The 288,358-nt window shown below is 41.1% G+C and overlaps 2 protein-coding genes and 1 pseudogene across 4 annotated transcripts; 1 reads left to right on the top strand and 2 right to left on the bottom strand.

Moving 5' to 3' along the window:
- Nucleotides 1–62,207: 62,207 nt before the first annotated feature.
- On the bottom strand, nt 62,208–226,940 carry SNCAIP (synuclein alpha interacting protein). 3 transcript variants are annotated; one of them, XM_088838795.1, is made up of 13 exons: nt 226,741–226,940; nt 178,775–178,842; nt 149,722–149,824; nt 129,313–129,385; nt 106,556–107,427; nt 104,787–104,966; nt 99,136–99,249; nt 87,269–87,394; nt 82,346–82,515; nt 76,531–76,623; nt 74,595–75,663; nt 73,185–73,255; nt 62,208–62,771 (listed from the first exon to the last, which is right to left on the bottom strand). In XM_088838795.1, exons 3-13 carry the CDS (start codon nt 149,776–149,778, stop codon nt 62,687–62,689), a joined length of 2,910 nt encoding a protein of 969 aa, XP_088694921.1. In that variant the 5' UTR covers nt 149,779–149,824; nt 178,775–178,842; nt 226,741–226,940; the 3' UTR covers nt 62,208–62,686. The 3 variants fall into 3 exon arrangements, with proteins under 3 accessions (XP_088694921.1, XP_055286013.2, XP_055286015.2); XM_055430038.2 differs by lacking the exon at nt 178,775–178,842; XM_055430040.2 differs by lacking the exons at nt 73,185–73,255; nt 178,775–178,842.
- LOC129558686 (uncharacterized) lies at nt 161,739–162,779 on the bottom strand. Its single transcript, XM_055430041.2, has one exon. The coding sequence runs from the start codon at nt 162,759–162,761 to the stop codon at nt 161,790–161,792; it is 972 nt and encodes a 323-aa protein (XP_055286016.1). The 5' UTR covers nt 162,762–162,779; the 3' UTR covers nt 161,739–161,789.
- A 16,132-nt stretch (nt 226,941–243,072) lies between the features above and the next one.
- Nucleotides 243,073–244,568, top strand: LOC129558687 (ribose-phosphate pyrophosphokinase 1 pseudogene; annotated as a pseudogene).
- The last annotated feature ends 43,790 nt before the right edge of the window (nt 244,569–288,358 follow it).

Raw genomic sequence — 288,358 nt, 5'->3', positions numbered from 1 at the left:
GTTTGAGTGAACTCCAGGAGTTGGTGATGGACAGGGAGGCCTGGCGTGCTGCGGTTCATGGGGTCACAGGGAGTCGGACACTACTAAGCGACTGAACTGAACTGAACTGAAAGTACAGACTGGCTCCACTTTTTCAATTAATTGTATTGTATTCTGCTTTTCCTCCTTTCCAGGAGCTGTTGATCATCATGTGCTACCTACTGACAGCCTTCCTAGTCTCTGGGACATCCTCTCAGAAACCACTTTTTCTCTTTCAGGAAAAGAAACCAACACCTTTTCAATCTGTTGCAGCTGTAACAATATAGCTACAAAAAGAGCCAGTTTCCAGTTTAGGAATCATCATGAGAAAACATTTGTGGACAATGTAACAATTTCTAGTCAGAAGTTCAGTCCAGTTCAGTCCAGTTCAGTCGATCAGTCGTGTCCGACTCTCTGCGACCCCATGAATCACAGCACGCCAGGCCTCCCTGTCCATCACCAACTCCCGGAGTTCACTCAAACTCATGTCCATCGAGTCAGTGATGCCATCCAGCCATCTCATTCTCTGTCGTCCCCTTCTCCTCCCACCCCCAATCCCTCCCAGCATCAGAGTCTTTTCCAGCGAGTCAACTCGTCACATGAGTTGGCCAAAGTATTGCAGTTTCAGCTTTAGCATCAGTCCTTCCAATGAACACCCAGGACTGATCTCCTTTAGAATGGACTGGTTGGATCTCCTTGCAGTCCAAGGGACTCTCAAGAGTCTTCTCCAGCACCACAGTTCAAAACCATCAATTCTTCGGCGATCAGCTTTCCTCACAGTCCAACTCTCACATCCATACATGACCACGGGAAAAACCATAGCCTTGACTAGACGGACCTTTGTTGGCAAAGTAATGTCTCTGCTTTTTAATATACTATCTAGGTTGGTCATAACTTTCCTTCCAAGGAGTAAGCATCTTTTAATTTCATGGTTGCAATCAGCATCCGCAGTGATTTTGGAGCCCCAAAAAAGTCTGACACTGTTTCCACTGTTTCCCCATCTATTTGCCATGAAGTGATGGGACCAGATGCCATGATCTTTGTTTTCAGAATGTTGAGCTTCAAGCCAACTTTTTCACTCTCCTCTTTCACTTTCATCAAGAGGCTTTTTAGTTCCTCTTCATTTTCTGCCATAAGGGTGGTGAGGCCACCACAAATTAGGATGAAAGAAGGAATCTTAGTAGCTACAGTACATATCATAAGCCAATGACTTATGAGATTTTTTTTACAGCATTTTTCATGTAGTACCAGCTGCTTTTGACTAAGCTGTTGCTTTTTTTTTCAGATAGTGGATTTTGAAGTTCATTCCTATCCTGGATGTGACTAAAGCTTGGAATTGAGAAAAGGGGATATGGACGACCTCATGTGAAGAGTCCCAAGCCACAGCCCCCAGTATGACTGCATTTCATGAGCACCTCAACTGTGGCAAAGATTCTTTTAGTTCATGAGTCTGCAGGACTCCTCGTAGGGAAGTTGGCCCATAAACACAGTGGCACATTCACACTAATCAGGTTCAAAGATTTTGAAACTTATCTAGTGCACTACAGAGAAATGACTTCGAAACACTTTACTCTCAATTCTTACTGAAAACATATCATGTTGAAAAGGACACGACCCCATTTAAGTTTGGAAAATTAGTGCTTTGACCTGAATTTTTATTATATTAAGAAACATTGGGACAGAAAAGGGCTTCATGAGGGGGAAAAAAATTGGCTATGACTTTTTCCTGCAACCACAGGATTCCACAAAATGCATGCAAACAAACCCATGAGAGCTCTGACTAGGCCATTTATTTTTGCACCCAGAACACCAGTTCCTGCTTCGTAAACTCTAAACCTGCTTGGGCTCTCCTTTGTTCACCTCCTGTTTTTAGACAGTTCCTGTTGCATCCTGATAATCTGACAAAAAAGACCTCCCGATGGGGGAAAAAAAAACCATTTTCAGATTTAGATTACCAGAGAAAAGAAAGAGATTATCAAAGATCTAAATAATGCAACCAATAGCAAAACATCCTAGTAAATCATACTAACCCAGCTAAATTAGATAACACTGTCCATATACAATTACACTGTTAGGCTCCCATGACAGTCTTTAAATGTGACATGTTATTTGACATGTTTGCAATTAGGGCTTAGGAAAAAAAAATCAATTTTTTTCTATTCCACTTAAAATAAAAAATGTACTGTTTCCCTGAAATGTACCTTTTTAAAAAAATTCAAGACAGACTAAAAAGTAATACCAGAACAAACATATCACAGCTGCATTATGAAGATAGACATTTAAAGTCTGATTTTATTAGATTTTATGAAAGGGCAGCACCTAAAAGTAATCACCGGTGCATTGTATTTACTTTCACATCATCACCCTTACTCACTCCGCCCCTGGACTATGAACAGGCAGTGAGGTCCACAGTAACTGGTGGTCCTGGGTGAGCTTCTGAGAAGCTCCGTGAGATTTGCATGTGTTCGCGACCACTCAGCAGGACAAGCTCCTCCTCTCACTAAGGCCCCGAGTAACATTCTGTGTCCCTCCACCTTCTGTTTTCGTCCAGTGTTGATTCCAAACTGCCCTAAATAATCCATATACATTGTGCATTTTCAGCTGCCCCATTGTGTCCTACTCTTTGTGACAACATGGACTGACTCTAGCCCCCCAGGCTTCTCTATCCATGGAATTTTCCAGGTAAGGATACTGGAGTGGGTTGCCATGCCCTCCTCCAGGGGATCTTCCCATCCCAGGTACCAGATGTACGTCTCTTTCCTCTCCTGTTTTGGCAGGCGGGTTCTTTACCCCTACACCACCTGGGAAACCGTATATATGTTCAGTTCAGTTCAGTTCAGTTCAGTTCAGTCGCTCAGTCGTTTCCGACTCTCCGCGACCCCATTAATCACAGCACGCCAGGCCTCCCTGTCCATCACCAACTCCTGGAGTACACTCAAACTCATATATGTTACACATGGATAAATATTCAAAGGTGAGATTCTTAAGTGCATAAAATGCTTCCAACTTATTGTCATTCTTCACATTCTGACCTTTACTATAGTGTGTCCCATTGTCACAGATCAGATATATACGTAATAGTAATAATAACAATAACAGCAATGAAACAACATTATTTGTATGGTTTCTATGCACCAGACTCTGTTTTCAGTGGTTTACATGAATTGTTTCAGCTGACCTTCACAGTGACCCTATAGTTATTATTATTAATCACCAATAAATATATCGCCATTATCAATACAGTAAGGGATCCCAGCTATAATTCTGAAGTCAATCGTTATAATCCTTGCATTAATAACAAAAATCAATACAAGTAGGGGATTTATGATACTTAAACTTTGAGATGAATTTTGGGTAAAACAAATCAAGATTATTATAGGCAAAGTAATGGCCCTCCCCCAAAGACATTAATGTTCTAATTCCCCAAACCTGTGAATACATTACCTTGCAAGGCAAAAGGGTCATTGCAGATATGACTGAGTTAAGGATCTTGAGATAGGAAGGTGATCCTGCATCATTTGTGCAGGTGCCCCCAAATCACAAGTGTCCTTATAAGAAGAAGGTGGAAGGGTTATGAGAATAGGAGGGAAACAGGAAGATGCTATGCTGCTGGCTTTGAAGGTGAAGGGAGCAGCCACAAGCTAAGGATTGTAGGTAACCTCTAGAAGCAGGAAAAGACAAAGGAACAGATTCTCCTCAATAGCCTCTAGAAGAAACATAGCCCTGCTGACACCTTGACTTTAGTCTGATGAAACCTTTTTGGAATTCTGACCTCCAGAACTGTAAGACAATAAAAGTGTTGCTTTAAATTACTAAATTGATGGCAATGCAGCAGCAATAGGAAACTAATTAAGCATGAATCCTGGTTTAATATATTGTTTCCTTAAGCAGTATGAAAAAATACGATGCTCATGAGGAGGATCTTGGAGGAATAAGAGAGTCTCTTTGGAGGTCAGATGTGTGTGATTTTTAGTTTGGCTGTTTCTTTGGTTGCCTGGGCTCTTCACTGGGGCACACAGGCTTAGCTGCCCCATGGCATGTGGGATTTTAGTTCCCTGACCAGGGACCGAACTCTCATTCCTTACATTCTCAGGCGGATTCTTAACCACTAGACCACTAGGGAAGTCCCCCAGGAGAGTCTCTTTGGAGGAGCCCACTCTGTGGGAGCTATTCACCCGTGAAGTTAGCGGAGGGGCCATCCACACTATTCCTCACTTCTGACACAACTGTAAGTCCAGGGAGTTCCCTAAACTGCTCCGAGTTTGATAATTCTTCAGAAGGGTTCATAGAACTCCTGAGAGCTGCTGTCCTCATGGTTATACTTTATGACAGGGAAAAGGCACATTAAAATCGGCCACGGGAAGAAGCACTAGGGAAGAGTTAGAAGTATCAAATGCAACATGCCATTGTTCTCTCCCTGTTGAGCTGCACAGTCTCACTCTTTCAGTACTGATGTGTGGCAATACTGATGTGTGGCACGGATGACTGCCTTGGCAGAGCTTTTATTGGGGCTCCATCGGGCAGGCTTGATTGACTGATTGGTCAGTTGCTCACATGGTTGATCTCAGTTTCCAAGGCAACTGATACCACTTTACTCACAAACTCTACTCTCTCTTCTTTTGGTCTTTCTGATCACTCCCAACTTTTAATACTATCTGGTGTGGCCAACCTCCACCCTAAATCACAATCTTAGACTATGTAGCCTGATCTAAAAGCCCCAGGCAAGCAAAGATGCTCCTACCACATGTGTCTCTTACAAGGCCCCAGAGGTTGCCTCTGAGAAGCTGAAGTTTTCAGACTCTCTCTTTGGACAAAACTAAATTCTTTAACACACACACACACACACACACACGCACATGCACACGCACGCACGCACACACGCACACACACCCCGCACACACGCGCACGCATGCTCAGGCACGCACATGCACGCACACACAGCCCCCCCCACACACCCACACCCACACCCCCCCCCACACACACACCCAAGCTGTGTTTAAAGGGTGAGGGGGAGTGTTCTTGGAGCAAACAAAAGGAGATAAGACATAGAAAGCAGCATGAACAAAGGCAAAAATGTTTGTGGTATTTCTAAAGAACAAAATTAGCAATGGACTGTAGTTTGAATACAGGATACTGGGCACTTGGGAGGTGGGAGTCCTGAAGAAAACTGATTGCAAAGGCCCTAATGCCAGATAAAGGGGGTTTGTATCAAGAGCCAGGGCACTTGGAAGACTTTCTGGCAGGGAGCGATATAAACAAAGAATCCTCACTTTATGTTTTATGAGTTCATGCTTTTGTCTATTGAAGCTATTTTTTTTAATGGGGCACTTTGTATTTATAAGGAAGGAAGAAATTCTCTTTTTCTGCAGTAATGCTGACAACAGAATCGGACAGTCTGAACAGACCAGACCAGGCTAAGTCCTAGCGTACAGGACTGCAACTTTGTGGCAGGGCTGGGCCAACAGGACTGCTTTCCCTGACTTCTTATCATCATCTAGAAAATGAGGCGTAACTAGAAATCCCAGGGATACCAAGGCAGGGCTGGCCTGAAAGTGGACTTCTGGCAAATAGCCCAACCTGCACATGGCTAGACTTAACAGTGTGGCAGTGACTCAGTCATGTCTGACTCTGTGACCCCATGGACTGTAACCTGCCAAGCTCCTCTGTTCATGGGCTTCTCCAGGCAAGAATACTGGAGTGGGTTGCCACTTCCTTCTTTTGACTCAGAATCTTCCCAGCTCAGGGATCGAACCCAGGTCTCCCGCATTGTAGGCAGATTCTTTACCATTTGAGCTACCAGGGAAGCCAGATTTTAAAAAAAACCTTATCTTAAACTTAGTCATTTAATCTTTATTTTACTCCCCACAGAGGTCATATGCTACAATGCTGGGCTTACCAGGTGGTGCTATACTTGTCTGGAGAATTCCATGGACAGAAGAGCCTGGCGGGCTACCGTCTATGGAGTCATAAAGAGTCAGACATGACTGAGTGACTAACATTTTCACTTTCGCTTTGTGATGGTCAAGACCCAGAGATAATCAGAAACTCACTGTCCTAGCAGCTTAGGCTGCTACAGCAAAACACACAGACTGCATGACTTGAGTAACAAGCATTTTTTTCTCTTTGTCTTACAGTCTGGGACATCCATGATCAAGGTGTGGGCAGATTCAGTTCTTGGTGAGGACCTTTCTCCTGGCTCGCAGACAACCACCTTCTTGCTCTGTCCTCATATGGTATGGAGAAAGAGAAAGAGAGAGACAGAGATGAAGGGAGAGAAAGAGAATGCTTTGGTGTCTCTTCCTATTCTAATGAGGGCACTAATCCCATTATGGGGTCCAACCCTCATGATCTCATTGAACACAAATTACCTCCCAAGGGCTTATCTCCTAACACCATAACAATGAGGGGTTAGGACTTCTACACATGAATTTGGAAGGGACACAACTAATCCATAACACTCACCATTTCTCTCCAGTCAGCTTAGAAGTGTCCATGGGGGTTTCCCACACAAATGAACACTATTTTCTGTCATTTACTTTTCACAGCAGGCTTGTTTCTACACAAAAGCTAACTTATAGGCAACTTCCAATTGAGAAAATTACATTATGTGCTTCCTATAGAGAGGACTGCAGGATTTCAATGTCTAAGAACATGCCTAAATACTTGGTTCACCTTCTATATGATCTTATACATATGTCCCATCTAATTTTAACCTGTAAAATAGGAAGAGCAATACTTTTTTTTTTTCCCCTGCGGAGGCTTTGCAGGGTTTTGTGGGAACCAGGGAGTACTTGCTGCTGCTGCTGCTGCGTCACTTCAGTCGTGTCCGACTCTGTGTGACCCCATAGACAGAAGCCCACCAGGGTCCCCTGTCCCCGGGATTCTCCAGGCAAGAACACTGGAGTGGGTTGCCATTTCCTTCTCCAATGTGTGAAAGTGAAAAGTGAAAGTGAAGTCACTCAGTCGTCTCCGACCCTTAGTGACCCCACGGACTGCAGCCCACCAGGCTCCTCCATCCATGGGATTTTCTAGGCAAGAGTACTGGAGTGGCTTGCCATTGCCTTCTCCGAGGGAGTACTTAGGGAGTCATAAACAATGGTACATGTGAATTTTTGTCTACATGACACAAACATTGTTTTCATCTTCAGGGAGGTTTGTGGGCCTCCTGGATCTGTTCAAGCACCCCTCAGTGAGAAAGTCTGCCCCATGAAGAGCGTCTGGGGAAACAAAGAATTAAGACCTGGGGTCCATACTCACAAGAATCTTATGATGTACTTGATGAGGCAAGTTAAGCACAAAGATGATTCTAGAAGGAATTTCCTAGAATAAGCAAATTAAAAAAACAAAACAGATTTTCAGTTAAATGTGCATTTTAGATAGACAAGGAATGATTTCTGTTAGTATAAGTATGTTCCGGATGTTGCATGACATACTTATACTTAAAAAATTATTTGTTCCTTATCTGAAATTCACATCTAAGTGGGTGTCCTGTATTTCATTTGGGAATCCTATGCATAAGTCAAATGAGAATATGAACTCTCTTGGAACTCAAAAGAGGGAATGTCTCAGTGGTTCCCAAGAAGCAGATGCTGAGGCAGAGTTAGGAGGGCAAAGATTTAGGACACAGGAAGGCCTATGAAAGGAAAACGGAGAAAGCAGGGTTGGGTGGGGAGCCATCAGAAGGCGATGCCAACCTGACCAAGTCTCCACCAGCATAAGCAAGAGCTCTGACAAAGAAACACCCCCTTGGGGAGTCCAGGTTGAGAAGAAAGGATAGATTTTTGTACCACTGAGGTGCTTAGTCTCCTCCCAACTCCACTCAGAGTAGCTTCCTTCTGGGCCAGTCACTGATGCTGAAAATTCTATCATTATGTCTCCATTGCACAACAAGAGAAAATTGGCTAGATCCTCTACCTTTTCTCAATACTACGTTTTCATTAAATGTAATTATAGAAAAGTGTTTACCAGAAATAGGTTAAAACCCAGGTTATAAAACAATATATAGGGTATGATCTTATTTTGTTAACACATGTAACTGTATCCATGTTTATATACATTTCTACACATACACACATACTAGGGAGACAGAGAGAGAGTGTAGATGGCAAGGTGGGAGAGAGAGAGGACAGAGATTGACAGAACACGCACTAAAATATTAACAATAATCATCTCTGAGTGGTGAGATTATTGGAGATTTTTGTTTATTGTTATTAATAAATTCTAAAATTTCTACAATGTGCTAGTGTTATTTTTGTATTACAAAGGTTATTAAAATTTTTTAAAAGCCACTATTATCCTTCTTGTTCTTTCCTTCCCTGCTCACAAGAATTAAACATTATTTTTATACATTTTATTTAAAGCATAGTTGGAACTCAACATAGGATAGCAGAGATGTCAGCCCTTACTTCATCCTACTGGAGAAAGTGATCTAAGCATTTTCTGAGGATTCTTCTTTTAGAACCCTATACATCACTGCAGTGACAGCAGGCAAACCTGATAAATGCTGGTGGTCACAACAGAAATGATCTTTGCATTTGTTTTATATATATATATATATATATATATATAGAAGAGGAAAGTAAGTGGCAGCTTTCACCTTACCACCGTTTCCCTTCTATGTCTCACATTTAGTCTCTTCACTCTGGAGGGCAAAAAACATCACATTACTATATAAAACACCTTGAGTTCTGCCAGGAACATTTTTAGATTAAAGACCTAGATGTGGAATTTTAAAGCTTATGAAAGTTTTATCTATCAAGGATGTTAGATGACTAGTTCATAAAATATGAGAACATCTACATTTATCTTGAAGAAATGCTATGGTTTTCTTGGAACATATAAAATAAAAGAAGAAATTAAATACTCTCGAGAAGAGGAGAGAAAATAAGATCTTATTTAGTTTGGATACCTGCAGTTGATACTGTAAAGCCTGTCATTTTTTCTTTCTTTTTTTTTTTTCGTTTTAGGCAGAAGACATAAAATAAGACAAAACTGGAAAGAAGGAAGAAAGAAAATGGCTTCATTGTTCATGAATTATGTTTTCATTGGAAAAACCAGTAAGGGAAAACTGAAAACCTTTTAAAGGCCAAAAAATCTGCTTCTCTCCTTTATCCCTGGTGGAATGGGGTATGTCTTCCCAGAGGTCCAAAGGGAAAGTTCTCAACATGCCTCCTTCTAGACTCCAATCAGATTGACAACTGCCATGGTGTTTGGACATTTATTTAATGAGACAGCAAATACCCACTCTGTATCAGGCACTGAGGTGCTAAGGATGCAGACTATGAGAGGCCTGCTTCAGAGAAGAAGCAGGTTACATGATCGTTGAGATTCCTTCTTTCACATAATTTTCTCAGAGTGATCAGAATTGGAAGGTAGCTAAAATCCAAGCGAACTAATGGTATGGTCAAATATAAAGTGAGGAAAAACCAAAAAGTAGGCTCCCTGCTCGGCCTGGCGGAAGAAATGCTGGGAAGGCTTCCTGGGGGAGGGGGTTACTTAGCTGAGTCTTGTAGGACAGGGAGGAGGTGGACAGACAGGAAAGCGGGAGGAGCACCGTGCAGGAGGGTGCTGCAGCAGGGGAAGGGTCCTCAGAGAGTCTGAGGGGGCGGGCAGCTGGCAATGATGTAGGTGGGAAGCAGAGATGGGTCTGCCATGGTGATCAGTGTGAGTGGAGGTGTGGAAGGAGCCCGTGTAGAGGGTTTGGCACAGCTAATTCAGGAATTCAAGGAGCTAGGGAAGGGTTTTCAGCAGAAGGATATCTTGATCAGATCTGAGTTTTAGAAAAGGATCTTGAAAGTACCTCAGGGCATGGGTTTGAGGTTGGACGTTGGTGGAGAGGGGCAAGCTGAACAAGGAGAGAAAGTATGAAGTGTTATGTCACTTCAGTCATGTCTCATTGCCACCCCATGGACTATAGCTTGCCAGATTCCTCTGTCCATGGGATTTTCCAGGCAGGAATACTGGAGTGGGTTGCTGTTTCCTTCTCCAAACAAGGAGAAAGATGAGACCTAATCTTATGCCCAGAACTGAGGCTGTAGGGATAAAAGAAGGAGATGGGTTCTGAGAAGGCAAGAGTGGAAGAACTGGGAAACAAATCAAGCAGGCTTAGCTGAGGGATATATCTGCTGGGTAGGGTATGATTCTAGAATGACTCCCAAGTTTCTGGTTTAAGCAACTGAGGGATAGTAGTGTCATCCACTAGATAAATAATAATGAGCAGGCAGGTTTTAAGGGCAGGAAAATGGTGATTTTGGTTTTGAACACACTAAGTTTCCGTTGTGAGGCAGATCGTATTTCCAGAGATTATCCCAACCTTATCTCATGCACCACATGCTCTTATAACAATGTGACTCTAATATGTCCACCACTGAGAGTCTATGTTCCTTCTCCCTAAATATGGGTGGACCTTTGTGACTGCCAAGACCAACAGAATATGATGGAATTGACACTAAGTGACTTCTAAGGTTGCATCATAAAAATTTCATGCATTTTGTACCTTGATGTCTTGGGATGCTTACTCTCAGAACCCAGCTACCATATTGTAAGGAAGTCCAACTAGTACCAGCTATAAAGACCACATATGCTGGTCATCTAGACAACAGCCCAGCTGAGGTCCCAGCCAACAGGAACATCAACCACCAGATATGCACGTGAAAACATATCTGGATAATTCCATGTCCAAACTGACTAGCTGTCCCAACCTTAACTCTTCCCAGTAGAGGTCCCTGACATATTGCATTACAGATCAGCTATCCCTGTGGTGTCACTTTTGAAATCCTGACCCACAAAATCTGTGAGCATCATAAAGCAGTTGTTTTATACCACTACATTTCAGGCTGGCTTGTTAGCACCTGGAACAATTTGTGTGAGAGATAGTCATCTGAATATGTCCAGTGCAGAGCTGGCTGTGTGTACTGGAGCTCACAGCTCAGGTTCAGCTGGAAATGTTGAACAGGGCATCATCAACATATAGATTATCACTGAAGATTATCAATACGGGGACTCTCTTAGGAAGTGTCTTAAGTAAGAAGATAAGAAGGGTGGGTCTGCACCTCCCAGAATATTGGAAATAAAAGCAAAAATAAACAAATGGGACCTAATTAAAATTAAAAGCTTCTGCACAGCAAAGGAAACTATAAGCAAGGTGAAAAGACATCCTTCAGAATGGGAGAAAATAATAGCAAATGAAGCAACAGACAAAGAATTAATCTCCAAAATATACAAGCAACTCCTGCAGCTCAATTCCAGAAAAATAAACGACCCAATCAAAAAATGGGCCAAAGAACTAAACAGACATTTCTCCAAAGAAGACATACAGATGGCTAACAAACACATGAAAAGATGCTCAACATCACTCATTATCAGAGAAATGCAAATCAAAACCACAATGAGGTACCATTTCATGCCAGTCAGAATGGCTGCTATCCAAAAGTCTACAAGTAATAAATAGGGAGAGGGTGTGGAGAAAAGGGAACCCTCTTACACTGTTGGTGGGAATGCAAACTAGTACAGCCACTATGGAGAACAGTGTGGAGATTCCTCAAAAAACTGGAAATAGAACTGCCATATGATCCAGCAATCGCACTCCTGGGCATACACACCAAGGAAACCAGAATTGAAAGAGACACATGTACTCCAATGTTCATCGCAGCACTGTTTATAATAGCCAGGACGTGGAAGCAACCTAGATGTCCATCTGCAGACGAATGGATAAGAAAGCTTTGGTACATATACACAATGGAGTATTTTTCAGCCATCAAAAAGAATGCATTTGAATCAGTTTTAATGAGGGGGATGAAATTGGAGCCAATTATACAGAGTGAAGTAAGCCAGAAAGAAAAACATCAATACAGTATACTAACGCATATATATGGAATTTAGAAAGATGATAACCTGAACCCTGTATACAAGACTGCAAAAGAGACTTAGGCATATAGAACAGTCTTTGGGACTCTGTGGGAGAGGGTGAAGGTGGGATGATTGGGGAGAACGGCATTGTAGCATGTATATTATCATAAGTGACCAGTCCAGGTTCGACGCATGATACAGGATGCTTGGGGCTGGTGCACGGGGATGACATGGAGGGAGGATATGGGGAAGAGGGAGGTGGGAGGGGGGTTCAAGAAAGAGAACACATGTATACCCGGGGCGGATTCATGTCAATGTATGGCAAAACCAACCAATATATTAATGTAAGGTAATTTGCCTCCAATAAAATAAATTAAAAAAAAAGAAAAGATGCTCAACATCACTCATTATCAGAGAAATGCAAATCAAAACCACAATGAGGTACCATTTCATGCCAGTCAGAATGGCTGCTATCCAAATGTCTACAAGTAATAAATACTGGAGAGGGTGTGGAGAAAAGGGAACCCTCTTACACTGTTGGTGGGAATGCAAACTAGTACAGCCACTATGGAGAACAGTGTGGAGATTCCTTAAAAAACTGGAAATAGAACTGCCATATGACCCAGCAATCCCACTCCTGGGCATACACACGGAGGAAACCAGAATTGAAAGAGACACATGTACTCCAATGTTCATCACAGCACTGTTTATAATAGCCTGGACATGGAAGCAACCTAGATGTCCATCAGCAGACGAATGGATAAGAAAGCTTCGGTACATATACACAATGGAATATTACTCAGCCATTAAAATGAATACATTTGAATCAGTTCTAATAAGGTGGATGAAACTGGAGCCTATTATGCAGAGTGATGTAAGCCAGAAAGAAAAACACCAATACAGTATACTAATGCATATATATGGAATTTAGAAAGATGGTAACGATAATCCTATATGTGAGACAGCAAAAGAGACACAGATATATAAAATAGTCATTTGGACTCTGTGGGAGAGGGTGAGGGTGGGATGATTTGGGAGAATGGCATTGAAACATGTATATTATCATATGTGAAATGAATTGCCAGTTCAGGTTTGATGCATGATACAGGATGCTCGGGGCTGGTGCACTGGGATGACCCAGAGGGATGGTATGGGGAGGGAGGTGGGAGAGGGGTTCAGGATGGGGAACACATGTACACCCGTGGTGGATTCAAGTCAATGTATGGCAAAACCAATACAATATTGTAAAGTAATTAGCCTCTAATTTATAAATTATTTAATTTATTATAACTTAATAAATTTATATTAAAAAAATAAAGAAGGGTGGGTCTGGAATCTAAGTATATTTATATTTAGGGAGCATTTAGAAGTAAAGAAGGATGCAGAAGAAGCTAAGAGTAATACTGGTCTGGGTACAGAGTAGAAATGAAAAATAACTCGAAGTATTTCAAGAAGAGATTTGAAAGTGAAAGTATTAGTTGCTCAATCCTGTGTGACTCTTTGCGACCCCATGGACTGTAGCCCATCAGGCTCCATCATCCATGGAATTCTCCAGGCAAGAATACTGGAGTGGGTAGCCATGCCCTCCTCCAGTGGATCTTCCAGACCTAGGGATTCTCCAGGGGATCTTATTGGACCAAGGGTCGAACCCAGGTCTCCTACATTGCAGGCAGATTCTTTACAGTCTGAGCCACCGGAAGCCAGTAGAGATTCAGGTTCTTATGAAATTACTGGAAAGCCTAGTCGTCTGCTCCTAGCTGCCATAGCTGTGGCACCGCTTCAGAGAGCTGCTGCCACCACCCAGCGGATAGGGGTCTGCAGAGAACTGTTTGCCACCTCACCGACCCATCTCAGCCTTGACCACTGGGTGGGCATGGAGGCTGCTGCAGAAACCTCTCTTTGTAGCCCGTGCCTCTTTTTTCACCACAGGGGGAGAAGAATGACATTCACTTTCTAAATCCAATGAATGCGTCTCATGGCATCCAGAGTGCAAATGTGATCCAGGACTCTGAAGCAAGAGAATGGAAAGAAATGCACTCCAGGCTTCTCCTACTAGAAAGCATAAAGCGGGGTGGAGGAGGCAGTAAGAATGTATGCTGATTTCAAAAAAACAAACCAAACTGAACCATATGCAACCCAAGGGCTGTCCAAAAGAATAGGGTAGCTGAAGGTACAGAATAGAATCCACCTGCAAAGTCACGTCAGGACGTGAAATTGTGTGGTGGAGCAGCAGTGGATTATGGAGGCCAGCAATACTGAATTCTGATCCCCAACTGAATCATGGGGCTCACCACTTTTCCCGGCTCCTGTTACCTCAACTGTCAAATGGGGAAGAAAATATAAACATTGCAGTGTTGGTTGCTGGGAGAATTGAAAACAATACATGCTGGGTGTTGAGCAGAGAGTTTGGAACATGGCAGCAGACACGGTGGCCTTGATTGTTCCTGAGGTGAGGAGTCAGGCATGACTCTATCCAGCAGTGGGGAGTCCTGCCCATGTGTGAGATTCCATCTAACTCAGTGGCAAGTCCAGTGGTGGAGCAGAAACTTTCTGAACGGCACTTGGTCAGACTTTATCCAACAGCCCTTGATTTAACACAACCCCTTTAGAGATCTTTAGAAAAACGGTAGCTGGTGGCTCAGACAGTAAAGAATTTGCCCACAGTGTGGGAGACCTGGGTTCAGTCCCTGAGTTGGGAAGATCCCCTGGAGGAGCACATGGTTACCCACTCCAGTACTCTTGCCTGGACAATCCCCAAGGACAGAGGAGCCTGGTGGGCTACAGTCCACACGGTTGCAAAGAGCCAGACATGACTGAACGACTAAGCATAGCATATATCCTCTTTAAGAGTCAGTTTCAACACAGACTTGGAACGGTGAAAGAAAGTGGGCCAAAACAAGAAAGAGCGCCCAAGAGATCACGGTTACAGCAGCTGATAATGAACTGCAAGTTTTAGCACCGGTCCTTCCATCGCAAGATTGTCTGATCCTAGGCGAGGAGGCTTGCTTAGTTTTGGATATCTTGTGAATGCCAGCCTGTCTCTCCTTCCAAGTGGGTTATTTCCACTGTTGAATTATCCTCCAAAAGATGGACCAGAAGAAATACAGTGTGTAGTATCTGAGAATGCTTGGCATAGTGTAGTAGAAAGAGCAGAGCTGGATTCAGATCCAGGAGATGCTACTTTTAAACTGGGTCAACATAGCTACATTCTGAACCTCTCTGAGCCCGTTTCCTCACTTTTATATTAGAAAAAACAAACAAACAAACAAAATGTACTAACTACCTGGCAGGATTGCTGTGAAGATGAAATGATATTAGTGAACCATGAGAGCTGCCATTTATTGACACATGTGTGCAAGAAGATGTGCTGAGTGCTTTACATCAGTTCAGTTCAGTCTCTCAGTCATGTCTGACTCTTTGTGACCCCATGGACTGCAGCACACCAGGCTTCCCTGTCCATCACCAACTCCTGGAGCCTGCTCAAACTCAAGTCCATCCAGTCGGTGATGCCATCCAACCATCTCCTCTCTGTCATCCCCTTCTCCTCCTGCCTTTAATCTTTCCCAGCATCAGGGTCTTTTCAAATGAGTCAGTTCTTTGTATCAGGTGGCCAAAGTATTGGAGTTTCAGCTTCAGCATCAGTCCTTCCAGTGAATATTCAGGACTGATTTCCTTTAGGATGGACTGGTTGGATCTCCTTGCAGTCCAAGGGACTCTCAAGAGTCTTCTCCAACACCACAGTTCAAAAGCATCAATTCTCCCGTGCTCAGCTTTCTTTATAGTCCAACTCTTACATCATATCTGACTACTGGAAAAACCATAGCTTTGACTAGATGGACCTTTGTTGGCAAAGTAGTGTTTCTGCTTTTTAATATGCTGTCTAGGTTGGTCATAGCTTTTCTTCCAAGGAGCAAGCGTCTTTTAATTTCAAGGCTGCAGTCACCATCTGCAGTGATTTTGGAGCTCCCCAAAATAAAGCCTGTCACTGTTTCCATTGTTTCCCCATCTATTCGTCATGAAGTGATGGGACCTGATGCCAAGATCTTAGTTTTCTGAATGTTGAGTTTTAAGCCAACTTTTTCACTATCCTCTTTCACTTTCAAGAGGCTCTTTAGTGCTTTGTATATGCTTACTTAATTTAATCCTTAGAATAAGCCCAAAAGGATTTGCTATTTCTAATTTGTAGGTAAGGAAACTGAGGTTTAAAGAGATTAAGTAACTTTCCCCAAATCAGCCAGATACTATATGTGTTTTAGAGGTGGGATTTGAACCCCTGTTGACGGAAGGGTCTGGCAGGGGTCTGGCATGCAGGAAGTACTCAGGAATGGAAAATGTTTCTAATCCAGACCACCCCTCATTTGATACACCTCTAACTGATTCACAGAGAGTGACTTGCCAAGGGGCACCCGGGGTGTTGAAACTTAAACCTCCTGATTCTGAGTCTAGTGCTTTTTCTCTTAACCTAAACAGTCCTCACTGTATCAAATCTTTTTCTGGGAAGACTAAACTTGAAGCTTAGACTGGCTGGAGATGAACCATCCCATGTGCGTGGCAATCGCTCCCTCTGCTGGCCTCAAAGAGAACTGAATGTGGCTCTCTGGCTACTAGGACTTTCCATCTCAGCAGAGTTTAATTACCTACACCTTCTTCCTTTATTTAAAAAAAAAAAAAAAAAAGGGCCACCCTTATGTCTCTCATTTATGTTTGTACAACAAAGTCATTGTTGGTGTTTGAAAACCTTTTGACCCTACCCAGACAGGCATGGACCCAGTCTTAGGGGGTTCTAACATGCAATACTTTGGCCACTTGCTGTGAAGAGCGGACTCATTCGAAAAGACCCTGATGCTAGGAAAGATTGAGGGAAGAAGGAGAAGGGGATGACAGAGGATGAGATGGTTGGATGGCATCATCAGCTCAATGGACATGGGTTTGGGTGGACTCCAGGAGTTGGTGATGGACAGGGAGGCCTGGTGTGCTGCGGTTCATGGGGTCACAAAGAGCTGGACATGACTGAGCGTATGAACTGAACTGAACATGCTCTTCTAGGCTCCTCTTTTTTAATGTCCTTTTCATCATAGGGGACTTGAATGCAAAAGTAGGAAGTCAAGAGATACCTGGAATAACAGGAAAGTTTGGCCTTGGAGTACAAAATGAAGCAGGGCAAAGGCTAACAGGGGCTTCCCTGGTGGCTCAGAGGTTAAAGCGTCTGCCTCCAATGCGGGAGACCCGGGTTCGATCCCTGGGTCGGGAAGATCCCCTGGAGAAGGAAACGGTAACCCACTCCAGTATTCTTGCCTGGAGAATCCCATGGACGGAGAAGCCTGGTAGGCTACAGTCCACGGGGTCGCAAAGAGTCGGACACGACTGAGCGACGGAATGGAACGGAAAGGCTAACAGAGTTGTGCTAACTAAGGTCTGTATAATCAAAGCTATGGTTTTTCCAGTAGTCATGCATGGATGTGAGAATTGGACCATAAAGAAGGCTGAGCACTGAAGAACTGATGTTTCGAATTGTGGTGTTAGAGAAGACTCTTGAGAGTCCCTTGGACTGCAAGGAGATCCAACCAGTCCATCCTAAAGAAAATCAGTCCTGAATTTTCACTGGGAGGACTGATATTGAAGCTGAAACTCCAAAGTAATGTCTCTGCTTTTTAACACACTGCCTAAGTTTGTCATAGCTTTTCTTCCAAGGAACAAGCATCTTTTAATTTCATGGCTGCAGTCTCTGTCAGTTATTTTGGAGCCCAAGAAAATAAAGTCTTTTACTGATTTCATTGTTTCCCCATATATATGCCATGAAGTGATGGAACCGGATGCCATGATCTTAGTTTTCTGAATGTTGAGCTTTAAGCCAGTTTTTTCATTCTCCTCTTTCATCTTCATCAAGAGGCTCTTTAGTTCCTCTTGGCTTTCTGCCATAAGCGTGGTGTCTTCTGAATATCTGAGTTTGATATTTCTCCCAGCAGTCTTGATTCCAGCTTGTGATTCATCCAGCTCAACATTTTGCATGATGTACTCTGCATATAAGTTAAATAAACAGGATGACAATATACAGCCTTGACGTACTCCTTTCCCAATTTGGAACCAGTCTGTTTTTCCACGTCTGGTTCTAACTGTTACTTCTTGACCTGCATACAGGTTTCTCAGGAGGCAGGTAAGTTGGTCTAGCACTCCCATCTCTTTAAGAATTTTCCAGTTTTCTGTGATCCACACAGTCAAAGGCTTTGGTATAGTCAATGAAGCAGATGTTTTTCTGGAATTCTCTTGCCTTTTCTATGATCCAACGGATGTTGGCAATTTGATCTCTGGTCTGGTTCTTTTGCCTTTGCTAAAACCAGCTTGAACATCTGCTGCAAGGCCCTCTTATCTCAGGTCTGCTGAGTCAATCTGAGCCCTTGACACCACATCTGACTTCACCTAAGCTTTGTGCTTCTACATGTATCACAGAAACCAGACACATTCTCCAGGGGAGAAATCCAGAAGCTCTTGGAATCTGACTCCAGAGGTCAAATAGACAGTGTTCAGTGACTACTCCATATTCACTGTTTAATATTACCAGCAAATGTTGGTGTTACTAAATGATGGACACACTGACGGTCAAGCTCCTGCTTTACTGAGGGTTTAAGGAGACATTGTGTGTAAGTGTGTACTGTGTGGTGCCTGCCACTCAGACAGCAAGAATTAATAATACAGTTGCTAGAACAAAAAGCAAAACTATGCCATTATGTTCTCAGGACCAGTCTGAGCTCTCTAATCTCCTCACTTGCTTCCACAGATCAGGCATGCGCAGGCTTTTTAGCATGAGAATCTGATTGCCTGGCATTTCATCCCCAGTGCCAATCACCTGCCCTCAGTAATGCTGAAATCATCAGCCTTCTCCTGGCATTGGAAACAAACCTGTCATTTTAAACATTTCCCCCATGAATCCTCTTGCAATTACCAAGAGAGGTTGCTTTTTTGCCCTTTATTTTCAAATTAGAGAAAATTCACCAAAACTTTTCCTTGATAGCTCTCTTTCTGAAATGAAGATAGGGTTCTAGGTTCCAGAGATGAAAGGAACTCCATTACAGCCCTGACAGAATCTGCCAGTAGCAGCCAGATGTGGTTTTCCATCTTACTTAGGTGGCATTTTCACCAGTGGGGGCCAGGCAAAGTCCTACTCATATATACATGTCAACAGGAGTTTTGTAGCTACATCAAGGCTGACTGAATCTGTATAAGCGTTTCATCCGAAGAGGTCAGCGGGTTAAGGGCACAGACTGAGGTAGCCCCGGTCTCGTAGCCCCATCAGTCACCTTCTTGCTAGACAGTCTTAGGCAGTTTGTTAATTTCTTTCAGTTCTTCAACCCCAAAATAGGGATAATGATAACAAGATCTGTCCTGCCAATTCTTGTGGGGGTAGTAGAAGATATTAAATGGAAACTGGGGTCTCTGCATCTGGCACAAAGCAAGCATCACTCGTTTATTTAACAAAAATTAATTGCACAGCTACTGTGTGCTGGGCGCTGATCCACGTTCTGGGGATTCAGGAGCGAATGAAAGCGCTCCCAGCTCTCTGAGACAGATGCTAAACTTACAAGCTAGAACATATCTGGAGTGGCGCGCTGTGAAGACACAGCCGAGAAAGTGCTTTGAGGCACTGGGGGCGCTGTTTGTAACAGGGGGCAGGCTGCTGCTGCTGCTTCTTTTTGACAGGGAAGTCTTCTCTGGGGAAACAGCATTTGGGAAGAGACCCGAGTGAAGCACAGGAGACTAGCCTGGGCATACCACAGGAAGAGTGTTCTCAGCAGGAAGCCGGTGAGCGCCAGGCCTGCAGCAGGCGAGGCTGGGGTGAGCGGCCTGTGGGGAGGCGGAGGCCGCTGGGAGCCGCGCATGCGCAGGGGCAAGCGCCGCAAGGGCGGTGTCAGTCAGTGAGGGGGAAGGCAGGCGGCCCGCAGAGCCAGTCTCCTCCTCTGCCCTTTCTCCTTGGCCCTTCTTCCCACCTGTATTCAGAAATAACCTTCAAAATCATTCCATTTCATTACCATCCACCACCTTCTTGACTCTCGAGAAGGTCAAGACTCGGGGAAACTGGACCTTGGAATATCCGGTTGAGAGCAGGCATTTGAACAAACTCCAATCCAGCACTCTTGCTGCCTTCTCCACTTAGTACTATTACTAATGTTATGAATATTAAGTACTTCCTAAGAGTGACTCATTTTCTTTACTGCCCAGGAGGGTTGTGCAATTATTCAATTGAAAAGCTCACCGATTAGACTTGGAGAAATCTAGACTTTGCTTATCTAACAAATATGAAAGCCGCATTTCATCTTTCCCAGGGGCAAAAACTAGTTATTGATTGCCTGATTTCCTTCACGACACAGAAATGAATATTTTACTTTCAAACTTGAGAAAAATCTCAAAGCAGAAAGTCTTCCTAAAAACAGAAACCTGTCTATCAAGAATGTGTCTGATGACATCTAACAGACTGATGAAGTTACAGGAATCCTCTTCTTGTATCAGAGGTGGATTCTTGTTTTGGAGGATATTTCAAACTAAATCTAACCCATGTGTGTATACGTGTGTGTGTGGTGCGTGTGTGTGTGTGTATACATATTACAGCCAATTCAGGACACAGTGGCATGTATACCACATGCCAGTCTCAGGGCCAAGGTGCAGACGGTGCAAGACGGTGGCATAGGTTCCTGCCACCAGTAGCTTGCAGTCAAGTTCATGGCCATCACTACCTGATATTTCCACAGAGCTAACACCAGCCTCTCACAGGCCTGAAGAAAGCTTCTGATTCCCTCTAGGAAAGGTTCTCCAGTTTGGATTAAAACATTATCGGGTGTAGCATTGGCCTTTATGTTTAGAAAAAGTCAAATAAGCCAAATGATAAACTGTGAATTGGGTCTAGAGTATGGATCTAAACAAAATGAGGATGAAGAAATCATTCCTTTCAATTACCTGAAAAATTCCACCAGGGGCAAAGGAGTTATAAATGTTACTTAAGATTCCAGAGCTACGTAGTTATATGAGGCTATTAGAGAAAGGTTTATGCCAGGCAGGCACTTGCCTACTGATAAAGAGTTGGAGATAAAAAATATCTCCAGAAACATTGAAATGACAGTAAAGTAAATAGCTCTATATATGGAGGATAAAGAGCGTCAGCTAAACATATAAATAACCAAGAACAGGAAGCACTGACATAATCATGAGTACTTTTCGCATAAAGAGACCTGGATTTCTGCAAATGATATTTAGTTAGCTAAATGTGAATGTAATATTGCTAAAGCTTATCTGAAGAGTCAGAACACAAATGAGACAAGAATTAAACCAGACAAGCTGGCTAGAATGCCTTTAAAATTCGTTTTCAGAGTCATAAAAATTGTTTGGAAAAGCCAGTGACCTAATAACTGTGGAAAAACCAAAGCTCATAATAAATATTGTTTATCTCCAGTCTCAGCTCTCAGTCTGTGATAGATGCATTGTGAGCATCTCAGCCTCGAGGATGTGCTCCTTAAGAGTCAGACCTCCGCAACTTCCCAGGAGCACTTTCTGCTCTGTATTGTGTCCTTTTTCTTTTAAAAACTATGAACACTGAGAGCAGTCTAGATCACTTTTTAATCTCTAAGAGCCCAACTCCTGGCACACAGTAGATGATCAAAATCTGCTGGCTGCACAAATGAATGATAAGTGAAGGAGAGCTTGTGTGAAGACAATGCTGTAATCCCTCATCTGAGAATGGTCTTGCTGGACCTTCAGTTCCTTCCAAAGAACCACCATCTACAATGGGAAATGAAATAGGCTCCCAGCTTGGATGAGAGCTCCACTCGAAAGCTGATGCCATCACTTCTAGGACTACTATCATAATCTAGGACTTCTGTCTCTATCCCGTCTCCTTAATCCACTTTTCCTATCTATCCCTCTCTGCTGGAGTGGGTTTTCCAACATAGCATTTTCATGACAGGGTGAGCAGACAGAGCAGAGAGATAGAGGCTCCCATCCATCCACTCATCTTCAGTTTCCTCATCTGCTAAATAGGATTAATAATACTACCCATTGATAAGGCTGTTTGAATACTGTTATTGCTTTACAAATGCTGAGACGTATAAATGTTTATTAAATAAAATCACTGAGATGTCTCAAAAGTTGTTACTCATTTTCCCTTGAAAGTGAAAGTTGCTCAGCTGTGTCCAACTCTATGACCACATGGACTGTAGCCCATCAGGATCCTCTGCCCATGGAATTTTCCAGGCAAGAATACTGGAGTGGGTAGCCATTCCCTTCTCCAGGGAATCTTTCTGACTCAGGAATCAGACCCAGGGACCGAACCCAGGTCTCCTGCATTGCAGGCAGATTCTTTACCATCTGAGCCACCAGGGAAGCCCAATATTATGCCTTACTGGGTGATTAATGAAACAAGATTTTATAGACATTATAGCTCATGATTTTTGATGATTTCAAACCACTTTACTACTGGCATTTGAATCTTGTGACAGTACACTATCCCTGGGTTTGGTGATGAAGGACTTGCAAAATCCTGCCTTGAAACACCATTCACACAGAAATGTGGTCATAAGACAGCATACCACTGGCACAAGGTCTGGGCTATAAGATGGGCTACAGAAATGTGGCCTTTATTTTATACCTGAATGTTCACCGGGGTCAAATTTTCAATGATCTAGGTCATTGTCATTGGATTTGTATGATCATCAAATTGGGTGACAGTGATTTATAACTCTTGCGTGCTCTACTTTTCTGGGGTTCATCATAGTATTTTACATAGAGGAGGATTTTAGTACAGGACTGCTTCAGTGTTAACCAAACATGCCGTCACCTTGAACCTGAATCTCATCAAACAGCCATCAGAGATATGTTCTGTCTGGCTCTGCTGCACTTCACATATTTTCCAATTGTTGCTTTCTCACTCAAGATTTCCCACCCCAGAAGAGACCCACACTTCTTCCGAAGTGCTAATTTTGTGATCACACATTCTGGATGTGTGATCACATCTAGAAATGGAATTTGCACAAGAGATACAGAGTCACAGGCAACTTGAAACATGCTTGCAGATATTGCCAAATATGTTCATATGCAATTGAGTTTCACACTGCAAAATTAGCATCGACTGAACCATCTGCTTGCAGGAATAAATTTTTGAGTCACCCTTGTGATTTTAAATACAGGGGCTTCCATCCGAGACACTTAGAATCCCTGAATCCTTTCCCTTGGTGTTTTAACACTATTCCATCAATGTTGACTAGATCAGAGGGAAGTGTACCTTTTAGGTCCATGGACAGGCAGCGTCTCTCCATGGAGGATCATGGACACAGGTGGGGTGATACCCCCTGAAGGAGTTGAAAGGGAAATAATCTCACTCGATGGGCCACAGTTCTTTAGATCAAAGGTGAGCATGTGATCTGACCTTGGCCAGATTCTCTGGGATGCAGTGAGAGATAGGACTTTGAGTTCATGTAGGACATGTAGGCTTGTTTAGGACTTTTTTTCCCCCTACCAATACAGCATATAAAGTTTCTTTATTTCACTTTTTCTTCACTTTTAGAAAAGTGAAGAAAAGAGAAAAGCAGATGTATCGTGAGAAGACAGATCATTTGGCAGGAGGGCAAGAAGGAGGGGGTGGTCTGAAGTTGCCTCGGTTCCCAACTGCTGTCCTGTCCCTGCCTTTGAGTCTGTGAAGGAACCTGAGTCCTTCCAGTGTCATCACCTCCCTTCCCCTTGGCCTAAGTGGAGTGGGGTTTTGATATATTTAACCAAGTAACCCCTGACTAGGACAAATGGGTGGGCAAACATAGAGGAATACCGACTATGCCAGCTGCTGCCTGGGTTCCTTATTGTGGCGTCTGAGTCCTGCTTTCACAGACCTGTCGTCTCAGATGTGCCACCTCGGGGTGCAGCAAGGATCTGCCTTTTTTTTTTTTTTTCCCCAAGCTGTGGGGTCTGTGCTCAAGAAACCAGCTAATCATGAATTTTCCCCTCATTACTCAGTTTCTAAATATTTAGAGAGCATATTTCTTGAGCTTACATACCTGGAGATTCACTGAAGATGCCTAAATAATAAAACCAAGTCTCAGGATTTCCCTGGTGGTCCATGGTTAAGACTTTGAGCTCCCACTGCAAGGAGCCTGGGTTCGATCCCTGATCAGGGAACTAGATTCCACATACTGCAATTAAGAGTCCATCTGCCACAACTAAAGATCTTGCATGCTGCAACAAAGACGCAGCACAGCCCAAAAGAAAAAAACAAGTCTCTTCTCTGTAGGAGCTTGATGCCATTAGGCTAAACATCTTCTTTAATCAGGCCTGTGATTCAAGAGCAAACTTCATTTTAATTCTATCAATGGAAAAAACCTTCTTTTTTAAACTATGGCAAATTTTCTAATAAGAAGCCTTAAGAAATTTTAAAATTTAGAAATTAATCAGATCTCTAAAAAGAAGACTTCTGATGGTATGCATATAATTTAATATATCCATTATTTATATAGAATGATTGGGTATTTAAAAATCCAACTTAAAGTTTTATGGTGATAAAAAAACAGTTGCACATCAAACTTTCCTTTGCCTTGGCAGTGTTTAATTTCTTTGCTCAAAAAAGTTATCTAGTATTGCTTTTGTATTTCTGCCCAGGGCCCCAGAATCTGATGCAGTAGCTATGAAAACTGTATATTGGTGCCTTTTCACTCAGAAAGCGGTGTTTTCTCAGATATCAGGTACTGAGGCTCTGGGCAGAGGAAAGAGACTGATTTTTGTATTGTTTACTCTGATAAACCTGTTTCTTACCACTTAGAAACAGGCAAGGAAATGGAGCAGAGGGAAGGGGGGAAAAAGGAGAGGAGCTGATCACAGAAGAAATTAAACGCAAACAAAGGGTTCCAAACACACGGAGCTATTTTCCTCCCAGTTCAGTACTTCGCTGAGTGGTAAGGTGCTGAAATAGAAGAGATTGGGATGTCTCAAGCTCTGTCTCCCTCTGGTGACCACTCTTACTATCTTCGGACTCCTGCAAAGGCTGCGGCCATCCTTGTTTTTCTGAGAAGCTGAAACTCCATTAATAAAAATGCTCATTCTTTCCTTTTCAAGACTCAGATGGGAGTTTCAGCTGGGGTGGCTGTGGAACACCCATAAGGAATGGCACATGCCTCAGGCTGAAGGTCAGCTCCACAGTTTACCATGAGGTATCTCTGAACCTGTTTCCTTGTCGGTACCATGAAGCGGAGAGCTGCAGGAAGCAGAGGTCTTTCGAGGAGTGGTTGAGATACTCCCCATCAGCACTTGCACTGTGCCCAGCATAGCCACCATATGCTGCAGAGGTGCTGGTCAGAGGACACTGGACTGGGATGGATGAGGGAGATGGCTTCCTGACCAGCCAGGCATCTGCAAGGAAGTGTTAGCTATGAAAGGATGAGGGTGTGTATATTAGGAGTCAAGTTTCCTTGTAGGAATTCACAGCTCATACTTTAAAGTCAGATCATAAATGGCACAAAAGATAGAAAACATAAAAATTCCCCAGATCTTAGTCACTAGAAGGATTTAGAAGCTTCTATCTCAGGGAGATTCTGGAGTCTTACTTTTTAGGCCAAATCCTGATTCCATCACTTTTCAGTTTGTTTGACTTTGGGCAGATTTGACTTTTCTCAGCCTTGGTCTCCTCCTCCATAAAACAGGAGTAAGATCACTCTCCACGCCCACAGTGTTCTTGGGACTAATAGACTTAAATGAGAGCATCCATAGGGAGCACCCAGTAAATAAGCATGCAGATGAAGCATTCAATCTGTGCTACATACCATCAACACCATTCCAAGCTGAGCTTTTCACCCTCAGAGGAAGACTGAGCCCAGTGTCAAGGGAGAAAGCTTGCTAACTGTAATTTCAGAAGCAATGGGGTTTAGCAGAAATGAAGCCTGCTTTCTTTACAAAAATGTGGTTTTCAGAATTAACTGCATATTGGAATTGTTTCAGTTCAGTTCAGTTCAGTCGCTCAGTCGTGTCCGACTCTCCGCGACCCCATGAATCACAGCACGCCAGGCCTCCCTGTCCATCACCGGAGTTCACTCAAACTCATGTCCACAGAGTCGGTGATGCCATCCAGCTATCTCATTCTCTGTCGTCCCCTTCTCCTCCCGCCCCCAATCACTCCCAGCATCAGAGTCTTTTCCAGTGAGTCAACTCGTCACATGAGGTGGCCAAAGTATTGGAGTTTCAGCTTTAGCATCAGTCCTTCCAGTGAACACCCAGGATTGATCTCCTTTAGAATGGACTGGTTGGATCTCCTTGGAATTGTTTGCTGCTAAGTCACTTCAGTCGTGTCCAACTCTGTGTGACCCCATAGACGGAAGCCCACCAGGCTCCCCCGTCCCTGGGATTCTCCAGGCAAGAACACTGGAGTGGGTTGCCATTTCCTTCTCCAATAGTTTAGGGAGCTTTAAAAAATGTCAAAATAGGGCTCCACCCTCAGAGGTCCTGATGTAATTGACCTGGGGTGTGGCTTGACACTGAGGTTTATAAAAAGCTCTCCAGATGATGTAAGTGTGTTAGCCAAGGCTGAGGGCCATTGTTTTAATATTAGGAGTATTTTAACACACCACCTGCATGATGTTGGATTCTCTTCCTGTTTTTTTTTTTTTTTGCACCTCATACAAAATCTGCTAAGGTGTACAAGCTAAAAAGCAATTTAAGAACCAAGAATGTTTGAAACCAGAGCAGCTTGACTGACATTTAAGGATCAGAAAACAATGGGAACGGACTTCGAAGTCCCACCAAGTACTCTTATCAATTGTAATGCTCTTCAGGGCCGTAAACCTGCCTCCATTCTCTTTGAAATCCCCTTACCCTTTCACTTACACAGAAGGCAAAAGTCCACTGCCATGCCCTAGAGATCCAAAACGTGGGGTCATTTGTGCACACACGTACAACCCAAGTCAACAGCCAACATGAAAGGAAGCTTTTAAAGGGAAGAGTCACTGAGGAACTTAATGGCAGGGCAGCAAAGGAGATGAAAACATAAACAGTGGAGGAAGGGGAGGGTGGAATGAATTGAGAGTAGCACTGAAACATGTACATTACCATATGTAAAATAGATAGCCAGTGGGCATTTTATGTATGATGCAGGGAGCTCAGATCCAGTGCTCTGTGACAAGCTACAGGGGTGGGATGGGATGGGATGTGGGAGGGAGGTTCAAGAGGGAGGGGATATATGTATACTGATAGCTGATTCATGCTATGTATGTCAGAAATCAACACAATATTGTAAAGTAATTATTCTACAATTAAAAATAATTTTTTAAAAAAAGAAAATAAGAAATGTAAATAAAGGGAAGAGTCTTTTGAAATACATGAAGGAACTCAGGGAAGGGGTGGGGTGGACATCACTGGGAAAAATCCACCTCTTTCTTTGTGCTAAGGGATTTTGGAAGGAAGCCACTGGTGTTCTGTTTGTTTGAGGCCCAGAGCTCATTTGGGAATAATGGGGCCAGACCCCAGGAAGGAGTATCTCTGGTGAGCGAGAGTTTGAGGGTGGTGAGGGGCCTGCAGTGAGCAAGGGCTCCCTCTCCAACTGTAGAGGTGCAGGCGCACAGAAGGACATCACCCCGATGAGAGAGGGAGGACTTATCCAGTGAGTCTAGGGACACAATTAGCAATTAGAGCAGGGAGGCTTCGAGGATAACTTGAAGTGTCCTTTGTCTTGTTTTCCAGCCCAGAGCATGGACTCTGGAGCCTGATGAACCTGAGCTTGAATCCCCATTTGGCCACTTACTATGTGATCTGGGCATGCCACTCAACCAGTCGGTGCCTCAGTTTTCCCATCTGTGAAATGGCAATAACAGGTGTCACTCACTTCACAGAGTTGTTGAGAGGCTTAAAAATAATAAACAATGTCAAGTGTTTTGAATAGTGTCTGAGAAATGCTGGGGAACACATTCAGTGTTAATATTTTCATTATTTCTGATCAGCTATGAAAAAACATTTTTAGGTCTTAAAAAAGGAAAATTTAATTAAAACAAAAGTGACTACAATCAAAGGGGTTGTATAAAAAAATGAAGATAGTGAATTGGGAGAATTCTTTTACTCCTGCAACAAGGACCCTTTTTTAACTTCAGCAGAAGTGTTAGAAGGATGCCGTGGCTGAGATCAAGCTAGGAAGAGAAAGCCAAGTCAGGTCAAGGCCAGCTGGTATCCTCCCAAGTGACAGCAGGGGACGCTGCAGGAAAAAAATGCAGGCAGAGTTGCAGCCTTTTTGCCTCAGAGGAGAACTTTACATGCCATGAGGTGAGCGCCTTGGCGACACTGGGTTCCAAGCATAGGAATTCATTGCTATCAATTTTTTTTGTAGGGGTGACTAAAAATGACCCTCTCCATCGTTATGTCCTGTAATTCCTTTTTCCACTGACTTGCTGACCAGCTGGTCCCCAGCTGTTCCCTGAAAGCATGAAACCCAATAAACCAGGAGCCAGAGACATTGCTCATACCATCTTTGGGGACAATTCTGCTGCACAATTTCTTGGGGGTAACCTTAGGGGTCTTGAGACCTTTTGGAATATAAGATAAAACCCCTAAGGAAAGACCCAGACCCTCATCATTTACCCTCATCGACTCTGTGGTTTTTCTCACATTGCTCCATGGTAAAGGTAGGAGTCGGTGGCGGGGGGTGGGCAGGGGGCAGGACCTTGTTGATCGCCAGAGTCAGACAGGACAGTCAGATACTTGGTCAAAGATATCAGAGCAACCGATTCCAGGTTCACAATGATTGAAGAGTTAATAAATTTCCCAAACAGCTTCAGACTCAGAGAAGAGTCTGAGAATGCTAAGAATCAGACTCAAAGGGTAGCATGATAAAAGAAAAAGCTATTCCATGGTCTGTGTTAATGAGACCATCACACGAAGTTTTCTCAGAAAAGGTTTTTTCCAGAGGCTTTACAGTTTTTTAAAATTAATTAACATTTTACATTCAGCATCCCACGGATTTCACATCTGCCACTGATTTTCTTACTAATTGGAAAAACTGTTGGTGGAGGAATTGTTAGATGTTTGCACCATCCAAATTAGGGCATAATTAGAAGGCGGGGTATAAACTAGAGAGGCAAGGCTGATGAAGCCGTGTTTACAGTAACAGAGGAATATTCCTTCTCACAGATGCCTGAGCTCATTTCCACTAGAACCTATGTGAGTGTAGGTACACATCCCTCTTGACAGTCAGCTGGTTGCTGTTTGAAACCATACAGTCTTCAGAGAGATCTGCCCTCTGAAGTCTTTTAACCTCAAAATCCCACAGAGAATACAATAGCCATGTATTACCTGTTCCCAGGTGTAGTCAGGTGAGACTGCAGACCACCCCCATTACTATCGAATAGTACTTTGGAATGTTTTTCTGTGGATGCTCCAGCCTGGCAGGGGTCAAACAGGTCCGGGCTAATAACACAGACAGCAAGGCAGGGGCCAAGTTGAAGGTCCTATGACTGCAGTGTAGTTCCTGCCACAACTGCTCAGCCGTTTTGTATGATCTTACTTAGGATACTGAAGACAGCATGCTGATTCAATTTAGAACAAATAAGGAGTACAAGTTGTTTGGCTAACATATAGCAGTTGGTCCTAGAAGGTAACAAGAGAAACATAACGTATTGGGTTGGTTGAAAAGGTTTGGGTTTTTCTGTAAGATGGCATGGAAAAACCCAAACAAACTTTTTGGCCAACCTGGTATTTCCCCAGTCCACAGAAAGTAACTATCTAACTGAAGAGATAAAGTAGATACTTCAAATCAATACAAGAGAGGATAGGAGTGGTTGGTCAAAATGAGGCCACTGTGAAGGTTTCTGAAGCCAGAGCCCCTGCCCCTGCCTTGTACGACAGCAGTGACATTGATGAGAACTTGGAGCCCTTGAAGAAAGGTGGAACTCCCGTGGGATCCCTGCTTTCCTCTGGTTCTGGTACTTTTGTACAAGGAAACTGCCATTGCATAGCCTGTCACAGTCATGTCATGGGGGTCCTTCCCAGATGATACCAGTTGTACAGCACTGCCATCTTGGAGAATCCCTGGCCACTGTCAGTTAGACCGTCCCAAAGCCAACTGCAACTTCCATGGTGACTTACCTGGTCCTCTAAAGCCTGTGGACCTTCCATCTATCTTCTTGGCTTTGACCACACCCATAAGCACATACTTTGATTCAGCACTGGTTGGAAGAGTCTCTGCAATGACCTCTGCCTGCTTACCATGTTGAGTGGTTTGTACAGAGTTCCATAGTCCTGGTTATTCCTTAGGCCTGGGTGGTGTATCCAAAGTTCCCAGGACCAGAGAGGTAACACAGGGGTTTGTAGAGGCACTGGAAAACCACAGGGCACAGGCTTCTTCTATAGAAAGCAGCCACCACTCAGTTCCGGCCACACGGAAACGTGGATGGGGCATTGCCAGATCTTTGTGATTTTTGCAAGAGAAACTGGAACAGTGGATGTATACAGGAAATTTGCCAATTTTGGAAATATTCAAAACAAATTCAAAACTTTCAAAAACCGCAAGTAAAACAAAAGAACACATACACACACAAAACTCATACTGTATTCATTCTACACATGGCCCAGATGGAGTCTGCCTTAGGCTGATGATCGCAGTCTTGAAAGATGTAAACAGAAAGTGCCAACAGAATCGAGAGATGGGTGGTTTTGACGTCAGCTTGGGGAATCATGGAAGACTGGAGGAAGAAAGACCACGATAATCCAGTTGCTTTGCACCAAAGACATGCTCTCTGGTGTTCTGTTTACTACTCACCCTTCCCATTGTTAAATCGTTTTTTTTTTGTAAATTATGAAATATTTGTAATTTTGGAAATGTTCTGCTAATATAGGGCCCTATTAAGTCTCTCTGTCCCTGGAAAGCTGTTCCTGGCAGTTTATGCATGTTACGTTATAATGTAGTATATTGGGATAGAGGTAAATAAATCCTTGAGGCAGAATATATTTTCAAAACTCAGGAGTTTTAGCACATATCATTAAAAAAAAATCTACAAGAGTGACATCTGCTAAAAGAACATTTACTCTCTGAAAACATATCTGTAGCTGAATGTTGCCTTTAAGGAACTGGAAATGCCTCATTTTTACCAAGAGTCTGTATATGAAATAAGATTACTTTGACATTCTGAAGATAGTTATGAAATGTTCTTTTATATGATGATGAAGTCATGCTTCTGTAACAACCTGCATCTTTTCTTATATAATATTTTTAAGGGAGAGAGCTGCTTTTAAATTTTTATAATGGTCATGATTACATACTAGAGAAAAGTGATTTATTTTTCATGGTATGTTTAAAATTTTATTTTTCATTAAAAACTTAAACTGAATTTATACAGAGTAAAATACACCCTGTTTTGTGTATAGCTCTACGAGTTTTGATAAACGCACACAGCTGTGTGACCTCTATGTCAGTTTGATGTCATAAATCAGACATTAATACAAAGACAGTTTACTGTCTCACATACAGATGGCCAGCAGGCACATGAAAATATGCTCAACATTGCTAATTATTAGAGAAATGCAAATCAAAACTACAATGAGACACCTCCTCACACTGGTCAGAATGGCCATCACTAAAAAGTCTACAAATACTAAATGTTGGAGAGGGTATGGAGAAAAGGGAACCCTTCTACACTGCTGGTGGGAATGTAAATTGGTACAGCTGCGATGGAAAACAGTATGGAGATTCCTCAGAAAACTAAAAATTGAGTTGTCGTATAGTCCAGCAATCTCACTCTGAGGCACATATCCAGACAAAACTATAATTCAAAAAGATACATGCACCCCTATGTTCATAGCAGCACTATTCACAATAGCCAAGACATGGAAACAACCTAAATGTCCACTGACAGATGACTGGATAAAGATGTGGCATATACACTTACGATGGAATACTACTCAGCCATAAAAAAGAACGAAAATTTGCCATCTGCAGTAACATGGATAGACTTAGAGATTACCGTACTGTCAGAGGAGTTTGTAATTTCCTTGTTTATGTCTTGCTGCAGCAAAAATATGAAGTGACCAGCAGATCGGTGTTACAGCTCAGTCTTATTTGGCAAGCAAAGGGAGATACACCCTCGAGGCTTGAAGGCAGGCCGACCCAAAAGACATGAAGAGAAGAGAAGCCCGAGACTCAATTTTGGCTCCTCTTTTTATGTATTTTTTTCTCCTCCCCCTGAGCCTGCTCTGTGTAAAGTGGGCTAGCCAGGAGGCTGTTTGCTTGCCCTGAGATCCTCACTCCAGTCCTCGGACCTTCCTTTGTTCTATTTTCGTGGGCTTTTCCCTTCTTTGTCTTTTAGTCACCGCTATTCTGGACTCCTTATTCTAACTACCTAACAATACTAAGTGAAGTAAATCAGAAAAAGGAAGACAGATATGATAAGATATTATGTATGTATGGAATCTAAAATATGACACAAACTTATCTATGAATATGAACAGACTCACCCGCATAAAAGAACAGACTTGTGGTTGCCAGGGGAAGGGTGAGTGGGGGAGAAATGAAGTGGGACTTTGGGGCTAGCAGACACAAACTATTATATATAGGATGGATAAACAAGGTCCTGTTGTATAGCACAGGGAACTGTATTTAATATCCTGTGATAACAATGGAAAAGAACGTAAAAGAGAATGTATATATATGTATAACTGAATCACTTTGCTGTAGAGGAGAAATTAACACAACCTTGTAAATCAATGATGCATGCATTTGTGTTCAGTTGGTCAGTCCTGTCTGACTCTTTGTGATCCTATGGACTGTATCCCACCAGGCTACTCTGTAGGATTTTCCTGGCAAGAATACTGGAGTGGGTTGCCATTTCCTCCTCCAGGGAATTTTCCTGGCCTAGGGGTCAAACCCCCGTCTCCCGAATTGCAGGTGAATTCTTTACCAGGGAGTCACTGGGGAAAGCCCATAAATCAATGATCAGTTCAGTTCAGTTACTCAGTTGTGTCCGACTCTTTGCGACCCCATGAATTGCAGCACGCCAGGCCTCCCTGTTCATCACCAACTCCCGGAGTTCACCCAAACTCATGTGCATCGAGTTGGTGATGCCATCCAGCCATCTCATCCTCTGTCGTCCCCTTCTCCTCCTGCCCCCAATCCCTCTCAGCATCAGGGTTTTTCCAATGAGTCAACTTTCCGCATGAGGTGGCCAAAATATTGGAGTTTCAACCTCAGCATCAGTCGTTTCAATGAACACCCAGGACTGGTCTCCTTTAGGATGGACTGGTTGGATCTCCTTGCAGTCCAAGGGACTCACAAGAGTCTTCTCCAACACCACAGTTCAAAAGCATCAATTCTTCGGTGCTCAGCTTTCTTCACAGTCCAACTCTCACATCCATACATGACCACTGGAAAAACCATAGCCTTGACTAGACAGATCTTTGTTGGCAAAGTAATATCTCTGCTTTTTAATATGCTATCTAGGTTGGTCATAACTTTGATACTTCAATTTAAAAAGAAAAAATAATCTCAAACCTCGATTCATTGTTTCAATTAATTCTTTTCACTCATTCAATCATTTAGCTCCTAAAATGGATCGGGCATTGAGAATACATGGTCCCAGCCTTCAGGGAATTTTATGTTTTTTGATGAGCCATGTATCTTAAAAGTGACAATGCAGTAAATAAAATAAACTGCTGTAAAGGATATCTATACAAATAGCATCTCATTTATTCCCTTAACTAATAGAATCTGATCCACCCAGTAGGATCAGGACCCCCCATTAAGCACTGGGAATGTAACTATGGGCAAGGAGAGCTTGGAGCAACCTCAGAAGCCAGCCAGCCATCTGGGGAGGGACTGGATACAGAGAGGTGAGTGCCCTGCTGGGGAAGAATACAGATCTGTGCAAAGAGAACAGGGGCTATATCTCTTGTTGGGAGCAGAGAGTGTGTGCTGGGGAGGTCATAAAGGCTCTTCCTGAAATCCTTGTGCAATTCCTCCAACACTACCCATGTCTGGAGGGGCTGAGGACATCTCCGCTGAGAGAATAGGCATTGTTTAGTAGATTTATCACTGATTCATGATGAAGAAAATGGATGAGTGAGCATGTCCACTAAACTACAATCCAAGAAAGCTTCTGTTTTTCATACTCCTATCAGGCAGAGATAAATGGCTATCGTGCTAACAGGGCGCCCATGATACATGCACAGGCAGAGCCCAGAAAGCCATTTATTAGGAGGGGGAGGACAGAGAACAGGCCTGGGTGTCTGGTACCAGCAGACCTGCCCAGTCCCCTGTTGGCTCAGATCCAGGTGCTGATAGCCTAAGCCTGGGCCTGTGATGAAGTAGACATGGCAGAGTTCACTCCCAGCCAGCCACGGGGAGCTGAGATAAGAGGGTTACTCCAACAATCCCAAGGCAGGCAGACAAGGGTCAGAAGGCAGTCAGGGTAAAAGGTTCCCTGGACTGGAATGCTTGGTTTTGTCCAGAGCCATTGGTATCTTCAGTATCCTCCACTACGCTGGGCAGTGTTCCCCAGCTGACAAAGGGGATGGTTACTTTTTTTTTTTTTTTTCCTTTTTTTCTGGGGGGGGGGGGGCACGGTGGTTGGTTCCACCATGTGACATGCAAGATCTTCCCCAACCAGGGATGGAAGCTGTGCCCCCTGCCCTGGAAGCATGGAGTCGTAACAACTGGGCCACCAGGGAAATCCTAACAGTTCCTTTAAATGATGCACAGAGTTTTTTGACTTGAATTCTGTGGCCTATTCACTCCCATCTCTTCATTACAAATGAATGGAGATCTGCAGCTCAGTAAGTTCCATTCCCATCCATCCTCTTTGGCCCCAAGCTACACCTTTGCAGTCTCATCTGTGTTTCCCTGTATATACAGGTGCTGGATGCTTTGCAAAGCTTGAAGTCAGGTTGAGAGTCAGATAAGTGGGGAGGTGGGGGGTGGGTGGGGCAGATTCTCAGCCTCAGCAATACTGACATTTTGGGCTGGGTGATTCTATGCGGTGGGGGTGGTCCTGTGCATGGCAGGAGGTCAAGCAGTATCCCTGACCTCTACTCACCCGATGACCACTGCTCTCCCTCTAGTTACAGCAACCCCAAATGCCCAGGTACTATCTGGAGTCATTAATAATTTAATATTAGTAAATATTCTGTAGGGGGCAACATTGTCCCTTTTTGAGAAACACTCAGGTTGGACCCGCATTCTAATCCTGGTTCTGCCACTTATTAAGTTCCTTAGGATCTCTGAATCCCAGTGTCCTTGTCCATAAAATATTTTCTGTGGCTGGTAAAATAATTGGAAAATTATATGGTTGATTAATTCCTGTCATGTGGAATAGCTTCAAAAGGCAGCTATTATTACCATTTGGGTCCTCTATGAATTTTCCTAAATTTTTTTGGTTGTAATGACAGATTTTTGGTGACCAAAGAGTTCAAGAAGAACTGTGGAACTGACAGGAATTTCCTTGGCTCTGTCTCTGGCCATGTAAAGAAGCTTGGCTTGGGTTGCATCACCTAAGAGTATAGTTTGCAGTCTCTCTCTGGGAAAGCTGCTGTTTTCAGCATTCCTGTAGAATGGGATCAGCAGCCCTGTGGGCATAAAAGACTTCAGTCTTGTTACAGCTGACTCTGGGGTTTGAACTGCCTCCTTGACTTCTCAGTATAGGCATGTAAGTCACTGATAGTTCCTGAAGCCAAGGTTTGAATCCCCAGCCTTTGGGATTCAGGGCTCAGGACAGATGCAAAGTGATTTAGTAGTAGAGTTTTAAAGTGGATTGTGAAGAGGGAACTATTTCTTGGAATAAGTTACGATTTTAAGAAAATGGCCTTTTAGCCTTGCTGATCAGGGTTTAAGGAATGTTCCCTCTTTCCCTCCATCCACCTCATAGTCTCTCATTTTGAAGTTATGAAGATCTTAATACAATGACATGAAAGGCATCCTTCAAGAAATTAACATTCTTCTATTGACCAATTTCTAAGAAAAGGGAAGTGGAAGGAGGCATTGAAGAGGAGACAATATTTGTGGTTTATCAAAATTATGAGGTAACACGTGAGTCATTCTCCTCCCTCTTTTCCCTCCCCACCTGCCCCTTCCCTCTCTATAAACACCTTTCTACTTGCTCTAGGACCAGCCATGCACGATGATATGCACTGACTTGGGACGTAATAGCTGAAGTAAATAAGAATGGCAAAATTAATTGTTTAATTACATGCGAGTGAGTCAAAGTCAAACATAAGTGTGCTCTTCAGTTGCACACAGATTTTGGTTAAAGGTTTATTTCTTTGGAAGAATTTGAGTGTGACATACCTAGGACCCAAAGAGAATACAAGACAATCTGGGTACCCAAGAAGTAGAGAAACTAATTGGGAGAGAATAAATAATAGAGCTATTGATAAGATTAAACTAGAAAATTGACCAAAAAGAGATAAGAACAATGCTCACAGAGAGTAAGTGGTTACAGTAATAGATTTTAGAAGAGGAGGAAGCAGAGGGAAGAAGTGGGGAGAAAGGGAGGGAGGGAGGAAGGAAGAAAGGAGCCTATAAAAGAGCAGACATCAAATGACAAATGAGGGCCACAGATAATTCTTTTTAGGAATTCAGAGAAGATTCCAGGACAAGGGTTATTCAGAGAAAGCTCCATAAGGTAAACATGGAGAGACATAGGAAATGCCAAGCAGTGAGTAGAAACAGAGGTCTCAGTTTAGCCAACAGCAAGTATTGCTAAGAGATAAACACTCATTAGGAGTTGCTACAGTTCTCTTCTATCTCCTTGAAATATCAAGCTAATGAAGGGCAATAAAACCCATTGCCTCTTAGTGTCTTGAAATGTGTATTTTTAGATCATAGACTTCAGATTTGCTGATGCAGTGAGTATTCCACGTCTGATGGAAAAGGGCACAGCTATCTTCCCCAAAGGCAACCAAAGAGCTGAGACATGCCCTTACTGACCCACCCTAAGATGGAAGCCAGGAATTTTTCTCAGTGAAGGGCTGCAAGTTCTTTAAGTCACTACCTGCTGTGGAAGTAGTAGCTCCTTATATGGTTCCTAAGTTTGCCTCTTTTGGACTCTCAGATTCATATCTGAATCTCTAAAACATTCCAGTTCTCATATGAAGAAAAACATCGCCAAATATTTCATCTACCTATTGGCTGGAGCTGTTGCTTCTTGCCTGAATATTCATATGTTTTCAGAATCTATTGGGATCAAGTCTTTATTTCCATTTAGGGCAAGAAGGAGGAGGATGTTCCTAGAAAATGAGATGATAGCAAGCCTGGACCCATCAATGCGAGGCTCTGTGTGAGGTCAATAATTTGGAATTCCTTCAAATGATATATATATATATTTTTTTAAATCGGGCAGAAAGTGAAGAGGAACTCAAAAGCCTCTTGACGAAAGTGAAAGAGGAGAGTGAAAAGGTTGGCTTGAAGCTCAACATTCAGAAAACAAAGATCATGGCATCTGGTCCCATCACTTCATGGGAAATAGATGGAAAAACAGTGGAAACAGTGTCAGACTTTATTTTTTTGGGCTCCAAAGTCACTGCGGATGCTGATTGCAGCCATGAAATTAAAAGACGCTTGCTCCTTGGAAGGAAAGTTATGACCAACCTTGATAGTATATTAAAAAGCAGAGACATTACTTTGCCAACAAAGGTCCGTCTAGTCAAGGCAATGGTTTTTCCCGTGGTCATGTATGGATGTGAGAGTTGGACTGTGAAGAAGGCTGATCGCCGAAGAATCGATGCTTTTGAACTGTGGTGTTGGAGAAGACTCTTGAGAGTCCCTTATAACTGCAAGGAGATCCAACCAGTCCATTCTAAAGGAGATCAATCCTGGATGTTCATTGGAGGGACTGATGCTAAAGCTGAAACTGCAATACTTTGGCCACCTCATGCGACGAGTTGACTCACTGGAAAAGACTCTGATGCTGGGAAAGGTTGGGGGCGGGAGGAGAAGGGGACGACGGAGAATGAGATGGCTGGATGGCATCACCGACTCTGTGGACATGAGTTTGAGTGTACTCCGGGAGTTGGTGATGGACAGGGAGGCCTGGCGTGCTGTGATTCATGGGGTTGTGGAGAGTCGGACACGACTGAGTGACTGATCTGATCTGATCTGATAGTTGCTTTACATTGCTGTGTTAGTTTCTGCTGTACAACAAAGTGAATCAGCTGTATGCATACAGGCATCCCCTCCCTCGTGACCCTCCCTCCCATTCCCCGGCCCAGCAGACCCCTCAGGTCAGCACAGAGCACTGGCTGAGCTGAGCTCCCTGTGCTACACAGAAGGTCCCTGCTAGCCATCTGTCTTACACGTGGTGGTGTGTATGCATGTCAACCCCAATCTCCAATTTGTCCCCCTTCCTTTCTCTATATCTGTGTCTCTATTCCTGTCCTGCGAAGAGGTTCATCTGTTCTGCTTTTCTAGATTCCACACTCATGCATTAACGTACGATCTGTTTTTCTCTTTATGACTTACTTCACTCTGTATAACAAACTCTAGGTCCATCCATGTCTCTACAAATGACCCAATTTTATTCCTTTTTATGACTGGGTAATGAAGGAAACGGTAACCCACTCCAGTGTTCTTGCCTGGAGAATCCCATGGACGGAGAAGCCTGGTGGGCTACAGTCCACGGGGTCGCAAAGAGTCGGACACAACTGAGCGACTGAACGGAATGGAATGGAATGATATATCCTTTGTGTATTTGTTTGACCTTTACTCAGAGGGGTGGGGAATTATCGATTTTTTATTAATACAAGTTGTGTAACTTTTTTTTTTTAGTGCTCAAAATTAAGACTTGCTCATATGTGAAATAGGTAAAATTACTTATTTTCTTTTTATTTATTTGCAGTTGCCTTGGAATTTCCCCTTTTTGGACTGATTTCGTGGGAAGCCTGTTATCTAAACTTCAGACGACAAAACAATCCCTTGTTCTTAGTAAACAGCTCTCCGGTGCAGTTGTGATGGGCAGATAGCCCTCTGAGAAGAGTAGTATTTATAGTCTACTTGAGAAGTTGTGTACATTGTGAAAAGGAGGACCTACTTATATTTTACCATCATGATCTGTGATCTGGACGGCAACCCGAGTTAATAGGTGTCATGTTTTGTTTTTAGTGTTTTCTGCCCTGTTGGTTGAGCAACTGGGCACAGCCTTCAGGGGTGCCAGGGCCAGTTACTCTGGGCTCCTCTCTGGCCATTCCTGAGGGCTCACTATTTAGGAATTGCTCACAAGTGACTGGTCTCCCAGTGATAGGTAATTCCATTGCAACCCTATCACATATTCCATGGTTTTAAAAATTATGTCTCTCATTGTGTACTTTTCTCTTCAAATTGTATTAGTCATCCTATTTGTTTTGAAGATGACTAATCCTGCTTGCAATCTGCTTTTTCTCTGGTGGTCTACTTTATAATGTTTGATACTGGAAAAGTACGATGTCATAAAGACAGTCTTTGATTTCATAAATGTAGGGGGACTTCAAGTTACCTTTAAAACCTTCTGTGGAGTATTGGGGGGTAGACAGGAAAATTATACCTCTGTCCTTGGAAAATCACTTAAATTGTTTCTACATTTCCTTCAAGGCGCTATAACTCTGCATGATTTGTTCCTCGTTTATCTCTGGCCTCTCCTATCACTCTGCCTCATCCACTCAATATTAGTCACAGGGCTTTATTTATGTTCCTTAAAAATGCCAAACCCATTTCCAAATCAGAAGGGTTTTTTGGTTGCTGTTGTTGTTGCTGTCATCTGGAACACTGTCCCCAGGTTTGGACCTAGTTGTCTTACTTCATTTAGGTGTCTAATTCAGCCATCACCACCTCAGAGAAGCCTTTCTAACCACTGTGTCTAGGCAAGTCACCAGCCTCAGACTCATTCTCTAGCATCTTAGCTTCCCTTCTTTGATATCACTATCTGATGTCTCCTGGAAGAGGAAATGGCAACTCACTTCAGTATTCTTGCCTGGAGAATTCCATGGACAGAGGAGCCTGGAGGGCTACAGCCCACAGGATTGCAAAGAATCAGACACAACTGAGCGACCATCACTCATCTGATGTTACATGTATGTGTGCGTGTCTGGTTGTGTCTGACTCTGCGACACCCTGGACTATAGCCCACCAGGCTCCTCTGTCCATGGAATTTTCCAGGTAAGAATACAGGAATGGATCCTACTTCAGGTGATCTTCCCGACCCAGGGACTGGACTCCTCTGTCTCCTGCATTGGTAGGCAGATTCTTTACCACTGCATCACCTAGGAAGCCCATCTGATGTAATAGTATGAATTATTTTCTTCTCTAGAATATAAGCTCACCTAAGCAGGAGTTTTCTGTTTCAGCTACTACTGTGTTTCTAGTATTGTATCTCTAGGGCCCCGAAGTGGTAAATTTAGTAACAGTTTAAGGGGTTAATATAAAGGATATAATAGGTAATTACCTGGAGAAGGAAATGGCAATCCACTCCAGTATTCTTGCCTAGAGAATCCCGTGGACAGAGGAACCTGGTAGGTTGCTGTCCATAGGGTAGCACAGAGTCGGGCATGACTGAAGTGACTTAGCATGCACGCATGCATTGGAGGAGGAAACGGCAACCCACTCCAGCGTTCTTGCCTGGAGAATCCTAGGGACAGAGGAGCCTGGTGGGCTGCCGTCTATGGGGTCGCACAAAGTCAGACACGACTGAAGCGATTTAGCAGCAGCAGCATGTAGTTACCTAAAGAACACAACCCCACAATGAGAAAAATTTATGGCCACCAGCTTAGAGTAGGTAGACAAAAAGATGAGATATTTCAGGGCAAGTTTCTGGCTCTTTTTGATTCCTGACTTTTAGCAGGGGCTTAACATTATCTATTCTTGCATAAATCATTAAATGCCTCAAATTAAGAGCTCAGTTCAGTTCAGTCGCTCAGTCGTGTCCGACTCTCTGCGACCCCATGAATCACAGCACGCCAGGCCTCCCTGTCCATCACCTACTCCTGGAGTTCACTCAAATTCATGTCCACAGAGTCGGTGATGCCATCCAGTCATCTCATTCTCTGTTGTCCCCTTCTCCTCCTGCCCCCAACCTTTCCCAGCATCAGAGTCTTTTCCAGTGAATTAAGAGCTGGAAGTCGATAATTTCCAATGTCTTCTCTAGTTCTAAACTTTTACAAGTCTTTAAGATTTTAGAATTGTCATCAATTTAATGAAATAGGATGTCTTGGGAATTGAGATCCTAGACTCGGGGAATTCCATCAATATCATATTGACAAGAGAGAATGTTTAGGGAAGTAATAAGCTTGCGTCTCTTTTTTCTTTTCCACTGGAGTCAGGAAGACATAAAAAAGAATCAGAGAATTTAATGGGGAAACTGGGCTACATGATGGTAGGTGTGCTCTATGCTTTTCAAAGTGTTCCTGCTGGCCAATGTGGAGAGAAGTTTAAGAGTTAACAGCTGTCACCAGGGCTGCAGGAAGAGTTGTAGAGGAGGTCAGACTAGAGATCTGCATTCCAATCCACCTCTTTCTTTCTGAGTCCACTTTCCACCCCATATATGGTACTCTAGCTATTGAATTTCCTCCTGCTGCCATTTGCCTTCTAAAGCTTTCCCCTTTCTGACTGCTCTACTGCTTTGGACAAAGATTTATCTTTCTTTCTCAACCATATAGAATTCCAATTCCCTGGTTCTCCTGGTAGCCCAGTTGATTAACAACTTTTATATCAGATGGTCAATGGGATCTAAAGAAAACCTGAAGTTTGAAAAAAATGATCCAATGTCTTCCTGGTTTTCTAAGAACTGAAATTCATGGAATTAGGAATGCCATCTTACATATATGTGTCTTACACAGACACACGCACACACACCCCATTCCCCTGTTTAAATTACTCTTCAGGTTCACTTCAGTTCAGTTCAGTCGCTCAGTCGTGTCTGACTCTTTGCGACCCCATGAATCACAGCACGCCAGGCCTCCCTGTCCATCACCAACTCCCAGAATTCACTCAAACTCATGTCCATCGAGTTGGTGATGCCATCCAGCCATCTCATTCTCTGTCGTCCCTGTCTCCTCCCGCCCCCAATCCCTCCCAGCATCAGAGTCTTTTCCAGGAGACAGTAAATAAAGGCTTGCCTTGGTATACATCTTAAGTGACCAATAACGCCATCTACATGCTAAGAGTAGCATATACATGCTCGTGTGTATCCTGATATTCATGGGTTTGAAAGTACAATCTATGACATTTTTCTAATTAGACTAAATGAGCAAATAATGGTTTTCAGAGAAAAGGATTTCCTAACCATTGCAATTTTTATGGTTTTATAGAACAGACTACAGAAAAATGTACTCTGTGACTTCACAAGATAATTTAGTAACAATCCCTTAGAAGTCACCTTGATATGCTGCCAGAGTAGAGATCCTCATTCTCACTTTGCCATTATGGAATATCATCCCTCATCCTGGATCCCAGGGACAAGTGGTGATGATGAGTAGGACGGGTTTTTGCATCTATATAATGCAGAAGTTTGGCCGAGAGGAGCTTCCTATCACCCGAGGCCAGGGGTGGAGCTGATAGGAGCCACCTCACGCCCGAGGTCAGGGGCCGCGGCCAAGAGGAGCTACCCACCTCCAAGTGGCGGCGGCTGTGCGGGCGCAGGAGGGCCGAGAGGAACTACTCCACGTTCAAGGTCAGGAGGGGCAGCCGTGAGGAGATACCCCTAGTCCAGGGTAAGGTGCAGTGGCTGTGCTTTGCTGGAGCAGCCGTGGAGAGATACGCCACAACCAAGGTAAGAGAAACCCAAATAAGATGGTAGGTATTGCAGAAGGACATCAGAGGGCAGACACACTGAAATTGTAATCACAGAAAACTAGTCAATCTGATCACATGGGACACAGCCTTTTCTAACTCAATGAAACTAAGCCATGCCGTGTGGGGCCACCCAAGACGGGCGGGTCATGGTGGACAGGTCTGACAGAATGTGGTCCACTGGAGAAGGGAATGGCAAATCACTTCAGTATTCTTGCCTTGAGAACTCCATGAACAGTATGAAAAAGCAAAATAATAGGATAATGAATGAGGAACTCCCCAGGTTGGTAGGTGCCCAATATGCTACTGGAGATCAGTGGAGAAATAACTCCAGAAAGAATGAAGGGATGGAGCCAAAGCAAAAACAATACCCAGTTGTGGATATGACTGGTGATAGAAGCAAGGTCTGATGCGGTAAAGAGCAATATTGCATAGGAACCTGGAATGTCAGGTCCATGAATCAAGTCAAATTGGAAGTGGTCAAACAGGAGATGGCAAGAGTGAACGTAGACATTCTAGGAATCAGTGAACTAAAATGGACTGGAATGGGTGAATTTAACTCAGATGACCATTATATCTACTACTGTGGGCAGGAAACCCTTAGAAGAAACGGAGTAGCCATCATGGTCAACAAGAGTCTGAAATGCAGTACTTGGATGCAATCTCAAAAACAACAGAATGATCTCTGTTCGTTTCCAAGGCAAACCATTCAATATTACAGTAATATTGATACTACTATAATAATAATTGATATTACTATAATAATAATATACAATATTCCAAGCCTACGCTCCAACCAGTAATGCTGAAGAAGCCGAAGTTGAACGGTTCTATGAAGACCTACAAGACCTTTTAAAACTAACACCCAAAAAAGATGTCCTTTTCATTATAGGGGACTAGAATGCAAAAGTAGGAAGTCAAGAAACACCTGGAGTAACACGCAAATTTGGCCTTGGAGCATGGAATGAAGCAGGGCAAAGGGTAATAGAGTTTTGCCAAGAGAATGCGCTGGTCATAGCAAACACCCTCTTCCAACAACAGAAGAGAAAACTCTACACATGGACATCACCAGATGGTCAACACCGAAATCAGATTGATTATATTCTTTGCAGCCAAAGATGGAGAAACTCTATACAGTTAGCAAAAACAAGACCAGGAGCTGACTGTGGCTCAGATCATGAATTCCTTACTGCCAAATTCAGACTGAAATTGAAGAAAGTAGGGAAAACCACTAGACCATTCAGGTATGACCTAAACCAAATCCCTTATGATTATACAGTGGAAGTGAGAAATAGATTTCAGGGACTAGATCTGATAGATAGAGTGCCTGATGAACTATGGACGGAGGTTCGTGACATTGTACAGGAGACAGGGACCAAGACCATCCCCATGGAAAAGAAATGCAAAAAAGCAAAATGGCTGTCTGAGGAGGCCTTACAAATAGCTGTGAAAAGAAGAGAAGTGAAAAACAAAGGAGAAAAGGAAAGATATATGCATCTGAATGCAGAGTTCCAAAGAATAGCAAGGAGAGATAAGAAAGCCTTCCTCAGTGATCAATGCAAAGAAATAGAGGAAAACAACAGAATAGGAAAGACAAGAGATCTCTTCAAGAAAATTAGAGATACCAAGGGAACATTTCATACAAAGGTGGGCTTGATAAAGGACAGAAATGGTATGCACCTAACAGAAGCAGAAGATATTAAGAAGAGGTGGCAAGAATACACAGAAGAACTGTACAAAAAAGATCTTCATGACCAAGATAATCACGATGGTGTGATCACTCACCTAGAGCCAGACATCTTGGAATGTGAAGTCAAGTGGGCCTTAGCATCACTACTAACAAAGCTAGTGGAGGTGATGGAATTCCAGTTGAGCTATTTCAAATCCTGAAGGATGATGCTGTGAAAGTGCTGCACTCAATATGCCAGCAAATTTGGAAAAATCAGCAGTGGCCACAGGACTGGAAAAGGTCAGTCTTCATTCCAATCCCAAAGAAGGGCAATGCCAAAGAATGCTCAAACTACCGCACAATTGCACTCATCTCACACACTAGTAAAGTCATGCTCAAAATTCTCCAAGCCAGGCTTCAGCAATATGTGAACCATGAACTTCTAGATGTTCAAGCTGGTTTTAGAAAAGGCAGAGGCACCAGAGATCAAATTGCCAACATCCACTGGATCATGGAGAAAGCAAAAGAGTACCAGAAAAACATCTATTTCTGCTTCATTGACTATGCCAAAGCCTTTGACTGTGTGGATCACAATAAACTGTGGAAAATTCTGAAAGAGATGGGAATACCAGACCACCTGACCTGCCTCTTGAGAAACTTGTATGCAGGTCAGGAAGCAACAGTTAAAACTGGACATGGAACAACAGACTGGTTCCAAATAGGAAAAGGAGTAGGTCAAGGTTGTATATTGTCAACCTGCCTATTTAACTTATATGCAGAGTACATTATGAAGAAGCTGGAAGAAGCACAAGCTGGAATCAAGATTGCTGGGAGAAATATCAATAACCTCAGATATGCAGATGACACCACCCTTATGGCAGAAAGTGAAGAGGAACTAAAAAGCCTCTTGATGAACGTGAAGGAGGAGAGTGAAAAAGTTGGCTTGAAGCTCAACATTCAGAAAATTAAGATGATGGCATCTGGTCCCATCACTTCATGGGAAATAGATGGGGAAACAGTGTCAGACTTTATTTTTTGGGGGCTCCAAAATCACTGCGGATGCTGATTGCAGCCATGAAATTAAAAGACGCTTACTCCTTGGAAGGAAAGTTATGACCAATCTAGATAGCATATTAAAAAGCAGAGACATTACTTTGCCAACCAAGGTCCATCTAGTCAAGGCTATGGTTTTTCCAGTGGTCATGTATGGATGTGAGAGTTGGACTGTGAAGAAAGCTGAGCGCCAAAGAGTTGATGCTTTTGAACTGTGGTATTGGAGAAGACTCTTGAGAGTCCCTTGGACTGCAAGGAGATCCAATCAGTCCATTCTAAAGGAGATCCGTCCTGGGTGTTCATTGGAAGGACTGATGCTAACGCTGAAACTATAATACTTTGGCCACCAGATGCAAAGAGCTGACTCACTGGAAAAAACCCTGATGCTGGGAAGGATTGGGGGCAGGAAGAGAAGGGGACGACAGGGAATGAGATGGCTGGATGGCATCACCGACTTGATGGACATGAGTCTGAGTGAACTTCGGGAGTTGGTGATGGACAGGGAGGCCTGGCGTGCTGTGATTCATGGGGTCGCAAAGAGTCGGACATGACTGAGCGACTGAACTGAACTGACTGAACCTTTCCTGGAGAGTTTTGAAATGACTGAGGGGAGAGGGCCTACAAAAAGACCGGGGTTTATTTGTCTCATAGCCCTGGGATGATAAAAGTGACATCATTTGTCTCTCAAGATCCTTACATTTGAAAAAAGGCAGTTTTTTAAAAAGTGAGACCAGTGCCCAGTGGCAGCCCTGGACATGAGGAGGGATTGCATTTCAGTACAGAGCAGCAAATGGCAACCCACTTCAGTATTCTTGCCTGGGAAATCCCATGAACAGAGGAGCCTGGGGGGCTACAGTCCATGGGGTTGCCAGAAGAGTCAGACATGACTGAGCGTCATGACTAAGCAACAACAGAGCCTTGGAGCAGTGACTCAAAATCCAGTGTAAGCGGTGAACACAGGACAAAGCACTGTGGCATTTGCCTTGGATTTAAAGTAGATTTAACATCAGAATTTCTAAGGAAAAGGCCCCAAAATCTACATTTCTAATGAACACCCTAGGTGATTGTGATGTACAGCCAGATGTGGTTGGGGCGTGGACAAGGGCTGGGGAATGTGTGTGCAGATTCCTAGAATCATAGGGACTATGATCCCTTGGGAAAGGTTCTGCATGAGTTTGCAGCAGGGGCTTACAGTACACACGGGGTCTTGCATAGTGGTGGGGCAGGAGTGGGACAGTCTTTAGCAAATGATTTTTAAAAATCAACTTATTGAATGCACTGAGGTATCATTTACATACAGTAAAATGCATAAATTTTATTAAACAGTTTGGTGAATTTTGAAAAAATATATTCATCTGTACAACATCTTAATCAAGCTATAGAACATTTCCAACACATGTAAAATTTTCTACATGCATTGTCTATGCAGTCAGTCCTCCTACTGTCTGGATCCACACTCCCCACACCCCTATTCTTCTTTGCAGCAATTTAGTTTTGTCTGGTTTTGAAATTTATATAAAGGAATCACACAGTATATAGTCTTTTGTGTCAGGCTCTTTTTGCTCAGGATAATGTTTTTGAGATTAAACTACGTTACATCTATGAATAGCTTTTTCCTTTCTGAGTAGTATTCCATTGTATGAATGTGGATGGACACGTGGGACTTTTCCAGTTTTGTGCTATTATGAATAAGGTTTCCATAATGATTCATGGGGTCGCGGAGAGTCGGACACGACTGAGCGACTGAACTGAACTGAACTGAACTGAATGTTCATTGGAAGGATTGATGGTAAAGCTAAAACTCCAACATTTTGGCCACCTCATGCGATGAGTTGACTCACTGGAAAAGACTCTGATGCTGGGAAGGATTGGGGGTGGGAGGAGAAGGGGACAACAGAGAATGAGATGGCTGGATGGCATCACAGACTTGATGGACATGAGTTTAAGTGAACTCCGGGAGTTGGTGATGGACAGGGAGGCCTGGCGTGCTGTGATTCATGGGGTCACAAAGAGTCAGTCACGACTACTGACTGAACCGAACTGAACTGAAATATTTTCTATGCTTTTTTCCAAGCTTTTTGTGGATACAAGTTTTCATTTCTCTTGAGTAAATACCCAACAACAGAACTGCTGGTTCATGCAGTTGGTACATGTTTAACGTGGTAAGAAATTGTCAATTTTCTGTACCTTTTTGTATTCCCACCAGCAGAGCCTCGAGAACACTTAGTATGGTCATTCTATTTAATTTTAGCCTTTCCAGTGACTATGGGGTGTCTTATTTTGTTGTAATTTGGATTTCTCTGATGACTAATGGTGTTGAGGATTTTTTTTTTCCAAGTGTCAGCTATGTATGTATATTCTTTTGTGAAATACTGTTTCAAATATTTTGCCTTTTTGGGAGATGTTTGCTTTTTAGTAATATAAATATAAACATGTGCCTGCATGTTAAGTTGCTTAAGTTGTGTCCAACTCTTTGTGATCCTATGAACTATAGCCTGCCAAACTCCTCTGTCCATGGGATTCTCCAGGTAAGAAAACTAGAGTGGGTTGCCATACCTGCCTAGAAGGATTCTTCCCAACCCAGGGATCGAACCCAGGTCTCTTACATCTCCTGAATGGACAGTCAAATTCTTTACCACTAGCATTACCTCGGAGAAGGCAATGGCAAGCCACTCCAGTACTATTGCCTAGAAAATCCCATGGATGGAGGAGCCTGGTAGGCTGCAGTCTGTGGGGTCGCTAAGGGTCAGACACAACTGAGCGACTTCACTTTCACTTTTCACTTTCACACATTGGAGAAGGAAATGGCAACCCACTCCAGTGTTCTTGCCTGGAGAATCCCAGGGATAGGGGAGCCTGGTGGGCTTCCGTCTATGGGGTCACACAGAGTCGGACACGACTGAAGTGACTTAGCAGCAGCAGCAGCATTACCTAGAAGCCTCAAACATACACATAAGAAAATAGAATTATTTGTATGTTACTTGCTTTGCAACAATAATTATCAAGAACATCTTTCCATTAAATAATTTCTGCAGCATTATTTTGTTTTAATGTGCATAGTTTTACATACTATGGATGTATCACACAACATTTATTTAAGCCAAGATTCTATTATATTATTGGATAACTTGGCTGTTTCCAATTTTTCAGTTGCAGATTGTTTTGATAGCTGTTTTCATATAACAATCTTTGTGCAACTAGGTTTTTTTCTTTGTATAATTTTCTGTAAGTGAAACTATTAGGTAAAGGTATCCTCTTTCAAGGCAGTTTCCTGTTTTAATAATGACTTTTTCTTGGGCCTATCCCTTGGACTGCAAGGAGATCCAACGAGTCCATCCTAAAGGAGATCAGTCCTGGGTGTTCATTGGAAAGACTGATGCTAAAGCTGAAACTCCAATACTTTGGCCACCTCATGTGAAGAGTTGACTCACTGGAAAAGACTCTGATGCTGGGAAAGGTTGGGGGCGGGAGGAGAAGGGGATGACAGAGGATGAGATGGCTGGATGGCATCACCGACTCGATGGACATGAGTTTGAGTGAACTCCGGGAGTTGGTGATGGACAGGGAGGCCTGGCGTGCTGTGATTCATGGGGTCGCAAAGAGTCGGACACGACTAAGCGACTGAACTGAAGCCTATAGATTTTGCATGGTTGCCATGTATCGGCGTATTCTGATTTACCACCCCAAAGCATTGTCACGTGGTCTCTACATGCAGGCACTGAAATTTCCTAGTGTCCGTGACTAATACTTTGTCTCCTACTTTATTCTCCAAGAAATTCTACACCTCCATCTGGTAGCCTATCAGATTTTTATCAATACTTCCAAAAGGAAACTTCACTTTTCTGAGATTCAGAACAGAGATCTTCTTCTCTATGACTTAATAAACAAGTTTTTCTAGGTTTTTCTAGTTTCTTTAGAACTCTGCAAACATATCGTTCATTCATGATGCAATTACATTGGGATCAAATAATTAATGTGGGATGTTCCCTATTTCCATACTTTACTCAGCCAAAGAGAATTATCAATTGACCAGATCAATTTCCTGATTCTTTTCTTCTATCAGAGAGGTCAGGTCAATCTATATCATAAAGTGATACAGAAAAGAGGGGAAAGGCAGAGAAAAGGAAAATGGTGTATTGAGAGAAGTTACGAGGAATCGTGGATTGAAATGCTCTGCACTGGCAGCAACTGTGAGGGGGGTGGGGTGGAAGACGAAAGACGGTTTTAATAACTGTTGTTATGGTCTTTGAATTTGGATATGCTTTATGGTTTTTAAGAAACATAAGGGTTCGAGTTATTTTGAAATTACTTTTGGCTGTGGGAATATATTTCTTGACTGCAACCCGGTTCCAAGATCAAACTATATCTGCTCCAGGTTTATAAAAGTTATATAGGCTTAGGAATAGGTTTTCCTTGCTCATATCCTTTTAAAATTGTGCTGTGATTGTGTTAGTTTGCTGTTCATGAGATGGTAAGTACTGGACACCTGTTTAAACAGATTTAAGACTGTTCCTTCTGGCCAATAGTTTCATTGTGTGCTTTTTTTTAAAAAACCCAAACCAAGACAATTGAGACATAAATTTCTGTTCTCCTTTTCTGTTTATATTTTTTATTCTATGGTTTTTCTGAGGTAGGGAGTCCACATTAAAGGTCATAGTGCTTCTGGCTCTAGGGTTTAATTTCTTAAACACATCCCAGGTCAACTGGAGTGCTAGAGTTTATTACTTTTTAAAAACTAAACCCCTGCCAAGTGAAAGGAGAGAAGGGCATGTTTAGATGAAAGTGCTTGATGTTCAGATTCTGCAGTTTGTTGACATTTTATTGCTCAATGCAATTTTTCCTACCCTTCAGGGCATTTTGCTTAATGGTTTCACAAGAAACCAGTATGATGAGGCTTCAAAGCAAGCCCCAGGTTTTAGCAACAATGCTCTTATTCCAGTTTATATGAGACACATGTCCAAAACCTTGTATAAATCTGAAGTTTTTCTCATAAATACTCATGCCCAGAAAATATGGTAAACCATGTTAACAAGCCATATTAAATATCACACACTAACATGGAAATAAACCAGGCACTCCCAATGTAATAACAGATTTTCTTAGGGGTTGGGGGGAAGAGAGGTGTAGCTAAACTAGATTTTAGATGTACTGCAGTAAATTTATTCTGGGCTCTCTGTCACCAGTGGTCTGATAGTGCTAGCTATTGGGTATTAATCTTTCATTAAGAATTAGCTGTGTTGGTGTTATGCCTTAAGTATAAAATTATTACAAATACACCAACAAGATGATGGATGACCCCAAGAAGTCTGCCCTTCATAGGTATTTATTCATGAATATTTATTCCATAGGTTAAGGGAAACATGAGCAATTTATTACCTTTAAAGTGGTTCTCATATTAAACCACATACGTACCAATAAAACATGAGTTTATGAGGGGATATATAGTTTTACGGTTAAAAAATGAAGTGCCAGTTCTTACACTTAGCACTTGAAGTAGTATCTAATCCCTCTTTTACTATTATCTGCTTCAGAAGCTGACTCTTTGCCCTCTTTTTATATTTGCACTGGATCAGATCCTTGTCGTGATCAACAGGCTTAGTCCTAGAAGGACCATTTCTGGGGAGGCAGGCCCACAGAAATGAGTAGGCGTGGAGGAAGAAAGGCCTGGCATTAATGGTTGTCCCAACCTAAAAATAGTTACTGACAGGGATTGTGGAATCTCATTCTTTGGAGGTTTATTAAAGAAATACACATTTTCTTCTGTTTGGAATGGTACCCTTGTGATACTTCTAGCAAGCACTGGGAGGCAAAGGGTCTCTCAGTTCTCTGCCCAGCATACCATACTTTTCTATTTTTTTAAAAATTTATTGGAATATAGTTGCTCTATAATGCTGTGTTTGTTTCTCCTGTGCAGCAAAGTGAATCAGTTATTAAGTATACACATGCGTTAGTCTCTTAGTCAGGTCTGACTCTCTGCGACCCCCAGGGCTGTAATCCGCCAGGCTCCTCTGTCTGTGGGATTCTCTAGGCAAGAATACTGGAGTGGGTTGCCATTCCCTTCTCCAGGGGATCTTCCTGATCCAGGGCTCAAACCCAGGTCTCCTGCACTACAGGTGAATTCTTTACAGTCTGAGCCACCAGGGAAGCCTATATATATCTCCCCTCTTTTTTTGGATTTCCTTCCCATTTCGGTCACCACAGAGCAATAAGCAGAGTTCCCTGTGCTACAGAGGAGGTTCTCAGTAGTTACTAATTTTTACTGATAGTATCAATAGTGTATATTTGTCAATCCCAATCTCCCAGTTCGTCCCATCCCCTCTCACTACCCGCCTGGTATTCACAGGTTTGTTCTCTACATCTGTCTCTATTTCTGCTTTGTAAATAAGATCATCTGTCCACAAATACACATTAATATATGATATTTGTTTTTCTCTGATTGCACTTTGCTTTTTGATATGTTTATTACTGAAAAGCAGAAGAAAGTGCTCTCTAACCTACAATAAGAAGATCTAGTAGCAGGCAGGACGCTTCCCAGGTGGCACTAGTGGTAAAGAACCCACCTGTCAATGCAGGAAAATAAGAGACACAGGGTTGATCCCTAGGTTGGGAGGATCCCCTGGACAAGGAAATGGCCACCCACTCCAGTATCCTTGCCAGCAGTATCCCATGGACAGAGGATACTGGCAGGCTACAGTCCACAGGGTCACAAAGAGTCGGACGTGACTGAAGTGACTAACACACACACACACATACACACACACAATAACAGGCAGAGTGGGTAGAGTCACTCTTGGCGGATGGTTTCCAGCAGGGTAATCCTTCAGGAACTAAAGTCAGCCAAACCTGCAACATTTAGGAGACTGTGGGGTCTGAACTCCTGTTTAGGAAAATGTTAATATGTTCTCGAAACTCCATCTGACAGCCATTCTGCAATACTCATTGCACAACAGAGGAAATTTTCAGCCCTCGTTTTAAATTTTCTTCTCTCTTGTGGGCTTAGGGATGGACCTCAGTGTTATTTTAACTTAGTTTCCTCCAGGCAAGGAGATTTACTTAATTAGGTAGCCAATCAAGAAACCCTGTGACTGAGCACTGGGTAGACTGCAGCCCATGTGCTCCTTATGGTTTGTGGTGTGTCTGGAAAACAAAAGGGCGCACGAGAGGATGCCCAGCCATTGAAAACGTCTAGCAGGAGGCTGAAGGAGATGCAAATAAAGAATTTTAGTGTCCACTATGCCAAGATAAATTCTGGTAAAATGGTTCTAAAATCAGAGGTGTGATTTCGCCTTGTTGTCAGAGTTTATGTCCAAGAAGAAACAACAGCCAAGAATTCACATGGAATGCTACTCTTGCACATATAGGAAGAAAGAAGCACTTTCCATTCCCTTCTGATCACTCTGAAGCTTAAGGATGAATTACTTCCTCCTGGAGACATCATTACAACCCAGCAATTGCTCGGAATGTGAAATCATGGGGTTTGTGTTGCAGATGTGTCTGCAGATACAGATACACAGGGAGGGTTTGCAGCCATGACGTCAGGAATCCATTTAGACAGGCTACAACAGAATGGTTTCTTTCTCCTTGAAGTCTTCACAGGTGTTAGAGATTGGCTGTGACAATAAATTGTGCATGAAAAGGTGCCCGCCCCCGCCACAGAGGCAACTACCATCAATAACATAATGATGAGTAACTTTCAATCTAACTTATTATCTATTCCCTGTACCTGCTACACACTGCCTGTAACAGACTTAGGAAAATTTAAAATAGCTTTATAAGTACATCTCTCTCAACGGAGACGAATTTAAGGGAAATCAACGCTACTAATAACAAGAGATAAGTTGAGTAATTCATTGACATGTTCTTTGTGTTAAATTAACTCAAATATGGAAAATGTGAAGGTGAAAACTGGGGTGACAGAAGGGAAGTGTGAATTATTCACCTGTGAGCAGCAAAATTTTTGCATAAGAGATAAGAGATGCAAAAGAAAGAGGATGGAGCTTAACGTATGAGGAAAGCTTTTTTCCACCTTTTTTGATAAGTTTTTTCTTTGAACTCAGGTGACATGTTTTACCTGTGTTACAGGGTAAGTTGTACTCAGTCACATATTACCTCTCCCTGCCCCACCAGCTTAAGGGAACAGAACGTGGCTTTTTGTGATGGAACTCAAGGCAGAGAAGGGATTAGACTTTTTCAGGACAAGTTACAGGAGATATATCGATACATACCAGCATCAAGTTCATCTCTGCCAAGGGAAGACCCATACCACTCCCCACGTCTACCCACAGGATTCTAGGCACCATCCTGCCCCGACTGCTCCACCCTCCCTAGGCAGGGGGAGTAAAGAAAGTTAGAGAGGAAAGAAAAACCCAAGCTGAATGCTTACCCCAAGAGGAGGCTGAACCTTGAAGAGGCTGAAAGAGTAAAAAGAGGCGGCTCTAGGGATGAAAGGGCTTCCCTGGTGGCTCAGAGGTTAAAGCGTCTGCCTCCAAAGTGGGAGACCCGGGTTCGATTCCTGGGTTGGGAAGATCCCTTGGAGGTGGAAATGACAACCCACTCCAGTATTCTTGCCTGGAGAATCCCATGGTCGGAGGAGCCTGGTAGGCTACAGTCCACGGGGTCACAGAGTCGGACACGACTGAGCGACTTCACTAGGGATGATGGTCAAGGAGTATGCCAGATAAGGTCATCTGACAGGCAGCCATCAAAATGGGATTAGATGGGCAAGGAGTCATTGAGGGGCAGGCCTGGGAAGGACGAAGTGGGGAGGAGCAGGAGCAGTCAGGGAGAGCCTTCAGACTGGACACAGGGCTGACACCTATGCAGGAAGAGAGGCGAGGAGAGCCTCAGACTGCAGAACATTCTGGAGAAAGATCTGGCCAGGTGAGGGGAGTCCTGGGCCCCAGCCTGCCCTGAGAGGAGCTCCCTGGCAGAAAGAGATGCTCGGACTCTGATGCCTCTGCTGTGCTCAGTCTCCAGCTAAGAAAGCACAGGGAAGTGGGGCCACAAGCAGAGCTGAAGGAGCTCTGCACAGCAGGGCGTCTTGAATGGAGCCCAGCAGGGTTAACTGCGTGGCCACCACCAGGGGGCGTCCATGGTGTTGACCCAGGAGTGCCTGCAATGAAGGCTCTGAGCAGCTAGGACTCATGCCCCAAGCAGGTGAAGAAAACAGAGCTCCATTTCTGAATCTCTGCCTACCTGTCTCTGTGTTAGAAAACACTGAACGTTTGCCAAGATTCTGAGTTGGATAAACTACCAGTAAGACCATTTGGCTGTGGACACGCACTGCTGTGTTCAAATACGTGATTCACATCTTGACACTTGATACATACACAGCACGGGGACTGGGTAGCCAATCACCATACCTGAGGATATCTGTCTGCTTCTACTGAATGGGAACTCACAGGGCACAAGCCTGGCCTCAGCCAAACCAAGAGTGAGTTCTCCCTGCTTTCAATGACAGTGGTCGTGGAGAACCACCTCCCCCCCACCCCCAACACACACACACATTGTTTCGTCTTGCACTTTACATATATGTGTGTGTGTGTGGTCTCTTGTCCTAGATCAACAATGAGCAACTCGAGGTGACAGTTTCTCTTATTCTTTGAATCAGCATTGCCTTGCACACAGTTGATGTAAGTTTCAACCGCAGTTAGAGAAAATGGATGGACAGGACTGGGGAGACCAGGGGTAGGTAAGTTGTGGAAAAAACAATAGGAACATTTATATTTATTTCAGCGTACTTATTTTCAGAAGGTCTAGGGTGGCTTATAGTAGTGATGTGGCACAGCTATTAAAAAAGGATAAAGATGTAAGAACAAAGGATGAAGGTAGAGGTGAGAAAAATTATATACAGCTGGCCCTCCATGTTCACGGGATTCACCAACTGCAGATCGTGTACTGTGTTACCAGCCACAGTTGAATGAATCTGAGAATGCAGAGCCCAAGAACACAGAGAGCCAACTATGGGACTTTAGCATCCGTGGGATTTGGTATCTGTGTCGGGTCCAGTAACCAATCCTAAGTGGACATCTAGGCAAGAATCTACTAGAAAAAACTAAGCTAAGGACTGCTACTGAGAGGGAATGCAAACTTTACTTTTGACCTTTTCCTGGCAGGCAAGACAAAAAGGAAAACACAAGTTATATAAGGTTCTTATTAGCTAATAAAAAGAAGCATGCCAGTTTTTCTATAGAAGCAGATTTTTTCCTAACACTAACTCTAAGAAGAATTTATTTTATGGCCCCTAACAGAGCCATTGGCTTTTTAAACATATGATGGTTTCAATAAGAATTTTATAAAAAAAATACATAGAAACTTTTTTCTTTATGGCTATTTCTTATATTGGTTTATGAGAAATGCCATAGTTCAGAGATGACATTTCTTTGGGGACTTAAGACGTAGTTCAGCCATCAGCAGTGAAATAAGGCTGATGGATTACATCTGGGGCCATAGCCTATAGAAGGACCTTAAGAAAGGTACTTTACATAATAATGACCACAGGCTAATATATTAAGTATCAACTTGATATGACTGGTAAACAAAGTTGCATTCAACTAGAGCATAACTTTGGTTGCACTTCTTTGAAATTTGGCTAAATAGTTCTATCATGGCACAAGCATTTTGATTTGACATTGGGTCATAATATGGGCTTCCTTGGTGGCTCAGTGGAAAAGAATCCAAATGCCAATGCAGGAGGTGCTGGTTTGATCCCTGGTCTGGGAAGATACCCTGGAGATGGAAATGGCAACCCACTCCAGTATTCTTGCCTGCGAAATCGCATGGACAGAGGAGCCTGGCAGGCTACAGTCCATGGGGTCGCAAAAGAGTTAGACACGACTTGACGACTAAACAACTTTGTCATAATAGTCTAAATTCTATGTACACACAATGATTTAGAATTGACTCCAGTAACTCCCAAACTTATATTAAGAGAAATTGCTCCGGAGGATGTGAAAAGTGTTCTAAAAGTCCTCTGGTTTACCAATCAATTTAAACACATAACATATTTGAACATGTTTCCTTCGTACTCTGAGATTCTTCAAAGTGATCAGGCTAATAATATCCTGTTATAGTCTCTGGTAAGTGGGCTTTGACCTGGAGATTAGTGGGCAGGAAGTCTATTATAAATGGTTCTTGGGATTAACAGGGGAGGGGAGTTGCGGGTACAGAATAAGGAAGGGGAAGAAGCTGGGCCAAGCTCATGAGGAACTCTGGAGCTAGAATGGATTTTTGGAGTTGTTTCAAGTTGGGTGAGGGGTTGAGTTTATCTATTCTAACACTGAACAGCCCTTAGATACAGGTGCCCTGGAAAGGGGCATGCCCTTGGGCAACGTGCCTCTCTTTAGCTGAGGGCAATCTCCAGAGAAGGCTCACACCTGAGGTCTCTGGCCCAGGAGCACTGCCAGCAGCTGGGAGAATAAATCCTCTGTTTCTGAAGGCAGTGCATTACAACATGTTATGAGATTTTGTAGCACAGTTTACCAAAGTAGCAAAACCTACTTTAATCCTGAAGCACAGCCAAACATCTAGACCTAGTGGTGGAGAGAATACAATTTGTGAACTGTTCCTTTCTGCCAATGAACTGGATGTATACTACTTATTTCGCATGATGAGTACATCAATTAGGTTTTCTTTTTGGCTAGTCCTACCAGAAGCCAGGTATCAGTGATTTAGTCAATGAAAAGAACTTGTTTTGCTCACCTAGGTAATATGCAGGACAGTCCAGGGCTCACATGGTGGCTGCGTCTCTTTCCTTCTCTTTCATCCTTGGCACTTTGTTCTCAGGGCTGTGAGGCGCTGCTCCATCACAGAGGGAAAAGTACTGGGGCAAAGACAAATGCCAGACAAATGTCTTCCACCACAAAATTCTCTAAAGCTCCACTTCACCATTTCGGAACTTCTCAGGAGGTGCCAAAGGTTAAGAATCCATACACCAATGCAGCAGACACAAGAGATGCGGTTTCCATTGGGTGGGGAAGGTCCCCTGGAGGAGGAAACGGCAACCCACTCCAGTATTCCTGCCTGGGAAATCCCACAGACAGAGGAGCCTGGTGGGCTACAGGCCACTGGGTAGCCAAGGGTCGGACACGACTACGCACACACGCTTGATTTCTACTGACGTTTCATTGGCTAGAACAGAGTCACATGGTCATTCCTAATTTCACGGGCATCGGGGAAAGTGATTTTACTGGAGAACATTTGACTTCTCTTAATTAGGAAAAGGGGAGAAAGGACATTGAGACATGAATACTCTTGCCACAAAAAAATAGATTAACTTCTTCATTCCTTGTTCCTGACTGGCCGAACAACTCCAGGAACTCATTCCACAGAAGGAACAAATAAAATATATTTATAAAATACAAGTAAGATGACAACACAACAGATTGCTATACTTTTCAAGTTTAACTCACATTTTGCCCATTACATCAAAAGCAACTATGCATTTATTACCATAGATTTATGGTTGTAGTTCCACTGTTCGGGACAGAGTTGTGCATGTGATAGGTGTTCAGTGTGTGTTGTGTAAACACAGGAACATATCTGGCACACAGTATAGCACTGTCTGTGTAGTGAGCTCATAAAACACATGCATCTTGCTGGCATGTTATGGGGAGGCCCCGCAGTGCTGGTTGGGTCTGGGTTTTAGTCTTTGCTTCAGTGCGTTTTATCTTGGTGATTGTCACTGCCAGATGGGTAGCTTTCTGATGATTTGATTTCTATAAACAAGGGAAATCAGGGGAAATAACAATTGAAAAGCTAGCCACATTATGATTAAGCATAAAAGGGCAAAGACCCCATCCTTTATGGAAAAGTTATCGTTCTGTCTTCTATGTGAATCAGAAAAGAAGTCTTGCTTTCTATAATTATATGATTTATAAATTTCCTACATAGGCAACTATAGCATTGAATATGATTTTCAGTTTATAGGCATATTAAACCTAAGAGTGCAAGGACCCCAGTGATACTTCCCTAGACCTAATAATCTTTTCTCCATACCTATCCCAGGTGTAGGGGTACGTCATTCGTTCCCTCTCCTTGAGGAAGGGTCTTTTTCTGTCAACCTATCTTCTCAAATATTGTCTCAATGTATAGTACAGAGCATCCATAACAAAATTAAAAATAGAGGCCGTGGTAAATGCCAGAAGGAAGATTTTGCATTTCTAGCGTGCTCGCAGCTGAGGCCAACACTGACAGTGCCCAACGACACTTTGGTAGGAAGGCACTGGTTTCAAAACTTGACTGTACTTTTGGAGTCCAGGGGGAGATTTTATAAATGCTGATGCTTGGTTCTATCCAAGAAGTTGGATTTATTTGTTACAAGGGTCAGTTTGGGCATCGGATTTTGAAAAGCTTCCCCAGGTGATTCTAAAGTGCAGCAAAGTCTGACAACTACCGCAATAAATGAATGAGAAGACTTTTTCCTGAAGGTCCCTCTAAGTACACAGTTTGGTAGACTTCTGTCTCCTTGTGTGGCCCTGTACAGTTGATACTGACTTCTGGGTCTCTTTTAATTCAAGGAGAGTGCCAAGGACAGGGCTTGATTCTTGGCATGGATCAATCATAGGTTGTTGACTACTCCGCGTACAGAAGGATGAGTGTTCTACTGAGATGCTTTGGTGAAGGGAGAGGTGATTTACTTTTCATTGAAAAAAATGGGTCCAGCACATTTCTACTTCCTGCGGTTTCTTTTCCAGGTTTCTTCCAAGGAAGGTCATATATAAAGGGCTTAGAGATCTTGAGAATTGAGGGTAGAGAAGAAAAGGTTGAGAAGGTGACAGTAAAGAGGAAGGAGAGACAGCAAGGGAGGAACTGGAGAGAAAAAGAGGATGAGAAATGCGTAGAATATGATGAATGCGGGAGAAGTGAGAAGAATAGAACAGTATTGAAAAACTGCTAGTAGATATTCACTAGCCACCATCTATGAGAGGTGGTTCTATCGAGATCAACCACAAAGACTATTGAGATCAACAAATTTACGGTCTCATTCCGTTCCGTTCCGTTCCATCGCTCAGTCGTGTCCGACTCTTTGCGACCCCATGGACTGTAGCCTACCAGGCTTCTCCGTCCATGGGATTCTCCAGGCAAGAATACTGGAGTGGGTTACCGTTTCCTTAGGAGACACAAATCAAATGCTTGAAAAGTTATATAAAGCTGTGCAATTGTTAAAGGATAATGTGTGACACATAGATAGATCAGCAGATGAGAGTTGTGGGCAATGGAGAGCACAAACGCCATCTTTATGTGGGGAAACTATCAATCTTGTTGTAATAAATTCCTTATTCTTACTTTGCGTTATCAAGTTAACAATAAGCTTTTAGGAGGCTACTGAAGAAATAACATTTAACCCATCTTTCAGCAGCGAGTCTTTCAGGGAAATTATTTAAATATCTACTTTATATTCATTTCCTCCAGCCTGTACTAACCAGGATGTGGTTTATGAATATTCACTTTGAGAAAACAAACTTCTAAGAATATACTTCTTTAAGATATCCTTTCCAGAGTCTCACCACACTCCCAAAGCCATGATGTACATCTAGAACTTTCTTATTAGGGTTGAGGTCTTGACACAAATTTTTGTGAGAATAAATAAAGGGAATTCAATCCATTCATAGTGGTGAAGGTTTGGTATCTTGTTATCTTTTCTAAGAAACATTCTTAATTTGATGTGTTGAACTTTGGCAATACAAGTCCCTTTAGTGACATAAAAGCAGTCAGACTTTAAAAGATGTTGACAGATGTTGTGATAGTTTTTTTTTACAGCGGAGCTGAGTTCCCTGTTCGGCTGCATGTAATTAGGCATGCAGATAGAGCTTCACTCATTTTACTAGTCCGATGGGAGAGAGTGGGGGCTGGGGCCCCAAAGCTGTGCTTACTAAAACGAAACACTCTTTCTTCAGCATGTAAGTGTGGCTTGATTTCTATACGGATATAAAGAGTTTGTGTCTTCAGTTTTAAAATTCTGCACAAAACTAAGTTTGTGGTAAGGAAAACATCATGTCTACTAATTTCAAGCACACATAATTCACCCATGTCATAAGGAACTTGGACAGTAAAGATGTTGCACATGTGTGATTTAAGACCAGGATTTTTAGTGTCCTAGAAACATCGTTAAACATAGCATGCATTGTCTCACAGTCTGGCTCATCTGAATCTGTTCAACTTGCCTATTTTACCTTTTTTAAAAAAATTCTTTCTTCTTCTGTCGTTAGTACTGTGGTATCTAAAATGATAGCTTCAACAATCAGATTGCCAGAATGTTCTAGGTCGAGGTAGCATCGCTTTCAAACTCCTCACATTTCCTTTGCTGTGTTTAATTGGGAACTCTGTGTCTGGCTCATAAAATCTCTGCAGAATGTCCAGCCCCCTTCAACTTTTGAGTTTAAAAACACAGTCTAAGAACAAAACGGGGGCCTCTGCAAGTGCAGGGGTGGGCGGGCAGAGAGAGCACTCTCTGGATCTCCTTCCTTTGTAGACCCCTTTCGAGGGATAAGTTCAAAAGGTTGGCTCACATATGACTCCAGGATCACCTCCTCTGCACTAAGCAGAAAGGACAGGAATCCACTGCTCACATATGCCTGCCATATATTCTCGGTTAGAATCTTACACACTAGGACAGAGCAATGAAACGTGAGGAAGCAGCTGAACAGGACACATGAGGTCAAGGGCCATAATCAGAATGGGTATCTCACTGGAGGAGAAGACAATGTGGGAAACGTAGACCCACACACAGCACCAGGCTCTCACAGGAACCCACAGGACGCGAATGAGGACAGTGCAGACCGGCTGGCATTCACAGACACACTGTTCGAGGAGTTGGAAGGAACCCGCCTCTAGATGGGTATGCCAGTCTCCTCCTTTCTCCAGATTTATTAAGGAGGCAGCGTTTCTTGCCCAAGACTAAAGGGGTGTCCAGGACTAGCACCAGCAGCACACCACCGTAAGCTTCCTGCGTGCCAGTCCAGGGGTCCACACACTAAGAAGACAGTGTTGCGCAGGACAGATGGGCAGTGAAGTGAGGGCAACGAACAAACCTGTACCAAAGCCAAGGCTGCTGTTGCTAGTGGTGGTGGATTGGACACGGAATTTGTACTTTCTAAAGTTTAATTTTCTAATCTATAAAGTGAAAGTCATAAAACCTTCACATAAGCATGGCTCGTACATAAAAGGCACTTAACCATTACCTCCTTCTCCTAAACTTCATTGCATGTTATCAAGCCCAAGTCTGTTGAATGACCCACCTTTCCAAAATCGCCTGTTAATTCAGTATCTTGACCTATTTTGCCCACCAGAACAGAATGGTCTACAGTTGATGGCAGAAACATTGCTAGTAGTTGCTAATAGCATACACTGCTCCCTCCTACTGATAAGAATACATACTACTTTCAAACTAAAACTTGACAGGCCTCTTGCAGACCATGCCAACGCTTTGAAAATAAAACTCTTGAAGTTGCAACAGAAATACATTTTCACACGATAGGACAAAACCATCTGGAACTTACTCCTACATTGACTCAAAGAGCTGCATCAACAATAGGGCTGTTATGAACTCAGGCTCCACACTGTCTCCTAAAGGGATTAGACAGGCCTCATCATGTGTTAGAGGCAGAAAAAAAGAGACCCAAGAAGGGGCTAAATCCTTAGCTGTCATTAGTATTTTCTCTTGTCAACACTGAGATTTGAAAAGACAGAAGGAATTGACTTACTTTATATACTCGTTTGATCCTTTAGTACTTTAGTGAAAAGTAGAATGTTTTATTTTACCCCTATGGGAAAGCAGCTCAACTGGGCAGTTTGTTCCTGAAATAAAACACCAGCAGTCAAAATATGCTTAAAGCCCCTTAGAAATCAGAACATCACAGACTTATTAGAAAGTAAGTGCCCCAAGCTTACAGGTGGTTGTTAACATTGTTTTATTTCCTTTATACAAAAAGTAGAAATGACAGAAAAAAACACTCAACAGAAAACAACAGCACTGACCTGGTCTCCCGGAGAAGCTGAGCCCAAATTGCCCATATTATGGGGAAAGGGAGGTTCAACCAGCATCAGCAAACACCCATGCAACTGATGAGACAAAATGGTGTCAGTGGCTGGTGGATGTCCTATGGAGAGGTTGAATCAATCTTAAAAAACATACATTTGCCCAATCATGCTTTCAAACTGCATCTCTTTAAAAACAAGTTATATATACAAATATCACCCAAAAATGTGTCTTATATATGCTAGTGCTATAAATTTAAGGCATCCTAATCGTCTGGTCTTCTGCTGGTGAGGCATTGTTCTCATGATTCTATTTCCACAGAGGACAGTCCAGAAATTTCCAATGGTGTCCAAAGGGCAGCAATGAGAGATAACAAAAAACTGATTTATAAGAAGAGTTCTTTTGATTCTGGCTCAGCAACATGCTTTATACTGAAGGATTTCTTCATTTTTCTACTGATGTCATCATGCCTAAGTGGAAGACAAACCACAAGGCCAAAATTAGATAAAACTACGGTCAAGTTACAATACAATGCCACTAAACAGCTCACCCAAAATGGAAATTATCCTCGCACAGACCACACTGAAGAACACTTCATTCCAGAATGCAAATTATTCTTTTTTTTCATAGAAACCACTCTTTAAACAATAAAAGGAATAGTCACGTAATAACATACTATGTGGATACTCTAAAATTTGGCCCCGGAAGTAATTACTCAATCATACTGATTGGAATCCAAGTAAAATTCTACAGTCAAATGAATTTTATCAAACAAAATAGGAAGAGCAGTACTGCTTGTTAAACTGAAACAAGAGGTATTTCTATTTTATTCATGGGGTTCACTGGTGACACTTTTTATTCTCCGGTAAGCTTGAGTATTAATAGTTTAAAGGAAATGCTTTTGCTTTGGGTGTGTGATTACTGCGTAGCAGCATGGTGGAAAAGCACAAGTAGGTATATCTATAGGAAAAAGAAGAGCCTAGGGAACAATAGTGCTGTTTTCCCTTCAATACTCAATACCTTGTAAATCTATGGAAAGAAGCACCAGCTCAAGTCTGGGAACAGTTTTGTTTCTTATGTGAATTTCTCCTGGGAAGAAGCATTCATTTTCATTGAAATATTAGTCCCATTCTGGGTGTAAAATCTCCCAGACACTTGCTCACATTCAGAAGATAACTCCTGTCTTATTGCTAGGCCAGACAAAAACAAACTGTTTCTGTTTCTGGGAATGGTGCTTGCTCACATGAGGCCACATTTGAATGGAGAACCCCAAGCATGGCTTTATGACCCTCAAAATCACGCTTGCTTACAAAGATCATGTAGTTTATTCTTAGGTTGGTTAATAACGATTATCATCACCTTCTGAAAGTTGTAATTCTTATTTTTATTTAAAGTTCATCTGAACAGAACTTTAAAGAGATGTTCATGGGAAAGAAAGGGAAGAGTGTGAAAGAAAAACCTGGTTGGTTAAAAGGTATTCTAGGAACTTCCAATTAAGTATGACTGAATACATAGTATTAATCATCCCTTTCTTACAAAAGAACATGCAAATGAATAAAAAAGGCACCAACCTAAATGAATAAGGGAAATGGAAGAGGAGATGATAACACACACAAAATGCCAATAACATTTCAGAAACAGGAAAATGGATGAAGATGTGGAATTGATTTAGCAGAGCAGGCAGGAAAAGCAGAAATCTAAGCCTACAGTCAGGGAACCCAACAAACTGATGTTCATGATGCAGGAACTAGAAACACTGTGTACTTCTGAAAGTCGCAGTGGGTGCTGTGTGAGTGCTGAAAATAGGAAGACTATTTTAAAACTTTTTGGAAGTACCAGTTCATACCCAAATTATCTTCCTGACCTAATGCAGCCAGGTGACTGTCCCTTTCTCAAATGTGAAGAGAGACCGCAGGTTACAATTTGCAAGGCATGGACCAGAGAGACTCTAAATTCAGCTGAAGGGGTGAAAACCATGGGGTTAGGTGAAAGTTATAAAACACAATTGTCAATCCATCCCCTGTTACTTTAACCCAAAGATTGATGGAAAGTAGGTTAATAGATCCTAGGAGGAGACTGGAGTTTCCTTATCTTGAGAAATCAACTGCCAAAAGAAAAGTCCTACAAATATTGACAGTGAGTTTCCCAGCCAAAGAGCCTAATACTTAACCAGTCTGTGTGAGGCAGTATCTACCAGTCAACAAGCCAGAGCTTCTATTCAGTTTTAGTGTCTTATTCTTAAATATGAACTAGTTAGGGATCACCAGATGTTTGAGAAAAGTGCTACTATGACAGACAGAGACAGAGATAAATAGAGAAACAGTGGTCAAAGTGAATAGAGATAACATAAAGGGTGATAAGAACTTCAAAAAATTGTAACAAGAAAAACTGGGGAAAACGTTTGCTATTTGTATCACAAAGGGTTAATTCTTATAATGTATAATACATAAAGAGCTGCTACAAATCAACAAGAAAGACCAGAATCTCAACAAAAATGTAGAAAGAATTAAAAATAATACATTCATACAAATAAAGAATACATATCTGTGTAAAAGAATGAAGCTCTCTTTAATGAATACATAAAGACCTCTAAAATGATAGATGAAAAAAAGCAAGAAGCAAGACTATGTGTAAAGGATGCCATCTTTATTGTAAAAAGGAAGGAAAGATAAAAATATACATTTGTATTGAGTATAAAATTTAAATAAGTCTTGCATACCTAATGCTATGAAAAAAAAGAGAAAGCCAATAAAATGCTACTGAATATTAACACAACAATCAAAGAAATAAAAAGTCAGAAATTGGAAAGTAAAGTTGAGTAAATATCCTAAAAAGCAAAAGTATGGATAAAAATAGGAGAAATACAGTTAGACAATGCTTAGAAAAATAGAAAAAATAGTTAGAAAAGGATCAGTTCAGTGTGTTGAATATCAGATTAACAGTATTTTCAGAAAAATGAACAGAACAGCAGTAGGGGATAAAATTTTCAAAGAAATTGTACACTTCCCAGTACCAAAGCATATAGATTTCCAGATTGAAAAAGCCTGCTGAATGCTCACACCCCAGTAATGAGAATAGAATCATGGCAAAGTATCATGAAATCAAAATACTGGAGATAAAGAGAAAAATCATAAAAGCTTCCAACGGATTAGAAATTAGGGAGAAACTGAACTTTTTGACAGACACATTAGAAGCAAGAGGAAAATTAAACAATATGTTCAAGATTCTAAGGGAAAATAGTTTCCTATCTAGAATTCCATACCCAGCCAAATAGTGCTAATCCATATGAGGGCAAAATGAAGCTATTTTCAGACAGGCAAGGCCTCAAAACCTTTAGCATCCCTTCACCTCCACAGGACGGAAGTTGTCTTTCCCAAAGAAAGACTATAGACTGACAAAAAGGGAAAAGACAGATTCAGGAAATCACAGGGGAAAAGCCAAAGGAAATTCCCAGGATAATGTTTATGAGAAACTGCAGGGTTACAGCTGTGTAGCGCTGCAAGATAGCAGCAATCTAGACTGGGGCAAAAGGAAAGATGGTGCCCCATGAATAGACTGAAACAGAGAGGTATCTGATTTGTCTGAATGCACTGAAAGGAGGGTTTTTGTCTCTAGCAGAGTGTTCAGAAACTATATACTTAAAAATCAAAATTATTATCTTCAAGGAAAACAAAGTTACACAAATAAAGAAATGTACCAATAGTACACTGCACGTATCCACTGTGATAACTATTTAGATAGCCATAATAATAATAAACCCCTAATACTGATTTAACTCCCAAGAGTGATACAACTATATTGACAGTGGGAAGAGGAGGCAGGTGTGTATACATGTGTGAGTTGGAATGGGGGGCAGTGCTGGTTGCCAAAATAGAGCTGGACAAATTTGGTTCATGGTTGAGAACATGGATTTTGGAACCAAACTGAGCTGAAAGCCTGGATACATAATTTACCACCACTGGTACTGTGTAATCTTGGGCAAGATATATAATTTCTCTGTGCTTTGGTTCCCAATCTGGAAAAACTGGATAAATAATAATATCTACCACACTGTGTCATTCATTGTGAAGATTAAAAGTCAATATGCATGAAGTTCCTGAAATGCATATTGGTACATTGTAAGTACTTTGTAAGTGGCAGCTATCATTTTTATCTTCTATAGTAAGATGCCAATAGACAACAGAAATAATATCTAAAATTGAAAGTCCATATAAGTGTGCTATTGAGAAATACAGAACACCAGAGAAAACACCTAAAAGCAAAGCAAATGTCTGACTCAGGGGAGTAGGAGTGAGAACAGGGGAGGCTGGACTCATGGACAGCCAGTTTTTGTTATAAGGCGTTACTATCATATGTACCTATAGCACTTGGACAAAAAAATATAAAAATCAATAAAACTAAAAAAAAGTCTAAGAATATAATAATTTAGACGTTGAGGGAGTATTTCTACTTTAATATAAGGGGTGTTGTGTTTAAAAACACTAAAAGCACTTTGTGTAGAACAAAACCCAGCAAGATTAGAGTTGAGTCAATACCAAGTAAAATGTTAATTTGAGGCTTTTATCTGAATAATATCAGGATGATTCAAGACTCCCTGAACCCTTCAATTACTTAGTCCTGAATAACCAGTATTCAATTTTTTTCAAAAAAAGGAAAAGTGTTTGGGTAATTCTGGCATGAATTATTCAGATAATTTGCTGCTCTTGATTTCATTTTTGGATATAAAATCACATTCTCTGTGACCAAAATTGGAAAGAAGGCTTAAATTTAAGTAACAGTTTTTCAAGTAATCTAACCTGCTGACTCATCTGTGCCTGGATTCCATATTTATACAGCCCAGGGTGACTAGATGGCAAGTTATTTTAGAGAATTTGCCTAAAATGGCCCATGAGTATGCACTACATATTCCTACTGATGGCCAAAACTGGTAGACTTACTTAGCTATTTCTGTGATCTCCTTCAGACCTTCAATGAGAGCATATCTGTAAATGCCCATCGTCTAAAACATGAGATTCTGGCTCAAAGAATAAAAATATATACTTGAAATACTCAATATTAAACTCACTGTAGGGGAGTAGACTTGTAATCAAAAGGCCTAGACTTCTACAGAGCATGCCATTCTTTCTTCAGGATGACAGGCTTGCTCTGTCTTTTCTTTCCCCTCTCCTTCCTCCTTTCCCTCTCTCTAGCTTCCTCTCCTTCATGTATTCTAAAGTCCCTACCCTGTGCCAGGTACCAAACTAGATACTGGGGCGCAGACTGGGGTATGATGGTGGTACTGAGGGTCACCACTCCCAGGAAGTTCTTATACCTTTCATAGAGTTGGCCATGTTTTAACTACATCCCCTCAATTTTCTCTTGATTATTCTCTTGCTAAATGAAGGAACATGGCTTACTCTGGCATGGCAAAATTGCTAACGACAGTATTGTAACAAAGGACACTGGCAATCCAGGTCTCTGACATCCAGGAGAGTCGAACAGCTGCACTGTCCTCCACATGGGAAGGGATAGCTCAGATGGCTGTGGCTGGAGCAGGGATTCTCAGTGAAGATACTAGAAGATGTTTGGGTGAAGTCTCTACCTGATACTTTAAAAACTCAAGTCACTTACAGCTTCTTTAAAACTCCAGGGTTAAGAGAGTTTATAGACAGTTTAATGTCCAGACAGTGTAGTAGTGGCAGACATGTGGTGCAAATATGACACTGATCCTACATTCACCCCCTTTGGAGATGCACAATTCAGAACCAGACTGTGGGGGAGGGGATGGGAGAGGAAAGGAAGGTGGAGATGGGAGAAGGGAACTGTTTGTTCACAACTGTTGGGAGTCCACTTAAACCAGATGCATATGCTGAAACAGTGTATTTCTGATGGGAGGATTTTGGTTTCCAAGGTAGATCTCCCCTCTGTCCCTTCCTACCTGCAGCTCATAGGTGTTCCACATGTTAATTTCTTGCCTTCCAAGTGCAGTGCTTTGAGATATAACATGGATTCTTATTTGCAATATCTTCTTCTGTGTCTCAACTCATCACATTTTGATACTAAACCTTGTTCTACAGTCTTCCTATGATAGATTATGCTTTCTCCTTTACCCAGAGGGTATAAGGAACTTATGAATAAAAACTCCATGTGTGAATCACACTCTCATGAATCTTGAAAACTCTGGCAGGTTTTATAAAGGGTTTGCTAAGTTGTGCCCAGACGCTGGAAAGAGCTGATCATGTGAACAATTCCCCATCACATGGGCATTTTTCTCCACACACAAGATTCTACTAGGCAACAGCCAAGAACAATGCAAAACTAACCCATTTCAAAGGAGAGGCTCTTGCTTAATGGATGTAATCTGGAGAAATGGTTCCAGATAGGGACACATCACAGGGACCCGTATGAAATACAGGTTTTCTCTCTGAAATGAATGCGAGTCCTAGAGAGGCAGAGGTGGTGGTGGGTGGGACAAGAGCTGAGCAGGAGAAAACTGGGCAAATGTGGGAAGGGCTATAGGGAAAGGAGACAGATGAGTTCTAGGGCTTTCTGAGGCAAGGCAGTTACCCCAGGTACACCAACTTCTGGCTCTGGACCCCAGAACTAGTATATTAGATGCAAAAACACAGAAAAATATACTTCACATCAGAGATTAGAACATATAACTGTAGTGTGGGGGCAGAAACTCTGTCTACAGGGTTACCAAACCCCCTTTTAGTACTAGCACTGTAACAAGCTTTTCTGAACTGTTAAATTGGTTAAGATTCAGTCTGCTCTCAGGGATTCAGTCTAGAACTATGCAATCAACATAATCTCAGCTAGTTTGGTCACACTCCTATTATCCCTTCAAGGATCTCTAAAAGTTGAAAATACTTTCAGGTCAGAAATTTAATATTAAGGTGTGGTTATTTGATTTATACCCAGAGAAATGATGGCAAAAATGCTTTCGTTACCAGGATTAGAGAGATTCCTTTTTGTTCTCCCTGCACCTTCTATCATGATTCTGGAATGCTGTTCAGTGGGGCCAGGGTACACACTGCTTGGGACAGGTTTCAGCCAGGGCCTCACCTCTACCTTCCCAATTTCTTCCCTGTCTTTGGCTCACTTTTCTGTATAGTAATATGTCCTGACAATAAAGACAGATGTGTGTGTGTGTGTGTGTGTGTGTGTGTCTGTGTGTGTGTGTATGTACATGCATAGTAGGGGTACCCGGAACTCTAACCTCCAACTGGGCACAGTAGATGACCACTGCCATATCCTTACATCATTTCACATCATTTCAGTCCAAATTTACCACTCTTTCTGAAGTGGCTGTTGAACAGTCTTGACATCTATATGAAATATGTGCTACTAGCTCTTGGCTCCGGATGTATAAGTCCCAGCGTGGCTAATTCCTTGGCAGTAAAACCCACACTAATGGTGTTTATTGCTTAATGTCTTTTTAAGGAGTCTGCTCTCATGTTGGTGATAGGTTTAGGGGCTTCCTGATGCTAACCCTTCAGGCCATGGTGCCACTGTGGTCAGAGAGGATATGACTAGTGGTGGCCAGGGGTTAATGCCATCTGCCTATCAGGACTGGAATTGATGCTCACTTTATGTGTTACAGATCTCACATAGACTTAAACTCTGGGAAATGAATGTCTTGTTGGCATTTTAAGATAAGTAACTGCCAACATCCCCTTGGAGTTGTAATAATTTAAAACCAACTTGTCCTTTATAAAAAAAAAAAAGTAAAGATAAATCTCCTTGTTATAAACAAAGTCATCCTCTGCAGTTGAAACACACTGGGAAAACTATTCCAAGTAACAGAGCTGAGTCTAATTTTAAAGGGCATTGAAAAGACATTTAGATTCTTTGCTATCAAACTGTGACCAATTTGGAAAAATAAATAGCAAACAGAACCCCCCTCACAAAGCTGACATTAGAATGTTGTATTCATTCTCTATTTTTCCACTACTAAGAAAAAAAAATCTTAGGAACTAAAACATGATTCAAGGATAGGGCTGGAAGAAGGGTCCATTGCCCCTCTCTTTCTCCCAGGGACATTCTGATAGGGTCACCAGTGGCATAATGCTTAGAGCCAACTTCAACCCAATGACTGCCACTGCTTTCCAAAGTTACATGATCCCAGGCAATCCCTGCTCCCCAGAGGAACCATGTGGCCTTCAAGAAAATTCTTGGGTCAAGATTTGAAGGCAACACTTATAGATAGGCACTTGGGCTTTTTCCTTCCCCCCCGCTCTTTCTGTGGGATGCCCGTGCTATGGATCCCAAAGACAAAACAAGAATAAATAGGTATTTTGCATGTTCACATTCCCATGCTAGCTTACTTCTCTGAGGGATCTTTATTTCAACTAGATATAGCCATTCTTACTTTATCTAAGGAGTGAACTGGGCTGGTCCTCCCTACCTGTGTGTGTGGTGAGTGAATAGGAGAAAACTTTTCACTCTACAATGAACAAACTAGTGCATTTTCACTTTTCATGGAACACATGTCAAACTAAAACCATGATAAAATACAAGTTGATTTTATATGATAGGGACGGGGAGGGGGTCTGGATGTTTATCTAAATACACTGAATTATAATTTTGGGGTTTCGCTTTATTACTGAAAGGAAACTGTCTTAATACATAAAGTCAGTGAATCTGATAGGTTCAAAACTGGATCTTCAGAAGGACTGTTCCTTTAACCGAGAAGGAAAGTGTTAACCCAGCTGTCAGATATCTGAGTAGCCTCATAACCTCCTTTTGTGCTTTGATTTCTGTAATCCTATTATAGTAGATTGTTAGCTTTGTTCCCCTGCTTGTAAGAAGACAGGATGAAATATATCTCGCAGGAGAATCTACTGTGATACTAATTATCTTGTTTTCAGGTGCTGTGGGAGCTGGAAGAAATGAGAGGTATTTTTCCTCCTGCTTCAAAGGAGTTCCCCAAGCCCTTGCCTTAGAGTATTATTGGTGATTTCCCTTTAAGGACAAAGTCAGAATTTTCTAGGTACTAGAAGACAGAACCTAAGATGCGGACACAGAAGGGTACAAAGTTGGTCAAGATAGGCTGGGAGAAACAGAAGTGGGCTGATACCAACATCTGGGAAGGGAATGGGTATTTTTTTTTTTTTTTCAATTTCCTTCTCAACCCAGGCACTGGGCTCTTAGCACTGGCCAAGACACCCTGCCCCAGTGTGGTGGGAAGCAGCCCAGACTTAGGCAACATGTGAGCCTGACCTGAGCAGAACGAGGGTGACCCGTAAATACCAGAGCTCCAAGGGGCTTCCTTCAACTTATGTATGGAATTAATGAGATCCCTAGGGGTACCCTGTAAAACGACAGATTTACTTTTCCTCTAGCCTGAACGGAGACATGAAGCGGATTAAATTTGATTTAGAGGGAAAGAAAAAGAGAGTGACATTTCTTACACCTTGGAATTCTGAACTAACATTTATATCCACAACACATTCGCTTGTATCTGTGTATCTGTAATTATTATATAAAAACACATCTCCACACAAACATTTTGGAGGATTTTGGAAGGGTGCTAAAAGGCATGCCATAGTCTTAATTTAAATGATTAGTCCTTTTGAAAGGGGGTTAGGGGTTTATCTCTCCTGGAATAAGCCTGTCAAGAGGCACTTGATTGCAGTACCTCCCTGTCAGCTGCTCTCTTCTAAGCACTGCCCTGTCTCCTGTTCTGTTAGGGAGTTGTGTGTATCCTGGGGATGAAGGAAAGCTATGCTGAAGAAGGACTTTGTTCAAGGAGCAGCCTGAGTCACTGGGGACCTTGGAGATGATCCTTCTATATACAGAGTCCATGCCTTTTGAATCACGAATATTGTGTTGAAGAAAGGCCTTTTTTGGTTATTGATGGTGGTGGGTTCTCACAGCCTGGCTTATAGACCAGCATTGCAGTTCTGAATGCTGAACTAACTTCAGCATGGCAGGACCTCAGCTCTCCTGAGGGCAGCAGATTGCTGACTAAAGGAGCTTTCAGTCTGCAATCAGCAATGAAGAACCTCAGCTCAGTTTCAAAGTTCTGATTATGATAGGAGGCTGACTCACTCCACCCACGGCAGGAAGTGTTATTTCTATACTTACTCATGTGAAAGAAAGTGAAAGTGTTAGTTGTTTAGTGTTGTCTGACTCTTTGCAACACGATGGACTGCAGCCCACCAGGCGCCTCTGTCCATGGAATTCTTCAGGCAAGAATACTGGAGTGGGTTGCCATTCCCTTCTCCAGATGATCTTCCTGATCCAGGGATCAAACCTGGCTCTTCTGCATTGGCAGGCAGGTTCTTTACCATCTGAGCTACCAGGGAAGACCACCATTAAAACAAAGACTGAAAGTCAAGGTCAGCTGGGAAGCACAGCTTGTTTGTGATCTGAGTAGATTCCTCTGCCCTCTGCTGCTGGAATGAAGCCCCTGCAATAGGGTACCTGCTCCCTTCCTAAGGACCAGTTACAAATCTGCCAACTTCTATTTGGGGGAGGAGTCGGAATTTTCTACTTCCTGGGTGTCAGTGCCTGCAAAAGGTGCCCTGCTGCTGCTGCTGCTAAGTCACTTCAGTCGTGTGCGACTCTGTGTGACCCCATAGACAGAAGCCCACCAGGCTCCCCCATCCCTGGGATTCTCCAGGCAAGAACACTGGAGTGGGTTGCCATTTCCTTCTCCAATGTGTGAAAGTAAAAAGTGAAAGTGAAGTCGCTCAGTTGTGTCCAACCCTTAGCGACCCACCCCACGGACTGCAGTCTACCAGGCTCCTCCATCCATGGGATTTTCTAGACAATAGTACTGGAGTGGCTTGCCATTGCCTTCTCCGAAAAGGTGCCCTAGGACCACCATTTAAAAGGTCATGCAATTTAAAGCGAAGGCCTAGCACTGCTGTGGATACACCCCTAGCACCACGTACCGTGCATAGTTACGCAGATGCTCTTCAATCAGCATGTTAGAGGAAAGATTGATGCAGCTGCCGTACATCTCCTAGAGAGGTGCAATTAAAAATCATCTGAACACATGCAACAAGCTCAAAACATGCACAAGTCTCAATAAACAGGAGGCATGCAGGAGACAGGTTAAAGGAAAGACGCTTTGGACACACTTTAAGGTGCATGGGGAACTGCTGAGATCTTTGACTCCTCAGTGAGAGGACCCATTAAGTTACCTGGAAAAGATTTATTCCAGCAATATAAGTTTGGACATATTTAATCCAAAGGGCCTGGTGTTTGGGGCACAAGCGTGACTTTTCTAAGCTGAAGCAAACGCATGCTAAAGTCCTTTATAACAAAGACAACTCGGTGGAAATCAATGTGCAATTAAAATTTGTGTGCTGTTAATTTGAGTGATATTAACTAAAATTTGATTTTGGTACTGCAAAAAGAGCCTGGAAAGTTCTTAGACCTCACTGGAATGGGGTTATACCTTATAACAAATAATAAATTATGCAGGTGTTGACTCTCTAGTTACCATGAAGTATATTCTGGGCCCTTCTATTCCACAGAGGATTTCACATTTTGCTATACCATGATTTTAAGGGCATAGCAGGCACAAAGCATGCAGGAAACATTGCTTAAAAAGATGTTCATATCTCTTATTCACAGGATTTAAATCCAGATTATAATGTGGTTTTACAATAAATGCAATTACACAATGTAGTTCATGGCACACACTCTGCCATCCCCTGTGTGCTGGCAAGGTGTGGTTTTACAATAAATGCAATTATACAGTGTGGTTCATGGCACACACTCTGCCATCCCATGTGCTGGCAAGCACTGTAGACCACTAGGATTTCCTTAGGGGCTTGTGTCATAAAATGTCAATGTGGAGGTCCCTGTAGCGTATTCATTCCAAAGGTCTTTCTAAAGCTGAGTAATTAAGTCTTTAGAAACAGAATTTCTATTTGTATGCTGTTTAATGGGCTCGAGAATAAACTGTCCAGTCACATGAGGAGAACTAACTCTTCCTGAGGCAGAATCAGGGACGAAGAGAGGCCTGATTTCACATCGATTTTGTAGTCTAATCCTGTAGAAATGCCTCCCTGTCTACAACTCCTAATTCTCAACACTCAAACTACTTGGGGAAATCTAGGGACCAGGATATAATCTCTTGTGACCTGTTTAATCATCCTCTCTCAATTTCCAAAGGAAGAGTAAAAGGTACTCAACACAACATATCTCATTAGAAATGCTTGAGTCTGTTTTTCCATGCGTTTACAATTCTTCCAGGGATTCCCTCGAGGTGGCCAAGGGCTGTAATCTGTGGCGTTAGGAATAACATAATTAATTTAAAGGAATAAAAGGGACGTTCTCCAAACAGCACTCACCGCCTTACTTTTTCCTTTGCTAGCAGAGCTCCCGGTGTTTCCCTTACCATCCGTCACCTTCCTCCCAAGGGAGGTTAAGGGGAGGGTGGAGGTCTTCAGCTGGTTGGATGCCTGATAGTTATTATTATTGTTCTGGTTGCCACTGAGCGTCTCCATAATGGATCGGAAGGTTCCAAAAGGCCTTTTGAGCTGATCCCCTGATTCGCTACCCACGGACGTCCGCTGGAGGGCCCTGCCCTTCTCTCGCTCCTTTTCTCCGTTTAGTTCAAGGCTAGTTTGCTCCATCTGCACCACCGGCTCCTCAAAGGTCACTCTGAGTTTTGAGTTTTGAGATGTCCGGCGCTTGGACGACGGGGACTTGAGGGCACTCTTGGGACTCGTGGCCACTTTCTGGGCGGCTGCGCTGTCAGGGCTGGGCTGAGGGGCTTCTCCAGAGGGTTGGCTTGAGGGGGTGTTTCCTGAGCCCAGACACTGGGATTCCAAGTCTGGCTCGCTGCTCTCTGAGGTGGGGGATGGGCTGTGGCCCTCCAGGGATTTGGAGGCCTTGATACTAAAAGGAAACCTTCGTCCTGATGCCAAGGTGTGTTTCTTGATCATCAAGTGGAGGCTCTCTGCGCTGTCCACGCCCTCCACACTCTCCACAATGGGCTGCGGTCTGGGCCTGTCTACCTTCCTCACAGGGGTGCCCTTGGGGTCCTCAGAATTGTTGGAGTCCGTGTCAGACTCGCTCAGTGATCGCTGCATCAGCTGCTTCAGCCGCGCTAACTTCAGTTCCCTCTTCTCCAGGGGGATCTTTTTGGAATGTCTCGAGGAAGTCTGAGCATCCTGGAATTCCAACGACAGCTTTTCCTGGGTGCAGACATTCTCTGAAATATCTTTTCCTAATAACTGGCGTAGGATTTTATCAGAATCTTCGTCTTTCACTTTAGCCCCTGCCCGGTTGGATGCTGACAGGCTTCCAAGAACCTGAATCCCCTCCTGGACTCCTGGTTTGCTTTTGGCTACAGACTGATCCTCTGCGTCTGGGGACTTCCACTGGGACTTTCTGCAAGCTGGGGAGGATGGTGAACTGAAAGAGGATGGAGGATATGTGAGATAATCTCCTACTGGGTTAAAATAACTCAACCACGAACCACTGCGTGGCTTTACTGCTGCGAATAACTTCCACATCACTAAGACTGAAATAAGAATAATGTCTGTTTCAATCAAACTACAAACATTCCATGGTGGCAACCATAACCAGAATGGGATGCCTCATACCTTATGCTGTGACTACCAAATGTATCTACTGTTTTGTTTTTTTACATATCAGTTTTGCACAAATTTTCCCAAGCCCATTGTCAACAACTTTATGAGCCTGCTGCTGCTGCTGCTGCTAAATCACTTCAGTCGTGTGCGACTCTGTGCGACCCCATAGACGGAAGCCCACCAGGCTCCCCCATCCCTGGGATTCTCCAGGCAAGAACACTGGAGTGGGTTGCCATTTCCTTCTCCAATGTGTGAAAGTGAAAAGTGAAAGTGAAGTCGCTCAGTCGTGTCCGACCCTTAGCGACCCGACGGACTGCAGCCTACCAGGCTCCTCCATCCATGGGATTTTCTAGGCAAGAGAACTGGAGTGGCTTGCCATTGCCTTCTCCATTTATGAGCCTACATATCCTTATTTCCATTTCATAGATGGAGGAAAAAAGACTCTAAAAGAGTAAGTGACTTGTTTATAGTCATGGAAAGAAGAAATGGCAGAGCCAGAGATAAACTCAGTTCTTCTGACCTAGATCCAGTACCTTCTTCCCTATGAAAGCTTATTTTTATTTCTCTTTATTAACATAAAATGTCTTCTGTTGTTATCTTCTAAAAAGATATTAAAAGAAAGTCCAAGAAAATGGCTCAGAGATTAAAGATACTTAACAATCATAACCACCACCACTTCTGGTATTACCTGGGTAAAGAAAGGAGTGACTTGCCCTCTGATTTCTGGGCTTCTAGAAGTTGTTGGAGCTGGTTCTGCAGTGTGACACGTTGCATTGTCTGTCTGGGAAAAACAAATCAAAACAAATAAGTTCTCTGATACATGGTTACTACCATAAATTAATAGAAATACACTTTCTCATGATAATTTGCAATAACTTGCAATAAATCTAAAAGCCTTCCAAATTTGCATAATCTTCACCCTTATAATTCAGAAATTTTCCTAAGGATACAATCAAAAGTACTCACCAAGATATTTATTATTCACATGGCAGGCAGTTTCTTTACCACTAGCACCACCTGGGAAGCCCATTAGTAAGAAAACTAACATAAATGCTCATCACGAAGACTGAGTAAATCAATTTATAATTATTTCTAGGAAGGCAGCTATTAAGAATGATAGTATATCTGAATATTTGTGACACAGAAAAAGCTTCCCTAATATATGCGTGTGTGTATATATATAAAGTATACAGTATGAAGTGTATTTATATAAACAGACACATACACACACACAGAGTGTAATTTACTTTCCTTAAGTAAAAAAAAAGTTACAAAAAAAGAAGTTAGCTGTGTGTAATATAATCTCATTATCTCATTTTTAAGAAATCTCTCTCTCTTTCCCCAACCCCCAGCCACACCCCAAGCTAGAAGGATATACTCCAAAATGTTACTCACTCTCCCTAAATTGTCTGAATTTATAAAGTAATTGAGTTAATTTAGCCATCAGAAAAAAGCCAAATAAAACAAAGCTAGCAAACTGCTTCCATGTTGGGTATACTGTGCTGTGCTTAGTCGTCCAACTCTTTGCAACCCCATGGACTGTAGTCCACCAGTTTCCTCTGTCCAGGGGGATTCTCCAGGTAAAAATACTTGAGTGGGTTGCCATACCCTCCTCCAGGGGATGGTCCCAACCAGGAATTGAACTCAGGTCACCCGAGCTGCAGGTGAATTCTTTACTGTCTAAGCCACCAGGGAAGCCCAAGAATATTGGAATGGATAGCCTTTCCCTTCTCCAGGGGAACTTCCTGACCCAGGAATTGAACCAGGGTTTCCTACATTGCAGGCAGACTCTTTACCAGCTGAGCTACCAGGGAAGCCGCTGATCTACCAGGTAAATAACTTGGTATTTTTCATATAAAGATAAAACTGTGTATGGCAACAGTTGATTTACTCTGGACATAGAAGCATATGCATCAGAATGTGCTTTATTTAAAGTTAAGAAAATAGGTTAAAAGCCATAGGTTAACGAAGGTAAAATCTGTTTAGAAAACACATATTATTATAGAACTTGAAAAAGTAAATTGATTCTGATTTTAGAGAAGTAAGCAGTATTTACCGATCTCTGTAGTATTCCTGTGGTACTCGCCATTGCCCCCCAAAGATGTCTATCACATCCTAATCCCTGGAAGATGTGATTATGTTACCTTATGTGATAAAAAGGGAATTAAGGTTGGACTACGGGGTGGGTCCAATCTACCACATGAGTAACAGTGAAGAGAAGGCAGAAAAGGAGACCAGAGGGACTTAAAGTGTGGTAAGGACTCTACCTGCTGTTGGGGGCTTTGATGATGAAGGAAGCGGCTGTGAGCCAAGCAATGCAGTAGCCTCGAGGAGCTGGCAATGACTCTCAGCTGACAGCAAGAAAACAGAGACTTCAGTAAGAAACTGATTCTGCTACATGACCTGAATGAGCGGGAAACAGACTTTCATCTGAGAGCCTCCAGAAAGGAAAGCAGACTGTGAATACCCTGATTTTAATCTAGAGAAATTCATTCTGGTATTCTGACCTTCAGAACTATAAGATAAATGTCCACTGTCTTAAACCACTAAGTATGTGGTAATTTGTCATAGGAGTAGAAAACTAAGTATCAAAACTGGTAGCAGCCCCCATGAGTCAGAAGGAAGAACTAAATCAATGAGTTATAAGTGTTCTAAAAAGAGTTGCTGAATCTTTGATGCTGGCTTGAGGAAGTTCAGTCTTCTCCTTGCCAAATGTCACTGCACATACTCAACAGCTGTTGGCTACCTCTATTTAATTCTGAGAGATCAGATTCGCATAATACTCTTCTACCAGCCCCAGATATTCTCCTTTTCTCAGAAGTGGTCAGTCTTAGCACTAACATTCCATCCCCAAGGCTTAAGAAGTCTGTGATCTTATTTTATCTTGCTCATTCTGTGACTCACACACTGAAATAAAGCAGAAGCCAGCAAACTTTTCCCTAAAGGGTCAAATATTAAATATTTTAGGCTTGTACACCACAAATTCTGTGTCATAATTACTCAACTCAGCTTATGTGGTTGTGAAATCAACACTCAGTAATATGTAAGAGAATACGTATGGCTCTGTTTCAATAAAACTTTATTTACAAAAACAGGTGGTAGAAAAAAAAAGCAACAGGTGGTGGGGTGGATTGGGCCTCAGTGTATAGTCTACAGTTTGCTGACCCTAATCTAAAGAATAAACAAAAAACAAAAAACACACAGGAGCTTTCTACTTTTCCTACTTTGAAATTTGGTATTGCGTGTCAATGTTTTAGAAAAACATTAGGTGAGGGATTAAAATAGATGAAGCAAGATTACAGTCTCCTTTTAAAGGGTTTTTAGGTGTCAATGTGAATTATGACACAGTCAAGAAAACTATTTGGAGGCAATTAGGTTGACTGATGACAGGAATCCCAGGTATGTATGGAGAAAAAAAAGGACTCTATTATCTAGGTTCTAAAAAAGCCCTCAGAAAGGACTAATCAACTTTAATTATAATATATGAGCATGTGAAATATGAATATATGAAAATATGTGAGCCTTTGTCCAGTATGTCTGCTAGGCTGCTCTAACAAAGTACCACAAGTTGCCTTCCTTAAACGACAGAAGTTAATTTTCTCATAGTTCTGGAGGCTAGCAGTCTGTAATCGAGGTGTTGACAAGGTTGGTTCCTTGGAGGGCTGTGAGGGAGAACTGGCCCTATGCCTCTCCCCAGTGTTTGGTGGTTCACTAGCAATCTTTGGCATTCTCTGACTTCTAAATGAATCACCCTGATCTTTGCCTTCCTGTGCACATTATCTTCTCCCTGTGTGTGTCTGTCTCTGAGTCCAGATTTTCCCCTTTTGCAAGGACACCAATCATCTTGGATTGGGCCCAATCCTATGACTTAATTTTCACTTGATTACTTTTGTAAAGACCCATCTCCAAATAAGCTCACATTCCAAAGTCCTAGGGGTCAGGACTCCAACACATCATTTTATGAGGCCACAATTCAACCCACTGATACCACTACACCTATAGATCAGGATGTCTAAGAGAGCTGAAGGGTACCATTTCGAATTAACAGCTATGTTGATGAAGGACTGGTAAAAATATCCTAGGAGGAAAAGGCGCTCAAGACTGTCTCCCACTCACAATTTTGGACTGAAAAAGTAGTGTTTTCCATCCTTCCTTGTGCACCTTTTGATGTTATTGGTGCCCTAGAGTCTGAAGGGTACAGTGGACTAAATAGAGTAAGTGAATTTCTGTTTTAGTTTTGTCAGTCTCACTGAAACACACAGTAAGTACAAAACTAGGGTCTCCAGCATAACCTCTCTTATTTCATATTCTCATTGGCTTGACTACAACTGTCTACAGCCTTCAGTTTGGAGACAGTAGAATAACTGCTGTCTATTAGTGTACATGTGTGTTTTATCCCAGGATCATCAGCAGAGAGAGCAGCCAAGACCCTGACCTTGAAGAGTTCTACCAATAAAGCAACTACTACAGCTCAGGAAAGCCTCTCCAACTCTGTGCTGAGAGATTGAGGGGAAGGTTTTTCCATCTTTTCTCTGAGTACAAACCTTTAAAAAAAAAAAATTCCACTGGACTATTTTAAAGCTCCTCTCGATGGATATGTCCACACACTACTGGGGGTAGTATCCACTGGTACAACATTTCTGGAAGGATATTAGGCAGCATCTATCTACAAGTATCATGACAGCAAGGAGATCAAACCAGTCAATCCTAATGGAAATCAACCCTGAATACTCATTGGAAGGCCTGCTGCTGAAGCTAAAGCTCCAGTATTTTGGCTACCTGATATGAAGAGCTGACTCATTGGAAAAGACCCTGATGCTGGGAAAGACTGAAGGCAAAGAAGAAGAGGTTGACAGAGGATGAGAAGGTTGGATAGCATCACCGATTCTACACACATGAACTCGGGCAAACTCTGGGAGACAGTGAGGGGAACGAGATGCTTTGTGTGCTGCAGTCCATGGGGTCACAGAGTCAGACATGACTTAGTGGCTGAACAACAAGAAACCACATGTATGCACCTTTGTTCTGGTAATTCCTTTTCTAGGAACTTCTTTTCAGAAATACCTATACATGTACATAAAGACATGTGTACAAGTATGTTTGCCTTGACGAGATAACTTCCTGAAGGGAGTTTGGAATTTGTGTGCATTTCCCTTTCAGTTACATCCAGACCTTCAAAGCTTGATTAGCTCACCTGCCCCAGGGGAGTCTGGTGTAACTGGGCAGAGGATTGTTAGAGAAAGGAACTCCTCTAATTTTTAAGTTTAAATTTTTTTCTAGTGAAAGCCTAAACTCATTAGAGACAGTATTCTAGGTACTGACAGGGGAAGGGTGGAGGAGTGCAGAAACTCTTAACCTCTAAGGCACGAGAGCAGAAGCAGAGAGAGAAATGTTTCCCAAGTTTAGTGAGGAGCCAGAGGATCTAAGGACTTGTCACTGTTGCATGAATTAATTCTAACCAGTTAAGGCCTCCCACCAACTGCAGATCTTTTTCATAAGGAAAAAAGAAAAAAATATTTTTTTAAGTAAAATTTATAAAAAATATAAAGTAAAATTAAATATAATTTTAAAGTAAAACTTCATTTTTCTCCCCTAAAACTTAATTTTTAAGGTCTATCGTCCTAATTTGTTACCATTACTTTGAGAGCTGTTTTTGATTTTGAATGATTCCTTTACCAGTATGGCAACTGTCATTTGGCCAATGTGTTCTCCAAGGGCTGACCTCTGTCCCCTTAGAGGGGCCTCAGCTCTTAGTCCTTCAACCTGATTGAGAGCCCCTAGATGACTTCTCCTTGGGCTATCCTTTTTTCAAGCACATCCTGGCAACTTCCCAGCCATGCTTCCCTGACATCTAGTTATGCAATGTGTACCAGCTTCATTATTTCATCAAAAAAAGAACTGGGTTTAACTGGATAAAGAATGTTTTAAGTAATGTCATCCTGAGTTCACATTCTGAGGATTTTTCATTCTGAGGATTTGTGAATTGTCTGCTTAATTTTTATAATAAATTTGCGGCAATGGTTACCAGGGTACCTGTACTTTCCCAAATATACATTTTTCTTTTTTGAGAAAACTAAGAAACTGGCTCATCTTGAAACTTTCTCTCTCATGCTCTTTATAATTTGCTGAACTATTAAGGACAGAAGTTTGGAATGATGCCCACATGTGCTTTCTGCACCCATTACATCATCTGGATCCCTGAGATGTGAAGACAGAGAGAGACAGGCTCTCTCCCCTAGTCCACTGTGGCTTAAGTTTCCTGCTGAGGACGCTTGATCTGCATTCTTTTTTAGCTTAAATATCATTTTGCCTCCACAGAGGTGGCATCTTCAGCGTGAACACCAGCTGTGAGGACTTGGAACGAGGGAAGAAAAGAAGATGAGGAGGACACCAGGCATTCCCTGTACCACCCGCGCAAGGGAGCCTTCTGAGGACCGGGCTGACACCTAAGCACAACGCTGACCAGCCAGAACGGGTTCTCATGGAACAAACAGGTCACTCACTCCTTCAGCTGCTTGGTGAGCTTCACCACCTGGGAGGCTAGCGACATGCAGGTCTCTACCACCACCAGGTACCGGGAGCACAGGCTGTGTCCGTGGCGCTCAGCGCTCTGGGAGGGCTTTTCCCCTGCGTGGTTCTGCATAGTGACATTTGCTCCGTACTCAACCAGGGTCTGTTAGAGAAGGCAGAGACATGTGATCCGTCAGGACTTCCCTCTAAATATTATTTTTAAAAAAACTTTTGAAGTATAGTTGATTTACAATTTTGTTAGTTTCAGGTGTGCAGCAAAGTGATTCATTTTTATATTTCTTTTTTCCAGGTTGCTTTCCATTATGGGTTGTAACAAGATATTGAATATAGAATATAGTTCCCCATGCTATACAGTGAACTCTTGTTGCTTATCTATACTATGTATAGCAGTTAGCATCTATTAATTGCATACTCCCAAATGTATCCCTCCCCTACCTCCTTCTTCCCTTTGGTAACCATAAATTTGTTTCCTATGTTTGGGAGTCTGTTTCTGTTCTGTATACAGAATAATTTGTATTATTTTTTAGATCCCACATGTAACTGATATCATATAATTGCTTTTCTGACTTACTTAGTATGATGTTCTTTAGGTATGTCCATAAATATTACTTTTTAATGAATGTAACAGAAGGTTGAACGGAACTTCTCCTGTTGTTCCAAAGTCAGTCACCAGACTCCACAGCAGGACAGGGTGGGGGCAAGGAGCCTCACATACAAAGAGGACTTCTAGTGAGATTTTAGCAGTCAGTATCAGATGCCTCCCTTCAGAACCTACAACGACACAACCAACCAACCCTACTACTATCAACCCCACCCAGCCTCACAAGGACACTGGTAAGGAGAGAAGGACGTGTTGTCCTTAGGAGTCCTTTCCTTCATGAGATGAGCAGGGCAGTGTCTGTAGTGAGAGGCTCTGTCCCTTTCAATGGGTGGGCTCATGAATTTAGGGATGCCCGTAAGAAAAAGAAGGAACTTTTTTTACCTGTTCCTTTTTGGGGAACACACTTGATCTGGTGCTGAACCTACCCAATCAGAGACAAAAAGAACAGGAGAGAATTGTCATGGCAAGGGCCTGTATTCTCACCAGTGCCCTGGCGAGGATGTGTCCCATAGATTGAGCAGATGTTGTAGAAGGGAGCATGTTGTGAGCTTATTATCACCCGATGAAAATGGAGAAGGTTCTTTAGCAGCAGGAGGCAGTGGGAAGCAACACAGTGGAGGAGCTTGTATGGGGAGGAGAGTACAAGGTCGGGGCCACATCTCCCTGTCAGCAGTGGAGAGGCTCTAAAGGACCCTCGAAAGACCCCACCCACCACATCCACCAGACACACAGCCCCTGAAGGCTGCTTCCAAGGACATCAGTGGCAAATCTTAGTGAGCTAAAGAAGCAAGACAACTTTCAGGGAGATGCCATGACCCCTGCCAGTTAAGCAAAGAGACAGCTGACTTTCTCTCTTCATACTTCTATTTGTCCTCAACAGTGGAGCCCAGGAGAGACAGGTGAATAGGACCTAAGGTGGAGTGTAACAAGCTAGTCAAGCTTCTGTCCCAACCTCGTTCCTTCTACCCTGAGCTGATCTGGGTTGGAGAGGAGAATACTTTGAATTAGAAATAAGACTGAAATTTTTTAATTGGTTTGAAGGATATGTTAATAGTCAAACAAAGGTAAAAAGTTAAGGAATCTTGTCAATGTATCATTAATATAGGGGAGAAAGATTTGAAGGAGCATGGTTGAAATTGTTAGTTATTTTTCTTTTTACTGTATTTTGGCTTATGTGATCTTAAATCCCTGACCAGGGATTGAGCCTGTGCCCTCAGGCAATGAAAGCACAGAGTTCTAACCACTGGTATACCAGAGAATTCCCTGACATCGTTAATTCTTAAAAATCACAGTTTTTATGCTGTGGTGACAATAGACTCCACAAAAAGCTGTCACATCAATATTAGTCAATTGTCATAGTCTGATATATTTTTTTGACACTATCAAGATGAGTTTGTAGACCTCTGGATTTATTTTAGTAATAGATAATGTTTTCTCCACAAGAAATAATTGTTATTTTAAAATTCCTAGACTACTCAGAGGTCACTAAGGAGCTTCATGTTCCACTCAGTTTAGGATTACACACCATGAAAAGTCACTGTGCCACTCAGCTCACAGAGTGTCCCCACCCCGCACTGAGCTCTCAGAGACACAGCGTAAACACACTGTTAGCACTCCCCTTGGCTCTGGCCTCTGCAGTTTTCTTTCCAGTGTTTCCCATACTCAGCTCCCTCCTCACATCATAATGACACTTGCTCACTCCCTTTTCTACTTTCAATCTCTTTGTACCTACTTTTTCTCACACCCAGTGGAGAGACTTACTTCCAAGAGTGTCCAAGTTTCCACATCCATGGTGCCTAGTGCCAAAAATATCATTTGCGTTAAATGGAGATGAACACGCTGAAAGGACAGACTGCCTCTCCTCACATATTTAAAAAAAAAACAAAACTGAAATTTCAAACAGAATTAGTGATATCAGCCGGTTTTCTTTGGCTTGCAGTCATTTATTAGCTGATAAAAGTTTACTCTTTTTTACTTTAAGACTATTAAATCTGATAGTGTTCTATTAAATGGAAAAATGAAGTTTTCAGTCTTCATTCAATTATTTTTCCTCCACAAAAAGCAATGCTACTCCTTTCATCTTTCTTCAGACCCTGGTAGTAATTTAAATTTCTCTCTTTTCTATATACTTTGATTTCTCATCACTCCTTTCACAACTGGGTGTCTTAAATTAGAAGACACACGCTTTGCCAACAATAGTGGGGAAACTTCCCAGACACTTGGAATATTTCCTGTTAATGTGGCTTTCCACAGATCAGTTGCATGTGAGGAGACCCTGTAGAGATCTTTTTGCTATTGCCTCTGTATTCTGGTTTTATTCAGCTCTTGCCTCATATTTACAGCTTTTTCATATCTTCTCCTGTCATTTCCTAATCCTCTCTACCTTTCTGAGCAACTGGTTCTCACTGCCCAGTTTTCTCTTTCAGATACAGTCTACTGGCACACAGGAAAACCTTGGTAAGTGCCTGTTAAGTTTGGAATAAAAGAAATATTACCAAATATGGTGAAAAAGAGCACTATTTTCTTAGAGTTCTCAAGTACACATAAGATATTTTGAACTGTATGAATCCGGGGAGGTAAAAGTATTTTCTTTAATCATGGCCTTCATCTATATATTGTCAATTGTTCTTTTCCTACATTTCAGGCAGATGTGGGAACAAATCCATAGATGTTGGGTCAATTTCGATGATAAGAATGGTGTGATTGGTCAGACTCTGGTAATGATGATTTATGTTCCTAAAGTAAATTCCAGACCAGTTCTAAACTTTGTTTCAATTCAAAGCTTTTCCTCTCCTTACACCATCACTGTCCCTCCTCCCCCCATCACTGTCCCTCCTCCCCTTCAGCCCTCCTCTCTCATTGTTTTGTCAGTCAGGGCCTTATACCTTCTAGTTGAAAAGGCCCATCCAGTTATTTTTAAAAATTAAAACAAATTGAAGTATAGTTGATTTACTATCAACTATAGTAAATGTTGTGTCAGTTTTTGCTATATAGCAAAGTGACTCAGTTATACACATATAGGTATTCTTTTTTATATATTATTTTCTATTATGGTTTATCACAAGATATTAAAAATAGTTTCCCATGCTGTACAGGCAGGTGGGAGAGGGAAGGCCTGGGAGTTTGGGATTAACAGATGTTAAACTACTACACATAGGAGCACTGCCCAGTTTTCACATTCACAGGCTCCTCTCAGGGCCCCCCCACCATGTGCTGTGAGGGCGGCAGCCCTGGTGAGGCTCAGCTCTGGGCAGCTCTGCGTTCAGCTGCGTGACGAGATGCCGACCCCTCTTCTCATAGGAAGCCTGTACTCTCTAAGCAGCGCTCTTGGAGGTCCCCTCAAGTGGCTGGGGCAGGGGGATGCATGTGGCTCCACTCCCCAACCTCTTTCCATCACTACACACATAAGACACAGTAAAATTCTCCAGGTATGTTTGGCTAAAAGGGTGAGGTCACCTGAGGCTCTTGGGTGGACTGGCTAGCCAATCAGGGCCCTGCTGAACCTGCCCACGGGCTGAGGGGGCCTATATCAAGGGCTTCCTATAATCAGTTCTGGGCTTTTCGAATGTATTCAAGAAGCTCAGTCCTACTACAAAGAAAGGGAGAAAACCACAGGACCCTCTCTCACCAGCCTACTATCTGCTGTGTGTGTGTTTAGTCGCTCAGTCGTGTCTGATTCTTTGCGATCCCATGGACTATAACCAGACTCTTATCTATTCCCTTATCTATGGGATTATCCTGGCAAGAACACTGGAGTGGGTTGTCATGCTCTCCTCCAGGGGATCTTCCCCACTGAGGGAAACAACTTGCGTCTCTTGTGTCTCCACTGTGTCATACTACTTGATACTCTAAGGAATTTTTCCAATTGTTTCCTGAAAATTCAGTCCTGTTTTTCAGACACTTGGGAAGAAAAAGTGTGCTAATGACAGCAGGAACGGCCCACCGGCCATGTGACAGTCTGAGCGATATCCGTCTGACAGGGGTTTTCTGCTATCTTAAGAACACGGGGTACTTAACATCTACTGTCCTCAGCACTGGGGTTTTCAGGCAATGCTGAAAGGGCAAGAAGAGACCCTGTCAACATCCTGTGACACTCAAGGAGAAACCCAGACAGCTGTTTATGCCAATGCTTGTGTGCATTTCTGGAAATACACAGATATCAATTTGATTCTTTTATTATCCACTAAAGAGACAAAGTTGATTTAATCTAGACATTCTCCGAGGGAACTAAATTCCCATTTTCTGTTTTACTACTTGTTGCACTCATTTCTCCAGAGAAGCAGGGCCTGTGTACCTGTATGCACCCAAGGTAGCCATGCTGTGAGGCCACATGAACAGCACTGTTGCCGTCTTGGTCCACTTCATCCAGCGAGATGCCCTGCTCTTGCATGAACTGAAGAAGCCACAGCAGAATCTTCTCCTATAAACACAAGGACAAGTTGGAATTAATAGGCTGTCATGTAGAGCCAAATGATTGGAAAAGACCCTGCTGCTGGGAAAGATTGAAGGTAGGAGGAGAAAGGGGCGACAGAGGATGCAATGGTTGGATGGCATCACCGATTCAATGGACATGGTTTGAGGAAATTCCAGGAGACGGTGAAGGACAGGGAAGCCTGGTGTGCTGCAGTCCATGGGGTTGCAAAGAGTCAAACATGACTGAGCAGCTGAACAACATGTAGAGAAGTCTAATAAAAAGACAGAGGAAAATAAAACTCCAACATGTGAAGCTTAGATATAGCCAAGTTTACCCTATGAAGAGAACATTTCCATTCTGTATGAACTGAAAATTCATGCATCTCTGACTAAAGCCAATGAAAGAGAATTAGGCTGAGAATTCAAAGAGCAGAAAGTTATCTCAGAAATGCTCTTGTTTTCCTTCCATATTCTTGAGGTGGAAAAACTGATTCAGAGAAAGTTTGAGTATCTCCTCAAAGTTACACAGTGAGAGAGTCAATGCTGGAACCAGAATCCAAGTTTTTCGATTTCAAGGCAATATTTCTGCTACTCTGTTAAATTATCTGGTAGCTTTAAGAATATCATAAAACCTTGAACTATTGAGATAACTAGTTTCTACTTTAAGTTTATCACACTTCAACTATGACTTCATAATCTCACACCTTTCAATCAATAGGCTTCTAAAAAGGGGAAACACATAAAGTTGTTAAGCATAAGATAACCACACTGAAATAAAACTGGGACCCTCTTGATTTTTCTGATCAAATGGTGGTGGTATTTGAAAGGTAAAGCTTTCTATTCTATGTTAAAGAGCACCAAACCTCTGAACACAACCTTTCCAAAGCAAAGAAACAGAGCAGTCAGTGTGTGTTGTCATAATCTGTTTGCATTTTACCCACTGAGTCTTCTGTGGTATTTTCATGTTATGCTTAGTCTCAGGAGAAAGCAGGGGGATGGGATTTCAGGGTTTTAAAATAGAAAAATTAAATATAATGCCAAAAAAATATGAGAGTGGTAAAAACAACAGCATGAAATTTAGTGGGTGGAATTTGACATTTAAAAAGATGATCATGCCTTTCAAAGAGCCTTGAACCTCTCCTTAGCCTTTTAAAGGATTTTTTTTTCCAGTTATTTGCTCGGACTGGTCATGAACTTTTATACTTTTCTGGATTAAATTTGCCTGCACCTTCTGAACATGCCAACTAATCTGCTGAAGGAATGCTGGATCAAAACAGCCAACTCCTTTCATGTTTCTCCCCTCATGTGGGGAACAGGGCACTGTTTATGAAAGCAACTGTGATATCAGGGAGAGACCGAATTTTGCACCACACTTTTTTCACAGGAGCAAGCAGAAAGTAAGCCCTCTAAAGAAAAAGAAGAGAAAATGTAGTCAATACCTGCAACCAACCAAGAATGTACCCTGGGAAAGCAGGGTGAGTGTTAGCTGCAAAAACAGGCAGACCTTGTAGGAAGGGAAACCCTCCATGTCCTGAGAGAATGAGGTGGGGCAGAGCCCCGAGGTCAGGGCTGGGTGGCTGGGGGTGTATAAAAAAGAGGCCTCTGTGCTCTCTTCTTCAGAGGCAAAGAAAGAAAGAAAGTTGAAACTGATACCAGAGCAAGTGATGTTTCAAATGTATAAGGTAGAACAACTTCTGTTACTTTTCCCATTTTAGTGGGGGAAAGAAAAACTGAATCACCTTAATCTGGAGACAGATGATTAATTCATTTTTATTGAAGTATAGTTGCTATACAATGTTGTTAGTTTCTGCTGTTCAGCAGAAGGAATCAGTTATACATATATATATATATGTTCCCTCTTTCTAAGATTTCCTTCCTATTTAGGTCACCACAGAGCCTTGAGTAGAGGTCCCATGCTATATAGTAGGTTCTCATTAGGTACCTATTTTATACAGTCCATGGGGTCGCTAAAAGTCGGACACAACTGAGTGACTTCACTTTCACTTTTCACTCTCATGCATTGGAGAAGGAAATGGCAACCACTCCAGTGTTCTTGCCTGGAGAATCCCAGGGAAGGGGGAGCCTGATGGGCTGCCGTCTATGGGGTCGCACAGAGTTGGACACGACTGACGTGACTTAGCAGCAGCAGCAGCAGTGTATGTATCAGAGAAGGCGATGGCACCCCACTCCAGTACTCTTGCCTGGAGAATCCCATGGACGGAGGAGCCTGGTGGGCTACAGTCCATGGGGTCGCGAAGAGTTGGACACAACTGAGTGACTCTTCACTTTCACTTTTCACTTTCATGCACTGGAGAAGGCAATGGCACCCCACTCCAGTGTTCTTGCCTGGAGATCCCAGGAACGGAGGAGCCTGGTGGGCTGCCATCTATGGGGTCACACAGAGTCGGACACGACTGAAGCGAGTTAGCAGCAGCAGCAGCAGTGTATGTATATGTCAACCCCAAACCCCCAATTCATCCTCCCTCCCTTTTAGTATCCATAAGTTTGTTCTCTATATCTGTGTCTCTGTTTTGCAAATAAAGTTATCTGTAACATTTTTCTAGATTCCACATATAAATGATATTACATGATACTTGTTTTTCTCATTCTGACTTACTTCACTCTGTATGACTGTCTCTAGGTTTATCCATGTCTCTGCAAATGGCACTACTTCACTCCTTTTCATGGCTGAGTCATATTTCATTGTATATATGTATCAGTTCAGTTCAGTCGCTCAGTCGTGTCCGACTCTCTGCAACCCCATGAATCACAGCACGCCAGGCCTCCCTGTCCATCACCAACTCCCGGAGTTCACTCAAACTCATGTCCACAGAGTTGGTGATGCCATCCAGCCATCTCATTCTCTGTCGTCCCCTTCTCCTCCCGCCCCCAACCTTTCCCAGCATCAGAGTCTCTTCCAGTGAGTCAACTCGTCGCATGAGGTGGCCAAAGTATTAGAGTTTCAGCTTCAGCATCAGTCCTTCCAATGAACACCAAGGATTGATCTCCTTTAGAATGGACTGGTTGGATCTCCTTGCAGTCCAAGGGACTCTCAAGAGTCTTCTCCAATACCACAGTTCAAAAGCATCAATTCTTCAGCGATCAGCTTTCTTCACAGTCCAACTCTCACATCCATACATGACCACGGGAAAAACCATAGCCTTGACTAGACGGACCTTGGTTGGTAAAGTAATGTCTCTGCTTTTTAATATACTATCTAGGTTGGTCATAACTTTCCTTCCAAGGAGTAAGCGTCTTTTAATCTCATGGCTGCAATCAGCATCCGCAGTGATTTTGGAGCCCAAAAAAATAAAGTCTGACACTGTTTCCACTGTTTTTCCATCTATTTCCCATGAAGTGATGGGACCAGATGCCATGATCTTTGTGTTCTGAATGTTGAGCTTCAAGCCAACCTTTTCACTCTCCTCTTTCACTTTCATCAAGAGGCTTTTGAGTTCCTCTTCACTTTCTGCCATAAGGGTGGTGTCATCTGCATATCTGAGGTTATTGATATTTCTCCCAGCAATCTTGATTCCAGCTTGTGCTTCTTCCAGTCCAGTGTTCCTCATGATGTACTCTGCATAGAAGTTAAATAAGCAAGGTGACAATATACAGCCTTGACGTACTCCTTTTCCTATTTGGAACCAGTCTGTTGTTCCATGTACAGTTCTGACTGTTGCTTCCTGACCTGCATACAGGTTCCTCAAGAGGCAGGTCAGGTGGTCTGGTATTCCCATCATACCTTCTTTATCCACGCATCTGTTGATAGACATTTAGTTTGTTCCCATGGCCTAGCTAATGTAAATAGGTACTGCTGTGAACACTGGGGTGCATGTATCTTTTTAAATAATGGTTTTCTCTGAGTATATCCCAAGAGTGGGATTGCTGGATCATATGGTAATTGTATTTTTAGTTTTCTTCAGAATCTCAATACTGTACTCCACAGTGGCTGCATCAACCTATATTCCCACCAACTGTGTAGGAGGGTTCTCTTCTCCTCCATATCCTTTTCAGCATCTGAATCATGTGATCTTAACTCCTAAAAAGATCTGGATGAGTGGGTATATCTCAAGACCAATGACATGACCAACTGGTTAGAAGTCAATGTCTAAGAAATATCAAGAGGGTAAGTTGCTGTGCCTTTACTGGTGAAAAGGACAGCCCTGCTATCTTCAATGGTCATTGGCAAGCTTGTGGTAACTTGGTTTGCTCCATGATATTAAACATTAAGATTGTAAAGTGGGAGAGATTTTAGCAAATAATCCAATTCAAATACTTTTATTTTACAAATCAGACAACTGAAGAAAACAACTGGATATTCCAGCAGCTTCTTTAGCAAGTTCAGAGGAGTTCAAGATAATCAGAAATATTTTATATGTACGTTCTTGTCAGGCATACTTTCACGTTTTCCAGACTCAGTTAAATATCATAATGGATATGTACATGCTCCACATGCACAGAAAGTGCCCTTTACTATAATTCACAGTGTTTTGACTTCTGTTGTTGTTGCTCAGACACCAAGTCATCTCTGACTCCTTGCGATTCCATGGACTTGCGATTCCAGCACACCAGGCTTCCTTGTCTTTCCTGTTTCCCAGAGTTTGCTCAAATTCATGTCCATTGAGTCAGTGATGCTATCGAACCATCTCATGCTCTGTAATCCCCTTCTCCTGCCTTCAATCTTTTCCAGCACCAGAGTCTTTTCCAGTGAGCTGGCTCTTCCCATCAGGTGGCCAAAGTATTGGATCTTCAGCCTCAGTCCTTCCAGTGAATATTCAGGGCTGGTTTCCTTTAGGATCGACTGGGTTGATCTCCTTGCAGTCCAAGGGACTCTCAACAGTCTTCTCTAGCACCACAATTCGAAAGCATCAATTCTTTGGCACTCAGTCTTTATGGTCCAACTCTCATGTTCAGATATAACCACTGGAAAAACCATAGCTTTGACTATATGGACCTTTGCTGGCAAAGCGATGTCTCTACTTTTCAATATGCTATCTATGTCTGCCATAGCTTTTCTTCCAAGGAATAAGTGTCTTTTAATTTTGTGGGTGCAGTCACTGTCTGTAGTGATTTTGGAGCCCAAGAAAATAAAATCTGTTGCTGTTTCCATTTTTTTTTTTTCATCTGTTTGCTATAAAGTGATGGGAGCAGATGCCATGATCTTAGTTTTTTGAAAGTTGAGTTTTAGGCCAGCTTTTTCACTCTCCTCTTTCACCTTCATCAAGAAGCTCTTTAGTTCCTCTTTTCTTTCTGCCATTAGAGTGGTATCATCTGCATATCTGAGGTTGTTGATATTTTTAGTAATGGAGTTAGAGGAAATATTATACTACATTTCATAAGAGCAGGAATTTTTCTCTTATAGAAATCTGGGGAAGAACCTACAGAGACCTGGACTTTACAGGGGCTTGATGCCTTGGAAAAACAGGACAAGGTCTGTGTAAGGCAGAAGGTGCCTTGGCTCCTGGGGCTCTCCCAGTCAGGTGTAGTCCATACTGTTATGATAACCTGCTGCTTTTCTTAGGATGGCCTGGATAATTCTTCCTTATAATTACTCTTACCAAATTCAATATGCAAGACTTTAATCAAGGAAGAGCCATTATCCTAATTCAGGTTAGTTGCTCCATGGTGTCTGGCTCTTTGTGACCCCATGGATTGTAGCCCACCAGGCTCCTCTGTTCAAGAAACTCAAACTCTGGGAGATAGTGAAGGACAGGGAAGCCTCGTGTGCTGCAGGCCATGGGGTCAGAAAGAGGTGGACACATCTAAGTGACTGAACAACAGCAGCAACAACATTATCCTATTGTTTAAAACAATGTAGGTCTTTGCCCAGCAGGTCAAATTCAGTTTCCTATGCTGCAGTGGACACTTTATTAAGAAGCTATGCAACTGGCCGCACCTTTCCTAGTGGCTCAGATGGTAAAGAGTCTGCCTGAAGTGTGGGAGACCTGGGTTTGATCCCTGGGTCAGGAAGATCCCCTGGAGAAGGAAATGGCAACCCACTCTAGTATTCTTGTCTGGAAAATCCCATGGATGGAGGAGCCTGGTGAGCTACAATCCATGGGGTCACCAAGAGTCAGACATGACTGAGCAATTTCACTTTCACTTTATGCAACTGGCCTGTGTACTGAGAAGTTACATGGAAATGACCATCTCCCCTATGATACTATGCAGAGAGGCACTGCTCAAAGGGATGGGCTGACCATCCACTTGGTTTAACAATCAAAGTTTAGGATTTCTGAGATGGCATGGAGATGGTTAGAATCCATTGGTTTGGGTAAAAGCATGTTTAGCATCCTGGAGAAGAAAATGGCAACCCACTCCAGTGTTCTTGCCTGGAGAATCCCATGGACAGAGGAGCCTGGTGGGCTACTGTTCACGGGATCACAAAGAGTTGGACACAATGCCGGACACAATGTGCTGAGTGACTAAGCACAGTGTTTAGTATCCACTCTCCTAGAAATGCTTTCTGCTCTGATTCTGGAAAACATGCCTGCAGAGAACCACAGTCCTACAGTTTAAACAGTGACTTATTTGAATAATCCAGTAAATATCCAGTAAAGAGAACAGAACAAATACAGCTACTTTCTCCAACTAAGAAGACCCTGTGAATGTATATCACATTTAAATATATATCCATGATGCCTAGCTCTTCTTTTAGACCTTTAGTGTGTTCTCCCCACCTCCCCAGTGACCCCACCCCTGCCGTGTGTGTGTATGTGTATGTGAAGGGGGGGAGGACATTAAAGAATGTAACTTCAGACCTTCATGTTCCCATAGGCATTGCTTTTAGAGAATATCCAATGTAATCACATGGATGAGGCAGTTCTGTATTATTTCTGTTTTACAGAATGCCTCTCCAACTGACATTCCGTCCAATCACCTATATCTATTATATCTATCCATTCAATGCTCATCTAATGAATGAAAACTTACTTTATGTACTAGTTTCCTCTTCTGGGGATTTTCTGCTCTTTTAATAACCTGTTTTAATGCCTTTTGTGCATTCTTAAAGGCAATGGAATTTATTTATAGAGGCAGTTAATACATGTAATTTATGAACTTTGCTGGACAGTCTAATTAAAAATGTAATCGAAAAGTATGCCACAGGTGCATTACTGCTATCAATAAAATCTCTACAGTTTTGTTACAACTGTAAGTTCTAAAGGAGGCAATTTTGTCTGTGATTATAAGTCATCAAATCTAACAAGCTATCAATTATAAGATTCATTCCAGTTTTGAGATGCTAAAATGTGAAAAATAAAGGCCAGCAATAGTTTCATATTGTCACTTATTGTAAAATAAAATGTAGAATCTAGAGACAGTAAAACATGAAAAAATAATACATCTAAGAATTGATTAAACAGGTTTAGGACTTCCCTGGTGGCTCAGACAGTAAAGAATCTGCCTGCCAATACAAGAGACACAGGTTCTATCCCTGGGTTAGGAAGACACTCTGGAGAAGGGAATGGCAACCCACTCCAGTATTCTTGCCTAAGAATTCCATGGACAGAGGAGCCTGGTGGGCTACAGTCCATGGGGTCACACAGAGTCAGAAATGACTGAGTGATTAACACACACACACAGGTTTAGGCCAAAAAATTTTTTTGCCAAACTTATCTTACATTTTACTTATATGTAACTAAATAATTTTTGTAGCAATAAAAATCATAAATTGGAAGGTATCCAATAATCATTATACCAACATTTACCTAGTGTCTGCTAGGCTTCCTGTGACTTCTCATTTGGATCTCAGAGCAACCCTGTTAAGAAAATTCTATTATCTCCATCCTAAAGATGAGGAAACTGAGGTCCAGGGAGACATTTTCTTATCTTTTCCTTTAAAATAAAGAGATATATACAAGGCTCCTGTGCTAGTAAGGGTAGGGCTAGGATTTAAACTCAGACTGAGGAGCTAACATTCTATGTCTTCTGTGTATGAATATCCACCACGGCTCATGACCCATGACCCCTGACTCCATAAAGGACGTGTTCCTTTGGCACCCCTTGGGTCACAGAAATCACGTTAACTGCCTGTCAGTCTGGGTTGTGGAGCTCTGTGCTGGTTATGCTTTTTCAAAGGTCCTTGGAGAACAGATTCTTGCTTGTGCCAATCAAAGATTTTTCTATGCACTTTCATCTGCAATCGTAGCACTTTCAGTGTTGTTTACTTATTTCTGCCCCATGACAACGAAATAACAAAGTCAACAGAATATTTCTCCTTTTAAAAGTAAACTGTGGAAAAACTATGACACAGCCTGTGGAAGCAACCCCCTCACCAGCAGGCCCGTCACCATTCATGACCATTCGGAGGAATTCTGAGCTTTTTGTGAAAAAGTGACTTATTTTTTTATCTGATCAGGTCAAACATTTAAAATGGAGAATGAACATTACATAGGCAATTGTGCTCTTTCTGAGTAAATGCTTAATGCTATGATGCCTGTTTTTTCCCTAGCAGAACTTCTTGACCAAAAGTCACATTAAAGGTTTAGAAACAAAATGAGAAGTTTGATGTTGAAACAGTGACCAACACGCCAAACAGGCCAGAGCCCCCAAGCATGTGAGGGCGAGAGCTTCGCTGGGACCCTGAAGGAGACCATCTGAGCTTTCATATTTGAATAAAACAGTCCAAGTTACACAGGCGGTAGCTTTGACTTGAGATCATTCTGCCTCGATTGTTTCACCAGCAGCATCTCTCCCACAGGACCGCAAAGCAGGCCCATCTGAACACGCGCCCCTCTCTTTCCCTGAGTATCCCTCACACGTTCACCTTCATGCTCCCTGTGGCCGGTTCTGCTAGGTACTATCAGACAATGAAGTAACTGCCCCCTCTGAGACTTTGTGTGTCAAGAGGAGGAAAATCAATTCCTGTTACCCAAAGATCTATCACTCCAGGAGACCACTAAAAACTGCTGGCTACCCTGTGGTTCTGGAGTCCTTACAGGTAATTTTTTTTACCAGAAAAAAGATGCCAATTGTGAGTCAAATGGAGCCCATTCTTTTAAGTATCTATAGGAGGGGCAGAGGGTAACTAAAATAAACTAGGAGAGAAATTTTCCTCTGTACTATCCTTTCCAAAAGGTATTTACTGAAGAAACAAAAGCAGAACACACTCAAGTGCCTGCTCGATGTAGAAAAACCTGCATGTGCTGAATCCATTAGAAAACTGTTCAGTAACAGTCTTCCTTGTGAAAATATTAGGCTTGCAATGGTTCCAAGTTCAGCATCTCCACAGGTTATCTGTTACATAAGTGGCTGCAGCAGATGTAGGATGGCTGGGCTGAGTCTGCAGTCCTAATGGGTATCTTCATTTTCCACTTGGGTAGGAATGCTTTCCTGAAGGCACTGCTGGGGTACTCTGCTCAGAGCTGTACTTGAGGTCATTAAAAATGCTTATCAACTTGAAATAACAATCTGAAGACTCATACTAACACGAAGCAAATGTTTGACATGGCTCTTCACAAAGGTCACTAATTTCTGTATTTTCCTCTACTCCAGCCAAATAAACCACACTATCACCTGACCAAATCCTAGAAATGGCACTTTTTTTGTTTTGTTCCAATGGCTTCAAAGTTATGAGACGCCTGCTGTGAGAGTTGAAGAGAGAAACTGGCACCTATAAGCAACATTTCCCGGGACAAAGAATACCAGATGCCCTATTATTGACTTAAAGTCTCAGAACAGCAATGCAATCCTTCCCTCCTTTTCTTTGGCAAGCTCTTCCAAAACTGCAGTCAGCTTTTCCACTGATATCTGAAACTCCTCTTTACATAAGCAAATGAAATCAGGGGTGTGAAACAATTATTCAGACAATTTGAGAATAAATAAAATTTCGTCTTATACTGAGAATGATTTATGAGGACTATTTGTCTTCATAATTCTTTTGGTCATTTGAAAATACTATTCTCCCCTCTGCTGGCCTAAGCCAAAAAAAGATCATCTTTAGCAAATACTTATTAATTCTTATGGTAGTTCATAGAACACCATGGCTGGGACTCATAAGTGCAATACACAAAGAAGATGAAGCAATTACTTCAAAGACAGTGGCTTTTACAAATTTTAAATGTTCTTGCTTCTTTCTTCATTCCATAAATTTAGTACCATGAGTTGTGTTTAAGACACTCCAAAGATCACAACATATTGTTAGATAGAATTATTAAAAAAAAAAAAAAAAGAAGAACTTCTGCACCTATATCGGTTCCACTGCAAACAAGCTACACAAATTTACATGGATGGAGAAAAAACCAGAATCTGGCCTCAAAGTCAAAGGACCTGAGTTGAGATCCAGCCTTTGCTCTTAAGGGGCCACTAGAACATATGCCAGCCACTTAAACGACTTTCTGTCTTCATTCTCCTCATTTATAGACTAGGGATAAAAACAACAGAATCCTATAATGTTGTTTTAAAGACTAAGTCAGATAAAGTACACAAAATCCAGTGGCATGGTGCTTGGTATGTATAGGAAACATTACATATATATATATATAAATTGAAGTTACCATGGCATATTATAAAGTATTACCTAACATGAACCCCACTAAAGAAAGGTTGTGGCAATATTCTGAATCTATTTATAAATTTGAGATTGTCATGCTCGAGAAAGTATAATCTCTCATTGACAACACCACAATTTACTGCCACTGGGAAAGTTTATGAAGCCAAAGGGATACGGTTATAAGAATGAGAAGCAATTTTCTTTGCCACAAACAAATGTGACTAAATCTATTTTAATGCACTGCTGACTTTATTTATATTTTCTTAAGGCTGAGATTGGCATTTTGTGGTTCCAGTTTTTTTAAAGATTATTTATACTCATCATTCTCAAAGGGAGTTAGTGATGATTTTTTATTGCATACACTGGATTGTAATCTGTGTACATCAATTACTCACACTGGGATTTCCTAATGCAGAAACTGACTGTAACTGAGATTCACTTTGTTTGCATGATTGCTCATCTTTTTAAAAAAAAAATTCTCTAATTCTTTGTTGAAGATGATAAAACAAGCTTTGAATATATAAACAAACATAATAGAAAAACTCAATGTTGTAATCATTACCAATTAATCTGAAAGTAAAATTTAGCAATGACAATTAAAATACCAATACAGATGGTTTAACTGAATGTGAACAGCCTGTTTTGGAAAAGAAAACATGTACGAATATTTAAGAAAATTTTAGGTAAGTGATTGTTTTGCTTATCTTTAATGAAGCAAGACTTCCTCAATGTCTTACTAAAGATTTGCTTTTTAATTCTGGGTTCAAGAAAATATGTCATTTTTCCTTTTCACAAAAGTTAAATTTGTTTATTGTAGGAAATTTGGAAAGAAGTGAAAAACATAAAAAAAGAAAATAAAAGTCACTTATAATTCTGAGTGATAATAACTATAAACATGTGGAGACATAGTTCTTTTTTCTAGTCTTATTATTCATTTCTCTTTCTCTCTCTCCAAAGTTCAAAGTTGGTACCAAATTACAGGAACAGTTTTGCATCATATATTTTAACTCAATATTATATAATGAATATTTTTCTGAAAAATTCTGTCATATGAATGTTTCATTATTTATCCAATATTCTATCATGAAATATCTAGGTTTAACACATTTTTTTCTTCAAAAATGCTACAATGAATATCATTGCCTATAAATCTTTGAATTCATCTTTGATGATTTTTTAGGTTTGGATTTTGATATATTAAAAATCAGTAGATTACACAGTATGCAAACAGAAAATAATTAAAAATTTCTTCATACCTGACCAAAACAACCTGCGTAATGAATAAGGCTTGGAAAATCCTTAGAACAACTCAGTTCAGCAATGGCTTCTGTTTCACTCACCATCCAGCGTACACACTCCAACTGACCATTCTAGATTAAAAAGAAAAAAAAAAAAAAAAGAAATTGAAGGTAATTCAAGTTTAAAAGTTACCTCATAAGTGGCATTTTTACCAAGAAGAAAAATCACATGAATTTTAGCTTTTATTTCTGGCTTAACTCACTTACAATAAAAGTATACCATACCTGTGATCAGTAATTTTTACTCTAAATCAACTGCATGGTTTTTACTTAAATATGTTCTCATAATTTCATCAGTTATTTCAAAATCAATTTATTAAAGTATAGTTTGCCAACTATAAAATTTACTTTTTTAAAAGTACAATTTGAATTTTTGACAAGTATATTCTCTGGTAACTACAACTCCAATCAAGACATAGGACATTTCCACCCCTGGAAACAGGATATGTTTCTAGTTCTCCTTTGGTCTCATACCGCTCACCTTTGCCCACATGACCACTCTGATTCCTATCACAGCAGAAGAGAATATGCACTCTTTAACACCTGGTTTCTTTCTACCTACATAATGCTTCTACCTACATAAGCTACTGCTTGGAGATAGCTTATTTCTTTTTATTGCTGAGAAGTATTCCACTGAATGAATATACTACAATTTGTTTATCCATTAACTCTTAGAACTGGCTTTTTCTCTTGATAAGTTACAATGTGAGAAGTCCAAAATAAAGAAAAGGAAAATAGTCCCAATGCTACTTTCACTGAAGGAGGCTTCTCTGACTTGATGCTCACAGGAGTCCTTTTCTCCTGTGCTCAAACCCACACCGTGCAAACTAGGAAGACAGCTATGACATACACAACCTAGTGATTAAGACCCAGACTTTGGACTGGATTTAAATCCTTAATCCCCACTTAGTCACAAGACCTCGAATAAGCATCTTCATCTCTCTGATACTCAATTTTCTCTTCTATGAAATAGCAGGGGTTAGTAGCAGCTACCTTATGGAGCTGAAAGATTAAATGAGGCAAAGCATGTCAGCTTCCTAAGCACACAATACCTGTTATCTTATACTATATTAAAATGCTATCTTAGATCCTCATAATAACTCCAGAAGACAAATGAGACATTCAGCTACTTTCCTGGTTTACACAGTGTGGGATCTTAGCCCAGGAGAAAAGAACTATGATGAGTGTGAAGTAAGGGAAGCCTATACCGAAAATAAGACAGGGGAAGTAATCTGCTCTTTCTTCACTTACTCTGGAATTTCAAGTAGTCAATTTGTAGTTAATTTCATGTAGAACAGTCACCTAGCATGATTAATACCTGCTGAATAGCTTCCCGGTGCCCCACTCAGCTCTGTCTCCTCCTGTTTCTTCCCTCCTTGCTGCCCAGGGAGGCTGATCTCTGTGGGTTGATTCCCTTGGCCCCTAGCTTTTGACTGGGTTTGGCTGATGGAAAGTAGTAGCAGGAAACCAGGAAAAGAGAGTGTGTTTAAGGTTCCCTTTGCTCCCAACTCCCCCTTAATGGAGATGCCACTGGTCTGCTGAGTCCTATCAACCAGTCAAAGGTCAAAAGTCAGCAGTTCCACTCAATCCTCTCTATCTCAGGTCCTTCCCCTGCCCTTTTAGGCTCTGGGGTGGTAATTGTGTTCTGGTGGTTACTGACCCCAATATATTGTACTTTCCTTCACATGCTCCCTATACCTACACCCCATCCCTTCACCCTCGTTTCGCATATAAATCATTCATTATGGCCTCTCCTTAAATTACACAATTTGAGCATGCAGTGTTTCTTAGGAGAACTTAAAAAACAAAACAACCCACAGATACAATGCGCTTCATTCCCTCTGAATGAAGAAAGGAAAAGGAACCATAGTGAGCATCTATGAGCAAGACAATCTACATCAATGGGTATTAACACAGAATGCAGAAATGTGAGACAATAGTCCTGATTTTCGTAATGGCAGCTAGAGTCTTTGGTTAGTCTAACTAAAGGTTTACTAATTTTTAAGCAGCTTTTTATGAGACTAAATTTGGTTTTGCTGATTTTCTCTATTGCTTTTCTATTGTCTATTTCATTTATTTTTGCTTGAAAAGTTTTAGATTTCCTTCTTTCTGCTTGCTTTAAATTTGGTATTTTTCTAGTTTTGCGAGGTAGATTAGGCTGTTAATTTGAGATCTTCCTCCTTCTCCTTTTTTTTAAACACAGGCATTTACCAAAACATATATTTCCCTTTAAGTGAGCTTTAGGTGCGTATTTAAATGTAGGTATGTTGCATTTTCATTGATCTCCAAACAGCTTACAATTTTCCTTGTAATTTCTCTTTTGATATAATGATTATTTTGGACTGTGTAAATTCTATATACTTATGAATATCTTAAGTGTCCTTCTGTTATTAATACCTAATTGCATTTCATTATAGCTAAAGACAAACACTTTGCATGATTTTAATTACTTTAAATTTATTGAGGTCTGTTTTATGACCCAACATATGGTCTATAAGAGAGAATATTTCATGTGCACTTGAAAAAAATGCTATTTCTGCTGCTATTGGGTAGAATGTTCTGTTTGATGTGTTAGGCTTAGTTCATTGAAGAAGAAATATTTAAACAAATGAAAAGTTGCCAGAGAGGCAAAAGGAAATATTATATCATTACCATGAGTTTGAAAGTCATATCACTTGTCATTAATAGAACTACCAACAAAACAAAAATCTTATTAAGTTCTAGTTGGAAATTTTTACTTGCTAACATCCCTGAGGTTTGGGTCACTCACTGTATGTTAAAAAGGAGTATCAGTAGGTTATGTGTTTTCTCACCAGACCAGCATTTTGTCTTTGGGCTTACTCAAATTAAAAGAGAATTAAGGTTATTTCATTACAAATCTGTTTAGATTCTAAATTTTTGTGCTGGTTCCATGTTAGAAAACAGATTGTTTTCACCTTTTTGAAACTTTCTTTACAATTATTTTGTTTAACTGTTCCCAAAGGGCACTTAATAATACCTTGAACTCCCACAGTATCTAGTGTTGGGTCCCCCAGAAAGCACTCAATAAATTTTGCATGGAGCTGGCAAGAATTTATGATGTTCCATTTAAGGAGTTTAAGTGTGGGGGGGATGTTCTTAAGCTTTGGTATGACTTCAGAGCCCCTTTTGTAATGTAATCTTCTTATTTGATATCCTGTCTCTGACTCTGCTTCCTGTCAGCCAAGTCATATCATCTGAGCAACTTCTGCCCATTTGTACCAAGTTTGTTTGTCTTTAATGACAGCAGGGCTCTCCAAAATGTGCTTAACGAGCTGAAACACCACCAGTTAGTTACCAGTGTTCAAAACAAGGTCCTAAAATGGAAGAATGATGACTTCTTGGGACTCTCTCAGTTTCATCAATGTCCATCACAATACACTAATGGGCTGAGGCAGGACATGTGTCAGCACAGAATCGCCAAAAGGCAAGGCACGTGTTATAAAATATTTGTATTTACAGCTTTTGTAAATTCTAGATTCAATGAAGGAATAAAAGAACACTTCCATTTCTCAGATCATTGTCCAGAAGTAAAGTATGAAAAGTCTGAGACTGCAAAACTATAAGAGCTTTTGAGTCCTATGGGTTTGATGCATATTCTTCATTAAAGCAGAAAAAAAAAATCACTAAGTTTGCATGCTGATTGTATTAGAGAGAACCTATATTGACTGGAGGAGTTTAAGAATAAACGAACGCTTAATATGAATAACATAAAGGAGTTTGCCCAGGGTTGGCTTAATGACCACTAAATTTCTTAGGTATCTTTCTACTTTGAAGATTCTTACTCTATCAAAAAAAGCATTTGGGCACACAAATTAACAAATTTTATACAATTATATGTGTGTGTTAGTCTCTCAGTCATCTCTGACTCTTTGCGACTCTATGGACTGTAGCCCGCCAGGCTCCTCTGTCCATGGGATTTTTCCAGGCAAGAATACTGGAGTGGGTTGCCATTCCTTTCTCCAAGGGATCTTCCCAACCCAGGGATTGAATCCGGGTCTACCACACTGCAGGCAGACTCTTTACCATCTGAGCCACTAGGGAAGACTTAACTACAATTATGTAGTTAAGATATATTCAAAACCCACCACTAGTGAGGAAAACTAATGAGCACTGTATTGTATAAATGCTAAAATGACAAGGCAGATGTCAGCAATCACTGGCACGGAAAGAACATTTTAGTCATGACTGACATTCCCACTGATTACCAAATCCAGTTCTTGCCTTCCCACAGGATTCTGACATGGGACTAGATTCCGAATTCACCAACCTGCACTGATAACTTACCTGCCTTATCCACCAGGCTATCAGTTCCTTAAGAAAAGAGACTACGTCTCATTCACATTTGTTTTGCCAGCACCTAAAACAATGTCTGGTGGACTCAAAAACACTGTTTAACTTCACTATACTGAATTTTCTCTCACATTTGTTTTTTCTTTTTTCTTGATGGCAGTTCAGCTCTTATTTGACATAGCATCATTGACAACTAAAGAAAAATGATATCTATCCACTGGGTCATGGATTTCTTATATGATCAAAAAACCTAATCACTGAGTAACATTAAACACAATAGAAAGCAACTTTTTAACAATGTAAAACTTTGCTGAATGACAAATAAATTGAAGATACAAAAATTTAGATTTGCCTAAGAGGTATACAGGGGAAGGAAATTGCTTTTCAAATATAACATGTTCCTTAGTGAATTCACAGACTTTAACTAGCAAGTTCCCCTAGCATATTTCAATATAATTCTATTTGTAAAAATTATGATTATTCAGCTTTTAGAAGCCAAAGCTATTAAGCAAAGCAAAGTACAAATGCAGAAGCACAAGATGTATTATATTTCCCTAAACTTCACTTCTGGCTTCTTAATAAATGTGACTGAATTCCACATTTATTTGCCAAAGATCTTAAACGTAATTTTAGTTTAATAGCTAACCTTCTAGTGATGTGTTACATTTTACAGAGGTACTCACTACAGTGCTATAAAAGACCACATTTTCCTGTATCACTGTTTCTAGGTTTTAACTCTATCCCAGTCGGCATTAATTTGCCTAGTTTTTGACAGATAACATACTGTGCTCTGCGAGAGCCAAACTCAAACTCGGCACCGATATTCTAAAGAACTCCTGATACTGCAGACACTTCAGATGTAATCCATTAGAGGTCCACTTTATTCTCTGAAATTCTCCTGAGTGCTAGGCTTGCATGCCTTACCATACACCTTTTGCCCATTCATCTTGCTCATTTATACTCACATTAGGAAAAAAAATGAAACAGCCTCACATAGATCCAGGGGTGGTTAAGAATCCAAACTACAGTCATCATGAATAACAAAGGTTCTTAAAATGGCAACAGATCCTTTTCCTTTCTCTTTACTAGCTGTTTTGATGCTTACCCTAAATTGGAATATGGTCTCAAAATCTCAAAACAGTTAGTGACTGAGATGGTTAACCTTTTAAATGCAATAGGTTTACTTGTTGTTTGCTTGGAACATCGCCCGTCTCTTCTTTCCACTTTAACACTTAAGTTTACTAGAAATCTTACCCGACAGGAACATGTGGAGGGCCCAACCCCCAACCACCAGTCACCTTGATGGCCAGGCCTGCTGGAGTCAACTTCTCCACATTTCGCTCGTTGAGGCAGTCTTCTCCCATCAAAGAAGTGAGGTGCTGCAGACACTCTGCGTGTCCCTGCGATGCGGCAACGTGTAAGAGATTGTTTCCGCTTTCGTCATGAATTTTGTCTAGATTGTCGGCAGCTAGGTGTGGCTGTACACATAGTAAGATGAGGAAAACTTAAGTCAGTAAAACAGAATGAGAAGCTGTGGGGGTTTTGCTCTGGGCCTTGGGAAGAAGAGATGAACTTCCAGAAGCCCACGGGGTTGTAATCAGTCAGAATTCCTTGCTATGAAAGCGCAGGAATGCTCAAGTGACTTAACTTTCATGGGAGACAGGCAACAGAGATGAGTCCATGAGTCTGTAGAGGCTCCAAGCCAGCTTTCTAACAACTCATGGCAACCAGCAGGTTTCTTGCCTGTCTCCTCCACTCCTGCTATGTTCTGAGGGCCAGACTCTGCTTTATTTCCTGTGGTAGGTTTGTTGAATGAACGAACTACCTGTCGTAACCATCTGCTTTGCCTTGAGCTTTGGAGAGCTGGCCCTGACGGCAAGCCTCATGATGGGTGCTGTATGTAGTCTATGCTCCCCCGGGTACCTCTAGACACTTTCACCCCTAAACAAACTCCTAGGCGTCTGGAAGCTATACTTGGACTCTAGTTTCTTCACCTCAAGTGAAGTTCAGTCCCCTGAGCATAACTCATTGATAAAGACTATTGGGTAAATTGAGAGGTGTTGTCATTTGGGAAACATAAAAACATGGGAAAGATAAAAGAAAGGAATGAACCAGAGAGGAAGAGCCAGGAGAAATGGAAAAGGCATTTTCAAGAGACAAAAAAAATTTTACTTAGTACAATTGTTCAATGATATCATCCTATTTTAACACTAAAATTTGTGGTAATAGACCAAGTGCATTATATTTATCTATGCACAGCTTTACCCTGAGTAGAATTACATGGCCAAGATGTGATGATTTTCCTTGAATGAGACTTTAATTAACACCACAGTGTCAGCTCAGGCTTACTACTGTTTGATCCATGTCTGGAAGCCAAGAAAGAACAATGTAGGCAGATGGAATGTGATTTCAGTTTAGTTTTCTCTGAGCCTAAGCAGAACAGACTTTTCTTACATCATGTTACTCTGTGTCTAGAGTCTCTGGAAAAGCTTTTTCATGCTCCCTAGACATGCAGACCTGGAACTAAATAAAAACTCCATGTGGGTCAGAGGGCAATCAAGCTCTAGGGTAAGTCTCTATCTGCAAATGCTTTCAAACGTCCTGGTCCAAGTCTTCTGAATAATGATCAGGATAAAACAGAAGACCCTCTGTTCATATATCTGGCAGTTCCCCATCAGCAAGGAACTGACATCCCCACAAATAACTCAGTGAGAGCACTGGGAACCATTTGAAAAGCAAAAGGAAAGACATTAAGATTCATATTTTTTTTAAGTGCTGGATTTTTTTTTGGTTTTGCTTTTACTTTAGAGTACATGTTCTTATTACAGTTGAATTCACACACAGTTCAAGTGAAATAATACTCCCTCTATAGCCATTTGTTTTTCCTTATATTAACCACCTAAGTTTTAATTTTAAAACTCCAAAGTCACATTGCCCAACTAAAGCCATGAGCAGAAATTAAACAAAAATTAGAACAAAAGCATCATCATTCTGTTACTGGTGAATGGAGTTGATAAAACTGGAGTTCTAGATGGTTAGTATGTATATTGAATTAGTTCATACTCACCAGGAGAGATATTTGCCCTTCTTTAACAATGTTCAAGATGCTTTTTACTTTTTTCAGGGACTCGTTCCTTTCTTCGGGTCCCTGGGAGCTGGTCCAGTTCATGCCACCAATCTGCTCCTCAAGTTTGGGGTCTGCTGCTGAGGACTGCAGATGGAAGGCCCTGAGCTGGCAGTCTGGTGTCATTGCCTTGTCAACTTTCCGACTGTGAGGATCACTGAAGGTCTTGTGCAGGAAGTCCTTACCCTGGTTTTCAGGCTCATAAGCAGAGCCACATTTAACAAGAGGAGGAGAACTCTCTGATTCTTCAGGGGAGAGCTTCTGTTGCTCCTGGACAAAAGAGGATGCTTTTCTCAAGTGAGGGCTTTTCACAGGAGAAAGAACACAAAATGGTGTCATGTTAGACGGGGAGCTCTCAGCACTTCCTGTAGGGCAGGCTTTGCCGGAAAGGCCATTAATGCTTGTGCATAAACCCAAAATTCTTTTTTCCGAAGTCGCCTTGGTGAAAGAGGCCAGCTGCTGACTGGATTTGATGTAAGGCACGTCGAGAATCTCATCCATGTCGAGGTCATAGTGTTCCAGCTCCCCAACCAGGGTGCTGGGTTCTGTGCTCTTCCTCTGGGGGCTGCCCTCGCCAGCTCTGGGGCCGAGCTCCTCGGGTTGGGGGCCTGGGTCAGGATCACCCCCTTTCTGGTACTCTGCCTTTTGGTTCTTTTGGTCATCACTTTCATTGTTCTCCAGAGTCTCTGGCTGGTGTTTCAGTGGGGACACTCTTTTCACTGGGCGGAACTTACTATACACATCGGCGATTCCTGTGGGCTTCTGTGTGTTTGTAATAAGAGTTGAGACACCACAATTCCAGCCAGAGCTAGACACTGTTTTAAAATAAATTAAGAGAGGGGACTATTAAATTGAAACACTGAAAACAGCACGGCCATGTAGGCAGACACGATCCACTCAAGTTGTGCTCAAAGGAAGTCTGGGTATTAAGGAACAATTTAAGAGAGAATGTAGACCATAAAACAGTTTGTACTTACCCTTGAAAAACAGTGAATGCTAAAAGAAAGTTACCACGTATTGGCTCAAAATTAATTCACGTAGTAATAATAGTAGAAGCAAACAGCAAAAGAAAACAAACCAGACAGATATTCTGTTTTATTCCCTGAGTGGTTGCACCTCCCTGACAGTATGTTGATACTTGTCACCACTCTGAAAAACAGAACTGGTGGATAGGATACTTTGCGTTTAATAAACTTCCAAACTAATTCAGGGAGAGAAGGTATGTACTGGCATTTGTGCACACACACATAGGTATACCCTTAGAGCTCATGAAGTCTCAGAGAAACAAGGGGTAAATGATTTAATACTGGGCAAACTTAAACTGAGAACTACTGAATGATTCGCTAAGTGATCTGTTAGATGGATCAGGGAAAGAACAGGAAGGCATGGAATGGTCAGGACTGGCTGGACCGTGGGAGATAAGGCACAGTGGAGTCATCCCACCCTAGACTGATTAGTATCCGAGTCAACCACAGCTCATGGGCATTTGATGGTGCTTTCTGGCCAGCTATATGACCAGCAACATAACACACTGCCACGTCACAAGGGAACATGCTCTTTTAGAGTCACTGCTGCCCTCTGTCATTTGGAAAGCTAGAAATGAACAGGAGGAAGTTGCAAAGGGAAAGTGAAGCAGGCAGGCTAGTCATTCTTTCCCCCTTCTCATTTCTGTGCAAAGTTTAGATAAAGATTGTATAGTCTGTGTTTGAGTGTCTGGTTGGGATGACATGTCAAGTGAAACAGCAACACATCCAGAGCTGAAAGATAAGCACCACTTCCTTCCACAGGGAGCCTCATATGACCAGCTGCCCCTGCCTCCCCTCAGAAGCTGACCGAGCAATGGCCTCCTCCCTCGGCCTCAATGATACAGCCTCCTCTCTGGGACCGTCCTCTGACTAGACAGATGACCCTGCACCCTGGTAACTTGCAGGCCACTGATTTATGGACTCTTACTCCTTTCCCACTTAGTTTATACCATCCTCCACCAAAGGGATGAGGTTTCAGGATATGCCTTCCCACTCAGCATCTCCCATCTCTGTCTCCTCTTCTAGAATGGCAGCAGGTGGGAAGTGTTTAAACCAAAGCACCCATGTGTGTCTGTTCTTTGCCAGTGAGCACAACCCAAAAGTGGGCTTCCCAGGTGGTGCAGTGGTAAAGAATTCCACCTGAAAATAGAGGAGATGCAAGAGATGGGGGTTTGATCGAGAAGATCCCCTGGGGAAGAAATGGCAACAGTATTGGTCCAGTATTCTTGCCTGGAGAATCCCATGGACAGAGGAGCCTGGTAGGCTACAGTCCATGGGGTCTCAAAGAATTGGACACGATGGAGTGACTGAGTACACACGCACACACACACAGCACAATCAAAAACTAAAGGAACATGAGAGGGGTGTATATCCGGGACTGTAACTTCTGCAATAGCCCCTGCTATCACTGATTCTTGGGGTGAAAGTAGCATACAAATGATTTAAAGTTCCCCAAATTTAGACCTGGCCATTCTTCTTCCTACTGCAATGTGTTCTCAAAGGATTCAGGTAAGTTCCGGAGTCAAAACAAAATGAGAGTAAGCGTTCTAAGCCTGAATGCTAGGTACCTATTGGTGGGTGAGTTTTTCCTCCAAGTGGACCACAACTTTGCCTGTGGTCTCAGAAGGTCGGCATGAAGCGATCCTTCTCTGAGGACTTTCAGAAACTTATAAGACACTGTCAGCTGTGGAGTGAGGCCAGGATTCTGTCTAGTAAGAAACAGGTGTTAACTGAGAATATTCCAGAAGGGAAGGGAGGTATCTAGATGCTCTCAAGCTGCTGCTCCTCTGCCTTTAGCTAACTCTGGTTCTTACATGTATACAGTTCTTGACATAGAGCAGACAATTAACAAATGCTAGTATCTGAGTTTGAATCTCACTCTGTACAACACAGTAAATTTCTTTAAAAATGCCCAAAGTGCATCCTTCTGAGGGATTCACAGCTTAATTTCACAGAGAACGAAAGTCCTTGTAATAAACTCAGAGGAGCAATAATCACCAATGAGAGCTGGATTTTCTACTTATTTATGAAATGTAAATATGCAAAGGCAAAGACTAATTCCAACTGGTCCATTATAAATTTCAAAGTCTTTCTATCCTTTATATGTCCTTTTGCCCTATAAAATGTAAAGCTAAAAAAATTAATGCCTGCCAGAAATTCTTGCCAAGCCTTTAACTCTTCCTTTCAAGAACACATGGTTACTTACTTATTTAAAAGAGCAGAGAAACAGTGGAAACAGAGTTTATAATATGTAAAGATGCCTTTAATTTTATCCATCAATTATCTGAAAAGCTTATAGTAGAATATATATATATATATATATATATATTCCTTAACATTTCTGAGATATATACTTATCATTAGGGACAGCATTTGCTAATATATTGCCAACTACCTTCATGTTTTTGGAAATTCTTGATAATGTGAATCTCAGGATGTAATAAAAAAATTTTCAAGCCACATAACTTAGTGGGCCAGTACAACGAGAGCATTGTACCAATGTATTTATGTATCATATAAGGTCATGGGTTCAAAGGGCTACTCTTTTATGTTGGCTTTATTTACATGTGAAATTTTTTCCAAGTGATACAGGGAAATGGATACCATATGTTTCCCAGCTGTTTTCTTCTGACAGGGGCCATTAAGAATGCTCTATGGAAATGAATTCTGTCTGAATCTTATGAAAACACTTCTTTCCACAGAAGAGCCTAGAAACTGAAGAAGGGGCATCACCATTAGGCTTGTTGTCCTCCTTATTCAACCCTATGATTTTTCTTTTAGGCTGAGAGTGAAACCTGTGCTTTTTAGTCTCTGTCTTGACTTCCTGGAAAAAAAAACCCAGTTAGGAAAAATGGATTAGATGACAAGTTTTCATGAGAATGCTCTCATTTATTACCATATACTTGTCTGAGAAGTAAAATTTTGTTTATACACAAAAGATAAAACTCAATTAGTTTCTTTCTCCTAAGCTGGAAAAATGGTCATTTTAAGCATAACATCATTGCCCTTAATGACTGACAAGATTTTCACTTCCAATTCGATGTCTACCAAAAATTCCACTTATACTGTTGTCTTATGCCAACACCATAATAAATTTCTTATAATGCATGGAAACAAAGATCAGGCTAACTATGGTTACTAGGAAGACGTTGAGGCTAAATTTGTTTCCTGGAAATTATGAATAAACAAGTCACATGTTAAACTTTAAATCTCTGAAAATTTGATCTATTATCTTATGAGATCTCTACAAGCTTGGTAAGAACACAGTTTGTGTCTAATTTCCCTCTATCCCTCAAAGCACCCAGGAAATTCCTTTATATGAGTAGGTTCTCAGTGACTTTTTGGTACAGTGGATTCATTTTCAACATCTTATGAAAGGAAACATATAAAATATACCTTAAACCAGTCCTCTTGATTATGGCACACATTTTCTAAATGGTCAGTAGGTAAATGGAAGTGCATTTGAGGCTGATTTATAGGCCATAATTCCCTCTCCTAATCTAATTGGCATTTGGAATGTCTCCGATCTCCAGCAGGGTATTTCCAATTGCCTGCTGACCATCTACAGGTCACCATGTCTTCAACAAGCATCTAACGTGAGCTGACGTTATGCAGGTGTGTGTAACAGGTAGAATGTTTTGATCCAGGGATTTTATCACCTTCCACACTGGCCTGCTTTCTCCTTTCCACTTCTTTATCCAACACACACTCTCTCTCTCTTTCTCTCTATATTCTATCTTCTCTAAATGTATTCCTGAATCATATGACCATGTATGCTGGCTCCCAAGCAAACCACCTCCAAGGCATCACTGATCTTTGTCTCTATTTCTTTGTCTAAATTAGCTTCTGTTGGAGTATAGTTGACCTACAATGCTGTGTCAGTTTCTTCTGTACAGCAAAATGAATCAGTTGTGCATACACACAGATCTACCCTTTTTTAGATTTTTTCCCATATAGGTCATTGCAGAGCAGTAAGTAGAGTTCCCTGTGCTATACAGTAGATTCTTGGTAGCTATCTATTTTACATATAACACGTATATATGTCAACCCCCAAGTCCCCAATCTATCCCTCTCTCCCTTTCCCTCTTGGTAACCATAGTTTGTTTTCTACATCCGTGACTCTATTTTTGTTTCATAAATCAGTTCATTTGTACCATTTTTCTTTTAGATTTCATGATCCAGCAATCCCACTCCTGTGCATATATCTGAAGAAAACCATAATTCAAAAAGATACACGTACCCCAATGTTCACTGCAGAACTATTTACAATAGCCAGGACATGGAAGCAAGCTAAATGTCCACTGATGGATGACTGGATAAAGGAGATGTGGTACATACATACAATGGAATATTACATGACCATAAAAATAAGGAAATAACTCCATTTGCGGTGACAAGGATGGACCTAGAGCCTGTCAAACTGAATAGTGTAAGTGAAAGACAAATATCACATGATATCGCTTATATGTGGACCCTTCTCTTTTATGATCCCTGCCCCTCACCCCTTAGGCGGCAAGTCTTACTGTGGCCTGATCCTCAGTCCTTCTTTAGTTTGGTCCCTCACTTCCTCTTATCACACTGAGACCTTCCCATAGTCTGTGCAGGGTTCTGTCTACTTCTTCAGTCAGTTCAGTTCAGTTCAGTCGCTCAGTCGTGTCCGACTCTTTGCGATCCCATGAATCACAGCACGCCAGGCCTCCCTGTCCATCACCAACTCCCGGAGTTCACTCAAACTCATGTCCATCAAGTCGGTGATGCCATCCAGCCAAATCATTCTCTGTCGTCCCCTTCTTCTCCCGCCCCCAATCCTTCCCAGCATCAGAGTCTTTTCCAGTGAGTCAACTCATTGCATGAAGTGGCCAGAGTATTGGAGTTTCAGCTTTAGCATCAGCCCTTCCAATGAACGCCCAGGATTGATCTCCTTTAGAATGGACTGGTTGGATCTCCTTGCAGTCCAAAGGACTCTCAAGAGTCTTCTCGAACACCACAGTTCAAAAGCATCCATTCATTGGCGATCAGCCTTCTTCACAGTCCAACTCTCACATCCATACATGACAACTGGAAAAACCACAGCCTTGACTAGACGGACCTTTGTTGGCAAAGTAATGTCTCTGCTTTTTAATATACTATCTAGGTTGGTCATAACTTTCCTTCCAAGGAGTAAGTGTCTTTTAATTTCATGGCTGCAATCAGCATCCACAGTGATTTTGGAGCCCAAAAAAATAAAGTCTGACACTGTTTCCATTGTTTCCCCATCTATTTCCTATGAAGTGATGGGACCAGATGCCATGATCTTTGTTTTCTGAATGTTGAGCTTCAAGTCAACCTTTTCACTCTCCTCTTAGGTTTCCCTTTTTGATCTCTTATTCAGGTAAGTCTGATTTTGTCACGTCTTAATTTAGAAACTTTGAAGTGGTCTTGTAATTCCTAAAACAATATTTCCCCAATATGGGGGAGGCATACCCCAGTGTACAGAAACCATGCTAAATACCCCTGATTTAAAGAATAAGCAAGCTTCTCACCTTTCAACTCTTTCTTCTTCTTAATTTAAAAACTGTTAGTTAGGTGCTACAATGACTTTAACTCCTCTCCCAAACTTACAAACTCCTTTCAGAATAATGAGACTGTGGGCCTTTACTTCAGAGATTTTCATAAGCAAAGAGTTCACAGAAATGCTTTATTTCTATCCCATTTTAATGATGCCTTTGAATTTACTATGACAGTGATTTTCTACTTAAACACTGACCAAAAGTTTCTCCTAAAAACAAATCTGCTGAAAATAAGTGGTATTAGAAAAACAGGTTTAAAATAATAATACAAGTGGTTTACAGGTAAAACAAAAATGGCAGAAAAAACTTTACATGTATTCATGTTGCAGAAATAATACTTGAACAACTAAGTTTTGACAAACCTTTTACTTTCAGGATAGTAGCTAAATTCTTGAGCATTCTTTATTTTCTAATTTATCTTCTCATCTCAGCGCCATCATTCCCACATCACTAACTTTCCTCTGCCTTTCCATTGCTAAACTCACCCTTTCTGGACGTCCCATATCCTTCTCTCATTTTCCTTCCTTGTGGCGAGTACCCCTGTCCCATGATGCCTTTGCTGCCTTCTCTGCCTGAGATGGAAGCTCATCTGCCAAGATTCCCCTCATGTGTTACCTCCTTGGTTCACTTCCTCTGACTTTCCCAGACAATTGTTGTCCTTTGCTTCTCAGTGCCCTGAGATATACTTGCCAATACTGAGAGTCAGGCATTTTAAAAGCTCTGTTTCAACAATTCACTTAAGCATTTGTCTCACCTTCTCTACTGAGAGTCTCAAAGTCAAAGACTGCTTATGAACCAATCTGTTTATAACAGTCCTCTCTCAAGCACAGCATGTCACAGATACAGGGACCAAGGACTAAACGTCTTAAAAAATAAATAAATGAATGAAGGTCTGGAGAGAGGGTGTTGGGCAGGGGAGACAAAGGAATATGCTAGACCAAAGATGCAAAGTATACTACATACATATGAGTCTTGTCACGGTGAGTCACTCTTGCCCACAATTTGGACACACTGAATGTGTTGAATATTTCAAAGACAGTCTTGGTAAAGCTATTGAAGATGTGCTACGTATTATTTTCAAGTATTTCCTAAGTTCTAAGCCAAAATTGCTTCATCTGTAAAATAAAGGGGTTAGACACATGATGGCTAAGACCTGACCCACCTCTAAATTTCTATGACTGTATGGAATGTCTACAAATAACAGGGCTCTTTATTCTGAGTGACTCACTATGAAACACTATAATTCTTCTGGATCCATGTCTTTCAACAGATCTTCACAAATTTATAATTATGAGGCTAAGCTGATTGCTGACACAGAACAACTCTTTGGCTCTTGGGACTGATAAATTAGTATTTTCTTAGGAAGATAATGTACAGTTTGCAATTGCAACGGTGGATCCAATTTTTGAGATGGAACATCAGTGCTGGCTCCCAAAATGTCTATTTCATTTCTAAATATGGAGTTATGTGTCCATAACTAGAAAATTAGCTTTCGACATCAAGAAAAGGGGTGTATCTTTATGATAAAATACTGTTTTCTTGCTATTTATTGTTAAAAGGTAAAGGAATACTATTTTCCTTGAGAAACAAAATGATCAGCTTTAGCTGTAATTGCCTTAATGTACACAACAATGCCCTTCACATCTACAGCTACTGGAAACCTAGGCATCTTCAAGGACACGGCTTTGAAGTTCTCCAAGAGGCCATTTCCTTCCATTCCTATACCTAAGAGAGGGATATCAATGAAAGATCAGGAGGGTCAATGCTAGAGTCAAATTTCCTTAATCCAATGTAAATGAAATTCATTGTGGGCCCACTTATCAAAAACACTTCAAGTTCTACAGAGTGGTGACAGGTGACTTACATCCTCTCATGACAAATGAAGAAGGATACGAAGCCTGACTGAAGATTACTTGCTGAGTGCTCTCTGTACCATCTGTGGGGCCTAGATTGGAACCTGATCTAAGAAAGGGTTTCTGAATCTGGAGTATTGTGTCAGGCCACAATGTTGGGAAGAGCTGGTGGGAGGGAGGAACACATGTTTCTGGAACGTTCCCATGGAGTTGTCTGCTCATCCCTTTCACTGGTGCCACAGACCCTTTATTGAGCATGTTGTGAGGCTGAGGGGAAAGTACAGAGGATTTTCTTATAAAAATATCAACCAAAGATTTATTTACATTGTGATGTTACAATATTATTGGAAAAGATTCATTGATTTGGTTCTCAACTTCCTGAATTTGAGTGGCTGCTGATACCAAGCAGCTGTAGAAAGTGTCAGAGTCCGGCTTTGTAATTCCCAGCCCTGCCCTGAGCTGTCAAGACCTGCGCGTGTCACTTTGTGCCCCATCTGCACACGTCTATTTGTTGGGTGAAAACTCACAGAAATACTCAAAATCCCTTACTACCTGGATAGGAAAGATACTTCTTCACCAAAGATGTATGTTCTATCATGAAATGTGACATAATATTTTTACTACTTAAAATCTTTGGACCTTTAAAAAGTATGGTTCCTATAAAAGAGCAATGCGTGATTCTCAACAAAGTACATGGTTTAAGTTATTCTGTTACCTAAAAGGGCTTCCCAGGTGGTTCAGTGGTAAAGAACCTCCGGCCAGTGCAACAGACTCAGGTTTGATCCCCAGGTCTGGAAGATTCCCTGGAGAAGGGAATGGCAACTCGCTCCAGTATTCTTGCCTGGAGAATACCCATTGACAGAGGAGACTGGCGGGCTACAGTCCATGGGGTCTCAAAGAGTCAGACAGAAAAGCATGTTGACCTCTACTCTGACATCAGCAAAACCTTTTGGGTGGATAAACTCTTGTATCCACTCTAGGCCCATTACCAGGTTTCCTTTTTTTTCTCTCTCAGTGCTAAGTTGTCGAGAGAGATACACATCCACGCATGGTACAAAGGCTCAGCAAGCAGAAAAGTGTGGAGACAGGGGAGAGCTTGCTCAGCATGGTTTCTGGAAAGTGCAGAACCACGCTTACCAGTTTTAACTGAAGGTGGCGATGTTTTACAGTGCTGATCTGTCAAGGCCAGGAAACATCAAGAGACTGCTCCTTGCTAAGATAGCAAGAGGCAGAGGGGGTGGGCAGGGCAGGGGATGGGGGTTGAAAAAAATCCCCACCCTCTACCCTCTACTTGACAGCTCCAACAGATGGCTGGCTCCCAGAATGCCATCAGTAAAGTTTTCTCTGTATGAAGTCACGTATCCACATTAGGAATACAGCTTTAGATACAACAAGAGAAAAGGGTGGACACATCTTGAGGATGCAAGAGTGTTCTCCCACTTTTTTTTAAACTAAACGTTAAATGAACTCTATTTTCCAGAAAAAAGTGGTAAGTGTATGAACTCTGGTCCCATTTTGAGGGGGAAGCACTTAAACGTCTGGAAGGGTGGAGAAATGGGAGGAAGAACTAGCCTGGCCTGCAGCCCCCTTTTTCACAAGGGTCTGCCCACCCAAGCTGGTGGGGCGCCCGGCAGAGCTCTTCATTACAAGGCTGTGGACAGAACAGGGAAGGTACAGGGAACGCAGCAAAATACAGACAGAGGTTCGTCCAGGAGAAAGCCTAGCAGAGCCACGTGCCTCCCTGTCTGCTGCAGCTCAGTACACACTTCTCAGGCACTGTTATAAACTATCAGCAAATAAAAAGCTCTCCAAATGCTGTTTCTTAATTAGAACTTTCCTAAAATGTCCTCCATCCTTAAATTGCTAACACAATATGTTGGTGTAAAACCTCCTATGTTTCTGACTACAAGGCAAGATGATTTCACTAGATGTTTTCACAGCAGCTGCAGAGGGTGATTGGTGCCTCTGTTCTTCTCACTTGAAAATAAATGAGAACTCAGAGAATTTTAAGCGTTATGTGGAAAATTACACATTACGCTGACTGCTCAACCAGGACCGAGACTCCCGGACTTCAACTTTCTTTCCGTAACACCACAGAACTGCCTTATCAAAATGAAAAGCATCCCCTAAACATGTGATTCACATTTTTTTTTTTTCTATTTGGGTCACATGTGAGCAATGGAATCATAGACACCAGTAGTAAAACTTGGTTGTACTCATTTGAGATTCACTTTAGTCTAAATCCCAAACGGTACACTCTGTCTATAGATTTTGGTAACCACTGACTATGAAGTAACATTAGTAAAATGGTTTTTAATAACAAGTTTTCTTAGAAACAGCTGAGTGGAAGAATTTCCCTACTTTGTTTATCTTTAGTGGCATCAGCCTAAATTTAGAGTCATCTTATCACTGAGAATTAGTTCTGAATTCAGCTGCCAATTCCTTCAACTGGTTAAAGGTGGCACTTTCTTTATATGCAAGAGATACAAGAATAGAATAACACTTATTCAGAAGTGCTAAAGTAACTGGTAGAATGTTAAAAGCCTCTTACAGGGTCCATTCATTCTACAAACATCTGTTGAATGTTCTCTGTGCGCACGGTTCAAGGGGTACAGAGGCGAATGAAACAGACATAATCATCGTCCACAGAGGGCAAGCCGGCAGTCAAGCAAGTACACAGATGAATGAGAAATTACAAAGTGCAAATTGCTCTGATGGAACAGAGAACAGACGAGAAGCCTCATCATGGCAATGATACGACCTAAGCCAAGACCTGAGGATGAGAAGAAGACAATCACTTGAGGGGAAGATGGGAATTACAATTCTCATCTTTCTCCGAAGGGGAAAATATAGGATAAAAGATGATGTTGTGGAGATTTGGGTAGAGGGAAGCCCATCCTCAAATGTCTGATGCAGGACAGAATCTGGCAGGTTTCACAGTTCTCGTATCTAGAGCAGAATGAGCCAGGGTGAAGAAGAGCAAAGATGAAGTTAGGCAAGGTTGTCAGGGGCCAACTCATTTGAGGGTTTTATTGACCATAAAAAGGAGTTTGGTTTATATTTTAAATGAAATGGGGTATTCTTTTTTTTTTTTGAAATGGGGTATTCTAAGGGGGTTCCACAGATAATAACAGGGTCTGTTTTGCATTTTCTATTTTTTAAATTTTTTTATTGGAGGCTAATTACTTTACAATATTATATTGGTTGGTTTTGCCATACATTGACATGAATCCGCCCCAGGTGTACATGTGTTCCCCTTCTTGAAGCCCCCTCCCACCTCCCTCCTCTCCTTATCCTCCCTCTGGGTCATCCCCATGCACCAGCCCCGAGCATCCTGTATCATGCGTCAAACCTGGACTGGTGATTCGTTTCACATATGATAATATACATGTTTCAACGCCATTCTCACAAATCATCCCACCCTCACCCTCTCCCTCAGAGTCCCAAAGACTCTTCTATACACCTGTGTCTCTTTTGCTGTCTCATATACAGGGTTAACCAGAGAAGGCAATGGCAAGCCACTCCAGTACTCTTGCCTAGAAAATCCCATGGATGGAGGAGCCTGGTAGGCTGCAGTCCATGGGGTTGCTAGGGGTCGGACAGACTGAGCGACTTCACTTTCTCTTTTCACTTTCACACATTGGAGAAGGAAATGGCAACCCACTCCAGTGTTCTTGCCTGGAGAATCCCAGGGACGGGGGAGCCTGGTGGGCTTCCATCTATGGGGTCACACAGAGTCGGATACGACTGAAGTGACTTAGCAGCAGCAGCAGCATACAGGGTTAAAAAAAAAAACAGCAATATGGCTGTCTGAGGAGGCCTTACAAATAGCAGTGAAAAGAAGAGAAGTGAAAAGCAAAGGAGAAAAGGAAAGATATAAGCATCTTAATGCAGAGTTCCAAAGAATAGCAAGCAGAGATAAGAAAGCTTTCCTCAGCGATCAATGCAAAGAAATAGAAGAAAACAACAGAATAGGAAAAACAAGAGATCTCTTCAAGAAAATTAGAGATACCAAGGGAAGATTTTGTGCAAAGATGGGCTCGATAAAGGACAGAAATGGTATGGACCTAACAGAAGCAGAAGATATTAAGAAGAGGTGGCAAGAATACACAGAAGAACTGTACAAAAAAGATCTTCATGACCAAGATAATCACGATGGTGGAGTACCTGGAGCCAGACATCTTGGAATGTGAAGTCAAATGGGCCTTAGAGAGCATCACTACGAACAAAGCTAGGGGAGGTGATGGAATTCCAATTGAGCTATCTCAAATCCTGAAAGATGATGCTATGAAAGTGCTGCACTCAATATGCCAGCAAATTTGGAAAACTCAGCGGTGGCCACAGGACTGGAAAAGGTCAGTCTTCATTCCAATCCCAAAGAAAGGCAATGCCAAAGAATGCTCAAACTACCACACAATTGCACTCATCTCACATGCTAGTAAAGTCATGCTCAAAATTCTCCAAGCCAGGCTTCAGCAATATGTGAACTGTGAACTTCCAGATGTTCAAGCAGGCTTTAGAAAAGGCAGAGGCATCAGAGATCAAATTGCCAACATCTGCTGGATCGTGGAGAAAGCAAGAGAGTTCCAGAAAAACATCTGTTTCTGCTTCATTGACTATGCCAAAGGCTTTGACTGTGTGGATCACAATAAACTCTGGAAAATTCTGAAAGAGATGGGAATACCAGACCACCTGACCAGCCTCTTGAGAAACCTTATGCAGGTCAGGAAGCAACAGTTAGAACTGGACATGGAACAACAGACTGGTTCCAACTAGGAAAAGGAATACATCAAGGCTGTATATTATCACCCTGCTTATTTAACTTATATGAAGAGTACATCATGAGGAACGCTGGGCTGGAAGAAGCACAAGCTGGAATCAAGACTGCTGGGAGAAATATCAATAACCTCAGATATGCAGATGACACCACCCTTATGGTTGAAAGTGAAGAGAAACTAAAAAGTCTCTTGATGAAAGTGAAAGAGGAGAGTGAAAATGTTGACTTGAAGCTCAACATTCAGAAAACAAAGATCATGGCATCTGGTCCCATCACTTCATGGGAAATAGATGGGGAAACAGTGGAAACAGTGTCAGACTTTATTTTTGGGGGGCTCCAAAATCACTGCAGATGCTGATTTCAGCCATGAAATTAAAAGACGCTTACTCCTTGGAAGGAAAGTTATGACCAACCTGGATAGCATGTTAAAAAGCAGAGACATTACTCTGCGAACAAAGGCCCGTCTAGTCAAGGCTATGGTTTTTCCCATGGTCATGTATGGATGTGAGAGTTGGATTGTGAAGAAAACTGATTGCCAAAGAATTGATGCTTTTGAACTGTGGTGCCGGAGAAGGCTCTTGAGAGTCCCTTGGACTGCAAGGAGATCCAACCAGCCTATTCTAAAGGAGATCAATCCTGGATGTTCATTGGAAGGGCTGATGCTAAAGCTGAAACTCCAATACTTTGGCCACCTCATGTGACGAGTTGACTCACTGGAAAAGATTCTGATGCTGGGAGGGATTGCGGGCAGGAGGAGAAGGGGACGACAGAGAATGAGATGGCTGGATGGCATCACCGACTCTGTGGACGTGAGTTTGAGTGAACTCCGGGAGTTGGTGATGGACAGGGAGGCCTGGCGTGCTGTGATTCATGGGGTTGCAAAGAGTCGGACATGACTGAGCAACTGAACTGAACTGATACAGGGTTAAGGTTACCATCTTTCTAAATTCCATATATATGTATTAGTATACTGTATTGGTGTTTTTCTTTCTGGCTTACTTCACTCTGTGTAATAGGCTCCAGTTTCATCCACCTCATTAGAACTGATTCAAATGTATTCTTTTTATGGCTGAGTAATACTCCATTGTGTATATGTACCAAAGCTTTCTTATCCATTTGTCTGCAGATGGACATCTAGGTTGCTTCCATGTCCTGGCTATTATAAACAGTGCTGCAATGAACACTGGAGTACATGTGTCTCTTTCAATTCTGGTTTCCTCAGTGTGTATGCCCAGGAGTGCGATTGCTGGATCACATGGCAGTTCTATTTCCAGTTTTTTGAGGAATCTCCACACTGTCTCCATATTGGCTGTACTAGTTTGCATTTCTACCAACAGTGTAATATATTGGCTGTGCTGGGTCTTCGCTGCTTTGCTAGAACAAGCGCTATTCTTTGTCGCTGCAGTCTTCAGGCTTCTCATTGTGGTGTCTTCCCTTGAGGAGCAAGGGCTCTAGGCACACAGGCTTCAGAAGCTATAGCACATAGGCTAGGTATTTGCAGCTCACTGGTTTAGTTGTTCTGTGGCATTTGGGATCTTCTTGGACCAGGAATTGAATCTTTGTCCCCTGCATTGGCAGGCAGATTCTTATCCACTACGCTATCAGGGAAGTCCAACTTTATATTAAAAATACATCTTTGTGCCTACTTGGTGGAAAGGTGGTATGGTAGGATTGAAGGTGAAGAAAGAAGTGAGACTAGTTCATGGTTGTTAACTCAGATGAAATGTTAAGGGTGGCTTAAGTCAGTGCTTCTCAAACTTGAGGGCTTCCCTTGTGGCTCAGCTGGTAAAGAATCCATTCACAATGCGGGAGATCTGGGTTCGATCACTGGGTTGGGAAGATCCCCTGGTGAAGGGGACGGCTACCCACTCCAGTATTCTGGCCTGGAGAATTCTATGCATTGTATAGTCCATGGGGTCGGCTCAAAGAGTCGGACATGACTGAATGACTTTCACTTTCACCTTCTCAAACTTGCATCTGCACAAAGGATTGGCCTGGAGAGCCTGGTAGGATGCAGATTCTGATGTGGGAGTCTAGAGTAGGGCTGAGTATGCATTTCTAACAGGCTTGTAGGTGGTGCTGACTGTGCTGGTTCTGGCTCCAGATCGCACGGTGAGACGCAAGGGCCTGAGCAATCAGTGCCGTGGAAGAGTCTGGATTTTTGTAGATGATTCTTTTCTCCCTCTGAGAATCCTTCAACTATGAGATTCTAGTATCCTGTTTCTATTACATGACTTTCAAATTTTTTCTTAGGTGAAGAGTCAGGGCAAAGGAGCTAAGTGGACAAAGTGCGTCCGTTTGTTTCAAATAGGGATAAAGAACCCATTGGGAGACAAAAGAAAAAGGATAAGCTCTCAGCCAGAAGTGGGTGCTCTCTGAGATGATGAGAAACTCCAAAATCAGTAATGATCCTCCCCTCCTCAGTCATACCATTGCCTTGATTGGGAAGGCAGGGCAGGGAAAATCCCTCCTCCCTTATGACAGAGTGACTTCTGAGGAGGAAGTCACCTGGGGGCTGCACAAGGTCAAAGGCTCTCAGGTTCTGTACCAGTTTTCCCTTGACCCTGGGCTTCATTTCTTCCCCTACTTCCCTCCACGATGCTTATCTCCCTGAGTTTTCACCCTTCCTTGCTGGGATTCCCTTGAACTCATTTCTACCAAAAGGAGAGTTCTCTACCAGTTTTGAGTTCAGTAAAACCAAAATATGGGGAGGAGACTGGGTCTCTGCCCTGAAGTTTTCTTTCTGACACCACCTCATTCCTGACTTTCTTAACTCCACAACCTTCTAGACAATCAGGGAGCTGCAGGGTTTATATCCATGGCTAAGCAAAGGGAAGAAATGTTCCAGTAAAGAGGGGAAAAAAGATGCAATGTATTTAATCTCTGCCACTGCCAACCCTTTACATTATTTTCGACAAGAGTTTTATTTTTAACTTCTCTATCACCCCCCTGCTCCTATCTTTCCCTGTACTGACTTCATACTTTTTCTTTCAGAAACATAAGTTAAATATGGGGTTATGTGTTAATCCGTAAGTGTTAATGGATTAAAAGCAGACAGAGGGGGCAGCTCTGTTTTCCTAAGATCTGTGGTTCATTCAAAGTGATGGCTATATACATTTTGTAACTGCAGAAAAAAGCAGTGGATAAAATGGCCCTTACATCATGGTGACAACCATACAAAAAATACACCTCATGAAAAAATGCTAGAACGAAATACAGTGATTTTGTTTTGGTGGCATGGTTAATTGTAGCTTTTACTTAGCGTTTTAAAAATGAATTATGTCACCTTTATCATTATAATTTTGTTGAAAAATAAAAAGTGACTAACATGCTCAGCTATATGCTTTACTATATGTACATTTTTACTGTTGTTAAATAAGACATCTGTTATAAATGTCAGATTCTTTGCTGTACCAGGTTGAAGTGTTCATTTTCTTGCTGAGATCTTAACAAATTTCTTTCCCAGTTCTTTGAGTTCATTTTATAGTAGATCATGTGAAATGGATTAGTCAGTAGGCTTTCAGCTTAAACTTCTGTACCAACTTTCGTTTTCATGCTTTTAGCATGAAACCTTAATAATATATAAACAGGAGGTTTACATATTTAGCATCATTAGCTATAACCACAGCAGCAATGAGAGGATAAATTTCATGTCAATGTATTATTTTTGGTGCTAGCCAAAATCCTTGAAACATCTTAGAAAACCATGGATTTTCAAATGTTCAGGGTTTTTCACAAAATTTGCATGCACAGGGCTAAAAATATAGCAAAAATTCATAATGTTTCTAAATAAACATCCAAAATGACTTTTACCGGATACTAACTTTAAAAAGTATGATTTTTCTTTACTTTTCATCATACCAGTGATCTTCTCTACTATTTAGGTATTGAAATCCTTTCAGTGTCTCTTCTCAAACACTCCCCAGGGCCATTTATTACTGTTACATAACCAAGTTTCCCAACCTTAGCACAACTAAGTTCTCAGATGCAAAACTGCATTAATATTTATCTGCCTTCTTTCATGAGAAAATTATACGAGCTGAGTAGATACATACTTGTAAGAATCACGAGACATTTAAACCATGAATTGAAACAAATGTGTATTTGAGTGTCCAATTAATTAAAAGAAACTCGAAGTCAATGAAATTGAATACATTTGATTTGAATACCATATGTCGATTTAATGCATTTAATTCTCATATGGAGGAAATGGAGAGCAGAGTTAACACTCCCTGCCTTGTTCTGTTGTCCTTCCCTACATGAGGAACAGGGATTAAGCAGAGAAAACATGCAAATGTTTTACAAATAACTCTCCCTTATAGGTGCAAAATTTTCAGACATAGCATCCTTGGTGCTAATCTTCGCCTCATACCACTAGCCTCGTGCGGGTCCTCAGACTGCGACTACTCATCAGCTGTTAAACTTCACAGGGGCTCTGCAGTCAGTAGACTTGCCTTCAAATGCAGAACTCTGGGCAAAGTATTTGCTCTCTGTGAGTCTCAGTTGCCTAGTCAATAAAATGGGCATTTATTTTCCTTATCAATAAAAAGACCATTACTATAGTCTTCCTTGTGAGAATTATTTTGAAAGTAAAAGTGAAAGTGTCAGTTGACTGGTCGTGTGCAAATCTTTGCAACCCTATGGACTATAGTCCGTCAGGCTCCTCTGTCCATGGAATTCTCCACGTAAGAATACTGGAGTGGGTTGCCATTCCCTTCTCCAGGGGAACTTCCTGATCCTGGGATCGAACCCGGGTCTCCTCATTGCAGGCAGATTCTTTACTGTCTGAGCCACCAGGGAATTATTCCAAGGACAAATAAGCTGTGTACAGAAGACCCTGCCCAACACCTGGTACACTGAGCACCTCAGACATACCTGGGAGAGCTCAGTAATACCTGCACAACTCCAAAGACACCAAAGTTTCCTCTCAGGCTTCTAAGCCCTAGTTCTTCTTCCTCCTGCCCGCTTCTGGTATCTGCGATTTCTTCATACTTCTTTTCAAAACTTCTTTTGCTTTTTCTTCTTTTAGTCATACAGTGGCTCAGACTGTAAAGAATCTGTCTACAATGTGGATGTGGTAGGCCTGGGTTCCATCTCTGGGTTGGGAAGATGCCCTGGAGGAGCACAGTTGACAGTATTACCCTGTCAGGGAAAATACAGATTTTAATAGGAATGCATGCCTTTGGCTATGGGAAGGGCACTCAGAGCAGACTGGTGTCAGTGAGCAAATGGAAGGCGCAGGAAGCCTGCCCCAGACCTCTGGCAGCACTCGGCCATTTGCATTTTCAGAGTCTATGTGGAGCTGGCTGCAGGGTTCAGGAATGAAAAGCAGGTAATCCTGGGCTGTATGTCTCATGGAGAAGCTTCCAAGGGCCACCAACAGGGTTCATCTGAACTCCTGCTCTTCTCAGAACACTTGGAAAAACAGGCAGAAAGGACAGGCCCTGGTTTTGCCTCTGCAGCCTACTAGGGGTGGGAGGAAAGGTGTGTGCTAAATTTTGAGGCTGATCAGTGGGGCTGACAGGTTCTGATCAGATCATACGTGGGGAGGCCTCAGGTGTAGTTCTGGGTGCACCACTTTTAAGAGGGATGCTGATAAATGAAACATCCACAAGAAAGCAAGAAGCATGAGCAGGATACACTCAAAACTGGGAAGGGAAATTTCAGTTTGGAGAAGAAAACCAAGAAAACCAAGGGGTGACTGCCATCTCCAAACACTTAGTGGCAGCACCTTTGCCTAGGAGGAACGGTCCTTCTCTAAGGTTCCAAAGAAAAAAATCAGGTATCAGGATGGACATCTGAGGGCCACTGATATTGGCTGAACAAAAAATAATCACAATGAATAGGTGGTTTTGTGAGACTGTGAGCTCTCCATCACTAACATGATGGAGTATAGGCTTGGATGATCCCCATCAGCATAGTAACCATCACTTTCTAAGATCTGATGGATCTGGGACTACATTATTATTACTTTTAGCCTTTTAAAAATTCACTTATAAATAATCAAAACATTTTTCATTTAAATTTACAGAAGAGTTTAAAGAATAAAAACAGTACAAAGAACACACGTATACTCTTTACTCATATCCATCAACCGTCAACATTGTACCCACCTGCTTTTATTATCCGCTCTTTCTCACTTTCTCTCCTTTTTAAACTAGATGATTTTTAGGAATCCTTCTTTGACTGAGAGTTATGACTCTAGGCTTCCTTCCAGGTAATAGGAATTTAGAAAAATTGGGATTCTGTTGGCAGTGCTCTTAAGAGGTCTTAGCATAAAACCTGAAATACACGTTCCTTGATTCACAGGGTCCTGTGGAGTTTGACCCTCGCTGAAAGGCTCCCTGGCCTCATCCTCGTTTTGATCGCCTCCCCCACCCCTCCACAGCCAACACTGGTTTTCTTTTTCTTCTGCATACACTAAGCTGATTTCTGATTCAGAGGCGCTGCACTTGCTAGTTCCTCTGCCTTGAATGCTCTCCACTGGCTTTCCCATGGCTGGGCCCTAGGAACACTCCCTGATCCCCAAACTCTTCTCCCTTCCCCACTATAAGTTACTTTGTCACAAGCCTCGCATCACCTCATCACTATTGGGAATGATCTGGTTTATATATTCATTTGCTTGCCTTTGTCTGTCATCCCCCAAGATGTAAGTGCTTTGAGAACAGGGCCTTGTCTACACCTTGTTTATTACCCTGTCTTCAGTGCATAGGACAGAAAACACAGAAGTTACTTGAGGAATAAATAAAAGAACGAGTGGCTCCAAGCACATCTATCTCATCAAAGACTTGTTAACTCCAGGATGGACGTTACTATTTGACGGCTTACACAGAAAGTGCCTAACAGACTTAAAGGTAAAGAGACACATCTCTATTGGGTGGGGTATGTTCACGGTCACCAGAAGTTTAGGGGAAAGTTTCCCCATCCAGAAGAAGTGGGCTTTTCTCAGGAGCCAATGTGTCTTCTGCTGCCATGGGTTCGCAAAGATTATCATAACAATGGAGATCTGCAAGGGCTCCTGGAGCCAACTCCTCCTAGATTGTTGAAACAAGAAAGACCTGGGGCAGGGTGGGGGGGCAGTGCGGGGGGCTGGGGACTATTTCTACATCTGAACATACCCATGAAACTCATTGAGTCTGGCCCAGTTCTTTCAGAAAGGGAGGGTGAAAACTTAACTATATTGAGATTTTTTTCAAAGGAGTTCACAGATAATTCTACAGTGGTGCTTTGGAGAGATTGATTTTTCATGTGTTTCTTTTTCTAAGATCTCCCTTGCTCTATTAGGAAGTGCTTTACCAGCCTCCAAATGGTCCATCAAATTGGAGGTGTACATGTGATTCCATTAAAGAGGCCTGAGTTTTCCCCTCAAACATTCATTTCTTGTCAGGTCTAATCATTGGTGATTACCTTGAGCACTGGATGTTTGCTCTGGGTGAGTCTGAAGGCATCTGAACTTGAAATGGGCCTTCTTCTCAACCACAGAAGAAATCTGTAACATCGCCTATTGTGGAAGGGGCTACAAGTCACATGACCTGCAGAAAAATGGAATAAACCACCCCCAGGAAAATTATTTTGAAAAGCTTCGGTTAATTCACTTAACCTGGTAAGCAAGAAAAACTATTTAACAGAGAAAAGAAATTTTCCACTTCATTGGTGAGGGAAAATGCCAGCTTTTAAAGTTTTAAAATATTCTGAAGTTAAATTACTATCCCTAAGTCTAGCTATCTGATAGTATAAGGAATGTATAAGAGAACAGACTCCAGAGACAGACTTCCTGGAGTTTGAATCCCAACTCTGTAATGTAATTGCTGTGTGACTCTGGGCAAGATGATGAACTTCTCTGCTCCGTGCCTCAGTTTGCCCATCTATATAATACAAACATCCTAATGGTACTTAGTTCACAAGGATTTTAGGATTGAGTTAATACGAGTAAAGGGCTTACAGCTGTACCTGGCACATTAAGCACTACTGAAGTGTTTGCTATTAAGTCTTCTTACTCTCCATTTTCAACTTAAAAAAAAAAAAAAAAAGAAGGAAAACCTTTTATCTCCAAAGTACCTTCAGATACATCTCCTAACTTTGATACTAACAGTAGCCTAGCAACACTGACAGATAAAGTTTCTTTTTTATTTTATAGATAATGAGTCACAGGCTCAAGGTCGGATAAAGGGTAAAGGACTGAATGCTGATTCAGACGGAGTTCTTGGACTCTGAGGCTGGGGGCCTGTCCACTGAATCTGCTGCCTTTGTCACTGATCACAGGGTTCAACTCTGAATCTGGTGATGGCTTTTAAGGAGGCACGTTCTGATAAGTCTCATGATCAAAGCCTCTGTTACCCCCATAGAAACTTGAGTGTGCTTGAAAAAAAAAAAAAAAATTTAATGGAAGTAAGTGAAAACTTTCATTTGCACTTCAAACTATCTTCCATGACGATTCTGACCCAGACAATGAAACATTACTTTCACTCACACAGAAAAACACAGAGATAAACAAACCTAGATAGACGGATTATTTTTCCCACCTCATCTAAACAAACTGTCGATAGTAAACAAACAATCTAGAAGAAAAGTAAATAAGCTTTGTACAGTCATTTCAGTTCAAAAGGCCTAGAATTCTAGTAGCTGTATAGGTAGGACGATCTATTTATTTTCAAACACGATGCACCTAATTCAAGGATTATCTTAAGTCTTCCATCATCTGCAGTTCTTGGTTACTATCAGAGGTCCCGCTTTGGCAAGGTTAATGGTGATGCCTTACAGTAATTAGTTGGAAAAATAAGAAACATCATTTCGTAGTTTAATGCTATGGTATCATTCCCATCAATATCCTTTTTTCATTGTCATTTTTGCCCATCACAGAGAGAAAAGTAGAGAGGCTTAATTTGATTTTCAGAAGGAAAAACAATCCTGAATGTACTTTTATTTTGGTCGAGAGTTGGGGGTGGTGCAAGGAGAAAAGGTCAGCCAGCTGGTTTTCATCTATATGCCATAATTCTCTGTTTAGTTTACACTATTAAACTCCAAAGCTTTGCTTTAATCTTAACTCTTACAGTATGCCTTACTGCAGATTCTATCATGTTGCATCCCTGATAGGATTTCAGACTTTGGCAAAGCACCATCCCCCAAGTTGGTCCTTGCCATCTGGGTAGTAAACGTATCCAACATTTTTTCATTGGCGCCTGCATCATTATGTTTTGTCACCAATGGTTTCTCGGGTTTGCAGTAAATTGCTGCATATACTGTGGTTTGGAGCTGCTGCCATGATCGCCTACATTTATTTGTATACAACTGGGTCCTCATCAGGGCCTCCCTGTCCAGTTAGTCTCTAGAGGATGACCTAACATCTGTTTGTTGGGGGTGGGTGGTGAATGGAGAAGCCATAAAAGAAGAAGAAAACAGAAAGCAGGAGCAACCAATTTGATGGGGGAAGGGATTCCAGGAGGAGTCCCCCACACTCTAAAAGGCAGGTTAAAAAGAGATGAGGAGTGAAACTTACCTGGTCTGTCTTCATTTTGCGAATCACATCTTCGGCACAGTTCTGGGATGGTCTTGAGTGACGTGACTGAATACTGAACAGGAAGCCAGGGGAAAAAGAGCATAAAGTAACAATTTAAAACACGAGCATCACATTCACTGAACTGGCCAGAAAACCAAAACACAAGAAGTGATACTTGAGTACAACATGTATGTCCAGAAAGCCTAAGTTTACGCTAAATGGGCTGCTTGGTGATCTGGCTATAGCCCAGTCTCTACCTATAAACATGTAAATAGATGCAGATTAAAAAGAGGTCTGGACAGGCCTTTAACAAATGAGGTGGGGTGTAGCCAGCAGATATTCTCTCTCTTCTGCTACTTGTGGAAGATGGATTTTTCTGAACCTTGACAGTTTCCAGAAGATGGCCATAATATTTGTACTCTGAATCCTAAGAGTGAATCTATGTATGGGAAAAAAAAGTCAAGAGGAGGAGCACCCGGCTTCCTACAGCATCCGGGGTAGCCAGGAGCCATCTCTCCTGGACTGCAGAAATGTCCCTAATGCTGCCACAAATCATACTGCGATCTCTGTAGGAAATACCAGGATAATGCTATGAAAAGTGAGATGAGCACGGTTCTGTTTGAAAGCTCATCTGTTTCACTGATAGATTAGTCTAAACTGAAAGAAACCACCCTGCAGGCTCAGTCCCAGCACCAACTCAGGGGCTGCTATCAGGATGATGGATTATGACATAAAGGGGCATAAAATCAGAGGAGCTACAACAAATGTAAAATCAATAGTTATGATGTATAGGAATGACATTTGATGCCGATCAATCTTTCTTCGGAGAAGGGTGTTTTAAAACAATGTAAATAGGATGAACTCTTTCTTGAATCAAAGGCCAAGTCAGGGAAGGTCTTCAATCATACTTTAATTCATAATATATAGCTTCCTAAAAATAGTTTGTTGTGCACCTTTAAGAATGACGCTCTTAGGTAAATGAGCATGGATTCTGAATGACTTCACGTTGCAAAACTGGGAGGGAGATTGAGAAAAACAGAAACATTTAATCTAAAAGAAAAATGATAACAAGAAACTCATTAGGATTATTCCAGCATTACAAGTGAGGGATGTGTAATTGGGACACATCTGTCTGTAGGAAGGTGCTTCAGTTAGCTTGATGTTGATGGATGAAGCAGTGTCTACACTGAGCCCCCCGACGTCCCACCCCTGCACTTTCCATGCAGTACCAGGACAGCAAGACAGTGGGAGGGGTAGCTGGAGTTACTGTCAGTTTGCCAATTATACATCACAAACAAATTAAATTTCCAGTACTTCCAAGTGAAAAATGAAATCTCAGATGACTAATTAGAGAAATGACTCTTACCTGTCTGATGCAATAACATCCTGTTTATGTTGGCTATTCCTCAGAGACTACAGGTGTTTTAGCAAACCCGTTCACATACTCCAGGGAAGGAGGACTGCCTCTTAAGCCAAAAATGAACTCCGAGGAAGTTTTTCCCCTTTTACGTTAAGTTCTCTGGGAGTGGGAGGTAACACAGGTACAGAAGCATTTTTCTTGTTACTAATAAGTTACCTTCTGTTTCTGGCCAAGTACAAGCTCTCTAAGGAAATCTGGTAGCTTCCTGAGGCCAGCTGGTACAGGTTAAATAATTACACAGTCTGTGATTCAATTAAAACTGGGCCTTTTGTTTCGACTGCCATCAACCCCATGAAAGCACCCTTTGGCAAAGTCTTACCCTCTCTCTCTTTTTTCCCTTTTCTTCTGAGGCAAAATCTCAGACAGGAAATTTCAGATTGATCATGTTTAAATATAGTTAATGGTAAATTCAGTGTGGGCCTAATGATAAGTATTTGATTAAAGTGGGTGTGCTGCTATCTGCATTTACAGCCACACGCATCCTAACTGCCACCTCCCACCCCACATCAGAAATGTCAGAACCTACGATTTATTAGCTGCACCTTCAGCTCCTCCAGTGTCATTGCAATGTACCTTCAGCTCCTCCAATGTGACTGTAAAGGTCCACAGTATGCAATCACTTTTAATTTGATGAGGCTTCCATTTTAACAGCCCACAGGATGCCTGATTGGAAGAGGGACTGAGCTCCAGAGAGTAGCCTGGCTGAGCCCCATCCACTGCCTCAATCTGTTTCACTTCTGGTGGCTCTGCCTCTCACCCACAGTCACACACGAAGTCACTTTTGGGGAGGTATCTATCTTAATTCTTTGGGAATATGACACTGTAGAAAAAGTCATATGCTTGTTCCTAGTCATGGAAATAAATAGTAATCTAAGACAAAGATGATGTGTTGGCCAGAAAAATCAAAGTTTTGGGTAATTATAAGAATATATGGAATGTCAACTTAAGCAATGACTCTAACCTACACTGCAAACAAATCTATAAGGACACACGAGGAAAAAAAATCAATTTATGGATTTGTTTCAGCAAGTACACTGCTCTTTGGATACAAGATAAAACTTGAGAGTGCCGTACAGATGGTTAAGTTGTGATATGAAGAGATACAGCAGAAATACGAAATTCACAAAACTAACACAAAAAATAAATTTTCATATCTGCACATCTGGGAATAAGCAAACAACCCAGGAAGTCTCCTTTCACAAATGCATTGTGATACCATCTGGGAGCTGAGAGGAAAGCTTTCCCAGGACTTCACCCAAGTTTACAGGACAGATGGCCTTTTATAAGGAGCTATTAGTTCGCCAGCCCACCTATTCTCAGGACAATGGCCAGCTCCCAGGGTGACATGACTGTTATTTGGCCCTAAGAGAACCAAAGCCCATATCTTCCCTGTGTCGTGACTCCAACCCAAGCCTTTACATTGTGTTCCCTTGATTCTTATCCTTGAGTGACAAGAGAGGAGAGGGGTCTTGGAGATGGCTGAAAAGTACTATATTTCCTATCTCTGTGATTCTAATTTTTTCTTTTTCTAAGCATCTTTAGAGGAAACAATATTTTTGATTCAAACTTCTTTTCCACTCCTCCAGCATGCTTCAAGGAAAGCCCCTGCCAAAGACTGAACAGTTGCCTCCACTTCTTCCATGTCCCTGTGCATTCAAAGTTTAGTTTCCCTTCAGTTCCTTTCCTCCAGGGCCTCCTTGCCTGCAATACTTTCTTCTGGCCAGGCAAATGCTACTGCTCCTCAAGGCCAGCGTTTCACAGAGTTCTACATTCTCTGTGAAACCCTGACTGATTGCTTCAGCCCTGACTGAACATACTCTTTCTAAAAAATTAGTTAATTATTTAAAATTGAAGTACAGTTGACTTACAGTGTTGTGTTCACTATTGCTGTGTATAACAAAGTGACTCAGTTTTATACATAAACATATATACACACATTCTTTTTCATATTCTTTTCCATTGTGGTTTATCATAGGATATTGAATACAGTTTCCGCCAAGGACTTTGTTGTTTATCCATTCTACATATACCAGTTTGCACCTGCTACTCCCAAACTCCCAATCCAGCCCTCTTATAACCCCCTCCCTCTTGGCAACCACCAGTCTATTTTCTATGTCTGTGATTCTATTTCTGTTTCATAGACAGGTTCACTTGTGCCATGTTTTAGATGGATGCAACTAGGGACTATCATGGGCTTCCCTGGTGGCTCAGCTGGTAAAGAATCTGCCTGCAATGCAGGAGACCTCGGTTTGATCCCTGGGTTAGAAAGATCTCCTGGAGAAGGGAATGGCAACCCACTCCAGTATTCTGGCCTGGAGAATTCCATAGACTTTATAGTCCGTGGGGTCACAAAGAGTCAGACATGATTGTACAACTTTCACTTGACTTCATTTCACTTTTCAGGGACTATCATGCTAAGTGAAGGAAGCCAGAAAGGGACGCTTTTCTGCCCTTGATAAGAAAATCTTGTTGTGTGCTCTGTTGTTCCCCTGTGCTGCATTGGCTCCCACAAGTGCCTGAGGGAAAGGATGATGTCTTTAGTATATATGCATGGCACACAACAAATGTCTGAAATGCTAAGCTATACACACACGTGATTAATCCTGGGACATAATATTATAGATGGTCAAGCAAGTTCTTTCATATTTAGGTTGTAAGTGGGAATTCCTTCCATGCTTCTGTACTTGCTCTAAAACTACTTAGCTTTCTAAAATGTAAATTTGACTAAGGTGCTTCTCAGTTTCTAATCTTCAGTGGCTCTGCCCTGCCCCTAGGAGAATGATCAACAGGCCTTAGCATGGCATGGGCAGCCTTCCATGCGCTTAGACTCATCTCTCACCACTCTTCTCTTCTTCTGGTTGGAGTAATACTAAATTTCTTGTGGATCCCTCAAAATATCTTCTCTGACCCTCCGAGGTGGAACTTATCTCAGCTTTTGAAGGGTGGTGGCCAGACCAGTGGCATTAATACCATATAGAAACTTTTTAGGAATTCACATTCTTGGGCCCCACCCCAGAAACTTTAAGGCAGGGCCCAGCAATCCAGGAAAGACTGACAGCAGGAGGACAAGGGGATGACAGAGGATAAGATGATTGGGTGGCACCATCAACTCAATGAACATGAGACTGAGCAAACTCCAGAAGATAGTAGAGAACAGGGAAGCCTGGCGTGCTGCAGCCCACAGAGTCGTAAAGAGTGGGACACAACTGAGCAACTGAACAACAGCAATCTGTGTTTTTACAAACCATTCAGGTGATTCTGATGCCTACTGAAGCTCAAGAACTACTGTTCTTTATTTCTTTATGTTGGCCATATGTTCAGTACAGAATCCATCATGTGACATCTCATCTGTACCTTCATATAATGTCTTTCTCTGCTTCCTGAGGGTGTGGACAATATTTTATTTACCAGAGATACTAGGTACTTACTGAACTGAATAAAATGAATTTTCCTAGGTAGCTCATGATATTGGTGGCAATACTAATACTAATAATGGTAGTGCTTAATATTTATATAGCACTGGAGGTGATGGAATTCCAGTTGAGCTCTTTCAAGTCTTGAAAGATGATGCTGTGAAAGTGCTGCACTCAATATGCCAGCAAATTTGGAAAACTCAGCAGTAGCCACAGGACTGGAAGAGGTCAGTCTTCATTCCAATCCCAAAGAAAGGCAATGCCAAAGAATGCTCAAACTACCGCACAATTGCACTCATCTCACACGCTAGTAAAGTCATGCTCAAAATTCTCCAAGCCAGGCTTCAGCAGTATGTAAACCATGAACTCCCAGATGTTCAAGCAGGTTTTAGAAAAGGCAGAGGCACCAGAGATCAAATTGCCAACATCCGCTGGATCATGGAGAAAGCAAGAGAGTTCCAGAAAAACATCTATTTCTGCTTCAATGACTATGTCAAGCCTTTGACTGTGTCGATCACAATAAACTGTGGAACATTCTGAAAGAGATGGGAATCCCAGACCACCTGACCTGCCTCTTGAGAAACCTGTATGCAGGTCAGGAAGCAACCGTTAGAACTGGACATGGAACAACAGACTGGTTCCAAATAGGAAAAGGTGTACGCCAAGGTTGTATATTGTCACCTTGCTTATTTAACTTATATGCAGCGTACATCATGAGGAACGCTGGGCTGGAAGAAGCACAAGCTGGAATCAAGATTGCTGGGAGAAATATCAATAACCTCAGATATGCAGATGACACTACCCTTAGGTAGAAAGTGAAGAGGAACTCAAAAGCCTCTTGATGAAAGTGAAAGAGGAGAGTGAAAAGGCTGGCTTGAAGCTCAACATCCAGAAAACAAAGATCATGGCATCTGGTCCCATCACTTCATGGGAAATAGATGGAAAAACAGTGGAAACAGTGTCAGACTTTATTTTTTGGGCTCCAAAATCACTGCAGATAGTGATTGCAGCCATGAAATTAAAAGATGTTTACTCCTTGGAAGGAAAGTTATGACCAACCTTGATAGTATACTAAAAAGCAGAGACATTACTTTGCCAACCAAGGTCCATCTAGTCAAGGCAATGGTTTTTCCCGTGGTCATGTATGGATGTGAGAGTTGGACTGTGAAGAAAGCTGATTGCCGAAGAATCGATGCTTTTGAACTGTGGTGTTGGAGAAGACTCTTGAGAGTCCCTTATACTGCAAGGAGATCCAACCAGTCCATTCTAAAGGAGATCAATCCTGGATGTTCATTGGAGGGACTGATGCTAAAGCTGAAACTGCAATACTTTGGCCACCTCATGCGACGAGTTGACTCATTGGAAAAGACTCTGATGCTGGGAAAGGTTGGGGGCGGGAGGAGAAGGGGACGACGGAGAATGAGATGGCTGGATGGCATCACCGACTCTGTGGACATGAGTTTGAGTGTACTCCGGGAGTTGGTGATGGACAGGGAGGCCTGGCGTGCTGTGATTCATGGGGTCGCGGAGAGTCGGACACGACTGAGCGACTGAACTGAACTGAACTGAATCTTCTGAAGAAACTTCAAGTGCACGTTAGTTGCTCAGTTGTGTCCAACTCTTTGCAACCCCATGGACTCAAGCTCATCAGGCTCTTCTGTCCATGGGATTTTCCAGGCAAGAATACTGGAATGGGCTGCCATTTCCTTCTCCAGGGCATCTTCCCTGGAGAAGAACCAGGGATCAAATCTTCCCGACCCAGGGATGGAATCCAGGTCTCCTGCATTGCAGGCAGATTCTTTATCATCTGAGCCACTGGTAGTACTCAGTAATATTTATGTAGCACTACTCACTGGAAAAGACTCTGATGCTGGGAAAGGTTGGGGGCAGGAGGAGAAGGGGACGACAGAGAATGAGATGGCTGGATGGCATCACCGACTCTGTGGACATGAGTTTGAGTGAACTCCGGGAGTTGGTGATGGACAGGGAGGTCTGGCGTGCTGTGATTCATGGGGTCGCGGAGAGTCAGACACGACTGAGCGACTGAACTGAACTGAACTGAACTGAATCATCTTAGAAAACTCCATACCTACCAGTCTAGCAATGTAATCAGGACATATTTAAAAGAATAAACACTTCTAATATATTCACAGCATGAATGGCCGCAGATGACTTAGCTTTTCATACAGAGACAATGGATTTGGAGCCAGAAGCTCTGGATTCAAGTCCTACTTCTAACATTTATTAACTCTGTAGTTTTGGGCAGAGAAATCATTTCTAGTCTCTGAAGCTCAGTTTCTTTATTTAGAAAACACAGATAATCAGATGAGATCATGTAAGTGAAGTCAATCTGCAAGCTATAAAATGATGTTAAATATTGTGGTCTCTTCTTTCTAATTCATCTTTCCTGTGTGTACCACAGCTCTTCCCTCCTCATCTTTGTGCCTCTCATGATTCACAGTTCAGGAGATCAAGACTTGAGAACTGATGAGACAGGAAGAGGGGGGCCAGGCTGGGACTGTCTCAGCACTTTATTTCACTTCTTTGGTCTTTCCTCGTCCAAGAGAACCCGTGCCCAAGAACAGACACTGAAACTTAGCTTCACAAACTACACAGAGTTGCTATGATGTTAAGATGATCCTACACACCCCAATGTTGTCACTCTGCCATGCAAAACAGTTTGAACGTGCATGGGATTCATAATTACAGGCTGTGACTTCTACACTGGGCTTTGGGGACCTCTGACCACCCTACATACTATTCAGGGCTGAAAAGCTTTGGCCCTTGCTCCTGAGAACTGGAGCCAGTTGAGTGAATGAGCAGACATTACTCAAATGGTCATGAGCCACAGAAAATGAAAGAACTAAAATCCTAACACCTTTTCAAGCTAGAGACTTCTAAAAAACAAAGGTTGCAATGAGTTTCCAAAAGAAACAATTAGGCCAGTCATACAAACCACTATCCTGAAATTCGTGGTTTCTCATATAGCTTTCCAAAATTCAAGCAGGCATCTACACAGTCACACACTAAAAATGACAAAAATGTGTACACGGAAAGCTGGTAGGGAAAGCAAAGGCACACAGCTGAACAGACTTTCAGAAGTGTAATATTTTCCTAACACCGTGACCTCCTCTCCAATGGCCCAACTCAAGGGAGCAGTGTCCTGACTTCATGCCCTCCCTAACAGATCATGTTCTGTCTTCCCTTCTCTGAGGATGCGGTACTCACACTCCACACCTTCATCACAATAGCCTGCTGTTACAGCTCAAAACTCCTTCTCTCCCATCTCCTCGGACTCATGCTCCGCCATCTCTTCTCTCCTTCTTCTCAGCCACTCTCTCAACATCAGCTCTCTCCTCTGATCCTATAAAATTAAACAAGCACCCCCACCACCTCAAGACACACCGTCCACCGCCTCCTCAGTTGGTCATGGGCAGAGTTTCCTGTTCATGTGCTCACAGCCATCTTTTTTGAAAGAATCGCCTTGGTTCCTGTCTCCACTTCCTCAGCTCTGCATTCACTCCTCCAGCCACAACGATGTGTTATTTGTGCCCTCACCCACAGGCATTGCTCTTACTGTGGCCACCAATGAGTTTTAACTGGAAAATCCAGTGGCACGTTTCAGACATTGCTCTTTCTAATGACCTACTTCCCACGCTTGACCATTGTAAGTGGTCCTTTAAATTCTTAAAATCATCCCTCCCCCTCTTTCTATCTCCCTTAGTTTCCTCTGATATCTTTGAAAACTTCTTTCCTGTCTTCTTTGGAGAAGCTTCTCTTTCCTCCTTCCTCACAGGACACACTTCCGCACAGTTCCTTTCTTGGGACATTCTTCCCTTTTCATATTCCATGCTTCTCAGGTGACCTTACTGATTCCCACAGTTTCAACCATCACATCTACATAGTATAAGTAAGTAGTATAAGTATACATAAGTATAAGTAGTATAAGTATACATAGTAAGGTGACGTTACTGATTCCCACAGTTTCAACCATCACATCTACATAGTATAGACACTGCTGCTGCTGCTGCTAAGTCGCTTCAGTCGTATCCGACTCTGTGTGACCCCATAGACGGCAGCCACCAGGCTCCGCCATCCCTGGGATTCTCCAGGCAAGAACACTGGAGTGGGTTGCCATTTACTAGTCATTTACATATTCATATATATATATCCTCTGCATGAAAATTCTTAGAGAGATGGGAATACCAGATCACCTTACCTGCCTCCAAAGAAACCTGTATGTAGGTCAAGAAGTAACAGTTAGAACCAGACATAGAATAGTTTGGTTCAAAATTGGGAACAGAGTACATCAAGGCTGAATATTGTCACCATGCAGGTGCGGTTCATGGGGTTGGAAAGAGTTGGACACAGCAGAGTGATTGAACTAACTTAAGCAGAGTACATCATGCGAAATGCTGGGCTGGATTAATCACAAGCTGGAATCGGGATTGCGGGGAAAAATATAAAAAACCTCAGATAGGCAGATGATACCACTCTAATGGCAGAAAGTCAAGAGGAACTAAAGAGCTTCTTGATGATGGTGAAAGAGGAGGGTGAAAAAGTTGGTTTAAAACGCAGCATTCAAAAACTAAGATCATGGCATCTGGTTCCATTACTTTATGACAAATAGATGGGGGAAAAGTGGAAATGGCGACAGATTTTCTTTTCTTGGGCTCTAAAATCACTATGGACAGTGACCGCAGCCATGAAATTAAAAGATGCTTGCTCCTTAGAAGAAAAGCTATGACAAACCTAAATAGCCTATTAGAAAGCAGAGACATCACTTTGCTGACAAAGGTCCGTATAGTCAAAGCTATGGTTTTTCTAGTAGTCATGTACGGATATAAGAGTTGGACCATAAAGAAGACTGGATGCCGAAGAACTGATGCTTTTGAATTGTGGTGCTGGAGAAGACTCTTCAGAGTCCCTTTGACAGCAAGGAGATCAAACCAGTTGATTAAAATCCTAAAGGAAATAACCCCTGAATATTCACTGGAAGGACTGATGCTGAAGCTGAAGCTCCAAAACTTTGGCCACCTGATGTGAAGAGCTGACTCACTGGAAAAGACCCTAATCCTGGGAAAGATTAAAGGCAGAAAGAGAAGGGGGCAACAGAGGATGAGACGGTTAGATGTCTTCACTGACTCAATGGACATGAGTTTGAAGAAACTCTGGGAGATAGTGTAGGACAGGGCAGCCTGGTGTGCCACAGGCCATCAGGTCACAGAGACATAGGGTTGGACATGACTTGGTGACTAAATAAATCCCGTGTGTGCACGCTCAGTCACATCCGACTCTTTGGGACCCCATGGATGTAGCCCAGCAGGCTCCTCTGTCCATGGGATTTCCCAGGCAAGAATACTGGAGTGGGTCGCCATTGCCTTCTCCAGGGGACCTTCCTGACCCAGGGAGTGAACCCGCATTTCCTGCATCTTCTGCACTGCAGGAGGATTCTTTGCCATTGAGCCACCTGGGAAGTCATATATATCTAAGTCTGTTTAAAATATATAATTCTTTCCACCATTCAGACTCTATTAAAGAAAATTATTATAAATTATCCTATTTTGAATGCATTTGATTTTTGCTCTTACTCCTTGTTTTTATCCTATGTTCCAGGAGGTATTTAAAAAATTGATAAGCGTCAAATTCTTCCACGCTAAAACACTGCTTGTGGTTGGTATTTGGGAAAATTCAGTAATTCTCTCTGACCATATTAGAAGTACACCAGGAATGACTCTCACTTCAGTTCAGTTCAGTCGCTCAGTCGTGTCCGACTCTTTGTGACCCCATGAATCACAGCATGCCAGGCCCCCCTGTCCATCACCAACTCCCGGAGTTCACTCAAACTAATGTCCCCTGAGCCGGTGATGCCATCCAGCCATCTCATTCTCTGTCGTCCCCTTCTTCTCCCGCCCCCAATCCCTCCCAGCATCAGAGTCTTTTCCAGTGAGTCAACTCGTCGCATGAGGTGGCCAAAGTACTGGAGTTTCAGCTTTAGCATCAGTCCTTCCAATGAACACCCAGGATTGATCTCCTTTAGAATGGACTGGTTGGAATGACTCTACTGTAATGTTAATATGTACAGTCAGACAAAAGATGAAAACCCGCATCGGTGAAGGGACGATGAGACCACAGAATTGAATGATCCTCTTCTACTGTGGGGGGTAGTCATGGATGGGAAAGGATGTGGGTGAACAAGGTGGCTACAGGTGACCAAGCGGCTGAGCAGAAGTCAGTCATTTTTCAATGCAGTAGTTACATACCTGGATTCTATAGCTAGACTGCACATGTTATAGCCTGACTTCACCATTTTCCAGCTGATTAATCTTAGTTACTCAATCTCTGCATATTACAAGTTTCTGTAAAATAGGTACTAACAGAATCTACCTCAGAATGTGGCTGTGAAGATTATGAGGTAATCATGAAAAATATCAGGAATGGTGTCTGATGCATAGCCTGTATTCAAAAATTGTTATCATTATTAATTAAAAAGTATAAAAAATGAACATTTAGAAATAACGCTAAAATAATGGTAACTATTGAGGCAAAAATTACAAACTATAAAAGATTTAGAAAAGCAAGTTATCTTACAGTAGGGCAGATGGCCAACTACAAGCCTTATTTGACTTCAATGATTTTAATTGTGAGCCAATAATCAATCACTACCAAAGTATAAAGACTGACTTCAAGAATGGAGTTTGATACTATAATTAATTGTGACCTACTATTTAAGTTAACCTGACATTTCATAACATGCTCAACTGTTATCACAGGGTATGGTAAAGTCTGTGAGAACACAGGACACATCTGTGTCATTCACCTCAAGTCTAGAACCACGCCTGGTGCCCTGTAAATGTTTAATATATGCCTGTTGAATAGACTGGTGTAACATGTACTTGTTCATAAATGGTAAACAGTTTGCATAAATAACCTGCACAGTCAACTTAGTAAGTGTCATGAATGTTGGGCAAGAAGAAAATTATTTCCAGAGTAAGAGAAGGGCAAAACAGTAAATCAATCAATTGTTCATCCTGCGAGGAAATCACTCCACATCTGTAAGACTGCTCTCTACCTTCTCAGGTAGGGTTGTCAGTCAGGTTCAAGTTTGGAGTCTGGGGACTTGGGTTCTAGGCCTGCACTCTCACACTAGTTATGGGACATAAATTTGAAATTAAATTTTACCTGGATTAGACTATTTTTAATTCCTTTCATGGAAGGTATTGAGAAAATGGTAAGACATACATAATATTAGAACAAGTGTGAGGTTTTGAGTAATGGTGAGCTGGAGAAGGGACCAGTGAGAGGTAATTGAGACTTGGATACAAGACACTACAAAAAGAACACTGCCAAAAGTTGGGGCATTCTGAGGAGCTGATGAAACAGATCCTACTGAGAAGCCCTTTAGAGAAGTTTGAATGGAAACAAGAGCAGGGTGATGGATCGGAAGGGCAGGGACAGCGAAGAAGAGATGGAGGCGAACTGAGGCCCCTAAACATCTTAGTAACCTTCTAAGACGCATCAAGGAAAGATAATAGGGTTTCAGAGCCCATGCTAGAGAGGAGGGACAAGCAAGGTTCTCTGTACCTTGAGTATGTTTCTAGATTTTTTTCACACCTGAAACTGGAACAAAAGCTGTACGTACTCTTTACCCACCCCAACTCAGTGCCTGGGTCCACGTGATAAGCACTTCAGGCCCTTTCTCAAGGTCTGCTGCCACCTTGAAGCACTTCTTGGTCAGAATGTAAGGAAATCTGGGAAGTGTCAGTGGGATGAGTTGAGCAAAAGGTGATGTACACATAAAGGGGGCTGGGCGCTGGTATTTTAGTGTAAGTGATGCCGTCTGTGTGACGGAAATGTGAAAACTCACTCAGTGAGATTTATTTGCCATAAGAATTTATTTTTCTTCCAGTGGTTTAAGCACTTTGCTAGCTTGCACAGTCACTTCAGTCGTGTCCTACTCTTTGTGACCAACTCTCACAGCTCACCAGGCTCCTCTGTCCATGGGATTCTTCAGGCAATACTACTGGAGTCAGTTGTCATGCCCTCCTCCAGGGGATCTTCCTGACCCAAACCCACATCTCCTGTGGCTCCTGCACTGCAGATGGATTCTTTACCCCTGAGCCACTGGGGAAGCCCCTTAAGCAGTTTAGGAAAATGAATCCACCTAAGTCTGTGCTATTACCCTGGGCTGCAAGGGCTTGGGTCAAAAGGGATAATAAAGTGAAAGACACTTATTGATCTTGATCTCACTTGATTTGCACAAAACATACATTATGTGATTGACAAAAATGTCAACTTTCACCAAAGCTGCAGTTATGGTGATACAGAAAAGCAAGAAAAATTCCTGTGCTGAGGAATAAAGCGTTGTACTTAGTTTTATTTATACGTGTATGTGCACATGGCTGTGTGTGTCTATTTACATGTATGCGTACAAGTTTATATGTACATGTAGGTATTTATATAAATATATGCATATACATATACACACATATGAAGTGTGAGTTTATGTATGCCCATAAATATACATTTCATATCTTCTCCATAAAATACAGGACAATAGGTAGAGATGGATTATTATGTCTTAACAGATGGAAAAACTGAGGAACAATTAAATTAGGAGGGTTGCTTAAGTTCTCCTAGCTTCTTTTATTTTATTAATATTTATTTACACTGCAGTTGGATTCTTTACCCCTGAGCCACTGGGGAAGCCCCTTCAGCACTTTAGGAAAATGAATCCACCTAAATCTGTGCTATTACCCTGGGCTGCAAGGGCTTGGGTCAAAAGGGATAATAATATCAATATCAATAATATCAACTCCTCTACTTTTGATACTGCTACTGCTAAGTCACTTCAGTCGTGTCCGACTCTGTGTGACCCCATAGACGGAAGCCCACCAGGCTCCCCCCTCCCTGGGATTCTCCAGGCAAGAACACTGGAGGGGGTTGCCATTTCCTTCTCCTATGTGTGAAAGTGAAAAGTGAAAGTGAAGTCGCTCAGTCGTGTCCGACCCTTAGCGACCCCACAGACTGCAGCCTACCAGGCTCCTCCATCCATGGGATTTTCTAGGCAAGAGTACTGGAGTGGCTTGCCATTGCCTGATAAGCACTCTGCAATCGCTTCAGTGACAGCTAGGGATAGTGATGGGTGAGATGACTGGTCCAGAGATGATTTTATTCAACCAAATTGCTCAAAAGAGAAAAAAGTAACACAAACAGCTCTGTATTGAAATCCTGACCCTCCCACCTATCTATCTGTAACCTTGTGAAAGTCAGAGTATCTCTCTAAGCCTCATTATTTTCATCTGCCAAACAGGGGATTAAAAATAGGGCCCGCCTTGCAGAGCTGATATGAGGATTAACCAGGACCAGTGATTTAAAGAGTTCACTGCAGTGCCTGGTGCAGCCAACATTTGATGGCTCACGAGTGGAGCACTGCAGTGGATCCATGGTTTGGCCTCTGCTTTGTTCAGTCCTGGGTATAATCTTATTTTTGAGGACAGCAAATTGGCCTCTCTTCATAAAATATACATCACGGCTACTAAGAACTCTACGGTAAAATAATATTCTAGAGCATGTTTCCTTTTTAAGATAGAGAGAGCTGGCTTCCATAGGAATAAAGAAGGAAGTCTGTAAACACATTTGCAGTGACAGAAAAGTCCAACTTTGAACCCCTGTGTTTATGTGTGTCGTCATCTCTCCCTCACAGACCCTCAGTCATTGCACAATGTTCTGCCCCTTCAGATGGCAGAGTTACAAGAATGTATAGTTTAAACTCTGCATTTTGCAAAAGATGAGCATTATTTTTGAGTCTGGGAAACTTCAAAATAATTTGATTGCCTTCTGTGTTTTGTCTCATTAGGTAAAGGCAAAAAAGCTCTGTTTTTCTGTACCAATATACAGCTTGTGTTTTAATTAAAACAAGAACTAGGCTCATGACCAGGGGGGAAAATCATGAAACAGAAACCCTACAATACGTAAAAGGGCTATGGTTGGAGAGTAAGAAGAGGAGTTTTAAACTTGGGCATCTCTTTTGTAAACATCTTTTTCAAATGTATTATGCATTCCCTTTCCCGCTTCCTGCCACTAAACCAGGAAAGAACCATAAAGGCTGTCAGAAAAGGAGATTTACAGAATTTTAACAAAACCAGCAGGTTTATGGGAGACAACATTTCTTGTTGGGCTTCCTAGATGGTGCAATGATAAAGAATTCGCCTGTCAATGCAAGAGACAAAGAGATTTGGGGTTGATTCGTGGGTCGTGAAGATCCTCTGGAAGAGGAAATGGCAACCACTCCAGTATTCTTGCCTGTGTTGGGGAAGCACACTGATTGAAACCGCCCACTCTGTCCAGGCACCACAGTAACTATTTGCATGAGTTGTTTTATGACAGGAGATCCTGATAAGGAATAGGGAACTAATAAACCACCACCAACCCGAAGAGTTCAAAAGAAGACACCGCGTTTCTGTCCACTTCCCAGAATCCCTCTCGCCAGCATCCATCTCGACTGAGCGATGCGTGCGCCACCAGGAAAGACCCTGAATTAGAATGATTGGCCAAAGACCACCCAGAAACTAATCCCATCACCATAAAACCCGAGACTGCTGAGCCACGGGGCAGAGCAGTTCTCCTGGGTTCCCTAATTCCACGGACAGAGGAGTCTGACCCATGGGGTCACAAAGAGTTGGACATGACTGAGAGAGTATGCATGCACACACATTTTTTGTTATATCAGTGAATTAGCAAGTTGAACACATCTTTGTGGGTTTTTCCCCCTAATGTTAGCATCTGAATTATATCCACTTAGCCCTTAAAGCAGATGTAAATTTATTGCTCCTGCTGCTGCTGCTGCCGCTGCTGCTAAGGTGCTCCTAGGTTACCTAAATAGACTGAGAACAATCATTTCAATATTTTAGAGGCTATGTCCACTTCTTTTCCCATGAAGACATTATATAGGACAATATAATCTGACACGTTTTAGGTCTTAAACCTGGATGAGATGGAACAACTATAAAATAATCTACCATGTTACAGAGGATGCCAGTTAGAGTAGAGTTTCTTTAGTTTTAAGTGGATTGAAATAGACCAGGATTGTTCATCCTCAGTACTGCCAGCATCTTAGGCTAGATAATTCTTTCTGGTAGGGTATTTTCTTAGGCATTTAAAGATGTTGAAATCCATCCCTGGTCTCTACCCTCCAAATGCCGGTAATACCTTCCCAGTTATGACAATCAAAAACATCTACAGGTATTGTTAAACGTCCCCTGGAGGAAGGGTAAAGTTGCCCCAAGTACTGGGGCTAAAAGCAGATATTCCAAAGACAGTGCTCCTAATTCAGTGGGTGACGCTGGGCAAGGTAAACAACATCTCACACCTCGGTTTCCTCATCTATAAAAGGAAAATAATAATTTTCCCTTCAGAGAATTATTGTGATTATTAAACAAGATAATGGTTATCCCCTGGGAAGTGCTCAATGTTAACCATTAGTTTATCAAATCTATGCAATTTAATTTTTTCCCTTCTGGTTTCAGTTTAAATGCAGGTTAAAGATCCAAACAATAGGAATATATCTAAAGGGGGTGAGTTTGAGTGCAGTTACACAATTGCAGATGGAGATCTTTACTTATGTTTCAGAGTGGTCAGGCTATAGAAGCTCAACTATTGCATAATTCTGAATCCTAATTCGCTAAATAGCTTCAGTTATTGCTTAACATATTTTATTATCTTTCAAGTGGAGATTCCTAATTCATCAAAATTATGGGCTGCTGCCAGATGACTCTTCTATAAACACAACTGCTCTATTGTATTTTTTTTAAAAGTCTTGACATGATGCCTGGTCTTTTCCCTGGAGTTCTTTCTTCACCATTGGTCATATAAATATTATTGTAGCATTCATTGAAGTAATAACAAAAGCTACCATTTTTAAGAGCAACTTACTGTGTGCCAAGATAAGTGCTTTCCGTATATTACTATTTCACTGAATCCTCGAAACAAGTTTAAAAATGAGGTGGGTATCTCAGCAAGGCAAAGTTACTGTGCTACAGCCAGCAAAGGTCAGGACGAGGTTGCAGCCCAGACTGGTGCCTTCAAAGCTATGTGCCACCCTGAACTGATAATCATAACATGTGTCCCTTTCTGAAACACTTTCTACCTTACTCCCACCATCCATATCATCATTCACTCCTTGCTTTTCCCCACTCAACTCAAGATACCTGGAGGGGAGTACTTTTAAAAGAACCCAGGCTGTGATCCACATTAATTACAGGGCTTCCCAGGTGGCTCAGTGATAAAGAATCCACAGGAGATGTGGGTTCCATCCCTGAGTCAGGAAGATCCCCTGGAGGGGGAAATAGCAGCCCACTCTAGTATTCTTGCCTGGGAAATCCCACGGACAGAGGAGCCTGGTAGGCCATAGTTGATGGAGTTGCAAAGTGTTGGGCACGACTAAGTGATTGAGCATGCATGCATAGTGATTTAAAAAGGGAGCGGGATACCACTCACTTCACATCCACCTTAAGGAGGACTAATAATTGTCTGAAAGCTGAAAGAGGGAAAGGTTAAATTCACATACAGGAAAAGGTAGGCAGATTCACCCATGGCTGAATAAAATGGGTTATTCATCAAACGCACCCCAGGAATCCAATTCTTACATAGAGTATGCATATTTCACTTAAGGGAAGGAGTAAAGTAGAAGAATAATACTGCTGCCAGAGGCATGTGAAGGCTATACTTTTGAGACAGTTGCCACTGGTGACCAAAAACCAAGACATCAATGGAAAGTAAGGTCAGAAAGTAGGTCCCTGTTGGCCCTGAGAAGAAAAGGCACATAACTTGTTCAGAAAAGCCACTTTCTCATCACATACTCTGAGAGTCAGCCCAACTGGGCTAGGGTGTAAGAGGCCAACATTGCTGTACGGCCTCTGGCAGAATAGACCATGTGGCCCAGGGTGAGTCACAAGAAGCTCTGAGCAAGCAGGAGACAATCCACTCACAGCAGTCAGGAGTCAGACTGGAAGCAGCAGGAGTTAGTGAGTGCAGAGGACACTTAAAGGTTCATCAGTCCACTGTACTACAGGATGAATCAGGGCCTCAGAGGTCAGCCTGCCCAGTCCTAAGCAATACATGACTCTTCCTTGATATCCCCAAAAAGTGTCCAACCCATGTTTTGAAAGCTCCAGTGACTTAAAGCTCTTATTGTTCAAAGACTAACAACTTGGCCATATTTCAGTCTGTGCTCTTGTGAATGTTAGTGCATGCAGGCTGTGGCAGAGCCAGGCATATAAAAGGGATTAATTATGTGCATTATGGACATCCACACCAATCGGGTTAATTACATTTACCCAGTGAATAACAGGAGAAGGCAATGGCACCCCACCCCAGTACTCTTGCCTGGAAAATCCCATGGATGGAGGAGCCTGGTAGGTTGCAGTCCATGGGGTCGCCAAGAGTCGGACACGACTGAGCGACTTCACTTTCACTTTTCACTTTCATGCATTGAAGAAGGAAATGGCAACCCACTCCAGTGTTCTTGCCTGGAGAATCCCAGGGACAGAGGAGCCTGGTGGGCTGCCGTCTATGGGGTCGCACAGAGTTGGACATGACTGAAGCGACTTAGCAGCAGCAGTGAATAACTTGGTAAAGGATAAAGGACAGAAATGGTGTGGACCTAACAAGCAGAAGATATTAAGAAGAGGTGGCAAGAATACACAGAAGAACTGTACAAAAAAGATCTTCACAATAGAGATAATCACAATGGTGTGATCACTCACCTAGAGCCAGACATCCTGGAATGTGAAGTCAAGTGGGCCTTAAAAAGCATCACTACGAACAAAGCTAGTAGTGGGGATGGAATTCCAGTTGAGCTATTTCAAATCCTGAAAGATGATGCTGTGAAAGTGCTCCACTCAATATGCCAGCAAATTTGGAAAACTCAGCAGTGGCCACAGGACTGGAAATGGTCAGTTTTCATTCCAATCCCAAAGAAAGGCAATGCCAAAGAATGCTCAAACTACCGCACAATTGCACTCATCTCACACACTAGTAAAGTCATGCTCAAAATTCTCCAAGCCAGGCTTCAGCAATACGTGAACTGTGAACTCCCAGATGTTCAAGCTGATTTTAGAAAAGGCAGAGGAACCTGAGATCAAATTGCCAACATCCGCTGGATCATGGAGAAAGCAAGAGAGTTCCAGAAAAACATCTATTTCTGCTTTATTGACTATGCCAAAGCCTTTGACTGTGTGGATCACAATCAACTGTGGAAAATTCTGAAAGAGATGGGAATACCAGACCACCTGACCTGCCGCTTGGGAAATCTATATGCAGGTCAGGAAGCAACAGTTAGAACTGGACCTGGAACAACAGACTGGTTCCAAATAGGAAAAGGAGTACATCAAGGCTGTATATTGTCACCCCCCCTGCTTATTTAACTTATATGCAGAGTACATCATGAGGAATGCTGGACTGGAAGAAGCACAAGCTGGAATCAAGATTGCCAGGAGAAATAGCAATAACCTCAGATATGCAGGTGACACCACCCTTATGGCAGAAAGTGAAGAGGAACTAAAAAGCTTCTTGATGAAAGTGAAAGAGGAGAGTGAAAAAGTTGGCTTAAAGTTCAACATTCAGAAAACAAAGATCATGGCATCTGGTCCCATCACTTCATGGGAAATAGATGGGGAAACAATGGAAACAGTGTCAGACTTTATTTTTTTGGGCTCCAAAATCACTGCGGATGCTGATTGCAGCCATGAAATTAAAAGACACTCCTTGAAAGGAAAGTTATGACCAATCTAGATAGTATATTAAAAAGCAGAGACATTACTTTGCCAACCAAGGTCCGTCTAGTCAAGGCTATGGTTTTTCCTGTGGTCATGTATGGATGTGAGAGTTGGACTGTGAAGAAAGCTGATCACCAAAGAATTGATGCTTTTGAACTGTGGTGCTAGAGAAGACTCTTGAGAGTCCCTTGGACTGCAAGGAGATCCAACCAGTCCATTCTAAAGGAGATCAATCCTGGGTGTTCATTGGAAGGACTGATGCTGAAGCTGAAACTGCAATACTTTGGCCACCTCATGCGATGAGTTGACTCACTGGAAAAGAGTCTGATGCTGGGAGGGATTGGGGGCAGGAGGAGAAGGGGACGACAGAGAATGAGATAGCTGGATGGCATCACCGACTCGATGGACATGAGTTTGAGTGAACTCCGGGAGTTGGTGATGGACAGGGAGGCCTGGCGTGCTGCGATTCATGGGGTCGCGGAGAGTCAGACACGACTGAGCGACTGAACTGAACTGACTGAGTGAGTAACTGTGACAAGAGAGAAACAGGCTGGAAGGGGAAGCCCAGTGAGGTTACACGCTTTCTCATCCAAGCTCAAACTAAATGAATTGGGATTCATTCACTTCCTGGTCAGGAAGGCCATCAAACCACACTTTGTCTGCCACAGCAGGATTTCTGTTATCAATTTCCAACTGTGGGTGGAAGAGCTTAGAATGTACGGACTACAACAGAGAAAGGAGCCCATATAGATTAAGGCAGAATTTCCTGAAAGCACTGCTTGCAAGGAGCAATACTTACAGAGATGTCATCACTGAAGTCAATTTCATCCAAATCAAGGTATTCAGGGGCTTCCATTATTCTTCTTTGCACATTTTGAGTAACGTCAGCTGCTTATAAAGTCCTGGACAAGAATGAAGCACAAAAGAAAAGCAAAAAGGTTAGCTGCTTTATAATCAGAAATCATTTTATTTAGACAAACCAAATGAGAAAAGTAACTGGTACAAGGGCTGCCTTTGAGCAAACTTTCCCGCTTGCTTCCAATGTCCCCAGCTTGGCTCTCTGTAAGCACAGCTCCTCCAGGCTCCCCAGGAGGGTCCCCAGTGGGTAGCCATGGGTCCTTCACTGTATTTCATTTGTGCCTGTTTGCCTTTGCCAGAACAGTAACTCAGGTCAGACTCTTTCCCTGGTTAAGACAGATCTAGCCCACATCTAACACTACACCATGGGGGAATGTATGGGCTTTGAGGATGGGGAGCAAAGCTTGAAATCTGAGGACAACTCTATTCAAATGTTTATGTGGGCATATCCTTGGATCCTGGGCATGGAATAATGAATTCAGCCTCTCCATGGTAATAACACAAGGACAGGGCAGATACTAACTAACCAACAATAATGAATATTTCAGAATTTGTAGGGCAACCTCCAGTTCACCCCTCAAAAAAAGGATCTAAACACAGATTTAAACCACAGAGTTACTGCATCGCCCCCTGCCTCTAACAGCTTTGCCTGCCAGTGCCAGAGGAACCTGACAGAGGCGCCAGAATGTCCTCGGTCAGGACTTGCCTCTGGGCAGCCCGCGGCAGTTCTTTAAATCCGTCAAGAAAGATACATCACCTCCCAGTTCATTTTCCCATCACTTATCATCACCACCATCGGCGGTGGCAGTGGCACCTACAGACGTCATGAATAGAAATAAAGGCCTCCTGCCAGTGCCTTGCTGGGCAGTTTTCTGCAGAGCAAACTTTGAGATGCTAAAAAAGATTCCATTTCCTGTAACTTGTTTTGCTTATACAAAAACTGTCTTATGCACTCAGACTTGAGAATCTTAAATAATTTATTTTTTCCTCTTTCAGATCTCTAATGAAGGGGTAACTTGCCAAAAAGTAAGGAATACATTATTGGAAAGTGAAAATAAATCTAGGCTGATGAGAATGAACTTATCAGTATAAGATCAAGATTGTAAAAATACCTAGTTTCTAAAGGAAAACTCTGACGGCACTGATTTCTCATTTTGAGGTTTTTTTAAAAAAAGTCTACAAAAATAGCATAGTTGCAGCAAAAGAGAGAAAATCACTCTTTGTTCCATACCTCAAATCCATCACTTGACTCAATTTTCCTTTTCTTCCCTTCCCACATGAATATACCATTTTTATATATATTTATAGTGGACACAGAGTTGATCTAAGAAAGGACTGGGATGTTATTACCATGTACAAATGTGATTATCCATTTAGACTATATATAAAAAGTTCTTCTGAAATCACAGAAGGTGTAAAATAAAATCAGTGTGTATTTGATACCTAAATTCAATTTTATTATTTATAGAAATCTAAAAATTGGTTTGTAAGCAAATTGCTTGGTACAAAAATGTATCACTTTTCCTTTAAAACTCAAAAAGCTTTTCAGAGAAAAACATGCACACTCACATTTGCAAATTACTCAAAATAACTTTCCCTTTCATTCTGGTGGATTCTGAGACAATCCAGACTTGGGATTCCAGCTTGTCAACCAACAGATCTTCTTTCAATTCAATTTCTTTTCACTAAATCTGTACTCCACAATGAACTGTTGATTTATAGACTCTATTCCCAAGGCTTTGGTGAACACAAAGATGATTCAGGGTGTTAGGATGGGGTACAGACAAACACAGTATCACCAGAAGCATGGAAATATGAGATGAAGTAGAAAAGCATGAGTCAAAGCTGGGGAACAAGTGGATCTTTCAATACATGAATATACAAAACTAAATGCAAAATGCAAATGACCACATCTTAACTAAAGTTAACAGTCATTGAGTCTGTTTGAGGTGGTATTGACATTATGAAGAACAATTTGCATTTGAGCATAGACATTCTAATGGAACATATCCAGTGGATAACATAAATCATGACAATGAGAAAATCTTTATATTTGGTCTTGGAGGTTGACAGTGAGATTCTTTATTCTAACAGACTGGAACATAAGTGTTACAACAGTTCCAGCCCATTACATGAAGGTCATATTTATCTCAGTAGGTTGAATAGTCCTGCCTCAGATTAAGTGGTCCAAGGCATACAGTATTTTTCTTTGTTTCCCAATGGACCCGTACATGCAGCCATCTCCTTTAACACACCTAATGCCATCTACAACACAATTCCTTCTGTCTAGCCTCAATGCTTCTTTCTTCCAAGGGGCCACTCTGGAATTATTAATCCTCATGTATAAGGTAGAGAAATCCCTGTGGTTCACCAAATCCGGGTCACATTCCCAGCATCAAGTCCATCTTTCAGCTGAGGGTGAGCCCACAGTTGCCCCAGTGGTCATTAAATCGTCTCTTCCTTCCCCATCTGCCCTTCCACAGAGCACCCAGGACCCTCAAGCACTCCCTTCTGAGGAATTAGGGATGTGATGGGAACAGAGTCAGGTTTAGAGCAGTCGCTGCAACTAATCCAACATAATAAGAAAACTGAGCTGGGCTGGGGATGTGCTTCCTCCTTGTGCTCTGTGGGCACCATCCCACCCCCCCACACCAGCCACAGCGGAAGCCAGCGAGCCCCCCTTTTCTGATGGCCTCACGGGCTCTGATGGAATAAATAGTCACAGAGGGCACACCCGAGGCCCAGGAGCCAAGTCTGGCCCACAGATGTGATGCGTTTGGCCCCAGCAGTGTTTCTAAAAAATAGACTCTGTTGCCAGCTTGTAGACCTTTAGTGATTTCACATAAAACTCTGGATTTCTGGCTTCACTTAAAAAATATCTGAAGCTCTGGCAGCACAGGTCTGTGTTCCCCACAATAAATAATCGGCTAGAGCTGAGCTGCCGCTGCCCTGTCTCGGGGACATGCGCTCCTCAGCTTCCCCCCTCAATCCCCATCAGTTCTGCTCATCCACACGTCCTGCCGGGCCTTGGGGGCATTTCAGCCTTTGACCCTTCAGAGGAATCCAGGATTAAACCTTAAGTGCCGTCCTCCCTGCTTTTCTTATTGGTGCCTCCAGTCAAACGGTATTTCCTTCATTTGTATTCTACGGTTGAAACTGTATTCTACGATTGTTTTGAATTCTCATACCACAACAGCAGTAAAACACAATTTCTCACAAATAAACTACCAGCATGTTACAATATGTGCTTTTCCACAGCCTCCATGTCATCTCACGGTATTAAAGAAAGGAAACCTTCACCAACACAATAAAACGTTAGGAGGCGGGGATTACATTTCCTTCCTTTTACAACCAGAGGAAGAAGAGGTCTTTGCCTTGTGGTCCCTGGCGTTGTGCAGGTACACAGAGCCACTTCACTATTGTGACTGGGGGAAAGGGCAGAAGTTATGCTCAAGGATAAGTCCAGAAAAGAGACTGAGACCATCCTCTGCGTGGCCAGCCCGGTGGCTTGGACCCAAGAGGGCCAAGCGGCTCCAGGCCGATGAGAGTGGGTCAACAGATACCTCAGCGGAAAACATTTTTCAGCCTCCCCAGAAAGGGCAGTCCAGCTGAAAAGCCTTTACATGAGATTTTCATTGCTATACATCATAGTTGGCCCTGGACCCCTCTGGGATCTCAGAGCCCATTCCATTTATAAATTTGCACAGCACCCTTACCCCATCAGCCCCGAGCCTACAAGCTGCAGTCCCAAGTTCCTTCTCTCCTCTTTGGCCCAATTCCTTCCCCTCAAGCACACTTCTTACAAGACCTGTCTACCCTCAGATACTGTTGACTGGTTGGAATCCTTCCTTTTCAAGGTCAGTTGGGCTTTTCTTGTCACTGACATGGGCAAGTTTTTTTTTTTTTTTAACAGAGGAAAATTTATGCATCGAACCTGGACTGGTCACTTATGATAATATACATGCTACAATTCCATTCTCTCCAATCATTCCACCTTCACCCTCTCCCACAGAGTCCCAAAGACTGTTCTAAATGCCTATGTCTCTTTTGCAGTCTCTTATACAGGGTTCAGGTTACCATTTTTCTAAATTCCATATATATGCGTTAATATACGGTATTGATGTTCTTCTTTCTGGCTTACTTCACTCTGTATAATTGGCTCCAATTTCATCCACCTCATTAAAACTGATTCAAATGCATTCTTTTTGATGGCTGAGAAATACTCCATTGTGTATATGTACCAAAGCTTTCTTATCCATTCATCTGCAGATGGACATCTAGGTTGCTTCCATGTCCTGGCTATTATAAACAGTGCTGCAATGAACATTGGAGTACATGTGTCTCTTTCAATTCTGGTTTCCTCGGTGTGTATGCCCAGGAGTGCGAGTTTTAATTCGTTATGCACTGAGGCACGTATGTCATGTGTTTCAGCTTTCTTTTTTAGGGCAGGGTGGAGAGGTGAAGGTGGAGAGTGGGCAGAAGTGGGAAAGCAGAGAAAGGGAAAGGAAACATTTTCCGATGGCTTAAGTCTACTGCTTTGGGTGGGAAAAATTACAGAGAGGAAAGGAAAACCAATATTAGGATGTGGGGACACACGACTGCGTGGCTGGGACCCACATGCCATGTAGAATCTATTGGTGACATGATGCACCCTTTCTCTTGATGTGTCCAAGGCACCAGAGAAACTTTACCCAAACTCCAAACTGATGCCAGTTAGAAGGGGAGAGAATAAAGAAGTACAACAATGAGCATCAACTGTGCACATCTGTAGGATTTTCCTGACTTGCACAGAGTTTTGATAAACTGCCAAGAACAGAAGTCCCTCCAGTGCCTATTAAAATGTACAGCAGGGGCTCTGGCCCTAATAGGTCTATCAACGCCATGTCACCTTCTCATGGGTGACCTCAGTGATGGCTTGACTGCTTCCTTCAAGGGAAGATTCAATTTAGGAAAGAGTTCCAAGTAACCAAGAGTCCAACTGAATAATAAAAAGTAGGCATCAATTTAAAAAATAGTCTCCCCTCTCCAGTATTAGGACTTTCAAGTGACATTTTCAATTTTTTTTATAGTGACTCGAAAACTGACTCTGAAAATAGCTCCAAATGAAGACTTACAAAATCTGTTGGGTAATGAATGGCTTAGAGTGGCCGACAAAATTTCTTTGCAGAACTACCCTCATTTAATGTACACATTCTGGTGTGCTTGGCTCATAAAAGGCTCGCTGATTTGCGACTATAGTCACAGATCACATAAACTGCTCTACTGAAATTCTTCTTAAAATGAATTGCCTCACTCCATTTTATAAGGAGTCAGCATGGACTCATTCTGAAGGCTCATGTTACACAGATTTCTCCTCTTCTGCCAAAGTCACTATTGCTACATTTTACCAGTGTACTAGGAGGCCTGGTAATTAAAAGTTAAGTTGGGCTTGTCAAAATAAATGAGCAGGGTACATTTGGTGATGAGGTAACCTTGGCTGATTTGCATTACAGCTTCTTTCTTTAGTCTTTAATTCACCAATAACTTGGGAAAACACCACACTTGCCTACACCCTGACACACACAGCCAAATTCGTACTGGGATACATTTTCAGTTTAAAAGCCTAGGCGTAGATATTGAACTTGGTTTCCTTCATATAACAAGAGTTCAAAAAAAAAAAAAATTGCAAACTGCACACTGGAAGGCTTGGGTGGAAAAAAGTAGAATATATAAAATGTCGTCCCCAGTTGGCTCAGTAGATTGGCTGGCAAGGAGGCAACTCATTCCAAATGCTGGATTCAGTTTCTCTCACTCTTGGATTCAGCAGTGGCCAGGGGCATGGCAGTCGCTGAATGCCTAGTATTGAAGCAGAAAGATGATAGAGGCTGGAAAGAGGTGACTGAAGGAGAGCCAAGAAGCACACAGGAGAGAAGGGGAGGGAGGCACAAGCTGTGCAGAGCTCAGCCTTGCCTTCATTTACGGCATGTTCCTGAGAGAACACGTGAGGTTAGACCAACACTACTCTCCAGGCCAGTATGGGGGGGAACAGTGCAGAAAAAGAGGCCATTACCATATACTGTGATCCTTGCTGGGTCACATACATACACAGGAGCTGGACATTTGCAGCAACATAGGTAGAACCAGAGAGTGTCATACTGAGCGAAGTAAGTCAGACAGAGAAGGAGAAATATCACATGACACCCCTCACATCTGGAATCTAAACAGAAGTGATACAAATGAACATCCGTTCCGTTCCGTCGCTCAGTCGTGTCCGACTCTTTGCGACCCCGTGGACTGTAGCCTACCAGGCTTCTCCGTCCATGGGATTCTCCAGGCAAGAATACTGGAGTGGGTTACCATTTCCTTCTCCAGGGGATCTTCCCAACCCAGGGATCAAACCCGGGTCTCCCGCATTAGAGGCAGACGCTTTAACCTCTGAGCTACCAGGGAAGCCCACAAATGAACATACTTAAACGAAACAAAGAGACGCACAGACTTAGAAAACAAAGTCATGGTTACCGGGAGGGTGTGGGGAAGGGATAGATAAGGACTTTGTGAAGGTCATGTACACACTGCTATATTTAAAATGGATAACCAACAAGGACCTCCTGTAGAGCACAGGGAACTCTGCTCAGTGTTATGTGCCAGCCTGGATGGGAAAGGGGGTCTGGGGGAGAATGGACACGTGTATACGTATGGCTGAGTCCCTTCACTGTTCACCTGAAACTATCACAACACTGTTAATTGGCTAAATCCCAATACAAAATGTTTTTGGTTTTTTTTTTTTAAAACAACAACAACAACACAGGAGCCTGAGTCACCTAACTGAAACCTTGTAGATGAGGGAAGTGTGCCCAGTAGAAGGGAGGTCTAAGTTGACACGTCTTTGTGCCCTGAAGAATACGAGGGCACAAACAGTGAGTGAGTCGATGGGGCAGGAGGAAGCATTCGGGGTGGAGCTGCTGTACGGGTGGAGGCCTGGAGGTGAGAAAAGTCCTGAAGCAGGATTTCCAGAAAGATGGGTAACACAGATTTAACACCTGCTGCTGTTTTTGCTTCAAAAAAATGGGTCTTGAAGGGTGATAGCTGGGGTGGGTCGTTAAGCACAGTGGACAGGAGAATATTTCCAAAGTCAGAGTATAAACAGAGCGTGTGCTGGAGTAACAAATTCTCTGGCATGTCTGGACAAAGTCCAAGCGAGTATTTGCTATCAAACAGGAGGCTTTAAGGTAATGTATTGAGCCCGCTCCAGCTCCAGGAAAGGGGAGCTGCATTTCCGGTTTGAACAACCACAAGGATTTATGAAGCCAAACTTTATACCAGGGGTAGGTCTGGGTGCTTTTACATATACTCTCTCACTCACAGTTCACCAAAGTCATAGGAGACAAATATCTTTACAGTCTCCTTCATGGAGCAAAGGAAACCAAGGCTCAGAGAGCTGCTGTGGTTGCCTCACATGCAGCCAGGGCTTCTGGTGCTAAGTTTGCTTTTTCTCCCTTATTTCAGCTTACCCAAACTGCAGGGGTAAAGTATGGGGTTAGCTGCAAGACTGTACAGAAAAACTCAACCAAACTTTTTGGCCAACTCAATAACACTTCACTTGTATCAGACATTTTACTTTTTCAAAACACCTTCAATATCTTTTTTAAATCATCAGTATATTTTATCTGACTTTATTACAAGTCCACAAGGGATGGAGAGGGTGTGCATCACAATTTGCAATCATATCCTTCCAATTTTAAGGATGGCAAAGCTCAGGAATGTTTTGGCCAAGGTGATGTACTCCTACATAGATAGGGACCAAGCAAGCTCAGACAAACCACTTCCCGGGATCAAGCCCACAGCTCTTCTTCTGATTTGCATCTTCAGTTCAGTTCAGTTCAGTTGCCCAGTTGTGTCTGACTCTTTGTGACCACATGGACTATAGCATGCCAGACCTCCCTGTCTATCACCAACTCCTGGAGTTTACTCAAACTCATGTCCATTGAGCCAGTGATGCCATCCAACCATCTCATCCTCTGTCGTCCCCTTCTCCTCCCACCTTCAATCTTTCCCAGCATCAGGGTCTTTTCAAATGAGTCAGTTCTTCGCATCAGGAGGCCAAAGTACTGGAGTTTCAGCTTCAACATCAGTCCTTCCAGTGAATATTCAGTATTGATTTCCTTTAGGATGGACTGGTTGGATCTCCCTGCAGTCCAAGGGACTCACAAGAGTCTTCTCCAACACCACAGTTCAAAAGTATCAATTCTTCAGTGCTCAGTTTTCTTTATAGTCTGACTCTCACATCCATACATGACTACTGAAAAAATCATAGCCTTGACTAGACAGACCTTTGTTGGCAATTAATGTCTCTGCTTTTTAATATGCTGTCTAGGTTGGTCATAACTTTGCTCCCAAGGAGTGTCTTTTAATTTTATGGCTGCAGTCACCACCTGCAGTGATTTGCATCTTAGACTGTCCTAAAACATGACTGTGTCTCTGAAACACATAGGCCAGAATTCCATAGGCATCCTCAGTCCTGAGCTGTACTGCTTTGGGTGTGCAAGAACCGTAACTCCAAATAAATTGCTCTTTCCTCTCTCCAGTAGAGTCTAAAGAGAATGGTAGGCATGATCATCTTTAAAGGAAAGTATATAGACCTTTGTGTACCTATCATACCTTATCCACAGGTATCCCTGAACTGGCCTATAAAGCATTATATTCCATAGCCAGTTGATTTAATACCTTAAGTTCATCTTCAAAGAAAATTTGATTATGACCATCTTTCCCTATGTCTTATTGGAAAGACAAGCAGAACACCACTGTATAGGGTGTGTTTCTTTGTAGTTTTTTAAAAAGAAAATGAAATAATATTTGATTTAAAATATGGTCTTATTGTAGTTCTGAGTCCTAGTATATAGTTTAAAATTCTTGCAAATGATTTGGGAGTATTTCATTATTTTTAAAATCTGACACTGAGAATGAACTAACTTATAGCAGAATTTTAGAGCCTGAAAATTTTAGGGCTTCATTTTTAAGCCCTAATGCAATGGTACTTTTAAATATGTATTTGTGTGCATGTGTGTGTGTGTGAGGGGGAGGAGAGAGAGATTTAAAGTGAGTTTAATATTTAAAATTCTTTTTGGAAGAGGAAGGGAAGAATCCACACTCACAGTACCTACACAAGAGAAGATAAAAAGAATGTAGAAAAAATATAAACATATGTAAATACAAGAGAATATAGATTGTATTCAGTGCTGGCTGCCACTACTTAAGAAGGCCACAGGCAAACTGGAATATACCAAGACAGAGGAAGTCAAGACAGCCAGTGGCTGGCAAGCTCTGCTTCACATGGCATGGCTAAAGAAATGTCTAACAGGGAGAAGAGAAAAGCACTCCTCTCTCTCTAAGAACCTAGAAAGCCATCAGGTAAGAGGAGGATTTGCCCTCAAGGGTAAGAAACTTCTTGAAGGAAGTTTCAGGGATTCCAGTCTCAGTAAATACTTCTTACTAATGGTGTTTGGAAAGGGCATAAATGGAATGGGCTCCTTAATAAGATCACAATCACCCTATCAAGAAACTGTTCATTCAGAGGTTTGGAGGGATTCTCTGAGGGAGAAAGATGAGAATCTTGCATTGAAAGAAGGGACAGATGACCTTCTAAGTCAGAGATTCTGTGAGGCCCAAACCAAGACCTCAGGGTGGTCCTGACCAACTCTGAGCCCTCTCCAAGGTGCCACCATGACAACCTTTGTTGAACTTCCCTTCTACCCTATTTCATCTATCATCCTGATCCTACCAGGAATGTAGATGAAATGTGGAGGTTAAGGGAGAGGAAGAGAGCGAAAGAGTCAGAGAGTTAAAGTGAACATAATTTTTTAAAGTGAACTGGAATGTGGTTCATTCAGTGAGAATATGATTTACTTTCTGTTGCAGATGAAAACATCAATTCCACAAGGACAAAACGATGACCTAATAAGGCCCAAACCAAAAGAAAATGTCTGAGGAAGAAAAGGAAACATTTCCAGCACTGGGAAGTTGAGCCTGGGTGTCCGCCAGCCATGTCTTGCACTGACTTCTGGAAAGAAACTATGGAACTAGATCCATTAACTCAGTTATGTACCGGAAACTCTCCAAATCCAAGTTCCAGATTTTTGGCACCCCTGAAGTGGTCATGCTTTCCTCTTGATTTTGCAAAGATTGCTTGATTTTTACAGTGGATTTGTTTGGCAATTATTGTTGAGAATGTACGCAACACAGATGATAATCCTGATTCCCGTTTGAGAGAGCAATAGACATAACAGCAATGTGTGCGGGAGCACTAATGACTACGTCAGGTGTCCATTATCGTGGTTTCGTTCTCACACTTCTCATTGTGAGGATTAAACTTCTGACTAACTCTAGGCCAGTGGTTCTCAAAGTTCAGCCTGCATGAGAATCAACCAGAAGGCTTATTAAAAACAAGTTGCTGGGTCCAATTGCCCAAATTGTAGCTCTGGGCTGGGGCCTGAGAATTTACATGTCTAACAAGTTCCCAGATGATACCGATTCAGCTGGTCCCAGAACCACATTTGAGAACTACTACCTAAGATCAATGGCTGATCCCAGCCCCGGCTACATCTGCACTTAATTAAAAGACGGTGACCTCTTCCCCACATCCCCCATCTCCACAGATGTTAACTTCATTATATAGGATCCATGCATAGTGCCCTTCTGATTAAACTTCCTCAGTGGACTCAACTAAACATTTCCCATGAAGACCACCCAGAAACCTCAGAAGGTCTTAAGTCTGTGTGTGTGTGTATTTTAATTCTCAGTGCTATACGAGGGACAAGACATCAGCCTACCGAACCCTACAAAATTTGGGCCTTGGTTACTTTAAAAATTCCTTTCTCCATAGCACTTCACGGCAACAAAGATGTTCTACGTTTCTCCTGTTAATGAGATCCAGATTTAAAATTTTAGAAGGAGTCTTTTCAGAGCAAGAACCCCAACTTAGGGGCATCCAGTCACTAGAACCATAATGCAATTAATCCCCCAAGTCTACTCATAAAGAAGGAAAATTAAATGTAAGAATTGAGTAAAAATTAGCTTAAAATTCAATGCTTATACAACATATATGCATCATAAGATATATAAAATTATTATTTCTTGAATCTGAAGCAGTCCAAATAGCTACACTGGCTAACTGTAAAAGACAAAATCCTGGTCATGTATTTTAAATTATAATGTGCTTATTTTCATTAAATCCAAGTTCAGAAAAACAGATTATTATGGATACTTGTCAATTCTTCCAATCAAAATGTACCAACTTAATAACCAAAAGAGGAAATAAAGTCTCTTAAAATAAATATCTCTTTTTTTCTGAAGAGGAGTAAAGTTGCATGTTAAGGTGATTAAGAAAGAAGAGTGGGTTAAATGTCTGTAGTAACCAAATATTTGCAGATCTCTACATACAGAAAGAATATGATTTAGCAAGCACTGACTGTTTCATCCAATGGTTTTCTCTAGCCGAATTTACTAAAGATAATTAGAGGAAAGCAAATGAGCAGAATCTGCTTCTAGTTTAGGTGAGGTACCATGATTAAAAGTGCAAAAATGAACACTGTATACTTAACTAACGCACTTCCAATATATGTCATAGCATGTCAAGAAAAAACACAAGATGAAAACACAAGATTACTGTTAAGTACCTTTAAAGGAATTCAACTAGGCAGTGTAATCCTCAGTTTTTACAATGTGCTGCTTTTTAACATCATATCTTACATAAATACTTAATACATTGTTTGTTGAGTTCACTTCCAGACTATGATCATTGTTGGGTCCTACGCTAAAAACTGTGGTACTGTCTGAAATCACAAATGTTGAGATGACTATTTTTCTTCAACTTATAATAACTTCAGGTTCAAATATCTTCTTGCATTGTTTTCCTCAGAAGTCTTTTTTTGAGGAGAAGTCAGTCTTTTAGTCCTTCTTTCAGAAATTATCTGTTGATGAGGGTTGTGGAAGTTTTGTCTGACTCCCTAAAGTTAAAGCAGAATTTCTTGGCCATTAAGCATATGGAGAGAGAATAACATTTGCAGGCTGTGGTGTGGATTTTTTCTCTTTGGCATCACAGAAGGACACCAACTTCATTCTGTAATTCACCAGCATAAGCAGGAAAGGACTGAGCGCAGAGAAGCCTGAAGAGAGGGCTGTGAGAACAGCTGGAAAAAAGACACAGGCTGCCAAGCCTTTCAAGAAATAGACTAAGATAAAATGAGAAATCCAAAGTGGAGTGATCAGCCACATTAATAAAATACTAAACTTGGCCCCTCTAAGGATTTCAATTTCTGAATTATCGTCTCCAATCCAGATGTCACCATATGTCATCTTCTTTCTCTCTGAAAGCAGAAAAGACATCCAGAAACAGACAAAGACTAAGGTGGCTAAAGGAAGAATATCAATCAGAACCAAAAACACTTCCTCATAGTAAAACTCTACTTGCTTGTTTCCAAAGTCAGTTAGGCAATCCATGTGAATCCTGTTTGTAGACAAGGGGTCTGTATCATTTCCTGCATTCAGGTATTCTGATTTTCTAGTATAGAGTAAAACTGGGAGGTATACTGCCACGCCTGTCACCCAAAGTGCAGAAACCACCTTTAAGGAATGCTTCTGATGGTCCAGGTTTGGAGGCTCACTCAAGGGGTGGACAGTCTGGTACAGCTTCTGGTGGTAGAGCAATGCAAAGTGTAATATGAACCAGATGGCCAGGGATGTCGTCATGGCTGCCGTGAAGCGCAGAACTTTGCAGCCAGCTGAATCCAACATGCAACCAGAAGAATAAACAATTTTCATGACATTCACCACCAAGTTCTTCATGAGGTGGACAAATATAAGACTGAAAATCAGAAGAAAGGATGTTTTTAGACGCCCAGTCATACACTTCCTTGTAGAATAAAATAAACACAGGTTTCCAACAAAGCTCACAAAGATTAGAAGGACGCAAGTGATGATTTCAAGCACATCCACAGAAGACTTCATGGTAAATGGCGAGTCAGTGAGCTCAGATGGCTTCTTCTTCAGTTCGAGTCACAAGGCACTTGGGAAACTTTTAAGAAGTCTTTAGTAAGAAGACCTGGGTTTTTCTAAGCCACTACGTTGACACACTCCTCAACTGGTGTCACTCTAACAGTTCAGAGATGGTTTGTAACAGAATTATGCTTGTTCCAGTGCTGAGCCACTGGAAACAAAACAGCTTCTCAAGAGGATTCTGTTGTATCATCTCTAGGGATTTAACTATAATGAGAAAGTTCTAGGTAGCATCACTTAATTAAAAGTTCTCAGAAATATATTTATAGCACTGTAATGCAATTTCCTAGATACAGTGTGATACAATTTTCAGCAACCATGAGGGAGAGAAGAAAATTAACTGTGTGACAACAAAGGAAAGGTGGCCAGAGGTTGAAATGACCCTCTCCACTCAAAAAATATTAGAGAAGTAGGGGTGTCTGAATAACAATGAAGGTTTCCAAATAACAAAATTATGTATTAGCGATGACATTAATAGCATGATAGAAATTTATGAAGTATAGCAGTTTTCTAATGTCTCTACCATTTTTGCAGAACAGGAATACTATTATCTGTTCTGATGATCTCTTGGGGGTTGTTAGGATTACAAAAGAGATGATAGAAAATACTTGTGAGGTCCTAGGGAAGGGAATAAAGAAGACAGGGAGGAGGGAAGGAGGGAGAGAGGGAGAAGGGAAGGGAGAAGGGAAGAGAGGAAGGGAGACATTTTTACAAACATGGGCACGATGTCCAAGACCAGATCTTTAAACTACTGGTTAAATAAACAATCTGATATTCAGAAGTCATAGGGAGACCCACCACTCAACCCTCCACCTCTGCACCCCACTGCCAATTGAGCACAAGCAGCTAAGAAAAGATTTCTGCCCTCAGTATGACTACAAAGTACACAGCAAGGACAGAAAAAGGGCACTGAAACATGCTGCTCAAGTAATCACTTTCTGGATGGATTCTGTTGGTCATTCCCAGGACAAACTATTTTCCTCTATTCCATCTGCTTGTACATTTCACTGTCAGTCATCCTGTCCCGTACTGCCACAGCGCATGCTTCTCTCTGGCCCAGTGGTGCTCTGGAGCCAGCTTGCCCTGACTTGAGCAACTGTGCGCATGTCTTCCCAACTCTGTGCTCAGCAACTACGGAGTAGTCACTTGGAAGCTTGAAACTGGGTATCCCGAAAGTATTTACACCATGGAAATCAGCAAATGCTGCAACTCAGGGCTTTTGGTGGGGGAGGAATTGTTTTACTAGGACAATACTGGACTGAGCAAAAAATACAGACTAGAGTGATAAGATATGAGCTGGTATTTTACCTACATAATGATAAGATCAGTATGAGCTATGTTTTTTCCAGTAGTCATGTATGGATATGAGAGTTGGACCATAAAGAAAGCTGAGCACCAAAGAATGGATACTTTTGAACTGTGGTGTTGGAGAAGACCCTTGAGAGTCCCTTGGACTGCAAGGAGATCCAACCAGTCCACCCTAAAGGAAATCAGTTCTGAATATTCATTGGAAGGACTGATGCTGAAGCTGAAACTCCAATACTTTGGCCACCTGATGCGAAGAACTGACTCATTAGAAAAGACCTTGATGCTGGGAAAGATTGAAGGCAGGAGGAGAATGGGTTGACAGAGGATAAGATGGTTGGATGGCATCACCGATTCAATGGACCTGAGCTTGAGCAAGGTCCAGGAGCTGGTGAGGGACAGGGAAGCCTGGAGTGCTGCAGTCCATGGGGTTGCAAAGAGTCAAACACGACTGAGCGACTGAACTGAACTGAACTCTTTCCATAAGGGTATGTGTAAGCGGTTTATAGCAGTGTTAACAAGTAGGAAAGTTGGACCTTACAGTTCTACCCAAGGGAGGTAAGCTTGGGGGCTGACACTTCCTATTAAACTCCTTATCCCCAGTTGGCTGTTAAGACAGGTAGCCAACTCAGAGTCCCCACACCACATTTTTCTTCCCTGAGAAACATCCATTACCTCAGGGTCAACTGCAGTCAAACAGACACCTCTGAACTTATAATAATAACAATAACAATAATACAGTAATAACACAATAATATTGCTCATATTGGTTATCATTTATTTATCATAAATTTGGGCCAAACACTGTTTTGGTGTTCTGCTTTATAAATGTGATCTCATTTAATCCTTAATATCATTCTTATTTCACTAATGAGAAAGTAAAAGACCAGAGAGGAAAGCAAATTGCTCAAAGCTGCTAAGGCATAGATACAGGAACCAAAGTCAGGTATGACTGATCCTGAAACGACCGGTTCTTAGCCACCAACTCTCCACAGTGCTGTCAGACTGTGGGTTTTCTGTTGATGGTTCTTGATAGTTTCCTAATCATTTACAATTGATACACCCAACCTATAAAGCCCATAATATGCACCTCTTGATAAGAGTTTCTTGGGTTTATAATACACAAGTCATGTAGATTTTTTGGATAGCAGTCTTCTCCCTTCTCCTTCAATAATACTAACACACATTAAGGGCATTTACACTTTTGAATATCATAAAGATCTTTAAACATTCTGTACACCAGTTCAAGATGCCTTACATGAAAGAGAAAAGGGTTGATACCAGCAGAAGTAAGGCCCCAATTCCTGACTATATTTAAGCAGAGGCACAATAACCACCTGGAGTGAGTCTGTAGATTATTGAAAAACAACCCTAAATAGCAGACAACATACCGCCACCTTAAGATTTAATTTTGCGGTAGGGAATTAAGAAATTGTCTATGAGATGCTATTTTTCAAATACGCTGACATAGTAAAAATTTATGGCAAATACTCTTAGAGCTGAGGGCTAAGGGCAAAAATGCTTCTCTAAAGGCTTACATAAACATTTGTTTTTCAAAGGATTAGCAAACATGGAATATGTTCCTTGGCAGCAGAGCAACAGTGTAAAATATAAATGTCATTTTTTCCCTTCAAGTTTATTTACATATAATGATGGTATATATTAAAGGTGTCTATTAAAAATAGCACACATTAAAATATAAGGGGAGTAAAACTGATTTTTGTGAATGTTGTCTTGATTGATGGATAATGCTTTTGTTAACCATGGCACAGTATGGCTAAGGAGGCACCTCTGTAAGACTGCCTCACTTGGTTGTCTACCGAGAACCATTGTGTGTCCAGCTCAGCACTGGACTCCAAGGGTGATGCACAGAAATGGAGACCACTGTCCCTGCCTTCAAGAGGTGTGTAGTCTAGTCGTAAGAACACACTGAAGTTTAATGCTATGTTAATATATATTATTTATATTACATGTATGGGGCTTCCCAGGTGGCACTAGTGATAGAGAACCCGCCTGCCTGCCAGTGCAGGAGACATTAGAGATGTGGGTTCGATCCTGCGGTCGGGAAGATTCCCTGGAAAAAGGCATGGCAACCCACTTCAGTATTATTGCCTGGAGAATCCCACGGACAGAGAAGCCTGGTGGGCTACAGTCCGTGGGGTTGCAAAGAATTGGACACGACTGAAACGACTTAGCACACACACACTCAAACCTACTGTATATATATATATACACACATACACACACACGTATATTTCATTTAAGAAATTTTAAATAAATTATTTACTAGTAACTAGTAATACAGTGATAAACTGTGTGGTCATGAGTACAAGAATAAAACACTCAAGAGAAGACCCCATGTGGCCAGAACTATTTTTAATCTCCAATTCACAGGAAAGGAAACTGAAGCATGGAGAACCAGCAGAAGAGGTGGCACAGAACCTCAGACCTTTTGCTTTCAACAGGTCTTTTTGAAAGGGAAGGGGGAAAACAAAGCTGACTGACTTGTAAAGCAGAGGTGTTAAGAAACCTGGGTGCCAACCCCCAGGCTCCCCCGGAACTGCAGTGATGAGCTGCTGACAGCAGAAAGCCCCTTTCTGAGAGGGAGGAATAGGGCCCAGGAAGCCCACCTATTCTCCTCCTCCTCCTCCAAGGACTGCATCCTCCCTCAAGGAAGGTAAGTGTCCTGTGTACATTTCAAGGAGGAAAGAAAAAAAAAACGTTTCCTTTGGAAACTAAACACTGGCTCTGCCAATCCAACTTCACTGAGGTCATCTGAGAACTGAGGAGTTCAAAGGTTCTCTACAGCTTCGATTTACTTTGGCATAAGATTTAACAGAAAAAGAACTAAGGGAGAATTTATATGGCCCAGGCTGTTTTCCAAATCGCAAACTGCTAAAGTTATTTAGAATTTACTTTAACTTGCAATCACATGTAAAGTGGCTCAGATGTAAATGCTTTCCGTGTGGCTTAAGGCAATCTAGGTTTCCTCAAACGCACATGTGTGATTCTAATAGTAAAGATCTGGATTCGAAATCTCAGAGTATTTACTTTGGGTTCCTCATGATTAGAAGCTGCTGTTAACTTTATGCAATGTCGGGTGGGAGTAGAAGAAATAAAACACGCTGCCTTCATTTGGGCATTAAGTTCTCACAGTAGCGCTAAGATAAACAACTCTTGCAGGCTGAGAGAAGGGCATTTACTCCTTTAAATTGAGTATGTAATACAAATCAATGTCTTTTAAGAAGAGATGCCTGAAACTTGATTCTAAGTCTGGATCTACAGGAGGGCACTGATTTATTGTAATGATCAGTATAGCACCTATGGGGGAAGGGCACACCCTCTGGAGGGTGGCGCTGCTCTAGCCAAGCAGGATAATCCACTAAATCACAGAGAGATGCTGCTTGAAGCTGTCTGTGGCCAGGAACAAATTGATATTTACATTTTTATATAGAACGAAATGGAGGAAATTACCAAATCTTTTATCTCGTAATCAATGGCTGCCTGTAGGTTGTTTCAGCTCTCTCCAAGGCAGTGATTTTGTGATTGGCCTGGGTAAGACTGAAAACACCCTAGCTCCAAATTGGAAGTGACTGGAGAGCAACTTCAGGCTGGCTGGGGCCAGAGCAATTAAATGGTAATTGCCTTTTAGATATACTAATGTTGCTAATTATATTAGCGTGCTAAGTGCTGGGAAATGCGGGTAAGAGCTCCAGGCCACTCTGGTGGGGAAAGGGAGCTCAGATTGATTAAGCCTGGCACTGAGCTGGGCCCTCTGCATATGCTCTCTCCTCAAATCCTCTCAGTAACTGAAAAGGAACTGCTAGCTTCAGTAGAGCTGAGGAACTTGCCTGCTTGGTTTCAGTCGTACCTGACTGAATCATGAGTCCCACCAGGGTTACGGGGCTCCACAGGGCAGGGCCTTGAGCGGGAATGGGGACAAATACTGGATTCAAAGCTGAAAGAAATGTGGTAGCAGAGAAAGCTGAGAGAATTGAAGAACCAGGCTGTGAAGAAACAGTCTGCCAGAATGAGGACCCTGGTGGGGGTCTTTCCTTGCTGCATGTAGAAAGAAAGGGCCCAGGATGGGGAAGCTTTGTGGGCAGAATCTGGGGGAGCCTCTCCATCAGAACATAGGAGGCTAGGAGGGGAGGAGCTGCCATTGCGGAGAAGAGCGGCCCCCATGTCTGAGGCCGAAAGGCCTGGAGAAGCAGGAAGTAAAGTGGAGCGGGCAGTACCTACACAGGACACTTTCTAGGGCAGCCTGTGAGAACGGGCAAGTCTGTCTGTGGGAATCCGAACGTATCCCTAGGAACCTACACATGACACTCCGTAGGCCAACTTCTGAGAATGGCAAAGTCTGTCCCTAGGAATCTGAAGCTATAAGACCTGGGTTAAATCATGAACAGATTGTGAAAGGTTTGTCAGGTCATATCTGCTCTTAGCCTCAGATTCCTAATAAAGGTTTCCCAGAGCCAATGAAAGTCGCTCAGTTGTGTCCAACTCTTTGCGACCCCATGGACTATACAGTCCATGGAATTCTCCAGGCCAGAATACTGGAGTGGGTAGCCTGGAGAATTCCATAGACAGAGGAGCCTGGCAGGCTACAGTCCATGGGGTCGCAAAGAGTCAGACACAAGTGAATGACTTTCACTAACACTTACATATTGGGCTTCCCTGGTAGCTCAGCTGGCAAAGAATTTGTCTGCAATGCAGGAGACTTGGGTTCAATCCCCTGGAGAAGGGAATGGCTACCCACTCCAGTATTCTTGCCTGGAGAATTCCATGGACTATACATAGAGTCCATGGGGTTGCAAAGAGTCGGACACGACGGAGCGACTTTCACTTTCTTTTAGAGACAATGAAATATATATAGTTCTATGTGTATGTATATAAGTGTGTGTATAAACAAGCATACACATGTTTGTATCATATGAGGTGTGTGTAATAAAGTTAGCATAGGTCAAATGAAATCATGAACCCAGTCTGAAGGCTACAAACTCTTGTATAACTGCCAGTTTTTGTGAGTACTTATTTCCTAAAATCATAAGACAGTCATAGAGGTGTTTTCTGCTTGTAAGTGGAAGGTGCTACCTTTGCCAAAGGTTGGAATTCTAAATGCACTGTCTCTGCAGCCTAAGCTCAGTTCCTTGGTAGGCAGTTGTGGAAAACTACCCCCACCTTCTCCAGGCTTGACTCCAGCCCTAAGTCCCTTGGTCTACATCTCTACTCTATTGTCTAAGGATTAAATCCATCACTCTGTCTTTTTGCACCTGACCACACACATCCTCAAGTCTCACCAACCTGGCAAATATAAGCCATCCCAGGGACTTTCCTGGTGGTCCAGTGGCTAAGACGCTGTGGTCCCAATGCAGGGGACTCAGGTTCAATCCCTGGTCAGGGAACTAGATCCCGCATACTGAAACTAGGAGTTCACAACTGCAACTATGATGGAAGATCCCACGTGCCACAACTAAGACCCAGGGCAGCCAAAAAATAATACAAAAAAACCCATCCCAGCTTTGGATTCCATCCCATCTCTTCTCTCCTTTCATCTGAACATCTCAAGAGGGGCATCTGCATTCATGTCTCTTTTTACTTCTTAACCCACCACAACTTTCTACTTCTTCTAAGATCAGCTTCTACTGCTAAATCCAGTAACACCTGGACTTGCCTGAGATTCTTCCTCCTTTTCCTTTAAGGGTCTAATAAAAAAACTAGGTCAAAGGTCTTGGTCCACTGTTGCTATACCCCAAAAACTAACACGACATTGTGAATCAACTATACTCCAATTAAAAAAAAAAAAGGTCTCACAACTATGTCCAATACCTGAAGAAGAAGAAGTTGAACACGGATGCTTATTTTTTTGGATGAATTAAATGTGGTGGGTTGCTTTAGGACATTTTTCAGCTTCAAATCATTTAAAATCAATCAAGATATGTGCTACAAATCATCACCAGTTTCTTGCACCATCCTAGGCGCTATGGCAAATAGGGATTATGTTTTCTTTCTTCCTTTTCCCCTTTGTACTTAAGTCACATTGGATCCTCGGTTTAAACACTCAGGCTTACTTCTAGTTCACATTCGTTTCCCCTTTTCCTGGGACTGACTCTTCCAGGTGAGGTAAAGGGAGCAAATTTCAACCATCAGGGCCCTGGTCAGCCTCAGCCTCCTTCCACAGAGTCTCCCAGGGAAGGAACTCTGTCGCTTGCACACCAAGTCCCTTCTGGGAAGCAATGACAACTGGCAGAACAGGCTACACAGCATGGATATGTGACTCCTTGAACTGTTGGCAGTAAGTGCAACAAAGTTAGGGAGACAAACAAGAGAAGCCGTGGTACCTAGAAATTCAGTGTTTCAAACATAGCTTCTTTTCCTCTCAACTATATAGTTCATCTGTGATTCAAACCCTTATCAAACTTTCCAAACTCCACCCTCCAAGGTGAAGAGAGTTGGAGCACATGTTGCTACATTATTCAACTCATGTGCATGCGTTTGTTATCATTATAACATTATGGCGGGGGGGTAGGTGGGTGGGAGCATTTCCAAGGCTTCTGAGCATGGTTCCTGCTCAGTTCAGCCTCAGTTGGACTGCTGCTTCACTCGTCAAGCTCCAGTCGAGTCCTTGGCTCGCTCCCTTACTATCTAGTCATATGTCGACATTCTCCAGTTTCCTCCTCTCCCATTTAAGCTGATTCTGCACTTGGTAACCTGTACACGTTCCTATGAGTTCTCTGACTTCACACATTCCATTTCGACTGATAAGCCTTAAAATTTCCCTGCTCTAACTCACTTCAGTTCTCTTCAGTCAACACTGCAGTTCCCTGCACATCTTTGAGCTTCACAGAGGACAAACCTGGCTCTCCACCATCTGCTCCATTCCTGGGGTCAAAAAATACCCCGATTTCTGAATTTCCAACATATCCCCTGTGGTGATTTATAGTGGTAATCCTTGTACCTCAGAGGGAAATGACATTTATATTCACCTCACACTCTTGACAGATCTCTACTCCATCATCCAACGATCACAGGCATGTAAGTGATAGAGACTCGAATCTTCATCCGTAAAATAAGAATCTGACCTCTGAGGGTTTAAAAAAAAATTTTTTTAATTGAGGTATTGTTGATTTACAATGTTGTGTTAGTTTTAGGTATACAGGGCCTCCCTGGTGGCTCAGATGGTAAAGAATCTGCCTGCAATGCAGGATACCTAGGTTCGATTCCCTGGGTTGGGAAGATCCCCTGGAGAAGGAAATGGCAACCCACTCCAGTATTTTGGCTTTGAGAACCCCATTGACAGAGGGCCCTAGTCCATGGGGTTGCAAAGAATCAGATATGACAGAGTGACTAACACACACCTAGCCCACATACAGCAAAGTGATTGTTTTATATATATATATATAAGTATCTGAATATATACACTTTTTTCAGATTCTTTTCTATTATAGGTTATTACAAGATATTGAATATAGTTCCCTATGCTATACAGTAAGTCCCTGTTGTTTGTTTTGTATATAGTAGTCCAACTCTTTGTGACCCCATGGACTGTAGCATACCACGCTCCTCTGTCCATGGGATTTTCCAGGCGAGAGTACTGGAGTGGGTTGCCGTATCCTTCTCCAGAGGATCTTCCTGACCCAGGGATCAAACCTGGGTCTCCTGCATTGTAGGCGGACGCTTTACCATCTGAGCCACCAGGGAATCTGTATATAGTAGTGTGTATATGTTAATCCTAAATTCCTCATTTATCCTTTCCCCTTCGGTATCTGTAAGTTTGTTTTTGAAATCTGTGAGCCTATTTCTGGTTTATAAATAAGTTCATTTGTATTATTTTAAAAATATTCCACATATAAATGATATCATATGATATCTGTCTTTCTCTGCCTGACTTACTTCTCTTAGTATGATAATCTCTAGGTCTATCCATGTTGCTGGAAATGGCATTATTTCATTCTTTTTGTGGCTGAGGAATAGTCCTATATATATATATATATATATATACACCACATCTTCTTTATCCACTCATCTATTCATGGACATTTAGGTTACTTACATGTCTTGGCTATTGTAAACAATGCTGCTCTGAACACTGGGGTGCATGTATCTTTCACATTGGAGTTTTATCTGGATATATTCCCAGGAGTGAGATTGCTGGATCATACGGTAACTCTGAGGGTTTTGTAAAGAGTTAATGAGATCACAGAGGCAAAGTCCTTGGAACAGTGCTCAACAGATATTAGTTGTTATTGCTTTTATTATTATTTTCACTACAGATCTACTACAATATCCCCAGTGATAATAAAAAATTACTCAATGTGTCAAGGTCAGAAATGATTGAGAAATCAGGATTCTGCAGCTGGAATTGAAAACATTCACATGTTACCCTCCATTTTCCATTGTTCCCAAACTGTATTCATCCTCCAGTGCTAGAAAATTACAAGGGTCACCTTTTCAAAATCATTACCAGCCAGTTTTATAGAAGGTTAGAAGTTGACTGTGCTGAGGAAACATGAAAGATCTTTCTCTCTTCTTCTGTATCTGGTCTGTCATTTGAAACTGATTATGTGGAAGTACAAGATCAAATGATACTGATGGAAAAGCTGATCTGGAAAACCCAGGGGACAGCATGAGCAAACATCCTGAACAAGATCATGTGGAGGCCCTTAAGGTCAGTGAGAGAGCTCTTCATCAACTCCACTCAGGGAAGACTGCTTATCCAACTTCCCACAGTTTCCAGGTTACAGAGGGATAGGAAAGTTATCATAATATGAAAATATTCATGAATGGGCTGCTTCAGCCACTCTGCCCTCAACATCCCACTCTGCTTACAAGCAGCATCTCTCTATATCCATTAATCAACATCTGTGGAAACCAGTCCCACACGGGCTGTGGGATGTTTCCAACCCTCCTTCAATGCAACACGAATACAATGCAAGTTGACTGGAAGCAAAATCGCAAAGCTTGCAAAAGATCAGGATCCATGAAGTCTGAAATTGTATTGAGTAACTGCTTAAAATACATCTCAGGTCACTGGAAAACATTGGAGGGGTTAGTAATTCCAGAAACACATCAACAAGGATGATGGTGTAACAGATGTTTCACAAGAGAATGATTTGATGAGTAAAAGGTAAAGATAAGGCTTTGGATAACTTGATGAAGCACAAGGACCTTATTTTTTTTTTTTTCCAAAAATGACCATAATTATGTACTACAAAGACGAACACAAAATAAAGGATGTCATGTAATATAAATGTATAATTTTGTTGAAAGAATTAACAGGCAATTCATTCTAAAGATCTAACCTAGGTTTCATGAAATACAGACTGAGGCACAGATGGACTTATTTCCATAATTTCTATTTAATTTTTCAAGAGAGATTCAATGGCATGAATTTTGTGTGTTTTACTATTTACTATGAAAACATGTTCAAATTTTTAGTGACTTCACTTTTTAAGCAGGCTTTTATTCCTCTCCTGATTACTCTCAGATAATAAGGGCCTCTGGTAGACATAATCATACTTTTTTTTCCAAGAGAATACTTGGAGACATTACAAAATAAAATTTAAATGCTAAGTGAAAGGGATCCAAAAAGCCATTTCTCTTCTTCAAGAAGAGTTCCAGTTAATGAATTTCATGAAGCTCAAGAGACAGTACTGTTTTTGAGCAGCTTCCACATGCCAGGCAGTTCACAAGCCTAACTTGTAAAACTTACAACCACCATGCAAAGTAGTTATAACCATCCCCATTTCAGAGACAGGAAAACTGAGACACGGGGGTAAGTGCCAATTATTAGTTTACAAAGCAGGTCATTGTTGGAGAAAGGATTACAATCTACAGTGAATAATATTCCTAAGACCCTGAGGAGACGGGATACTGGAGGCCGGAATGCTGGAGTTGGTGGGAACCAGTAGTTTTCAGCTCAGCATCTAATAAAACCCTATTCATTACCAATCTTCATGAGAAAGACACTTGCAATGTTAATTTCTGGGACTGGCTGAACAACTAGCCTGACAAGAAGACAGATGGTCCTGAGCTCCAAGAGGCTCCAGGAATTCTGTTCAACTGGTGCTGCTATAGACAGCTCAAGCACTTCCAGGCATTTGCTTGTTGTGGGATACTCTTTTGAAGGGGAAGGCTGGCTATGTTACTAAATATTTAGGTCTCAAGCAGCCAAAAGCAATTTGACATCAAATGTTAAAATTCAAAAAGCATGGTGGGAAAGTGTTTACAGGTGCTCCCTGGAACAATGTTTTCCCACTTCTGCATGAAAGAGCCCGGCCACAAGTACAAAAAAATCAACTCTGACTGCATAAAGAGGTGCTTAAAATCCAGCAGGTTCTCCAAGTTGCAGCATGTTTCTTACCCAGGAATCCTTGGAGCACAGATCCTCCACTTGAGAAGCCAAAGGCACCATCATGTGTGGCTACAAATAACAGCAACACATGCTAGAGACCCAGCTCTTTATCTCTAAAACTACAGATTCATGGGCTGAGGAGCACTTGGCTTTTAAAGACATATTCTGCTCTACCTTTTTCCAAAAAAATAAAATTAATATGACTTTCCTCTAATAGCTATTATAATTCTCTCATAAGATCTTATTAAATAAAGGTATTCACTGATTCAGTAAGCTTTGTGAAGAAAGGCATAGAGAATCCGCAAAGTGTATTTATTTGTTCTGTTCAAGATTTAAGCATCTCATGTTGTCACACTGGGCAAAAGAATATTCAATGTGAAACTACTCAGAAATTTAAATGCTGTGACGTTATTTTGATAATTCAAATCTAACTAGAATCTAGGCTTCAGAGTATAGGTTAGTAAATTATTCTGGGCTTAAACAATAGATTTCTCTGTCTTAAAACAAAAATGACAAAGTACTGTTTTTGAAACCATTCTTATTTTATATCAACTATATGGAATCATTTCCGATCTAGACAATTGCATATTAAAAACTTTAAAAAACACCTTGGAAAGTGTATTTAAAGGTTTCAGATAATTTTTAAAGCATTAAGTTAGAGGAAAATCTTAAAAAGCAAAGAATCAGACTTATTTTTAATAGATGTGATTTGTTACAAGGAAGACACAAATTCTTAGCTCTGGCTCACCTTACATCTTATTACATATATCCAGAAGTTTCTCTGAGTTCAAAAGTTCATAGCAACAATTTATAAGGGTCTTAGCTCTGAAGCAAGCCAGGAGGAAAGTGCTGCTTTTAATCAACACTCAGCTACAATCCTTATGCTAAACATCTCACCAATCGGTGTGATGTAGAGTTCTTACATTGCCAGGACACCTCTCAGAAGTATGGTTTCCACAAGGTAAGTTCAGAAAAGTTACACAAATAACCTGCAGGTACACGCATTCCATATTTCTAACTTTTGAGAACTGTAGCCTTAGAGAAAAAAACATTGTGCATACATCCTAGAGATAAAGGAAGGAAAATGGTTTATTGCACTAGACAGAGACCAGGAAAAATGTGCTTTTCTCCTGGAAGTCTGATAATGTCTCTCTTTGTAGGCCAGAGTCCCCAAAGTGAGACTCTAAGAAGAGACAAAAGGTGGCAAACACAGGGGAATTAGAAGGGATTCCATTGCAAAGATTAGATATATTTCCCAAGGCTTCCCTTATATATATAAAAAAGAAACTTTGTAAGCCTGAAATTTAAGCCTGTTTTGGGGTACAGAAGGACTGGAGACAAACACTAAAGTCATAAAGACATCTCTTTCTGAAAGATACAGGCTCTCCTTTCCTCCTCCTCCCTCCCTCCCTCCCTCCCTCCATCTCTCCTTCCCTCCCTCCCTCCCTCCCTCCCTCCCTCTCTCCTTCCCTCCCTCCCTCTCTCCTTCCCTCTCTCCCTCTTTCCTTCCCTCCCTCCCTCCCTCCCTCTCTCCTTCCCTCCCTCTCTCTCTCCCTCCCTCTCTCTCTTCCTCCTTCCCTCTCCCTTCTCCTCTTCCTCCCTTCTGCCACACATTCATCGAGCTTCACGTGTCAGACACAGCCGCTGAGCATTCAGCAGTGAATAAGCATGACAGGCTCACTGCCCTAAGAAAACTCATTTGTTAAAATATAGTTCCCTGTGTTATACAGTAGGTCCTTTTGCTTGTCTATTTTATACATAGTACTATATATATCTGTTAATCTCAAACTCCTAATTGATCCCTCCCCTGTCCACTTCCTTTGGGAACCAAAAGTTTGTTTTCTATGTCTGAGTCTCTTTCATAAGTAAGTTCTTTTGTATCACTTTTTTTTAGATATCACATATAGGTGATATCATATGATATTCGTTTTCCTCTGTCTGACTTACTTCACTTAGTATGATAATCTCTAGGTCCATCTATGTTGCTGCAAATGGCATTATTTTATTCCTTTTTTATGGTTGAGTAGTATTTCATTGTGTATACATATAGATAATGGGAATGCTCTAAATGTGCATTGTCTGATGAGGTAGCCACGAGCAGCTAGTATCTACTGAGCACTTGTAAGATGGGCATGGCAACTGAGGAACTCAGTTTTAGACTTCATTTCATTTTAATCTGTTATGTTTAAATTTAAATAACCACATGTGACTAATGGCTACCATACTGGCCAGCCCAATTCCAATGGATTAATCAGATAATAAGCATACAAGTATACAAATTATTTTTAGGTTTGGGTAAGAGCAACAAAGAAAAAAGTCAGGCTGAGGATGACTAGGGGGAGAAGGTTGGACTTTTTAAATTATGGTGGATCAAGAAAGGGCTTTATCTTAACAAAAGACATCAAGGCACACAAAATGTAGGGGAAGAGGATTCCAAGTGGAGGGAACTGCAAGTGCAAAAGGTCTCTAGTAAGAGGGAATGCAACAGAAGGAAAGAGTGGGAAGGCTAATGTGGAGGAGAATACATGCAAGCAAGTTTGAGGAGACCAAGTCTGAGAAGCAGGTGGAGGGGTGGGGGTTTCATGGCTTTATGGCCATGGAAAGGAGTTTGAAGTTTACTCTGATGGTGGAGGGAAGCCAGTGAATGGTTCCAACCAGAGAGAGTATCATGAGCTGATTTATATTTAATGAGATCAGACAAGCAGCTGGTTAGAGACCAAGCTACAAGAATGGAAGAGTAGAAACAGCACTCGGGAGGGAACCCAGAGTCAGGCCTGATGCTGCACTGGCTTGGCTAGGACCACACCAGTGGCAGACTCTAGCGTGCTCAGAGGGTGGGGCCAACGGGCCTTGGTGATGCATAATTGGTGGTGGGAGTGCATGTGTGTGAGAGAAAGGAAGGCGAGAAGCCAAGGAGGTTGATTTGAAAGGGAACTGTAGAGCTAATCCCGGTATCACCAGCCGCTGGGATGGCGTGCCATTTGAACTGTTGAACAGCGTGAGAACGAAATGGTGCTCAAACTCCCAGAAGCAGTAAAACCATAAAAGCCCTTATCAACATGTCAAGAAGCCTATGTATGTGTGTGTGTGTGTGTATAAAATTGTAAGTAAAATGTGCCCAATTATTTCAATCCAGTCAGAAAGAACTTTAGGCATATAAACTGTGTAATGACCTTTTAAAAAGGAAGCCAACTCTTGCAACGTCTATTGTTGCCAAAATACATTTTGGCACAGTATTAAACACAATCTACATATATTTATACATGCATAAATGCCACCCACCTTCAGAACCAGTTATTCTAAACCATAATCATATGCTATTCAGTAGGAGAGTTGGGGTTCAGACCACTTCAACCTCTCATTACTGTATTGTTTTCAAGTGTTTAACCCTGGAATTGATAACATATTTTCCCTGACATGTCTGTTGGTGTGTTAAGCACAGAAAAAGCCCTAAAGGGGCCTCACAGATACAGTGGTATCATTGTATATAGGTATTAACTTAAATTCAGCTCTATAGTGAGAGGGAGGAAGGAAGAAGGCAATTGACACACCACAAGAAATTCTACTCACCATTCTCCCCAATGAGTCTGGGCCTGAAAATGAACATGAGACTCAAGATAGGTAATTCCAACCATTGATTTGGTTCCATTTCATGGTGTGGGAATCCTACCATGTCGGGTAGGATCTAGTGTTACTTTTCCCTATAATGCGGCCCTACATCATCTGATGTGCAAAGACAAAGCACTGTTTCCAACGTTGGAGGAAAAACTGACAGCACTGGGCTTATGGGAAGGTGGATTTTAAGGGCAATTTAACAGGCATTCAGGGGTTATTGTGACTAGACATATTTTCTGCCTCATGCACCAAGTTTATAACCTCATCACTTTATAGAACAGGGCTTCACTCTATACCAGGGGGTCTCCAATGTCCAGGATCCAATGCTTGATGATCTGAGGTGAAGCTGATGTAATTATAATAGAAATAAAGTGCATAATAAACGTAATGCATTTGAACCACCTCTCCTCACCCCACCCCTGGCCCTCGATCCATGGGAAAACTCTTCCACAAAACTGGTCCCTGGTGCCAAAAAGGTTGGGGACCACTGCTCTATACCATTATGTATTGGCACAAAGTTGCTTCAACTTTACTCAGAAGGAAAATCATGAAGGATCTTATACGGCTATCTCTCAGTTTGAAAGAACTTGAAAATTAAGCTTTGAGTTTTTTTTTTTTAGGGGAGGCCATCCTACAGATGAGAAACATTAACACAAACAAAAGAGAATGTACAAATTTTGAGGGGTCTTACCTAATAAAATTATGGCCTCTGAGACACGATTTTAAATCTGAGTTGAATCTGTTGTGTGTTTATATAACCTGTGGAGAAAGAACAGAAAAGTCTTTGCATGGAATTTGCTTACCTCTCTAGAAACGTCTATGGTATGAGGTTAAACTCTTGAACAAAGAATGCATGTACCCCCCTCACGCACTAACTTTTATTCTACTAAAGAGTAGTATGATCTCAAAACCTAAACATTCCTTTGGAACATAAAACCAGAATTTGTATCCTGGCACTTGCAAATTTGGGAGTGTGCCTAGAAAAACAAACATGTTTTCTTTAATTAGCCTTAACAGAAAAGAAATACAACTGGAAATTAATATTGTTGGTTTTAAAATGCAATAGAAAATAGAAAACATGGCTCATAAACTCCAAAGAAACCTGAGTTTGTCCTATGCTTTACTCTGAAAAAAAGAGTATAAAAATAAATAAAAGGCCAGTTGATCTGCTTTAAAAGGGATGTTTCATTTACTGTTTTTGATTAGTTTGTGTTTTTACTCATGTTTAAACTCCTACTAGGCTGATCATTGAAAATATCATATAACCCTAGTCACATAATATTAACATGATTACTTCACTATATATTTGCTCCAAGACAATCAACTCAGTCAGGGCAACTTTGCTTTCAATTGCCTTTGCTGAAAAGCTGCATAAACATCCAAGACCAGTTAATTCTTTCCATGGGCTTTAAGCCTCATTGACATGCAGATGAGAGCCTGATCAAATGACAAGCCTGGGAGCCAAGTGCTGTGAATGAGTTTACCCACACAGACAAGATTGGGACTCAAGTCTATGGGCCAAGAGGAGGATGCAGCAAGAATTCTCTCTGCTCCCTATCACAGCCTCTCTGGAAGACCAGGGTCTCTTGCAAAGAATATTAAACTAAACACAATTCTCAGAACATTCTTCCTTGAACACAACAAAACATGCAACAAGTAGAAAAATAAACAAAATTCTAGCCTGTGCCTTAACAAAATGAAATGCCCAGCTTTCTGAAATAGGAAGACGAATGTGAACTAAGGAAGTGCAAACTCAAATGTCTACTAGGCAGGGCGGGTCATGTAAATGAGTCAGCTAGAAAACCTGACTTCTAAGTCAGAAAGAGAAAAACAAATATTGTATATTAATGTCTACATGTGGAATCTAAAAAAATTGGTATAGACAATCTTATTTACAAAGAAGAAATAGAAACACAGACATAGAAAACAAACCTATAGATACCAAGGGGGAAAGGAGGGTGGATGGGAAGAATTGGGAGATTGGGGTTGACATATACATTATTATGTGTAAAAGTGAGTGAGTGAAAGTCTCAGTTGTGTCTGACTCTTTGCAACCCCATCAACTATATAGTCCATGAAATTCTCCAGGCCAGAATACTGGAGTGGGTAGCCTTTCCCTTCTCCAGGGATTGAATCCAGGTCTCCTGCATTGCAGGCAGATTCTTTACCAGCTGAGCCACAAGGGAAGCCCATTATGTATAAAATATGTATAAAATAGATAACTAATAAGAACATACTATGCAGAACAGGGAACTCTACTCAATGCTCTGTGGTGACGTAAATGGGAAGGAAATCCAAAAAAGCGGGGAGATATATGTATACATACAGCTGATTTACTTTTCTGTACAGTAGAAACTAAAACAATTTTGTAAAGCAACTATACTCCAATAAAAATGTAAACTAAATAAATAAAGACAATCATGAGTTGTTTTGAAAAAATAAAAAAAATAAACTCCAAAAGGGTAGGATCTGGCATGATCACTCTGGTTTTCAACTTTATACAGGCATCCTGCCCCATAGCTAGGACACAGTACATGCTCAATATGCATGCATTATTAAATACGTTAATAAATGCTGTCATCAAGTAGCTGTGTAATTTGTCTCTAGGGGAACCCTTCTTTTCTTTGCTCCAAAACACGGTGCTTGGGTTACACCAGTGGTTTTCACACTGGCTCAGCCTCACCCCATCACATTTTGGGCCCTCCTACGATTCCCATCACTTCATGGGAAATAGATGGAAAAACAGTGGAAACAGTGTCAGACTTTATTTTTTTGGGCTCCAAAATCACTGCAGATGCTGATTGCAGCCATGAAATTAAAAGACGCTTACTCCTTGGAAAGAAAGTTATGACCAACCTTGATAATATATTAAAAAGCAGAGATATTACTTTGCCAACCAAGGTCCGTCTAGTCAAGGCTATGGTTTTTCCTGTGGTCATGTATGGATGTGAGAGTTGGACTATGAAGAAAGCTGATCGCTGAAGAATTGACGCTTTTGAACTGTGGTGCTGGAGAAGACTCTTGAGAGTCCCTTGTACCGCAGGGAGATCCAACCAGTCCATTCTAAGGGAGATCGATCCTGGGTGTTCATTGGAAGGACTGATGCTAAAGCTGAAACTGCAATACTTTGGCCACCTCATGCGACGAGTTGACTCACTGGAAAAGACTCTGATGCTGGGAAAGGTTGGGGGCGGGAGGAGAAGGGGACGACCGAGAATGAGATGGCTGGATGGCATCACCGTCTCTGTGGACATGAGTTTGAGTGTACTCCGGGAGTTGGTGATGGACAGGGAGGCCTGGCGTGCTGTGATTCATGGGGTCGCGGAGAGTCGGACATGACTGAACGACTGAACTGAACTGAACTGAACTGACGATTCCTGCTTTAACTCAGCAGCTGTTTCTTCCCCTCAATATCTTATAACTGCTATAATTACTTCAAGCTTTTGGTTAAAAAATACACAGATCATAATTGTACAGCTTAATGGATTTTCACAGACTGAGTCCGTCTCCCTCTTGTCCCATCTCAGTCACTGCCCCTCCCCAATCCTAACTGACAACTATCCTGAATTCTACCACAAAAGACTGGTTGGCCTTGCTAACTTTACATAAATGGAGTCACAAAGTATATACTGTTGTACCTGGTTTCTTCTGCTCAACACGTTGTTGTTTGGAATATTCATCCATAATAGTGTATATAATTGTTCATTCCTTCCAGCTCTAATTCTACTGATGCTAATTACTAAAGCAATACACAAGAAAAATACTTTTGAAAACAGCCAAGGCAATATAATTAATCTCAGTAATAAACAGAACCATAGCAGATACAGCCTAGGCTAATATCATCTTAGTCTAAATGTGTATTAAAGGATTTCCCATGTTGATGAGGTTCTGCATCCACTGGCGATAAGTAACTGGAAACTGGTGGTGATTCCAGACCTGTTTTAGACAAACTCTCCAGAGTCCACAGTTCTAGTAACTGTTCATTTACAGCAATGGCATATCAACTCTGGTTAACTATATATCTATCTGTAAAGCAAGGTGTAAAGTGAGAAGCCTGCAACTCAAATGCATGAAGACAACAAAAAGAAATATTTGTTTAAAAATGGACTCATATCTTCTTTTCAAGGAATCCAAAGTTGTTTTATGTTGTCATTTGTTCACAATGATTTTTTTTCTTGGCTTGTAACTGTGAGGAATAAAAAGACTGATTCTCTTCACAAGGTTCACAGTGAGTGAGAAAAAGTTCTGGAGGATCGGAGGAACAGGCAGAACACAGGATTTAAAGGGCAGTGAAACTACTCTGAATGATACTGGAAAGGTCTATACAGGCCATTATACACTTGTACAAATCCGTCAACTGTAGAACACTGAGAACAAACCCTAAGGTAAACTATGAATTCTGGGTGATAATACTATGCAAATACAGGGTCATCAGTTTTAACAAATGTACCACTCTGGTGAGGAATGTTGATAATGGGGGAGGCTGTGCAAGTAGATATAGGCGCAGGAGGTCTACAGGAAATCTCTATTTCTTCTTCTCAATTTTGCTGTGAATTAAAAATTGCTTCACAAATAAAGGCTGTTGAAAATATATGAAAGTGGGAGAATTGACAAATATCCAGGAACTTCCCATAAAGCAATTTCTGAAATATTTATACTAATATTTATATTAATAACAATTTATACAGTTGTATCATGGGGAAGGCTGAGAGTCTATTTTTATTAGACAATTCTTCCTATAAACTTTTACAATAGTAACATTTCAAGCAAAACTGTTTCTAGCACTTCTCTTTTTATAAGATGAAAGTATAAATCTCTGTGATATTTCCAGTGTCTGTGAAATCTCAAAAATTGTTTTAGGTGTAAAAGATATCCTGGTGATTTATTATTTTACTTCTCTGCATTTAGGTTCTGAATTTGGGAAAGCAAACTTCCAAAGTTTTCAGAGAAAATGCAGACACTTCATTGAGCTAGGATCATAGATGACTTTCAAGCAATATTTGGTAACAAGAAAACATTGAAAAATAAGCAGAAATGACACAAAAGACTAAAAAGAAACTTAGTTCTTTCACAAGTGATAAATTTTTGCCTTATTTTCTTAAATAATCAAAGATATAGTAAGGTCAAAATAAAGCACTTTCTTAAAAAGTTTTGCTTTCTAAGAAAACACAATCAAGTAAATAAAAGTCTTTGATTTTGTACATAAGAGTGCTAATTAGTAAAGCAAAGAAACAGGCCATCAAATTGAGCACACTTTTTAAAATGTTAACAATTCTCATTCCCTGTTTTCAGACTCAGGTAATATAAGCCAGGGCAAATAATATTTACTTTCCAAGTTTGGTCCTTCATTAGAACAGGACTCAGGAGGTCTGTGAGGTCAAATCTTAGCCCAAAATTAAAGCATATGGCCTTTATATTAATATGTAATGCATTAATATCAAATCAATAAATACAAAAACTATACGAAGTTTTAAAAAGGTTAAAAAACATTTTTAAAAACCTCCAAGAACCTTTTCTATAGTGAGGAACTATTTTCTAATCCTTATATAGAAACATGAAGAAAGGTTTCTAATGTTTATGATACCACAAAATCTGGCAAATCAAAAAAAAAACCCACTATAATTCCATGTTTACAATTGTCCTTCAGCAAGAGAAGAAAGTTCAGTAATCAGAGAAGATAACAGAATCTTGGACTTTAATCCTATTAATGAGAGTCCAGTGGAAACTCCAATAATTTAAAAGAAAGCTATTTTATCTATGGATTATTTTAAAAGACATCTTAGTAAAAACAAAATAGTTTTAAAAAAATTCCTGGGAATTTTGCAAAGACCCCTGAGCCTTTAATGCAAGCAGTAGTGTAATCTTCTTTGATGACAAGGTAGAATTGGTTATACAAGGAACTCATTTTTCTGGGAGGCAATGGATAAAAACAAGTAAGAGGTGCAGAGGCATAAAAGTAATGACTTTCACAGAAATTATCACATGTACCAACTTAATACATCTGTGAAAACATCATAAACAAACGCTGAACATCCAAGATTTTCAAGACTGCACTTTGCCAATCTGTCATAAGCCTGGTTGCTTCCAATACAGCCATTAGATGAATCAGACATGCCTGCCTCCTAGAGGATAACAGCGGGTGAGATCACAGTATCTTGCTTTTGGGGAAAAAACAGGTCTTCACTACTGACAGACAAATCCTCCCTTTTGAGGAAGGGCATCATCTGGTTTTCTGCTTTGAAGCCCACATATTGTTTACAAACTCTTTTAGTTTGGGACAGGCTTGGTCAAATTTGCTAAGCAGCCAGCCTTCCTCAATGAGATCAATACAAACATCCAGTTAGAGGGCTGGGTCCAAACACAGAGATGTTGCATGCTGCTGATTAGTACCCTTTGTCCAGGCCTGTTTAGGTCCTAATGACATCAAACACAAAACAAATCAAAACAAAACAAAACTATTTACTGACTATGCCAAATACACAACCACTACAGATGAAATAATGTCTTTAATCAATCCACATTCTTAACTTTCCTCTGGAGTCAAAAAGCACATCTATTAATGAGGGGAAAGATGTAAAATGAGAAGAGAAGACACCACAAAACTTACGGTAAAAAAAAATAAAACATGAAAAAGGATAACACTTTCATATCCAAAAGCACACCGAAGTTTATATGCTGAATCAATAGAAAATGTTAGAGGTAAAATGAGATCTGGGTTATAGTAACTGATGCCCTAGATACAGAGTTAATGTTTCTAGCAAAGATCTTCAGGATTAAAGAAAGTAAACAGCACTCAACACTACTAGCAAGAATAAATACTAAATGTTATTACATGGTCTTTGGTGTTCTGGCTTCAGTTAGGCCTCAAGAAATCCCTCAGTACCACCCCAATCTCTTGTGAACACGTTTATCTCATCTACCTTCTTTTCATCTCAACTTCTCATCTGGGACCCACCTTTTTGTTCGGCTTTGCTAGGAAGCACCCTGACTCTGGTTTGGACACCCATCTCGTGACCACCCCATCATACACCTTCCATGATCCCTGGGCTTTGTTGCACACATAAGCACAAAAAATTAAAATAACATGTTTTTGCTCCCAAACATTTGCAATTAAAGTTGGTCAGTGATGAGCTGTGAGTCAGTCTGAGCTAAAGTATAGAAAGGTGATTTCTGAGACTTTTCTAGTAATGAAAAATGATTCAAGCAAAACTCTTTTAATTGTAAACATCTTGTGAGGCATTATTCTTTGTGCACAAAAGAAATGCAGAAATCTCAACTGTAATATCTATTTAGAGTGTACTGAAATAAAAAATAATGTTAGAAATCATATCATCCCAATTAAAAATTATATAAGCTGAAACTAATTCTGAGAAACTGAAGATAAAAGAAAAAATCTTCTATTTTTAATGGGAACTTACAAAATTATTTGTCATATTTCTTTCCACTAAGACATAAAAATCAGCAAACCCATTTATGCCTTTACAAGTCTTTCAGGTGAGATGGACTCCTGAATTCAGATACTGCTGTGCTTAACTTATTCCAAATGTAGAAATGTGCCATGATCAAGAAGATGGAATTCTAGAAATAAATCTGTACAGCATAAATTTCTATTACAGCTGAATAAAATATTGAGATTCTCCCTGTCATTAGATCTTTTTCCATAATTTCCTAACTTAAGAACTTACTGAGTGTGTATCTAATATGAGAAAACTGTACTATTCACATGGGGAGAAATACAATATAGTGGCTCTTTCTAAAGAACGTTCAGCTGATGGGGGAGCAGAAGGGTGTGGAAGTTCAGAGGTGGTCTACAGGCTGGTGAGGATGGGAGGCGCCAAGACAGGTAGACAAACAGGATGGTCACAGGCAAGGCAGTTCCATCAGAAGTATTTCAGCTCAATGAGGCACCAACATAGATTTAGGGAATAAGTGAAAATGAAAGTTGCTCAGTTGTATTCAACTCTTTACAACCCCATGGACTCTACAGTCCATGGAATTCTCCAGGCCAGAATACTAGAGTGAGTTGCCTTTCCCTTCTCCAGGGGATCTTCCCAACCCAGGGATTGAACCCAGGTCTCCTGCATTGCGGGCAAATTCTTTACCATCTGAACCACAGGGAAGCCCAAGAATACTAGAGTTGGTAGCCTATCCCTTTTCCAGCGGATCTTCCCGACCCAGGAATTGAACCAGGGTCTCCTGCAAGGTACACTTATGTGTCTACAGTAGGATGCAGAAAAGAATAGAGAAAGTGAAGTGTGACAAGTCTGAAGAGGCTCTGCCTCCCAGATCCTAAACCTCTCAGGAACACAAGTAGCATTGTGATGTTTTCTTTAAAGGGAGTAATTAACAGCAGGAAAAAAAAATTAAAGAAATATATAGTTCAAAAGGCAGAAATGAGTTATTATGGTTAAGAATACACTCTTTCTTGTCAATAAAGACCTAACAGGTCACCATTACTTTTTCAAATTTGACTTATGTAAGGGAAAACTTAAAACCTTTTTGAATACATTAAAACAGTGCTAGTAGAAAGAAAACAGCCATATTCATTTTTTTGATTCTGAAAAGCAAATCATTGGAAGTTAATGCCTTTTGATGTACTATCAGTGGTACTCACTAGAATCTCATAGGAAGTCTTAAAAAGAAACAAACAAAAAAACAGTTTTCTCAAGCTCCAACCCTCAGAGATTCTGATTTAGCTGTTCTTGGAGTGGAGCCTGGGAGCAAGTCATTTTAAAGCCTGACAAGAGTTGAGAATTACAGTGCTAAATTAGTATTTTGAGATGAAACAAATAAATACTTTGGGCTTTTAATGAAGGAAACAACTGAGGCACAGTTTACTCATAATTACTGGTGATGGATAATCCAGAGTCCACCTGGTGATGAACAGTTCAGGTGGCTTTATCATGAGGCTTTCATTATCAGAGAAAAATTGGTAACAGGAAAAGGCTAAGCCACCTTTTCATTGAAATAGTGAAAAACATAATGTTGGGTTATTATCTTAAATAAATTCATTAAAATTATATAATAAGGAAAATTTTAAGCTATAACTGCAGCAATGAACTGGAGTAAAGATTGAAGCAAGTAGACATAATTTTTCTTTCCTGACAAAATTACATGACAGTTCAGCCTAAACTAGAGCTATTATTTCAAAGAATACTCAAAAATGTCATCAATTTTCCCAGGGGTTCCTCTTGCCCTTTGATTCTAAAATAATTTTCATATGAAGCATCTACTATGTCCTCATCCATTTTGGTTCTCTCATTTTTAATTTCTCAGAGTGAGACCAATTAAAAATGGTCTCACTCTGCTGGATCCTCATTTATCAGTGGATTTATATGTGATTCAGGCAGTTTTCCAACATCAATTGTTTTGAATTAACGAATTCTTTTCTTTATATATATAATTTTATTCATTTTTGACTGTGCTGGATCTTCGCTGCTGTGGGGCTTTTCTCTAGTTGTGGGGCTACCCTCCAGTTGTGGTGCTTGGGCTTCTCATTGCAGTGGCTTCTCTTGCTGCAGAGCATGGGCTCCAGGGCACTGGGGCTTCAGCGTTACGGCATGTGGGCTCAGTAGTTGTGGCTTCCCAGCTGTAGAGCACAGGCTCAGTAGTTGTGGTACAATGGCTTAGTTGCTCCGAGGTGTGTGGGATCTTACCAGTTAAGGGATCGAACCCGTGTCTTCTGCATTGGCGGGTGGATTCCTTACCACTGAGCTAGAGGGAAGTCCCAGAATTAATGAATTCTTGCAATCAATTTGTTATATGGATTGCATGTGTACCATATTTTTAGCATTGCATCTTTGTGTGTGTTATATTGTTGTAAGCATCTTATAATTAGCCCAAAACTGATTAATGAAAACATCAGCTTAGTGAGATTTTACAAGGCTACTTTCATAACCAGTCACTTTATTAGTATTTTCCTCTCATGATAGTTCACCTTGTAACCAAACTAGGGCTTAGACAATGAAGGCTCTTGTTATCAGAACATTATTTAAAAACATCAAGGTAATGAACAACAGTAATTCTCTAGACCATAATGTTCCAGAAATTGAAAGCCAGGTTCATTCCCTTTAAGGAACAAAGATGTCTTAACAAATATGAGAGAATAAACTTTATGTTTCTATGTCCCACATTTATTTAAGGAACATATAAAATACTTGGAAAATTAAGATTTTCCCATTTGTATATCAACTGTTAATATATTTTGAATGAAAGATATATGTCCCTCAGAATCTGAAATAATAGGAGGACCCAGAAATTTGAGAAAAATATAAATATAATCAATATTTGTAGTTTTTTTACATATTGAAAATTAATTTAAGAGGTAAAAACAAAATACAAATAGTTTTCTTTGCTCATAATGTGCTTGGTTATGTTCAATATTCAAAGGCTGAGAAAAAGAGAAATAGGAAGGGAAGCACTTATTTTTATGTTTTTAATAAGAAATGGCATGATAGGAGAAATCAGGATGAATGTTTGCCAAATTCAACCCTTTTCTCCCACAAAAACTTCACAGTTCTATTTTAGATGAAAAAGCATTAGATATTTCTTTTCACAATATTCTACAAATAAGACACAAACAGAACTGCTTTAATACGATGCTCATCATTCCAAGGTACCAGGATGAATGTGTTATTTTAGTTAAGAATGTAAGAGAGCATAATCAGAAGGGAGACAAATGAAAATCAGTATTTTTTTTCAAATTGAGAATATCTACACATATGTGAAAGAACCAAGAACTTTCAGGATACACGGAGAAACAGCATATTCTTATATGGTTAGGTTTATGATTTTAGCACACTCTAGTTATGACCAACCTAGATAGTATATTAAAAACCAGAGACATTACTTTGCCAACCAAGGTCCGTCTAGTCAAGGCTATGGTCTTTCCAGTGGTCATGTATGGATGTGAGAGTTGGACTGTGAAGAAAGCTGATCGCCGAAGAATTGATGCTTTTGAACTGTGGTGCTGGAGAAGACTCTTGAGAGTTCCTTGGACTGCAAGGAGATCCAACCAGTCCATTCTAAAGGAGATCAATCCTGGGTGTTCATTGGAAGGACTGATGCTAAAGCTGAAACTGCAATACTTTGGCCACCTCATGCGACGAGTTGACTCACTGGAAAAGAGTCTGATGCTGGGAAGGACTGGGGGTGGGAGGAGAAGGGGATGACAGAGAATGAGATGGATGGATGGCATCACCACTCACTCGATGGACATGAGTTTGAGTGAACTCCGGGAGTTGGTGATGGACAGGGAGGCCTGGTGTGCTGTGATTCATGGGGTCGCAAAGAGTTGGACAAGACTGAGCGACTGAACTGAACTGAACTGAGTGTGCACACATATACACAAACACACACACACTACTGTTATCTCTGCAGTCTGACCTCCAGCACAGAAGTCTGTCAAGAGACAAAAAAGAAATCATTCCCTAAAGCACTCCTACAACCAAAGAAGGCAGAGCTGGTGAGCAGATGTTCTTCGCGGTGAAGATGCTGTGATGACCACTTTATCCCAGCAAGCTTTGAAAAGCACTACTCACACAGACCTTCCAGAAATCTGTAATATATTATGGATAATAAAGAATTCAGTCTATCTTTTCAAATAATTTGTGAGTAAAATGAAGAAAGTCAAACAACTCTGGCTTCCTGTAAGTCCTACTGAAGTATATGTTTTTTGCTCCAGCTGCATTAAAACACTGAGTTTAATCTAATGATAAAAATTAGCTAACTCACATCTGGGAATCATTCCTGCAAAGCTTGCCTCCAACTGTGTTCTAATTATTCGGTAATCTTGTTAATGTGATTTTAAAAGAAACCCTACAAAATCCACTGACAACTGCTTTCATTGTATCCATAATTATATCCATGTCATTAGTGTCTCTTAACAACCCCACAGTTCATAATATATCTCAGCAGTCAACATTATTACTTCTTTGTGGCTACTAAAAGATTTTAGAATTGACTTCTCAGCTTTATGCTTATGCACTGGACATGCCAAAAATAGATCAAATAGATCATTTATCAACTCTACTTTCATTCACCTAAACCCCAGGAAATCATCAGATAAGCAGATAAGAATGTGAAATTCCTATTACTCAGTGACTAGTTGGAAGACGTGTATTTCAGTGTCTACTAATTTCGCAGTCTCTGAAATTATCTCTAATAATTTTAGAGCTTTAAAACTCTATTAGTCCATGAATCCATGCTTTGCAGGAGAGAGACGTTGAGTTCATTGGTCAAACTGCCTTCTACTTGAATGAAGAGAAAAGAGGAAGTTTTATTTTGACTCTGGAAACATCATCAGCTATTTGAGACAAACTCTATCCCCTCATCTTTAACACTGGAATTCTACTTTTAACCTGTTCTAGTGACGCTAATGTACTTAGAAAATATAAAACCACACAAAGCAAATCATGAGATAAATGAAATACATTTTTAAGTTTTAAAAAAGTCCTTGCAAGAATGAATTCTAAAGAAGTACAAAAATGCTACCAAACGATACAGTGTAAGCTATCCTGTTGGACATGCAAAAGTCACAAGAGCATGCTCTTCCTGAATCTCTAACACTTTCAGAAAGACCTGTAGCTATGGGTTGTAGTGGACCACCTCAAGGAAGGAAATCATTAGAAGGCATGCTTTCCTGGAGGGCAGGGAAAAAAAGCAATTCATACTCATCTCTGTATCCCCCACATCATGCATCAGGATGTTTTGCATTTAATGGAAACTTAATATGTCCATTGATTGAATAAATTCTTAAAATGGGGCTTTCCCAGTGGTTCGCTGGTAAAGAATCCACCTGCAATGCAGGAGCTACAGGAAACGTGGGTTCAATCCCTGGGTCAGGAAGATCCCCGGGAGGAGGGCATGGCAAACCACTCCAGCACTCTTACCTGGAAAATCCCGTGGACAGAGCTGCCAGAGGGGCTATAGTTCATGGGTTCACAGAGCCGGACATGACTGAAGCGACTGAGGCACGCACACATGCATATTCCCAAAATGTTCTACTATCAGACAGAATTTCAGGGAATGAAAGTCTACTCTACTTCCTCTTTGTTTCCTGTCACCTCCACTCATCCTATTTCCATTATAAAACTATACCGAAACCTCTGGCTCCAGATGTTGAGCTATGCTATAATCCATGAGGGATAAGACATGATCATACCATGCCACAAATGGAGGATGGGAATAACACTGGACAGAGAGCCTCAGAGAAAGGTCTCAGGCAAGGACAGACCATCAACATCCTACATAAGACCAGGTGAGCCAACACCCCTCCAAGCCACAACAAACGAGGAATAGGACGCACTGTTCCTTTGGTTCTTCTACTTCTGTAACTAATCCACGATAAACAGGGCCCAATTCACTGACCTAGAGCTGCCTTGGACTCTTCAGGACTTTACATATATCTCAAGAAACATGTATGAGAAAAAAAAATCCAGTATTTTCATTAATTATATTGATCCTATGTTTAAAAGTAAGAAATGATAGGTACTTTGAAAGAATTAAATAGGTACTATAATTAGGAAACACACAAGGGAACCCTAATCAACCAACAACAATAAATGTGACATTAACATTTTTTTGAAAGATCAATTGTCACAGACCGTTTGTTGACAATGCTAGTGAATTCTGGTGTCTGCCAATGACCAGGTTGGCTATTCCTGTCATATAAAATTTCAAGTGGTATTCAGTATACAGCCTGAAGGGGCTGCACTCTTCACTGTGCCTGGTGCACGTGTCCATAACTCTTCAAGACAAAAGCGCATTTGGTGGAATGTGTATATTTACTATTTGCTAAGCTGACAGCATTTTATCCCATTCATTTCTGAGCCTTATATCTAAGCCAAGGATTTTGTGTTCCATCTTTATGATGAAATTCAGATTTTCTACTAAAGGCAACTACTTCAATTCAAAAAGACTGAGTGTAATGGTACTTATAAACATTTGCAATTGGTTAAATTTAGGGAGCTGAAAAAGTAAGCATGAAGCAAGAAAAGATTTTAAAATACAGAATAAGAATTTTAAACTCAATAAATAAATAATTTCCTTTAAACTCCAAACTTCAGTTGTTACTTCTCAAACTACAAAACAAGCATTTTAAGGAATGCTGTATTTGTTCTTCCGTACCTTCCAGGGAAACCGTCTAATGACAGGTTTTTGCTTATTGACACATTTTTCAATGGTTGCTTGTATAAGAAATGTTCGTACTTTCCAATTGTTTTCTGACTTCATGCATCATCTGGACTTTCTCTCCTCATTTCCTTACAGCTCAAGGCTTTCTCTTATCTGAAGCCATTGCTGGTTGACATGAAAAATGGACTCTAGTACAACTAATTCCATCAAATGAAGGAAAAAGCTAAATCTCAATTATGAAACAATTAATTATAAAATCATTAGGTAGATTTTATTATACTTGAAGCTGTGCTTCTTTTCCATTAACAATTCTCTCAATTTATTTTCAGCTATATTAGTGATCTTTAATATCCTCACTCTATTTTTTTTTATAGAAAATGTCTCTAAATAATTGATTCACTCAGTCAACAATTTCTCAGGGGTTACAAATTATGTGTCATGTATGGGTCGGTGTACTGCACTTACAGGACTAAATAAAACACAAATTTTCTGCATTCATGTAAGTTACATTTTAAAATTTTTTTTAAAAAAGCAATTTAAAATTTTCTGAAATGAACCTTGAAGGTAATATAGCTTACATTTTGACAGGGGAAAAAAACAACAAGCAATATATAACTCCAGGCTGAGATGGGTGCAAGGAAGGTAAATAGAGCAAGTGACGCTGAGAGTCATAGGGTTATGCTAGATTTTAACAGAATGGCTAGAGAAGGCCTGGTAAGACGACCCTTGGGTAAAGGTGTCTGAAAAGAAAAGAAAAAGAAACCTATCCTGGTCTTAGACCTTAGCCACCTTATGTTCTGTAGCTTGGTCATCACCAGAGCTGATATTTTGATCCGTCTCCAGCTAAGACTTCTCACCTGGAGAACCACAGAGCAACGACTCTCAGTCTGGGGTGATTTTGCCCCTCGAGGACATGGGACAATGTCTGGAAATTTCTAACTGTCACATCTGGGAGGAGGTTACATACTCACATGTGATTGGTAGAGGCCAAAGATACAGCTCGATATCCCCCAATGCACACAGACAGCCCCCACAACAATGAACGATCTGACCCCAAATGCCAGGAGAACCAAGGAGGAAAGGCTTTGCCATGTATGATGAAGCATGCTTGGCCTCTCCGAAATACTCAGTACCTACACCTAAGAGAAAACCAAAAACATTTTCAAAGAATATCATTTAAAGAGTATCTATGCAGAGTTTGGAGAAGGAAATGGCAACCCACTCCAGGATTCTTGCCTGGAGAATCCCATGGACAGAGGAGCCTGGCAGGCTACAGTCCACGGGGTCGCAAAGAATCCGACATGACTGAGCGACTTCACTTTCACTTTCATGCAGAGCTTACTTACAAAACAGTTTCAGTGATTCATTAAAGCAAAAATAAAGATTTCAGTTTAAGTAACTGCTTACATATAAAAGCTATCTGTTCTTTCAAATAGTAATTAAAACTTACACTAATTTCAACAGTCTCCAGTGAAAATTATTGAATTAAAAAAATGTACCTAATATAATGGCAAGTTTTGGCTTGAATAAGAAGACTTTAGACTGTAGTGATTGCTAGAAGGTTAGTGAGATGAAGGGGAACATGAAAAAAACCACTTGACTGGCAAGGGTTAAACTCCAGAAGTGGACACTGAGCTATCCCCCTAAGAGGCTAGCAGAAAATAATACTTGGCTGATTTAGTTTGGCAGGGCTTCCCAGGTGGTGCGAGTGGTAAAGAACTCACCTGCCAATGCAGGAAACCTAAGAGATGTGAGTTTGATCCCTTGGTTGGGAAGATTCCCTAGAGGAGGGCATGGCAACTCACTCTAGCATTCTTGCCTGCGAAATCCCATGGACAGAGGAGCCTCATGGGCTACAGTCCATTTAGTTTGACAGTTAAGTACCTAAGTAGGTTTCAACATTAAAATGTTCTGTTTTTATTGTGTCATTAGAAAACCTGGTTGGTACGAAGGCCATACAATGTTTATAATGAACATATTTGTTAAAACTACTCCCAGATGCCATCTGCCATAGGATCTCTTCCAATGCAAGTGTAATCACAAGGTTAGGAGGAAAGGAAGAAAAAAGACATTCTATTTTGTTTCTTACTTAAGGAAAATATAGAGCTAGATCTTCACATATCAATTGCAAAAATCCCCTATACATCTCTAAGATAAGAACAATATATCTTAAACATTCTGCCACTAGAAAAAGAACACAGCCTGCTTATCACACTGTTACCATGAAAAAAAGGGACAAATGAAGACGCTCACACTGTGGGATGCATTATACATATTGCTGAGTGAAGAACACAGTTGGGAGGACAGACTGTGTTAAAGCTATGGGTTTGGGACCAGAATTGAGTCCTTTCACCACCACTGACCTGGAGAATGCCCATGGCAAGCTCCTTAGCCTCTCTATAAGCTCCAGTTTCTTTATCTGTCAATAGGGGGAAATGGTCATCAAAGTCCCCCTGTCATGAGGATTAAGTGACTAGACAGATACTAGAGTACCTGCGCTTGACTGGGCACTCCATAAAGCTTTGGTAATTACTGACAGCATTATTGATACAACTAGCTGTGTAAGGACTGAAATGGTCCTGCCTTTTCTTTAGCACCCAAATCCATATCCAATGATGTGAATCACTGTGAGAGAGGCCAGCCTGTTGCTTGCCAGATGTCACTGGACACATGTAGTTGTCCTTCCTATGGACGCTGCCTGAGGACCTGAGCAATGAGTAGTGACTCCCACTGGGAAGATGGGACACAGAGCAGCTCTGGTTCCATTCTTCCATCCCCAAACCACCCATCTAAGTTTTCTCTACCCTGAGACTAAGTGACTTCGATAACAGGAGAGGAGAGGTAGAAGAAAAGGAGAAACAAAAAAAATTATCAGTCTGGGTGTATTAATATTGATGGCTAGCAATCAATATCCTGATTGCTAAGAGAACATGCAGCTGATGGGCAAACATAGCTAAAATACAAAACATCTCATGAAGCACCACCCACGGTAGTTCTACTCTCCTAGAGAAAGAGGTGGCTAGAAGACAGCGTATTTTACTGAAATTTGCTAAACTTTCTCACAGTTTATGTAATACTTCTTTAACTTTTGATTCTGCAATATAATCAAGAAGTGAATTTATGAGAGACAAAGGATTTTAGAAACAACTAAATTTCGGATGGGGTATTATTCATTTTTGTGTGCTGGTTATTCCCATGACACACCATGTAACTCCTATCCAGCATCTCCAAGATACCAAAGTGAAAGTTTAGTTGCTCAGTCATGTCCGACTCTGCGACCCCATGGATTGTAGACTACCAGGTTCCTCCGTCCACGGGATTTTCCAGGCAAGAGTACTGGAGTGGGTTGCCATTTCCTTCTCCAGAGGATCTTCCTAACCCAGGGATTGAACCCGGGCCTCCCACATTGTAGGCAGACACTTTACCATCTGAGCCACCAGGGAAGTCATGACACCAAGATACCAAAGGTGGGCTTAAAATGGTAGAGCCTTTCCCCAAACAATGTAGTTTCCTAAAGAACCCCAAGAGACACAGGCTTTTATTGCTTTTCTGAGGAGGTACGAGACAGACCAAAGTTCTAAACAGTGACAAGAGGAATAGACAATTCTACAGTTTTCCAAATAAAACTGCTAAAAACAACAACAACAAAAACCTGGAGGTTCTTTGCATTTGCCCACACTTAGGCAGATTTCATTTAAAACTTGGGGCTGGATTAATATCTAAAAGATTAATAACTCCGAGTCTTTAAATGGCTTGTCTTCTTAATACACTAAATTGCAAACTGGGAAGTAGATGGTTCCTTTGATTAAGGTACCATAAAACTATAAGTAATGTCAATTTTATATTTCAGAGTATTGGAGGAGTGTCAGTCACTCAGTCATGTCTGAGTTTTTGTGACACCACAGACTGTAGCTCGCCAGGCTCCTCTGTCTGTGGAATTTTCCAGGCAAGAATACTGGAGTGGGTTGTCATTCCCTCCTCCAGGGGATCCTCCTGACGGTCTCCTGCATTGCAAGCAGATTCTTTACCATCTGAGCTACCAGGGAAGTTATTTCAGAGTGCTGCTGCTGCTGCTAAGTCACTTCAGTCGTGTCCGACTCTGTGTGACCCCATAGACGGAAGCCCACCAGGCTTGTATGTGTTAACTAGAAAATGCCAATGACTAAAGTAGCCAGTTCATTTACTGACCACACTGTGTTACCCTGACGACTGAAAGTAACGTAAGTTTGAAAATCTTCATCGATGCCAGGAAACTGAGACTGCTCAACCTGTAAAGTCTGTATACTTCTCTTTCAACACTTTAAAAATGTATCCTGTCAGTTTTAAGAGAGACAAGGTGCTGACTATCCTCACTGGTTAGCCAAGACATAAAGTAGAAATTTCTGGCACTAGAGATTCTAATGTTTAAATATGTCCTTCTTTATGGTAGAGCAGGCCCCTGGGGTTGAAAGTAAGGGAGGGGTTTCAAGCCAAAAATGCATTTAAAAACATATATCTGCCCTCTTACTTCATGATCGCTAGAATCAATTTAAAAATGCTTAATCTCTATTTAAGTTTAAATCCTAAAGTTACTAGAGCTAATCTATGGAAGTTCTCATGTAAGGAGCCTGAAAATCAGCTTAATAAACAGGTATTACTCACCATCAGCAAGTGCCTAATAAATTTGTCTAGACACAGGTGACGAGGCAGTAAAATTCACTCTAAAATTTCCACGGACTTGTGGGATTCATGTGGTTCTCTGAAATAATGAAATATAAGTGCTCACATATTTTAATAAAAAAAGGGTCATTGAAATGATTGTTTATGTTTGTAGCACAAAGTAATAGTAAATATTGAGGATATTATGCACAATTGACAAAACTGAATACTTTAAGGGCAGATTAACTTTTTAAATTACTTTCATAGCTGCTGTAAATTATTTGAAAAACACTTCCCTGCTTCAAGGTGTCAACACTTTGAATCACTGGTCTTTACTTGGTGCTTCTTAGTATTTATTGATGAAGGAAAGGAATGGAAGCTTCCCTGGTGAGGTAAGGAAGAGGTCTGTGTTGGAAGGCACTAGAATATTTCATCTCTCCCTCCATTAATTCCCATTTTCATCCCCTACTTCATTCTTACCAGGGATCCTAGTCCAAAGGAGAGGAAAATGGGATGGTTCTCTGTATTCACATGTATATTCAGGGAATCACACTTCAGAGTACTGTTTATATTTGGCTCCTCAGTATTCAAAGTAACTCAGTTTCAGCTTGACCCCTCCACATCCATCACGTGTTCGAGAAACAGCAGAATTCCCATGTTCTCTACTGAACAACTGAAACGAAACTCAACACATGGAAAAAACACCTCAGGTACAATGGGGGAAAAGAATCTCTCCACAGTTTCCAACTCTAAGTAGGCTTCACACAGTAACTTTTTCTGAACTGCTTGTAAGGGCAATTTATGAGTTCCTGATTGCTATAACATATTGTGCTCTTAAAAGGAAAAAGGTAATAGAAGTTTGGCTCCTTGCTGGCATTCCATTTTTTATAAGATTATTATATTGTCTTCAGGCAGGGTTGAGTCTGAAATTAATATAATTAACCTCCTGCTCAGCTCCATGCATATATTTTCCATTCTCATTCATCTTTTCTCTCTGCCCCTGCAGACAGACTTGGAAAGGAAAGAAACCTATGTTCAGTGGTCTGACATTCATTGTTAGTTCCCAGACTTCTGCTCTAGAAGCCAGCATCAGTCGAATGTGAAAACAACCGGAGAAATCACAAGAGACCCTGCACAGCCGACCAGCTTGCTTTCCATAAACAGCACTCACATTTTCTGTTAAAAATGTTACAAAAACATATCAAGGATATCAGACAGACAAACGATCAGATAAAAACTGGCCACAAAGGCTTAAATCAGGAAAGGAAATCTCATGCTGAGATATAAATGCGAAAGAGGAAATTAGGTATTCAATTTTGGACCAATCAATAAAAAGACAGTATCCCAAATGAAACAGGAGTCCAACTTCCTATACCCCCACCTCCTTTTTGGACTAAAATATATGTGGCTTAATTTAGAAAACTGGAGCATTTTTCACACTTGAAGAAGAAAATTTAAATCTATCCCAACTTGGCTCTGATTTCATTTTGAAGATTCTATTAAGATAATTAGTTTCCTACTCAAACTGTACTGGCATTCCATGTATGTCCAGTGGAAGACAATCAGAATTCCAGTTTCCCATGACTTAGATGGGAATGAGAACACTGGATGCCTTCGGGCCATATGCAGCCCACATCAGGGATTGATTTGGTCTTCTCAGTGTTTTAAAATTAAGAATTTTACAAAAACATCCATATTTTTATCTTCTCTTGAACATAAGCTGTAGAGAAATTGGTACTACTTTTCAAAATGATCATAAACCCAGTTGCTTCCTTCAGATCAGGACACCAATAGGAAAGCTGCCACCCTTCCCCCCTGTATAAGACCCAAGTCCCCCTCCTGGCATCTGATACCTTCCTGCCTGTGTATGTACACGCCTTTAGGCTACCCTAGAAGCAGAGGTGTGCATGAATCCGTCTATAAACACTTATGTTTATCCCATAAAGAGGTTTTAGGAAATGAACATTCCCTTGAAGACTTAGGCCAAGAGATTCAAATGACATACAAAACCACATTCAAATACTGTGGGGATCTAAAATAACAGTGAAACCTGAAAGTCTTCATTAAATCCTTGTCCATATATATGAATTCTCAAGATATGATATTACTACTTGATTCCTAACTTCACTGTGGGGGAAAACAGAGAACTCAAAGGGCATCTTTAATTTGGTTCTCATTCATAAACTATAAATTATCAATATCAGCATAATTTAATATATGTAGGGATAGATATGAAACAGTATTACTGTAGTTCTGTGACCATTTTAATACCCAGAACAATAAAAAAGTAATAAATTCTTAGTTGGTCTTGACTGCAGCACTAGTACTGATAATTAAGTACAGCCATTTAGATTAATACTGATAAATTGGGAAGCTGAGTTATGGTTGTTAATGAAGACATGCATTCAAGTCAAACTCGAGAAGTTTGTGTACGAATATCCTTCTTTTCTCATTTCAAAAAGCAAACATACTTTCATCTGTTTTCAATATAAAGCCCCAAATAATTTATAATGCAGTTATACAATATATATGGGACACTGCATCAATCATGTCAAAATATGTTTCATTCCACTGTTCCTGAAATCCTCCATTAAATTAAGATTTGCGTAGAAACCAAAGTCATACAAATAAAGTAATCACTGCTTGAGAAAAGACATAAAACACTTCAGATTGAGACTGTCATTTACTTTTATCAAAGAATATATGTGACTGAAAATATTACAATGACTCGCCTTATTCCTTTTTTTTACTATAGAAGATGAAATATTATATAAAAATCTGACAAATGTCTTAAAGTCCTCACGAACTATCTGATACAAACAGAGTATCCTACTCAAATAAGCAAAGTAACAGGAGAATCTTGCCTACTTCAACTGTGCTGTTGAAAACAAATCAAGGATGCCGACTATCATAGAGCAATGGAAGTTTTGTGTCATTTGTAACCTGATTCAACTGTGGGGATCAGTCAACCATAGTTCCTCAAATCACAGAACACAGTGTAAAAGAACACTGTTCAGGCATTCTAATCAAATGAGAAGGCCAAAGGAAGTTATTCTAATTTAAATGGTTTAAATTCATTTCAAAAGGCATATACTTCAAGAGTATATATTTTTCTTAGCAGTACCCTAAATGATTTCTTTCTACTGGTTCCAAGAACCCCTCATCATAAATGAAATGCTTATAATGTGGGGTCATTCAAAGTTTGGAGTGTTTCTATACTTACTGTATACACACACACACCTCCTTCCCCATATTAATCTCACTGAAGGGGGGATCAAGCATGGGATTTGGAATCGGTACACCCAGCTTCACCTCTGACTCCTAAGCATATTTTAGCATCGTGAATTTCCTTTACCCACTAACACATCTACTAAATGGGGACAGAAGTACAGGGCAGAAATCATCCCAGAAGGGATGCGTTTTCATAGGATGCCAGTCCACTGTCATCCGCACTACAGCCCTGATGAGTGAGAATAAAAATATTTGCCTTTTACCAATAGAAGTTGTCTCAGGAGTCAAAAGCAAATTTCTGGGATTTGTGAGGACCTAAACCCGGATAAGGAGACATGGTTAAAACAAGGGAAAAAAGTTAACAACTGAAGCAGAAAATTTCTGGCTAGAGTTAAAGGATTAGAACTAACAGTATAGCATGGGATCCAAAAAAGGGCTTTGATTTGGATGAACTTGGCTTCGAGACCAGATGCCATGATCTTTGTTTTCTGAATGTTGAGCTTCAAGCCAACCTTTTCACTCTCCTCTTTCACTTTCATCAAGAGGCTTTTTAGTTCCTCTTCACTTTCTGCCATAAGGGTGGTGTCATCTGCATATATGAGGTTATTGATATTTCTCCCGGCAATCTTGATTCCAGCTTGTGCTTCTTCCAGCCCAGCGTTCCTCATGATATACTCTGCATATAAGTTAAATAAGCAGGGTGACAATATATAACCTTGACGTACTCCTTTTCCTATTTGGAACCAGTCTATTGTTCCATGTCCAGAACATCTGGTCCCATCACTTCATGGGAAATAGATGGGGAAACAGTGGAAACAGTGTCAGACTTTATTTTTTTGGGCTCCAAAATCACTGTGGATGCTGATTGCAGCCATGAAATTAAAAGACGCTTACTCCTTGGAAGGAAAGTTATGACCAACCTAGATAGTATATTAAAAAGCAGAGACATTACTTTGCCAACAAAGGTCCGTCTAGTCAAGGCTATGGTTTTTCCCATGGTCATGTATGGATGTGAGAGTTGGACTGTGAAGAAAGCTGATCACCAAAGAATTGATGCTTTTGAACTGTGGTGCTGGAGAAGACTCTTGAGTGTCCCTTGGACTGCAAGGAGATCCAACCAGTCCATTCTAAAGGAGATCAATCCTGGGTGTTCACTGGAAGGACTGATGCTAAAGCTGAAACTCCAATACTTTGGCCACCTCATGCTACGAGTTGACTCACTGGAAAAGACTCTGATGCTGGAAGGGATTGGGGGCGGGAGAAGAAGGGGACGATAGAGAATGAGATGGCTGGATGGCATCACCAACTCGATGGACATGAGTTTGAGTGTACTCCGGGAGTTGGTGATGGACAGGGAGGCCTGGTGTGCTGTGATTCATGGCGTCACAAAGAGTCGGACAAGACTGAGCGACTGAACTGAAATGAACCGAACTGGCTTCAAGTCATGACTATATCACAAACTAGCTGTGTGATCTCAGAGGTCACTTAACCTGTCTGAGTCTGTTTATTTACCAATACCATCAAGAGAACAGTACCTCTCTCACAGAGGAGTTCCAAAGATTAAATGATAGGTTAAGCTCCTAACAGGGCTTCCCCTGTGGCTCAGCAGGTAAAGAATCCACCTGCAATGTGGGAGACCTGGGTTTGATCCCTGGGTTGGGAAGATCCCTTGGAGGAGGGAAAGGCTACCCACTCCAGTATTCTGGCCTGAAGAATTCCATGGACTGTAGAGTCCATGGGGTCACAAAGAATCAGACACGACTGAGCCACTTTCACTTTCAAGATCCTAATACAGTGTACAAGACTAAAAGTGGCTCATCCTATTTATCTATTCCACACTCGTGCACACACATGTGCATTCTCCTGCTGACCAGTAACTAAATATATGACTACTTTCCTTTTCTATGCAAAAGACTTATTCAAATAAAATTTTTCTTGGTTTCATTTCCTTGTAAAATGAGGCTTCTGTGATAACACTATATATAACTTAAATGTAAATAATAAGATGCAGATATTATTCTTTTTATTATTTCCTTCTTAAAGTTTCAAAATATTTTAGTCATTTATTCTAGAGGGCACTGTTGCTTCCAGTTCAAGATGGAAGGACATCATCCACAGTTGCTGGGAATGATGTTGCCCAACAGCCCTCAGCTGTCCTCTTCTCTGGGAATCTCCCCTGGCTAGACAGAGATCCTCCACTCTCTGCTGACGGATCAAGGCCTTTGGTGAGACTGCATCAGAGCCCAACTTCTCCTGCCCACTCCCTTCCACAGGTGTTGATCCCAAGAGCACTCTCTGATAAACTTCCGGCATACAGTCTACTTCCCAGGAGTCCCAAAGTACAATGGTTACAGTCCAGAGTAACCATCTGCCAAAACTAGCCAGTGTTAAAGGTTATGGGGGTCAGGCTTCCTGCAACATCATAAATGAAACACCTTTTACTTTTCATAAGAGCTGGTGCATCAGCTTCTCCTCAACTACAAGTGGGTACTTTTGACTGAAGAAGATGAGAGAAAATAACAAAAACAGATTATTTTAACCAAATAATTAGTTTTTCTTATTTGATTCCAGAATCAAATGGTTGATTGAACTAAGCAGTTGCTTTGACATTGTCAAGACACAGTCCTACACATGGCATATAAAGAAGCCTATCTTTGGGTCTTTGACAATTGTTCAACTGAAACTTGTCTATAAAACTGCTCTCCCTAACAAATATATTCCATTAAAAATGAATCTAAAACATTAGGTTTTATTTTTATTTTAAAAACAATTATATAATATCTTGGTTGTCAAGAAAAAAGAAACAGGAAAAAACATGCTTGAAAATATGTATTTAAATTGCCTAAAAGTCTTCCTCCTACAATTTTAATTGTGTTAGTTGTTAAAAGTGAGGCACACTGTCAAATACATTTAAAAGTACATTCTGGCCAAACCTATACTGATTTAATAATATATCTGGCAATTTAATAATACTTCCTAAACACTGAACTATATCCACACCAAGAGGGTCAAAATAATTTTTGCCTAACTATCCTAAATTGAAAAGAAAAATCCACTAATTACTGGACACTTACCTAAATTCTGTGGCTAATTCATTTGCATAGGGGACAACGAAATAGTTCATATGCTTTATTCTAGGACTACTGTAAAGTACATGAGTTTAAGCACACTATGTGAGTTTGAGCAAACTCCAGGAGACAGTTAAGGTCAGGGAAGCCTGCAGTTCATGGGGTTGCAAATAGTCAAACACAGTTTAGTGACTGAGCAACAGAACTGTAAAACTGCACAATATTCGCACATTTTCTATAAGGAAAATTTTCAGTTACAGACTAGAACTTCTAAAAGTAACAATTTGTCTAATATGAACCCAGTTTGAAGATGAGGCTTCATTATTACAATAATTCCTCTAATCCACCCTATATTTTCCTCTTTAAATTTCACTAACTTCTGTCCACTGATACAAGCCTGTGTGCCCACTCTTACTCTTTACTTCTACCCTGAAATTGTCTCAAGTATGAATCAAGTGTTGACCTTGAACAAAGACCTAACTGCCAACCCATTCGTTGGTACAGCGAATGCTTAAACTTTTACAAAGCATCTTAATTTGTCACAGATGTCTGAGAGACAAAGCAATATAGGATCAAGAGTGTGGGCTTGGATCTGAGCATCCAGGTTCAAACCCCAGCGGGGCCTCTTGTTAGCGGTGTAACTTAAACAAAGTGCTTTAAAACTTCCTTCACTTCAATATTTTTCTCCACCTATGCAGTGGAGATATTAATGATTCCTAGCTCACTGGGCTATGGTGAAGGTGCGTTAACATTTGTAAAGCATCTGGGACAGCGCCTGCATATGGTTTGAACATCTTTACTATTACTGGTTTGCCACTCTATTTTCATTTCCTTCAGTTCTTCTTATCACCTCTTCAGAGGATGCAAGCCTGTTATAGCATCCTCTCATACTGTCACCTGACTTACCCTCTTAATCCATTTCTCTGTGCTTCCCAAAGCTCAGTTTTCCATGTCAACCTGCTCTTCCTAGTGGCCTCCATACCAAAATGCAGCTTCCATTTGCCCATTGTTTCTGACTTCTTATTTCCAACTACCTCCAAAAATTGTACTGGTAGCATGATAAAATGTAAAATGCAATTTATGAGCGTGACTAACCAACGAGGCACACAAAATGCAGGACTGCTACTGTCATGCAGTCATGCACTGGTTTTTTTTTAGTGAGCTACCAGCTCAGGCAGCTCAAGAACCCGCCTGCCAATGCAGGAGACTCAAAAGACTCAGGTTTGATCCCTAGGTGAGGAAGATCCCCTGGAGAAGGAAATGGCAACCCACTCCAGTACTCTTGCGTGGGAAATCTCATGGACAGAGGAGCCTGGTGGGTTATAGTCCATGGGGTCGCAAAGTGTCAGACATGACTAAGCGCGTACACACGCACATAGTAAATTCAGCCTTGGCTAAATCTGGCAGAGAGACACCCTAAGAGTTTGACTGCTCAAGGGAAATGGGAAACAACTAGAAGGTAAGATTTTCAAGTTGCAAATGAAATACAAACTTGAATTTTGAAGAACCCACTGCTTTTCTATAAATGAGGTATGGTTTCTGTCAGCAAAGGGCCTTTATTTCTACTCTATCTAATAACATAAACAACAACACAAGCTCTGGCCCACGTTCCTGAAATTTTCAGGGCTCTGTGGGGTAGAAAGAACTCTGTCTTGCTTTTATAATAGCTACTGTGTACTGGCTACGCAAGGCGGGCAGCAGTAAAACCTAGTGGGAGTCAATACACTGAGTAGATGGGACTCGGAAAATACCCAACCAACAAATAGGTTCCGTAATAATGTGACATTTTTATAGTCACATTTTTAAACCATAACGGCGCCTGAATGGTACGTATTATGGTATTTCAATTTAGTCATTTATCTAAAGATGAGTTTTATCTTGCCTCATAAATAAACAGTGACATTCCAGCAATTTGAAAAGCTCAGCTTCACCTTTTGCTGCAAAGCTCATTTTACAACTGCAGAAACATGCCCTTTTGTGCCATGTTGCTTAATCTTTGATTTATGGCCCTTATCTTTGTGCTAACCTCTTTCTGTAAACTACACGAAGTTTGCACAAGCTCAGCTATTTCATTCTCATTTCTATCTTAATGGGTTAGTTTCTCCCTAGTGGTCGTGTCTCTCTATCAAACAGGATAAGGAGAAAGTATTCACTCTTTAAGTTCACCAAATATTATTCAGTGTCTCAGTACATTCTCAGTCTGAAATAAGCAATGTATTTCCCTAAAAGCCTTGGCAAGCTCTTCCAGAAAGCCTTTCCTCTCTGCTGCTCCCTGCTCCTCCCTCTGCTTGCTCCAGTGGGCCCCCTACAGGCAATGGCTGCCTCCACTCCCTCCTTTTCACACTTCACTTCCACTGCACACCCTCAGCTAGTAGGCTGCGAGAAGAAAACGAACATGGCACCTCAGAATCGCTTCTCCTCCAGTTCCATCTTGTCCGTCTTTCAGTGGTGATGTCTGGATATTTACAGAGTCACTCCAACTTCTCCCAGAGTCTCTCAACTTCTCCCAGAGTCTATCTACAGCTCTAGGTTAATTAAGGAAACACTGGAGAGGTCTTGGATGGAAGTGTACTTGATTTGAAGGAAATCGGACCTTGTTCAAGGTCTAAGATGATGGAATAATGGTAGTTTCTTAAGTCTTCCTTCACCTGTATCCACATGTTATAGACTTGGCAGCTGTACTTCAAAGTTTGTGCTCTAGGGTTGCTGCTGACTTGTTTCATTACAGATGGATTTTCTTCTTTGTTTCTTCATTACTTATGTTGTTTGGAGGTAGGAAGAAAAGGATTTCAACTCTACTATTTAAAATAGAAGTCTTTAGAAAATATTTGTAGAAGTATAGAAAGATGCTGATGATACAACACAGGTGAAAGAAATCCAACATACAAAATAATATATCCAGGATGGCACATAATTATGATGTGATGTCAAATACATGAAGGAGATAACACAACAAAATGTTACATCATTTTCTCAGGGTTGGAAAATGATTTAACATTTTGTTATCGGTATTTCCTTGTATTTCCCAAATTTTGTTTTGAGTTTTTAGTGAATAAGCATTACATTATATTCAGTGAACAATGTTTACAAAAATATATCCATATAGCAGCATAATCTGGTCTAGGAGTCTTGACTAAGCACAAACCTATATGTGTACATTTCTTCTTTCAACAAATATTTACTGAATTTCTGCCAGGCATTATGGTAGGTTTGGGGAATACAGCAGTGAACAAATGAAAGTCTTGTACATAGCAACTTCTATTCAGGTCGGGGAGATGGATGATAAATAAGCAAATAAAGCTAGGTTATGTTAAGTTGGGATAAGTGCTATAACACAAAAAATAACATAAAGTAAAGGTACAGAGAATGACAGTGGATTGAGAAGAGCCACCAAATGTTATGTTCTTCCCAGGTGGCACTAGCAGTAAAGTACCCACCTGCCAATGCAGGTCTCATAAGATGTGGGCTTGATCCTTGGGTAGGGAAGATCCCCTGGAGGAGGGCATGACAACCCACTCCAATATTCTTGCCTGGAGAATCCTATGGACAGAGAAACCTGGAAGGCTACAGTCCATAGGGTCACAAAGAGTTGGAAATGACTGAGGCAACTTAGCTCACACGCACATGCAGCAAATGTTTTATGTCTGCATCAATCAAAGAAACTGAGAAAGACGAAGATAAAAAGCAGACATTTAGAAGACACTTATTAAGTCATCCTAAAGGTTAATTCTGTGTTCACTATCAGTTAGTCATTAAATCAATATATGTATTTATTTCTGGGCAATTCTCCTTTAGGACACAATATTTTTATCTTGAAATATATACGAATTATATCTTAGGAAACATTTGGAAAATAGCATATTTCAAGGATTTTTTTCTATTAAGATATTTAATTAGCTAAAATAATGAATAGTAAAAGGGACTACTTAATGAACACCAATGAACTCGCAAATTCCCACCATAAGGACTTAACCAGGTATCATATTTTAATACACTGTGTGCCTTAAATGATTACTGACCACTTTCATTGTTCAAATTATGGGGGGAAACTAAGGGCACTTAGGCTGTAGCGTAGCAAAAGAAAAGTCCCTTGAAGTGTATCTTATGAAACAAAATTGTCATTTTAAATATGAAACAAGGCAACACTTCACCCATGTTAACACATCTACCAAACATGATGAAAGCCCATTGAAATACATGAGTTTAAGTGCGAACACAGTCACTGCTCCCTTTCCCACCTTTACTAAGTCGTGCAGGTCTACATGGAGCTGAGCCCACACTTCACTGATTTGCCTGCTACAGCCACGCCGCTCCAGGAGCACATGCTTTCCTTTATTCACTGAATCATTAAAACACCCCAACAAAGAAAGTACCTCCACTTTGGAGGTAAAGTCATTTCTTCCAGGTCCTATAGCTGGTAAATGACTGAGCAAGAACTCAAACCAGGCACTCTGATTCCAGGGTCCTAAACCATTACTCCCACGAGTCAGAGCAAACTCTGGGAGATGGTGAAGGACAGGGAAGCCTGGTGTGCTGCAGTCCACGGGGTCACAAAGAGTTGGGTATGACTGGGTGACTCAACAACAACCCAACTGACAATCCTTCAGCTTACAATGACTGCTGGAACCTTCAATTTTTGACCCTGAAAGAATTCTGAATTACGTAACATAGTTCCACACCTGAGCAATTTTGGACTTAATTTAATAATTGTATGCGTACATTTAATTTTAAATATCTCTTTTAAGAGCCATCACAATTACTCTCTCAGGACATGTCTGCTTTTACCTTTGTTTCCTCTCAGGCTGTTGCCTCACAGCTTATTTCTGCACCTAGACAGTTCCTCTCATCCTAATGAAGTTGTTGCACCAAAGTTATCAGACTTGTAAGTTAAACAAAGTAAGTTTCACAGCAGGTTCTATGTATGGAGCACATGCGGGGTTCTCTATTCTTCCCTTCAGTCACCTTGCCAGCCATCCGTTCAAGACCTCGAGGAATCACTATAACATTGGGTTGGCCAGAAAGTTTTCTTTGGGTTTTCATACTATCTTATGAAGAATTCTTTCCACTTGATTTCTACTGCTTCTACCCTTGTATGTGCATGTATGCTAAGTCACTTCAGTCATGTCCAACTCTGTGCGACCCCATGGACTGTAGCCCGCCAGTCTCCTCTGTCCACGGGGATTCTCCAGGCAAGAAAACTGGAGTGGCCTGTCAGGCCCTCCTCCAGGGAATCTTCCCGACCTAGGGACTGAACCCTCATCTCTTACATCTCCGGCATTGGCAAGCAGGTTCTTTACCACTAGCGCCACCTGGGAGGGCCCTACCCTAGTATATATATCTTTTAAATTCTCACTTGTTTTGATAAAATACTGTCTTTACTGAACTCCCTGCAACAAATCTCTTCCCCAGTCTTTACTTTTCTTCCACATTCCTTTTCTGAATCATAGCTTGATTTTGTTTTTTCCCTTAAAAGAGAATATATGTAAACAAATTAGCACCGCGCTTGGCCCAGAGTGAGTGCTTTGTCAACACTATTATTTTGCTGTAACTATGAGCTAGACACGAGTGCTGGGAATATGGCAGACATGAACGAGACATGGTGCCCGACGCTGAGGAGCCTGAACTCTAGTGGAGGAAAATAAACAACCTATCACCACATACTTGTAGAAACACCTCACCGTGACCTGGATGGAGGCAGTGGTGCAAAGGGATAAGCAGACAGGGTAAGAAGGCTGGGAACAGGAACAGGAAAATGCCCAGGAGACTAATAGACTGGAAATTACAGGAGCTCCATGTCACTGAAAAAGTCTGGAGAAGGGTAGGGGATTGGTCATGGGCCCCAGGAGGCTGGACAAGCAGGCAGAGCCAAAATCCTATGGATTTGTATGTTGTGCTGACGTTTTGGATTTTATCCACAGGCAATGAGGACCTGCTAAAAATTTTACTAGCTGTCATTTATACAGTAATTAGAAAGATCAACCTGGTAATCATGAGATAACTGAACAGAAAGGGAGATGGAGCTGGGTTAAGAGGTTTCAGGGGTAACCAAAGATAAAGATGACAGCAACCTAAATAAAGATACTGGAACTAGGCATGGAAAAGAGACAATAATGTTGAGAGTAACTGAATAAATAAGGAAACTTATTGAGTGGATGTCAGGAGAAACTGAGGGTTCCAGAGAAGAGAGTGTCATGGATGACTACCTTGAAAATTGGGACCATTGTCTAAACTAAGAATCAGAACGGAGCCAAGGTCCTGAGGGAAGGGTGATGGGTTGACTGTGGGAGTGGAGATTTTGTGACAGCCGATGAAACATCAAAATGTAGGTAAGCAGAGGACAAAGGGAATCTGTAGCCCAGGGCCAGAGATAAAAATTTGGAAGTCACCAACACAGATGATAGTATGAACCTGGAGCATGGATGACACAAGAGTCTGTGTAGGGTCATTTGTTAATATCACTCATTGAAAAAGATAGGCTCCCTTCTTCCATACTGTGAAACAGATAAAGATTTGGCTCCAGCTAACGTTATCACCTGCCACCCCACACCATATATCTTACTGTGAAGTCACATCAAAATACTTATAATTTCTCAAGTCTGTTAGACCCTAACACTCTCCCTGAAGTTTTCGGTCTGGTGATCTCCCACTTGGCCTTAAACTCTTGAACCAAATGTCAATTTTCCTGAGAAACCTTGATAGTCTGACCACCTTCCTCCAGATTCTAGGTGGACTTCCTTACTCCTGTCTCCCTCCTACTACAGCACTCGGCCTATGCCTCTGCTATTGATAGCCAATTATTCCTCAACTAGACAGAAAGTTCAGAGAAGGAAATGACTGCCTCTACACAGCAAAAGGTATTAAAGTATGTTTACCAAATGACTGGGCTTCCCTGGTGGCTCAGATGGTAAAGCGTTTGCCTGCAGTGTGGAAGACCCGGGTTCAATCCCTGGGTTGGGAAGATCCCCTGGAGCAGGAAATGGCAACCCACTCCAGTACTCTTGCCTGGAAAATTCCATGGACTGAGGAGCCTGGTGGGCTACAGTTCATGGGATCAGAGTCGGACATGACTGAGCGACTTCACTTCACTTTAACAAATGACTACATAAAGCAACATGTCCTTCATCTGCAAACACCATCCATTACTCAACTTAAAAAACCTATGCCTATATCTGTTTGGCAAGCAGCCGTGGAAGGTTCTTGGGTATGGTGTGATATTTTTAGGATCACTTAGTACGATCTACTAAGAACTTTATTTTATTCCCACACTGTTGGAATGCATGTCGACACAACTGATGTGCTGAAAACAGTGTTATCATTAAGAATAATAACTACAATGAATATACTACTAGTTTCTCTTGGTGACTATGCCACTGTTATTTCACTCAATATGAAAAAAATAGGAAGAGAGGAAATTTAAACAGAAGTAGATGGGCAGAAGGAAGCAATGGGAGGCTTCATGAGGGTCAAGTGGGAGATTGCTATGGCACTTGGATATGATGTCTCCTCCAGAAAGGACAACTTAAAGACAATAAATAAACAGTTGAGAAAGTTTCCATTTGTTAAGTGCCCAATATATAAAAAGCATATTCTTTATAAAGAAAGACAACATCAATCTTACCTGGATGCGCCTTTGAAGAAAATGTTAAAGAATAAAAAGAGATCCAAATGTTCAAACAACAATCCTTCCTTCTAGAAGCATTAGCCTCTCTGAAAACAAGATATCTGTTTTTGCCACTTAGCTCCTTGAATGGAAGGGACAATCTATAAATCCTCACTTGGACTGACATCAAAAGGCCTTTCAGATTGCTATCCCACCCTTGACTCTACTTAACTGTAAAAAAAAACAAGAGAGAGACATTTCTGAAACTCACTTTTTTTCTAATTTCTTAGTGAATACGTATACCATTTTTCCAAGATATTAAAGATGCACCCACATGTTCTAAAATTTCAACAACTATGACAAATTCATTATCAAATGGAAAGACATTGTAGGATGTTAGTTTTTCAAACTGATCACTGCTCCTTCAGGGAATTCATTAGTTTTCATTCTTGCCAAATAGTTTAACGAGTGTACTATAAGTTAAAGATGAGATGGCTCCAATTATCACAGAGTGGCCTATTTTATATGACTTAAGAACGAGAACTCTTCGATGGTAGTAAGAAAAATGTGTTTGCAGAAAATCTACTATACAAGCATCATAATGCTGGTCTTTTATTCAGCTGTGAGTATAAATAAATAGATCTACCCTCGAGAGTCTGTAAGAAATTCAGTGCTAAGGATCACATATCTTCCCACTACCAAGAGGGTGTAAATGTGAAAATGCTGAGCCCCAGCTCTTACAGTAATTAAGGTGAAGACGCTGAGGTGTCCATGACTCAACCCAATTATTATTCAGCGGTCACAAATAGAATGTATTACATGTGGCATACCCACCTACTCCAAGTAGGTTATGTTTTAAGTTAGTAAATACTTTTAAGTTGTAACTTTCTTTTCCAGACATTATTGCGACTCTGTACCCTGTACAGAGAAACAAGGACAAAAATCTTCAATTCACTTCTGCAGTTCTAGAATGGAAGCACTGAGTGACTTAGCTCTTAACTTCTCTGTTTCACGTTTTCCACTTTTAACATCTGCAACATGATAGCTATTTTCTTCTTGTCTTTTAAACACTTGAAAACATGGTAATCACAATGAATATGACAAACCCAATATTTTGTAACAGAAAACAACTGCTGATGATAATCATATTTAACCTTGTTGAAAACTTATTATGAGTTGATTATTGTTTTAAATTCTACCTAAACCATGTCATTCTTACAATGACCTCTGAAATAGGTAACCACTTGTGTCAGGTTCCCATGAGGAAATGAGTGCCACAAATGTAATTTGTAGGTATTTTAATAAAGAGACCATTTGCAAAGGTGGGGGCTGGGTTTGAAGAAACTACAAGAGATGGTGCAGTACTCTAAGCTAATAAGACAAAAGGGGAGCAGTTATCAGTATGAAATAGCTGCAGGAGGGCATAATTACCAGAATTCAGAAAGTAGCCTTAGGGAGATGCTCAAGTGCCAGGAACTTATCTCCTGCTGATGCCTCTCACTGACCAAACCCAATCAGAAACCAGAAAACAAGCCTGCTGATTCAGTCCAAATATCTCAGCACACAGAGTAGGCTGAGAAAGGAATAGAGTGGATTAGAATCCATTTGATACCAATCATCCCAAACTTACTTTGAATAAGTGAAATAATCTGCAGATATCTGGCAGTGAAAGATAAAACCATATTAAATATCCAGAGGTTCAGTAAGCTGCCCCAGATCACACATACACAGTAAGAGACTAAGCCAGCCCATGCTCTGAGACTCATAACCAGTGTAGCAGTCTGCCTTCAGGAACCATCTCCAACCCACACCATTTATAAGCACGCTGTTGGGTGTTTCGGGTGACAGTGAGAATAACCCAAAAAAAATCAACACCCTCTAGAAGCTTGTAACCTGTGTGCCAGTTTTGTTATCTCACCTTTCCATCTTACTACTATCAAATTTCCAAATTCCCTTCTAGCATCAAAAGTTCCATAAAAGCAGGTCTTAGGACTTACAGTTCCTTCCCCATTCCAACTAGTGGCTGAGCAGTGAGACCTTCCATCACATAATATTTTGCCCAAGTGTTTGATGGTATCCTGCTTTGGAGGGAGGCTCTGAACATAAATTACACAGGTTACACAATGATATCTTTTGAGAAGATAAGCGTTTACAATTTCTATTTACTGCACTGAAGAAAACCTTCAGTGTTATAATTGATACATTTATACTTGCAAGACATGCTGAAGGACTCATTTATCCAGCCAGCATGTATTAATCGTAAGTATGAACCTGAAACTGTGCTAGGTACTTGCACAGACTGAGAAAACATTTTTACCAAAATCAACAAGTGGTTTTCTAACAGAAATAAGCCCTTAATTATTCAGAGGGAAATTTAAAGTGTGGTGGTGTTGGAGAAGACTCTTGAGAGTCCCTTGGACTGCAAGGAGATCCAACCAGTCCATTCTAAAGGAGATGGGTCCTGGGTGTTCATTGGAAGGACTGATGCTAAAGCTGAAACTCCAATACTTTGGCCACCTCATGCGAAGAGTTGACTCACTGGAAAAGACTCTGATGCTGGGAAAGGTTGGGGGTGGGAGGAGAAGGGGACGACAGAGAACGAGATGGCTGGATGGCATCACCGACTCGATGGACATGAGTTTGAGTGAACTCCGGGAGTTGGTGATAGACTGGGAGGCCTGACGTGCTGTGATTCATGGGGTCACAAAGAGTCGGACATGACTGAGCGACTGAAGTGAACTGAATCCCCAAGAGCAGGGCTTCTTAGGTGGCAAAGAATCTGCCTGCAATGCAGGATACACAGGTTTGATCGCTGGATCGGGCAGGTCCCCTGAAGGAGGAAATGGCAACCACTCCAGTATTCTTGCCTGGAGAATTCCATGGACAGGGGAGCCTGGCAGGCTACAGTCCATGGGGTCACAAAGAGTTGGACACAACTGAAGCGACATATGCTGTGTAGTCAGGATCCTGTCCCTCAGCAGTAACCTTCTCAAAAGATATAATCTCCCCAGATTCTTCTGAGTTTGGATTTAGGACAAAATCCTGTAATAAGCACAAGTCAATCAAAAGCTGTTCCTCAACACAAACAAGTGTTCTGCTATCTTCCATCTTTTAGGAAGGGCCTCTGCTTTGAAACATCAGCCCTGTGTACAAGGGCCTGCCTCCAACAGATCAAACAGAAATTTGTCCCTGTGGACTTTTTCTTAGTTCTGCTTTTGAGCTTGGGGAGGCCATTCTTTCACACCTGATCTTGACTGAAATAGCACATAGAAATCTTTCGTCTTTTTCAGGAACAAGGCAAATGAACTGGCATCGTTACCCCCTTTCATGCTGTGCAAGCATTAGCTTTGCATTTTTAAAAACTATTGTACAATGTGTCACACGGTCAGGTTTGCCAAAGAGAGGGAAAAGGAAAAAGGAATAGCAGAGTTGATTTCCTACATGCAAGTTTTAATGATTTTGGAAAACCATCAACTTGGATTAAATGCTGATTCTAATTTGACAGCTTCCCACTAACGGCAAGAATGCAAAGCCATTAATTAGCTTCGTGATAATTCTACATTAAAGGACAATCTATTTCCTTGGTAATTCTAATGAATGGACAAATTCATTTCATTAAAAACTCAAATACTTGATGAAGCTTATTTTGTCCAAGAGCTCTAGGTAAGATCTTTCAAACAAAATCAAACATCCTTGAAATGTTTGCTTTATTGCGCATACCTGGGCTTTCTGTGGCCAACAAAAGCTGCAAGACCTCTGCTGCATGAAACGCATTCACATACATTATGAGACAGAAACAAAGAACTGATCAAGTCCCTTAGTAGGAAAAGCTTATGTCCCTCTTCTTACCAAGTCAATCTCAGCTTGTGAAGAGCTGTTATTTCCTAGCAACAAGAGTAAACACTGTGCTACATTCAGGGCCCAAGATTTGTAACCATGTTAATCTGCGAGTACTCAACTTAATTAAAGATTAGACTTTTAAATTGTATTTCTAGTGCACAACAGTACTGTTAAATTATGATGATCAGTGGCTAAGTGTGCTTATGTCTGCAGAACTCAGGGAGTAAAAATGAATCATTTATTTCCATCTTCATATGACTGCCCTTCTCAGAGGCGCTTTTCTCCGAGTTCACGGGCCTTGGAGTTCATTGGAACTGTATGGCTAAAACACAGCTTGGAGACCTCATTTATGAAAATTCTTTTAAACCTTTCACCACTTTGGCAAATCCAGTCCAAATTCACCGAGCCAATTTAAAAGTAGCTCTCAGCCTTTTATAGGTTTTCAATTACACCAACACAGCAACACCAGAGCCGTCATGTAGGATGAAGGACACTGCAGATACAGAGAGCCACGGGTTCTTTTTAAGAGATGCAAATGAAAGCAGCCTTCCCAAAACTCGAGCCAACAGATGAAAAGCTTTGTCTGTCCTGAACCATCCTTTATTTATTAAAAAGAGATCATCAAATTACTTAAACATGGTTAGTGTTTGGTTATCTACAATAGGATGCACGCTATGATGTTTCTAGTTCTTTAGACTTTACTCTGCAAAAATATTGGCAGCTACTTTGCCCTCCAACTGTTCCAAATAAAATTTGTTTTTGAGAAATTGTTCAAAACATTCTCTAGACTTCATTCATCCTCCTCCTACATAGTGTGTGACAGCAGGATTTACTCTTCCCTGTATGCACTCTGAGAAACAAAAACCGCCAGCAGGTCAATGAGCTTTCCAGGTTGAAAACGGGAATCAACTGGAAGACAGAGGTTAGGCCCGATTCCACTTTCTATTTCAATGCATCCTTTGAGAGGCTCTGAGGTAACATACTCTGTTCTGAGACAAGAGGTCCTTAAAATGCTTATATGACTTAATAGATCAAACACAAATATTTTCTCCCATTTTCAAACTTTTGACTTTATGTGAATATGTGGTTTTGCATGGTATTGTGGCAGCACCAACCTTTGAGACTTGGTTGAATGAATTATTTTACACAGCATTTATCATTTGGGTAAAGTAGACAGGCAAGTGCATGAATGTTAGTTGGTTAGGAGCACTTGCAAAATTTAAACACTGTACATGCAAAGGCAAACTAACTCGGGCTGTAAATCTCCCATTCTCTCAGGGCGCATAGTCATGACTTTTAAACCACTGGAAGGATAGAGAAAGCTCATCATCATGACTGCAACAGCTCCCTGATGCAGCCTATCCCTTCTCTGTGAATTTAATATTCTAGATGTCGGTTGGCCTTCTTTGCAGTCTCAGAAGGAGGCTTGTCCAGTGGATGAGGTTTGTTTTGGTATTTGGACTGTCCTGCTTTTTTCCCCTTCTGTTAAATAAGACCATTACGATTTAACATGCTAGACTGCAATGAGTTCCCCGAGGGTTCAATACTAGAGGAGGTGTAGCTTACAGCACAATTCTAGGCTACAGTGTTCCTTTCGATTGTCCATTTGGTCTGACTCCAGTGTGGTTCTGGGGCACCAGAAAGAACCAGGGATTGAAAGGCAGGAGCCAGAGCTGGGAGGTGAGCCTCATATACCAGTCTCTTCAGTTCCTGAGATTACATACAACCTCCCCCTCCTTTAATGCATTCAGTGTCACAAATGCCAACTGTGGGCTCTGAGACGCTGCACTCTACACCAGGGACAGAGAGATGACCGACACGTTGCCTGCTCTCAAGGGCCCAGGGTCAAGAGCTCAGGCAATCGAGTACAACACCTCTTATGGGGTGACGGAAGAGATGCAAGCTAAGTGCTGGGAGACAGAGGTGGTGGTGGGGGCTGAGTCTGCCCTTGGGGCTCCGAAGGCCTCTTCAGAGCTCAAGCCTGCAGGCTGCAGTGAGAGCCACCAGCCACACGTGGCGAGTGAGCATGGCAAATGTGGCTGGTCTGAGTTAAGAAAAAAGTACACCCAACTGTACTCAATATCTTGTAATAACCTATAATGGAAGACAATGTTAAAAAATATATATATATGCATAAGTGAATTACTTCATGATACACCTGAGAATAACATAGCATTGTAAATCAACTATATTTCAATAAGAATTAACATTTTTAAAATAAAATACATCCAAATTTCAAAGAGTTTGGGAATGCAAAGAATCTGATTAATGCTATTTAAAAATATCAGTTACATGGGGAAATGCTAATATTTTGGATATACTGGGTTAAGTAGAACATTGCATGTGTGCTCTGCGTACGTTCTCAATAGCTTCAGTCATGTCCAACTCTTTGCAACCCCATGGACTGTGTAGCCCTCCATGCTCCTCTGTCCATGGGACTTTCCAGGCAAGAGTACCGGAGAGGGTTGCCATTTCCTCCTCCAAGGGATCGTTCTGACCCAGGGATCGAACCTGAGTCTCCTGCATCTCCTACACTGGCAGGTGGATTCTTTACCACCGAGCCACCAGGGAAGCCCAAGTAAAACATTAACATTAATTTCACCTGTTTCCTTTTACTTTTCTCACCACGTCTACTGGAAAATCTGAAATGAACCATGGATTCTATCACTTGTAGCAGGCAGTTCTGGTCACCAGCGGACGCTTGGGGAGAAAACCCAGGAGGCTGTCTTGGGGTGTTGCAGACAAGAGGGGAGAAGGAGCCATGGAATGAGAGAAGGGGAAACACAGGGGAGCTCACGAAGGGCTGCAAAGAGGAGAAGAGGCTGATGGTGTGTGTGCTCCCGGAAGAGCACTTATCATCGGATTCATCTGCAGCAGACACACCACTACATGAAGGCCAAAACAAGGACAACAGTCACAGCATCAATAAATGAGGGAGCCATGCTCTACTGGGACCAGACCGACCAGTCAGCCTGTCTTCATTCCATCTGCGGCTTGTCGTCTGGTCCCTCTGCCTTCTCACCTGCAGAGGGGGCCTGAGAGGAAACCACTCTGCTTACGTGTCCCCCTTTCCAGCCTTCATCTGCTCCAGCATTACAGGAGGCTCCCGTGGCAGAAGCAGCCACTAGACCGGCTTTCAACAGAGAGGCTGAGGGCCATCAGGACTGACAGAGGCTGGGAGTCTCCCTAGCCGGGTTTCATGCTTCACACAGTAAGAGGAACAGGCGTAGAGGCTGCAGGAACGGGCAGGGATGCAGATCAGGGTTCAGCTCCACTCTCACCACTTGGCAGCTGGGTAAAAATAAGTTCCTTCTCTGAACTTCACTCAGGACAGCTTAAAACAGGGCTCATCATGCACGTCTTTGGGGTTGGTTGGCTATGATGTGCTTTTCAAAAAGGACTGGCACATGGTGAGCACGATAAATGGTTGCATGTGATACCTGGTGAACACTCAACAATGGCTATTACCATTCTTCCAGATTACCGCTTTTAAGCAGGTTTTTAACCTGGAGTGTATGGAGCCCCGGGAAATCCACAGATGGAAACTCTTGAAATCAGATACACAGTGTGTGTATGTGGGTGTATGTGTACATCTTTTTTTCTCTAAGGAAAGGATCTATCACTTTCATCATAGCCTCAAAAAGACTCTCAGACTCAAAACAGGTTAAGAAACATTCTGTGGCTTCCAAAATCTTTACCTTATTTTGTGTATCCTTAGTATATGTTTCAGTGTGGTTCTCAGAATGAAGCCTCTTTGATGCCTGTTCAAGAGACCTGTGCATTACACACAACAGGACAATCTCTGTAAGAGGCCTGTATTGTCTGGCCACAGCAGAATCACAAAAACATGATGGGAATTTCTAAGGTACACATTCATCTTGATTTCAACTACCTATAGAACTGGTGTCCTTACCTCTTTAAACACACCTTTTCCCATAGTGTTTCTGACATAACGGATGGCCAAGGGAGGCAGCTGGAAGGTTTTACTCTTAGGAAGTGGTCACTTCATTTTAGAAAAACAATGAAAGCATCATAACAGATGACTCAGAAGAGCCCAATCAGAGATGGGGTCTATTCCTCAATGGCCCAGCTGAGGGTCTGGCAGCTCTTCAGTCCCCAGGAAGGGAGAGCTTAATGGCAAGCAAGCTGCTTCAACTCTTTACATGTTAGTTTTCTCAGATGGAGAGAGAGGATGATAATGTAGTACCTCCTTCCTGGAGCCTCTGTGAGGATTCACTAAGAATAACTGGAATGCATCTGAGCTGGTAAGTACCCAACACAGAGTAAGCACCTCAGATATTAATTAATGCCTTCTTTATGGTAGGAAGAAAAATTATTCCTCATCTGATCTCTGAGCCATAGATTCTAGCCTTGATATTCACTTTGGGCCACTTGCATTTTTCCAGCTCTTTTCTAAGGTAGCTTTTAGTGACCAAGTAGGAAACAAGCAGTTGGGAGAACTGATGGAGAAGTGTCTGAGCAGCATTTTCAAAAGTAACCTGTCTTCATGTCCACTGTTCCGAGAAGCAAATGTGAGAATGAGGTTAAAGGAAATAGAATAAATCTATTTAAAATCACCTTAAAAACCTGAATGTTAACAACTCAGTACACATATCTCATTCATTCATTTACAAAAATATCCCTATGAGAGGCACTGTTACGAAGCTCAGGAATATACAAAGACGAGGAAGGGCAATGCCTTGCTCGAGACGTTCAGAGCAACGGCACAGACAGAAAGTATACCCAGTGCTGTCCCACAGGGTCAAGTCCAAGGCAGGGCCTTGGACCAGCAAAGGTTTCTCAAAAGAGTAACACTTGAGTTGTGTCAGGAAGGAGAAGCAGCTTTTCACTAGGTCAAGAAAGAAGAGCAATACTCCACAGAGACCACAACAGATGCAAAAGCATGAAAATGAGAGAGAAAATGGACGCTTGGTGACCTTGAACGCTAGAGAGGTCATCACAGCATGGGGAGTGCGCGGGCAGCTAGAAGTCACTGCGCACCCTCCTCCCATCCATCCTCTGTGTCCAATAGGAGGCAGGACACACATCATCGGGAACCCCCAAATTCATGGTCAAGAGCTTGGGCTTCTTCCCCAGAGCTATGAAATTTCGAATGGTTCTTTTTTTTTTAAATTGAGAGACAGCTGACATATAACATTACAATAGTCTCAGATGCACAATATGACGATTTGATATTTGTACATATTATGAAATGATAATCACAAGAAGTCTAGTTAAAATCTGTCACACAAGCTTACAACATTTTTCCTTGTGATAAATTTTTAAAACCTACTTTCTTAGCAACTTTCAACTATGCAACATAGTACTATTAACTATAGTCACCAGGCTGTATATTATAGCCCCATGACATTTATTTTACTGCTGGAAGTTTGTACTATTTGGCCATGGACATGTGGTTCAATTTTAACTCTTTGTTCTTTAGAAGGAACTCTCAGGTAGTGGTGAGGAGAACAGCTTGGCAGGGAGAGACTGGGAGCAGCATTTCAGAGGTGACTTGTGAGAAGTGAAGGAGTAAAAAACAGTTAGGATCTAAACCAGGGGTTCCCAGCCTCCAGGATTTAATGCCTGACGATCTGAGGTGGAGCTGATGTAATAATAGTAGAAATAAAGCACACAATAATTGCTATGTGCTTGAATCATCCTGAAACCAACCACCCCTCACCCTGACCCTAGTCCTTGGAAAAACTGTCTTCCACAAAACTGGTCCCTGGTGCCAAAAAAGTAGGGGATCACTGATCTAAACTGACGTAGGGAAAAAGAGTAAGACTGAGAGATGGATCTGGAGACCTTGGTGATTGATTAGGTGGAGGTGGAAAGGAAGATGGTCAGACCAGGGCTATCTCCAGGTTACGGCTTGGTAGCTTAGCAAGATATACTATGTCCTCCAGGGAAAACAGATGGAACAATAGGTATCTGCTGCCTTTGTTTGCACAGCCTCCACTCTCTTTTCAGTATTTTCTCTTTAAAACCTACCTGTTTCCAGCTCTCAGGTCACGGGGTTTAGGAGGGCTTTGCTGACCACCCTCCCCCCATAAACCTCCCCATGCCCCCTCCCATGCACCTTCCCTGGCACCCAGTCACCCCTCACATAGACTCCCTCCTGCTCCTGAAGGCCCCAGGACACGACTGGGCTCATCGTCAAGGCGGAGCCAAGGAGCATATTCCCAATCTCTGGCCAAAAAAACTGGTTCGGGCATGAGCATTTGATCAAAGTGGTCTAAGTAGAGTTAATCCTGAATTATTCTCTTTTCCCACAGGGATTAAGTCTAAAGCTGCTGATGAACATTTTACCACCATGAAAAGAGAGAAAATCAGAATTTGGTCCTCCCTGTAGGCTGCAGTCTGTGGGGTCGCTAAGGGTCAGACTCGACTGAGTGACTTCACTTTCACTTTTCACTTTCACACATTGGAGAAGGAAATGGCAACCCACTCCAGTGTTCTTGCCTGGAGAATCCCAAGGACGGGGGAGCCTAGTGGGCTTCTGTCTATGGGGTCACACAGAGTCGGACACGACTGAAGTGACTTAGCAGCAGCAGCAGAACTTTTCCAACACAGGAACCAGGATATGTCCCTTCCTACTTGAACACTGGGTTTCTGTGACTTGCTGCCAAGAGTCCTGACAGATACAAAAAGTAAAGACAATTGTGTTTCAAAAAAAAACCCAGGGTCTATTTTTGTAACTGGGATTATAAAAACCTGTATTTCTGTGACACTAGTACCTTAAAAATTTCAATCTATAAAAGGCACTTAGGGGACTTGATAGCCAATTCTTCTCTGAATAATGAAAATCCCAGAGAAGGAAATGGAAACCCATTCCAGTATTCTTGCCTGGGAAATCCCATGGACAGAGGAGCCTGGCAGGCTACAGTCCATGGAGTGGCAAAGAGTCAGGCATGACTGAACAACTAAACCACCACCACCGATACCTTAAAACATTTCAATCTATTTAGGGACTTTATAGCCAATTCTGTGAATAATGGAAATCCAGACCAGACTGTTTTAGAAAATGTTACTGTGGCAGATAAAGGCACATTCACTCACTAAACTAATGTTTATAGAATATCTTCTGGGATATAAAAAAGTGTGGGCTCGGGTTTGAGCTGGTCCATCCCAGGCTCTTCCATAAAGCACAGCTGTGTGTGCTGCTGAGCCAAACTGCGGGATATGAGTGAGGCCAGATGTTTCAGGCCAGCCTGACAGCTGCACTCTATGGTAGGGAGGCCACCTGAATTTCAGACAGGCCACCTATAAAACAAGGCTGGCGAAGCAGCACCTCCACTGAACCCTCAGGTGAAAGGCAGAAAAGCACGTGTTGTGCATTCCTCTACCCTCTAATAAGACATCCACTGATGTTTACAGAGGAGCCTACACTGTGCTGGCTCTCTCCTGCCACCAGCATGGGTGTTAAGTGTCGCGAATGCACTGGCATCTCTATGTACATGTGCCTAAAGTGTCAGCTCCTACCCTGCCCACTTCCCGGTAGGTGCTACTGCTGCTAGTCGCTTCAGTCATGTCTGACTCTGTGCGACCCTATGGACAGCAGCCCACCAGGCTCCTCTGTCCATGGGATTTGTAGGCAAGAATACTGGAAAAGGTTCCCATTTCCTCTCCTCCCGGTAGCCAGGCCCAAAGAAATCATCAAGTGTTCATCTCCGGCAGGGATTTGTTGGTTCTGCTACCCTGTGTCCATTCTCAATTCTGACAGCAAAGCTCCCAAGTCCTTTGAGGAAGCACCCACCTACTCCCCCATTATGTGCTATCTGAGCAGGGCTATCAGTGAACGCTTCTAGCTCAGCAGTGTGCCTGCCACTCAAACTAGGCCAAAGGAGTTCTTCCTGCTTTGCTAAGTGCAAGGGCAGAGCCTTCCAAGGGCTGACAGCCAGCTGTATGCCTCAGGAACAAGACCTTCAGTTTCCACTCCCCAGCTCCCCAGAGGAGTTCCGTTTCTATCCTGAGAGTGGTTCTGACTGGCCTTTGACTCTCAGGATATCCTCCAGGTTGCATTTGTTTTCTATTGCTTTACAACTAGAGAAACATAACTGTATACAGTCCACTGTGATTTAAACTCTAAGCAATAGTTACATTCATAGTATACTCTGCAGCTTATAAAGCAGTCTCACGTTCATTTATCTCTTTTAATCAATCTTCCTGGCACTGAATTTTTCACCTCCCCCCAAATAAATCACTTATTGATTTCTCTATTTCTCACAACAGCACAATCATTCTTTCAGTCACTTAAGCTTTTTTAAATCTCATAATGATTCTGACTCTTGTATAATCAGTCACCTAACCCAAAATATGGGATCTCCCAGATCGATCCCTGCTTCCCAGGTGGCACTAGTAGTAAAGAACCCACCTGCCAATGCAGAAGATGGAAGAGATACAGATTTGATCCCTGGGTTGGGAAGATCCCCTGGAGGAGGGCATGGCAATCCACTCCAGTATTCTTGCCTAGAGAATCCCATGAAGAGAGGAGCCTGGCCAGCTACAGTCCATAGGATCACAAACAGCTGGACAGGACACGACTGAGCGACTTAGCCCAAATGCACAGATGGATTCCTTCCTTTCCATCTTCTCTGCCTCCCCCTTTGTCAGAGCCTTCCTCACCCTTCAACAATGGATTGCTGACTTTGCTACCAGCCTACTGTCTCCAAACCATCGTCACACCACTAGAATAGGATATAGCTAAAATTTTATTATCATTGTTATTCCTTTTCTTTCTGTGGTTTACAGAACAAAGATTACAGGACAATGATTTATAGGGCAATTCCCTAACTTCAATTCTGGGCTGTCTCCAAGTACACTAGCTTACAGTACACTATCCCTCAGCACAAAAACATTGGCTGGAACAAGTATTTTCATACACATACTAGATTGAAAAAAAATAGCCACAAATTTTTGCAGCTCCCGCTGACAGCAAGTGGAGTCTTTCAATACCCTCCTGAATTTGGGGAGACCCTGTGATTTGATTTGGCTGAGGGGAAGGTATAGCAAATATAATGCAAGCAGAGACTTAAAAATCACCTTAAACTGGGGTTTGTTCTTTTGCTGCTCTTGGAATACTGCTTGTCTGTCACATAAAGAGGCCCAGGCTAGTCAGCTGGAGAATGGGAGGCACATGCCACAGTTACTTGTTAACCTGACCTAATAACTATCAGACACAAATGAGACCATCCTAGATCATCCAAACTACCAGGTGACTGAACATAACAGAGGAACTCAGCCAAGAGCAGCAGAAGAACCACCTTGCTGAACCCAACTTGAACTACCAACCACACAATTGCAAGCAATACAGTCATTTTAAGCAATGATTTGGGGATGATTTGTTACACAGCAATGGATAACTGAGAAAACATCTAAGCTGACTTGGTTACTTTCTCATGGGAATTCCTTTTCAATTACTGCTCACTGTCTTGGGCAATTAATCATAAAATATCTTCTTTCATGTTTTGTATCATTACTTAATTTTTCATGTATCCTATTTTTCCCCTTGTAAGTTCTTTGTGAAGAGACTCTGCATTTTATATTTTTATACCCCATGTATGTACAAAGTGTATATACAATGTCTATTTAGTAATCAATCAGCACTTTTCCAGGACCCAGCTGTCAATCATATCAATTAACATTAATAATTTCAACACGTATTTTGATCAATAATTTTAAAAGCTTAAAAAAGGAGCTGATAAGCTATATAAATTATAAAATATAAAATCCAGTTATCTACAGGCATAATATCATGCATAGGATACATATTAGTAACCACTTCATTGAATCATTTCCAGAAAATTAATTCTTGCAAGCAGAATCTGCACACCAATCTAAGAAGCATAAGGAAACAAGCATGTAAAGGTAAAAGTTTCACAGAAGCAAATATTTGATTTTCACCAGGAAATTATTTTTCTCCCAAGATACCTATTTCTCCTATGTGGTTTGCACCCCTAATCTGACAGACTGCCAAAAACAAACCTTCTGTTCTAAGAGTATCACTTGATTCTCTTGTTGCTATTCAATTAGATTTTGCATTTAAAAGAAGAATTCCCTTGTGTTTCTTATAATGATGCACCTGCTCCTTGGGAGATTTCCTCTTTTGACAAGAAATGCCTTCAATCTGGCAAGAAAAATGACTCTAGCCTTTCTCTGATAATATCAAAGATCATTTGTTTGTATTAGATGTTTATGTGGGTTTTCCTCCTCTTAGGAGCAGTAAAATACTGCTGCAATTCCCTCCAAGACAAGAGTGCACAGAAATTTCTTGGCCTCTGTTCTGAATTTCCACTGTACACCTGCACAAGAACTAGTTGAAAGTAGCAGAGCAACACAGTAGACAGAGAAATCCATTTGCCTTAGTCCCTTCCTTTTGGATATCCATACACAGTAGTAAATGTCAAATCAATAACTGCCGCATCATTTCAAATCTATCATATTGGACTTTTCCTCATGAAATGCTTGCTCTAAATAAAATGAAGTTTATGCTCAAAACTGTATTATTTATTTATAATTTATTTTTAACTGAGATGTCCAAATATCCTTAAGAGAAGCACCATCTTCTTTCTGTGTCTAGACCGGAAACTCCTACACATTTGGGTAATCTTCAGTTAATACTGCCTTCCAGAGAGACTTCTGCAATGGGGACAAAATGTCACACCTTTTCAAATAAAGGACACCTGAAGGTGTCTCCCTAGACTCCAGCCAGGCTGAACGTAATTTAACATTGAGATGCATCAGAAATACCCAACAGACATTCTCTAGATGTGAACCCATTAGCATACTGCTTTCCTAAACCTTATCCTCTCTGCCTTTGAAAATTTCAATATATACAAACGAAACACAGATTTCAACCCATTCCCAACTGGGACGTCTGCTCCACAATAAGAGAAATAGGTTTTTGCCTCTTTGCAGATTTAGCAGGGAAAGCCATGCTTGAAAATGATGTGTTTAGAGTGACACCTTGGAGAACTGACACACTCTGCACACATGCAATCCTCATAAGCCTCCCCAGACAGCCCTTATTTCATTTTGCACACTGCACCCTGGCTGGGCTCCACAGCACATGGTGTGTGGTGAGACTGTCCTGCAGCGGTTCTCCCTTCCTCGCAGCTCTTTGATGGACACTTGTCAGTAATAGCCAGGAGGAGTGGGGTCCAGCCACCAGCAAGTGAAAAACGGGCCACCGACAGTAAGCTTCCTTAATTAACTTTCCCAAGGCAAGCCTGTTCCCACAGGAAAAAACACCACGTTTCCCCTCTCCTAGCGGTCCATTGAAAATGAGCAACAATGCTGTTGCCTTTTTGTTTCCTAAAGACTTTCTTCCCCGCAAGCAGTAGCGTGTTCCTCAAAGAATGCTAGTATTTCCTGTGGAAACTGTATGGTTGCCAGTAGTGGCTCATAATTTTCCCTCTTTTCCTTTCTTAAAAATGAAATAAACAAAACGTGGCATTTGACAATAGCCAAATTACCAGTCACCTCGCTTACCACCTGCAGATGAGAGACATCACCACAAAAGGAGGCCAGGAGGGAAACACTCCTAGCAACAATTGACCCGGACGAACGGGGGACTCAGGACAGCGCCCGAGGGTGGTGGTCGCAGCCCTAGAGGACCGGTCAGCCAGGGGGCCGCGGTGCCCAAGAGCGAGGGGCTCCCCTTGGGCCACGGCAACCCTAGGCGTCCCTCCTTTGCGATTACTATTATTTTGTTGGTACTGTTTCTATTACTATTACTTTGTCCCTGGTTACCTCAGTTCTTAGCAGCCCGGCACTGCCCATCCCTGCCTCCCACACCATCCCAGGTGGCAGGGAGAATAATAACCACACGAAACCGGCAAAGGAAAAGGGCGATCGTTTGGAAGCTGAGTTGGGGGCTCCTCCGCCCTCCCTCAAGACGAGAAGCCGCTTGGCAGGCGCCGCCAACGTTACTATAGAGACCTCCCCAAACCCCTTCTGCAGAGGCACCGCCGCCACTCGAGCCGCCGGGACTCGCCGCACAAAGGGGGCCCCCCCGGGGCTCGCGGCGGGGCGCGGGGACCCCCGCCCGGGTCGCCCGGTGCAAACTTGGAAAGGCTCAGTCGCTGGAGCCGTCGCGCCCCACCCCCGCCTCCCCGCGGCGTCCACCCCGGGACCTGGACTCACCCCGGGCGCCCGGCGCTGCGACTGCTCCGAAATGCGGACGGACGGACGGACAGACGGACGGCGGCGGCGGGAGCAGGAACCGCGCGAGCCGGCGGGCGGCGGAGGCGCTGCCGCGGCCCCGCTACGTCACAATGCGGCCGGGCCTCCAGCGCCTCTCCCCCCGGACCCCCAGCGGGCGCGCGGCGGCGGGAGGAGGCAGCCCCGGGGCGGCGGGCGCGGAGCTGGCGCCGAGGGACGCGGAGCGCCGGGCGCGGCGCACCACCGGGCGGGGGCGCGGTCTCCACGGCCCGGGCCGCCGCGCCCTCCCGCCGCCGCCGGGCGCCCGCCCCCCGGCCCGCGAGCCCGGCTCGGCCTGAGTGACGGCGACCCTCCCCGCCCTCCCCGCGGCGGCCCCCAGCCCCGGCCGCGCCGCCTGCTCGGCCGCCAACCTGCTCTTTCCCGCTTTACCTTTGGTCTCGCACCTCTGTGTCTCTGCTGCTCAGCTGGCTGCCGCCGGCCTCCTCCCCTCCCACTTCGTGCCCCCTTTCTCCTCCGCCCCCCACCCCGGGGGATGAAGCGCCCCTCGCCGCGATCCCGGCGTCAGCCGCTGCCATCTCATTGGTCCCAGCCCATTCCAGGGTTCCAGCCTCGGCCGGGCAGACACTCGGGGAGGGGGTGACGGAACGTGGGCACGGTCCTGGGAAACTGCCCTGCTTCGGGAGCCCCTTGGCGGAGGACTTTTGCCTTGGCACAGTGCTCAGCCCCAGTCCTCCCCCGGTCTCGCCCACCCTCGAGGACTTCGCCAAGGCAGGCAGGCTGAGGGGTCTCTGCCCGGAATGTTCCGTGCTGCAGTGTGGGTGGTGGATGGAGACTTTGGTCTGAACTGATGGTGTTTCTAATTCAACAGCGTTTAATACACCGACGGCCCTTTAGTAATACTAACTTTACCCTCAGCGGCTCTGTCTTAATTGGGAGGGGGCGGGGGCTGCTGGATAAGGCATCCGTCAGTCCGCCCTGGGTGACGGACTCCTTCCTTCCTTATTTCCGAAGTGAAGTCTGGAGGAGTGGAAGCACTGATGCGAACCTTGGCTCGCGATCGTCTCGCTCTTGCCCTTTGGAAAGCTGTAAATGGTTTTTAAGAAGTCTCTTTCCCCACCCGGGAGAGATGGCTCAGAGAAGCTCACTCAGCAAAGCCTTTGAGGGCCACTTTCCTGCTCCTGGGTGTGGCCGCTTGTCTGATGCTGCTCCAGAGAAAAGTGTGAGGAAGCGAGTTCCCTTGTCTGTCTGCTTAGGGGCCGCCTGGTTCCCTTGCCAACTCCGGAGGACAAGAGTGGCGCAGCGATCCTGGGAAATTTGGCCCCATCTGGGTTAGTGGCGGTGGGATGTATGGCATGTGTAAGGCGGTCATTGAAAACATATTACCAGTAAAAAAGGAAGGGCATGGTTGTTTAAAAACTGTGGTTGCCTGGATGACTAGTGTAGTGCCTACGAAGTCCGGGGGCTGCTGTGTTGGCACTGCAGGGAAGAGGCCCTTGTTCTATTCGGAGGACACACCCAGCCCTCCCTGCCCTGGACCTCTTTGGATGAGAAGTAGGTAGTCTCTGAAACAAGGACTGCCTTGAAGGCCAGCAGAAGACATTTCACATGCTTTTGATTCCATTTCCGATTGAGAAACTAAATTTCTCTCTCCACTGTCTTACATAAACAGCCGAAAGTATGTTCTGCCGGTGTGGTAATTTGTTTACAGTAATTTATCAAATATAAGACTTTAAGTACATACATGGAAAGTGGCTTCACAATTCGAAAATATCCACTATCCCTCAAAATTTAAAATCAGATGACATCATATGGCACTAAAAAATACTTGAAAATATTGGGTTTAATTCTTTCACATCTGGTTAAAATAAAAATGCCTCTTTTTTTTTTTTTTTTTTGCCTACTATAAACTCTCAGAAAAGCACATCTTGCTTCCATCCAGTAGATATGGATGGAGTTGGTGTCACCCTTGATGTGTTCTATACACAACATACTTTAATTGCCATCCTCTTAAATATTTTGACAGCCTGCTTTTGAAAAATCAAATTTTAACATTGAAGGAGTAATTTTTTGAAGAGTTATATGTGGCTATCTCCTTCCAACAGCCTTAAACATCTAACAGTAAGTAAGCCAGTGTTACCTCAGTGTAAACGGTTCAACGAAGAGTGGGTATGATCCTGTTACATGGACAGAAAACATTGCTGAGGAGAGAAAATATTGGTTTTGTGTAGCCAAGGAAGAGCATGCTATAGTCTAAGAAGGCAGTCTTTGAGATATTGTTTCAGATATTTTTCCCTGTTTTTTTTTAAATTTCTTTTGTTATGGTTCATTCCAACATGTTTTTGATTACATATTTACCATTGTTTCCCTGTGATTATTTTTACACTGTGCCTTAAATCTGTGTTATACACACAGGCAATGAGTCTGCTTTCACTCGGACCGTTTGTTGGTTTGCTTCTCCTGTGCACAGTCTTGCCAAATCCTAAACCACAAACTGATACACCAAAGTGTGGAAGTAGTGAAGTAATTGGAGTTGAAACAGAGCTGCTAGATTTTAGATTGGATGGCAAGAAAGCCAGTTTCCTCAAAGTCATGCTGGCTTTTTATCAAGTTAATAAGTTGCTCTGCCCACTCCTTCGGTGGTTTCTTACTACCACCTACTCTCTGATACTCAGTTTTCTATTCAAGCAGCTGCCTCTCCAGGCTAGTACTAACTAGGGAATGGCTTAGCAGCCATAGCTACTAGATCATTTACCCCTTTTTAGAATTCCCAAGCCTGTCACAGCTTGGAGTGTGCAACTCTTAGAGCACTTATTATTTCTGCTTCATGTCCATTTCTTCTCCCCTACTATTCAGTTGTCAGTTTCCATTCATGCCAGGGAGTTCATATTACTCATATTTGGATCTTCATCACTGAGCAGATTTTTATATTCAAGAGTTAGCTACTGAAAATAATTAGTACCGAAATTCATTTCACTGTAAATCATCTGCCAAAGAGCTGCCATGTAATTATTCATTCAATTATTACAATTAAACAGCTGCCTCTTTCTTTTTACCCAGTTTCCATAATATATCTTTATTGTGCTACAAAAATTGAATAAACCTGCTACAACACTGCCAATGATCAAATAGAAACTATTCTTTTTTCTTTTCTTTTTCCCATTCTTTAAGTGTTGATTTGCTTAACAAGACATCCAACTCTGCATTAAAGGCTCTGATTTTTATTTCTCATTGCAGACTGTGAATCACTGAAGAAAGCCCTGTTTGCGGTTCTTTCTGATTTCTGGTTGGAACCTATAATTCAGTTGGGCCCATGCTCTTGGGCTTCCCAGGTGGCTTAGTGGGTAAAGAGTCCATCTGCAATGCAGGAGATGCAGGAGATTTGAGTTCTATCTCTGGATTGGGAAGATCGCCTGGAGAAGGAAATAGCAACCCATTCCAGTATTCTTGCCCGGGGAATCTCATGGACAGAGGAGCCCGAGGGGCTTTAGTCCCTGGGGTTGCAAAGAGTTTGACAAGACATAGCACCTAAACAACAATGTATCAAGAATCAGATCATACTTCACATGCAAATGTAATTGTATCAGTCATGATAGGTTAGGTTATACTATAGTAACAAACATTCAGGCAACAAGAAGCCAAAACTTCCATAGCTCATTAAAAATGAATTTCTTGTTCTCACTATAGTAATTCCAGGTCAGCCGCATCTCTGCTTCATATTTTTTTCACTTTAAGACTCCAGCCTAATGAAACATCCACTAACAGCAATATTGCTGGTCACTCTAATGAGGGAAAGCAAACTTGAAGGTCTTATATGGGAAATTAAATACTCCAGCTGAGAAATTATACAGGTCACTGCTGCTCAGAGTTCATTGGCCACAACTAGTTATGTGGCTCCACTTCTCACAAGAGGACAAAGAAGTGCATCCTACAATATGACCAGACATTTGGTAAATAATAAGATGAGGAGGTATGAAGGTACTACACTTTACTGTAGATCTTATAAAACAGGAGAAAAGTCTTTGTGTATTTTACAAAAAGCCATAAAGCTTATGAGGAACAGAAGTGTAAATTCTATAGCAGTTCTAACTTCTGGAATAACCACAAAATCAAGAGCAAAGAAATATGACTGACAAAGATTAGGAATCGAACTTTCGAACATTTTTTAGTTTCTTCAGACAAATTTTAGACTTCTTTAGATAGAGCTCATCTTTGCTATGAAAGTGAAAGTGTTAGTCACTCTGTCATGTCCGACTCTGCAACCTCATGAACTGTAGTCCGCCAGGCTCCTCTGTCCATGGGAATTCTCTCGGAAAGAACACTGGTGTGGGTTGCCATTTCCTATTTCAGGGGATCTTCTTGACCCAGGGATCAAACCTGTGTCTTACGTGTCCTGCATTGGGAGGCGGGTTCTTTACCACTAGTGTCATTTGGGAGGTCTATAATCATGGCTATTTGTATGCCTGAGCTGAGTCTGATTAGGAATTTAGCATTCCTCACCTGACCTGTTTTCTATGATCACGTCTTCACTTTCTAGTGATTTTTTTTCCTGCAATATTTCTTCTTTTTTCTCTTCTTGGAACAAGTTTTAGCCTTTTGCTTCATTTTTAGCACTTCTAATAAAGTTAAAATTGGGGAGGGGGATGAAATTCAAGCCTAGCAGCTTAGCTGCTTATAATATAGCAATGTCAGTAGAAGATTAGGTACAGGAGAAATTTTATGCATTGTTAATCTGATTTGCTGAGATTATCCTGAGATTCCACTTAATCCTGTTACTGTACTTTACCCATTGGCAATTTTATTGTTGGGATTTTTAAATGGGAAAAATTAGACCATGCACAAAACTACAATCAAATGAATGTCTTGCCATTTTTTCTGAGACACTTGGGGCAAAAACATACCAAAAAAACACAAACTATCCATGAGGCATTAAGGGTTTTTCAGTAAATAAACTGATTTGGGACCGTGATCTTTACCCTGTGTTCCTCTTCCATAACGAGCTACCAGCAGGGTGCAAAAGCTCTTGCAAAGATACCTAGAGGAACTCTGGATTCAAACTCTATACAAGTATCCATGGCTAGATTTAACTACAATTGCTTTAACCCAATAGTCAGATTTGTGCAGGTTTATTCTACCTGAAGTTGATTTGGACCCACTATTCATGTTGGCCTTGAGAGACACTCTGCCCATTCTTAAGCTTCATCTGCAAACCTGCAGTTGTGATTTAAAAGTGATGTTTTGCAGCAACCTGAGTTCAGTGGACTGGTCTTTTTCTAGGGACTCCACCTACATCATCTTCAGTAGGTCCCTTTTTCCTGGGTACTTTCTATGGAAAACCTTTTCCCTCCCAGAGTGGCTTGTTGCCTTCAGACCTATTTGAATTGATCTTCCTTTGGGTCACAGCACATCTCACTATGGGGTTTCCCTGATGGCTCAGATGGTAAAGCATCTGCCGACAATGCAGGAGACCCAGGTTTGATCCCTGGGTTGGGAAGACCCTTTGGAGAAGGAAATGGCAACCCACTCCAATATTCTTGCCTGGAGAATTCCATGGAGAGAAGAATCTAGAGGACTATAGTCCTTGGGGTTGCAAAGAGTTGGACACAACCAAGTGACTAATGCACACGCACATCTCACTATGTGTCCATTGATGCCTCTGCTCTGAATCTGCTTGCCATTGACAATGGTGAAACTGCCTAAGCCCTGTGCTCCCACAAATTAACCATCATTGAGAAGTGCACCCACCTTATTGTGTTCTGGGCAATGGCTTACCACAAACAGCCTCCTCTCCGTGACTTTGATAAAATCCACGGTCCACTCTTTCTCATGACTTCATAAGATTTGCACATGACTCTTTTGTTTACCCAGGACAAGCCCAGACACAGATTTTCCCCTTTCTGCCTGAATGTGCTGACAAGACCAGACCCAGACCCTCCAACTTCCCATTCTTTGTCTCATGAATGAATAGCTGAGATTACAACTGTGGGTCCCTCTGAAACTTGCTAGACACAGAGAAAAACGTTTCCTGTCCAGCTAACTGACCTAGACTTCCTTTGATTACAATCATCCCAAATGTAAATCATCTCACTTGTAACATGTCTGTCCTTCCCTACAAAGTTCTAATGCAACATCACCCATCAGAAACACTCTGGTACTCAGGGTTGGGGTGTTCTTCCTATTTCAAAAGCCTGAATAAAATCATTCTTACTTGTGTGTTTTCTGTCTTTAAAATCATCCTTTCCCCCTTTTAAATTCTAGTCTCTCTCCCATCTTCATTAATAGCTTCATTAATAGCTACTCCAGTCACTGATGTAAATTGATGTCGAATCTGTTCTGATGTCTCTCTTTTACGTTTTCAAGATTTTACTACAGCATGTAATCTGTGGGCTTCCCAGGTGGCACTAGTGGTAAAGAACCTGCCTGCCAATGCAGGAGACCAAGAACTCTTGTTCAATCCCTGGGTTGGACAGATACCCTTGGAGGAGGACATGGCAATCCACGCCAGCATTCTGGCCTAAAGAATCCCATTGACAGAAGAGCCTGGAGTGGGGCGAGTACAATTCATAGGGTTACAAAGTCGGACATAACTGATGCAATTTAGCATGCACATAATCTGTATTTTGAATATTGCTATGATATGTGTGTGCTTGGATTCAGAGTTTTTATTGTCTTTATGAGTAATTCACATTTTTTTCTCACCTATTCCACCTCAGCACTGGAAACATGCATTTGGAGATAACTGGATAGCTCTACAGATGATGTCCATGGCTATGAAATGGAGTAAAGTGATTTAGAGTTTATGAGGATTAAAACTATAATAGACTGGTCTCTGACTTGATCTTTGATCAGCTTCTAGGGATTAATAGAACAGAAAGTTTTTCCCCTTGGATAAGTCATGCAAAGACATTAGAATTGGTTATCTCTAGGTATAGAAGAAAGCTGTCAGTGAATGGAATGCATAAGTAATTTTAATCCCCACTGTTCCTATTTCCAAACATTTTGGTGCAGAAAGTCCAGTTCTGAAGATGAAGTAAGATATTCAGTCTTCCTAGATATAAGTATCTTACCAGTTTTACTTTCTTCAACAAATTTATAGCTTCCAGTTTCCAATTTCTCGTCCTGGGGACATATGGTCCTCTTTAGAAGAAATCAAGGGAAGAAAAGCTAAATACCTATTGGACAGGATGAGAAAAGCTGATGGCTGATGAAAAATGGTCCTTGTAAATCATGGGAAATGTTTTAAAGGTGGTTTGTGGGAAGAATACAGAAAGATGTAATTGTTGATAGACTGAATGCTTTTAAACTCAAAGTCTAAAGTAACCCTCAGTATAAAGGTTAAGCACCCTGATCTGGGAGTCAGACCTCCTGGGATTAAATCCCAACTTCCCTTCTTATCACCTCCAAAGTTACTTCATGTGTTCGGGCCTTACTTTTCACAGCTACAAAATGAGGTTAATAGTACCTACTCAAAAGATTGTTATCAGCATTAAATAAGCTAATATTCTAAGAAGACTTAAAAGTGAACACATTAAAAGTTTAAATAAGTATTTTTTAAATAAAAGAATTTTAGAAAATCTATGGCACCTGGGTGAATTCACTGGAAAAAAATGGACCCTAGAGCTGACTGCTGCTTTGTTGGATGGAAATATCCCTATTTCTCTACTTGTGTCATGGCATTATACAGCACTAGAATTCTTTTTTTTCTTAAACTACAATAATAGTACATTCTAGATTGCTATATGGTTAGTGTATAGTTGTCCACAAGCTTACTTTTATTATAATCATTTAGATCATGTGACATTGAGAAAACCTTTCATTTCATGTTTTAGTATTGCTATTGGTTCTCTGACAATTTAAAGTTTAAAAAAACTTTTAGCCTCCAATTTCACATTTAACTTTGGTTTGTAAATAGCATTTAACATTCAACTTAGACTTCCAATGGTGATTTGACTAATAATTTAGAAATAAATGAAGAGGAAATACTTTTAACAATGAAACATTTTTAATGAGAGGAGTATCTTCCACATTTAACTCTAGGGCCATCAATATGATTTTGAGATGCTTATCATTACAGTGATATAAATGGAAAAATACAGTCCTTGGAAAAATGCAAGGTACTTCGTTACACATTTATGCAAATATTTGAGCATTTGCTGTGCACTAGGCGCTGTGATCACTGCAGATGCTGATTGCAGCCATGAAACTAAAAGACACTTACTCCTTGGAAGGAAAGTTATGACCAACCTAGACAGCATATGAAAAAGCAGAGACATTACTTTGCCAACAAAGGTCCGTGCAGTCAAGAATATGGTTTTTCCAGTGGTCATGTATGGATGTGAGAGTTGGACTGTGAAGAAAGCTGATTGCCAAAGAATTGATGCTTTTGAACTGTGGTGCTGGAGAAGACTCTTGAGAGTCCCTTGGACTGCAAGGAGATCCAACCAGTCCATTCTAAAGGAGATCAATCCTGGGTGTTCATTGGAAGGACTGATGCTGAAACTGAAACTCCAATACTTTGGCCACCTCATGCGAAGGGCTGACTCACTGGAAAAGACTCTGATACTGGGAGTGGTTGGGGGCAAGAGGAGAAGGGGTGATGGGATATAATATAATCTTATATGTATATACTTTACATATACATATAAGGGACGATGGGATATAATATAATCTTATATGTATATATTTTATAATGTAATCTTACATATATAATATAAAAAGGGAGATGGATATAATATAATATTGGAGAATGAAATGGCTAGATGGCATCACCGACTCAATGGACATGAGTTTGAACTCCGGGAGTTGATGATGGACAGGGAAGCCTGGCGTGCTGTGATTCGTGGGGTAGCAAAGAGTCGGACACGACTGTGACTGAACTGAACTGAACTGAACTGAGGCACTGTGTTAATTGTTTAGGATATTGGACAGAATAGACACACTAGACTGATCTCATAGGTAGTCAATAAACGAGCATGTTTCAGTGTTGCCAACACCTATGAAGGCAAAAACAGAATACGGTGGGGAAAAAAGAAAAACAAAGAGGATATAATATAATATTGGGTGGTCAGGGAAGGCCTCTGAAATTTGAAGATAGAAAAGAGGACAATTATGCCAACAGTGAGAGGAGTTCCAGGTAGAAGAACCAGCTCGGACTGCTCAGTATCAATCCACTAACTATGCAGAAACCAAAGTGTTCAGAGTTATTCTCAAATAACTAAGTGATTTAAAGAGGGCTACTGGGGCTTCCTAGATGGCTCAGTGGTAAAGAACCTGCCTGCCAATGTAGAAGATGCAAGAGACCTGGATTAGATCCTTGGGTCAGGAAGATCCCCTGGAGGAGAAAATGGCAACCTACTTCAGTATTCTTGTCTAGAAAATTCTGTGGACAGAGGAGCCTGGCAGGCTACAGTTCCTGGAGTTGCAAAGAGTTGGACATGACTGAGAGCACGCACACGCACACACTCACACACACACACACACACACACGTATCTATTTCATCTACCACTTGGACTGGTACATACAGATACAAAAGCAAAATCTATCACCAATACCACCATTAACCATATATTGGGGAAACACAAGTGGAAATGTTGACTTATTAAAGTGCTTATAAAGCATCTGTGAGAACAATATAACTGCATTGTGCTAATTCCTAGACAACAAGTCTTCAAAGAAAGTCAAACCTCCTACAGCATACTCCCTGGTGTGAGGATCAAGCAGTGCTAGTGGAAATGTGTGACCAGGTATAACAGAAAAGAGATCATTTTTTCCAAAACACTGGAGAATTGAGACTAGAACATAAAACATATTTAAGAGCAAGTCAGCAGAAAATCATGAGGGTGGTGAAAAAAAAATCTATGAGAATCATAAATAATCAGTGTTAAACACTGTGTTTTCTTATATGGAATTTAACAAGAATTGTGACCTATAAATTTGGAATGCTTCTCCTGGACTCTAACTTTCCACATTTTCTAGGACTGTCATGACCTTGGCAATGTAGCTACATTGACCAGGGGGAAAGACCATGGATTCTTGGTAAAGAATCGAGGAAATGAGGATTTGGGTGGGGGGAAGAAATTCTACTGCTCACAGTATCCTGAACTACTCAGAACATATAACATTCTATGAAAGCATAACAGGTCCACAGCAAATGCTCTAAGTATAACCTACAGGGTCCTTCCAGGGTTACACTGCTCCATACAGTAGCAAGCAGTCAGAGGTTGCTATTGAGCTCTTAAACCATGGCTAGTCCCGACTGACATGTGCTGAGTGTAATAGGCACACTGGATCTCAAAGTCTTAGTGCAGAGAAAAGAACGTAGAATATCCACTAATAATTGTGTACTGTTGGAATATATGGGTTAAACAATATGTTGAAAATGAATTTCACCTGTAATCTTTTTTTAATCCAGCTACTTCAAAACTTAAAATTGAATATTTGTCTCGCATTATATTTCTATTGGACAGCTCGGTTCTAGGGAATGTGAAAAATCACGCCATCATACCTGCTCTCCAGCATCCGTCCTAAACTGTTCCATCAGAATGGATGGCAGTGTCATCAGAGGGTGGCTAGCCAGTTTCAGGTTTGGGTGGGAGGTAAGAGATGGCTGTGACAGTTACATAGTATTGGAAAAATTAATGCTTGGTAGAAAAACTCATCGATAAGTGTTAGACAATATTTATTGATGTGCTCTGTAGATGTTCCCAAAGAAGGAAACCAGGAGCATAAAATAATAAAACAAAACACTATATTATCCTTGTGCCAAGTGATCGAGGGGCTGCAGAATATACTGTCCTTCAGATTGCTTTAGATTTTTTTTTAAAAGGGAGCATGAATAATTCTCCAAAATTATATTGAACCTTCCTTTCTTTCCTCTAAAACAGCAACTAAACAAGCAGAAAGAAGCCTTTTACAATCAATAAACTAAGGTATTCTAAGCTAATGGGTATTCTGCAAACTGCTTGACAATAGCCACACTCCATGTAGATTAAGCAACAGATGTTGATGATGCTTAACATGACTGAGGATACAGAAAAAAACTATTGTGTCTTCATACTTGGCTGAAGGAAAAATCTTTTCCCTTGAAAAGATCTGCATAAATGTACTCCCTTAGCAAACTGACTAATATGTCAGGCTTCAAAGTGACCAGACTGTACACTTACTGTTTTACTAATCCTCTGGCTTCCTCTGTTTTGAAATGGTTACAGAAAAGTCCATTTTGGAATATTTTGCCCTTGGCTTTAACACTTGGCAGAAAAGTTCCCTGTTCTCTGCTCTTCCTTGTGTTAGTTATAAAGCTGTTTGTCATCTCCAGTATCCGGAACACCTGCTTTTTTTAAAGGACTGCTGGCTCAGGGAAAAGAACATAAGTTATTTTTATGCAACAACTCGCCAACTCAAGGCTTTTAAAAACCCCATTTGAAACAATGTTTTCTCCCCCCCACCCCCACTCAAATAAAGTATTTTAAAAATCAAAATCTTTCATTTTACCAGCTTTCTTTTGAGATAAACCATTGGAAGGCAAATGACAGGACAGTTGGGTAAACCAAAGCATGAACCTTTTGATCATAAGGATACACAGGGGAAGAAAAACACAGGCCATCTTGTCTCCCAATTCAGAGAGAGGTTTTTCACAGAACTTGTAGAAATTTAAGGAGGAAGAATTTTCAAGAATTTAGGAAGACCAAAAAGATGAGGGAGGCTCTTTTCCTTTTTCTTATGGAGAACGGCACAGTTTAAATCCCATGTTTAGTGTATATCTGTTGTTTCTGCCCACTTGGCAGACTTTCTCCCTTCTTGTAACAGCTATTATCTTTTCTTCTGGGAACACTCCCTTCCTCAACTGATAGATGTGTTTATCACTTGACCTGCCTCCCTGGCCATAGCGATGGGCACATGACCAAGACGAGCCAATCAGAACGCCTCAGCCACTTGGCCATAGGTTTGGGAGGATTGGTTGCAGCTATTGAAAAAGAAGCATTCCTTCTTGTTCTCTTGGGGTTGTTAGTGCTGAGAGTGATGTGAGACTTGGGCAGTTGTGGCGGCCATCCTTGCTACTCTGAGAAGAGAGCCTGACTGGGAATGAAGACAGTAAAGAGAAAAGTAGTGCTAAGAGATGTAAAAGGAAAGAAATCTTGATGCAAAAATTTAAGCCCCCAGATTTCTTACTGATATGATCACAAAATTCCCATTAAGCTTTTCTTTTCAGCATCGGCTAGTTTGAGCTGGGTTTCTGTCTGTTACAATCAAAAGATTCTAACTAATACAGTATGTTTGAGTGCAAATAAAAACTATGTAAAAAAAAAAAAAAGAGAAAGGAAAGAAAATAGAAAGCATCATAATGGCCTCCAAAAATGAAAAAAACAAAGAAAAATGGAAATGATTAGGTAATTTCTCCTCTATTCTCTTAAATGTAGTAGCAGAAATTACACACACATAATTATACACATGGAAATTCTGTCAATCTTAACTCACCCTCTAGAATTGAACACAAACTATATAATTGCAATAAATTAACCCTTTCGGGCATAGGAGGTAGTCTGCATGCAAAAGTGCAATTTTTTAAATCATACCTCTCAGCTTTATTGGTTTTTTTTTTTTTTTTGTATTTCACCATTTCCCTAATTTTTAAACAAAAAATGATGACTTTTAAAATTAATAAAACAATATATATACTCATTTAAAAAATCATTAGTAAAGAAGTCATTAAAAATAAAAATCCAAATCTTACATTTCAAACCTATCTTTCACGTGTGTCTTTAAATGTACTTTCCCAGAACCTCTTCCTCACCTTCAAAAAATATTTCTTTGGATTTTAACAAAAATAGAATCAAAGTATGCATCCTGTTCCCAAATTAATTCCTTTTTAAACAAAAACATTTTATGCACATCTTTTCAAGCAAAAACATAAGGTCCACACCATTTTATTTAGCTGATGACTAATATTTCAATTAAAGGGCTTCCCTGGTGGCTCAGTTGGTAAAGAGTCTGCCTGCAAGGCAGGAGACCAGAGTTCAATCCCTGGGTCAGAAGATCCCCTGAAGAAGGAAATGGCAACCCACTCTAGTATTCTTGCCTGGAAAATTCCATAGACAGAGGAGCCTGGTGGGCTACAGTCCATGGGGTCACTAAGAGTCAGACACAACTGAGTGATAACACACACAATATTTCAATTATTGACAAATATTTAGTCTGTCTCTAGTTTCTTTGTTTTCCATTGCTTTTCCTGTTAGATCTAGTGCTATAACAAATGCCCTCAATATAGTTTTATACTCTTCTCTTTTTCAAAATTGTTCTCATTTGTATTATTGTTGTAACTGTTTCCTAATCACAGACTGTGAACTAATGATCAGAACAAGAACCTGTTAACGTCTCTGTCTTGTACACAACTTTGTGCACACACATACTGGATGTGATGAAATAGGCAGCAGTGAGGCACAATTTAAAGTGTGACATCGGAAGAAACATCAACATAAACGAGGTGGCCCAGGACCAGTGAAGTCTACACCCACAATCACACATGCGCAAGTTGCCTTTCCTTGTGTTGTGTGCAACATTCAAATCACACCCCGGGACTACAGGTCTTGGCAGATGACTGACCTCTTCATCTACCATCTCTGCCATTTTCACTGTCAGCTTCTGTCCATTATCACACAAGACAGTTAGTAAAACAGCTCTTCACCTTTAGGCAGATATCTGTGGTCCATTTGTCTAGATCAAGAGCCTTATAAGCACCTCTAATTCTGAATTCTGTGGGGGTATTTGATTCCTGGCAGGATTGACAATATAATTGCTACTCTTTAATCAGCCCAGTGGACAAGACTCATTTATTTTACCTTCTGCTTTGAATTTTTTTCCAAGGAAACTTCGAGAGTTTTTAAAAATAGTTCGAGAGTATTAAAAAAATAGTTCAGTCTTTTCTTTTTGCTTGTGTATCATTACCAAACATTCAGACAGTATTAGCCCCCACCCCTGCTTTTTTTGGCAGTGGGGAGGGGTGTTGTTTATGGCACTTTAGGTTACTGAAGCCTGACCCAATTACCTGTAATATTTTCCTCTACCTTCTCCAGGCAAGGAAACAGGAAAAAATGATCCCTTCTTGTAATGGTTTATCACCTGGCTTAATTTTCTTTACACTGACCTTTTTGTGTCTGAAAGCAGGGGAGTAAAATGTCCTAGCTGATGTGTAGCACTGGTTCTCAGATAACCTGAGCAGAACAGGAAGCACAGGTACCTTGCCTATGACCCCACTCTCACTTCTGTTTCATTGTTTCTTCAATACTGTTGTTGAAAGTAAGAAAATATTGGGTTGGAAAAAATGTTCACTTGGGTTTTTCACAACACGTTGTGGAAAATCCTGAGTGAACATTATGGCCAACCCAATAACATGAGGCGATTTTTAAGGAAATCTCTGATTGCAGCAGATTACATGTCAAAAAACAACAGCCAGTTAAAACAGCAAGCCCTGCCTCTTTGCTGACAAGGAAGAGAAGCTCCTGATAGCAGATTCCCAGTTCAACAATGATAAGCAGGGAAGTGTCTGAGGCCCAAGGCAACCCAACTCCTGGAAGGGCTTTTGCTTTTACTGTTTGGCAATTACCAATGAGTCAATTGGTTGACATCCTAACAGGGTCCTTTCCTTACTCAAGGCCAGGACTTGCCTGCAAAATTGAGGGGTAGGTCAAGTTTATGTTGGGTACCAACCACCTCACTTAACTTTTCAATTCTTTTCCATTTCTCAAAATAGAAATCTACTGTCTTTAGGGGCTGGACTTCCTGGGACCAGACTTGATTCTTAGATCTGGGCTGTGTATCACATCTCAGACTTTTCTGTCTCCACTCAACACTTGCCACCAAAATACACTTGTCTTGTATCCCGCTCCCTCTGGATCCTAATAGGATCTGGAGTGAAGCCTATGCACCATGTGCCATGCACTCAGTTGTGTCCAACTTTTTGTGACCCAATGAACTGCCAGGCTCCTCTGTCCATGGGATTTTCCAGGCAAGAATACTGGAGTGGGTTGCCATTTCCTACTGCAAGGGAGTGAAGCCAATATACCCATATAACTGAAGGTCACTCGTGGATGCATCTCTTGGGAAATACGTGCAGCCAAGAGGTTCCTCCTGAATCTGGTTGGGAATCTTTATGCAAAAGGAGAATGAATATAATGGTGGGGCTATAAGGCACTTTCTTAGGGGAGATTTTCAGATAAAAGTGATTTAGAAACTCCTCAAAGCACATGAAGAGGCAGCCCCCTACCACAAGAACTTAGCCTGGCCTCCTGCCTTCTGCCATTTTGACAGGAAACTTGATGGGCTGTCCTAACACAGCAGCAATTATAACTTAGCAATCCTTCGGTCTCCTCCCCACAGCAGGGGAAGAGAGCTCTGCCAGGGAACATTCTCCAACATAAGGCAGCTTTCTGACATTCTACAAGAGAGGCAGTGAAAGATCTTGTTTGAAACACATGTGGATTTCACTGCTCACTTTTCTTACACTTATCTCTCTCCTCCTCTCTGGCTCATCTGCCCACGCTTTTAGAGGACACCTTTGTGACTAGGTGTGCTCACTGCTTCTACAGAACCACGCTGAAATGCCTACCATGTTATGTTCAATGAGGGAACTCAAAAGAAACACATGTGGGGTCAAACTGGGATAAAGAAGACAGCACTGTTCCGATTTACTGGGATAAAGAAGACAGCACTGTTCCGACTGAATAAAACATTCAATTATTACTTCTGTCTTTCATCTTTTCAGTTTGGTCCCATCTTTTCTGATACCTTCAAATTCCTATTTCATATAATTGCTTTTTCTTTGAAAAGTATAGATTATATAATAGTATTTCAATCTCATTTTCTAAGAAGCAACTGAAAATGCAGTATGTAATATAATTGGTTTTTTATTAAGATCATAGGGAAGAGAAATTAATCTAAGGCTCTTATAAAGAAAGTAGACTATTTTTCTTATTTCTTTAAGTAAAAATTTATTTCACAGACTGTCATGTTTCCTCTGAATATTTCCCTAAACTCAGTGATTAGTCTTTGATTAACCCATCTAGTTTCACTGTGTTCTTTAATAAGGCAGTTTGGAATAGACAACAATATTGTCTTACCAGGAGTAAGTCTTCCTGACCACTTAAGCATTTTGGATATACTTATATCTAAACACAGTACTTTCTAATCTTTCCGTAGGTAATGCCCTTTGTTCAATTTACTTTAACTTTAGCACAACATAAAGAAAATTTATAAATATCACCTTAGTTAATTTCATATTCAATGAAGAAGCTATGGGAAGGGTAGAAGATGGTGGAGTAGAAACGCGAGTGCTTAGTAGTGAGTCTCTGGGCCGACTCGGTTCGGGTCTCGGCGGCAGCAGCAGTGATCGTTAAGCAAAGAGAGCCTAGGGTAGTTGGCCAAGATGCCGAATATAAAAATCTTCAGCTGCAGCTCCCACCAGGACCTATCCCAGAAGATTGCCGACCGCCTGGGCCTGGAGCTGGGCAAGGTGGTGACTAAGAAATTCAGCAACCAGGAGACCTGTGTGGAAATCGGAGAAAGTGTTCGTGGAGAGGATGTCTACATTGTTCAGAGTGGCTGCGGTGAAATCAATGACAATCTCATGGAACTTTTGATTATGATTAATGCCTGCAAGATTGTTTCAGCCAGCCGGGTTACTGCAGTCATCCCGTGTTTCCCTTATGCCCGGCAGGATAAGAAGGATAAGAGCCGGGCTCCAATCTCAGCAAATATGCTCTCTGTAGCAGAAGAAGGATCAAAGTATCACCATGGACCTTCATGCTTCTCAAATTCAGGGCTTTTTTGATATCCCAGTGGACAATTTGTATGCAGAGCCAGCGGTCCTCAAGTGGATAAGGGAGAGCATCTCTGAGTGGAGGAACTGCACAATCGTCTCACCTGATGCTGGAGGAGCAAAGAGAGTGACCTCCATCGCAGACCGGTTGAATGTGGACTTTGCCTGGATTCACAAAGAACGGAAGAAGGCCAATGAAGTGGACCGCATGGTGCTAGTAGGAGATGTGAAGGACCGTGTGGCCATCCTTGTGGATGACATGGCTGACACTTGTGGTACAATCTGCCATGCAGCTGACAAACTTCTCTCAGCTGGAGCCACCAGGGTTTATGCTATCCTGACTCATGGAATCTTTTCTGGCCCAGCCATTTCTCGCATTAATAATGCATGCTTTGAAGCAGTAGTAGTCACCAATACCATACCTCAGGAGGATAAGATGAAGCATTGCTCCAAAATACAGGTGATTGACATCTCCATGATCCTCGCAGAAGCCATCAGGAGAACTCACAATGGAGAATCCGTCTCCTATCTGTTCAGCCATGTCCCTTTATAATAGAATAACTCCTGAGGCTTTTCAAAAATAAAGTGAGCCCCACCCCTTGTTTTTTTCTTTGGTATTTGTTGAAAAATCCAGCAGAAGACCCAGCTTGTTGAAGTGTAGCTTTCTACATCCCGCATCAGTTATATGAGCGTTACTGTGTTGGCCAAAAAGTTCATTTGGGTTGTTCCTTAACAGCTTATGGGAAAACCTGAGTGAACTTCTTGGTCAACCCAGTACATTAGAGAAATATAGAATGACATTACCCAGTACATTAGAGAAATATAGAATGACATTAGCCACTGGGATTTTCTACCTGTATTGTCTCATCCTGGCTTCTTTGATCTTGTGAGCCTTGCAGCTTTAACTGTTCAGCTGCTACAAGATGTCGGACTTTGGAAAGCTTTGTGTAGAGTGTCCAAATATGTTTGGGGAAGCTCAGACTACTTTGCATGTGAATGCTTCAGCACCATCCCTCCCCCCACCCCCCGCATTGTGTGATAAGTTCTCTAATGTCTATACTAAATTATGCAAGAGCCTGGTGCAACCCAAACCCAGATCTGGTTGCTGAGCCCCTGTAAGGCTGGAGATGCCCTAGGGCAGGAGCCTGAGGGGAAGCAACCCACCATAGAGCCAATGATTCTTAGGAGGAAAAAGCCTGATCCATCACCCTTTGCTTGGATTCTGTCACTGGATTCTTTTTGTCCCTATTCCTTTCCATTTGGCCTGATCTTCTTTTCCCGGCCAAATATCCACTTGGTCCCAAGTGATTGTTGTGCCATAGTTTTCTGGAAAGCAAACTCAATTCCTGCTCTATGATCTGTAACATTAACATGAGATTATTTTGTTATAGCTTAATCTTCCTTAGCCAACTGCCACTGCGGTAGTAGGTTTTAGGTGGTGTTGTAGTGCCTTTTGATTAATTTAACTGTTTATCATCTTTCTTCTTTGGATCTGTTTGGCCTCTCAAATGACCTGAGATTTCTGTTTAAAAAAAAGTTGATATTACTGTCTCCTGCAGAAGAAACGAATAAAGTTATCTCTTTGATTGTGAAAAAAAAAAAAAAAGAAGCTACGAGAAGGATAAAGGAAAATTGAAGGCTTTGATTTGAATTGCATTAATTGTTCCTAAGTAAATTATAAAAGAAACATTTATTTACTGTTCTCTCAGTTAAATATGTTCATGCTCAAGAGAGAAGAATTACATGGTAGGGGAAAACTTTATATATATATATAATAAAATGAGATTGCAGTTATAAATCCCTAATCAGGGGATCTTAATGGTGACAGGACATTAGAAAGAAGCTAATTGACAATGTAAGGAAGACCTAGGGCGGGAGGCAGATTTTCAAATCAATAGAGTAAACAACTGGCTGACATCAGATAGATAAGAAAAACTTATTTCTATACAACCATCTGAAAGCATCTCCCCCTCGCTCCAGTCTGGGAAAGGGTGAATATATAGTGAAGCAGCAAATAGGAGATGAATTCGGGGATTTCAGGCTTTCAGCTTGGGGCTTTGCCACGGTCCTAAATCATGCCTAAGGTCTCAACTCATCGTTCCCTTCTTTCTCCTCAAACCATCTATAAAGACAGTAAAATATCAGTTATTTTAGCATCTGAAGGTGAAGGCTTACAAAGAAGGCAGAATTCTTTTCAAGAATTTTTTTTTCTAGAAAATACCTTAATGACCTGAGCATGTTTGGCTATGAAAGTTGAGCCTCTCCACTTCCCCCGTCTCATCTAAAAGGATTCCCCACCTGTGATGTGATTGTGTGCATGCTAAGTCACTTCAGTCTTTGCAACACCATGGCTCCTCTGTCCACGAGATTCTCCAAGCAAGACTACTGGAGTGTGTTGCCCTTTCCTTCTCCAGGGGATCTTCCCAGTCTAGGGATTGAACCTATGTCTCTTATGTCACCTGCATTGGCAGGTGGGTTCTTTACCATAGCACCACCTGGGAAGCCATGTTCTTCCCTGTTGTTTATCTTGGCATATATCTAAAGCCAAAGAGTTGGTTCTCCTATCTAAGAGCAGAAATCTGAGAATTGAACACTGTGTAGAGTTCATTCAAATATGTATGTAATAAATTTGAGTTAAATAGTTACACTCAGAAAAGGGTTGAAAAGGTATGTAATGTTTGTTTTTTTCTTTCTAACATAATTTTTCCAAAAGTTTAGTTTTTGTTTCTTACATATAAAACTGCCTAGACCCTTAGCTAGATCATCAGTTCCTTACTGCAAAATTCAGTCTCAAATTGAAGAAAATAGGGAAAACTACTAGGCCATTCAGGTATGACCTAGATCAAATCCCTTATGATTATACTGTGGAGGTGATGAATTGATTCAAGGGACTAGATTTGGTAGACAGAGGGCTTGAAGGACTACAGATGGAGGTTCATAATATTGTACAGGAGGTGATGATCAAAAACATCCCCAGGAAAAAGAAATGCAAGAAAGCAAACTGGTTGTCTGAGGAGGCCTTACAAATAGCTGAGATTGGAAGAGAAGTGAAAGGCAAAGGAGAAAGGGACAGATATACCAACTGAATGCAGAGTTCCAGAGAATAACAAGGATAGGTAAGAAAGCCTTCTTAGGTGACCAATGCAAAGAAAAAGAGGAAAACGATAGAGTGGGAAAGACTAGAGATCTCTTTAAGAAAATTGGAGATACCAAGGGAGAATTTCATACAAAGACAGGCACAATAAAGGACAGAAATGGTAAGGACTTAACAGAAGCAGAAGAAGCTAAGAAAAGGTGGCAAGAATACACAGAAGAACTGCACAAAACACCTCTTAATGACCCAGATAACCATGATGATGTGATCACTCACCTAGAGCCAGACATCCTGGAATATGAAGTGAAGTGGGCCTTAGGAAGCAGCACTACAAAGCTAGTGGAAGTGATGGAATTCCAGCTGAGCTATTTCAAATCCTAAGAGATGATGCTATTAAAATGCTGCACTCATTTTGCCAGCAAATTTGGAAAACTCAGCAGTGGCCACAGGACTGTAAAAGGTCAGTTTTCATTCCAGTTCCAAAGAAAGGCAATGCCAAAGAATGTTTAAGTTACCATACAAGTGTACTTATCTCACATGTCAGCAAGATTATGCTCAATATCCTTCAAGCTAGTCTTCAGCAGTACATGGACCAATGTACAAGCTGGATTTAGAAAAGGCAGAGGAAGCAAAGATCAAATTGCCAATATACGCTGGATCATAGAAAAAGCAGGCGGGGAAAAAAAAACCATCTACTTCTGTTTCACTGACTACGCTAAAGTCTTTGACTGTGGATCACAACAAACTGTGGAATATTCTTAAAGTGTTGGGAATACCAGACCACCTGACCTGCCTCAGAGAAACCTGTATGCAGGTCAAGAAGCAACAGTTAGAACCAGACATTGAACAACAGACTGGTTCCAAATTGGGAAAGGAGTACATCAAGGCAGTATATTTTCACCCTGCTTACTTAACTAATTTGCAGAATGCATCATGCTGAGCTGGATGTATCACAAACTAGAATCAAGATTGCCAGGAGAAATATCAACAACCTCAGATATGCAGATGATACCACTTTACTGGCAGAAAGCAAAGAGGAACTAAAGAGCCTCTTGATGAAGGTGAAAGAAGAGAGTAAAAAAGCTGGCTTAAAACTCATCATTCAAAAAACTAAGATCATGGCATTGGTCCTATCACTTCATGGTAAATAGACGGGACAATGTGGGAACAGTGTCAGATTTCATTTTCTTGGACTCCAAAATCAATGCAGACTGTGACTGCAGCCACAAAATTACCACTGTAGGCAGTGTATTAAAAAGCAGAGACATCTCTTTGTCAGCAAAGTTCTGCATAGTCAAAGCTATGGCTTTTCCAGTAGTCATGTATGGATATGAGAGTTGGACCATAAGGACATCTGAGCCCTGAAGAACTGATGCTTTCAAACTGTCATGCTGGAGAAGACTCTTGAGAGTCCCTTGGACAGCAAGGATATCAAAAAGCAGAGACATTACTTTGCCAACCAAGGTCCGTCTAGTCAAGGCTATGGTTTTTCCTGTGGTCATTATGGAAGTGACAGTTGGACTGTGAAGAAAGCTGATCGCCGAAGAATTGATGCTTTTGAACTGTGGTGTTGGAGAAGACTCTTGAGAGTCCCTTGGACTGCAAGGAGATCCAACCAGTCCATTCTAAAGGAGATCAATCCTGGGTGTTCATTGGAAGGACTGATGTTAAAGCTGAAACTCCAATACTTTGGCCACCTCATGCGAAGAGTTGACTCATTGGAAAAGACTCTGATGCTGGGAAGGATTGGGGGTGGGAGGAGAAGGGGACGACAGAGAATGAGATAGCTGGATGGCATCACCGACTCGATGGACATGAGTTTGAGTGAACTCCGGGAGTTGGTGATGGACAGGGAGGCCTGGTGTGCTGTGATTCATGGGGTCGCGGAGAGTCGGACACAACTGAGCGACTGAACTGAACTGAACTGAACTGATCAAGACCCTGAAAACATAAGATAATCAGAAAGAAAAATCACTGAATAGAGGAAAGGAAATCTTCTGACCCCACTGGCCCCACAGGGAGCCTCTCCCTATTTCAATAAAAGAAAACAAGTCTTTAATTGTTTTAGCTTAAAAGATCGAAATTAAGGTACTCTAAGTTAACGTGTATCTGACTTAAAATATTTTGCATGTAAAACAGCCAAGTTAGAGAAAGGCTGGTTCAGCTGTAAGAACCATGTGACACCTAAAAAGCAGGCATTTCGGTGGGGGGAGGTTTTCATGGAGAGCCAAATAAGAAGCAGCTGGGGTCTAGCATTCCTCCTGATCCCAGACGCTCCAAAACCAGGAACTCAAGCGCCAGCTTTATGTGTGTGCTGCAAGAGCTTATCTTTAAATAGTTGCTCTATTAAATTCATCTTTCATCTATTAATAGGAACAACCCCCACCCCCACCCCCGGCTTCAATACCCAGCCGAAAAACACACAAAAAAGGGTCTGACTCTCAGAGAAATAGTGGAGAATCCTTATTCTCCTGTGCTTGAAGGACTAGGTGCCAGGGTGGGCATAGGTCACCGTGAAGAAGTGTTTAAATTCATAAACTGTGAAAATATTATGCAAAGCTTCCACACTGCATAAGAAACTAGGTAGTTCAAAAACAAATGCCTTTGAAACAGTTAAAGGACCTGGTGAAAGGATTTTACCACGATCCAAAATGTCTGGAAAATGACATCAGGAGTTTGTCCCCCAAAGTACAAGGATATACATGAAAAGCCGAGCAAGATTTAAGCATAAGGAAAGTGTGAAAGTCCAGAGAAGGAAATATTTTAGATAATATTGCATTTGACCCTTACTATTGTCTTTTACGGCACAGATGCGTCGGCTGCTTGCCAACCTTCCAGGCTGTGTATTTTGAATGAAAGTCAGTGTGGGGACAGAGGATTTAGAATCAAGTGCTCTAGCTCGAGTTCATACAAGGATCTCATTTTTACCTGTTTGCCCTTGTTCAGTCCTAGCGACACTGCAGTATCACGTAACACAAATTGTTTAGTCTTCCTAAAACTAGGTATCTGGCCTGACCACCTTCTCCAAAGGAGGATTTTTGCATATGTACGCAGACAGTCTTAATCTCATGAGTGATGGGCGGCAGACTCAAAGAACAGCTTCGGGACTTAGTTGTTTACACTGAGTACAATCAATCCACAGCAGAAAATCTGTGCTTGTTCATGACAGGAATAATGATGTACTGTCATCTCTGCTCACCCACTGACTCACAGCCATCACATGGCCAGACCTGTTGCCCTGCACTGTCCTGTACATCAGAATAGAATGACCATTGCTGGTGTGACCTGACCACTGTGGGAGACACATAGTCTCCCATCTTGTGGGAGTGCCCAGCACAGCACAGGTTAGAACTGCCCACCTGCTCAGGGTGTATCTTAATGTTCAAGGCCAGCCCAAACCTGCAGCAGACCTCTTCCCACTTTTCAAGGTGATTGTGGAATGGAACCCCGTTGAGAAGGTCTGAGTCACTCTGCAATTTGCAAATATATGTCTGGAACTAGGTAAGGAGATAATGGCCTGCAGTTGCTTTGGGCACCACCCCAGAAACCTGCTCATCCATGGACTGCTCTTCACTACAAATCCTAGGGGAATTTCTGTTCTCCTTGACCTACCAAACTCTCCTAGTCCCGACATTACCCCGATGATGGATGGCCTGGGTTATGCATCTACCTGACCCAAACACATTTTGCAAAGCCAAATATTTCTGTCAGTACAAAATAAGCTTGCTGCCAAAAACTACAAACCCACAATTCCAATCTGTTAACACTTGTAAAAGATACAGATAGAGAACAATCAGTTTCCTTGAATTCTTAGGTCTCCTGTGTTGCCTTTAGTATTGTTTTTAACTACCTTTCAATTCCTCTATGGACCCAAGGTAATCACAGATTTCAAAAGAAAGCCTAAGTGTCTGGATGAAGAGTTACCAGTTTGGTTTCCGAGAGCAATTATGAGGCATCTTGGTGTGGAGTGATTTTTCTGATGTGGAACAATTCACAGTTTAGAACCAATGCTTTAAAACTTTTCTACTCAATAATACTCAAATGGCCATACATACTTTAAAATCATTGTAACTACAGTTATTTGAAGAAACACAGGCTTCACGTGTTTCTACGTTAAGTATATCTAAGGAAGAGAATTCTGATCTCATACTGATGATGTAATGTGTATCAGAAGCCAGTTTGTTCAGGTGAGCGAACTAGACCTTCACGTGGGAAAGAAAATTCATACTAGATATTTTTGCATGGTATTTGGTATCTGACATTACCACATCAGTTCATAAACTGTTTTTTGTTTTTGAGGGGGCCATTCTTCACTTTGCGACTGATTCCATAAGAAAACATATTGCAGTTTTTAAATTCTGGGCAGTAATAGTTTAGACACTTTGTTTATAAGGCTGACATGAAATCTACTCATCAGAGTTGAGGGTAAGCTCCATGGGGCAATGCAGTAATTAAACTCTGTGAAGTTGTGGGCTCTTAGATGTCGTGTCTCCCAAGAAGTTCAGTACTGCAATCTTGTGATTATAAGAGTTTGCTTTGTGATCATCAAAGGGGTAGGTTTGTGTGTGTGTGTGTGTGTGTGTGTGTGTGTGTAAGCAATTACTCTTAAACCTCCTATCTACATGGATGTTTGAAATACAGCTCATCAGGCTAAATTAAAAACACTCTTTGTTGCTCAGAAAATGTTTCTTTTTTTGAAAAGTGCTGATTCAAACCAGTCTGTTGCATTAATTCACAATATCTCTATGGAATTAGAAAGTAGGAGGAACAGGAAAGGCCTTTGTACTAACGTTTAATGACCGTACATATGTGTTGTTTTTATTATGTTAGCGATTAGTCAAATTAGAGGTAGGGCTTCACAAAGGTCAACTATTTTCATTTCTAAGTCAAAACATGAGTTTTTAAAAATTATTTGAAGAAATTGATAATTTTATTTAGGGTTTAATCAACAAGTCACATTGGACACACTTTTAAAATCATAGGGCTTGTTAAATTTGATTTAGCTATTTTTTACTAAAATGAAAAATATTTCCTGGTTAAAGTGGTTCTTGGGATTTAAAAGAAATTTAAGGATCAGTTTTCCAATAGCTCATATGTGACATGGTCACCTTCCTTGCTTTATGCATTCTTTTCTCCTGACCCTAACACACATACACACACACCCCAAGGTGTCAGGGTGTCCAGATTCTAGGGAATAGAGAAAGAGAAAAATGTGAGGGCAGATACTGCCTGATATTAAGACTTTACTAACCATCTAATAGGAGAAGGCAATGGCAAGCCACTTCAGTACTCTTGCCTAGAAAATCCCATGGATGGAGGAACCTGGTAGCTGCAGTCCGTGGGTCACTAAGGGTCGGACACGACTGAGCGACTTCACTTTCACTTTTCACTTTCACACATTGGAGACGGAAATGGCAACCCATTCCAGTGTTCTTGCCTGGAGAATCCCAGGGATGGGGGAGCCTGGTGGGCTTCCATCTGTGGGGTCGCACAGAGTCGGACACGACTGAAGTGACTTAGCGGCAGTAGCAGCAGCAACCATCTAATATGAAAGTGTATAGATGCTTCCCAGGTGGTGCAGTGGAAAAGAATCCACCTGCCAATACAAGAGACACAAGACACTTGGGTTTGATTCCTGGGTAGGGAAGACCCCTTGGAGGAGGGCACGGCAAGCCACTCCAGTATGCTTGCTTGGACAATCCCATGGACAGAGGAGCCTGGCAGATTGCCCTCTATGGGGTCACAAAGAGTCTGACACAACTTAGTGACTCAGCACACAGGCATAAGCACCAAAAAGGATATCCCAAATTAATCAATATGCACATGAAAAAATCCCAGCACCTCTCTTAAACTCCTTGGAGAATGGATGGTAGACAATATATCTCTTCTGGAGGAAAAGGGGAGCCAGAGGATGAGATGGTTGGATGGCATCACCGCCTCAATGGACATGAGTTTGAGCAAACTCAGGGAGATAGTGAAGGACAGGGAAGCCTGGTGTGCTGCAGTCTGTGGGGTCTCAAAGAGTTGGACACGACTTAGCAACTGAACAACAACAATATATGCACTCAATTAATTTACCTGCCTGAGATTCACCAGGTACAAACAGCCACAGATTGAAAGAAATTTACATCTGATGTATCCTCACTGACTTGGGTAAAGATCTCTTCCTTATAGACTGCCCTAGAGTGATGAATATTTATTTTTCTCTTTTTCTTTAGATCCCACCAGGAAATCCAAAACTTCAGTGCTGCCATCCTTAAACCCCAATCCCCCACAGAAGTCATGCTTGTAAATGATTTCCTATCTGATCTTTTATGACAACTTTCTCTTATTCTATCTTCACTGTCAATAAAAATATTTTAAAATATATTTATTTAGGTACTTTAGATATTTGTATGTCCTTATTTCTGTAAATTCATTTTATAGATAAGGAAATAGCTACCGGTCAGAAATGTACTAAATGGCTGAAGAAAATGTCCTTGCAAAGTAATAACTGGCCTGTCCCTGGAAATCCAGGCATGTTTGACGGGCAGCTGTCAGAGTTAAAATCCAGGCCATCCTTTTATCAGCTTATATGGCCTCAGACTTCCCCAGCAATTCCAGAGGGCCTTGACTCCTCTGTTCTAAACCTTCACTTTCTCAGGCTTTTGGAACCTAGCCTCCTTTAAGATTCCATCAGGCAGCATTTTCTCCATAAAGCCTTCACCAGTTTCCCCGGGTTGGAAAGACTCACTTCCCCTGAACACTGACTGTTCTTTGCTTACATGGCCTGTATCTTAGGGCGTTTAAGACTTTCTGATTTATGCTGTCACTTCTGGATGTATGTTACTTTCAAGTCTACCTGCAGGCCCCGTGGTATTTACCTGTCTGCTCTATTTCAGTGCTGAGCATAATTTTATGCTCATGCTATGTTCTCAGTAAATGTTAGCTGAATAAGTGAATATAAAATTAAATCAATTAATGAATAACAATACACAAATGGCATGCTATCTACAGTGTCAAGATCCCTATACAATGGTGAAAGAGTAAAGAAAATCTCATGGTCTCAGCATTCAATCATACGCTTCAATTTCTAGATTGTATTTTACAATTATTTTTCCTTGCAGGGAAATTAAGAGATGTTCATTTTGCATTATAGAATCACTCCAATAGACAAACAATCCACATTCACTATCTTGATGTTAATAAATATGCCATCATCAAGAATAAAACTCATTAATAAGCCTGCACAACGATGGCAGAATAAACACTACTTAAAGCTATAATATGCAGATTGAGAAATGCTACCTTGTTAATTGTCTGTAAAATTTGAGCTTGCATTCACATCCAAAATATGCTTGGCTTCTAATCCATCACCTTGTTCCATGTAAGATCTGAGGAGACAATGCTGTATTCTTTTTCTCTTGCAATATCCCATATGAGGATTCAGGTTCACAACACAGATAATTATTATTATGAAGTATTAGTTAATATTCCTTAAATTAATAATTCCTTTTTCTCTCCATAAAATTGTAATTTGATTCCTATGTCTTTTTTGTCTTCATTTCTATATCTTTACGTCTTCATTACTATAACATTGATAAAAAATTATTAAATAATGAGAAGATAGGAAAAGACTTAAACTCATTTTTTAAATTCAACTTTTGAGATAATTAGAGGTTCACATGCAGTTTTAAGAAATAATTCAGAGATCTGTGTACTTGTTATCCAGTTTCCCTCAGTGGTAACATCTTACAAAACTACATGACAATATGTCACTAGCATATTGATATTCAGTTCAGTCGCTCAGTTGTGTCTGACTCTTTGTGACCCCATGAACTGTAGCACGCCAGGCCTCCCTGTCCATCACCAACTGCGGGAGTTTACCCAAACCCATGTCCATTTTGTCGGTGATGCCATCCAACCATCTCATCCTCTGTTGTCCCCTTCTCCTCCTGCCCTCAATCTTTCCCAGCATCAGGGTCTTTTCAAATGAGTCAGCTCTTCGCATGAGGTGGCCAAAGTATTGGAGTTTCAGCTTCAACATCAGTCCTTCCAATGAACACCCAGGATTGATCTCCTTTAGGATGGACTGGTTGGATCTCCTTGCAGTCCAAGGGACTCTCAAGAGTCTTCTCCAACACCACAGTTCAAAAGCATCAATTCTTTGGTACTCAGCTATCTTTATAGTCCAACTCTCACATCCATACATGACTACTGGAAAAACCATAGCCTTGACTAGACAAACTTTTGTTGACAAAGCAATGTCTCAGATTTTTAATATATTGTCTAGGTGGGTCATAACTTTCCTTCCAAGGAGTAAGTGTCTTTTAATTTCATGGCTGCAATCACCATCTGCAGTGATTTTGGAGCCCAAAAAAATAAAGTCAGCTACTGTTTCCACTGTTTCCCCATCTATTTGACATGAAGTGATGGGATCAGATGCCATGACCTTAGTTTTCTGAATGTTGAGCTTTAAGCCAACTTTTTCACTCTCCTCTTTCACTTTCATCAAAAGGCTCTTTAGTTCTTCTTCACTTTCTGCCATAAGGGTGGTGTCATCTGCATATCTGAGGTTATTGATATTTCTCCCGGCAATCTTGATTCCAACTTGTGCTTCTTCCAGCCCAGCGTTCCTCATGATGTACTCTGCACATAAGTTAAATAAGCAGGGTAACAATATACAGCCTTGACATACTCCTTTTCCTATTTGGAGCCAGTCTGTTCCATGTCCAGTTCTAACTGTTGCATCCTGACAGGCATACAGGTTTCTCAAGAGGCAGGTCAGGTGGTCTGGTATTCCCATTTCTTTCAGAATTTTCCACAGTTTATTGTGATCCACACAGTCAAAGGCTTTGGCATAGTCAATAAAGCAGAAACAGATGTTTTTCTGAAACTCTCTTTCTTTTTCGATGATCCATTGGATGTTGGCAATTTGATCTCTGGTTCCTCTGCCTTTTTTAAAACCAGCTTGAACATCTGGAAGTTCATGGTTCATGTACTGCTGAAGCCTGACTTGGAGAATTTTGAGCATGACTTTACTAGTGTGTGAGATGAGTGTAATTGTGCGGTAGTTTGAGCATTCTTTGACATTGCCTTTCTTTGGGATTGGAATGAAGACTGACTTTTTCCAGTCCTGTGGCCACTGCTGAGTTTTCCAAATTTGCTGACATATTGAGTGCAGCACTTTCACAGCATCATCTTTTAGGACTTGAAATATATTAACTGGAATTCCATCACCTCCACTACCTTTGTTCGTAGTGATGTTTCCTAAGGCTCATTTGACTTCACATTCCAGGATGTCTGGCTCTAGGTGAGTGATCACAACATTGTGATTATCTTGGTCGTGAAGATCTTTTTTGTACAGTTCTTCTGTGTATTCTTGCCACCTCTTCTTAATATCTTCTGCTTCTGTTAGGTCCATGTTATTTCTGTCCTTATCGAGCCCATCTTTGCATGAAATGTTCCCTTGGTATGTCTAATTTTCTTGAAGAGATTTCTCGTCTTTTCCATTCTATTATTTTCCTCTATTTCTTTGCATTGATCGCTGAGGAATAAAGCATTGAAGAAAGTGGGGAAAACCACTAGACCATTCAGGTATGGTCTAAATCAAATCCCTTGTGATTATACAGTGGAAGTGAGAAATAGATTCAAGGGACTAGATCTGATAGAGTGCCTGATGAACTATGGACGGAGGTTTGTGACACTGTACAGGAGACAGGGATCAAGACCATCCCCATGGAAAAGAAATGCAAAAGAGCAAAATGGCTGTCTGAGGAGGCCTTACAAATAGCTGTGAAAAGAAGAGAAGTGAAAAGCAAAGGAGAAAAGGAAAGATATACCCATTTGAATGCAGAGTTCCAAAGACTAACAAGGAGAGATAAGAAAGCTTCCCTCAACATATTGATATTGCTACAGGCAAAGTTCCCTCTTGTTGCTTTTTATAGCCACACTCACCTACCCCCATCTCTGCACACTGCATACTGGCAACCAGTAATCTGTTCTTCATTTCTTCACTGTTTTCCTGTATGGTACTCCAGAATCATGTGTTAAGAAAGCTGACCTTTCTCCATTGAATTCCTTTTGGACTTTTGTTAAATATTAGTTGAGCATGTTTTGTGGGAATCTATTTCTGGGTTCTCTATATTGTTCCATTGATCCTTATGTCTATTTTTGCACCATTATCACAGTGGCTTGATACTCTGTCTACCTAGTGGCCCTTAGTTTTGGGTAGAGTTACCTGCTCCAGTACTCTTGCCTGGAAAATCCCGTGGATGGAGGACCCCGATAGGCTGCAGTCCATGGGGTCGCTGAGTCCAACATAACGGAACGACTTCACTTTCACTTTTCACTTTCATGCATTGGAGAAGGAAATGGCAACCCACTCCAGTGTTCTTGCCTGGAGAATCCCAGGGATGGCGGAGCCTGGTAGGCTGCCGTGTATGGGACTGCATAGAGTCGGACACGACTGATGCGACTTAGCAGCAGCAGCAGCATTCCTTCTACTTTATTCCTTTTTCAAGATTATTTTAGCTTTTCTAGGTGTTTTTCCTTTTCATATAAATATAGGATAAGCTTGTCTTATCTGTGCTTACAAAAATCCTTGCTGGAATTTTGGTAGGAATTATTTTGAACCTATAGATTGATTGGAGGATAACTGATATCTCTGTTAGACTGAGACTTCCAATCCATGAAAGCGTGAATAGGAATGTCTGCATATTTATTTAGGTCTTTAATTTCTTTCATTGGTATTTTGTAACTTTAAGCATACAGATGCTGTGTATGATTTGTTCGGTTTTACCTAAGTATTTTATTTTCTTTGGAAATATTATTAATGATATTGTGATTTTAATTTTGGTTTCAGCATATTCCTTGTTTATTTATTGAAATGTGATTTATTTTTGTGTGTTGATCTTATTCCCAAAACATTGCCCAGCTTACCAGTTTTAGGGATTTTTTTTGTGTGTAGATTCCTTAGGATTTTCTACACAACCATGCTATTTTGAAATAGAGACAGTTTTATTTATTTAATGTGTCTAATGTTTTTCTTTCTCTTCTTTCCTCCCTTCCTTCTTTCTTTTCTGTCTTTTGTCTCATTGCAGCAGCTAGAACTTTCCAGTACTATGTTGAATGAGAATGGTGAAACATCTTTGCCTTGAGTCTTTCACTGTTAAGTATATTATTTACACGTGTTTTGTAGATGCATTTTAACCAGTTGAAGAAGTTTCCCCTCTATTCCTAGTTTGCTGAGGTTTTTAAAAATTATTCCTGAGTGTTGGATTTTGTCAAATGCTTTATGATCATGTGAGTTTCTTCTTCATCCTGTTGATATGGTGGATTATACTGATTTTCAAATGCTGAATCAGTTTTGCAGGCCTGGAATAAATCCCACTTGGTCCTAGTATATAAATATTTTTATTCATTTCTGGATTTCATTTGCTAATATTTTGTTGAGGATTTTTGCATCCAACTTCATGAGAGATATTGGCCTTTAGTTTTCTCTTTCTGTATTCTCTTTGTGTGATTTTGGTATCAGGGTAGTATTAGCCTCATAAAATGAGCTGAAAAGTCTTTCTTCCTCTTCTATTTTCTGGAAGAGATTGTGTGAAATTGGTGGTAATTACTTAAATGTTTGGTAGAATTCTCCAGTGAAATTGTCTGTGCTTAGAGATCTCTTTTTGAGGAGGCTTTAAATTTCTAATTCAATTTAGTGCTTGTAGGACTATTCTAGGTTGCCTATTTCACCTGAATTGAGTTTTGGAGCTTGTGATTTTCAAGTCCATTTCTTCTAAGTTGCCAAATTATGAGTGTAAAGTTGTTTGTATTATTCCTTTGTCATTTTAATAGATGCAGTATCTATATCAATAACCTCTGTTTTATTTCTAGTATTGGTGATTTGTATCTTCTTTCTCTTTTTATCTTTGTTAGTCTGTCTAGAGATTTATCAAGTTTATTGAATTTTTCAAAGAACCAGCTTTTTGTCCCATTGTTTTTCTCTACTTTTTCCTATTTTCAATTCCATTAATTAATATGCTTATCATCATTATTTCTTTTCTTCTTCTGGATGGTGTCAGAAGTTTATTTTTATATCTATTATCTTTTATAGCTAATGATTTTTGAATTAACATAATAGCCAGTCCATAAACATGATTTTAGCTGTTAAATACAAAATAACCTTTAAATTGTTAACAATGTTTAGTATTGAACTATTTATAGTGACAAAAGTTTAGAGAGAAAACAGGAAGATTCATTAATTGGCACATAATAAATTAAAGTCTTAAGTTTTCATTTGCAGAGATTCTGGATACTTAAAAGTATTCCATCTCAGTCTAAAAAATATCATATTGGAGGAAAATTTTCAATATAACTCTAAATTACTGTATAAGATATGTTGAGAGGTTAAGAAAGTTCTATAAAATGTCTTTCTTCCAAGGAAGGATGGGGAAACTATAGGGTAGAAAATAAACTGAAGAGAAATGAATTATCCACACAGGAAAGAAGGGATATTTTAGCTGAAATATAGCTGGAAAATGTAGGTACAGGTCTTACATGAGAGTAGGGAAAAGGCAGAAATGTCTGAGTCAGAGAAAGATTGCTCCCTAAAGAGAAGTGAGCTGCCAAAAGTACAGGGCTTGCGACTGAGCTAAGTTGAGAATAAATGTAAAGAGAAAAGAAAGATTTTTCTTTAAAAAAAAAAAAAATATATATATATATATATATATATATATACACACATTTTAAAAAGAAGTAAAGGGCACGATTAGAAGTAAAAATACTAGTTAATTAAACTTTAGGAGCTTATGAAATTAATAGTCCCTGCATGTATGGATGTGAGAGTTGGACTGTGAAGAAAGCTGATCACCGAAGAATTGATGCTTTTGAACTGTGGTGTTGGAGAAGACTCTTGAGAGTCCCTTGTACTGCAAGGAGATCCAACCAGTCCATTCTAAAGGAGATCAGTCCTGGGTGTTCATTGGAAGGACTGATGCTAAAGCTGAAACTGCAATACTTTGGCCACCTCATGCGACGAGTTGACTCACTGGAAAAGACTCTGATGCTGGGAAAGGTTGGGGGCAGGAGGAGAAGGGGACGACAGAGAATGAGATGGCTGGATGGCATCACCGACTCTGTGGACATGAGTTTGAGTGAACTCCGGGAGTTGGTGATGGACAGGGAGGCCTGGCGTGCTGTGATTCATGGGATCTCGGAGAGTCGGACACGACTGAGCAACTGAACTGAACTGAACTGAACTGCCCTCCTAAAGCTTGCAGTCTAACCAACAGATTCTGTTATATTAGATTGCTTTAAAGTATATCACATTTAAAATAGATGTTCATCTATTAGTTTACATTTTTAATTGCTTAAGAGAGGTAGTGTTTTAAAAATTACAACTTTTAAACTTATGCGAATCCCTGAAGTTTAGCCAGTGTATGTCTGCCTTAGCAATGAGTCCTTTTGAGCTAACAGTGTGTTGGGTTTCCTGTAGACTACAGAATTGATAGGGCTTACCTGGTGGCTCACATAGTAAAGAATCCGCCTGCAATGCAGGAGACCCAGGTTGGATCCCTAGTCTGGGATGATCCCTTGGAGAAGGAATGGCTATCTGCTCCAGCATTTTTGCCTGCAGAATTCCATGGAGAGAGAAACCTGATGGGTTACAGTCCATGGGGTCATAAAGATCTGGACACAACTAAGTGACTAATACTTTCACAGAACCGATAAGAAACTAGGTGTCGTTAATATAATACTGACGCAACTGAAGCAACTTAGCATGCACGGCTGGTTCCCTATGCTGTATAGCAGCAACTAACAGAACATTGTAAAGCAACTATAATCCAATAAAAATGTTTTGTTTTTTTTAAAGAAGCTGGCTGCTCACTGATTACATCTGCCAGAGTACAAGAACAACCAATTAATTCCATTTCATTTCTAAAGTTCGTTCTGGACAGAAGTTTCTCCCAAGTCTCTGAATTTGCCCTATCTCTATTTTGCCTTCTCCTCCTCTTTTGTCTCCCTGTATGTAAACCTTCAATAATGCTTTTTGCTCGGGTCTTAGGTTCTGTTACATCTCAGTCTGGAATGTCTGTCGTCGCCGCCCCCCACCCACCGTCAAACTTCCATGGGTACTTTGAAAACCAGCCCAGCAGTCACCTCCTCTGGAGAATCATTCCTAAGGACACTTTCCTCCAGTGCTCTCTCTGTATTCCGCTCGTGCTAACGCCCACCAGTGCACGCTGTGCTGCATTTTATACTCGCCCTCCTAACTAGGCTTGATGACAGAGATTGGGTCTATGATGCTCCTGTTCCAAGTTCCCAGCACAAGGACAGTGCCTAGCAACAAATGCTGTTGAATGGGTGGATACATGTACAAGCTAGCAATGGCCATTAAATAACCTCATTAAAATAGATTTAATACCTCCACAAAAATATTCAGCATATGCAGAGTACTCTTCCTTTACTAAAGTAATAAAAGTACTAGTTTAAAAGATATTTTTAATAATTTGTGCACTTCCTTGACATAGAATTATTGCTAATCAGTAAGTTCTAATTTTATGAAAGAATAAAAACATAAGCAAGAAATGATGTCTTTTGCTTTAAAAATTAATATCTGTCAAAAGAATGAGAAGGCAAATTACAGACTGGGAGAAAATACTTGCAAAAGTCATATATTATGAAAAAGTGTTATTAAAATAACGAAGAACTGTTTTTCAAAATAACAATAATAATAATAATTAGAAAGAACTCTTAAAACTCAAAAATTTTAACAAGGCAACCAATTAAAAAATGGGCACAGACCTTAACAGACACCTCACCAAAGATGAAATATAGGTGGCAAGTAAGCCTATGAAAAGATGCTCAAAATCATATACCATCAGGGAATTAGAGATTAAAATAATAATGAGATACTACTGCATACCTATTTGGAGAAGGAAATGGCAACCCACTCCAATATTCTTGTCTGGAAAATCCCATGGATGGAGGAGCCTGGTGGGCTACAGTCCATAGTGTCGCAAAGAGTTGGACACGACTGAACGACTTCACTTCACTACATACCTATTAGAATGGTCAAAGTCTAGAGCACTGACAACACCAAAGGTCAATGAAGACACGGAGCAGCAGAACTCTTGCTTGTTGCTGGCAGCAAAGAAAAATGGTACAGCGCCACTGGAAGACAGTAGGGTGTTTTCTCACTAGAGTAAGCATACTTTCCCATGTGATCCAGCAATTGTATTTCTTGGTATTTACCCCCAAGAACTTGAAGACTTATATCCACACAAAAACCCAAACATGGATATTTATTAGAAGTTTTATTCATAGTTGCCAAAACTTGGAAGCATCTAAGAAGTCCTGCAGTACTTGAATGGATATATCCATTTTAAAAACAGGGCCAGTATATAGCATTAATAATTTATTGTACAGGCAATGGGGAATGAGGCAATGTTTAATTATAACAGAGAGGTATTTATGTATATTTGAAAAAGAAAACATTGAAGTAAACTGTGTAGATAATATTTGAAAAAGATAATACTGATTTAAAGAAAACTACTGGAGTGGCATATACTAAAGGATAAGTAGACATTTGGAAATATACTTTTATCACACTAGAAAACTGATCAAATCTAAATTTGGACAAACTAAAAGTAGAATGTTTGGGTGGATGTCAGATGTAGCCATAACAATAAAATCTAAAATCTACAGACACATCCTAGCATTTGTTTAAAGTCAGAAGTATTAGAAGATCATGGTTCCTTTAAGTCTAAGCATCTACTTTTCAAGACAGCCATTAAGCAAATAAATTCATGCTCTCCAAAGTGCTATATCCAGACAATGAAATATTTCATCATTATTCAGTATTATACAGAAATAAGCCGTCAAGTCCCAAAAAGACATGGAGGAACCAAAATGAAAGAAGTCAGTCTGAAAAGTCTACATACTACATGATCCCAGCTACATGACAATCTAAAACAGGCAAAACAATGGAAACGGTAAAAAGTTTAGGACTTGCCAAGGGGAGGGGCAGATGAATAGACAGAACACAGAGGATATTTTAGGACAGTGAAACAATTCTGCATGATACTATAATAGTGGATAAACGCTATTGTACGCTTGTCAAAAACTCACAGAACTTACGACTGTGAACCTTAATGTAAATTTTGGACTTGTGGTGATAATGTTGCATTAACGTAGGTTCATCAAGTGTAACAGCTCTGGTGCAAGATGTCGATAGTGGGCAAGGTTATGTAAGGGGCAGTGGGGAGGAAGGGGAGAGGGGAGTATGTGCAGGCATATGTGCTCAGCCATTTCAGGCGTGTCTGACCCTTTGCGACCTTTTGGACTATAACCCACCAGGTTTCTCTGTCCATGGGATTCTCCAGGCAAGTATACTGGAGAGGGTTGTCATGCCCTCCTCCAGGGGATCTTCCCAACCTGCATTTCTTATGTCTCCTGCATTGGCAGGTGGGTTCTTTACTACTAGTGCCACTGTACAGGAGATTTCTTTGTATTCTCTGCTCAGTTTTGCTATGACCCTAAAACTACTCTAAAATTTATTAGGGAAAAAGGAGAATATGTCTTCTATATTTTTTTAGTGTAAGTAATTAACATAAAGATGACACAGTATTGTATAACACTGCAAGATGTAGCTATTTAAAATATATCTGTGAACCAGCTGCCAGGACAGTGCCTGAGAACTTGTTAGAAATGCAGAAGCCCAAGTATGTCCCCAGACCCACTGAACTGTGTTTTAACATGTTCCCCAGGTCATTTGTGTGAATACTAGAGTTAGAGAAACACTCACATAGAAGATTAAGAATGAAAGTAGGAGCAAGAAGAACCAGGTTCTTTCTCACCACATCAACTCATGTTGGTTAGCTTTGGACAATGTATTGAAACTGCAGGTTGCTAGTCTATAAATCAAGAGAGTTGAACTGGCTCAAAGGTTCTCACACCGTGGTCCCTGGACCAGCAGCAATAGTATCGTCTGTACTTGTTGCAAATGCAAATTCTGCTAAATCAGAAACTGTAGGGGTAAGCCTACCATCTGTTTTATAACAAGCCTTCCAGGTGTTTCTGATGTGACCTAAACTTGAGAACCACTGGATGATCTCCAAAGTCCTGCTCAATGTGAACATTTTATGATCATCTGAGAAAATTTTAAGTGTCATGAGATTTTATATATATGTGTGTGTGTGTATGACTTGAAACTAAATCCTTATGCACTTTAAACAATTAACTAGCATTCTTTTTATTTTCCATTTAAAAATATTTCTTATATTGCTAGAAATTGAATTTTTTTCTGTAACAAAAGCACAGTACTTATACCTTGAAACAAAGGGAACAATTGATTTGAAAATATCCTTCAGACAAAGAAACTCTGAGCTTGCTGCCTGTTAAAAGACAAAGATTTTAATATGACATAAAGCCTTTTTTTCCCTTTGTAATTAGCAAAACCACATATTTTTAACGCCAGGATGACTGGCTAAGGTCATTTTCATTATCATAATTCCCACTGAATGCTAAGTATGTTTTCTTTCATCCAATAAGAAAATCTGAAAAAGAGCAGATAATGTAAACTTTAATTTTGGTTAATCACAGAAAAGAAGTCCCTGATCACGCATTAAATACTGAATCATGAAACAGCTAATGGGATTCAGTAAGGAAACATAAGGGTGCTAACTTCTTGTCTGATTCCATCAAGATGAGAGAATTTGACTTCATCTAAAATTTTGTCAAAAACAACACAGACAAGCACTATTTTTAACTCCTACTTTTATCCTAAAGAACTCATAGTGTCAGCATCAAACAGTTAGTTATTTTGAAAGAAGGAAGAGTAGGTACATAAACCATTAGCTCAGTTTTTATTATCAGACAGTTACTAATATTGTTGTAGATGAGGGAATCTACATCCTGAAATTAGTGATTCCTGGGCCCATGTTGGCATTCGCTTCATGAGCAGAGCACCCAACAGAGCTCCAAGGGGCTTTCTTTTCTGAATCTGACTATGAACTGTTTCCTACATACGTTAAAATGTATGTATCATTAAAAGATGATATATTTGCATGATTATAGGCTTAGTTTACCTGAACCATTGAGTTTTCCACATGCAAGCCCTGGCAACCCATCACAGGGACCTCAGTTGCTGACTCTGACATCTTCTGTCCAAACCAGTGTTCCCCAACCTTTTTGGCCCCAGGGACCAATTTTGTGTAAGACAATTTTTCCATGGACCTGGGAAATGGTTTCAGGGTGACTCAAGAACATTACATTTATTGTGCACTTTATTTCTATTATTATTACATCAGCTCCACCTCAGATCAACGGGCATTAGATCCGAGATTGGGGGTTGGGGTTGGGGACTCATGATCTAAACCATTAGTTTGTAGCCACAGAACTTGTAGATTTTTTATTTATTTATTTTTTCTCCTAAGGATAACTCTTCTCTTGGTCTTTTGAGTCTTGCTGAATAGAACAATTCCACTAGCATTTCTGGTCAGATTTTCAAAGGGATAGTTTCCATTTTAGCAAGACAAAATTGCCTTTTTGCCTCTTATTTTGCAGAAAACAATTTATGAGTTTTATGCATACATCAATCAAAAGCCTGAAAAATAGGGTACACAGAAAAGAGTGGGCCCTTGACAATCTGGCCTAAACATGTTGCTGACAGCAATGAATCAGTATGATTTTGATTTCCTATAAGGTGTTTGCCTCTCTCATCACTCTCCTTCCCCAAAGGAATAACGTGTTTGGGTCACAAAGGGTCAGATTGGGTCAAGCATGAGCTGTGTCGTGGGGTGAAGGATGCGATGCAGAGGACAGCTGCTGAAATAGGCTCCGCAGAGGATATACTCAGAGAGGCATCAGTCCCTGAAGAATATCCCCCCTCCAGATTCCCAAAAGATAGCCCCAAGTAGCTGAGAGAGATGGGGGAACTAGAGAGAAGGGAAGGCAGGATAAAAGAGGGGTCGGGGAGAGGGAATGCAGAAGAGGGAGGAAGAAATGGGGACAGCGGAGAAAATAGAGGCAAAGAGGGAGAAAGCAAGATGCGGAGGAAAAGGAGAGCTGAGAGAAGAATTACCTAGTGAGATGTGGAAATGGGGGTGTGAAGGAGAGCCCAGGTGGGGAGGAAGCAGAGAAGGGGAATGGTAAAAGCCAGAGGCTGAGGTTGGGGGTGTTTATATTGCGGGGGTCATCATGGGTGTGGACCTGGAGGTTTTGTCTAATGAGGTCATGATAACTGCATGGTAGACAGCCTACAGAAGCTTCTCCCCAGCATGTGTCTGCAAATACATCACTGGCATGGATGAAATTAGCTTAGAGCCAGGGCTGTTCTCCTGAGATATGTTGCTTTCCTAGAGTAGGAAAAGCCACAAGGTGAAATTTCTCTGCTGTAGTCATTGGAGACTAGTACGAACAGTCAGAGGGAGACTTCTCCTCCAGTATTGTCACATCTCGAGCAGTCTTGAAAACTCCTCATTACTCCTGCCATGGTGGAATTTCAGTCACTGCAGGACATACCAATGTACCTCAAGGGTTTTCTCTCATTCAGGATTTACACCAGTCCCCCTGCTGTGACATGACAATATTGGTCACAGCCTCACTTACAACTCTGCGTTTTCTATATGATAAATGTACACTGTATTTTTCTAATATTTATTTTTAGAACATAACCCTAGTGGGAAATTTGGGGAAAGAAGTCCAAATATTTCCTTAGTTTTACCTATTGTGTAATAAAATTAAATTTATTTCTGTTCAACTGGACCATGAAATGCATATTATGTATTTATTAATCTCTTTGTTATGTTTGGACTATATGTAAGTTTACTAAAGACACTGGGGTTTGTCATTTGTATATTTTATGATGTCAGATTTCTTTTCCCAACTATTTCATACCTGTTTATCCCAAGAGAAAGTTTCATATTGTAATGAGCTGGATATGACTTCATGTAATAAGGGTTCTATAAATAAAAATATGCCTTATTCCTTTTTTTTTCACTCTTTACAAACTCTAAGTTAACATCTATGACTACTTTTTAATAATTTTAATATCCTGCTATGTTTTGTTTTCAGATTGTTCTCCTGAAATACTAGAAAATAAATGACTCCCAATAAAACACCAGTTAAAGAAATCTTCAAAAGTCTTTGCTTGGTTTTGTTAGAAATAACTCCTACATAGGCAATTTGGAATGTATTCAACACAAGTGTGAATCATCACTATGTAATCTTTGAGAGTGTGTTGAAAAGAAAATCTTGCAAGAGAGAAAGTACCTTGCAATAATCTTATAGCATCTGGCTCACACCTGGACAAGTAAAATTTACACTGTTGCACTGTGATAATTTTAGAACTGTAATATGAGCTGTCTTTGGATATTATATTTTATTTCAGACTATTTCTACTACCAAAGCTAATTTGAGCCATTTTGTGCACAACAAATAGTTGAAGTAAACGTTGAGAGAACTGATTAATTACAGTGGCGTTCTCTCAAATACCAGCCAGACTGAGCTGTCTGTGAACGTGTAAATCTTTGTGTTACTATGATGCTCAGAAGTTTGAACACTACTTTCTTTAGTCTATACTTTTTAGCCTAAGCCATGAACATGACTGTCTTTAAGATTTGTATGTAAAATCTATTTATACAGAGGAATAACATCAATATTTGCTTTCCACATAAGGTAAAAATGTTAGTGAAGGCCAGAAAAAAATTTTTTCTTCTTCTTTGGGCATTGTCATTGTTTCTGAATGTGATTCTAATTGAGTCCTTCATAATATCAAATATGGTACATAGGCAGGCATTCAGAGGGCTCTTTTTTCCTTTGCCTTTCTTTTCTGACCCATCAGTTCTTAAGTTTTGTTCATGAAATAATTTTGTTAAAAGGTGAGAAGTTGCCTATAAAACAGTTAATTTTCCCCCCATTATCTTTATCAATGGAGTCTCTCTTTTCCCTTTCACCTTCCTAACCCCACTACTCGAAAGTGAAAGTGAAGTTGCTCAGTCGTGTCCGACTCTTTGCGACCCTGTGGACTATAGCCCACCAGGCTTCTCCATCCATGGGATTCTCCGGGCAAGAATACTGGAGTGGGTTGCCATTTCCTTCTCCAGGGGATTTTCCCAATCCAGGGATCGAACCCAGGTCTCCTGCATTGCAGGAGCCACCAGGGAACCTCTGAGCCACCAGGGAAGCCCAATTTGCTCAGTTCCCTCATGTAGGTTTGCTGATGTTCACGCAAACAAGTCTACACACACACTCATCTTTTTTTCCTTAATTTTTTGGCCCTGATTCTACCACTTGATGTCTGAGATCAGGACAGGTGAAGTAGTGAAGGAGGCTGATTGGTTTCAGTATGCTCCCTTCTTTCCTTATCATTTCTTCAGTCTTTCCTGCCTCTCGCTGGATCAGTCCCCTCCGCGATACCTCCGGGCTCACTCTTCTCAGCTATGTCTTCCCTACACATGTATATCCCTGGGAAGAATCTCCTATTTCTGAATCTTCCCTAGTCTACAGTCCATCAAAATGCATCTATTTTCTGCCATGGGGTCTTTCTCTTTCATAGAACATGAGAGCACTATTGAATTCAGCATACAACCACCCCATCCATGTGAGATGAGGTAATGTACTCACTTCTGCATAGGGCAAAAGTAGGGTTTTCCCCAGCCATGTGCATATTGCTTGTCTTCTAGAACTTAAGACACATAACCTCCTCAGAAGCCCTTCCCTGACCTCCCTCCTCTATTCTCTATTCCACCATTGTTTAGTTCCTTCACAGTGTTAACACATTTGTATTCACAGTATTAAAGTTCACTGAAAAGTATATAAATCATAACTGTACAACTTGATAGATTTCTACGTGGTGGCCTCCTTGGACCCAGAAGTGTAACCTGCCCTCTTCCGAGGGACCCACCTCATGCCCGCCTTGGATCATTATTCCTCTTCCATCCCAAAGATAGCCACCATCCTAAAATCTGCCCCATAGACTAGTTTGCGTGTTTTTCCACATTATAGAGTGTTCTCTTTCATTAGCCTTCTTTTATGCAATGTAATACTGATGAAACCCACCCAGATGTTGCTGATAGTCGTTCATTCATGCATTTCATTGCTGAACATCATTCATCGTATAACTCTACCACAATATATTTATCTATGTCACCACTGATGGACAATTTGGGCCTACTACAAACAATACTGCTATGAACATGCGGTCCATTGTTTTGGCGCACTTCTCCTGGGTCTAGAAGTTCAATTACTAGATCATTGAATGAATTTTCAGGTTTAACATATATTGCAAGTAAATTTTCCAGAGTGGCTAGATCAATTGACACTTGTACCACCAAAGTACAAGATGTCAAAAAACATATCGACATTTGGTATTGGTGATCATTTATAAAAATTTAGCCACTTTGGTGAACGTATTGCTATACCTCATTAAGGTTTTCACTTGTATTTCCCTCGTGATTAATAAAGTTTAACACACACTCATGTTTGTTGGTTATTTGGATTAGTCTCTTTCATGAAGTGCCTCCTCAAATTCCTTGCCCATTTTTTCTATTGTGTAATCTTGTCTTATTTTTTTTTACTGATTTGTAAGAGTTCTTTATATATTCTGGGTATACATCCTTACAAGACATATGTGTTGAAATGTCTTCTGCCACATTCTGGCTTAACTTTTCACTCCATTAATAATGTCTTTTGATAAACAAAACTTCTTAATTTTGATGTAGTTTAATTTGTAAATGGTTTTCTTTATGATTATTGCTTTTATTTTTGTTTTAAAAGTATCTTTTCATCACTTAACATCAGAAAGATATTTTCCCATGCTATCGTCTAAAAGCACTCTCACATTTAGAACTACAACCGACCTGGAATTGATGTTTGGATGTGATATGCGATGAGAATAAAATTTTGTTTATTTTTATATATGAATATCCAGTGACCCATCATCATTATTGAAAAGGCTGCCCTTTCTCCACCCTAAACAGAATCATTTGCATCATAAATCACAATTCCTTTTGGGTATAGGCCTGTTTCTAAATTCTCTGCAACATCCCCTTGATTTGTTTCTCCTTTTCTGAATACTGTATTGTTTTAATAACTGTAGGTTTATGATATGTCTTAATATCCACTATTGTAAATCTTCCAACCTTGTTCTACAAGAGTTTCATGGCTATTTTTGACCTTTGCCATTTCCATATATGTTTTAGAGTTAGCTGATCAAAACCAAAGACCCTAGTTCTAGAAAAATACACACATACGCTCACACAGAGCTGAACTTTTTTTCTTGAGAATGGAAAACCAGACAAGAGCATAATGATAACGAAAAAAATGCCTTTCATGAACACCTATTTTAAAATTTAAAATAAAATTTTCAAACTACTATATCTGGCAAGTCCTACTTAAAATGTGGCCTCTGACTGACATTCACATATGTGGACAGGCTACCTAATATTTCTGTGTCTCAGTTCTGTCTTTTGCAATCTTCACTTACTATTCCTAAGGTACAAATGAAATAATATATACAAAGCACATCTAAGAGTGGGACATGGGGAGCCAGTAAAAGTTGGTTATTGTTATTCTTTTATTACAGCACTCTTTCATTTAGTCTCCTACTATAATTCATGATTTCTTGTCTCTTTCTCTTACTAAATTATAGGCTCCATGGTGGAACAATCCTTGGCCCAGGCAAGAGCCTGTGTCCCAGGATCTATTCTTTAGTAAGCCCTGTGTATCACAAACATCACAATCCTAAATTTATTAAAGGATCCATGGGTTACTTCAGATTCAACCATGAAGAATGGCACAATATAGTGTGTGTCACCTTAAACCAAAAGCTCTTCTGACTAAACTGTTCAGATCCAGGGAATACTGTTGTCCTTATTTCTTGTTTTATATGCTCAAAACAAAGGTGACTGCATTTGAATGTTCTAAAGGTTAGCTGGCTGTTCCACTGTGCATGTCAGAAGCAGCATGGTACTGGCATACAAACTGTCATATAAACCAATGAAACAGAATAGAGGGCCCAGAAATAAATCCATGCATGTACAGTCAGCTAACCCTTGAAAGTGGGTTAAGAACACAAACTGGGAAAAGGATAGGCTCTTCAATAACTGGTGTTAGGAAAACTGGATATTCATATGAAATTGGGTATTTATCTCAACATATGCAAAAAAATCAACTGAGATCTGAAGTGGTAAGCATATGGGCAGAAAACACAGAGAAAAAGCTTACTGACATCGGTCAAGGCAATGTTTTTGTTATGATATCAAAAGCAAAGGTAACACAAGCAAAAACAGACAAATGAGATTATATTGAACTTAGAAGTTTCTGCTCAGTCAAGGAAACAATCATCAAAATGAAGAGACAACCTATGGATTGGGAAAATATATTTATAAACTATATATTTGATGAAGTTAATATCCAAAACATAAAAAGAACCCACACAGCCTCCATAACAAAGCAAATTAAAAATCAGATTTAAAATGGACAAAGATGTGAATAGACATTTCTCAAAAGAAGACATACAAATGGTAAACAAATACATTAAAAAGTGCTCAACTTTATTACAGAAATTCATATCAAAACCATAATAAGATACCACCTCACACCTGTTGGAATGGCTGTCATTAAAAAGACAAAAGGTAAGTGTTGCCAGCTGCTAAGTCACTTCAGTCGTGTCCGACTCTGTGTGACCCCACAGATGGAAGCCCACCAGGCTCCCCCATCCCTGGGATTCTCCAGGCAAGAACACTGGAGTGGGTTGCCATTTCCTTCTCCAAGTGCCAGGGATGTGGGAAAAAGGGAATCCTTATACACTCAGTGGGAATGTAAACTGGTGCAGCTATCATGGAAAACAATATAGAGGTTCTTCACAATATTAAAAATAGAACTAACATGTGATCCAACAAGCTCATTTGGGTATCTACCCAAAGGAATTGAAATCTAGATCTTTAAGAGATCTTCATTCCCAAGTTTATTGTAGCATTATTCACAGTAGCCAAGATACAGAAACAAACAAAAGGTCTTTTAAGAGATAAACGAAGAAAATGTAGTATTTCTCTCTCTACTCCTCATCCTCTTTCCTTTCTCTCTCTCCCCACTCCCATGAAATATTATTCAGTCTTAAAAAAGAGAACACCTGGAGGACATTACGCTAAGTGAAATAAACCAGACACAGAAAGACAAGTCTCCCTCATACTTGGAATGTAAAATAGTCAACTCATAGAAGCAGATCTTCGGTGGTTGCCAAAGATCAGGATCAGTTCAGTTCAGTTCAGTCACTCAGTCGTGTCCGACTCTCCGCGACCCCATGAATCACAGCACGCCAGGCCTCCCTGTCCATCACCAACTCCCGGAGTTCACTCAAACTCATGTCCACAGAGTCGGTGATGCCATCCAGCCATCTCATTCTCTGTCGTCCCCTTCTCCTCCCGCCCCCAACCCTTCCCAGCATCAGAGTCTTTTCCAGTGAGTCAACTCGCCGCATGAGGTGGCCAAAGTATTGCAGTTTCAGCTTTAGCATCATTCCCTCCAATGAACACCCAGGGTCGATCTCCCTTAGAATGGACTGGTTGGATCTCCTTGCGGTACAAGGGACTCTCAAGAGCAGGATAGAGAGGCGAAAATAAGGAGATGTTGGGCAAGGGTGCAAAGTTTCACTTTGCAAGATGAATGGGTTCTGGAGGTATAATGTACAACAGGGTAACAAGAATTAACAATTCTGTACTGTATTCCTGAAATTTCCTAAGAGGATAGATCTTAAATCTTCTCAACACACACACACAGGTAATGTAAAAGTGAAGGCATAAGTTATTTAGCTTGATTATGGTGGTCTTTTTACAACATATACTGTGCTGTGCTTAGTTGCTCAGTTGTGTATGACTCTTTGCAACCCCATGGACTGTCACCTGCCAGGCTCCTCTGTCTGTGGGGATTCTCCAGGCAAGAATACTGGAGTAGGTTGCCATGCACCCCTCCAGGGGATCTTCCCAACCCAGGGATCAAACCCAGGTCTCCTGCATTGCAGGTGGATTCTTTACTGTCTGAGCTACCATGGAAGCCCATGAATACTGGAGTGGGTAGCCTATCCCTTTCTCCAGGGGCTCTTCTGGACCCAGGAATCGAATCAGGGCCTACTGCATTACAGGCGGATTCTTTACCAATTGAACTACCAGGGAAGCCCTTTACAGTGTACACATATATCAAGACATCATGTTGTAGCCTTTAAACACACACAATTTTTATATGTCAAAGATAAATGTAAATGTTGCTTCCCTGGTGGCTCAGATGGTAAAACATCTGCCTGTAGTGCAGGAGACCCAGGTTCGATCCCTGGGTCAGGAAGATCCCCTGGAGAAGGGAATGACAACCCACTCCAGTATTCTTGCCTGGAGAATTCCATGGACAGAGGAGGCTAATGGGCTACAGTCCATGGGGTCGCAAAGAGTTGGACACGACTGAGTGACTAACACTTAAACTTGTATAACATTTTAATTAACGGCCTTAAAATATTTAGACACATGGCATGTGGGCTTCCATTTGCACTCTTGACAGGGCCTGGAAAATATGAGGTGGGTTTCTTCTTAGACTCGAAGACATGTCTTATTCCCCTCTGTTAATCACACATAAACGCCGAACACAAGATGGTGCACGATAGGTGCCCTCTATGCCCAAATGTTTAATTAATGAATGCATCCTTATTGAGTGAATTCATGGTGGGACCATCAGGTATTTTAGAGCCAGTAAGCCTTTTGACACCTGTAAATGACACTTGATATTTAGACACTGTCTACTCCAGCAGTAAGGTCATTGCATGCTCAGACACCCTGCCCAGAAATGTACTTCTTCTTTCTTAACCAGTTCCTCCCCCAACAGCTCCTTCAGAACCCATCTCTTGGGGCTATCAGATTAAACTGAGCAGGAAAACTGGTAAAAAGGTTAATGCAATTGATTCCACAACTCGGAATGGTTTGAATTCAAAGGTTGAGTTGCTAATTTTAGTCCCAGGGTTAGGATATTGAAAAAGTAGACTGTGTCTCTGTTTAAATAATCTTCCTTAATGATGATTTAAAGTAAAATAGTTTTAAAACGTCCTGGAGACAGGCAATATATTTTTAAAACTTTTTGGTTTGTGTGTATGCCCACTTAGACTAGGTACAGATGAACATAGCCACATAAAGTTGCCAGTTTAGGGGAAAAAAAAGACCCATACAATTTTGGGTTTATTACAAAATGTAAAAAATATGATATAGACCTCCCACTGAGTAACTCTGAATTAAAACCAATTTTTACTTAAACATGTGGCATTTTTCCTTGTGTAACTCCTTTTGGGCCTCTCCTCACCACCCCTCATCCAGAAAAAAAGTTTAAAATAATAAGAATAATTTGATTTAAAATGTCAATCTGTTTTAATGCTTTAGCCTAAGTTCTTCATTTGGGTTCAACATACTATTGCCATCCTGGCACGTGGTACAGTATTCATTTAGGAACTATAATCCTTATTCAGAGAAACTTTGGTACACACAGCTCTAGTTATATGTAAGATATTTTATTTTCTGAAGTAAATGAAAATATCTCTGCAGGAATTAAACTCTCAGAATAGATCTACTTTGGGGTTTCAACAGCCTTTCCGATTTCTAGCCCAGCACCTTGTATTAAGCAAGATGTGCTTTATAAGCCAATAAATAAGAACAATACTTGCCTTCATGTTTATCAACTCAGACCCTTTTAGTCTTGTCTTCATCATGCATTTTGCCACTTAAGGCAAAGTCAAGGACTTTCAGTTTGTTTATATTTATCTATTGCCTGCCAAATAATCCTCTGCTCTCAAATGCCCCAACCCCCCACAAACCAGGATAAGAAAAGGAGTTTAAGTTATTCTTATTTGATGCCTTTATTTGGTTCTCTCATATTTCTGAGGCTTACTTTTCATCCATAAAATTAAAAATAGAAGTGAAAGTCATCCTTGTTTTTATAATTAAACCCTCATTTCATCAAACTGGATTTCATTGGCAGGACTTAAAGGCATAACCTTCCACTTATTATCACCATCCTTTACAATTCCTGCAATCATTACTTCTGTGGCAGATGGCTGTGGTTTGGGCTTTTTTGTCATTGTTGTTGTTTTAATATATGTCTCTTTACTGTTCTTTGGAAAGTGGCCATTGTTAATATGGAGGTTCTTCCATATATCCAAGTTTATGTTTGCCAGATGCTCTAGAGTAAATGATTATTCAAAACATATTTGAATCCTTTTTGTTTTCATCCATAGCTTAAGTTTGGCACTCAAAGACTAATGAACTTAAAACATAATTTTCTCCTTATACATTTAAAAGTTAGTCACGTGCATATGTAAGACGCTTTTTTTCCTGTCTATGCAAAACGCTAGAGACATTAACTCCACAAGTCCTATAGTGTCCCCTGTGGCTCAGAGAAGCAAGTGTGAGGGGAATGGTCAAGCCACAGAAGTGCACTGTGAGGTCTCTTTCCCTACAACCACAATGGCATAGCTAAAGGCCAAACTTGCACCAATGGTCAACCCAACATTCATTATCCAATATGTCATGATTTTACAGTAAAAAGAAGTTGTCTATTGTGTAGATGCCTTTAAAAAAGAGATTTCTTTGGTTTCTAAAGGTTTCTGTCTCTGGGAAAAAGTACACCTAGGTTGTGATAAAGTTTTTCTTCGTCAACAAGCTTTAATGTTATTATAAATGCTTATGTTACTATGATCACTTTCTTCTTAGCAAATGCCAGTAACTAATCATAGCCAAAGAAGTGGGAAGGTGACAAACACCTAACCAGTGGGCCTCAATATGAGTCAGAGAACATAGATAGCTGTAGGTGCTGAGTTCAGTCTGAAAGTCCAAATAAGTTCCCACAAGACAAGGTAACCTGTGCAGGCAGTCAGAACAGCAACAAGGGCGCTCAGTGGAGACAGCATCAGGGCTCACCCAGCAGGGACGCCATCCTCAAACACAGGACCAGGAACCCAAAGATGAGTGAGATGCTGGCACAGAAGTACAAATTACAGCAGAGCTACCATTTAGAATTTCTCATCAGCGTCCCCAGAGCAAGTGTGGCCCCTGGGGCAAGCTAAAGAAAGTCATTCAAGCCAGTGGAGGCGCGGGGAGGGGTGTTTCTGCTTTACACACACACATCGCTCTTGGGTAAAGCAGACTTCTGCCTTTGATGCTGGTTCCCAGATTCCACCCATCTGAGCAGAGCCAAGAGGAACTGGCAAAGCGCCTGGAGCTGGAGAGGGTATGTGAGTTTAAAAGCATATACATTATCAAAAATTATTAAAAGTGTTGGTAACACAAAGTGAATTCAGCCACACATTAATACACAGACGCTAACAGGTTAAATGGCTTGGGTTGTCCATCCTGACTCGTATTGAAACCAGAGCTGGGCTATGTCTGCTGACCCATTTCACATGGACCCACAGTGAAGAGGAGCAGCCACCATTCTGCACGGGTGGGCGTCTAAGTTTTCAGTGCTTTTTCTCCGAGGGAAGTTTTTTGCACCTTCTTCCTTGCAAATCATACTAGCTGGCAGCAATAAAGTAAAAAGCCATGGATTTTGAGTTTGCCCTTGACAGAGCACATCATCAAATGCTCAAACAGGAAAGGAGTTCTCACAATCACAGTCTGATTCAAAGTTAAATTGAGTACTCTTTGGTGGTTTCACAAGAAAAATAGCATTTAAGATGGCACAAGAAAGCATTCTTTCTTATGGAATTAATGTAAAAACAGATATGGGATTTTATATTAGAAAGCAGAAGAGAGAATGAAAGTATTTACCTTCTTTTAGGATGAATGACCACAAAATAAAATTCTGTTGATTTTTTAAAATGTAGCCTTAAATAGAAATATAGTAACATATACAAAAAGCCCAGAATAGTCACAAGTCTATTTTAATATACTTCTAATTTTAAGAAAAAGTATGTAGAATATGACTGGCTTGCTGCTGCTGCTGCTGCTGCTGCTAAGTCACTTCAGTTGTGTCTGACTCTGTGCGACCCCACAGACGGCAGCCCACCAGGCTCCCCCGTCCCTGGGATTCTCCAGGCAAGAACACTGGAGTGGGTTGCCATTTCAGTTTTGCTTAATAGGTAGAAAATATTATCCAAATCTTTCCTTCTCAAAGAATGGCCCACAGACTGGCAGCATGAAGATCACTTGGGAACTTGTGAGAAATGGAGAACTGTGGGCCCCAATATGGTCACACTGGATCACAATCTACATTTTAACAGATCACTAGGTGACTTATGTGTACACAAACTTTTTGAAGCACTGATGGAATTAACCATTCACCAAAGGCTTCCTAGGTGGCTCAGTGGTAAAAGAATTCTCTTGCCAGTGTAGGGGGCACAGGGGATTTGGGTTCTATCCCTGGGCTGGGAAGATTCCCTGGAGGAGGAAATGGCAACCAGCTTGAATACTCTTGCCTAGGAAATTCCATGGACAGAGGAACCTGGCAGGCTACAGTCCAAGGGGTCCCAAAGAGTCAGACACAACAACTGAGCACACACACATTCAAATTGAAAGGCTTTTCAAGGAGGCTTTAGAAAGTCACCTTTTCCTCCAGCACCGCATATAAACTTGCAAACAAAGTAAAAATCAAGTTTGTTCTGCAAACAAAACTTCAAAATGAGTCAGTCCCCTAGTACCCTCTTCAAACATTCAGGAGCCACCACCTATTTCTTTACTTTTTTTCTTTCTCTGAAATACTTCCTAGGGTAAATACCTTCCTTTTTTGCACGGATTGTTTCACCTGTGACTTTGGAAGCTATGGTATAACAACAGAAAGAAGCAAAAATGAGAGATTTATAGGAAAGAAAAATAAGTGAAAGACAAAATACAAGCAAAAATATCGTGAATGAGAGAAACAAATATCTATGTATTTTATTTATATTGCAAGTAGATTGCCTATCTAAGAGAAGGCATACTAATAGTTTCTCATAATTTTTGCTAATTAAAAGATTGTAAATTCTCAAACAATACATAAAACAGTGGTGTTCAAAACGTCATCATGAAGGGAAAAATGTCTTTTGCTCCTTCAGTGGCCCAACATCCACTTACCCATTTCCGGATAATTATCCCATCAATTTTCCTAAACTGAGATCCCTCCTCTCTCCCCTTGCCCCAGCTGATTCTCAGGCCACAAGCTATAGGTATTATCCTAGATCACCTTTGGATATGGTGGAGATACAGTGGAAAGTCTGACACAGCATACAGGCCTAAGCCAATCAGAATTGCTGTTCTCTAGATCAGAGTGTTGGTTTGGGTATAAGCACAGGTTTTATTTTCTTGGTCTCCAAAATCACTGTGGATAGTGACTGCAGCCATGAAACTAAAAGACATTTGCTCCTTGGAAGGAAAGTTATGACAAACCTAGATAGCATATTAAAGAGCAGAGACATCACTTTGCCGACAAAGATCCATACAGTCAAAGCTATGGTTTTTCCAGTAGTCAGGTATGGATGTGAGAGCTGGACCATAAAGAAGGCTGAGCACCAAAGAACTGATGCTTTTAAACTGTGGTTCCAGAGAAGACTTTTGAGAGTCCCTTGGACTGCAAGGAGATCAAACTAGTCAATCTTAAAGGAAATCAGTCAATCAGTATACTCATTGAAAGGACTGATGCTGAAGCTGAAGTTCCAATACTTTGGCCACCTGATGTGAAAAGATTCTGATGCTGGTAAAGATTGAAGGCAAAGGAAAGGAGGTAGCAGAGGATGGTTGGATAGCATCACCAACTCAATGAACATGAGTTTGAGTAAACTCCAGGAGACAGTGAAGGACAGAGGAGCCTCGCATGCTGCAGTCCATGGCGTCACAAAGAGTCAGAAACAAACGATTTAGTGACTGAACAATGCTGCTGCTACTGCTGCTAAGTTGCTTCAGTCGTATCCAACTGAACAATAACAAAGCACAAATCCCAGATTAACCAGCCAGGTCCGGTGAACCCAGAGCTTTCAACTGAGTAATTAGAAAAAGACTTGCTCTCTTTCTTGCCAGGGCTGATACAGACAGGAGAAGAGCCAAAAGCTGTGGCAGCCTCCTTGTCACCATGAGGGGAGATATTGTTCTGAAGACAAAGCCACAGAGAAAGTAGGGCAGAAACTTGGAAACGGGGAAAAACTGGCTCTTTGTTTGAAGCCCTGGAAAAGATGCGTGTAAAAGCAGACCAAAACTCTGTACTTTTCAACTATTTAAGACTCCAAATTCCTCTTTTGCTTAAATTAGATTGAGATTCTGTCACTTGTATTCAAGGGAAATATAACTAATACATGTCTGTACATTTCTATGTGCACAACTACATAAATGGATTTTATTATTTACAATTGCATATTCAGTTTATTCTTTACCTACTATTTTTAACCTGCTTTTCTTAACCAAAAAAAAAAAAAATCATGAACATCTTTCTGAGCAAAGAAATTCAGATCTATTTTACTATTTTATTGGATACAGGATATCTTATAATTTGTATTATAATTTATCATCAGTTTCATCCTGAAGGATATTTACAGATTATTTATATACTTGAAAAAGAACCTCAAATATATTAATTTAGCCTACACAAGATCTCTTTGGGATACATTTCTGGAAGTGGAGATATTAGGCCAAAGGTATCTAATTTAAGACTTTATACACACTCCTACACTGCTTTACAAAAATCTGTAGAATTACATTTACATCAATATGACTTGGACAATTCAGTGTTCCCTACAGTCACATAAACATCTGCTAATTTCATGAGTGAAAAATAATATATGTAATTTCTTTTCCACTTCTCTACTAGTGAGAGTGACTATGTTCCACATGTTTGTCAATCCTTGCATTTCTCCACTTGTGAACTGCCTATTATTTTTTTACCCATATTTCTGTTGGGGTGTTTGACTGCCTTAGTGGTATGCTGGAACTCTTTATATATTAAGTGTATTAATCTTTTTCATATATATACCAGCTTGTATTTTTATTTAACTTAAATGCTTATTTCATGGCAGAGAAATTTTACATTACTATGTAACCAAATTTATCAAAATTTAATTATGGAACTTGTATTACTTATATTGCTTAGAAAGACTGTCCCATATTTTATTCTAGTAGTTTCTGGTTTCTCTCTTTTCTTATCTTTTTATGTACATTTAACTCTTTGATCCATCTAGAGATTATTTTACCATAGGAATTCAGTTTTCTTTTCCCCAAATGTCTAGCTGGTAATCCCAATGTTATTTACCAGAAATTCTATTCATCATATCACCAATTGAAATGCCTGCCGTCTTTATCATATAATTGACTACCATATATACTTGGGTCTACTTCTGACTGCTTTATCATGTTTCAGTTCAGACTGTTTCTGCCTCCTGTAGCAGTTTTGTGTCAGACATTATAATTTATAAATTTAATATCTAGTAGGATAAGTATTCTTACATTTTTAAATGCTTCCAAATTTTCTTAGAATTTTCTTTATCTCTTTTTAAAATTAACTTTAGAATAGTTAAAAAGTTTCTAAAGAAACAATACTTCAATGTTGAATAAAAATACATGGATATTATAGAATGTTTTGAGGAAAGTGAATGATAATAAAGCATTAAGTATTGGTAACCAAAACATGGCATGCATTTGCATTTATTTAAGCTATATTTAATGTTCTTTAGAATATTTTAGTTTTCTTTCTTACCTGATTAAGAATATTTCTTAACCTGTTTATTCCTACATATTTTATTTTTATGTTTTTACTATTTTCAATACTTAGCTATTTTGCCAAATTTGGATAATTATTATGTGAAGAATACCTTCTTATTTATAGTTTTTGGGAGATTTAACACAATATTTTAAAGTCAGGTATAGGTCTTAAATTTAATCAAATATGTTTTAACATCTATTGGGACCTGACTCATTGAAAGAAATCAATGTATTTGCCAATACTGAATTGAATATGTTCTTGGAGTTCATTTCACTTGGTTATATTGTATTACTCTTTTGATGTACTGCTAAATTTTCTCTGCTAATATATCATTATTGTGCCTATATATATATATATATATATATATCATGATATATATATATATATCATGCCAAAGCCTTTGACTGTGTGGATCACAATAAACTCTGGAACATTCTGAAAGAGATGGGAATACTAGACCACCTGACCTGCCTCTTGAGAAATCTGTATGCAGGTCAGGAAGGAACAGTTAGAACTGGACATGGAACAACAGACTGGTTGCAAATCGGGAAAGGAGTATGTCAAGACAGTATATTGTCACCCTGCTTATTTAACTTATATGCAGAGTACATCATGAGGAACGCTGTGCTGGATGAAGCACAAGCTGGAATCAAGAATGTTGGGAGAAATATCAATAACCTCAGATATGCAGATGACACTATCCTTATGGCAGAAAGAGAAGAAGAACTAAAGAACCTCTCGATGAAAGTGAAAGAGGAGAATGAAAAAGTTGGCTTAAAGCTCATCATTCAGAAAACTAAGATCATGGCATCTGTTCCCATCACTTCATGGCAAATAGATGGGGAAACAGTGGAAACAGTGGCAGACTTTATGTTTGGGAGCTCTAAAATCACTGCAGATGGTGACTGTAGCCATGAAATTAAAAGATGCTTATTCCTTGGAAGACAATTTATGACCAACCTAGACAGCATATTAAAAAGCAGAGATATTACTTTGCCAACAAAGGTTCATCTAGTCAAGGCTATGGTTTTTCCAGTCGTTATGTATGGATGTGAGAGTTGGACTATAAAGAAAGCTGAGCGCCGAAGAACTGATGCATTTGAACTGTGGTGTTGTAGAAGACTCTTAAGAGTCCCTTGGACTGCAAGGAGATCCAACCAGTCCATCCTAAAGGAGATCAGTCCTGGATATTCACTGGAAGGACTGATGCTGAAGCTGAAGCTCCAGTATTTTGGCCACCAGATGAGAAGAGCTGACTCATCTGAAGAGACCCTGATGCTGGGAAAGATTGAGGGCAGGAGGAGAAGGGGACGACAGAGGATGAGATGGTTGGATAGCATCACCGACTCAATGGACATGAGTTTGGGTAACCTCTAGGAGGTTGGTGATGGACAGGGAGGTCTGGTGTGCTGCAGTCCATGGGGTCTCAAAGTGTCGGACATGACTGAGCGACTTAACTGAACTGAACTGAATATATCATTCACAGTTTTTGTGAGGAAAGAGAGAGGGGAAGAGCGAGAGAGGAAAGAATCTGTTCGATGTTACTATCACACATATGCTAGGATCATAAAATAATTTGAAGAGAATTCCTTATTTTGTGTTGCTGGAACAAATTCAAATCATGTTGGAGTAATCTGTCTCTTGGAAGAATGAAAATAATTTCCAAAAATACCTTCTGTGTCAGAAGCTTTTTGGAGAACTTTAACAACATTCACAATTTCTTGTACAATTTGTATTTCTATTTCCTCTAAAATTGAAGTTTAAAAATTTATTAGTATAAAGTTGTGCATAATATTTTGTTATGATGATTTTCTCTTTACCTATAGTAATTTCTCCTTTTCATTTACTTATTTTATGAATTCATGTTTTCTCTCTCTTCTGTTCTTGCTCATATTTTTAGTGGTAAATTATTTATTTCATTGTATTTGATTCTCCCATCCCCCTAGAACCAAGTCTTGAATTAATTTATAATTTCTATCATTTTTCTCATAGATTTTTGCTTCTCATTAAAATTTTTTTTCCTTATGTTTTTCTAAAGTTTATTTTGGATTTATTTTTCTAGCATAACAAGTAGCACATTACTTGCTTATTTCCATTCTTTTCTTTAGTAATATAAATATATATAGTTAAATCTTTTTCTCACTTATTTTTCAGACACCCTGTAATTATGATGTTATTATTTACGTGAGGACAATTTTATATAAAAAATTCTTATTTTGTTCCTAATTTTTTTATTTGTTTCTAGCACTGAATGTATTTTTTTGTTGGAGAATCTTGCTTATAGTATTTCTATTTTGGGGAACTTAGTAATTTTTTTTCATTTTCAAAAGTTTGACAAATATTTGTGAATATCTATGGTCCTTGAAAAAATGATGCATTTCTTTGTTTCTAGGGTTTGATATTAGATATCTATATATTTATTAAATACTATTATACATATTGCTATTCGATCTGCTACTTTTTATTTTTTCTTTGTTATTCATAAAGTACAGAAAGTGAAGTGTTGCCTTTCACTATTGTTATGTTCTTAGAAAAATATCATTTACCTTCCATAATTTTATATTTTATTCATATTTTTGCTCATAAGGAATAATTATAACTTCTCTTTGTGTTTTAACCTACATCAAGTAACATGAGCCTTTTAGTTTGCATTCACTTCTGTTGATATTAGTATAAAGTTTCCTGTCACCATTTTATTTCGTAGAACCTTACACTGTTTACTTTTATCATCAAGCTAACATATTAGAGTTTTTTTCATACCAATGGTCTTTCCTGCTTTTAATGTCTTGCATCTCCTTTATTTGCCACCTTCTTTGATGTTTGAAAAAAGATAGGGACAATTTTAAATTCAGAAAGCAATTGTAGTTAGTTTTAAATAATTTGCTTAAACCTATGGTTCTCAATATATCAACTTTCATTTAAAGTACAATTATTTATCCTCACTTTGAGCAATTAGGCAATAAATGTTAATTTTGACAATCATCGTCTTTGTTTCTAAGTCCTTACTCTCATTTCCCTTGCTCTAAACCTAGAAGGTCTGATGCGCAAATTGTTTTATTATTAATTTGTGCAGTAATATACCTCCAAGTTGGTGGTCTGAAGAAATACCTATTATACTGCTAAAATCAGAGACAAGGGACTAGCAACTGCAATCGTTGTTCAAGGACACAAATTTTATAACCTATCTCTGATTGGTCACTTTACCTCATTACCTTGCCTGACATAAGGGACTGTTTCAAAACTGAAAATTGTTGGTATGAATGACACCCCCTTATTTTGTGCCCCCTCATAGCTTTCAGTGGCTGTAGCCAATATATTTTAGTTCACAGTCCCCCTTCTCATTAAAATTCAAAAGAGGAAAATATAATCAGCTTTATTCTTATACAAACAACAAAACAAAACCACTGGACGATAATGCTCCATTCGACTTTGACAGTGGAAACCTATCCTATGTTTATTAAGCAATGATGTAGATTGGTTCCTTTCTTATTTTTTGAATTATAATATTTCTTATGGCATTATATTAAAAATTAACTCATGGCAGGGGATAAGGGAGAGAATAGGAATGAAGTATACTTTCCCACCCACCCAAATTGTGACCAACTGGCAGAAAATACTGAACATGTCAGCATATCACCCTGTTTTGACTCAGAAGGAAAGTAATAGCTTTTGGTCCTGTCTAGTCCCCAGGCACCAGAATGAATTATGAAAATCATACCTTTTTCTCTGTGGGTTTGCCTTTCTGGCTATGTGTGTGTGTGTGTGTGTGAGAGAGAGAGAGAATCCTCACATGTACATAGATGCCCCCAGGAAATATATTGTTTCAATCCCTCTGTTCACATGTAATCAACATTCCCACACTTCTCACACTGAATTTTGGAAAGTGAGCCATTGTAGTGCCCCATGTCTGCTTTAATTAGCCAAAGAATCAGAATTGGGAGACTCTCACTCTTCTAAGGGATGTTTAGTGTGGTATGGCTAAGAAGTTTGCATGGCAACAGAGTGATTTAGGAGCAATGCCCTGTTTCTTCTCTCTGCTTTGGAAACTGAAAGGGTTGTTCCCTTTTATCTTTTTTCCTGTTACTGTTAAATTTTATTAACTATATATAAAGTATTAGAAACCTTTTGGATCTGATTATGATTTTGGTCCAGAAAATGTGTAATCCCCAATGAAGAATATATTGAGTCAACTCTTTTCCAAAACTGTATAATCAGATGTTAGTATAAGGATAGCTTTTGGCTTGGCTAGAAAACATGTCTCTTTACCCCATCTTTTTTTACTTAAGCTATAAACTTTCAGAGTAATTTGTCTCCTTTATCAGGGTCCTTGCAAGAAATAACTGGCACATTCAAGTCATTTAACTTGAGGATCACTTAAAAAGAGACCTTTACAAAGGTATAAGCAGAGGTATAGAGAAACCAGGAGGAATGGCGTGGTACCCCAGGTCTGAGAAGGCAAGGGGAACGTTGCTACTGGAATAGGGGGAAAATGAAGGGGTAAAGAAGGCCTCTCACAAGCACTGAGATTTTCAGTTAAGTAACACGGCCAGCCCAAATCAGCCTGCAGGGAGGAAATGGAAGTAAATGCCTGAACCTCATTCTCTTCTTTCCCTCCAGTCTCTTGATGGTGCTCCCACTGGTCAACCCTACCAGATCTCAGAGGGCAAGAGAGCCTGTGATGCTGAGGTTTAAGTCAGCCCCTGGTGTGCAGAGCATGACAGAAAGGGTAAAGGGCAACTGCAAGACATTTAGCACAATTCTATTAAAATCAACCAGTATCTATTCAATGACTACATGTGAGGAATTCCTCATTCCCCAGATTTCATCATTTACATCAATCGGAATCCAAGAATTTTCCATGAAAATGGAATCTCTAGGTTGTAGGGGATTATTACAGTAAAGTATAAATAGATGTGTGTTGTCCTAAGACGTGTATTCCAATACTGATGTCATCATGTGCTAGTTGTATAACTTTGGATGAGTCACTTCCCATCCCTTGTATTCAGTGGTATCTATCAGGATGGTGATGATAGTCACATCTTTTTTACTTGTGTCACAGGATCATTGCTAGTATAAAGTTATCTAGAAAACACTCTATAAACTATAATAAACTTCAATTTTAATTTACTTTAGAAACATTTCTCTGCAGCCATGATATTTCCAGTCTTTTTACAAATCAAACTTCCCTCCTTTCCAAAGGAGGTACTCTTGTCCAAATTGGTTGGTTGCTTAACAGTTTAGATATTTACACCTCATGGAGCTGAATGAGAACTCAGAGTGTATACACAGGCTTTCCTCAGAGAATTCCCAATTTCCTTCATCACATCGAGGAAATCTATAAATAATGTCATATATAGAGAGAGTGCTTTGCTCATTAATTACATATGGTTACCTCCAGAAAGATTTGGCTTGCCAAGAGTACTGCTGATTTGGCTCTCACTAGGGAAGTGAAGAGATGATGCAACAGCCATTGCATTAAGGACCTTCAGGTATTGTCTTCCTAGCTCTCTCCCTCTGAAACTCTGACTGGTTCCAGATGTTATGGAAAGTGCAATCCACAGGTATTTGGCGATGTATATTCTGTGACTGGTTTAGCGACAAAAGAGTATCTTAATTTTGGAAGACTTTAACAAACCTCAGAAATATAAGTAGATAAAATAAAGCAAGGAAAACAAAAAATACTTCTATGGGATAGAAAAAAGAAAGAAACCAAGATAAAAAAAAAAAAAACAAAAACAAAAAACAAACAGCTAACTACTTTGAAATTTAAAAACACATACAAAAGCGATAGTAATAATAAATACAGGCTTAAAAGTATTTAATAAAGTAAAAATTAAATATAAATGAACTAGTCAATACAAACTAGAAAAAGAACAAAAAACACACCCAAAGAAAGTATAAGAGGAGTCAAAAGAAAATAATTAATTAAAAGCACAGTAGAATATATATTTAATGTCAAATGTCGACTCTTTGAAAATACCAATAAACAACCCTTTTGTAATCAGATCAAGAATTTAAAAAATAGGAAACTGTAATTACAGATTTTTTTTGAATAAGAGAACATTTTTAGAAAGTAGCTTTTAAAATTGGAATGAATGGCTTTTCCATAAAAAATAAAATAAAATTTCACAGTGAAGTTGAAAAACAGAATAGACCAGCAGCAATAGACAAAATGTAAAATATAGACAAAAGCCAGGACCAAAACATTTTATAGATAGATTCTGACTCACTGGAAAAGACTCTGATACTGGGAGGGATTGGGCAGGAGGAGAAGGGGACGACAGAGGATGAGATGGCTGGATGGCATCACCGACTCAATGGACATGAGTTTGAGTGAACTCCGGGAGTTGGTGATGGACAGGGAGGCCTGGCGTGCTGTGATTCATGGGGTCGCAAAGAGTCGGACACGACTGAGCAACTGAAATGAACTGAACTGATTGAGAGAATGCAAAAGTGGAACTTTTATAAAGCTAGATGAAAAATTCTTCAATATAATATTAGCATTTTTGTTGAGGTATAATTCACATAGAATATTGTTTAGTTTCAGATGTACAACATAATGCTTTAATATTTGTATATATTGCAAAATGATCACTACAATAATTGACATTTGTCACCATACATGCATGCACGCTTAGTCGCTTCAGTCGTGTCCGACTCTCTGCGATCTTATGGACTGTAGCCTTCCAGGCTCCTCTGTCCATGGGGATTCTCCAGGCAAGAATACTGGAGTGGGTTGCCATGCCCTCCTCCAGGGGATCTTTCCGAACCAGGGATCAAAACCACATCTCTTATGTCTCTTGCATTGGCAGGCAGATTCTTTACCACTAGCACCACCTGGGAAGCCCATCTGTCACCACATACACTTGTAAAAGGTATTAGCACTCTTAGTAAAGAATTTCATTAAAATAATAATATATGTCATGATCAAAAAGGGTTTAAGACAGGATTGCTAAATATTGGAAAAGTGATAGACAAATGCGTCAATGGAACAGTATAAGGAATCCAGAATCCAGAAATACATTTATTTGTGTGTGCCTACAATGGAGTAGGCAAAAAGTGGTGTTGGGACAACTGACTGTCCTTAAAAAAAGGTTAGATTCATACTTCGAACAATTTTTGAAAATTCAACTTGAATAATAAGTACAAAACAAGAATAATATATATTATGACCAAAAAATATTAAAGTAATAATGCCAGATATTGGAAAATTATTAATCAAATTGACAGAATAGAATGGGCAATTCAGAAACAAATTCTTATGAAAAATGATGTATTATATACATCATTATGTTCAGGTCAGTCGCTCAGTCGTGTCCGACTCTCCGCGACCCCATGAATCACAGCACGCCAGACCTCCCTGTCCATCACCAACTCCCGGAGTACACTCAAACTCATGTCCACAGAGTCGGTGATGCCATCCAGCCATCTCATTCTCTGTCGTCCCCTTCTCCTCCCGCCCCCAACCTTTCCCAGCATCAGAGTCTTTTCCAGTGAGTCAACTCGTCGCATGAGGTAGCCAAAGTATTGCAGTTTCAGCTTTAGCATCAGTCCTTCCAATGAACACCCAGGATTGATCTCCTTTAGAATGGACTGGTTGGATCTCCTTGCAGTCCAAGGGACTCTCAAGAGTCTTCTCCAACACCACAGTTCAACCAGTAACGCTGAAGAAGCTGAAGTTGAACGGTTCTATGAAGACCTATAAGACCTTTTAGAACTAACACCCAAAAATGATGTCCTTTTCATTATAGGGGACTGGAATGCAAAAATAGGAAGTCAAAAAACACCTGGAGTAACAGGCAAGTTTGGCCTTGGAGCACAGAATGAAGCAGGGCAAAGGCTAATAGAGTTTTGTCAAGAGAACGCACTGGTCATAGCAAACACCCTCTTCCAACAACACAAGAGAAAACTCTACACATGGACATCACCAGATGGTCAATACCAAAATCAGATTGATTACATTCTTTGCAGCCAAAGATGGAGAAGCTGTATACAGTTAGCAAAAACAAGACCAGGAGCTGACTGTGGCTCAGATCAT

This window comes from Moschus berezovskii, chromosome 8 (genome assembly GCF_049115385.1).
Source record: "Moschus berezovskii isolate FMDL1 chromosome 8, NW_MosBer_1.0, whole genome shotgun sequence".
Lineage (NCBI taxonomy): Eukaryota > Metazoa > Chordata > Mammalia > Artiodactyla > Moschidae > Moschus > Moschus berezovskii.
This window is presented reverse-complemented; position numbering and strand designations above follow the sequence as displayed.

What these genes read in the sequence shown, in the direction of transcription:
- SNCAIP (XM_088838795.1), bottom strand. Translation starts at nt 149,778, where the DNA reads ATGGAAGCCCCTGAATACCTTGATTTGGATGAAATTGACTTCAGTGAT. An exon ending in CAGCAGGCCTGGCCATCAAG is followed by an intron (nt 99,250 to 104,786) that starts GTGACTGGTGGT and finishes TTTTTAATCTAG; the next exon opens with AATGGTCAGTTGGAGTGTGT. An exon ending in GCAAAGGAAAAAGTAAGGCG is followed by an intron (nt 73,256 to 74,594) that starts GTGAGTGCTGTT and finishes GCACCTCTCTAG; the next exon opens with GAGATGTACGGCAGCTGCAT.
- LOC129558686 (XM_055430041.2), bottom strand. Translation starts at nt 162,761, where the DNA reads ATGAAGTCTTCTGTGGATGTGCTTGAAATCATCACTTGCGTCCTTCTA.